General features: G+C 36.9%; 5 protein-coding genes, 1 long non-coding RNA gene and 4 pseudogenes across 10 annotated transcripts; 5 read left to right on the top strand and 5 right to left on the bottom strand.

Annotated features, from left to right (window-relative positions):
- Positions 1-5,662: 5,662 nt before the first annotated feature.
- On the top strand, positions 5,663-6,046 carry LOC107516638 (ubiquitin-60S ribosomal protein L40-like). The gene is made up of 2 exons (XM_036226446.1): positions 5,663-5,765; positions 5,853-6,046. The coding sequence occupies exons 1-2, from the start codon at positions 5,663-5,665 to the stop codon at positions 6,044-6,046; spliced, it is 297 nt and encodes a 98-aa protein (XP_036082339.1).
- A 609-nt stretch (positions 6,047-6,655) lies between these two features.
- Positions 6,656-7,845, top strand: LOC107516632 (annotated as a pseudogene).
- A 55,149-nt stretch (positions 7,846-62,994) lies between these two features.
- Positions 62,995-157,357, bottom strand: LOC107516628. The gene is made up of 4 exons (XR_001598343.2): positions 157,251-157,357; positions 153,556-153,740; positions 82,180-82,267; positions 62,995-63,305 (listed from the first exon to the last, which is right to left on the bottom strand). It is a non-coding gene; the product is annotated as an uncharacterized LOC107516628 (long non-coding RNA).
- On the top strand, positions 134,538-134,656 carry LOC118608621 (annotated as a pseudogene).
- A 173-nt stretch (positions 157,358-157,530) lies between the features above and the next one.
- Positions 157,531-222,182, top strand: MED14 (mediator complex subunit 14). 3 transcript variants are annotated; one of them, XM_016156571.2, is made up of 31 exons: positions 157,531-158,049; positions 162,652-162,678; positions 165,035-165,140; positions 171,147-171,320; positions 171,822-171,951; positions 172,383-172,511; positions 172,825-172,932; positions 173,497-173,629; positions 174,351-174,501; positions 174,961-175,072; positions 180,907-181,032; positions 182,894-182,972; positions 186,623-186,782; positions 189,986-190,180; positions 190,567-190,701; positions 193,182-193,258; positions 198,887-199,047; positions 199,137-199,283; positions 199,955-200,046; positions 200,958-201,110; positions 201,440-201,709; positions 205,720-205,860; positions 207,328-207,439; positions 210,067-210,198; positions 212,001-212,183; positions 213,145-213,380; positions 215,192-215,371; positions 215,465-215,572; positions 216,894-217,019; positions 217,381-217,573; positions 220,037-222,182. In XM_016156571.2, exons 1-31 carry the CDS (start codon positions 157,835-157,837, stop codon positions 220,108-220,110), a joined length of 4,365 nt encoding a protein of 1,454 aa, XP_016012057.1. In that variant the 5' UTR covers positions 157,531-157,834; the 3' UTR covers positions 220,111-222,182. The 3 variants fall into 3 exon arrangements, with proteins under 3 accessions (XP_016012057.1, XP_016012058.1, XP_036082338.1); XM_016156572.2 differs by lacking the exon at positions 210,067-210,198; XM_036226445.1 differs by lacking the exons at positions 215,192-215,371; positions 215,465-215,572; positions 216,894-217,019; positions 217,381-217,573; positions 220,037-222,182 and adding an exon at positions 214,972-215,176.
- LOC118608041 lies at positions 198,325-198,446 on the bottom strand (annotated as a pseudogene).
- A 2,144-nt stretch (positions 222,183-224,326) lies between the features above and the next one.
- Positions 224,327-241,009, top strand: CUNHXorf38 (chromosome unknown CXorf38 homolog). 2 transcript variants are annotated; one of them, XM_016156575.2, is made up of 7 exons: positions 224,327-224,595; positions 224,766-224,900; positions 230,621-230,740; positions 232,093-232,242; positions 232,535-232,714; positions 239,066-239,228; positions 240,729-241,009. In XM_016156575.2, exons 1-6 carry the CDS (start codon positions 224,365-224,367, stop codon positions 239,204-239,206), a joined length of 957 nt encoding a protein of 318 aa, XP_016012061.1. In that variant the 5' UTR covers positions 224,327-224,364; the 3' UTR covers positions 239,207-239,228; positions 240,729-241,009. The 2 variants fall into 2 exon arrangements, with proteins under 2 accessions (XP_016012061.1, XP_016012059.1); XM_016156573.2 differs by having other exon boundaries at positions 224,328-224,595; positions 240,683-241,009.
- A 3,502-nt stretch (positions 241,010-244,511) lies between these two features.
- MPC1L (mitochondrial pyruvate carrier 1 like) lies at positions 244,512-246,595 on the bottom strand. Its single transcript, XM_016156544.2, has one exon. It carries the CDS (start codon positions 245,533-245,535, stop codon positions 245,047-245,049), a length of 489 nt encoding a protein of 162 aa, XP_016012030.2. The 5' UTR covers positions 245,536-246,595; the 3' UTR covers positions 244,512-245,046.
- Positions 246,596-247,602: 1,007 nt separating this feature from the next.
- Positions 247,603-247,720, bottom strand: LOC118608464 (annotated as a pseudogene).
- A 16,175-nt stretch (positions 247,721-263,895) lies between these two features.
- Positions 263,896-284,294, bottom strand: ATP6AP2 (ATPase H+ transporting accessory protein 2). 2 transcript variants are annotated; one of them, XM_016156591.2, is made up of 9 exons: positions 284,105-284,294; positions 278,397-278,527; positions 276,606-276,737; positions 272,207-272,302; positions 271,913-272,050; positions 270,971-271,024; positions 269,885-270,034; positions 268,991-269,110; positions 263,896-264,966 (listed from the first exon to the last, which is right to left on the bottom strand). In XM_016156591.2, the coding sequence occupies exons 1-9, from the start codon at positions 284,139-284,141 to the stop codon at positions 264,772-264,774; spliced, it is 1,053 nt and encodes a 350-aa protein (XP_016012077.1). In that variant the 5' UTR covers positions 284,142-284,294; the 3' UTR covers positions 263,896-264,771. The 2 variants fall into 2 exon arrangements, with proteins under 2 accessions (XP_016012077.1, XP_016012076.1); XM_016156590.2 differs by having other exon boundaries at positions 263,896-264,963; positions 284,105-284,264.
- Between the last annotated feature and the right edge of the window lie 4,064 nt (positions 284,295-288,358).

The following is a 288,358-nucleotide window of genomic DNA, read 5'->3' as shown; positions in this document are numbered from 1 at the left end:
TCGGCTATTGTGACTGGTGTGGCAATGAACATAGGAGAGCATATATCTTTTTGAACATATATCTTTTTGAATAAGTGTTTTCAAATCTTTCGAGTAGATAGCCAGAAGAGAGATTGCTGGGTCATATGGTAGTTTTATTCTTAATTTTTGAGAAACCTCCATACTGTTTTTCATAGTGGCTGTACCAATTTACATTCCCACCAGCAATGCATGAAGTTTTCCTTTCTCCACATCCTCTCCAACACTTGTTATTTCTTGTCTTATTGATAATAGCCATTGTAATGGGTGTGAGGTGGCATCTCATTGTGGTTTTGATTTGCATTATTCTAATAGCTAGTGAAGTTGAGCATCTTTTCGTATGTCTGTTGGCCATTTGTATGTCCTCTACGGAGAAGTGTTTGTTCAGGTCCTCTGCCCATTTTTTAATTGGATTGTTTGTATTTTTGTTGTCATCGAGTTGTATAAGTTCTTTATATATTTTGGATACTAGCCCCTTAAAGAAGATGTGGTACATACATACGATGGAATACTACTCAGCCACAAAAAGATGAAATATTGCCATTTTCAACAGCATGGATGGATCTTCAGAATATTATGTTAAGTGAAATAAGTCAGATGGAAAAGGAAAAGAACCATATGATTTCACTCATATGTGGGATATTAAACGAAAAAGCAACAAATGAACAAACAAAACAAACAAACAAATAAACTCAGAAACAGACTGCAGACTGGTGGTTACCAGAGGGGAAGGAGAGTGAGAGAGAATGAAGAGGGTAAAGGTGGTCAAATATATGGTGATGGAAGGAGACTAGACTTCAGGTTATGAGCACACAATAGAATATACAGATGATATATTATAAAATTGTACACCGAAATTTATATACTATTATTAATTAATGTTACCCCATTAAATTTAATTAAAAATAGTTTTAAAAAGTTACATTTCATATTAAATTTAGATTTTGTTCCTCCCCCCATTGCCTGGAACAATAGTGTGATTAATCTGTCATTTGTTTGGAGTATGTTATTTCTTTATTTGGCTATCAAGAGATATTATCCTGTATGCTATTGGCTTGTGAAATGATAATTCCCACAGCGAACCTGTACTAAATAAATTGCTGGCAAAGACATATTCACTTTTTGAGCATAACCTTTGCTGTCTCCCCAAACAGAACAAAAACAAGTGTTTTAAAATTTCCTTTCTCTGATTGTTGCAAAGAGAGAAGCTAATATAGGGAGGAGAAAGGAGAGGATTTTTGACATAGTTATACATTTAACATTAAAGCATTGACTATATGCCTCAGTGATACCAGGTGGATATTATCCTTTTGGTTTTTGCACATTGTCTTTGCTCCTGTTCATATGTAGTTTGACACTTTATGTATAAAAAACTGGTTTTCCTAAGTAAGACTCACTCCTTTCTCTTTTAATTCACAGAGGACAGTTACTTAGAGGATAAGAGAATTGGCTGGTTGTTTTCTTTGACTATGTCCTAAGGAATTACAGTAAAACTTACTTGAAATTTTTCAAACTACAAAAACATCTTCACTTCCAAGTTCTTCTCTTTCATCCATTTATCTCATAAAAACAAGATAAAGTTATATCTTTTCAGTTCTTCCTTTCTCATCTCCTTTCCCACTTTGATCTATATGCAAGGCATACTTTATTTATCCTCCACTAGTTCATTTACTAATCTCTCTTCCTTCCCCCACCACACACACATGCATGGTCTATAAATCAAGCATCTGGGATATACAGATTCTAAATAGAAGGTGGAATTCTTCCCTACAATCTGGAATATTTCTTTTTTTATGTTATTTTTTATTTAAAGTAAATCAAAATTTGTAGGTATTGTATCAGTCAGGATTTAGATAGGGAAGCAGAGCACCAGGAGTATTCTAGGAATGAATCCTCTCACAGATGCGGGAAGAACTGAGGAAGTGAATGTCTAGAAGGGGGAGTCAGAGGATCAGAGAGTCATTATGCACTACCGGAAGCACTGGTACAGTTAGACAAATCAGAGCTTTCGGGAAAGTTCAAGAAGCTAAGTGAATTCAGCTGTCCAAGTGGGGCAGTGAAGGGAGAGTTTCTGGAGAGGTTTATGGGAAACTGTGGCCTCTGTGTAACTCCTGCCTGTGTGGGGCCACAGCCAAGCCCCTGGTGGTGGGTCTAAGGCAGCTGTTGGCTAATAGTAGAAAATGTGAGCTGTATGTGGAACAGGAGAGAGTTGGAGAAGCTAGAATCTCTAGGGCACCCCTGTTTCTGTCCATCACTATATCCGACAGGAAACCTGCCAAGGGTGTTGAATGCTGCTTGCCTTCTGCCCTACAATTCTCACACAAGTTCCTCTTTTGGCAAAGTCTAATCTGGAATCAGACAAGGAGGGGCTTCTAGGAAACATAGTTCCCTGCCTTAATCAAATTGCTGCAGTACAATTCAGCACAACACCCACTACCATGATAACTGAAATGGCATCATAAACAAAAGCTGTTTTTAAATTACTCTTCCATTTTAATGTCCTTCAGCTCAGAATTCAGTATGCATAAGTATGTCATCCTTTTTACAATGGCCAAGTAAACTTGCTTTTGGTGGTGTTGGACCTGGCAGGATATTGTCATATGCAGGGGGTGGCATCTATTGAAAAATTTATAGAATTTCCACTCATATATAATGTGTAACCCTGGGCAAATTCCTCTTCTCTGTGTGGATATACACACTCACTTCTCTTTGGTATATACTCAGAAGTGGGATTGCGGGGTCATAAGGTAGGCATATGTTTAACTTTAGTAGATGCTATAAAACTGTTTTTCGAAGTGACTGTATCAATTTATACTCCCATCAACAAAGTATAAGAATTCCAGTTGCTCTAAATCCTTTTGTTATCAATATATATGTGTATATATATATAATTTATTTTATTTACTTAGATATACTTGACATATAGCATTGTGTAAGTTTAAAGTGTTTAACATATGAATTTGATAAATTGATATTGCCATTGTAGTGTTAGCTAATACCTCTATTACAGCATATTATTATCATTTCTCCTAGTGTTCGGAATAATTAAGGTCTAATCTCTTAGCAAGTTTAATGTTTATAATACAATTTTGTTGTCTATAATCACTGTACTCTGTATGAGCTCTCCAGGACTTATTTATATACTAGTTGCAAGTATGTACCCTTAAACAACATGTCTTCAATTTCTCCACCTCCTCAGTCTTGATAACCACCATTCTACTCTCTGCTTTTACAAGTTTGGGTTTTTTTTAGAAGCCACATATAAAAGATACCACATATGTGAAGATCAATTTTAGGACTAACGCAGCTTACATACTTTAATGTATTTATGCTATACCTCTTAAAAGTCAGTTCAGAAAAGTGGGATTTTGAATGTGAAGCTGTCTTGGGAATACTTTCACCAATTTGTTCTGTTATATAATTTTCCCTTTTATGTATATCCAAAAGTGATATAGGATAGAAAACAAATGTCTAAATAAGACCAAAAGAAATAATTCTTTCAATAAATATGAAATAAAAATTCTAAATGCTCAAAAACACATATTTGTATCCACATATTCAAATTCAGAGGGACTGCATATGATCACTCGTTTCCCAATAAGACAGAAAAATGCCCAACCAATTCATTAGAATCCATTCAAGAGAGCTCAATGCTGAAACGTCATCTATGGGGCCTTTAAGGCACTATCTGGAGAGAGGTTGGCAGGTGGATGGTTTGGCCTGTAAAAGCTGACCAAAGTCACTGACAAGTACTTGGTGAAGGTCAATGGTCAAGTTATCTTGCCAGTTTCTAAACCAGTTAATTTCTAGGCTTCAGGCTCTTGGCTCTACCCTGGAAAAGCTCTGTCGTGGCTTCCTGGCAATGCCTAGCTTGACCCTCCTCCCTACCTGTACCCTACCAAAAGGATCTGGGGCACCCTGGTGTCCTGTCTCACCCTCTTACCTCCAAGTAGGACTAGCTCCCTGACTCTCTTTCGAGCATGTTCTGTCTTTTTTCAAGTGTCCTGGAATCAGATACCTCAGAGAATTCTTTCAAAAGCAGCTAAGGCATTGACCATATTTCACAAACCTGGGGCCCAGTGTGTAAAGTCACTACTTGGTCAAGCTCTGATAAGAGTCTTTTTTTTTTCCTCTTTAATTCTCACTCCCCACTCCACTTCTACCCTTGACCTATGGATGTTGCCATTTCCCCTTAAGGACTTGATCTCTGAATACGGGATGTCTCCTCCCACAGGCTCTCTGTGTGTACCCCAGGCCTGTGACCCATGGGGTATGGTCCGTGGCTCCACCTGGGGTGTGAACCCAGGACCTTCTGCATGTAAAGCAGACATGCTAACTAACCACTACACTATGGAGCCACCTTCTGATAAGGGAGTCTTACCTCAAAGTCTTACCAAAAGATAGGGCATTGGATATGGAGCTCAATTCTAATTGGCCCCCATGACTGGATTGTGGGGATTTAAACTTAATTTGATCATCTGTTCTTTTGAATATTTTATTTATTTTTTATTTTTTTATTGTTGTGTCTTTTGCATATTTTAAAAATCAGGAATAATGTTCATTTAATTTTATGTAAGCGCTAAGGGACTTTCCTGCATCTTAATCCAATTCTCAGAACTGTTATTAGGCTTTTAATTTGAATCACAGATACAATGTTTGGAGAATTTTTTCTCACTGAGATTTGCTATATTACTTGTTCTTGACCTATGTGATTCCCTTGTATCTAATGTATAAATTACTTATGGTCCAGATGGTGATCTAATATTATTCTGCATCTCAAAATGTTCTGTGCTTTTATATGCACAGACATTCAGTTACAAAATTCAGGTTGGCCTTTAGGTACTATTGTAATAGCCCAAGGCATTTCTGATTACAGATAAATTCATTTTCAGCAAACTTTTTTCCCTTTGGCTTTTATTGCTTAGAATTAAAAACTATTCTTCTGTGAGAGCTACTAAGCTAAGGAAAAGAAAAGGGGAAATAATTCCAATTTTTTTTTCTTTTGCCAGAGAAGGAATTTTTTTTTCTTGTTCAAATAAAAATTTTCTAAGTTTCAAAATGGGAGGCTGTGAATAGACTGCTAATTTTTCTTCAATACTCTTTTTATTCATTTTCTTGTCATAATATAAACCCTGAATTTAAGAAAGTAAAATGGTTTCCCAGAATAGAGACCATATTATCCAGCTTCCTTTACAGCTAGATATGGTCATGCGACTGTAGTCTGGTCAACCATTTGTGAGTAGAACTAATATGAGCAACTTGTAGGTTATGTCCTTAAAAAGGCAGAGTGCTACCCTTTTTCTTCTTCTTCCTGGCTGGAAGAGGGATGTGCTAATGAGCCCTCTTGGACCATGTGGACAAAGCTTTACCCAGGCATAGAAGTTTCATAAGACAGAAAGACCCAGCGATGGTAGTTCCATAAGACAGAGGAGCTTGGGAACCACCATGGTGTTGACAGAGCATCCCTGGACTATACATATGCCCAGATGTTAACATGAGGGAGAAATGAACTGCTTTCTATCCTGTAAGGCATTATTATTTTGGCTCTCTGAGATAACAGCTAAAACTATACTTTAATGAAAAACACTGATGCACTCTTTCTCTTTAACCAGGTGGCCGAGCAGTCTCTCCAGCAAAGGCAGACATGCAGATCTTTGTGAAGACCCTGACGGGCAAGACCATAACACTTGAGGTCAAGCCCAGTGACATCACTGAAAACGTCAAAGCTAAAATTCAAGACAAGGAGGGCATCTCACCTTACTGGCATCATCTGATTTTTGTGGACGAATAACTGGAGGATGGCCAAACATTCTCAGTCTATAATACTGAGAAAGAGTCCACCCTGCACTTGGTGCTTCGTCTGCAGGGCGGCATCATTGAGCCCTTCCTCTACCAGCTTGCCCAGAAGTACAATTGTGACAAGATGATCTGCCCCAAGTGTTACATTCACCTGCATCCCTGTGCTGTCAACTGCTGCAAGAAGTGTGGTCACACTAACAACCTACGCTCCAAGAAGAAGGTCAAATAAGGCCCTTTGGCCTGCAGGGCAGCTCCCTGCCCAAACCCTCTGGCCTGGGGGCTTCAATAAAGTTTCTCTTTCATTGACTGGAGCAATAAAAACAAACAAACAAACAAACACTGATCCTTAAGCAGAACTGTAGAAAATGTTGATAAAAAAATTAAGAAAAAGATCAATAAAAGTCTTCGCTTTTTCATTTGAGGAGTGGAAAAATCATGGATGGATTTTTCTTGATATGGGGTCATAGACATTTCTTAACTAGATGCCTGAATAAAGGTCCTTGCAAGTCTGAGGCTAAAGGTCTTTTTGCCTCTCCTTAAGACTGCATCAGGGACTGTAAATTAGGAAGGGTTTTAAATACATCACGAAGGGTCATAAATACACAAGAAAGCATTGCAAACATAGCAGGAAGGGTCTCAAAGAAGTCAGGAAGGGTCTCAATGTTATCATGAAGAGTCTTAAACAAAACAGAAAGGGTCTTTAAAATGTCAGGAAAAGTCTCAATGTCCTTATATATAAGGATGGGTCTCAAATAGGTCAGGAAGACACTCATATATGTCAGCAAGTGGGTCAAACAAGTCAGAAAGAATATCAAATAGGTAAAGAAGGGTGAAAAACATGTTAGGATGGAGAAGTCAGAAAGAGTCTCAAAAATAAAGGCTCTGAGCAGCATGGTGGCAGTTGGCAAGAATGAGTGCCTTACAAAAGGCAGTAAAAAGGGAGCCAAGAAGAAAGTGGCTGATCCAATTTCTAAGAAAGAGTGTTGTGATGTGAAAGTATCAACTATGTTCAATAGGAGACATCGGAAAAAACTAGTTATAAGAACTCAAGAAACCAAAATTGTATCTGATGGCTTCAAGAGTCATGTTTTTGAAGTGAGCCTTGCTGACCTGCAGAATGATGAAGTTGCATTAGAAAACTGAAGCTAATTACTGAGAACATTCAGGACAAAAATTGCTTAACATCTACGGCATGAATCTTACCTGTGACAAAATGTGCTCCATTGTCAAAAAATAGCAGCCCGTGTTAATGTTAGGACTACTGATGCTTATTTGCTTTGTCTATTCTGTGTTGATTTTACTAAACAGTGCAACAATCAGATTCAGAAGAGCTCTTACACTCATTACCAAGAGGACCACCAAATCTGGAAAAAGATCATGGAAATCATGAATCTAGAGGTACGAACAAATGACTTGATAGAAGTAGTCAATAAATTGATTCCAGATGACACTGGAAAAGACATAGAAAAGACTTGTCAATCTATTTATCCACTCCATAATGTCTGTTAGAAAAGTAAAAATACTTATAAAGTTCGGGTTTGAATTGTGAAAACTCATGAAGCTTTCTGGCGAAGGTAGTACTTCCCCCATAGTCCTTAGGCTACAAACCTGTACACAATGTTACTGAACTGAATACTGTAGGCAATTGTAACACATTGGAAAGTACTGTATTTGTGTACTGTGTTGTGTTATGACATTAAGACGGCTATGACATCACTAGGTGATAGGAATTTTTCAGCTCTATTATAATCTTATGGGACCACCATTGTATATATGGTCTGTTTTTGACTGAAAGGTCATTATGCAGTGCATGAATACTTCTGAACAGGTCTCACACATATGGGAAGTCTCTAATATGTCAGAAAAGGTCTAAAAGAGTCAGGGAGGAATGGTCTCAAACAGGTCAGAAATCGTTCATTGCAGGTGCATAGAAAAAAAATTGATTTTTGTATATTGATTTTGCATTCTGCAACTTTGTCGAACTCACCTATTAATTCTAATTGTTTTTTTTTTTTAGTGGACTCCTGAGGATTTTTTATATTTACGATCATGTCATCTGTGAAGAGAGACAGTTGTACTTCCTCTTTTCCAAACTGGATGCCTTTTATTTCTTTTTCTTGCCTAATTGCCCAAGCTAGAACCTTCAGTAAAATATTGAATAGAAGTAGCCAGAGCCAACATACTTGTCTTGTTCCTAACTTTAGGGAGAAAACACTCAGTTTCACAGTTGTGTGTGAAGTAAGCAGTGGGTTTTTTATAGATACCCTTTATCAGACTGAGGAAGCTCTCTTATATTCTTAAACTGCTGAGTGTTATTATCATGAAAAAGTATTGGATTTTGTCAAATGTTTTTTCTGTGTCTATTTAGATGATAGTGTGGTTTTTGTTTCATATTCTATTGACATAGTATAAACTTCTTTCAGATGCTAAACCAATTTTTCATTCCTGAGATAAATTCCATTTAGTCATGGTGCATAATGCTTTTTATACACTGTTGGATTCAGTTTCATAGTAATTTGTTGATTTTTAGGGGGTATATATTCATAAGGGATATTGATGTGTAATGTTCTTTTTTTTGTGATGTCTTTGTCTAATTTTTCTATGAGAATAATATTGGCCTTATAAAATGAACTGGAAAGTGTTCTCCTATTTTTTAGAAGAGTTGATTAAAAATTGTTATTAATTATTCTTTAAAAGTTTAGTAGAATTCACCAGTAAAACCATCTAGGCCTGGGCTTCTCTTATGGATAGTTTTTTTTTATTGCTAATTCATATCTTTATTTGTTATAGGTCTATTAATATTTTCTATTTCTTCTTGAGTTCATTTGGTAGTTTGTGTCCTTCTGGGAATTTGTCCGATTCATCTAAATTCTCTAATTTGTTGGCATATTATTGTTCATAGTATTCCTTAATAATCCATTTTTATTTTGTAAGGTCGAAGTAATGTTCCCTCTTTCATTTCTGATTTTAGTAAATTGAGTCTTTGGTCTTTATTTCTTGGTCAGTGAAGCTAAAGGTTTGTCCATTTTAATGATGTCTTCCAAGAAGCACCTTCTGGTTTTGTTGATTTTCTCTATTGTTTTTCTATTCTCTATTTTATTGTTATTCTCTAATCTTTATTATTTCCTTCCTTCTGTTTGCTTTAGCTTTAGTTTGAACTTTTATTTACAGTGTGTTAAGGTAAAAGGTTATGTTATAGTTCTTCTTCCATAAATAGGCATTTACAGCTATAATTTCCCTCTGTGCCTTGCTTAAGCTGCATCTCATAAGTTTTGGTATGTTGTGCTTTCATTTTCACTTCAAAGTATCTTCTAATTTCCTTTTAGATTTATTCTTTGATGCATTGGTTATTTAGGAAAATGTTGTTTAATTTTCTCTTATTTGTGAGTTTTCCAAATTTTTCACTTATGATTTCTCATATTGTTTTATTGTGGTTAGAGAACACATTTTATATTATTTCAATCATTATAAATTAAGGTTTGTTTTATGGCCTAACATATGGTTGAATTGGGAGAATGTTTTGTGTGCACTTGAGAATTTATATTTTGCTGTTATTGGGTGGAATGTTCTGTTGGTGTCTGTTTAGTCTAGTTGATTTATAGTGCTGTTAAATCCTCTATTTCTTTGTTGATCATCTGCCAATTAGACCTTCTGCCTAATTGTTCTATCCATTATTGAATGGGGGTTATTGAAGTTTCCAACTATTATTGTTGACTTGTCTATTTCTCCTTTAATATCTGTCAGTTTTTGTTTCATATGTTTTGGGTTGTTAGGTGCATATTCTAGATGTATTAACACTTTTACCATTATAAATATATCTTTTTATTTCTAGTTACACTTTTTTTTTGTTTTAAAGTCTATTTTATTTGATATTACTCAGCCAGTGGCAATGACTGATCTACTTTTTGTCTCATAGATTTGCCTATTCTCACTTTTCATATAAATGGAATCATATAACATGTAGCTGGCTTTTTGTTATGTTTCTTTTTCTTAGTACAATGTTTTCAAGATCCATCCATGCTGTAGTATGTATCAGTAATTCATTCTTTTTATGGCTGAATATTATTTCATTATATGGGTATACCACATTTTATTTACCCATTCATCAGTTGAAGAACATTTGAGTTGTTTCCACTTTTTGGTTATTATAAATAATGCCACTATGAACATTTAAACACAAGTTTTGTGTGAGCAATTTTCATTTCTTTTGGAGTATATACCTAGGAGTGGAATTGCTGGGTCACATGACAAGGAAGAGTTTTAGTTACCTCAGGAAGGGTCATAGATCAAACAAGAAGGGTCTCAATCATATAGGAAGGGTTCAAATACATCAGAAAATGTCATGCATACATCATAAATGCTCTCAAAAGGAGAGGAAGTGTCTCAAATATATCAAAAATCATCTCGAACAAGTCAGTAATGATCTCAACATAGCAAGATTTAAAAATATGTCAGTAAGGGCTCTGAACTGAAATGAACATCTTGAACACATCACAAAGGGTCTCAAACCTAAAAGTAGGGTATCAAATAATCAGGAAAGATCTCAAATTTGTTAAAAAGATTCTCAAAAGGTGAATAAGGGTCTCAAATATGAGAAGTGTCTTAAATAGTTAAGAAAGGTAGCAATAAGTTAGGGAGGGTCTCCAATATATCAGAAGTCATCTTATTCAAGCAGGAAGAGAATCAAATAGTCAAGAGGAATATCTAATACAGTAAGAGATTCAAACAAGTCAGGAAGGATCTGAAATTGGTAAAGAAGGGTCTCAAATTAATCAGGCAGAGTTTAAAAAATATGTCTCTGATCACCCTAAATAGCCAGCCAAATTAGGAAGTGTTTCAAATAAGAGTTCTCAAATCTATCAGGAAGAGTCTCAAACATGTCTGAAAGGGTCACAACTTGAGAGGAAATGTCTCAAACTCATCAGAAATCACCTCAAACAAGTTAGGAACAGTTTCAAACTAGTTAGGACAAGTTTCAAATAAGTCAGTAAGTGTCTCAAACTTAGAGCAACAGTCTCTAATAGTTGGAAAGGTCCCAATATGTCAAGAAGTCTCAAACTTGTAGGGAAGAGTTTCAAATAGATATATACAAGTCTCAAACATATCAGGAAGGGTCTCATACAAGTCATGAAGAGTCTTATGGAAGTCAAAAAGAGTTTCAGACACATCAGGAAGTGCCTGAACATCATCAGGAAGAATCTCAATAGTCAGGAGGAGCCTCAGTTTTGTAAGGGTTTCAAACATGGTAAGCAAATCTCAGATAGTTAGAAAGAATCTCGTCATGTTGGATGTGTTTCAAAAATGAGAAGACATGTCACAAAGAAAAAGGAAGGATCTGAAACACGTCATGAATCCTTTCAAACCAGACTGGAAAGTTCTCAAAGTAATAAGAAAGAACTTTAAAATTTGACAGAAAGTTACGCAAACAAGTAAAGAATTATCTCAGGGTAGTAAGAAAAGGTTGCTAATATGTTGCAAAGAATCTCAAAAGGTCATGAGGGCTCTCAAACATGTCAGGAAGAGTCTTAAATACATAGGGACTGTTCTCAAATACATTAGAAAAGTCTCAAATACATCAAGGGGAGCCTCAAACATAATAGGAAAGGACTCAAGCTTGTCAGGTATATCCGGAAAGGGATGAAGTGTTTCGTATATATGAGAAAGGATCACAAACAGATCTGAAAGTTCCTCAAAGTAGTAAGGAAGGGTTATGAACAAGTTATAAGAGCTTGGAAGGGTCCCAAGTAAGAAAAAATCTTATAAATGTCAGGAAGAATTTCATTTTATTATGAAGAATCTCAAATAGGAAAAGAAATTTCTCAAATCTGTCAGGAATGATTATAAAGGGGCAGAAAGAGTCTCAAATATGTCATACATGATCTCAAACAGTTAGGAATTGTCTTAAAGACATCAAAAAGATTATTAAAAATATCAGAAAGAATAGCAAATGTGTCTTATTTGAGAATATTCCTGTTCCAGACACAGAGAAAAAGATCTAAATTCTTCTAGAAGGGTCTCAGACTTGTCAGAAAGGTTTCAAGTAAGTTGAGAAGGGTCTCAAGCAAGTCAAAAAAGTTTCCTAATATGTCAGGAAGTCACAAAGAAGTCATGGATGCTCTAAAACATGTCAGGAAGGGATTTAAATACAGCAGGAAGATTTTCAAAAATGTGAGGAGAGTCTCCAACATGATAGATGAGGTCTTAAACTTCACAGGAATGGTCCAGAACAGAGAGGAAGAGTCTCAAATTGGACCATATGGAGTCCAAGTAATCAGGAAGAGCTTTAATTTTGTCAGTAAGGGTATCAACTAAAAAGAGGGTCTCAAATACATCCAGAAGGATCTCAAAGATTTTAGTAAGAGTCTCAAGTCAAGAAGTGTCTCAACCATGTCAGAGAAGGTCTCAATATGTCATGAAGAGTCTCAAACAAGTCATGAAGACTCACAAACTTTTCATGAGGAGTCTTAAATACATAAGGAAGGTTGTTAAGCACAGCATGAAGGGTCTCAAACATGTAAGGATGAGTCTTAAATTTGTCAGGAAGTGTTTAGAACAGAGAGGAAGAGTCTCAAAAACATGAAGAAATATCTTGAACGAGTCAGGAAGGTTCTCAAAGTAGTTAAAAAGAATAATTAATAAGTTAGTAAGGGTCTCAAAAAGAAATGTCTTATATACAGGAGTGTCACCATGTAAGAAATGGTCTCAAAAGTCAATAAGGGTCTCAAATACATTAGGAAGAATCTCATCTACATCAGGGGGAATAGGAAACATGTTAAGAAGGGACTCAAACAGGTCAGAAATTGTCACAAACAGAGAGCAAGAGTCTCAAATATGTCAAGAATCTTATCAAACAACTCCGGAAGCATCTTAAAGTCATTAGGAAGAGGTTTAAAGACATCAGTGAGGGATTCAACAGAGATAAAGGGTCTTAAATTCCTCAGGCAGAGTTTCAGATAGTTCTGGAAGGTTCTCAAATAGATAGAGTCTCAAAGACGTCAAAAGGATTCCAAACAAGTCAGGGCGAGTCTCAGATATGTCAGGAAGGGTTTCAGATAAATCAAGGAGTCTCTCAAGATGTCAGGAAATGTCTCAGATAGGTTAGGAAGCATTTTGAGCATGGCTGAAAATGTTGCAAGTATTTCAGAAAAGAACTCAAATTGTTCAAAAAGACAGGAATTATTCAAAAACATCAGCAAAAGTTTCAACTCATGAGGGGGTCTCGAACATGACTGGAACTGGCTCAAACAGTCAAGAAGAATTTAAAATACATTAGGAAGAAGCTCAAATAAGCCAGAATGTAACTCAAAAGAAGTTAGAAACAGTTTTAAAGTGATCAGGAAGGGTCTCAAACAAATCAGGAGAAGTAGGAAACATGTCAGGAATAGTCCCAAGTAAGTCCAGGAGGGTCTCAAACTGAAGGAATCTTAAATAGGAAAGTTCTCAAACTTGTTAAGAAGTGTCTCAGCAAGTCAGATAGGGTCTCAAACATGTTAGAAATGGTCGTGGATAAGTCAAGAAGGGTCTCAAACATGTCAGGAAGGATCTCATATTCAATAGGCATCAATAATGTCAGGAAATATCATAAACAGATGTGAAGAATCTAATACACATCAGAAATAATCTAAAACAACTTAGAAATGGTGTCACACAGTCATAGAGGTTGTCAAACAAGTCAGGAAATGTCTCAAAGTCATCAGACAGAATCTCAAACAGGAAAGGTCTCAAATATATCAGGAAGCATCTCAAACAAGTCAGGAAGGATCTCAAAGTAGGCAGAAAGACTTTTATATATATATGTGTGTGTGTGTGTGTGTGTGTGTGTGTGTGTGTGTGTGTGTGTGTGTTGGTAAGGTTCTCAAAGAGACAGAGTCTCAGATACTTCAGGTACAATCGCAAAAAAGTCAGAAAAAATGTCAAAGTCCTCAGCATACGTCTCAAAATATATCAGTAAAGGTCTCAAACATACAGGAAGGGATTAATTACATCAGTCAATATCTCTAACACCTCAAGAAGTGTCTCAAACATGTCAAAAGGAGGCTCAAACAGTCAGAAACAGTCTCAACCAAGCCAGGAAGGGGTCAGATATGTTAGCAAGGATCTCAAATATATCATGAATATTCTCAAACAAGCCAGAAATAGTCTCAAACATGGTAGGAAGTATCTCGAAGTTGTCAGGAAGAGTTTTCATTACCTCAGGAAGAGTCTTAACAAGTCAAGAGGGTCTCAAATACTTTTCGAAGGATCACAAACAGAAAGAGTGAGTCTCAAATAGTCAACCAAGTTCTCTAACATGTTATAAAGTCTCCAAAAAGTCATGAATGGTCTGAAACTTTAGGAAGAGGCTTAGTGCATCAGGAAGTTTCTGAAGTAGATCAAGCAGGGTCTCAAACATGTCAAGAAGTTTCAAATACAGTCAGAAAGGCTGCCAAACAAGTCATGGAAGGTCTCTGACATGTCAGGAACGGTCTGAAATATGTCAGGTAAGATCTTAAACATGGCAGGAATCATCTCAAACAAGTTAGGAAGTGTCTAAAAAAGACCAGAAGAGTTTTAAATATGTAAGTAAGAGTCTCAAATATACAGGAGTAGACTCAGTACATCAAGAATGGTCTTAAACATGCCAGGAAAGGTCTCGAACAGGTCTGGAAGAGTCTTAAACAAGTCAGAATGGGTCTCCAAGTTGTCATGCAGAGTTTTAAATATGGCAGACATAAAGAATCTCAAATATGTTGGGAATCATCTCAAACATGTTAGGAAGCATGTCAAAGTCCTTAGGACTACCCTCAAATATATCAGGGTTTCAAATATATCTGGATGGGTTTCAAGTACTTCAGGAAGTATTTCAATTAAGTCAGGAACTCTCAAATATCTCAGAAAGGGGGTCTCACAGGAAAGGATGGGTCTGAAACGAGGTAGGAATGGTCTCAAACATGCTGAAATAGTCTCAAACAAGTTAGGAAGAGTCTCATCCAAACCAGGAAGGGTATCTAATTCCTTAAACAATGTCTAAAAGAAGTCAGGAAGGACTTAAATAAGTCAGAAAGAGTCTCAAACAAATCAGAAATCTCAAATATGTCAGTAAAGGTCTTAACTTAGAAAAAGACAGTTCATTTTTAAAGAAATGCTTTTGACCACTCTTTTGTTACCATGATGACCCTGAGCCAATAGCTGTATGCTTTGATATGCTCAGAATTTCAGAAAGGGCCAGAAATATGTGGCTGTTTCATCCTCTCCACCCCCTCCCATATTTGCTTTATGGCCAACTGATAGAATGCTAGTCTTCTAACATAACTTCCAGGTCATGGTCAAAGATCCAGTGTTTATTTCCTTCTCCATGCATTTATATCACAGCTGTCAGCTTGGAACTTTTCAACGGCAAAATGAATCCAAGCTCAGAAGATCTTTTTCTAAAAGACTTTTTTGGGGTGTTCTTTTCAATAACCTACATTAAAGTTAATAGCACTTAAGAATTCTATACAAAGAAATTTAGTGAGCAAAACCGCCCTCACATTTTAAAATGGAAAACCGGGAAGGGGTGTTGTGGAGAAATTAAACTGTGTCATGCCTACGATTAGCAGTTTACATCCTCTTTCAGTGGAAAATAAACAGTGTTCAGCATAGCTGGGTTCTCCACTTCCTTGTTTATAGATGTGACTGGATGTCATTATCAGTCATTTACTTACTGTAAATGCTCCAATTAGAAACAAATCTGTCTTTATGTAAAAGTCACATTGCCCAGGCTTGCTACTAGCTTTGTGTTTTTTAGCTCTAAGAAAATGATAACAACAATAACAACAACAAAACTCTAACTCACCTGGACTGTGTTTTAGATAATATCAGAGAAAATATGAGAGTCGGCAATTGTTGGTTAAAGAGCAAAAGAAGGAAATATGTGGAAAGATGTTATGCCTTAAAAGTAAAAAATTAAGGAAATAATACCTTAATAAAGAATACTAATAGTTCCTCAAGTCTCAAGAATCATTGCATGTGAGAACAGTATTTTATTACAGTTTGTCAAGTTAATAACCACAATAATTAAATATAGATGATCTAATCTGGTCGCATAAATTATTTTTGAGAACCACTGACTCATGCCAAGGTACTTCTGCAGTGAAGAATTAGTCCTGCCCTGGTTTCTCCTCAAGGTGAGAGGCTAGGCTCTGTTTCCCCAGGCCCTGGCTTAGTCAACCAGGGTAGTTCAAGGCGATCATCTTCCAGAGACATATACTGAGTAATTTATTGGTGTGTTTCTTTGAAATCTCTATCTTTGTGACTGAAGATGGCTACAAATTCTTTGCCCCTCTCCTCATTAAGAAGTGAAGTTTATTTCTCCTCATCGTATCTAGGCAGGCCTTGAGACTTTTTAACCAATGAAATGTGCAGAAATGACACTGTGCCCATTCCAGGCCCTGAGAACTGGCTGCTTCTATTTTGCTCTTAGGGCACTTCCTATCAGAAGTTAGCCACCATGAAGTAAGGAGCCCAAGTATCATGGAGAGGCCATGTGTGAGTACTGTGGACAACAGCTTTACCTGAGTTCCTAGCCAACAGTCAACATCAATTGCTTGCCATATATGTGATCCATCTCGGTTGTTCCAGCCCTATTCAACCACCAAATGACCATAGTCCCACATGGCAGCAGATAGAGTAGAAGCTCCCAGCTGAACCAAATCAACCCATAATAGATAAGGGAGACAATTAAGAATTAGCTGCCCACAATAGTTATAGAGCACTGCTAGGCTCTGTGCCAAGTGCTTTGTATTCTTTATCTTATTTAATCTCCCAAACAACTCCAGGAGAGAGGAGCTATTAATATTATGTTTTTTGACCAATGAAGAAACTGAGCTTCATAAAATTTAAGTATCTGACAAAGTGAGTGAAAAGTGGTATCAGAACTGAAACCTGGGCCTGATTTCAAAGCATGCCTCGCTGCCCTCCAAATTATCTGCTTTAGTCAGATTAGCCAAAAGGGAATTCCCATACACTTTGCTAGGCAAAAAAATAAATAAATAAATAATAGTAATAAATTTATATGGAAACCATACTCAAGGCTCAACAATATGTTCCAAAGAACATTTTTATAAAAACTTTTTATTCTGAAACATTTTCAAACATATATACCAGTAGTACATTATATAAACCACTATGTACCTATCACCTGGTTTTAACAATTATGAACAGATGGCCAATCTTGTTTCATTTATATTTTCAGCTACTCCTCTCACCCACCATGAGATTATCTTAAAGCAAACCCCAAATATTTTTAATCTGAAAATATTTAAGAATTTTATCTAAAAGATAAAAATTCCTTTTTCAAACATAACCATTTTCGCAACTACAAAATACTGACAATTTAATATCATTTTTATCCAGTCGATGTTCAAAATCTACATTATCTCATACTTATTTTTTTACAGTTAGTTTTGTGAAAATACGAAATTCAACTGAGTAAATTAGAAGATCTAATTGTCTTTATTAAGGGATTCATTAATTGGGCAGCATCCAATCTAGCAACTAGAAGGGGACCCTGAGAGGTTGTACAAAATAGAACTTTTTATAGGAAGAAGGGTGGGGCAAGAGAGCTATTAACAAAAGGAAAGAGGATTATTTTTGGCCCCAGACATCTTTTCTTTGGGGGAAAGAGAATGGGAAGAATTTTTATTATGCAGATTGCCTTTTTTTTTTTTTTTGTAGGGGATGGACAGAGCCCAGGTGAAAGAGTAACTTTACTGGTACTCGACCAAAAATTCCAGACTGGTTGATTAAGACTGTTTCTGGGAGAGGTTGAAACTGCAATTCGATGAGGTGTAAAATCTCAGTTTAGTATCATGGGCTTTTAGCATCAGTGATACCATTTTGGGCCTGTGGTTTTCTCTTTAACAATTTTTTTTTTCAAACTAGGAACCAGACAAGGTCCCTCACTGCATGTAGTTAATATGTGTTAAGTCTTTTTGATAGGTTACCCCTCCCTCTTATATTCGTGCTACTTGTTTGCTGAAAAAAAAATGACACATTTGCCCTGGAAAATTTTCCACAGTCAGTATTTGATAACTTTCATTTCTCTGGTGTCATTTAATATATTCTTTTAAATGTTTTATGTCATATAAATTGGTAGATTTAGAGGCTTGATCAAATTCAGGTTTGATTTTATTGGCATGAATACTATGTAAGTGGTACTGTGTATATCCATAATGTCTGGCTGTTCCATTTTTAATGGGTCTAAGATTAATCATTGGATTCAGGTGTTGTTAGTTCATCTTTTAAAGTTCCCATCAAGGAGAAAGAAAAAAGTAGTTAGTTACCTACAAGAAAGCTCCCATAAAACTGTCAGCTGATTTCTCAACAGAAACTTTGCAGGCCAGAAGGGAGCGGCACAAAAATATTCAAAGTAATGGAAAATGAGGGCCTACAACCAACCAAGATCACTCTATCCAGAAAGGCTATCATCTAGAATCAAAGAAGAGATAAAAAGCTTTTAAGACAAGGAAAAGCTGAAGGGAGTTTATCACCACCAAACCAGTATTACAAGAAATGTTAAAGGAACTTCTTTAAGAAGAAGAAATGAAATAAAAAATATGAATAAGAAAATGTTGCAAAGAAAAAATTCCTATGTGACAAAGGCAAACACATAATAAAAGCAGCACAAAGGTTAGAAGGCAGAAGTAGGAAGATCATATATAATTACAATGGTGAATTAAGGGATACACAAAAACATACACACAGAGAAGTAAAAATACTGACAAGAACATAAATGTGGAGGGAATGAATAAAAATGGTAGGGACTTTAGAATGTATTCGAACTTAAGCGACCATCAAGTTAAAATAGACTGTTATAAACAAAACCTGGTATATGTGAAGCATATAGTAACCATAAATCAAAAATCTACAAAACATTTACAAGAAATAAAGAGAAAGGAATCCAAACACAATACAGAAAGTCATCAACATACAAGAGAGCAAGGGAATAAGAAAGGAACAGAGAACTACAAAAAGAATTAGAAAACAATCAATAAAATGGCAATAACTACATATTTATCAATCCTTACTTTAAATGTAAATGGATTAAATGCTCCAATCGAAAGATAGATAAAGAAGTGGTACACATATACAATGGAATATTACTTGGCCATAAAAATGAAATCTTACTATTTGTGACAACACAAATGGAGCTAGAGGGTATTATGCTAAGTGAAATAAGTCAGACAGAGAAAGTCAAATACCATATGATTTTACTTACATGTGCAATCTAATAAACAAAACAAATGAATAAACAAAACAGCAACAGTCTCATAGACACAGAGAACAATCTGGTGATTGCTAGATGGGAGGGAGTTTGGGGGCTGAGTGAAAAGATGAAAGGATTAAGAAATACAAATTGCAGTTACAAAATAGTCATGGGAATGTAAAGTACAGCTTAGGGAATATAGTCAATAATATTGTAATAACTATATATTGTGTCAGGTGGATGCAAGACTTATCAGGAGGATCACTTTATAAGTTATATAAATATCTAATCATTATGTCATACACCTGAAACTAATATAATATTGAATATCAATTGAAATTAAAAAATTAAAAAAGATTTTTTAAAAGTTCCCATCGACCTTTCACCTAATGAAAAACATTGCCTTCATATATTATTTCATTAAATCTCACAAACTTGTGAGATTCTAATTCTGTCATTTCTTCTACCTTAATTATTGGGAATTTTTCTATAATTAAAAAATTTCCTTATCAACTATTTGGATACCCTGAGGTATGGGCCATATAGGAAAGCCAGAATAAATGCTTGATTCCTTACTTTTATTCACCAACATTGTTTAAAGGTGACTGAAGAGCTTTTTTTTTTTAAAAAAAAATCATTATGAGCCTATGGATTTTAGCATATTTGATGTATTTCAATCCATCGCATTTATTATTTATTTTTTAATTCCTCACTTTTAACAGTTTCATAAAAATTCACATACCACATAATTCATTCATTTAAAGTACACACTTCAATGGTTTTATATATTCACGGAGTTGTGCAATTCTTATCATAACATCATTTTAGAATATTTTTATCATGCCAAAAAGAAACCTTATACCCATTAGCAGTCACTCCCCTTTTTCCCTTAAGACTCCCACAACCTAGGCAACTACAGATTTACTTTGTTTCTGTTGATTTTCCCATTTTGGACATTACACTATACCTGGCCTTTGTCTGGCTTCTTTCCCTTAGTACAAAGCTTTCAAAGTTCATCGATCCTTAGGTGCTTTCCAAAAGGTACTTTCATTAACATAATCCTAGTTGTGGTGGAAATGTCTTGCTATGAATAACAAGATAACCATTTTACCTTTATGGCTCCGGAGAGGTTTTTTTTCAGGAACCGAGGACCAGACCAAATATTATAACAAAAGATGCCCCCATTGCTCTTACTGCTCAGGAAATTCCAAGGGTTTGGGGAGCTGGCAGCCAGGAACTATGAATGAAGACCAAATATGTGTAAGAAATATATTTTGTTCATCTGAATAACCAAATAGATATTTCTTATAAATCACACTATCATGGAAAATAACATCGACCCAAGCTCTTCAAAATGATCTGTGTACTCCACCACAGCAAAGAACAGCTGCAGATAATCCAGCACTACAAATTTACTCACATGGAAATTTTCTTAGTTTCAAGATACAATCATTGACTGAGTTAAAGTTCCTCTTTTCAGTATCAGTATAGGTTTCCTTAGGAAACCTAACATTCCTAGTGTTTTTCTTTAGGATAGTTAATAAATAAAGTTCCTCTTTTCAGTATATTTCAGTATAGGTTTCCTTAGGAAACCTAACATTCCTAGTGTTTTTCTTTAGGATAGTTAATAAATAAAGTTTAAAATATCCTACAATATTATATTTCATTTATAATTCTTGGTCAACATATCAGTTAGGATTAGGTTCCACAGTATGTAACAGAAACCCAAATTACAGTGCATTGATAGGGCTTTATTTTTGCCTTCTGTAAAATGTTTAGGGGTAGGCACGCAGGGCTGTATGACAGCTCCACACACATCTAGGATCCAGACTTCTTTCTGCTTCCCTATATTTGATGCATGGCTCCCATCATCAAGATTGCTTCATGGTCCATGATGGCTGCTGCAACTCAGCCATTATTACACATTTTAGGCAGTAGGCAGGAGGAAAGGGCAAGAGCAAAAGGTGAAATCACTCACATTTATTTAGTCAGTTCCCTTTACAAAGCTTTGTCAGTACCCTCAGGCAATGACTTTTGCTTTTACATTATTGGCCACCAATATCCTCAGTGAAAGCTGGGAAAGTATTGTTTTAAAGCTGAGCACAATGCAACCCCCAATAATATAGTGCTTCTGTTAATAATGAGGAAGGGGAGAATGAATATCAGGTGGGCAACTAGCCATCTGCGCTGCAATCTGTAAATCTAAACTGTTATTTTGTGAATTGTTTGTAACACATCCTACACTTTAAGACAACAGAAGTCATCCTGAGGGGTAAGGATGAAGGTCTTCCATGGGGTTCCCTCACATGAGATTGCTATCCACAGCACTTTGTCCAAGGCCATCCTGGATGCTTCTTATTTTCTGCTAGCTTGCTTCTTGCCAGCACTGTGAGCCCTACTGCCTCTCACATGCCAGTTCTCTTGCTTGGATTTGGTGACTCATATACCGATGACTTAGTCTTTTTCCACCCTAGGCTCCTGCTTGTGCTACTCAACGTGGTAACCAGCCCACACCCCCTCATGTCTGATTTTGACTCTTAACCCATTTCCAACTTTACAATTCTCGGGTGGTCCCTGGCCCCCTGAAATGGTCTAGACTTCCATAAGGAATAAATTCCACTCATGATGGCTGACTGTTACCATCTTAATCTGTGTGTTTATCTATTAAATTATAGCCCCAAGTATTGTGGACTTTTTAATAACCAAAGGTAAATTGCTTAAGTGAAAAGAGCACCAAATTAGCAGGCAGGAAACATGGTTTCTACACTTTCATTCTTTATTATTCAACCAATAGTTTACTGAGCACTTACTTTGTGTGAGTCACTGGCCTAGCTACTAATTAGCTGTGGGAGCTAGGCATTGTCAGGTCACTTCTTTGCATTTCTTTCCCCCTGGACTAAATGAACTTGAAGGCCATTTTGTGTTTTAGAAGTATACCATGAAATAAGAATTTGAATAAGTAGTTTATTTGGGAGGTAAAGAAACATTGATAAAAGAATGGGGAAGTGAAGGCAGCTAATAAAGTTTGTGCTATCAAGTAAATAACCACTGTAGGCAACTGGGGTTTGATCCTGCTGGGGACCTACAGCAGGCAGTGTCGACACTCACCACAGAGTTATTCCACCTTAGGGGTAGGGAGCTTGGGTATTGAAAGACCACCTCCAGCCAGTCATTGGTTAAGTCTGGGGGTATAGGGATTCAGAATGAGTTATCTCAAAATGTGCCTCTGTGTTATGAGGGTTATTTTTGAGCAATGCAACTGAAACCCTGTGGGCTCAAGAGAAACTTCTGACCCCCTTAACTACCTAGAAGAATTTAAATTAAGGGCCTTGCTGATGATAAGAGATTACCAGAGGTAACCTTTAGACTTCTCTGTAGGGCACGGCAAACATCTAATTACTCAACATCTGCTCCTCTTATCATCCTGTGAATGACCTTCCTTCCTCTGAAGCCCCAAGGCACCTAACCTTATCCTTAGCTCAGAATACCTCATTTTCCATTTCTGTCTCTGAATCTCTCATGTATGTGTGGTCTCTTAATTCTATCATGTATGTGGGGTTCCCATATATACACATGTAATTAAGTTTGGTTATTTTCTCTTGTTAATCTGTCTCATGTAGATTTATTAGGCCAGCTGAAAGAACACTGAAGGGTAGAAGAAAGTTTCTGCCTCCCTCACATGAAGCATTAATTTTCTGGTACTTCCACCTCTTGGCTAGCAAAATAGGCTCTGGAGGCCAGAGTAAGCCCTCAGGAAAGAAATGCAGGTGGTGTAAGTTGGAAGTCAGGCTTGTGCCCATCAATGAGTTAAGCACGAGGCAATAAGAGCATGGCATCCACAATGTTTGCTGTAAGAGACTTCCTAGCTCTTATATTCTACAATATTACTTTATTTTGCAAATAAAGAAAACTGTGACATTGAATGAGTTTCTCTTTTTCAACATGAAGGGCTTCATGGGCGAGGCTGCTTATTGCACTTTCTATAGCATAAGGGGAATTATTAGAGTCACTAAAATGAAAACTTCTATCATTGCTTTAAATGAAAATCACTTAGCAAACCTATGGGATATTTAGAGTCTGCATTTTCCTATTAGACTGTAAGTTTCTTGAGGGCTGAGATAAATTTTAACTTATATAAGGGTCCCTTACAAATTCTAACAAAGTTGCTGATATAAAGTAGGTGTTCAATAAATACTTGAATTAATTAATCATTATTAATTAATGAATTAATCACTTATTCTCTAAAGTATATAATACGATCTTTATTTTACAGTCTAAATAAACATTTTATTTGAGAATAGTTTTAGGTTTATAGAAAAGTTGTGGAGATAGTACAGAGGGTTCCCATATACCCCATGCAGTTTCTCCCACTGTCAACACATTGTAACAGTACATTTTTCACAATTAATGAACCAATATTGATGCGTTATTATTAGCTAAAGTTCAAACTTTATTCATATTTTCTTAGTTTTTCTCGGTGTCCATTTTCTGTCCCAGGATAGATCCAGAATCCCACATTACATTTAGTAGTCAGGTCTCCCTAGGCTCCTTTTGGCTGTGACAGGACTTTTCTCAGACTTTCCTTGCTTTTGATGACCTTGAAAGACTTGAGGAGCACTGGTAAGGTAATTTGTAAAATGCTCTTCAATTGGGATCTATCTAATATTTTCCTAATATTACACCGGGGTTTTTGGGAGGAAGGCCATGGAGGTAAAGTGCCATTCTCATCACATTATATCAAGGGTATATATACTATCAACGTCACTTATCACTATTGATGCCGACTTTGATCACCTGGCTGAGCTAGTATTTGTCAGGTTTCTCCACTGTAAGCTACTCCATTTCCCCCCTTTCCATACTGTCCTCTTTAGAAGAACATTACTATGCATAGCTCACACTTAAAGAGTGGGGAGTTTTGTTCCACCTCCTCGAGAGCAGAGTAGCTACATAAATTATTTGGAATTCTTCTGCACAAGATCATTTCTTTCTTTTTCCTTATTTATTTATTTACTCAGTCATTTATATCGGTATGTATTCATGGAAATTTGGGTTATAATCCAATACTACTTCATTTTTTTAACTCAAATTATTCCAGTTTGGCCACTGGGAGATCATTCGGTTGACTCCTATATCCTTTTGACATAGTCCTTATTGTGTGTGTGTGTGTGTGTGTGTGTGTGTGTGCATGTGTGTGTTTAGAACTTTCTTACTTTCTGCCACTACAAGATGCTCTAGGCTCATTTTACATATTCCTTGCCCCAGCTTTAGAATCAGCCATTTCTCCAAAGAGCCTGGGTTCCTTTTTTAAATAGAAAATTAGTATTGGAAACCAAAATGTAGGCACTCAGTATGCTCTTTGCTTCTAGGTATTCTCAGCTGATGAAGCAAGGAAATATATGTGTGATTATTAAACAGTGTATATCTACATATCTATAAATATGTCTATGTGTATCCATTATACCTATAGTAAGCTAAACATGATGCCTCCATTTCCTTGGAGATGTCTCCAATTCTAATCCAATACCATATGGATCATTCGATCCTTCTCCTCTTGCTTTTTTGTAACCTCCTACTCTACCAGTGAGAAACTTGGCTTCTATGATTTGCCATCTATTTAATTAAGTGTTCACTTCTAGTATACATATGTATTATCATCATCATTATTATTATTTTAAATTGGGCTTGCTAATATTTCGTTTCTGATAGAATTAAAATTTTTTTTTATTTTATTAAAGTATACAGTACATTGGTTAGACATTTGTATAGTTTATAAAATGATCCCCCTAATTGTTCTTTCTCTCCTCTGGTTTTCCACCTAGCCAATATATTAATGCTAACTACATTCCCTGTGCCGTGCTCCTCATCCCTGTGACCATCTATCAACTACTAATTTGTACTTCTTTAACCCTTCGCCCCATTCTCCCAGCCCTCCAAGCCCCCTGCCCTTCTGTTTGTCACCAAATTGTCCTCTGTATTTGTGAGTCTGTTTTTGATTAGTTTGTTCTTTTCGTTCCTTAGATTCCGCATATAAGTGAAATCATATGGTATTTATCTTTTTCTGTCTGACTTATTTCATGCAACATAATAACCTCTTGTCATTGCAAATGGTAGGATTTCATTTTTTTAATGGTTGAGTAATATTCCATTATATATATGAACCATACCTTCTTTATCCAAACGTTTGTTGATGAGCATGTAGGTTGCTTCCATATCTTGGCTATTGTAAATTGCACTGCCATAAATATTGGGGTGCATAGATCTTTATGAATTACTGTTTTGGTTTTCTTTAGACAAATACCCAGAGGTGCAATTGCTGGGTCAAAAGGTATATCCATTTTTAATTTTTTGAGAAACCTCCAGACTGTTTTTCCATAGTGGCTACACCAATTCGCAATCCCACCAACAGTGTATGAGTGTTCCCTTGTCTCTGCATCTTTGCTAACACTTGTTGTTCTTTGATTTATTGATGATAACCATTCTGACAGGTATGAGGTGATACCTCATTGTGGTTTTAATTTGCATTCTCTAATAATTAGTGACCTTGAGCATCTTTTCATATGTCTATTGGCCATCTGTATTTGTCTTTGGAGAAGAATCTATTCAGGTTTTCTGCCCATTTTTTAATTAGATTGTTTTTTTGTTGTTAAGTTGTATGACTTCTTTATGTATTTTGGATATTAACCTTTTATCAGATGTATCATTAGTGAATATCTTCTCCTCTTCAATCAGTTGTCTTTTTGTTTTGTTGATTAGCATTAGAATTATTAATCTGTAACCCCATGTGAAACCACTTAGTCAATCAGAGTGTAGTGCTTATATACAGTTCCTTTTGTATTTAGTCTTACAGTATTTACTCATTTCCAAAATTATTTAGGTCAGTATCTTTTTCCCCACCACTTTCAGCGAAGTTATTTATTACATTTGTAATGCAGATAGATTCTTTTATCATAGTTTATGTTTTATCCTGGGATACCCTGGCCTCCTAAATGACTTTTTAAAAAATTGCAGACATTATTCTTTATTTTGTAAAGTTCTACAGATTTTGACAAATGCATATTGTCATGTATCCACCATTAAGGCAAGCATACTATAGTTTGCTTGCCTTAAAAACCCCTTGTGTTTCACTTATTCAACCCTCTCCTTTTCTTAAAGGAAACTACTGATCTGTCTGTGGTCTCTACAGTTTTGCCTTTTATAGAATATCATCTAAATGCAATCTTACAGTGTGTAGCCTTTTCAGATTGTCTATTTTCACTTTGCAATAGGTATTTAAGATGTATCCATATTTTTTGCACAGTTTGAGAGCACATTCCTTTTTATCACCGAATAGTATTACACTTTATAGATGTACCATATACTATATGGTACATTGTTTATCCATTCACCTATCAAGGGACTTCTTGGTTGCTCCAGTTTTTGATGATTATAAATAAAGTTGCTATAAACATTAATGTGCCGGTTTTTGTATGGCTATAACTTTCAAATCAGTTGGGTAAATACCTAGTAGCAAAATTGCTGTATTGTGTGGTAAGACCACATTTAGCTTTGTAAGAAATTATCAAATGGTCTTTCTAAGAGGCTTTGCAATTTTTGCATTCTCACCAGCAATGAATGAGAATGTCTATTGTTTCACATCCTCATCAGCAATTGGTATTGTCAGATTTTTAGATTTTAGGATTCTAATAGGTGTTTATTGGTTAAATACAATCCTTAGTAGAACATACTGTTCCTCCTGCTCTGATATTTTATGCTACCTTCCTGTAGGGGACTTACATCTGGGCTTTTTGGTATCATTTATGTAACAAGCTCTTCACCTTTTCTAGATTTTTTGATAGACGAAAAGCTGTCTTGGATACAGATTTAAGTGTACTGTGCATTGTCGATCAGACACGATAGCACTTCTCTGTAATGAAATGGGGTCTCTAAAGCTAGTACTTCTTCACTTATAGCCCTCAAAGAGCACAGAATTGGAGGTGCAATTCCAAGTTTTTGCTTGCAGTTGGCCGGCCTCGGCTATGATGCCCAAAGAACTAAATTGTTCCAGGAACTAAAATATGGTCTGCTCAAAACAACTTCTGAGCCCTTTCCCATCCATTTCTGCCAGGAATTCAAAACCCTGTCTTGGCCCAAACTCATAATACAATTCAGTTATTACTCACCCACAAGTAGCTGGGCAAATTCTTGGCTCTTAGGTGGCCTCTGGAGGCTCACCGGTTCTCTCATCATTTTTCTTTCTGACCAGCTGGCTATTTCCTCATGGCAGTCCTGGGTGACTCATATTACTATAGTTCATTAAATATGTTTTTTATAATAAAATAAAATATAGAAAATGACACAAATGAATACTTATTATAAGGCTGCACCTTCATAATTACCATCCAAGTGAAAAAGTAGTACTTTGCCAGCTATTCCAGGATTCTGATTTTTATAGTAGTAAATTCCTCACACTTCCTTATGGCTTCATTACACGAGTGTGCATTTTTAGACGCTCTAGCTGAGCCTTGCTCACTAAAAAATTATTGATTCATCTTTTAAATCTCTTTTAATCTTTAAATTTCTTTTAATCTTCATCCCTCACTCTTCCTTATAATTTACCTGTTGAACAACATGGACAATCTGACCAATAGCATTTCCTACAATTTGAATTTTGCTGATGACACACTTATGGTGCACTTCAACACATATTCTGTCCCTCACGTTTCTTGAAAATAGTCAGCTGGATTCAGAAGTTTGAACAGACTTAGGTTGAGTTTCTTTTGCAAGACTAGAAGCAGTGCTGAGTTCTTTCTCAGGAGATACATTTTGTCTCTTTTTGCAACATTAGCAGCTGTTGATTCTCATTGCCTAGATCAATTAATGTATTGAGCCTTACAAAATAGTGATAATATAATTTTATTATGTTTTATTTCCACTTGGGAAAATTTTATAAAGAGATGCTTCTCTGATGTGCTATTTGGTTACCTAGTGATACAGTTTATATAGGAAAAGCAAGATCTATGTTTGATTTTTTCTCTTTATTTGTTTTCAGATGATGGAATTACAGTTACCTTACATCCTACAAGGTGGCTACTTTTAAAATATCACTATGATATTTTAAAAATTTAAACATGCTTTATGGGTTTAAATCCATTGTCTTTTTTATTGTGGCAAAGTATACATAACATCAAATTTACCATTTTAATCATTTTTAAGTGTACAGTTCTGTGACATTAAGTATTCATTGCATATATATATTTATTGAAGCTCAAATTGTCTCATCTGTTCCATTTAAAAAAATCTTTAAATATTTCTTAGGCCAGAGCCTTTGGAATGAAATTAAGAGAACCCAATTCCCATATCTGCTTTTCTCTTATGTCCCTACTTTCCAATCAGCACAAGCAAACATAAGTCAAAGTGAGAAGTGAAACTCCTCACCTCGCAGATTCTGTCTGTGATGTCACAAGTTATGACTCACGTTTAGCCCAGGGATTGTTGCCAGAGTCAGAAGGAGGAGATAGGCTCTATTAATGTGCCAGGGCTGAGATTTTAAAATTAATACAGTTTAAACATTGATGATGTTTAAATCTCAGCTGAATTTCTTCTATCTATCCTGCATTTATGCTTTTTAAAAATTCATCACTGTTTTTTTAATGTAGGAAAATCTTTGAGTTTTGAATACGTGAATATTTTTTTAATTGAAAAATATGTGCTCGTAGAACTTTCCTTTTTGAACTTTAACCCAGACATCGGCAGCTGAGTAGACAGCTGCAGAAAACTTGCATAATACAGTTGAATGGACAAGTTGTCCTAAACTTTATCCATGTTTTTCCTTTTGAGTCAGTCGATTACCTATTTTTATTTTTCCCCATATTCCTTCTGGGCTTACCTACTCAATTGGACAAATAGTTGGGAATCCAGCCAACAATTGTACGGGGAAGTACTACAAGTTGCTTTTCTAAAGCCTACAGGAAAAATTTACATAAAGAAATCAAAGCTCGTATGTAAGTGCATTTCAGGAAAGTGCGAACAACATCCATAAGAGCCCATTTATAACTGTGTTGGATAGAAAGAAGTCCTGCATCAGGCATCATCCCCAAAATGCTTTAAATTATGATACACCAAAATACTCCAATACTGTGATACCACTGTCTTAACAAGTACTGGAGGGAAAAGCTTACTTGTAGTAACAATGACAAGAGACTGATGACCACATCAAGTAAAATGGTATTTTTCAGTCTCTTTATGGCAAATGAAGAATAAATAAAAATGATTAATTTATTCATTTGACAAATATTTCTGAAGTGACAATTAAATACAATCCCTGTGTCCAGCACTGAGAATATAGCTGTGAAAGGTTCTCATGGATCCAATGGTTGAGAGCGAGAAGCAACTAATGTTAGCTGTGAAGGGCAAATATGGTATATATGGAATACTATTCAGCCACTAAAAAGACAGAAATCCTGCTATTCATGACAACTTGGATGGGTTTTGAGGATATTATGCTATGTGAAATGCCAGACAGAGAAAGAAATACTGTATAATCTTGCTTATAAGTGGAACCTAAAAATAACAATAAAAACAACAACAAAAACCAAACTCACAGAAAAAAAATCAGATTTGTGATTATCATAAGCTAGGGGGTGGTTAGATGAAGGTGGTCAAAAGGTACAAAATTTTAGTTATAAAATAAGCACTGGGACATTATGTACAACATGATGACTATAGTTAACCCTGCTGTATGGTATATTTAAAAGTTGCTAAGAGAGTAGATCCTAAAAGTTCTCATCACAAGGAAAAAACTTTTTGCAGCTATATGAAGTGACAGATGTTAATTAAACTTATTGTGGTAATTATTTTGCAATATATGTTCATCAAGTTGTTATGCTGCACACCTTAAACTCACACAGTGCCGTATGTCAATATATCTCAATAAAACTGAAAAAAAATTAAAAACTGTGAACTATCTGAGATTTTTATCCCATTAGTTTCCTGGGTACTGGCAGGAGACATGTAACTTCTGGGTCAGAGGCAAAGAATTTTATTACTCATGGTCCAGCAAGCAGCACAAGCATGGGTAGTATTCGTATCAGTTCTCCTTGACCCCAGGTCTGATGAAGGTGATGTGGATGGGCCCAGATGGATGCCTGCACACACAGTAGATTACATTACAGGAGAACTTGAATCTTTTATAATAGAAGGTAAGGATGCGTACCCTTTGCTCTGAAGAGAGATACCATCCCTATCTTCCAAGCCTGTTAGCTATACAAACATCTATGAATGCAGTCCGGACAAGCTAAGGCCAGTCCAGACCAGCCAATAAGTAACCACATTGAGATGTGTGGATGAGCCTTGGCAAGACCAGCAGGCTTCCTAAGTGGCCTCCAGCTGACCCCAGATGTGAGCAATCAGCACTGTTTTATATCATTGAGGTTCTGTGGTTCTTTGCTACACAGCATTAATGCAGCAATAAACCACTGATACCATCACCAATGGCGTCTTAATTCCAAAATCTACTTTATCTCTTCCTTGTAACCAGAGCTCTCCTTTTGAAATACAGATCTTATCAAAACACTTTCATGTCTAAAAGCCTTCAACTACAGGCTGCAACCCAGCTATGGAATCCAAAGTCCTTGTTGGTCTGGTCCCCATTTTCATTTTCAACTTCACCCTTCACCTCTCTTCCCTGTAACCCGTTTCTTGGTTCTAGCATTTTACTCACATAGACCACACACATTTCTGTACATTTTAAAAAAAGGAAAACAAATTCTTTGGAACATTTTTTAAAATTATAAAGTTAGTTATTCATTTCAGTAAATCTGGGAAGTACAAAAAAGTATAAAAAAGATTACTCAGGGCAACCTTTCCCCAGATCCTTCAGCATATATAGTTTATGTTAATGTTAGACACTTTTAAAAACCAAAATCTATAAGGAACTCATACAATTCAATAGAAAACAATAAAACAAACAAACAAAAAACAAAACAAAAAAAACCCCCAAAATAAAACCTGATTAAAAATGGGTAAAGGACCTGAATAGACATGTTTCCAAAGAAGACATACAAATGGCCAACAGGGACAAGAAAAGGTGCTCAACATTACTGATCATCAGGGAAATGCAAATCAAAACCATAGTGAAATACCACCTTACACCTGTTAGAATGGCTACTATCAAAAAAACCCAAGAGATAACAAGTGTTTTAGAGGAGGTAGAGAAAAGGGAATCCTTATGAAAATGTAAAGTGGTACAGACACTATGGCAAATAGTATGGAGGTTCCTCAAAAACTTAAAAATAGGATTACCCTACAATCCAGTAATCCCACTACTGGGTATTTATCCAAAGGAAATGATCTCATAGAAAGATCTGTATTCTAATGTTCATTGCAGCATTATTCACAATAGCCAAGATATGGAAACAAGCTAAGTGTCCATTAATGAATTAATGGATAAAGAAAATAATATATATATATATGTATATGAATGTCATTCAGCCTTAAAAAAGGAAAGCTTGTCATTTGTGACAAGAATGAACCTGAAAGATATCGTGCTAAGTGAAATAAGCCAGACAGAAGGAAAAATACTCATGATATTACTTATATGTGGAATCTAAAAAAGTTGAATTCATAGAAGCAGAGAGTAGAATGGTAGTTACCGGAGAGGAAGTGAGGGAAATGGGGAGATATTGGTTAAAGAGGACAAAGTCACATTTATGTAGGATGAGTAAGTTCTAGAGATGTAAAGCATAGCATGATGACTACAGTTAATAGTACTGTATTGTATACTTGAAATTTGCTAAAAGAATAGATTTAAAGTGCTATTACCACACACACACACACACACACACACACACACACACACATGGAAATTATATGAGGAGATGGATATGTTAATTATCTTTGGCTGTAGTAATCATTTAACTGTGTATATGTATATCAAAACATCATGTCGTACATCTTAAATATATACAATATTTATTTAAAAAGAAACCAAACAGAAATGACAAAATTCTCAATAATAAGAAATTGACTAAATTAATTATGGTATATTCAGTCAATGAGTTACTATATGACCATTAAAATAGTAAAGTAGAACTATGTTTCTTGACATGGAAAAATATACAGATATATTATTAAGTGAGAAAAGTGAGATACAGAACTGAATGTTTCATATGTTCACCCTCATATATATCTAGGTGAATATCTACATGATATTTCTTTAAATACAACAAAATATTATTAGTGGTGGTATATCTCTGGGTGGTGGGATTATGTTAGTTTTTTCTTTATTTTTGCTTTTTAATTTGTCTAAAATGAAATATGGATTACCTGTATATTTAATTAGGAAACAATGAAGGTAGTCTGGTGTTTTAGTTACTTTTATTATATTTCTTGCATTTATTGTATGCACTTGTATGCACTTGTAGCCAACAGAACAGAAAATAAATTTGGAACATTGTTCATTGTGCTTCTGATAGGCTCCTGACTCTAGGTCACTTCATAATTACTCTCAAGTTGAAAATCTTTAGCCCTTCCTTCATACAGTCCTTGGTGGCAGCCTGGGTAACTGAGTCTTGGATCTCTGTGAGGGACTTTCAAGACTCCCAAGTATGCCACCTGTTCAGAGATTCCCAATTTGACTTGGATCAAGCTTAGTTCATTTGTCAAGATTTTAGAGCAATGAGTTTGCTTGCTAAAGGGGGAAGGACTTAAACATAAAGTGGTATAAATGCCAAAGGCTCAGATAGGATTTCTCATGGGAAAATTCTGATGTTCTTCTTTTCTAGAAATCATACTTTTTTACCTTCTTATAGCCTTCCTGTATAGTTTTATTACTTCATAACAAATTATTCTAAAACTTGGGGGCTTAAAATAACAATAATCATTTATTTTCCCTTACGGTTTCTATGGGTTAATGATTCATACAGGGGACAGCAGACACCTTGTCTCTGCTCCACAATGTCTGGGCTTCAGCTGAGAAGACTCAATAATTGGGAACTAGAAGCATCTGAAAGGCCCACTCACTCACATATCTAGCAGCTGATGATGGCTATCAGCCAGAACACCTACACGTCACCTCCTCATATGGCCCACATAGCACATTGCTGAATTCCAAGAGCAAGTATCCAGATAGAGAGAGAGAGCGTGCACATAATGCAAGTTGTGTCCCTTTTTATGACCTAGGCTTGGAAGTCACATTAGCATCATTTCCACCATAGTCCATTGGTCAGATCACCTCCATTCAGATTCCAGGGGAGGGAACATAGACTCTGCTCTTTGGTGGGAGTGATATCAATGTCACATTGAGAGAAGAGAATGTAGGATGGGATACATATATTGATGTAGCCATATTGGGAAAATACAGTGTCACACTTTCTAAATTTCTATAGTAACTCTCTTGGATCTTGGATCTATATTTGTAAAAAATGAAAGACTCAGAGAACTTTCTTCTTTTTCTTTTTTCCCTGTACCTTTACCTCCCTCCATCTAGTCCTTCCCTCCTTTCAGTTATAAACAGCACAGCTATCAGTGAGTTATTGTTTCATAGCGTGAAATCTTGCCAGCAGGGTCATTTTTGATGGTTTACCTAACACTCTCTAAACAATTTTTTTTGTTATGTTTACATTTTATTTTCCACATTGCTATATGAGGCTGTATTTCCAAACAGTCTTTTGTCACATCTTATTCAATTATTTTCAAGAATGTTTTTGTAACATAAGAAACATTAGAATTGGGACGTTTCTCACTATGTGCCAGGCACTGTTCCAAGCAGTCCCTTTACACATATTAACTTGCTTAATCTTTATAACATTATTCTAAATTCATAGATGAGGAAACCAAGGCACAGAGAAGTTAAGTAACTTGCCCAAGGTCACAAAACTATCATATGGCAGAACCGGCTATCAAAACCAGGGCATCTGGCTCCCAAATGTATATTCTTAACCACCATGTTATGCTGCCTCTCCATCATTGTTCTAATCTATCGGCCCCTTATTAAATTGAGCAATAAAGAATGTATAATCTGTGAAAAAAATATGAACTCTCAGGTATACAAAATAATAGAAGAGTAGAGAAATACACCTGGATGCCTGTGAGGGAGGGGTTTGTAGGAGCCGCAATCCTGCTCCTGCCCCTCTCCAAGCAGGTCAACAAGGAGAGGTATCCCTCTCCCCCAGGCTGTCCTCTGGCTAGCCTTACCACTGCTAACAGTTCTGTGCTCCAGAGTGACTGACTAAAATGAGGAACAGTAGTTTGCTAGATTCAATGTGGTGAAATATACAAGAAGTTGAAAGTATTTTGTTAATATTTTATATTTTTTCTCATATAACTTCTGTAATGGGGTATTGCAGTTGGAAAGAGACAAAGGGATTTAGAGTGACTTCCCCACATTGCACAGTCAAAGGACTTCTGAGAAGTGAACAAAATTCTGCAGATATTAGGCCTCTGACTTTTACTACTGCAAAGTAATCTCCCCTAAGCAGCCTCTCCCAACCATATCAGGTTTCCTCTGCTGAGTATTTAGGAGGCTGCTGGCAAGTCTAATCATCTGGCACATCTGAATAACTGGAAGTCATATTTGATGGAAAAACTCATAAAGGAGCTGTGGGTGATGGAGAGCATCTTGTCAGAAGTCTGACTCCAAATACGAGTGATGCCACATATTTGGAATTCTGAGATGAGAATGCAGAAATATTTCAATATAAGTATCAGAGAGGTTTATCTGCTTCTTTTGATACAGTGTTTTATATGGAAAACAAGTTTTTTCAAAAGAGAAACAAGTTTTCCATTAGCTGAAAAACACCAATTATTCAAAACAGTAAAGGAGTTCTTGCTATTGGTGTAAACCAAGATATAAAATGGATCCCTGAGGCAGACTTTCAGGAAGCCAGGGCAAAAGGGAGAAAGGACAGAATTAAGAGAGAGACAAATCTTAGAAAAATATGCAGTTTTGTCTTGAACTTTTGCCATAGAAAGCTGAGTAATGAAGGATTAAAAACAAAACAAAACACAAAGAAAACAAGGGTAAGGAAAGTGCTACAAGAAATAAATTACTGGCACTGTGGTCAATATAAATGAAAAGATCCAAATCTTGTTGTGGGTGGTGGTGGGGGCCTGGGGACAGCCTGCCGGGATCAAATTCAGGGTAAAAAGAAATAACAGCAAATAAATGAGCAGAAAAGAAAAGATGAATAAAGAGAATTGAAAGAGGAAAGTAAGCACAGTTAACAGGAAACTAACCAAAATAGACATGTACAGTGTCATCTGAAGGGAAAGGCGGGAGAAGGAGCCATTAACAGTATGCAAACAGAGGAATTTGAGAAGAGATGATTTTAAATATTAAAAAATTGAGTCCTTTTAAATTACCTGAAAATTCTGTGAATTACAGAAGACAGAAGCTCTGGATGTTGTCACAAGAACAACTGGCTCCAATGATTTTCCATCCCAGAAGTCAGCTGCCTTTCAAGACCAGTGGGTCCTGACTGCCATTTTTTGTGCTCCAAAGTCTTAGGGAGAGGAAGGGATGTGCAAGACCATGAAGAAGGCATTGGGTTGGATGGGTGGGTTGGTTTTGGTAAGAACCCCTGACCATCTACCTGACTGCAGAAGTCACAGTATAGGGCCAGGCCTTGCCTGACTCCTAATCTCAGAGAATTTCATTCCCTCCTCCTTCATGTTCATCTGTTGGTTCAGCCTTGCCTAAACTTCAGGACAAATTCTGGCCTTAGGCTGGACTATCTCAGGAGCCCTAGCTCCATATTCTGGGATCAAGAAACAGAGCATCCTTGCTGTTTATACTATTTTAACTTTGGGTTTTTTGTCTCTCTAACTTGAAGCTGCAGTTCTACTTTTGATCGTCTCCTGGTCTTGGGTTTGTTTTTTGTATTTAAGGCTCTGCCTTAGGCACCTGTCTGGTTCCTTAACCCTCTAAGGTTGGGAGCCTTGACTTAGTCTTGGTAGGCTCCCTCACAGAATCCAGAATCATGCCCAAACCCTTCCCAATGATTGACTCCGACTGCTGGAAACAGATGACTGTCACCCACTGCCTGTCTGTCCTCCTGGCTCTCTAAGCATTACCTATGCCTGGATTCCCATGATGCGCTCTGAGGACCTTTAGAGACATTTTGTTTACCCATTTTTGGCCATCCTAATGCTGCCTAGATCACACAGTCAGCCATGCTTTGCCATAGCTGTCAGATGCCATGGGCTGTCTGTTATATTGGACTACTTTCATCCTAGAAGCTGGGTCTGTGCCCCACATCCCTGCAGCTGAGTCTGTCCCAGTAGCATCTGTGCCATTCCAGGGAGTGATGGGGCAGTTTGAAGTGTCAGTACCCTCAGCCTGTTCCATTTTACTGCAGTGAATCTGGTCATTTAGGTGGCTTCTTGGATCTAATATATATAGCTTGTTTCAGTATCTTCAAAAATATTTTACTAATGGGGTTGTATATTTAACTACACTGGAGCCAAGAAGACTCTAGAGTTCAGAATTCAGGGATGTGGCAGACACTGTCAGCGCCCCACTCATAGCCCCTTGGCACTTACTTTTCCAATATAAATCTAAGTCTCCCTCTGGTAAGCACCTGTGAGTCAGCCTGTGTGCTTTCTCTCAGCTGTGGGTAGGGTAGGGCAGGCAGGAAATGCCAGAGAGTTAACACTCCTGGAAGTAGCACAGGAGTTTAGGATAAATACCTTAGCTTCTTTTCTTCATTGTGAGGGAGTGACTAGACAACCCCAAAGTGTATTCCCCAGTGGGATTGAGTTTCAGTTTCCCATAACTGTAACCCACTTAATAACTCACACTTTTGGCTTCCTTCTTTTCCAATTTCACTTTCCCACTCCCCTCCTGATGCTTCCTGAGACCATCTCCCCCTACTTCTACAATTCATATTCAAATACTTGTCATGGGGTCTGCTTTTGGAGAGTCCAAACTAAGACAAGAGGTTTCATATTCGAGGTTAAGGATTTAATTGTTTTCCTGAGAAGGCTTACTTGCTTTAAATACTAGCATAATAATATACTTTCTATAATATATTATGAGAGTAAAAAATACCAAAGTTCACTGCGAATAGCACTTTCTATCTGGGTCAGATGTGCTCTGCTGGCCTTTGAGGTACTAATAGGTGTTATGAGATTTGGGGGTCAAATATGCCTAGGCTAAACAAAATTATGCAGATTTCTTCACTTCAGTACTCCTGTAGTCTTTAGGAAATTAATGAGCTTTGTAAATTTCCAGAAGTGCAGGCTACAGGCTTCCCAAATTCAATTGACCTTAGAATCCCTTTTCTTCAAGAGGCCTTGTTAACTTGTAGCAGGCTGGCAACATGGTTTAGGAAAGGCTTTGGTGCTCAAACTATAGAATTAAGACATAAATTGAGAAGTGCATGAAGCATGTTTTCTGGTGGCAAGAATGCTGCATTTCAGGGTACCCATGTTTTCTTTCATGTCTCAGCCAACTAGAGGGATAGACATCTGTGGCCTGAGTTCAGATGTTAATATTTATTTTTCACAGAAAACAAGTTATTTAATTTGTTTGATTTGAACATTCATTGAGGAGAGGCAGAGGAACTTGTTCCTCAAAGTGTGGTCTGTGAACCAGCAGCATCAGCATCACCTAGAAGCTTGTTAGGAATGCTGAATCTCAGGTGCTATCTCAGACCTACTGAATCAGAATTCATATTTTAACAAGAGCCCAAGGTGAGTATTAGGCACATGAATATTTGGAGAGCACTGGCATAGAGGTTAGCTCATTTAAACTTCCACACGGTAGAAGAATCTCCACTAGTGTGACCTTGGAGAGTGATTTGTCACCCAACTTTTGTTTGAATATTCCCAGTGGCTAGAAACTCACTACCTCATTGAATTGTTAGAAAGGTCTAATTGTTAGAAAATAGATCCTTCTATTAACCAAAACCTGTTACTCTGTACTTTCTACTCCTGGTTCTAGCTCTATTCCTGGTAATAAATGCTGCAAAACAAATTGAACCCTTTGATAAAATAACCTCGTGGATACATGAAGGAAACTATTGGGTTTCCTCAAAGTTTTGTCTTTTCTGATTAAATATTTATTCTACTTTCAAATATTTATAGATCATAAATTATGTGCCAGGCACCATGTTAAGAGTTAAGAATATCTCAGTGAACAAGGCAGAAGTGATCCTTGCCAACATGAAGCTCATTGTCTAGAAAGTGGAACAAAATACATAAAAATGTATTTATTTTGACTTCTGCTTCTGGAAAGATAAGAGTAGAAGTACTTTTCCTTTTCATTCCCACTAAGTACAGCTAAGACCCCTGGATGTTATATATAAAACATAAAAAGATTCTGAAAGGTGGAGGGAAGGCAGACTGTCTAGGGACCTGGGACCTGGGGAATGATTGGCAATGAGTTCCCTGGATTTTCTCTTTTTTTTTGCTTTATCTATCCTTCTGGATACTAGAGAAGCTGGTCATCCAGAAATGCTAGCCTTCACCAGGTTGTAAGTAGGGGGCTCCAAGTTTCCACCAGGGGCGTGTCAGAGAAGGTCAAGTGGGGAGCCATCCTTAGTGAGTGGTAACAAGGCCCAACTCTCTGGTGTCAATGGAGATCATTTGGGGGAATCCTGGACCTACATCTCTACCTCCCAGTAATGAAAAGCCCATTCCCCTCCTTGCTGAGGTGGTATCGGAGGAGGCCTGCTGGAGAGTCAAGACTTTAAACATTGCTTAGCGGTAAGGCCACCTTGTACTGGTGTCAATAGAGGCAAAGTGGGGAGTAGTAACCAGGTCCCCCTCAATCTCCCAGCCAGAATCATATTAGCAGAGGCCTACTAATGGGGAGTCTCAATTCTCTTACCTACCCAGAAGTAACAAGGGGTTCTTCCTCACCATTATCCCAGTGTCAATATAGGCTGAGTAGAGAATGTGGGCATTTAGGCCTACCCAGCAGTAATGAGGTAAAATATCCCATCTCTGACCAGACTGGTGGCAGAGGAGGCCTGTTAGAACATACAATTTAAATAAAATCCTGAGTCTCACAACATAGGCTTGAATAGAAAAATCACTCATGCCAAGATCCATGAAGATCTTAATTTGAAAAATACAATTAATAGAAGCTACCACTGAGGCGACAAAAATATTAGAATTATCTGACAAGGATTTTAAAAGTCGTCATAAAAATGCTTCAGTAAGTAATTATGAACATGCTTGAAACAAGTGAAAAAATAGAAGTCTGAGCAAATAAATATAAGATATAAAGAATAACAATGGAATTTTTAGAACTGAAATAAAAAATTACAAAGAATGGTTTTTCACAGCAAATTGGAAAGAATCATGACCTTGAAGATATGAAATAGAAATTACAGAATTGGAACAACAGAGAGGAAACAAACTGAAAAAAAAATAGAGCCCCAGGGATACATAGGACTATGACAAAATAGCTAACTCTTGTCATCAGAATCCCCCAAAAAGAAGGAAAAAGTATTCAAAGAAAGAATGATTAAAAATTTCCCCAGTTGGGGAAAAGACCTATAGATTAAAAAGCTGACTGAATTTCAATTAGGTTAGATCTCAAGAAATCCACACCAAGACATGTCAAACTTCTGAAAACTAAAGACAAAAAAAAAATTATTGAAAACAGATAAAGAAAAATGACAAATGACTCATTATCTATAGGGGAAAACCCATTAGAATTATATTGGATTTTTCATTAGATACCATGGAGACCAGAAAGAAGTGGCACAGCATTTTCAAAGAAAAGAATTGTCAACTCTGAATTCTATATGCAACGAAGATATACTTTAGCAGTAAAGGGGAAAAACGAGATGATCTCAGATGAAGGAAAACCAAGAGAATGTGTCACCAGCAGATGAACCCTAAAGAATGGCTAAAAGTAAAGTTTCCTTTTATAATGCTCAACTGAAAATTATATAATTGTATTAACCAATGTTGCCCTAATAAACGTAATTTTTAAAAAGTTAAAAAACTAAACAAAATAAAATAAAATACAAAGTTTATTGAAAAAAATTTAAAAGTTCCCTAAACACAAAACAAATTAATCTTGGAATATCAAGAAGGAAGAAGGAACAAAGGAAAGAGAAAAAATATGAGTAAATACAATATATTTTCCTTCTCCTTTTGAGTTTTATAAATTATGTTTGATATTTGAAGCAAAATTTATGACTGCCTTATATGGTTCTAAATGTATATAAAGGAAATATTTAAGACAATTATCATATAAATTGCAGAAAGTAAAGGGACACAAAGGAAATAAGGTTTCTACACTTCACTCAAACTATAACAATGATGACACTGATAAACTGTGCATATATTTATGATCTAGAAGAATAAATTAAAAGTATACAAGAAGATATAATCAAAACACTACAGATAAATCAAAATGCAATTCTAGAAAATATTCTAGTAACCCAGATGAAGGCAAGAAAAAGAAAACAGAGAAATAAAAAGCAGAGAATAAACGGAAATCAAAAAGTAAAAAGGCAGACTTATGCTTTTACATATCAACAATTACATTAAATTTAAATGGCATAAATACACCAATTACAGGACAGAGTTGGCAGAATGGATAAAAAATAGCTCGAATATATATTGTTTATAAAATATTCACTTAAAATATGATATGGGTGGGTTGAAAAGCTATATAATTCAAGAGGAGAAAGCTATATAATTCGAACATTAATCAAAAGAAAGTATGAGTGTCTATATTAATATCAGATAAAGTAGACTGCAGAGAAAAGAAAATTACCAGGGACAGAGAGTGATATCACATCATGATTAAAGGGTCAATATACCAAGAAGACAGTATCCTTAAGTCTGTATGCAGCTAAAATGTGAATCAAAAACTGATAGTACTGAAAGGAGAAAAAGACAAATACGCAATTATAGTTGGAGACTTCAACACTCCTTTCTCAAAAATTAATGAACAAGGAACAGAAAATCATCAACGATATAGAAGAACATAACACCACCATCAGATAACATAATCTAATCAACATTTATAAACAATTCCACATGGAACATGTAACAAGCTAGAATATATCTTGGGCCATAAAACAAACCTGAACAAATTTAGAAGACTTGAAATCATATAGTGTGTTCTTTGACCACAACATAATTAAACTAGAACTCAATTTCAGAAAGATAACAGGGAAATCTTCAAATACTTGGAAACTAAACAAAATACTTCCAAATAATCTTTGTGTCAAGGAGGAAGTCTCAAGTGACATTTTAAATATTTCACTGAATTGAATGAAAATGAAAATTAAAACATACTCTATCAAAATTGTGGGACACAGCTAAAGCAGTGCTAAGAGAGAAATTTATAGTACCAAATGCTTTCATCGGAAAAGACAAAGTCTCAAATCAGTACTCTAAGCATTTACCTCAAGAACCTAGAAAAAAAAAGAACAAGATAAACCCAAAGCAAGTAGAAGAAATGGAATAATAAAGATAAGGGCAGAAATTAGTGAAATTGAAAACAAAAATAATACAGAAAATCAATGAAACAAAAAAGCTGGCTCTTTGAAAAAAACCAATAAAACCCATGATAGTGGTTACACAAATCTACACATGTAACAAAATGACACAGAACTATTCATGTACATTGTACCAATGTCAGTTTCCTGGTTTTGATATTGTGCTATCATTATGTCAGATGTAATCATTGAGGAAAACTGAATAAAGTGCTCATGGAACCTCTCTGTACTATCTTTACAACTTCTTGTGAATATGTAATTATCTTAAAATTAAAAGTTAAAGAAATTGGAACACATCTGTACAACTAAAACTTATTTATTTTACAGTGTTATATTCTTTGCAAGAGAGCTACAGAGTGCTAAGATATCTTAAAATGAATAAACACTATTCCTTCATTTGTTTTTAATATTACATGGTTCCTCTACATTCCAAAAGCTTGGTCATCTTTCTCTGAGCATTGTCTAATTTGTCAGTGTCCTTCTTAAATATTGATGTTCAGAAGAGAATACCTATTTTAGATGGGATATCACCTCCCTTGTTCTAGACACTATATTTTATTAATGTGGCTACGGTCTTGTCTTTTCTTTTTTTTTAAGTAGCCATAGCACGCATTCTTATGTCATTTTTGGTCTTGTAGTCATATAAAACTTTCAGATCCTTGCGCATGAATGAAAAAATATTTTCACCATTACTATTTATATAACTGGTTATCATTAATCTAAATCGTTGTAGGATTTCATCTTGTTGGATTCAGTCCAGTTCTGTTTATGAGATCAAGAGAGCTTTCAAACTCAATTTAGTTGCCTATCATAAGGACTATCCTCACATTATGAGTCAATTGTGTGCAGGTATGCCAGTATCTATCATTCTATGACTTTATCTCAGTCACTGCTACTAAAAATGTTGAGCAGGACAAGGAAAGTATAGTAGTCATGGAGGTATGCTGCTCTGATGTTCAAAAAGGAATTTACCATTTAACTGTATGGAATGCACTTAACTGATAACATTTACTATTAATGTCTTCTGGCTCTGCCTTTTTTTTTTTCACTGTGGTAAAAAGGCACGTAACATGAGATTTACCCTCTTAAAATTTTAAGTGTAAAGTACAGTATTGTTAACTATAAGTATGTTGTACAGCAGATCTCTAGAACTTTTTCATCTTTCATGACTGAAACTTTATACCCATCGAACAGCAACTCCCCACCTCCCTCTTCCCCAGCCCATAGCAATCACCAACCTACTTGCTGCTTCAATATGTTCAACTACTTTAGGTACTTCAGATAAGTGGAATATAAGTAGTATTTTTCCTTCTGACTGGCTTATTTCCTTGGCATAATGTCTTCAAGTTTCATCCATGTTGTACCATATGACAGTATTTCCTTCTTTTTTATGGTTGAATAATATTCCTTTGTATGTACATACCATTTTTTAAAAAATCCATTCATCTGTTGAAGGACATTAGATTGTTTTCACCTCTTGGATATTATGACTAATGTTGCATGTGGGAGTGAAACTATCTCTTTGGGATCCTGATATAAATTCTTTTGGATAAATACCCAGAGTGGAATTACTGGATCATATGTAATTATATTTTTTATTTTTTGAGGAACTGCCATACTGTTTTTCATAGCAGCTAAACCGTTTTACATTCCTACCAACAGTGCACAAGTGTTCCAATTACTGCACATACTTACCAACTCTTGTTCTCTCTTTTTTTAATAATGGCCATTCTAATGGGTGTGAGGTGATATCTCATTGTGGTTTTGATTGCATTTCCTTAATGATTAGTGGTATTGAGCATCTTTTCATATACCTGTTGGCCATTTGTATGTCTTCTTTGGAAACATGCCTATTCATGTCCTTTACCCATTTTTTAAATTATTTATTATTTATGCCTACAGCACCTGGTCTTCCTAGGTGGTCTCCCATCCAAATACTAACCCAGGTCCAACCCTGCTTAGCTTTCAAGTCAGACATCGAGTTTGTTCAGGGTGGCATGGTCAGAGACCATGGACCGTGGCTTCACTGGGGCATGAACCCAGGACCTTCTGCATGTAAAACAGATGTGCTAACGGCTACATTATGGAACCACATCCAATCTCTCCCCATTTTAAAATCAGATTTTTTTTTGCTATTGAGTTATATGAGTTAGTTATACATTTTAGATATTAAACCCTTATCAGAGACATGGTTTGCAAATATTTTCTCCCATTCCATAGGCCGACTTTTCACTCTGTTCCTTGGTTCCTTCGCTGTGCAGAAGCTTTTTAGTTTGATATGACCCTACTTTTTTTGTAGTCTATTTTTGCTTTTGTTGCCTGTAATTTTGTCATGAAGATTTCCCACTATGCTTTCTTCTAGAAGTTTTACTGTTTCAGATCTTATGTTTAAGTTTTTAATTCATTTTGAGTTGATTTTTATGTATAAGGGTCCAATTTAATTCGTTTTCATGTGGCTGTCTAGTTTTCCCAACACCATTTATTGAAGGGACTATCATTTCTCTTTTGTATTTTCTTGGCACCTTTGTTAACGATAAGCTGACCATATATGCATAAATTTATTTCTGGGCTCTTGATTCTGTTCCATTTATCTATGTGTCTGTTTTTAATGACAGTATCATACTATTTCGATTACTGTATGTTTCAAAATGTTTCAAAATTAGGAAGTGTGAGGCCTCCAGATTTATTCTTATTTCTCAAGATTGCTTTGGCTATTTGCGGTCCCTTGTGATTCTATATGAATTTTAAGACTGTTTTACTTTTGTTTCTATAAAAAAATGCTATTTTAATTTTCATAGGGATTTCATAGACTCTATAGATGGTTTTGGGTAGTATGGACATTTAAACAATATTAATTCTTTCAATCCATGAATTCAGGATATCTTTTCATTTATTTGTGTCTTCTTCAATTTCTTTCATCAATGTTTTATAGTTTTCGGCGTACAGATCTTTCACTTCCTTAAATTTATTCCTGTGTATTTTATTCCTTTTGATGCTATTGCAAATGGAATATTTTTCTTAATTTCTTTTTCAAATAGTTTGTTCTTACTGTATTGATATGCAACTAAATTTTGTATGTTGATCTTGTATCCTGCAAATTTACAGAATTCGTTTATTAGTTTTGTTTTTTTTTTGTGGAATCTTTAGGGTTCTCTACATATAAGATCATGTCATCTGTACACAGAAATGATTTTACTATGGCTAGGATTTCCAGTACTACATTAAATAGAAGTAGTGAGACTGAGTATCCTTGCCTTGTTCCCCATCTCGAAGAAAAGTTTGCAGTTTTTCACCACTGAGCTATGTGCTTGTCATATATTGCCTTTATTATGTTGAGGTACATTACTTTTATACCTAATTTGTTGAGAATTTTTATTATCAAAGGATGTTGAAATTTGTTAAATGCTTTTTCTGCATCTATTGATATGATCATATGATTTTTATCCTTCATTTCATTAATATGGTGTGTCACATTAATTGATTTGTATATGTTGAATCATCCTTGCATCCCGGGAATAAATCTTACTTGATCATGGTGTATGATCCTTTTAATATTGAATTCGGTTTGCTACTATATTGTTGAGGATTTCTACATTTATGTTTATCAGGGATAGAGGATTTCTACATTTGTGTTTATCAGGGAGATTGGCCTATAATTTTCTTTTCTTGTAGTCTTCTAATCTGGCTTTGGTATCAGGGTAATTTTGGCTTCATAAAATGAATTTAGAAGTGTTCCCTCCATTTTGATTTTTTTGAAGAGTTTAAGAAAGATTGGCGCTAATACTTTAATAGTTGGTAGAATTCACCAGTGAAGTCATCTGGTCCTGGGCTTTTCTTTTTTGGGGAGGTTTTTGATTATGATTCAATCTCCTTATTCATTATTTGTCTGTTTAAATTTTCGATTCATGACTTAGTGCCGTTGGTTCTATGTTCCAGGAATTTATCCATTTCTTCTAGTGTTATTGTTTATAGAAGTCTCTTACGATCCTTTTTTATTTCTGCGGCATTGGCTGTAATCTTTTTTCTTTAATTTTTTATTTTACTTGGGTCTTCTTTTTTCTTAGTATAGCTAAAGGTTTGCAATTACGTTTATCTTTTCAAAAAACCAACTCTTAATTTTACTGACATTTTTTCTATTATCTATTTTGTCTACTTTTACTCTAATCTTTATTAGTTCCTTCTTTCTGTTAATGTTGGGCTTAGTTTGTTCTTCTTTTTCAGGTTCTTTGAGGTATAGGGTTAGGTTGTTTATTTGAGATCTTTTTTAATGTATGTGTTTATCACTCTAACATTCCCTCTTAGTACTGCTTTTGCTATATCCTATAAGTTTTGGTATGTTGTACTTTAGTTTTCATCTTTCTCAAGATATTTCTGATTTCCCTTTTGATTTCTTCTTTGACCCATCGATTGTTCAGGAGTATATTTTTTAATTTCCACATATCTGTGAATTTTCCAGTTTTCCTTAGGTTATTGATTTATAGTTTCATTCCATTGTAGTCAGGAAAGGTATTTCGTATGATTTCAGTCTTTTTAAATTTTTTGAGACTCGTTTTGGCGACCTAACATATGATCTATACTAGAGAATGTTCCCTGTGCACTTGAGAAGAATGCGTATTCTGCTGATGTTGGGTAAAATGTTCTGTATATGTCTGTTAGGTTAATTTGATGTACACTGTTGTTCAAATCCTGTTTCCTTGTTAATTTTCTGGATGTTCTATATATTACTAAAAGTGAGGCATTGAAATCTACTATTGTCATGTTGCTGTCAATTTTTCCCTTCAGTTCTATCAATGTTTTCTTCATGTATTTAGGTGCTCTGATTTGGATGCATGCATATTTAAAAAAAAATAACCACCCCTCCCAGTCTTTACGGAATGGCTTTGTACAGGGAAAGAACTTCACTAATCAGCATGGCTGGAGATTATGGGGGCCTCTCAAACCTTTTCTGTGGATATGTTTTCTCTGGATTTATGCATTTGATTTCTAATTAGAGGGATTTATTTGTTTCTTTCATTCAGGAGCTTATAATCTCTCACTTACTCTGGTGTCTGTCCACTGTATGTGGGTCTTCTGAAGCGGCAGCATGCCAATCTGTTTTTTTTTTTCCAGTGGCTCCCAGGCATCCAGAGCATACCAGGTCCTGTCAGTACCTCAAGTTGTGCTAGACAGAAACCAGCCCCTTGGGCAGCCCCCAATAAGTCAGAATGTTGGATACATGCTTCTACTTTTCATTTCCTCTTCTGAGGGAGAAGCTGCCAACCTATATTGGTCTCTGTCTCCTGTACATGAGCCTCTGGGGCAGCAACAGGCTGCACTGATCTTTTTTTGTTCTCAGTAGTCCCGAAGTATCTAGAGTATGCTAGGTCCCATCCATGCTTTGAGATGGAAACCAGTCCCTTGCGCAGCCCCCTGAAAGGCTGGGACATTGGACATACACTCCACTCTTCCTTTTCCCCCTGAGGGAGAGGCTGCTAAGCTGTATTGACCTTTGCCTGCTGTACTCTGGTCCTAAGGAGCAGCAGCATGCCGCCCAGCTCTTTTTTTATTCTCAGTAACTCCAGGCATTTAAAGTATGTTGGGTGCTGTCAGCCCTCTGAGCCAGATGAGACAGAAGCCAGTCCCTCAGGTAGCTCCTCTGAAAAGTCAGAATGTTGGACATACAGTCTAGTCTTCTCTTTCCCTTCCCAGGGAGAAACGAGGAGCTAGGTGTTTCCTCACAATCATGTAGCACTGTGCTGGGGGGCAGAGACTATGGTGCTACAAAAATTTCTTACCAGCTTCAATGTAGCTGGTTTCAGGCTTATCTGAGGTACAGAAGCCTTTTAACTGGTTTCTAGATTTCTCATAAATGAATTCATTCATGTATTGTTGTTGAATTAGTGTCTCCTTGGTAGCTCCCAGGCAATGACTGAATATGGTGGGGGGTCCTAGGCCCTTGCCATGACTGTGTAATGTGGAACTCATGTAATGGGAAATCTTTGCTTTGGAGCTTCCCACTGTATTGGCTAAGACTGTCAGATCTTCACTGTAGTCTAAAATTGGCCCTGCCCAGCCTACATTCTCCCCCTTTTATCTTCTACAGGTACAAATTACCAATAAATTTTTTTACTCCTAATTGTCTTAGCATCTGCTTCCTGGAAAATTCAACTAATAAGCAAGTCTGTGATCAAAGTCTTATTGCTCTGCCTCATAGTCCTCATTCTTGGCTGACATTAATCACTTAATAAACACCCTCCAGAGAAAGTTGTTCAAGTGGTCTCTTCCCAATTTATCCTCCACCACCATCAGTTTGCTTATGACAAAGACTGGCTGGCTATTCACTAAACCTATTAATTCTTCTTCCTAAGAACGTTACTAGACGATATTTCCCAGTCTCCCTTCCAGTTAGGTGAATATCAAAGTAAATATATTTATTTTCTTCTCTTGATACATGCAGTGATTCAGGTATGCTGGAAAGAGCACATGGTGAACTTTGAGATGTACAATTAGTGTTTCCTTATCTTGTTTTTCTCATCTAGAAGGGATCATATTTCCACAAACTTTTAAAAAATGGACTCTGAGAGACTATGTGGAGAGATATGCCTTTGGATGGCAAAGAAAGATAATATCATGCTGGTTTGCAAGACCTGACTTGAAACTCTTGAATTGGATGAAAAGGGATTAGAGGCATTGTTGATCACTGCCACCATCTGGAGGTAGTATTAGAGTGTTCATTACCACAGGGCTCCATTAACAGAAGTACCTGAGCTTATAAGACCCATGATAGGCTCACCCCAGAAAAATCCAACTCCCTATGGTGCCTGTCCATGAATGCTGAACCAGTTATTGTTCTGCAGTGACATTTTAGGCATTAGTTATGAAAATTAAAAATATTATTTATCTTCTCTGGGAATAATGGTATCCCACTGCTCTAACCTGTGCCAAATTCTCAACGAAACTTTAAATGGCTTAATTATTAATGTTATTCCAGAGGCATTGATATTGCAGAAGAATACTATTCGTGGCATGTCTAACGATTTTCCATTAACTTCCAGATCCATGACATTTACCACCTAGTCACCGAAGCATTTCCTTGTGCTGGCATAAGCAATATTTTATAGTATAATATCTGTAGTAATGGCTAACAACATGACAAAGGTTAATAACCAATCTAAACTTTACCTGGAATGGCACTAGCATTCTTGCCTTTGTTTTGCCATTATTACTACTAGTAGCTCAATTTAAAATTTCATTTTCTTTCATGAGCCAATTTTAAATAGCTATGTTTCTTTTGGCAAATGTCTGTCCACTTTGAATTTTTAAATTACTTTCCTTTTTAAATGATCATATATTAAAATAGAATTTTTTCTTTGGTATACAATTCTATGAATTTTAAACCATATATAGATTTGTGTAACCACCACCACAATTAGGATACTGAATAGTTTCATCACCACAATAATTTCTTCATGCTGCCTCTTTATAGTCATATCCTCTCACCTCAAACACCATTGTTTTGTTTTTGTATCTATAATTTCATATTTTTGAGAATGTCATATAAGTGGAATCATAAAGTATGTAACATTTTGAGACCACTTTCACTCAGCATAATGCCTTTGAGATTTGTCCAAGTTTTTGTGTGAAAATAGTTTATTCCTTTTTATTGCTGAGTAGAATTTTATTATTAGGGCTGTATCATATTTAGTTTATTAATCCATTTACCAATGGAAGGAAATTTGGGTTGCATCCAGTTTTGGGCAAAAGGAATGGAGAGGATATAAAAGTCAATGTATAAGTTTTTGTGTGAACATCAGTTTTCATTTCTCTAGGGCAGAGGTTGGCAAACATTTTCTGTAAAGGTCCAGGTAGTAAATATCTTAGGCTTTGTGAGTCACGTAGGGTCTCTGAAATGTATTCTTGAAAAAAGAGAAAATAAAACCTCTTTAACATTGTAAAAAGCATTCTTAGCCTGAGGGACATATAAAAGCAGATCCTTGGCTGGATTTGACCTGCTTGCCTTAATTTGGTGGCCCTTGCTTTAGGGTAAATATTTAGGAGTGGGATTGTTGAGACATATAGTAAGTGTATATTTAACTTTATAAGAAACAGCTGCATTATCTTCCAGAGTGGCTGTACCATTTTGCATTTCTACCAGCAGTATGTGAGAATTCCAAGCCCTTGGTGTTGTCAGTATTTGACTGTTTTAGCTATTTTAATAGGTGTGTGGTAGTATCTCACTGAGATTTTGTTTTGCATTTCCTTAATAGTTAGTGACATTGAGCATCTTTTCATGTGCTTATTTCCCACCTATATGTCTTGTTTGGTGAAAGTCTGTTTATGTGTTTTGCCCATTTTCTAACTGATCGTTTTGTTACTGTTGAGTTTTGAGAGTTCTTTGTATATTGTAGATAAAAATCCTTCATCATATTTGTGGTTTGCTAATACTTTTTCCCAGGCTATAGCTTGTCTTTTCATGCTCTTAACAGGGTCATTCACATAGAAAAGGTTTTAATTTTGATGAGGTCCGATTTACCAATTTTTCCTTTTATGGATCATGCTTTTGATGTCAAGTCTAAAAATTCCCTGCCTAGCCCTAGGTCTCAAAGGTTTTCTCCTAATTTTTCCTAAGCGTTTTATAGTTTTATGTTTTGAATTTAAGTCTACGTTCCATTTTGAGTTAATTTTTATATAAGGTGTGAAATTTAGGTTGAGATCCCCCCTTTCCCCCCACCAAAGATGTACATACAGTTGCTCCAGCACCATGTTAAAAGGCTATTTTCCCCCTATTGGATTGCTTTTGCACCTTTGTTGAAATTCGTTTGTACACATTTCTCTGGATCTACTTCTGGGTTCTCTATTTCACTGATCTACATGTCTATTAATCAATGTGTCTATTCCCTTGTAAAATATCACACATTTTTTATTACTGTAGCCACATAGTAAGTCTTAAAATCTGATAGTGTGGTTCCTATGATTTTATTCTTTTTAAAATTGTTTTAGCTATTCGAGTTCCTTTGTTTTTCCATATAAATTTTAGAATCAGTTTATTTATATCTAAAAATTACAATGGGATTTGGATTGAATTTGTGTTACAATTACAGATCAATTTGGGGGAACTGACATTTCTTCTATATTGAGTCATCCAATTCATGAAGACAGTATGTCTCTATGTTTATTTCTGTCTTTGATATCTTCCATCAGTTTTTTATAGTTTTTAGAGTACAGATCCTATACATGACTTGTTAGATTTATACTTAGATATTTCATTTCTTGGAACTATGTAAATGATATTTTAAAATATTTTGGTTTCCAAATCACTAGTATATAAAAACATGATTGCCAAATTGTTAATATACCAAAATACTGTGTTGACTTTGTATCCTATGTCTTTGCTTAACTTTCTTATTAGTTCTAGAAAATTTTTCTTGTGGATTCTTTCAGATTTTCTCCCTATACAATCATGTTGTTTGTGAATAAGAACAGTTTTATTTTTTCCTTTTCAATATGTATACTTTTAATTTCTTTATCTTACCTTATTGTACTGGCTAAGACTTCTAGTATGAAACTGAATAGGAGTGGTGAGAGAGTTTTATCTTGCCTTGTTTCTAATCTTAAGAGTAACATATTTAACCTCTCATCATTAACAATGATGTTTGCTGTAAGTTTTTTTGTAGATGACTTTTATGAGGTTGAGAAAGTTTCTTAGTTTGCTTAGAGTTTTCTTTTTCCATGAATGGATGTTGACTTTTCTAAAATACTTTTTCTGAATTATTTGATATGATCATATGGCTTTTCTTCCATAGCCTGTCGATATAATGGATTACCTTGATTTTTGCACATTGACTGAGCTTTGCATTCCTGGGATAAACTCCACTTGGTTACAGGGTATTTTCAATAGATCCTTAGATTTGATTTACTAATATTTTCTTTACAATGTTTGTGTATATGGTCATAAGGGATATTGATATGTTGTTTTCTTGTAATGTCATTAGCTGGTGTTAGTATCACAGTATTACTGCCCTCATAAAATTGATTGGGAAGTGTTCTTGTCTCTTCTATTTTCTAAAAGAGATTGCGGCATTTATTCTTTAAATGTGGTAAAACTTGCCAGTAAAACTCTCCGAACTCGGAGCTTTCCTTTTTGACAGGTATTTAACCATGAATTTAAATTCCTTAATAGTTATGGACTATTCAGATTAGCTGTCTCACTTGAGTGATATTGGTAGTTTTTGCTTTTTGAAGAATTGGTCTATTTAATTTGTCAAATTTTGTCCATAACTATTCACAATATTCTCTCATTCCCTTTTGAATGTATACAAAATCTATAGTGATATTCTCTCTTTCATTCCTGTCTTCTCTCTTTTTCCTTGTCACTCTTGTTAGATCAATTTTATTGGTCTTTTCAAAGGACGAGCTTTTTGTTTCATTGATTTTGTTAAATTGTTTTTCTGTTCTTAATTTCATTGACTTCTGCTCTTTATTATTCACTTCCTTCTGCTTGCTTTGGGTTTCTTTTGCTTTTTTTCTAGGTTTTTTTTTAAGGGTAAAAGATTAAATTATTCATTTAAAATCTTTCAGCTTTTCTAATATCAGCATTTGATACTACAAATATGTGTCTAAGTACTTATTTAGCTGCATCCCCCTAATTTTGAAATGTAGGTTTATTTTTGTTGGGTTAAAAATATTTTCTGATTTCATTTAAGATCCATGAATTATTTAGAAATTTGTTTTTCAATTTCTGATTGCAGAGTTTTATGTTATTTTTCTGTTATTGATTTCTAGTTTGATTCTATTATAGTCAGAGAATATACTCTATGATTTCAGTTCCTTTAAATATATTAAGGTTTGTTTTAGAACCCAGGATGTGGTCTATCTGTCTGAATGTGCCATGTGCACTTGAATGTATTCTGCTCATTTAGGGGGTTGTTATGTAAGTATTAATTAGATCCAGTTTAATCATGGTGTTGTTCAGTTCTATATCTTTGTTGATTTTCTACTAGTTGTATTGAAAATTGAGAACAGAGTGTTGAACCCTCCATATATAATTGTGGATTTTCCCCTTGTAGTTCTCTCAGTTTTCGCTGAATGTATTTAGAAATTTTCTTTTTTTATTGATACATGTAGACCATTTAGATTTAATGCAGTTATTGATATGTTTGCATTTAAGTTTATTATTTTTTTACTTATTGTCTGTTCATTCAGTTTTTGTTATTGTTTCTATTTCCTGCCTTCTTTTGCATAATTTGAACATTTTTTTACTTCATTTTAATTTATCCATTATTTTTTATTATTTTTTTTACTATCTCTTTGTATAGGGTTTTGTTTTTTAAGTGGTTGCTCTTGGAATTACAATATACTTAACTTTTCAGTCTATTTTGAATCAGTATTTTAACACTTCAGGTAGAATGTAGAACCCTTATCACCATATAGGTCACTTTATCTTCCTCCCTTTATATTGCAGTTATCTTTTATACTACATCTATATACATTGAAAACCTCATCAAACAATAATATAATCTTTGCTTTCAATCATCATATTTTAAAGCATTTGAAAGAAGATTGGTCTATTTTATTTACTAAAATGTTTCTATTTCTATTGCTCTTCCTTTACTCTTGATGGTCCAAGTTTCCTTCTATTATTTTTCCTCTGTCTGAAGAACTTCCTTTAGCAATTCTTTTAGAGAAGCAATGCTGGCAATGACTTCTCTTAGTCTGCCTGATTCCTGAAGAATATTTTCACCGGATATAAAATTCGATATTGACTTTTCTTTAACACAAAAATTTTGTGACACTTCCATCTTATCTCCATGGTTTCTGATAAGAAATCTACAGTCATTCAAATAGTTGTTCTTTTATAGGTAATATGTTGTTTTACTCTCTGCTTTCAAGATTTTTCTTTGTCTTTAGTTTTCAGCAGTTTGATTATGATGTATCTGACTTTGGACTTCTTTTTGTTTATCTTGTTTAGAATCAAGTTTTTTTAAACTGCAGGTTTAGGTCTTTCACAAAATTGTGGAAATCTTAAGTCATTATTTCTTCAACTACTTTTTTTAGCACCATACTCATTCTCCTTCCTTTTTAGAGCTCAGATGATATGAATGCTAGCCTTTTAGTTATTGTCCCACAGTTCCCTGAGGTTCTGTTCATTTTTTTAAATCTTCATTTTCTTGGTAGCTCAGATTGAAAAATTTCTACTGATATACATTTAAGTTTAATAACTCTTTCCTCTGTCATCATCATTCTGCTAATGAGCTCATACTGTGAGTTTTTTACTTAGGCTATCTTATACCTTGAGGGCCTCCACATTCTGAATTAAATTTTGCTGCTCAGAGTTCAACCTTGTCCTTTCTGCCTTCCACAAAGAGTTGGTCTAGTAAAATCAATCATCATTGAAATATTAGCAATAATAAAAAGGAACCAATATAGGGAATACTCAAAAATATCCTTAAGAATAGAGGAGCATGGCCAAGAAAAGGCCAAAGAACATACACCAGAAGTAGTTTACCATAGGAAAAAAAAATCATGACCAAAGATTTATATAGAAATTCAAAAAACTTAAAAACAAAATCTGTGAATCAGCAGCTTAAACAGAACTAAAATAGCTCGAGAAAGAAATAAAACAAAGAGATAAAATATGAGCTGGCAGAGTTAAAGAAAGAAATGGAGAAAACAGAAATAAAAGAGAAATGAAGGTCATATTAGAAACAGCAAAAAAAAAAAAAAAGAGAGAGGGAGATATTGATGAAAAGAGCCATGGGGATAAAATCAATGAGAATATAACAAATACTTTTTAGAAGTTTTAAAGTATTAAAGAGAATAATGACATACATAGAGAACAAAGGAGATCTACCAGATGTATGACTGATGATTCTGAATAAGAGAATAGATTAAATGGAACAACAACATCAACAATCTCAAACATATAATTCAAGAGTTCTTCCAGAAATAAGACTTGACTTTCAGCTTGAAAGAACAAACCCATCTCAGGTAAAAATTGATATAAGACAAGTAATTTCAACACATATCCTGATGAAGTTAATGGACTTCAGAGATAAAGAACGAATCTTATGAGAATCCTTACAAATAAAACAAATTACTTGCAAATGGGAAAAGAAATGCACCTGACTTCTAGTCTCTCTATAATAGCATCCCACATTAAAAGATGGAGGAGAAATGCCTACCAAGTCTTCAGGGAAAGAGAATGTGTTCCAAGCCAGACTGCCATTCAAGTATAATAGTACACACAGATGCTTTATAGTTCCCAAGAGCCTTCCTTGAAGACACAATTTTATGACATATTTCTACCGACAGATATAATGGTTAAAATGACTAGGAGTGATCAATGGGTCCATTAAAGACTAAGGCAATGATAGAAAGAGAAGCACATAAGTGTTATCTATAACATGATTACATAGATAAAAATCATAATATAGCTAATCACGTTCTGGAAATCCTAGAGAGGAAAAAAACATGGAGGTAGTGTAATATGCCAATTTCTCATCTTTCAAGAATTATTTAAAGACAATAATAGAGACATAAGTATTTTTCTCTAAAGTTGTAAGTTCACTTTAAGAAACTTGTTATTGATGCAAAAAAAAAAAAGAAGAAACTGGACTACCTTCTTTCACTGTATACAAGAATAGACTCTAAATGGATTGAAGACTTAAATGTAAGACCTGAAACCATAAAACTTCTAGAAGAAAACATAGGCAGTAAACTCTCTGAAACTGCTAGTAGTAATTTCTTTTTGGATATTTCTCCTTGGGGAAGGGAAACAAAAGAAAAAATAAACACGTGGGACTACATCAAACTAAAAAGTTTTTGTACAGCAAAGGAAACCATCAACAAAACAAAAAGATAACTGATTGGGAGAAGATATTTACTAATGATACATCTTTATATATCCAAGATATATAAAGAACTCGTACAACTCAACAACAAAAACCCCCAAATAATCTAATTAAAAAATGGGTAGAAAACCTGAACAGATACTTCTCTAAAGACAAATACAGATGGCCAATAGACATATGAAAAGATGCTCAAGGTCACTAATTATCAGAGAAATGCAAATTAAAACCACAGTGTGATATCACCTCACATCCGTCAGAATGGCTATTATCAATAAATCAAAAAACAAGTGGCGAGGATGCGGAGAAAAGGGAACCTTCATACACTGTTGGTGGGATTGCGAATTGGTATAGCCACTATGGAAAATAGTCTGGAGGTTTCTAAAAAATTAAAAATGGATATACCTTTTGACTCAGCAACTGCACTTTTGGGTGTTTCTCGAAAGAAAATCAAAACAATAATTCATAAAGATCTATACACCCCAATATTTATGGCAGCGCAATTTATAATAGCCAAGATATGGAAGCAACCTAAATACCCACCAACAGGCAAGCGGATAAAGAAGTTATGGTTCGTATATACAATGGAATATTATTCAATCATGAAAAAAATATAATCCTACCATTTGCAATGACGTGGATGGACCTGGAAGTTATTATGCTGAGTGAAATAAGTCAGACAGAGAAAGATAAATATCATATGATTTCACTTATATGCGGAATCTAAGGAACAAAAAGAACAAACTAATCAAAAGTAGACTTACAAATATAGAGGACAATCTGGTAATGGCAAGAGGGGAGGGATGTTGGGGGGCTGGACGAATGGGGTGAAGGTTAAAGAGGTACAAATTAGTAGTTGATAGATGGTCATGGGGATGGGGAGCACGGCATAGGGAATGCAGTTAGCATTAATGTATTGGCTGGGGGAAAACTGGAGAAGTAGCAATTAAGGGTATTGTTTTATAAACTATATAAATGTCTAATCAATGCACTGTATACTTGAAACCAATAAAATAAAAAAAACTTGTTATGTGTATAAACTAAAGAACATTTATTTATTAATATTTTGTTTTTAAATGATTTTATATTTACATAAGAGTTGTAAAGATAGTACAGAGTATTCCTATATATCTGTCACCCAGTTTTCTCTAATGTTAACATGTTATATAACCATTGCTATGGTATGAATGCTTGTATTGCCTCAAAAGTCATATGTTGAAATCCTAATCCCCAAAGGAGATGGTATTTGGAGATGGCACTTAAGTCATAACAGTGGAGCTCTCGTGAATGGGATTAGTGCCATAATAAAGAGGCTCCAGAGAGATTCCTAGCTCCTTTGCCATGTGAGGACATAGAAAGAAGGCACCCACTACGAACCCGGAAGAGGGCCTTAACTAGGCCATCCTGGCACCTCGATCTTGGATTTCCAGTCTCCAATACTGAAAGAAATAAATTTCTGTTGCTTATAAGTTACCCAGTCTGTGGTATTTTGTTATAGCAACCTGAATGAACCAAGATAACCTTGGTACATTTAATAAAACTAAGAAATTAACATTGGTACAATACTTAAAACTAAACTACAGACATTATTTGGATTTCTCCTTTTCTCTTTCAAGATCTGATCCAGTAATATTTCATTAGTTATTGTCTCCTTAATCTCCTCCAATATGTGACAATTTCTTGGTCTTTTTTATCTTTAAGGAACATTTATTTTTAATAATTTTTATTATGGAAAATTTTAAACATATATAAAAGTAGAAATGATGATATAATGAACCTCTATGTACTCATTGCTCAGCTTCAACAATTATCAATATTTTATCAATTTTGTCCTATTTATCCACCACCCCAATATTTTTTGCTTTTGGAGTATTTTAAAGCAAAATCCAGACCATATAATTTTATCCACACATTTCAGTGAACATCTCTACCTAATTAAGACATTGCAAATCATATAAAAACCATGCCACTATTACACCTTAGAAAATGAAAAAATAATTCTTTAATATAATCTCATCCCAGGCTATATTCAAATTCCCTCAGTTCTCACAAAAATCATTTTCAGTTAGTTTGTTCACATCAGGGTGCAAGCAAGGTTCATATATGGTATTTGGTTATTATAGGTCTTAAGTTTCTTTACTTCTATAGCAGCTCCACATCCTTTTCCCAAATGCCATTGATTTATTGGAAAAACTGTATCATTTGTCTTGTAGGATCTATTATAGTCTAGATTTGTTAATTGATTCTGCTAGGTGTTATTTAACTCATTCTCTGTCCCTTGTGTTTCCTGGTCATTGGTAGTTAGGTATAGAGGCTTGATTAGATTAAAGAGGTGTTTTTTTTTTTTTAATAGGAAAAAATATTTAATAGTTGATACAATGTACTTTTCATCATTTCCCATCAAGAGATAGATAATGTGTGTTGTCTCTCTTGTAGTGATGCCAAAATTGATTAGTGGGATCAGGTGGTGTCAGCCTGACTCATTCATTATAAAGTTTCCTATCACTCTTTCCCCTAACGGTTTTAGCAGTCATTGATGATCAGCGCTAAGATCCATTATTTTATTAGGACTTGAAAAATGGTGACATCCTTATTTTATCATTATTCTGCATATTATCTGGAATTCTTCTAAAAAGAAAAACATTCTTCACTAACTGGTTACCTAAAAATTCAGTTCATATATACGAAAGGCAGGATGTTTAATTCTTTCTCTTTTATTAAAAGCCAACTTTCATCTTTTTTACCTATAATCCCAACACTCCAAAAAGTAAAAATTGCCAGTTATAAAAATAGTCATGGGGATGTAAAATGCAGAATAGGTTATATAGTCAATAATATTGTAATAACTACATGTGGTGTCAGATGGGTATTAGACTTATCGGGGTGATCACTTTGTAAGGTATATAAATGTCAAGTCACTATGTTGTACACCTGAAACTAATATAATGTTTCATGTAAACCGTTATTGAAAAATAAATTTAAAAAGATAATGAAAATTATGACCCTCTAAAATACATACATACAATATATACATAGATACCAATTTTCAGAACAGACAATTAGTGTTCTAACAACTTCCAGTGATGACAAATAAGCTTCCTGGGTTGTTTCATTTTTTTAGTATCATTGTGAACTCACAAATTTAAAAAAAAAATGGATGTTTATCAATCAATTGCAATACTTATTCATTTCGATGCTCGAATCAACTCATCTTAAACCAGTGGGACTGCCTTCAAGTTGGTGTCTGTGTCTTTTTGACTCAACCACAGCAGTCATTGATTGTTTCTTTGCTTAGTTTGTACATTTCCTACCTTTGTGTGCAGTCATTTCTCTAAGGAGCCCTGTTTCCTTTAGGTGAAAATGGTATTTAGAGGCCACCTTTTTGGTACTGGTGTGCTCATTGCTCCTGAGTTGCCATTGTATCTGAGTTTTTTCAGTGTACAACACTAAGAGATGCAAAATTTTTTGGACAAAAAATCTAAATCATAAGTTTATCTTGACATTTTCAATTTGAACTTATTATAAAGGGTTTATACTTAATTTGTTTGATTTTATATTAGCATCTCTCTTTTATCTTTTGTGAAAAATATTGATTCTTAATAATATTAACATAATTATTAATTAGGCTTATCCTGTGTGTGTGTATGTGTGTGTGTGTGTGTGTGTGTGTGAAAATAGCAATACTAATGTTGCTAAGACTAGTGAAAGTAGTTGAAGATTTTTTTTAGAGTGCTTTTCTTTAGGGTACACTAGGTTTGTGTAGTGAAAACACTATATTTTATAACAATTTGAAAAAAATTACTTTTCACTGTGAGGGCATGCTACCACCTCATTAATGAGTGCTTCTAATTGGCATAACCCAAATCACACTCAAAATCCTGGTTTCAAAGGCGCTTTTTATCTTTCCAGACATGACACACAAAAATGTATGTTGAACAAGTCAGTCTACCAAATCTAACTCTATAATGTTATAGGTAAGGTATTCAAGGTGGTCTGCTATAAAGTTAGTGTAGTAGAGAATCAGGAAGTGTGGTGACAATTCAGAATGCCTGCTTTGAGGAGGTGAGGGAAAATGGACTCGAAGACACATGGAGAGATTTCTAATTAGTGCCCAGGATCCATCTAAGGAAAGAGACCCTAAATGCATAATGACATTGTTTACATGATTGCATCTGGTAGCCCAGATAAGAGGGTAGGCTTTGCAATGGTGGGAGAATAAAAGAACAGGGGACTCAAGATGCTGAGGTGCTGGCAGTAGAGGAATTGATATGATATACCATGAAGCTCTAGGCTGGAAAAGACAGTAAGTTAAAATAGACAGAAAAATAATGACAAGCCCTTGCACTGAACCAGACACTGTCCTAAGCACTTTATATCTGTTAACTCACCTGATCCTTACAACATGTTAAGGTAGGTATTATTTTCATCTTCATTTTACAGATGAAGAAATTCAGATTCTGAGAGGTTAATTTGACCAAGGTACACATCTAGTAAGTGTCAGAGTCAGAATTTAAACCCAGCAATCTAGCTTCTAAGACAGAAGCAATGAGACATTATTTTATACCCATAATCTGACAAAAAATCATAAAATCTATAATGCCTATAGCTGTTGGGGATATGGATTAAAGAGCACTCTTGAACATTGCTGGTAGATATTGAAGTATTTTAGAAAGTAATCTGGTAACATCTGATAATATTAAAATATTGCATTTTTCCAGCAACCCCGCTCCTGAGAATCTATTCCATAGGAAGGAAAGTAATAGTAAGACATGTGTAAAAGGATATTTTATTGAAGCATTGTTTATAGTAGTTGCAAAAACCTGGATGCCAAGTGAAAGCTTGTCAAAAGAAAAATTGCTGAATAAATAGTACATCTATACCACAAAAGTTATACAGACATTAAAAAGGATGCATTAAGGCTATATCAGGTGTTATGAGAGAGAGTTACATGAGGAATTATGAATTGAAAAAACAAAAACCCAGATGCAAAATTGCTAACACAAGAAAAGGAATAAATTTTAGTACCGTCGCTTTGTAATCTCTAATAAATTAATGGACCCAGGCATCAATCATCATGGCTACTACCAGCACAAAAATTGTCAAACAGACTCTGTGCTTCCTGAAGGAAGACTACACCATCATCTTTCAAGCAGCAATAAAAATTGGACTTGAATCTGATTAAGCCTCTAGAGCCAACTATAAACTTCCAGGAAATACAGAGGGGAGGGCATGTTAAAATAGACCATGGGAATACAATCACCAAAATTTAGACTGTAGGAAATGTCTTTTCTTCAACAAATAAATCGTAAGGGAAAAAAAAGCAATGAAGGGGAGGGGGAAATTATAGATTTAAAAGAGACTCAAAAGACATATCAACCTATGCAAAGATTAGCCCTTACTTAGATTTTGATTCAGGCAAACATTGTTTTCTTAAAAGTCACGTATGATATTTATTGGACAATTGGAAATTTGACATTGATTGGATATTTGGTGATATTAAAGAATTATTTTATTTATTTAGCTAATGTTTTTATTATTTAAAAAGAATCCTTATCTTTTAGAAATGCATATGTATTATTGACAGATGAATTCATATGGTGTCTGGCATTTGCTGCAAAATAATAAGGAAGCAGAGTGAGTGGAGATATAGACAAAATGAGATTGGCCCTAACTCAATAATTGTTGAAGCTGGATGATGGGTATGTGGGGTTCATTATACTATTCTCTCAACTTTTAAAAATGTTTGAAATTTTTCCATGATAGAGTTTTTCTAAAATGTTATGGGAGGGGTGCTAGATATATTCTATTTGCCTCTCCATATCCACTCTCTACCCTTCCCATCATGCTCTGTGCCTAGGAGGTTAACCTCTATGAATAGAATCAATGGGCTCCTGTACTCTCTATTGGGTTTGGAAAATGGGATACCCGTAGGAGATGGAAGAAAGAAGAAGAGCTGGGGTTTTTAATTTCCCAGGCTCACTCTCTGTTGAGTTACAGTGAGCTGGCTGCTTCCTCTAATCCACCACAAGTCTTAGCTCCTGCCAGGGCCCGCTCTGCCTATCCCTTTCTACTGTTGGTCCCTCCTCTTCCCCCAGGGTACTGCCCTGTCCCTGGTGGTTTCCCTATACCCTGCCTACACTTTTATAAATAATCCCTTATTACACTCTTCTCAAATGACCAATTTGAATGTACCATCTGTTTCTGGCTGGGCCTTGTCTGATACTGGAAGGTAATCAGCAGCAAGAGGCAGAATCAGGGGAGAAAGCCCAGGGTAGTGGGGAGGAGGCAGTAAGGAGATTAAAGTAAGAGAGAAGCAGCAGAGGACAAAAGTGATAGCCAAAATATTTTACAACTGATAGAGTCCAGACACTAAACTGTCAGAATGGACTCCAGGCGTGAACAATTAGTACTGATACTAGCACTGACACATCCGAGGTGAGTTTCAGCCCTGCTTGAGTTGGATTCAGATCTGTAGGATTGGTTGAGTAATTTGCACTCAAGTTTTCCCAGATGGTTGGGGCCTGGTGGTTTTTGGGATCCTCAGATTCTCATGTCCCAGGGGAATCTCAGCTGCCAGCAGGGGCCCTGGTACAGCTGGAAAACTTTGGCAGCCTCTGGGAAAACAGCCTTTAAATTCTCCCCAGGGAGCTGGGATGGGAAAGGTATGTGGTGGTACCATTAAAGGACAGTGCTCAGGCTGTGAAATCCGAAACTAGTGGCAGGGGGAAGGGTGTTCTTTCCATACTGATATCCTGGTCCCTCAAAGCAAAGGAAAGTGAGCAGGTGGAGAGGGAGATGGCAAGGGGCAATGCTACAAAGATCACGTGGTTTCCTAATTCTACTGAACCAGAGCTTCCTTTAAAATGTTTTAACTTTAAAATACATGCATTTAACATTTTATATAGCTGATAGTTCAAAATGGTTCAGAAATAAAAAGCATAACCAGAAAGGTCTCCCTTTAATACCTGCTCCTACCTCCCCAGTTTCCATCCTTCCCAAACTAGGCAACCACAATAACCTTCCAGGGCTTGTTTTAGATGCAGGCCTGAACAAATGTGACTATACGTCTTCATTCTCTTCCTTTCAACATGATGTATGCTCTATTCTGCTTTTTCCCTTAAAAACTTATTAGAGATCTTTCCATACTGATACTTAAACAGCTTCCTGGTTCTTTTGCTCTAGCTATGTGACATTCTATCATATGGTGATGTATTTAATTATTCCTACTGATAGAAATTTAGGTTGTTTCCAGTCTTTTGCTATTACTAACAATACACATGTGTTGAGTGAATGAATGAGTGAGCAGGTGAATGTTCAAATGGGTAACTTGAGCCTGGATCATTTCCCACGTCTGCTAATGTGTGGGGTAAATTCCTAGAAGTGAAATTACTGTGTCAAAGACCATATGCTCTTATAATTTTCACAGATATTGCTAAATTGACTTTTGTAAAGGTTGTGGCAGTTTACACTTCTTCCCAGCAATGTCTGAGAGTGGCCAAGGCCCCTTAAAGACAGCTGTGGCAGAGGTGGGATGTCCTCTATAGTTGACAGTTGACTCAATTGAAGTTAGTGCCCTGTGAGATTTATCTACTCAGCTGAGCACTGTCACCAACCCTCTTTGATCCCAACATTCCTGAATCCAGGCTAGACCTTCTATATTAGTTTTCTATGGTTGCATAATAAATTACCATAAACTTGAATTTATTACTCACAGTTTCATGGGTAAGGATTCCTGGGACAGGTTAGCTGGGTCTTTTGCTTGGGATATCATCAGGCTGAAATCAAGGTGTCAGCCAGATGGAGCTATGATCTCATCTCAGGCTCAGGATCCTTTTCCAAACTCATTTAGGTTGCTGGTAGAATTTGTCTTCTTAAAGTTGTAGGACTGAGATCCACATTTTCTTGCTGGCTGTTGGTGGGCGATCTCTCTCAGCATCTACAGATGCCCTCAGGTCCTAGCCATGTAGCCCTCTCATAACACAGCAGCTACATCTGCAAAGACAGCAGAAGAATCTCCCTTGAGTCTGCTATGACAGAATCTCGTAAGGCATAACCTAATCGATGGAATAATTATTCTGCCATATTTGCAGATCTTTGTGTGGTCCTTGACAAAAAACTCTGCCTTGGTTTATTGGTTGATGGCTGCATATCTATACTCTTCCAAAGACCAAATCATTTTACCAGGTGGCTCTCCACTGCCTGCTTCCAGCATTAGGTGTCCCTGCCTTAGCCAACCAATGAAGGCTGATCAAAACCTGCAGATGACATGGGCAAAACGCTAAGCCCATGACTACCAACATGTAAGTCACTTCTTTGCCTCTCCCTCCTCTCTTCTTTCTCTGAATAGTCAATCTTCAAGAGGGAGCACAGTAACTCATTAATACTTCCATCTTCATGGTCGTGTCTTTAAAATGTATATCTCCCAGATGTTTTGGTCCTCGCACAGTCCTCTTTAGAATCTGCATGGCTAAATTATTAGTATAATTCCTTCTTGTCTTAACATGTATTTCCTAAACTTCTTAGACTTACCAAAAAGAAATACTGATTTAAAAGTCTCTCTTTAAGAGCCTCTCCTGTCCATCACCACCTCTCTAGTCCCCGCTTTTCTACCAGAGTTACAGAGCATGCCCAGAAAAAACCTTTTTACTTGAGAAAACTTGTCTTTTTAGTTTTGGCAACCCTGTTTGTCATGCTAGAGGTATTTTTCCCCCCAAAGAAATATTTTATGAGTCACCAGGAAACTACTATCCTGTAACCACATTTGAGACCATGGGTGTTTTCTGTCTAAGAAAATTTAAAATTTTTAAATTTTACTTAAATAGGACTGAGATATTTTCAGCTGCAAATTCCTCTTTGGTGCAGATTAAAACTGTGTTAATCTTTTTTATGTAAATCACTATAGTTAAATTACACAAACACGTAGAGCACCAAGAGATATTTTTAAGTCCTTTATGTTTGGGGCTAAGAATACCAGATAGACATTAAGCACAAACTCCTGTCTTGCCTTTACTAATGACTCCAAATTTTACAAAGAGTAATGTATGAAGAATCCTCCTTAAATCATCCATTTGTAAATATTAATATCTCTCTATATTATGTTGAATTTAAAGAAAGTGGCAAAAGGTGTACCTAGTTCCCTCTTTTACTAACTTGCCACCATGCCTGAAATCATACCATTAAGATGCTTTTCCTCTGAATCTTACAGGCTTTCTGTTCTTTAGGAATCCCTCTACCTTATTTCTTTTTAAATTAAATGTTTTATTTGGAAATAATTGCAAATTTAAATGCAGTTGTAAGAAATAATACAGAGATTCTGTGTATCCTTTACCTAGTTTCCCTTAATGGTAACATCTTGCAAAACTATAGCACAATATCACCACCAGGATATTGTCAATGTACAGAAAAGTTCTATTACCACAAGGATTCCTCATATTGCCCTTTTATGGCCACATCCACTTCCTCCCATCCCACCCATCCTTGACCCCTGGCAACCACTAATCTGTTCTTCATTTCTATGATTTTGTCAAAGAAGTTATGCAATTGGGATCACACAGTGTGTGGCCTTTTGAGATTAGCTTTACTCACTCAATTATCTGAAGATCGATACAGGTTGTTATATATATCAATAGTTTATTCCTTTTAATTTATTCATGGTATGTATGTACCCCAGTTTGTTTAACTGTCACCTGTTGGAAGAACATCTGTTTGGGGCTATTATAAATAGAGCTGCTGTAAACATTTATGTACAGGTTTTTGTGTGAACATGCATTTTCACTGTTCTCACATAAATGCCCAGGAGTATAAGTGCTGGGTCATATGGTGAGTGTATATTTAGTTTGTAGGAAACTGCCAAACTGTTTTCCAGGGTGGCTATATCATTTTACGTTCCTCTCAGCAAGGTATGAGTGATCTAGTTTCTTTGCATCATCACCAACATTTGATGTCGTCACTATTTTTTTATTTTAGCCATAATATAAAATAAAATGATACCTATTTGCCATTGTATATCCTCTTTGGTGAATGTCTCTTCATGCTTTTTTTAAAAATCCATTTTCTAAATGAATCATTTGTCGTCATTTTTGTTATACTATTGAGTTTTGAGAATTCTTTATATATTTTTGATGTCAGTCCTTTGCCAAAATATTTGGTTTCCAAATATTTTATCTCAGTTTATAGCTTGTCTTTCCATCCTCTTAGCAGGATCTTTCCCAGAGCAAAAGTTTATTTTGTTGAGGCCTAGTCTATCAATTTTCCCTTTATTGCTTGTACATTTGGTGTCAAGTCTAAGATATCTTTGCCTAGTCCTGACATTTCACTGAAGAGGATATACACTAGCCTCACCTGCAAAGTTAACCACTATTCTAACTTCTGACAGTATAGATTACTGTAGACCGTTTTTGTATTTTATATAATGGGTCCCTTTAAAAAATGAAAATACTTCTCAGAAATTTAATGTCTTAAGATGTCATTGACCAACACTTTATAATGGATTAGGTTATCATATAATTTTATTTATATTTAATAGTATTCAATTTACTGACAATAATTAATGTTACAAAATACTTTAAAATTTATAACAGCCTTTCTCATGCTTTATGTTATTTGACCCTTACATGTTCTTATGATATTCTCATTTAAAGTGAGAAAATTGAGGCTCAGAGAAGTTAGGTGGTTTGTCTAAGTTCACCTATATAATATGCAGAAAGATTTAACAGCTCTAGGAGAAAGAAAGCTTCTTTGTCTCTTTTGTCCATGTATCAATTTTAGAGAAGGTTCTGACTGGCTCTGTTTTAGTCATGTGACCACTAAATACCTATTAAGGAGGGCACAGGGCACTATGACTGACCTGCCCACCAAGGTCATGTGGAGTCACGGAAGGAATCTTTAAGTGACTGAGAGGAAGAAATAGGAGATCATGCCAGACAGAATGAACTTCAATTCCCAAGTTTCCAGTGGGGACAAAACCAATTCTACCTATTTCTTGATTTATATGGAAATGTTAAAATAATCAAAATCTCTCTTTCTTTATCTACATTTTTATGACTCACTATAACAGTTCGGAATCACATTTTGTAAAATCTGGAATGGAGTGTGGAGAACATTTTTATCATTATATAAATGAGGAAAAGAAGGTTTAAAAGAAAATATCTTGCCCAATTTCATATAAATTCTTGCTTTATGTGTTTTCTTCTGTTTTTATTTATTATAAGAATAATATGAAATTAACAATTTTTAGTGAAAAAACTATGCAAAATGCAAGATAAGTTCTAGAGATCTGCTGTACAACATAGTACCTATAGTTAAATATGTTAAGAGGATAGATCTCTTGTTAAGTGTTCTTACCGAAACAAAAACAAAACCCCCAAACAAAAAATACCACAAAAGAACACAAGGACATTTTTGAAGGTGATGGATATGTGTAGTATTTTCTGTTGATGGTATCACAGGTGTATGCATATGTCTAAACCTATCAAGATGTGTGCATTAAATGTATGCAAGTTTTACATATTCATTAAATCCCAATAAAGTTAAAAAATATTCTATAACCTCAATACTCAATACAATAAATATTTTCATATGTATTCTTCTCTTTATCAAGACACATATATATTTAGACATAGTTGTAATCATGGGGTACATTGACTCTCAAAAAATGTTAAAAGGCCATATATATATAATTGTTTAACAACTATTAGCATATTTCTATACTGCAAAATTTGCAGGTAACTGGCCTATATCTGCCACCTTTGAGAGGTGGAAACCCACCTGCACAGTGGTGGGAGCACTTGTTTTTCTTCTGCTTCTCTTAAGCTGGATCAGCACCTCTTCCTGGCCCAGAACTTTGGTCTTGAGCAAAATTGTGGCATGGGTGGAGGCCTTTTGAGCCCTCCATTTCTACCTATTAGGGCGCATTCTTCCAGTGCTGTTCCAGATGCTCATCTCCTCCGCCGCTGCCTCTTCCTGGGGTCTGTTCTTCCCTTCAGAGTGTTGGAATCTAATTCCTGCTCAAGGATTCACTGACTGTTTTGATTTTAGTAGAAAATCACACAAAGTGCAACCTCTCAGGGACATCATCATTTGAGAAAGGGATGCTTCTAAGACAGAAAAGTGTTCCTGAACTGAAGAAAGAAAGGAAACATGTTTTTAGAGGGCCCTCTACTAAAAGACAGGCCCTACTGCCATAGTGCTGGGGCTGCAAAGACTGTAAGACCCAGTCCCCACCTTCAAAGAGTTCGAGTTTCCAGTTTCATTCCAGGTGTCTGTAGTAACCTCCAGCTATCTGCATGCTGCCCTACCTCTGTCTAGAACAATAAGGAGTCCTTGGGCTCTCCATCAATATGCCCTGTCAGACAAGCCATCTGTATCATTCCAGGTCCTGCCAGGAAACAGATGGCACCCTCAGACTGGGTAAATTGAGATGAGTTTAATAGACTATAAAGGCATATCAGGGTGTAGGGAAACCACAGACCAGAAGGAGCAGAAGGTGTGAGCAGTTACTGGAAACTTAAGAGAGAATTCTGTGACAGGAGAGATGGCTTTTGGTTCAGGGATACAACCAGTCAGCCTGCAGAGACCTAGTAAAGAAGCGTTTGAGGGAAATAAATATCCTGATCTCTCTCCTCCCAGTGTCCCATCTCCTAGTGGTAGCCAAAGGCAACTGGAAGGTGGAAGGCATAGAAGCCCATTGACAGAGCTTATCAAAATTGGCTTTCAGGGCCACAGAGTGAATGGGGAAGAGTGGAGTGGATTTGGAGTGGCAAAAGGAAGCCATCTGACACACTGTCTGTGTTTGGAAACACTCTGCTTCAGTTTTGCTGATGGTGGTTTCTACCAGCACTCCCAAGGGTAGGAGTGGAGGGGAGTGGGTCGGGGTGGTTCCCCCTCCCCAGTAGTTCTAAGAGGAGGTGGGCCAGCCTAAATGGTTGTCTTCTGCCTGAGGCTCTTGCATTTTCTCTGTTCATCTTCTAGTGTCCACAAAAGGCAGTGTTGCCCAGTAAGGAGGGTACCTACTGTGGGCCCCAGGCAGGGGGCTAACTTCCTGCACCCATCCTGCCACTCCCGTTTCATGTCCTTTCTCATGCATCGAACAACTAGCCACATTTGCAAGTGGGCTACCTGAAATCCCCTCCATTGCCAATGCATAGGATCACACCCACACCTGATTCCCTCAGGCTCTTCATGGCTTCTGGAAGTCACGATGAACTTCTCCTATGTCTGTGAAGACTTCATATAGACTGTCTGCCTCCCTGGAGTGCCCACTTGTGCTTTTTCCACCCCCATGCCCCAGCTTTCCTCAGTTCCCTCTCTTTTAGCCAGCTCAGTTCTTCTTTATTACTAGCCTGAAATGTGGGATCTGCTCTTTCTCTATATGAAATTTAACCAGTTTGCAATTTAGTAAACCAAGGTGTTAATTTATAATGAGAAATCTAAGAAGACTGGATTCTTGGTTCATTTACAGGAACTTCCTCTCCAAGTAAGTAAGACATAAGGGAAGTTAAGGAGAGATGGGGTGGGGGGTAAGATACATGAGAGACTTTATCCATTTTTTTCTTTCTATATATCTATTTTATCCTCTATGTCCACTTTTACTATTTCAAGGTTATTTTAAAAACCAAGTTCATGTATTATTTTTAAAATTTTATAACACTACTTAAAAAAAGAATGAGGTTAATCATAACCAGTGAGTCTGCATGATCTCTATAAGAGAAGCACAATGCAAAACATAGACACAAAAATGACAAAACCTAGGGCAAGACCACTAGAGATTTCGGATTTCTGCTCAAGGTAGCCTTTGCTTCAAGGAGAGTTGGACCACGAATATTTCCCTAGTTATGCCAGGAGTTTGTGGGGAGACCTGAGTTAACTGGTATGGGTGTTTGATTAATTTCCATGATGGCCTGGCATCCTGCAGAAGTAGGTGCTTTGGGAAGCTGTCTGGTCATCATGCCCCTAATTAGCTCTCAATGTGTCCTCATTACTTGCTGAGAGATCCCGCTGCTGCATCGGAACTTCCAAGTTTCATTTAATAAGTGATATTGTAGACTGACAGGCAAAGGAATTGTTATTTATAATTCAGAGTCATTTAAATATTTGTTAAGAACAAGGCCATTCCTAACCAAAAGTCTGAAGCATATAGTTTGTTTTCACTGCTCTTCCATCTTCCTTTACTACTTTGTCTACCAGAAGGTCTATTCTGAGGACAGTGGGGGACATTGTGAACAACCATAAGCCTATGCTGAGGACTTCTGGAGAAACTTGCTTCTTTCTTTCCCTCTTCTCCATGCTCTTAGTCAATCAGTTTGCTGAAGTTCTGGTTACTAGCCTCTCAAAGGAAACAAAGCTAAGAGGCTGGCAGTAAGTGTTGGTTAAGTTTGAACTCGACTAGCCTAGCTTCATGAGGTGAGGGAGATATTCAGATGTGTATGTGATTTGACTCTTAACTAGGGATAACTGTAGACTTGTGCGAAGAACAATAGCTCAACTATTCTGTGATAATTGCTAATAAAACTTTGAAAAACAAGGCCACTAGTATCTTGCCCTAATGGATATTAAAACTTACTATAAAGCTAGTGTAATAAAAAGAATAGGGCATTGGCATCATAATAGACAAATAGATCAGTGTGATAGAATAGAAAATAAGAAATAGATTTTATGGGGACTTAATATAGTGAATAATAAATGTTGCATTTCAATTCAGTGATTGCTTATTTAATAAATGGCACTAGAATAATTTCCTATTACATGGAAAATAAAAGTTAGACTCCTATTTCTTTAATTACAGATGGATTAGATGCAAAGATAAAACAAACAAACATTCTAGAATTAAATTTAGGAGAATATTTATGTAATATTCAGGTAGGGTGACCTTATAAAATAATACAAGAAACTCGGAAAGCATAAAGGAAATGAAATAGATTTGATAATATAGACAATTAAAAATTTCCAGTGGTAGAAGATACTGGTAAAAGTCAAAGGATAACTAACAGGCTGTGAAAAATAGTTGGAACAAGTTGCAGATAAAGGATTAATATACATAAATTCAGTTGAACTATATGAAATTGTTGATAAGCAACTGGTAATGACCAAAAAGAATGGCAATTTCAGTATTTCAACTCAATACATAGGGGTTGCTTTTATTTATATATTTTTTCAGGGGCTTCCATATACTGATAAACAAAAGACAAACTAATAGAAAAAAAGGTGAAGACTATAAATTATATATAAGAAATTCATAGACAAGAAAATGTATATAGCCAATATATAAATACATGATTATAAATAAATAAATAAATACATACATATTCATATATAAAAGTGAAAGTTAAAATAATAGGAGGAGGATGGCTACTATCCAAGAAACAAAAAATAATAAGTGTTGGTGAGGATGTTGAGAAATTAGAATCCTTGTAGACTGTTGGTAAGAATGTAAAATGATGCAGCTGCTATGGAAAACAGAATGGTGGTTCTTCAAAAAATTAAAAATAGAATTATATATGACCCAGCAATTCCCCTTCTGGGTATATACCCAAAAGAATTGAAAGCAGAGTCTCAAAGCAATATTTGTACATCCAAGTTCATAGCAACATTATTCATAATAGCTAAAAATTAGAAGCAACCAAGTGTCCATTGACAGATGAAAAGATAAACAAAATGTGTTATATTCATAATAAATTGTTCCCTCACCCAATTTCACCATGGGCAGGGGTGGGGGGCGGTGCTTTCCTCCATACCAACAAGCAATTATCAGACATCAGCAGGGTTTCTGAGAATTCATTCAATTCTGACACTGTCTACCTGGAGACAGCATCAGATTCCATAGGTTAAAGGTTCAGGCCTACAAGACTGCACCCCTCCCCTCTTCAGACACCAGACACAATCCCAGGTTACTCATGCTTCTTTCTGTTTGACTGCCCACAGATTGGAGATTGCGATGACTTCCTCCCTGGGTTCAGTTAATTTGCTAGAACTCAACTCACAGAACTCGCGAAAATATGCATTTACTCACTAGATTACCAATTTATTACATAGAATATTAAAGGATACAAATCAATAGCCAGATGAAGAGATACATAGGACGAGGTTCTGAACAAAGGAGCTGTGAAGATATTTTTTAGATGTAATTAATATTTAAATCCGTAGCCTTTGAGTAAAGCAGACTACCTTCCATAATATAGAGGCCTCATTCAGTCAGTTAATGGCCTTACGAGAAAAGACTGAGGTCCCCTGAAAAAGGAATTCTCAAAACTGCAACATAGAAATCCTGAATTTCTAGCCAACCTGGCTTACTCTGTGGAATTTGGACTCAAGACTACAATATCAACTCTTACCTGGATTTCCAGCCTTCCATCAGTTATCAAACTTTCCGGCCCCCATAGTCACATGATTCAGTTCCTTAAAATAAGCCACCTCTTTCTCTGTGTATGTGTGTACAAGCACAGATATATCTATATCTCTGTACATATAGATATATCTATCCAGATATATATAGCCTATTGGTTCTGTTTCTCAGGAGAACCCTGACTAACAGGTGCATTTGTATGTTTTTGAATGAACATAAAAAATGGTATAGAAGAATACAAACCAAGTTTAGTACTGGTGACTTCAGGGGGTGGGATTAGAGTGGGGAGGTAAAGATTTTTTCCTAAGTGTCTGTGCTTTAACTGGTTACAAGGTACATAAAATATCTTTGCAAGTAAACTAAAGCAAAAGTGAGAGAGAAAAAACCTTACAAGCCATTTGATTATGTTGCTACATCATTGAAGGCCACATTAAATTGGGGTAAAGGTCCTAAATGCTCATTTATTAACAAGCATTTATTAAGTGCCTACTGTGTGTCAAGGACTGAATAAGACTGAAAAAACAAATGTAAACAAACCATGATTTCTATCCTTGGAGAACTCAGGAATTTGCAAGAACTGGTACAATCAAAATGTCTGCATTTGTGGACTATTTTACTGTGTATTTGCTCTAACAGATCTCTCAAACTGTCATGCAGCATCATGGGTGGTCCTGAGAGGCCAGCTGGAACTGTGCCAATGTACATACAGAAACTGAATGATAATAGTACAAACTATGCTTTGAAGGAAGTTAGTTGAGTTTCTTCTAGTTAATTAAGCACGGTTTTATAACATCCAGATGAAAAGACCAAGGTTGGGGGTCAGATGAATTTTCTATTTGAAGATCTCTTTTGAATTTGTTTCCTAATGTGGACACTAGAGAGATTAGGAAACTGTACAGAGCTAGCCATCAGGTAAATCACAAGGGTGAAACTAGAATTCAGCCCTGTGATGACCAGCTATAATGGTTTGTTGGTGCATTTTAGGTTCAGGTTAGTAAGATCAGCCCTCAAGAGTCTGTGATTATTTCCTGTTGCATGGTTATACTTTAGAATCTTCTGAGGCCTTTTGAAAAATAAAATTCCCAAGCACTTTCTCTAGAGATTCTGATACAGTATGTCCTCCCTGCTTCCTTCATGAGAATTCACCTCTCAGCTCTCTGAATGCCAGAAGTGTAATTGAATTGTGCGCCCCAGCTGCAGCCTCTGAAATCCATCACCACACAAGCTAAGGCTATGCTTCCTACAGATTGCTCCCCACCAATGATTGAATGCAGCAGGCATACTAAGTCAGGCCCACTCCTGAGAGACAGGCAACTTTGGCTCAAGGACTCCCCTTTGGCTTTGTCAAATCTTCCTTAGACTGAACTGCAGTCTAAGATGCTTCCTTTGTTTCTTTCCTCTGTCCTGCACAGGTCAGACCTGTATGGAGGTCTGCAAGGTTTACCAGTCTTTTCCATTTTATCTTGTTTTCTTTAATAAACTTGCATATTTTATCCCATCCTCGTGTCTTCTTCTCTGAAGACCCAAACCAGCACAGTCCCTCTCTTTCTTCCTCCTTCCCTCCCTTGCTTCCTTTTTTTGTACTATGGGCCAACCATACTGGAGGTGCATAGAATAATACTAACTGGTCCCTAGTCTCAAGGTTCACACAGACTATTAAAGGAGACAGAGCCAAATAAATAATTATATCATGGTGAAATAACAGCAATGATATGAGTATGAATAAGGCATTAGCAAATCCCAGAGAAGTGGCATCTAACTCAACTTGGAGCTAATATGGAGAAAGCCATTGAATAAGAGTGAATAAGAGTCAGTGGGTGAAAGGGGCTGAGCAGAGGGAGGGGTAAAAAGACATTACAGCCTCTTGTGCTGTTGGGGCTGATGTTTTCAGGTCAAGAGGGTCAGGAGAGGAGGCCAAAGAGGTGAGTAGGGGCTGGATGTTGGAGAGCTTTGGATGCTACCCTCAGGGTCCTACCTTTAGCCTGGGGCCAGTGTTTCCAGAATGTTTGCCTGGGCCAAGCTACATGAGAATCACTGGGTACCTGATAAAAATACCACCCAGATGGAATGCCCAGCCATAGATGATTAAATATATATTTTTCCCTCTCCTTTTGCATCACAATGTATCCCTTCAAGCCCTAGAGAGAGATATAAAATCCCCTAAAGGAGTTTTGCTTATTTTCTGAAGAATTACTTGACTAGTCTCCCATCACTATGTAGTATAGTGCTACTAGGACCCCTTGTTCTGGGAAAAGTTTTTGTTGTTTGTTTGTTATGCTTTTGATGGTTAAAGAGAGGTTTTTGTTTGTTTTCTTCAGGCCAGGCAAAAGAAGAAATTCCCTCCAATATGCCTGGCCTTCCTGATCCTCTTTACTCTAGGAACCAGATCTCTGCCATCCTGATCTTGTGAGGCCTGACCCTAGAACAGGTCTCACCCTATCACACTGGGGATGAGAATAGGGTTAAGTACTTGGTGGGTTTGGCTATCTGAGGGCCATGAAAGAGCTTAGGCCCAAGTGCCCTGGCCTAAGTTAAAGAATGGGTAGTCTCTGGTGGTGGAGCCACCGACAGAAATGGAGGGGAGCTGTATTAGCAAGGGATTGGGGAGGAGCTGTATGATCACAAAAGAGTTCTCAGATTGGCAGTTGTGTGTGGGGAGGCTAGGACACTGAGGTGGCCTGGTGTGAATATGTGCATTAGTTGAGAAAAGTGACCGCTGTATGACACAGTAAGAGATGGCTCAGAAAGAGTACGTAGAATAAGAACAGAAGGGAACACCAGCATTTAAGGTGCAGGCAGAGAAAGAGAAGATCTTGGACAAGAAAAAAAAGTTCATGATATATTTTTTTAAAAAAAGCAAGCAAATGTTATCAAAACAATTGAACTAACACTGTATCCTTACTCTGTGCCAGGCATTATTCTAATTTCTTTATCTGCAATAATTCATTTCCCACAGAAATCCTCTGCGGTAACCTGCAGCAGACACTTTCGGTACCTTACCACTTCAGTATGCTCCAACTGCCTGGATCCGCCTGAGGACTTGGTATAATGTATGGCAGGCTGAAAGTGCCCAGGATTTTGACAACTCCATGAGCAGTCCTCAACCAAAGACTATAGCTTGTTAGTGTATAAATATCCCAACTTTCTCACTCGTAATGTGGGATGACTCTGAGGCTCATATTCAACACCATTTCCCAGAGTTCCCCAGTGGGATTAGGCCCTAGTGGTCCGTACTTGTATCTTGCTGGATAATCTACCCTTTAATGCCTTCCCTTCATGGACTCACTCCCCTACTCCCCTACCCATGTTTTTCTTCATCTTCCAAATAAACTACTTGTTATTGAACCCTTGTCTCACTATCAGCTTCTGTAGGAATTCAAACTGAGATATAAATGAAGATCACAGAAAATCTGAGAACAAAAAATTAGAGGACTATAAACATCTAAGTGTATATAAAAAGCAATCACTAAGATGTAATGGTAGTTAATCAGCAACTCTCCAGGCTTGACAAGAAGTTGTGCTTAAACTCACACTAAATCCTTTAAGAGGCAAAACTCTTCCAGGATCATAAATACCACTCAGGGATTTCTCACCTTTTCCAGGCATCAAGGACTAACCCCCCTTTTATTCTAGAGGGGAAAAAACCTTCCTAATGTTTCCCTAATAAATTATTAGCTTAAAAAGAGCCAAGCCTTGCTTTACTAAATGCTCTGTATTCAAACTTAGACACAGAGGTTACCTGATTTTAGAGGGATCCTAACTCTTTCCATTTGCAAATCTGAGCTTACTACAAAATAAGATTCATTAAATCACATTTTAAGAGACCATAATAAAAACAAAAATATATTAAAATAATCTCTTTTTAAATTAAGTTTATTGGTAACATTGGTTAATACAATTGTATAATTTCAGGCGTACATCATCATTTGACATTTGTATATTCTATTGTGTGTTTACCACCCAAAGTCCAGTTTCCTTCAGCTATCATATATTTGATCCCCTTTACCCACTTCACCCTCTCCCTAGCCCCCTATATTTGACTCCCTTTACTCCATCTACCTCCCCCTTCTTCCCCCACCCTAGTAGTAACCACTAGTCTATAATCCATGTCCATGAGTCTCTGTTTGTCCTGCTCATTTGTTGCTTTTAGGTTTATATCCCACATACAAGTGATATCATGTGATTTTCAACTTTTTCTGTCTGGCTTATTTCTCTTAGCACGGTTACCTTGAGGTCCATCCATGTTGTTGCAAATGACAGTATTTCGTCTCTTCTTATGGCTGAGTAATATTCCATTGTATATATGTACCACAGCTTCTTTAGCCAATCATCTATCACAGGACACTTCGGTTGCTTCCATGTCCTGGCAACTGTGTATAATGCTGCTATGAACATTGGCACGCAAATATCTTTTTGGATATGGATTTTCAAGAGGGATTGCTGGATCATATGGTAGATCAATTCTTAGTTTTTTGAGAACCTCCATACTGTTTTCCATAGTGGCTGTACTAATTTGCAGTCCCACCAACAGTGTATGAGAATTCTTTTTCTCCACATCTTTTCCAACATTTGTTATTACTTGTTCTGTTGATTATAGCTATTCTAAAGGTGTGAGATGGTATCTCATTGTGGTTTTGATTTGCATTTCCCTAATAGCTAGTGATGTTGAGCATCTTTTCATATATTTATTGGCCATTTGTATGTCCTCTAGGGGAGAAGTGTCTGCTCAGGTCTTCTATCCATTTTTTGACTGGATTGTTTGTTTTTGTTTTTGTTATTGAGTCATATGAGTTCTTTGTATAATTTGGATATTAGGCCCTTATTGGAGGTGTTGCTTGCAAATATATTTTCCCATTTGAATGGCTGTCTCTTTACCTTGTTGATGATTTCTTTTGCTTAACTTAATCTCTTTTTATATGCTCTTTCAGCTTGCCAAGCTCACTTTCTGAACGCTGGAGAATAGAAATCCTACTAGTATATTTTTTGTTTTGTGTTGATTTTGCTAATAAAGTTTAATGAAACTTTTCCTATGTTACAGTGTTTAAAATGTGTCAAAATATTCAGCCAATAAACAAAACTAATGTCAAATAAAAGACCCTGTTTTGAATTTTTAAAACTATGTCAATATAGCAGGATAAAGGACCAAGTGCTAAGAAAAGGGGAAAAAAAACTAGTGAATATGACTAATTGAAACTTTGTTGGTACTCTTTGATTATTTCCATTAATGGCCATTAATTTGTTTCAAAAGGGCTTTTGTGACTCACAGTTATGATAACATTTCATAAGTCTTGCGTTTCATACAAGGAAACCTGGTTCAGTCAACATTTCCAATTACCAGCCACACTGTGGGCTTTATTAAACATATAAATACTCTTGAGAATATATAAAGAGAGATATAACTTATATATTTGCTTGTTGATTACACCTGATTAGGGTAAAATGTTCAGTCCAATGTGTTTGGGACAACTTACTATTTAACTGAAACATTGCTAATAAAGGTGCCCCTGCTGTCCTCCATGAAAATGCATATATTTAAAAAATTATGAAAGAAACTATTTTAAGCCTGGAAGATAGACTCTACATCTCAAGGTCTGTAAAAGCCTTTTATGTGGAGAAAAATTCTTGCCACTGTATTTGAATCATTGTTAAGGCACACAAAGAACAATATCACTTAATTTATTTGAGGCTTATTCAATATAGCAACTTTGGGCTTCTATTTTCCTTCCATTCAATTCAACAAACTTTAATGTTTATATTTCCATTTTGTAGAGAGTGATTGGTAAACTCACTTCGTATTGTTCTGAAGGCCACTTTAATATGGTTTGGTTCATATATACCATATTTGCATAAAAAAGATTGGACAAAATAGCATGGAAACAGCAATAATAAGGCAACAACAAGGGCTATCATTCAGTGCTTATTGTGTGCCAGGCATTTTTTTCACACATTATCTCATTTTAGCCTTATAGCAAATCCATGGGGTTAAGTATTGTTACCCCTATTTTTGAGATAAGAAAAGAGGCACAAAGAGCTAAAGAATTTGCCCAAAGTCAAACCATTAGGAGTGCCAGAGCAGGATGCAAATCCAGCACCCTAGACCAGCCCTTGGTGCCACCTGTAGTTAGCCATAGCTGAGTCAGCAAAAATCAGTTGTTTAAAGTAACTACTGAACGACTATGAGAGCCCAAACCTAGATTTGTGTCTATACTTGTCAAGAGATATTCTTAACTAACAACTTTTATTTTACTTTCCAAATGGCTTAACTTGTATCAGCTTTGAAGCCAATTTCATGTCAAAAAAATTAATCACTCTAAGAACTAAGTACAGGGACATGGATCATTTAGTTTTGCCAAATTCCAAGGATGCTAGAGGTTGGTTGAGGAGATTTAGGAAAGGACCCAGCTCCATAATTTATTGGCACCAATCTTGCATCATTCTTCTACTTCTATCTTCTTCTACAGCGTTCATCTACCACTGTACTAGCCTGAATAATGTCCCCCAAAGATATCAGGTCTTAATCTCTAAATCCTGTGCAAGTGACCTTACTTTGAAAAAGGGTCTTTGCAGATGTAATTAAGTTAAGGGTGTTGAGATGAAGAGATTATCTTAGATTGTTATGGTGAACCCTAAATATTATCATCACATTTATCATTATTAGGAGAGAGGGACAGAAGGAGATTTCACACACTCAAACACACACACACACACACACACACACACTAACACACACACAGAAGGTGATGTGAAGATGGATGCAGAAATTGTAGTGCTGTGGCAACAGCCAAAGAATGCCTGCGGCTACTGAAGAAGGAAGAGACAAGGGATGGATTCATCCCCAGAACCTCTGGAAGAAATATGGCTCTACTCACATCTTGATTTTGGCCCAGTAATATTGATTCCAGAAATATGAGAGAATGAATATGTGTTATTTTAAGCCATCCAGTTTATGGTCATTTATTACAGCAGCCACAGGACACTAATACACTGGCTAACCCCTGCTGAGAACTTATGTTCCAGCTTTTAAGAAGAAACTGAAGTCCTATTTCAGTGTGTGGTTTTACCAGGCAAATGGGCGTCTGGACTACAGTTTAGGATTTCCCTCAGTGACTACCATTAGCACAGATCATCAATGGTGTTACGTGTGTCAGGAGGTACTTCCTAAGCCACATGTCCCTCTTCAGCTGTTGCCTGCTGCTGTTGCTGCTACCTTGGCTCACCCCACCTGTGCAAACATCCCATGACCTTAAAAGGTCAAGAAGAGAGTCACTATGTCCTTCTAGTGGATGGGACATGACGTATTTCAAATGTCCCTGAGGTGGTGTAGAGAAGTCAACAACATCTTGATTTTGGAACTCTTTGTACCTTCTGCCTTAGGCTCACATAAGAAATGAACATTTTCCCCATGCCTTTTAGCTGCCTGATACCTCTGTACACCCTCCTTATGTTAAGAGAACTTTGTACATTTACCTCCCAAGGCAGAAGGCAGAAACTTGCTTTCTCAGACTTATTTGCAGCCAGGGTGTGGGTATGTAACAATACTCCCATGAAATAATTTAGTTTGGAAGAGAGTGAGGACAGAGGCATGGCACAGAATCTATTCTAGCAAGGATGGCAGAGCCTGAAGGAGAGACTTCCAGCCTTCAGGAGAGCAGTGGCAGAAGCCCTAGTGGGACTGTCCTGTGCCCAGCACTGGCCATGTGAGCTGCGGTGCTCATGCCTAGCAGTGGGAGCAGTCTGATGGCACAGTTCAGGCTGACAAGCCTGATTCTCTCACTGTCCTGGAGTTTCTGTCAGCTCCCCTCCTATCCCTCAATACATTCCTTTTTGTTTAACCAATCAGAATGGATGTTATTTTCAACAAAGAACCTGCCTGAGGCACCTACCATGTGGTTGCTTCAGGAAGAAGACAAGCTTGGTGGGCAGTCTGTGACACTTGGTTATCCTGATATCTACTTCTTGTAACCAAGCTTTCTATAGCCTATCAGGGGTAAATAATGACCTAAGGCAGACAAGTATCTAGGATTTTGAGAGCTTACACAGGTCAGCTTTTAAGGTTAGCAGGTTTCAGCAGTGAACTCAAAACTGCATGTTGGCCCTTACATTCACTTGATGGTCCAGCCAAGCACACTGTAGAAAATGAGAGCCTCATTCTATTCAGCAGGACTTTGAATGAGCCATAGATGGCATCAGGAACGTGGATCTCTTCAGCTGAACTTATTGTTCGGCTGAACAATCCACACAACTTATATCTTTATTAGATGCCATTGATATCATGTTCTAGTTGTTCTCTGAGTACCCAATGAGACTGAAAAACTCTTCAAGGGCAGAACTCCATCTCTTCCTATTTTTCTCTCTTTGTAACACCTGGCTCAGAGGAGTCATGCGAGAGTCATGCAAGAGTCATGCAATATGTGCTGCTGGACGTAAGAGCATAAGGGGTGAGAAGTGCCTTCATTTCACTCTTTTCAGTTCATTATCTCAATCTAAAGAATGAGGAAGTGATGGCATTAATGAGTACAAGCTTCTTTCTTGCTGCTTCTGTATTCTTAGTGGAGTGGTGGCATTTTCCTGAAACCAGGGCTTCAGGGATGACCTCTCACACTGTCAATAGATTAAAAAACTGTTGTGTAAGGGTCAACTTTTAATTGATGATCCATTCACAATTAATGGTTACAGTAAAAAATATACTTGAAAGCATTTATCAGCGTTTATTCTCATGATCAAAAATTTTGCACTTGTCATTTGTGTTTAGAATGCAAATGGATGGACATTCTGGTGCATGGAAATTATTGGTTTTTCAGTGCCACTTGCTTTACACAAGTTGGTGGAAAAAATATGGTTTGCTTAGTTCCTCATTTTCCTCTTAATGTATATATTCATATAATTATGTAAATTACAAAATATCTGGAATTCCATAATTATATAGTTTCAACTATTTATGATAAATACGGTACCTTCAGGAAGATTTAATTCCAATTCACTTTTTTCCTAGAATGAAAAATTTACTGACACTCACTACATCAGTTTTTAAATTTATTTCACCATTCTGGACCTCATTTTCCATCTTTCTAACAAAAGGAGAGTTAACTGCATATTCCTGTGAGTTGGTATTTTTGTTTTTACATCCCAGGGATTCTGTTTGCTTTAGCCCTGAATCACCTGGCTTGTAGTTTAAATAGCAGTTAATTGCAAATAGGTCTGAATTTATATCCCATTTCCTACTGTATTGGATATAATTTTTATTCTTGCTTGCTAGCCTTATTGTATTGTTCCCCTAGCCTCGTCCTGAGCAATTATTTCCTTGTATTAATATATCATTCCAACAGAGAGGCTCTGAATTTATTTCTTTATTAGCTGGTGAGCCAAGAACATTATAATACACAGGGTGAATGTAATAAGAGCTGCATGTGGGACTATTAACCTGACAGGGCCTCACAAAGTGCAGTGAATTATTACTCCTGTCAGTCATTTGAAATGTTACGGCATCCACAGAAAAGAACATAACTCTTTAACCCCAATTAGGTTGAGAATTTACTTCTGTGTCCTATCTTTAGCCACCATTCTATCTTTTAGAATAGCGACTTTCAAGCTTTTCTGAATTCAACTCAAAGATATTTTACATCACACACACACACACACACACACACACACACACACACACACACACAGTGTGTGTGTGAGAGAGAGAATGAGAGAGAGAGAGAGAGAAATATAAAACTTAACAGCTTAACAAAATCATATTTATTTTCACTACCTGTGACAGACATTGATGATTCCTACTCTGTTCTAATTTTTTAAAAATTCACTGACACTCATTAAATCAATCTAAAATCCTACTAATGGGTCCAAAAAAACACAATTTTAGAAGCTGTTCCTTAGCTATTTAAATAATAAATTTGAAACATCTTTATTTCAACTCTTTTTTTTCTGTTTCTTCTGAGATTTGCTTCTATATTTCTAAATAATATGAATATACTCCTATTTCTTTTTTTGGTACTATTTCTTTCTCTCTTTTTTTGGCTTATGAAATGGATAGAATACATATTCTTATGAAAAATGAGGACTTAGCTCCCTTCCACGTACCTTCTTCAAATATACACATATTTCCCCTCCTTACTTCCCAATATATTATGAGCTTTCTATTAAGTCAACATTCATTGTTTATATTATTATGGTTATGTGTATCAGTTAGGGTCCAAGCAAGAAACAGATGGCACACTCAAATTGGGCCATATAAGAAGAGTTTACTAAGGAACCATTTGTAAAAGTGTGGGCAGGGTATAGAGAAACCACTAGAGATAGGGCTGGTAAAACGGTGGGGCTCTATTACCACTCATAGGCTCCGAAGAACTTGGATACTCGAGAGCTGTATAGGTGGAGTTGCCTGATAGCAGCTGTAACCGTTGTGAAGGCATGCAGCCAGCCTAAAATGACCATGCAAGGAAGGCAGCCAGAAATTACGTACTCCAATTAGTCCTCCTATCTCCCTCTGTTCTACTGCTGGGGCTCTCCACAGGCAGAACCCACCTGGAAGCCAGAGGACGCGGAACCTTTTGGTAGAGTCCATAGAGGCCTGCCTCCTGGGCACAGAGCCAGTGGAGAAGGGTAGATGGATCTGGAAGGCAAAGAGAACATAGTTGGCACATTATGTAACTCGTATTCTTAGCTGAGTACATTTCCTGTTCTTTCCTTTCTTGAATAAGTCTTGTTTGCCTTGGAGTTAGTAACTGGTTCTTTTTCTTTAAAAAATTTTTTTTTGGTTTCTATGCTTCTTATGGTTTATTATTACTAAAGTTATTCAAACTTCTAAATAGTCAATCAGTTTTACAAGGCTAATAACAAAAGAAAGAACAATCCTCTGTACCCCACTGCTTCCATTTTCCACTCCCCAAATGCAACCATTTGTTCCTCTCTTAAATGGTTTCTTTTGGTATTTCTCTTCATATCACTAAAAAACATGCTTATAGTGACAGCCCTTGCTTTTTGTAGTGTAGACATTATCTATTGATGTCTCAATTTGAAAAATGAAGATTTTGGCCCTTTCACTAATCACCCCACTCCTTGCTTACCACATACAGCCACATTTTCCATTCCCAAGCCTCCCAATATAGATATATCATAATTTGGCTAAACTAATATTCATTCTTTATATCATTATAATTATGTAAATGTAATTCATAACTAAACTGTGTAGTATCCCATGACTACTTTTCCTTGCTCACTCAACGTTTTGTTTTTCCTGGAATTACATTAAATTTTCCTGTTTTTCTCATTTGTGTCATTTCCTATATATTTATAATGAATTCCTCCTCCAAACAAATTCATCAAGTATTCCATCAATTTCATCTTCTTGAAGAATTCTTTCTAGAGATATTTGACCTGCTCTAATCTATATTGATCACTCTTTACTCCTTGGGCTCAGGTTCTGTCTTGAAGTTTCTTTTTACTGTTACCCTGCGAGCTCTTGTCACCTCTCTCTTGAGTTATATCCCGTTTCCTGGTTCCTGTGTCTTTCTCTTTCTTGGTTCTATCCTTCGTTTTGATGGAATAGTTCCAATAGCTTTTGAGAATTGGGTACATGGGAGGTAAATTTTTTAAGGCTTTGCATATCTGAAAATGTCTTTAATCTATCCTCACATTAATTGTTTGTTTTGCAGGTATAGAATTCTAGGGTAGAATTCATTTTCCTTGGCATTTTGAAGGCTCGATTGTCTTTATTGTTCTGAGTGTTGCTATTGAGAAGTTCAGATCCATTCTGATACATGACCCTATGTAACTAATTTTTTTCCCCTGAAATAACGAGAAAACTTTATTATCTCACATAACAAAAAGTCTAAAAGTAGGGAAGTTTCAGGATTGGTTAGTTCATTCAAGGCCTAGGTTCCTTCAAGTTTTATGCTCTTTCAACATCAGCTTATTGGCTTTCCTAGGCTGTCTCCCCTGATGATCATAAAATGGCTGCCATAGTTCCAGGCATCATGTCCAGAAACTACAGTATGTAGCAGCAGAAGACAGTCATCTCTTTCTTTTGTTTCTTTTTAAAAGTGAGAAAACCTTTCCAAGAAATTCCGCACTGACTTCCCTTCCTATATCTTTGGACAGAGCTGAGTCACAGTCTGTTTTTAATTCAAGCATTGATGAAAGGGAACAGCGTCATTCGGATTGGCTTGGACAATCACGATGGACATAAGGTCCCTTTTTCCAAGGAATAGTTATCTGAACAAAATTAGGAATCTGTTAGCAGGTAAGAGGTGGGATGGCTGCTGGCTAGGCAACCAATAGTGTCTGTTACAGCATAGTGTCTGGCACATAGTGAGCATTAAATATATGTTAGTTATTGTTGTTATTAACTCTTAATTAGCTATGTGAACTTATTCAAGTCATATACCTCCTAGAGTTCCAATCTCCTCATCTTCAAAACAGGGATAGGATTATTTAATTTGTTGGATGGTTATAAAATTAAAAGAGATGACAAATGTGAAGTCTTTGGTGCTTAAAAAATGATAGCTATTTATTATAGTTGCATATAATTATTGCCAGAGTACTTGGGCAGCAGGTTGAGGTCTCTAATAAAGTTTTTGGAGGTTGGCCCCATACTGCTGTAACTATTTTTTTTTCCCTGCAGCTCACAGAATCTTTCCCTTGTCCCTTTTGTTCTAAAATTTCATGATTATATGCCTTGTTATTGTTGTTGTTGTTTTTTTCTCAGCTCATACACCGTGAGTCCTTTTAATCTGGAAAAGTATCTTTTAAGTCAGAGAAATTTTCTTGAATTATTGCTTTGATTTATTTCACCCTTCCATTTTCCATGTGTTCTTACTCTGAAATTCATATTATTCACATACATGTTGGACTTCCTGACTGACCCAATGATTTTGTTATCTTTTATCTCCCTTTTACATCTCTTTATATTTTTGTTCCACATTATGGGAGATTTCTGCAACTTTAGCTTCCTATCCTCTTATTGAGTTTTTCATTTCTGATATCTTATTTTTAATTTCTAAGAATTCTTTCTTATTCTTTGTTTTCTTTTTATTTGGTTGCAATGTCTTCTCTTATTCTCAGAAAATATTAACTACTAAAGATGGTATCTCTCAGTATAGTCTATGTTTCCACCAAGTTCTTTTTTCTCAATATTTTAACCTCTGTCTTGCACCTTAGAGTTTCCTGAGATGTCTGGTAGTTCTAGGCTATCTGCTCACCTTTACTATTATAACTTAAAAGCCTGATTGGAAGAGAGCTTGGTAGGGTTACTGATTATAGATTTCACTACAATCTAGCTAGCCTATTATATTGATATCAGGATATATATGTCTTTTTTCTTGGGCTGTCAGTTTCTCAGAGAAGAAGCTTCCAATACCCTGCCCGGAGAATATATATTTGATTTTTCAGTGGAGGTAATTTGAGAGAAGAAGGCTGAGGTCCTGATGTTCAGTAAGCTTTCATTTAATCCCTATTTTCAGTATAGGATCCCACCGTCAACGGTGTGCAATGTCCCCCAGTCTAGAGACCCTCTACTCTCCAGAGAATACACCTCATTTTTCAGGTGGTGTGGAAGGGGCAGCAGTTGCCTTGCTGAGGCTGGAGATCAGGGTTCAAACTTGCTTATAATACCAGTATTGACAGTTATGTTATGGTCTCCCAGTTCTAAGCCAAACTCTTCTATACTCAGGTTTGCAACACTGAAGCTGGGACTCTGAACACCCGTAGTAATTTTGCCAGTTATTCTGTTAGCCTCTGCCCATAGAGGGCAACAGAGGGAAACTGGAAGGCTGGGGAAACAAGAAGGAACAAGAAACTTCCTGTTTTCTTTCTATTGCTGTGAGCAGCACCCAACAATGTTTCACTGAAGCAAAAGGTCTTTCCCGCAGCAACAGTTGAAGTCGGTTTGCAGTTTTTCCAATGCTCACAACCAGCCTCATCATGCTCTCACACCGAAGACACCAGTACGAGTTTAGCAACACCCTCTTCTCAGAGTTCTAGATCCGGGGCCTGTGGGCCCCTCCTCCAAGTTTCTCGGTTCTAATTCCCATCCTTTTCCCGTCTCCTCTAGCCCTGGGAGTGATACTTTAAGAGTTCTCTTTTTACCCTTTCATTTGCCTAGTTAACAACTTTATGCCTAGTTAACAATTCTTTATATTAAATTCCTTCTGATGAAATAATTTGTGTGGTTTCTGTATCCTGACTAGATTCTGACTGATACACTCACTTTCAATGAAACCTCTTCTTTTCTTTCCAGTCCTACTTATATCCCACTGTCAAAGGTATGGGTTGCCTCTAAATGCTGAGTCTTTCTGGAGTTTTAAACCATAAATTAGCTTGCTCCTTGATCTCCCTACCTTGATAAACTTAGAAGTTCAGCTCTTCTGGTCTACTGTGCCAGTAACAGTGTGTCTATCTGCTTTCTTGCTTCTAAAATTTTGTTGTTGTTTTCTTTCCCAATCTCTTTGTCCCTGTAGAGTTTTGCTTTTTAAAAAAATCTTATTTATTGTCATAATGAAATTTAGGGGAGGAACTCAATACTTTTTAAACATAGGAACAAGAGACTAATTTTTAAGGGGGCATGACAACAGCCTTGGAGAAAATATTGCTGCATGAAGCCAGGGTGGTTGTATCCTCTAGGGGAGGAGAGTGGAGTAGGATCCAGAAGGAGGAGGATAGGGAACTTCTTTTACTCTATTTCTAAATCCTTTATATGAGTTTTAATCTTTTTGTGCATGATAAATTTCACAATTTTTGTAAAGGTAAACTTCAGCGTACAACTGTTATCGGTTAGTGTGTATTCAGCTGCATAGAGCAGAAACTTGATCACAGAGGTTTAATCAAACAGGAGTAGATTTTTCTCCCATAATAAATTTTAGGAGAAGGTGGTCCAGGATAAATACAATATCTCCGTGTTGCCATGGGCACCTAGACTCCTCTTCGCTTTGGTTGTGATCATGCTTGGCTTTTGTCTATATCCTTTTTAAATGGCTGCCTCATCTCTGAGTATCTCATCCGTATTCCAGGAACATGGCAAAGGAAGAAGGGCAAAATGCCTAAGAGACAAGCTAACTGAGTTGGCCTTCCTTTAAAAAGCATTCCTTGTATACCTGAAACTAATATTATATGTCAATTATATTTCAATTAAAAGAAAGTTAAAAACAAAAGTGAAACCAGGCCTCTATGTGTTTAAATCATGATTAAAATCTATTTATGATAAAATAAAAAGTAAAAACTAAATTCTGGGGGAAAGTATATGAAAAAATGAGACCATGTTGAGCTTAATTAAAGAAGTTTAGGAGAAAAAAATGGCATAGATGATAGAAGCTCTGTTCATCCCTCTGGCGACCAAATCAAAGTTGTGATGGAAACAAGGAGCAGCAGTAAGAAAAAATCGCCTGGGATCCAGATAAACAAGCCATACAACTAGGGAGAAGTCCAAGAAAACACTTTGCAACAGCAGAAGGTAGGACAGAGTGAGGATGTGGGGTTGCCCGGTCCCAAGTGCCTGAGTGAGACAGAGGCTGTGGCAGCGGCAGAAACCTCTTAAAGGGGCCACATCTGTGAATGGATTTTCGTGGTGACAGACCTGCTCGCTCTGAGCACCAGTGCTGATTTGGCTGTGTGCAGGGGGCACCAGGGACTTACAGGAAGACATTGTCGGAGTGAGGGCCGAGGGGAGGCTCGCTCTGCACAGAAGTGCCGGTGGTATCCATTGTTCCCTATTGAGACCTCTCCTCTCCCAGTGCATGTACACAGCACTGCCATAGCTGTAACTTCATCAAACTGCCTAACAGAGGTCACTCCGCCCAGAGGATTCCCTGAAATCCCGCCTCCCTCAACTCGCAGCTCCACCCAAGCCATATCCAGGTGTATCCTCAGCGAGTCAGGTGCTCATTGCTGAGCAGCGTCTAGACTCACACTGGAAGCAGCTGGCCTCTATTTCTAGTGTGCCCTTTTGAGGCAACTATAAGCACATCATCTGTGGATTCCGTGCTGAATCTTAACAGGTGGCCCCAGAGGGGTAGAGGCTTGGGCTTAGTTTGGCCTACAGCCGAACCCCTCTCAGGACTGTGCCACAGGACACCTACTTCACAAGACCGGGAGACTTAGGAGCTTTGCTTAGTACATAGAAACAGACATGGAAAGTCAGCCAAAATGGGAAGACAAAGAAGCAGAAACCATGTGAGAGAAGAGACAAAGATCCAGGAATGATGGAGTCAAGTAATCTAACCGATGCGGAGTTCGAAACACTGGTTATAAAGATGCTCAATGAACTTTTGGGAAGTGTAGATAAATTCAGTGAGAAATTCAACAAAGAGATTAAAAAATATAAAAATGGAAATGGAAATTATAAAAGGGAACCAGTCTGAAATGAAGAACACATTATCTGAGATGAGAAGTATGTTAAATGGAATAAACAAAGTGAATAAAGAAGAGGATCCACCAGACCCTGGCGGCGCCAGGCCCTGGGTGCATGCTGTGAGCATGTGGGAGGAGATGCCCTGCCTTCAGAGATCCAGTTCTTAAGGGGAAAATGGTAACATCCATAGGTCAGGGGTGGACGTGGTGAAGAGAGAAATAAAGGCGAGGGGGAGTAGAGAATCAAATGCCCTATCCAGAGGACAGGAAAGCCAATCAGGACACTCAATCGGGATGGCAAGAAAAAAAATGCCAAGACTATAAAAATAATTTAAGGAGGTTATGGGACACTATTATGGCTCCAAATATCCTTCTGATTGGTGTAACTGATGAAAATCAAGATGTTGAACAGCCGTTTGAAGAAATAATGATAGAAAACTTCCCTAACCTGGAGAAGGAAATGGACATAAAACCCTAGGAAGCTCAGAGAATTCCAAAAATCAGGGATCCAAAGAGGTCCACACCAAGACATAATCAAAATGCCAAAGGTTAAATACGATGAAAGAATATTAAAACAGCAAATGAAAAACAAATAATTATTTATAAGGGAACACCCATAAGACTGACAGCTGATTTCTCAAAAGAAACTATGTAGGACAGAGGGCTTGGCAAAGAATATTCGACAGGATAAAGACCCAAGATATACAACCAAGGATAATTTACCCAGAGTTGAAGGACAGATAAAGAGCTTCCCAGACAAAAATAAGCTAAAGGAATTTATCACCACCAAGCCAGTGTTACAGGAAATGCTGGAGGGACTTCTTTAAGAACAAAAAAATACGTATCAAAAACAGGAATAAAGAATGGTAACAACTACATTCCTATCAATAAGTACCTTAAATGGAAAAGAATTAAGTGCTCCAACCAAAAGATAGAGTGGCTGAAAGGATAAGAAAAGAAGACTCCTACATATGAAAAGGAAGGGGATGGGAAAAGATATTGCTTTGATGGACCTAGAAGGTATTTAAGTCAGATAGAGAAAGATAAACACTATATGATTTCACTTATATGCAGAATCTAAGGAATAAAAAGAACAAAATAATCAAAAATAGACTCACAAAAATAGTGGATAATTTAATGTTGGACAGAGGGAGGATGGGGTAAAGGGCTAAAGAAGTACAAATTAGTAGCTGATGGATGGTCACAGGGATGGGGAGCACGGAGCATGGCATGGGAATGTAGTTAGCATTAATACGTTGACCAGGTGGAGGGTCAGGGGAGGGAAAGTGCAATTGGGGGATCATTTTATGAACTATATCGATGTCTAACCAATGTACTGTATACTTGAAACTAAGTTAAAAAAAATTCAAGGAAAAAAACTTGCTAGGAGAAATTAAAAAGATATAAATGCATGGGGAGATAACCTATGTTCATGCATAAGAAGACTCTATATTGTTAAGATTTTAATTCTTCCCAAATTGGTCTATAGATTTCAATTAAAATTCTAGCATAATTTTTTTTGTAGAAATTGGAAAAGGAACTCTAAAATTCATACTTAAATGCATAGACCAGTAACATCCAAAGTGACTTTGGAAAAGAACAAAAGCTGAGTAACCAACACTACCTGACTCAAGAGTTATTATAATGCTTTAGATATGAAAAGCATGTGGTACTGGCATAAAAATAAGTATTAGACTGTCAGGCTGCCAGATGCCAAGGTGGTCACTTAAGACAATGAGCCAAACTTAAAGTAACAACCAAGTTTTTATTCATTTACTGTGACAGTGCAGTAAAGAGGCAAAAGGGAAAAGACTGGCTACCCACCGTCTATTTTTCCCCCAGGGCAAGGGTCAGATAATATGAAACACAATTGAGAGAAATTATCTCACTGCTAAGAGCTCTAAACAAGAGGCTCCTGCCTTTTTATGGGTCTGGAGTTGCTAGTGGTTGGGAGGTGGGAAAGGCTGAGTGGAAAAGTATTGAGTCAGAGTGAGGAAAATTCCCTCAGCCACACTGAGATTAATAGAGATATTTATTATTATTGATAATGGCAAAGTTTATGTCAAAACTTAACAAACTGTACACCTTCAACATGTGTAGTTTATTGTATGGCAATCATACCGCAATAAAGCTTTTTAAAAATTAAAAAAAATTTACATTCATGAATAACAAAAATGGCATGCCAGGCCCCTGGCACTATTTTCAAAATGTCCTTGCTCTCAGGTTACTCACTGTAAAGTGTCCACATTATAGAATGAAATGTGTGTAACTGTCTCACAAACTGTGTTTGGCCCTGTGTGTCTGGGCTCTGCGTTATAAATACAGAACAGCAAAGGCACTGTTTTGACCAATATTAAGTCACAATATTTGAGCTTATCTAGTTATTGTCAGATTTTAAAAATTACATCATAAACACATGCAAAATTTGCATATATGTCTATCTACATGTATGCCCATGAAAACTGGGTAATGGAATTCTAAATGGTCTAATTTTTTCTTATAAACTCAGGTGTATGTAATGCATCCTCTCTCTCTGACCATTACTAGAGGCAAATACAAACTTTACAAACATATTTTGGTATTCCTTTGAAATTTTTTTTTAAAAAGCTTTCATGAATGGACAAGCAACAACTTTACTCAGTTCTCATTGTTTTAGACTCTGTTACAGACTTCCCCAAACAATGAAATCTGGAAAGGTGATATTTTTATTTGGGCATATTGTTGCCCTGAACAAAATCAGAGGCATGTAAGAAAGGAAGATTTGTGAAGAGAATTCTTTGGAGAGGGCTATTGCTATGCTGTGAGTGTCCCCTCCCCTGCTCAGGGGGAGGGAGGGGAGCTGCTTCTAACTAAAGCATCGTGAGAGGAGCAAGGAAAAAGGGTGAAATGGATAGTATACAGCCAACTAATAGCATCTGCCACAGTTGTCATAAAGATTAAAACAGACAATATTTATAGGGCCCCTAGCAAAGTGTCTGGCAAAGAGTGATCACCCAATAAATTTAAACCTCTTTAAAAACTGTTTATCTCCATGGTATCTGGCCCAGTAAAGGGGAAAAACATGAACAAGAGGACCAAACAGATAATTTTAGTAATACTAAATATAAGAAACATTGTTGATTGTTTTTAATGCTTAGGGTTGTGGGGTTTTGCCCCCCAGTCTGAAGTTGCACTTTCAGAGTATAACTTCTTCTGTAGAGAAAGTCTAATCCATACAATGTATATCGAATTTGTTATGCTAGGGGAAACGTATCACATGTAGCTTACTTTGCTGTAGCATACTTACAGCTTTCTTTCAGTTACATCTCCAATTTGGCAAAGGGAATTTCCTCCACCTTTCTGTCCTTTTTTGGTCACCTTTTCACTCTATTTCTAGTACCTCATCTGTCTTTTCCTACACTAGAACCCTCTGTTCTCTCTGCTCTGATGGTATCTGTTTGGTTACATCACCTAATACATGAATATTAATAATGTTATAAAGAACAATATGGCACTAAAATATTTGCTGTGTGGTTTAGAATGCTTTTGGTTGCAAGGCTAAAATTGGCTTGAAAATAATGGCATTTATTAACTCACATAATATATCTAGAGGTAGGTAGTTTCAGAGTTATCTCAGTGGTAGAATATTATCGAAGACTCAGATTTTTTTCTTATTGTTTCCCTCTTTTTTAGTATGTTGGGTTTTATTTTCACATTTGTGCCTCCTGATCACAAGATGGCTGCAGCAGCTTCAGGCATCATATCCTCAGAAAACAGCATTGAGAGGTGGGAGCAAAAAAAGGGAGATGCTTCCTGTCTTGTGTTCCTTTATAAGAGTGAGCAAAACTTTTCCGCAATTCCCCCAGCAGACTTCCCTCAGATTTTATTTGCAAAGTTTGGATCATATACCCATGCCTAAACCCAGTAGACAAAAGGAATGAAGTTACCCTAATTGTCTGGGAGTGAGGGGGAATACTTTCCCTGAGCATATGGCCATAGAAGTTGATTCTAGAAACAGATTTTGGTAGGTAACTAACAATGTCTGCTATATTTGATAATTCTGAACTGCTGCAAAAGCAAAACAATGCTGGAAATACTTAAAAAAAGGTAAAGGTAGGGAGAATCCCTTGCCTGGTTTTCCTGATTCTTTCATGGAATAAGTTCCAGCTTCTGACATGGAAAGCCTCATCTGTGGTTTTAAATTCTTTCAAATTCTTTCAACTTACGTACCTCTCTTACTCCAGACCCCTGACTACAGGATACAAGAACTTGGACTGTAGCATACCTTTACTGTTGGGTTAAATTGTTCATTCCAAGTACTAAACAGACTAAACAGTGTTATGGAGAAATAAATTCCACCCTGATTTGATGAGGGGCCATGTTTTATAGTCTTACTTTGTCTAATGTGCCACCACTACCCATATCAGCTATGCAAAAACTTGTTCTCTTTTGTTAATGTCTGTTGTCTGTCCCTTCCCATCTACTTTTCCTTAGAGCTGGGGACTTGACACAGAGCGGAAGGAAACCAAAATCCTCTAAAATCTATGTGCTAGGTATTTCACATGGCTATTTTATTTGATTTTCACAAGGGCTGTCAGAAGCAGATACTATCATCCAAGGTTGGATGAAACAACCTAACTCTAAATCAAGTAGCAGATTTGTAACTCAAACTCAAGCCTGTCTTTTCCAAAGCTCACATCCCAGACCAGCGGGTAGAAGTTTCCCAGACTCCTCTCTCTGCTTTGGTACATTCCCACCTTTGCCTTCCCTTAATGAGAGGAAGGAGAATAAATTTGGAGTCAGAACACCTGGCTTGGGGTCCCAGTTTCCTCATGTAGTTGTACATGTGTGACTTCAGGCAGGGCAGGTCACCTCACCAAATCTACTACTTGACTTAGAGTCTGGTTATTTTACCTCTCTGGACCTTGGATGATAATATCTATTTCTGATGGTTCTTGTGAAAATCAAGCAAAATAGCCATGTGAAATAACTAGCACAGGCTTTAAAAGGATATACCCTCTCACTTGTGACAAGTGAATGATGAAAACATCTACTTTGTAGGGTTGCTGTGATAAGTCATTATTCCAGATAGATTTTTTTATTCACCTATATTACAAGATATTAAAACAGGAACTTCCTGATGTTGTCTTGTACCAATACAAGAGATATCATATTCCAAAATGAGTGTGGATAGGTACATAGAGGCAGACTTTACAAAAGACATGCTCGAAGATTCTCACATGCCCTAGACGATTTTGATTATAAAGGCCTTGAGAACAGGGACAAGGAAGGAGGATTTGTGAAGAAGATTATTTAGAGAAGACTATCGCCATGCTATGAGTATCAATCACACCCCTACCCCTAAGCCCGAAATAGAAGGAAAGGGAAAGCGGCTCTGTAACCTTTAGCCTCATGAGAAGGGGCATTAAGGGAATCCCTTAAAGGGGTCACTATGTGTTTCTTGTGATTGGGGAGGCAGGACTGGTGCCTGAGTTAAGACAGCCTGTGGCAGTGGGAGAGCGGGGCTGCACTGGAATCAGCAAGTAGTCCTGTCTATGTGTGGGGGCAATGGGAGGCAAAAAGTCAGGCTGGAGACTTCTTTTCTTAAAACCTGTTTTTGGAAATATACATATTAAAATGTGCACAAATAGCAGATATACAGCTTGATGAGTTTTTATCAACTCAACATTGCTGTGAAACCAGAGCGTTAATTACCAACATCCCAAAAAGCCCCTGTGTCCCCTTTCAGTCACTACTACCCTGCAAGGAGGGTAACCACTATCCTGACCTCTGATAGCAAAGATTAGTTTTGGCTCTTTCTGTTCTTTGTATAAATGGAATCATGCAAATGTACTGTTTAGTACCTGGCTTCATTTGCTCAACGTTATATTGATTCATCATGTTGTGTATGTAGTTGTAGACAGTTTATTATTACTGCTGTGGGAATAGTCCACAATTTATTTACCCATTATACAGTTGATAAGTATTTGACTAGTTTCCAATTTGGGGCTATTATGAATAGCTATGGACATTCTAGCGTGTCTTGTGGTAAACATATGCACATATTTCTCTTGCACATATACCTAAAAATGGGGTTTCAGAGTAATTAGGGGTGATATTTGTCAAATCTGGAGCAGTTTAAAGTCTTGCCCAAGAAGACTTCTTGAAAAGAGTATGTACTGAGGAATGAGAATATGAGTAGAGTGCCCTGCTGCTGCCCATGCCCTCTCACCTCAGTCCCAGAGTTAGGGGCCAAAATGGGAGTGGCAGCTGGAGAAACAGTGTATGATCCAAATCATACTGAGTTGATGATTTGATGAGCTGTAGTTAGAGGGACCCAGAAAGGAGGCCTCCCATGAACCCCAAGGAGGAAGCCTTATACTCAGGAACACAGCCTGGCCTTACAGAAATATTTGAATCTAGTACAGCATTGGTCCTGTCTCAACATGGGTATTGTGAAGAGCTGGTGTTGAAGAGGCTAGCATTTGGGCTCCAGTTATAGACACCTGGTTTTCATCTGAACAATTCTATTCCATGGCTGTGTAACCTTGGGAAAGTCATTTTCCCTCTCTAGGCCTCACTTTCCTTCTGATGTGTGGCTCCTTTCCACTCTGAACTTCTAAGAATTGCCTGTATTCTAAATTCCTTAAGAACAGGGACCACATCTTCTCTTTCTTCTGTATTCTTAGAGAACATCTAAAGCATCATCTACCTATGGTAACATGTGTCACTGGTTGACAAAAGTTTTGCAGTTTCATTTTCTAAAGAAAATACTGCTTTTATGAGTCTGGTGATGCACATAATGAGGATTAAATTGGTGCATTAAAATTAATAACATGGTGTCTGTGCCTTTCTAAATACAGATGTTATATTGCACACCAACTTTATGGAATAATCCATTTCCATTCTTGTCACACAACTGATCTTCTCTAAAGGAACAGAGCAAAGACTGTCTGTGCATTGTAAATTTATTGACTCACTATTTTATCCAAGGACATTGGGTAATTACAAGATTCTCACATAGACCCAAAGAATTCTTCTCTTCATCTGGGAACATGTTTTATCACTTGCTACTGCCTTGTTCCTAATGCTTAGCATTTAAAGGTTATATTTTAAAAAAAAGACTCTAGACATTATGTAGTCACTGTCTGGAATGGCATTATATTTCAATAGGATAGTATCACTCAGGCACAGAAATTATTTTTACTGGGTAGGAAATTATTCCATTGTGCAATATTATTCTAGCAATTAGAAATCACACTTTGTGGCAAATGATCAGATCTCCTCACTGGAGTTCATTATTATACTGTCCATATTTAAAATGTGAGGCTGCAGAGAGAAAGAGGCTTCTTAAATAGAGGTATGGGCACTCTAAGAATTCAGGCAACTGGGCAGGTAAGCCATAATGTAATTTTCTTTCTCAGGAAAGAAAATTGGAGTCCCTCTGAAGTTCCCTGTCTTACTTCACCCATCAGCAACCTTGGATCCTTGTATTCATACCTTTAGCCAAGGAAAACTTAATTGGCCCCTTAAGAATTTATAGGGAACTGATAACTTAAAAATTGGTGTCATCCAAAAGTTTGTTGGAAAATCTGTCTTAGAATTTAGACCATTCATTATGAATGACTTTGGTTCCCAGGTAGGCTGCCGAAGCCCATGTCACCCATAATGAAGTGAGACTCTAGTATTAATGATGATCAGGAAATGAGTTATTGGGCAGAATATTATTTCCTCATGAAAATCCACTCTAAGTTCCAACTTGAGAGAACAGAAACACAGCTTGCCTTCTCTTTTCCTTACTCTGCTCTCCAGTCAGAAGTGGAAGTTCTTACAGCTTGGGGGATTGGAGTGCACAAGGCAGTAGTAAGAATTGGAATATGTCCAGAAGGCTGTGAGCAGAGGCAGGGGCTTCTCAGCAGTGACAGAGAGAAGGGAAAAGGAGTGGCGGCAGGCCAAGCAGTGATGCAGTGGTGGAGACCGGGGTATTTATAGCTTCAGCTGCAATCAAGAAGAAAGTCCCTTGATGCAGGGGTGATTTTACTCATGGGATATTGGTAACTTGGGAGGTCATAATTGAGGAACTAGCTCAATACACAAGTCAGTGTTTTAACTTTATATTCAAGCTCCCTGAAAGCTAACCTTTCTTTCTGCCTTTAAAAAATCATCATGGACTATTTCAGATTTTCAAAAGGTATACAGAATAATTTAACACATACCCAACTTAAGGTATAAAACATTTCAGATATAGCTGGAGCTCTCTGTGTACCGCTTCTCACTCTCATTCTCTCTATCCCGAAGACAATCATGTATCTGATGTTATGGTTTTAATATGTATTTTTATAGTTTTAGTACATATATGTCAAATATATATACATATTATAAATCCTTTAAGTTATATCCTATTATAAATCATTAGGGAATATATATTTAAACTAAATGATTTATAAATTTTTGCATATTTTAAAATTTTATAAATGGTAGCACACTCTTTTTTCCTCTAACATTATGTTTTAAAAATTAGTCTATGTTGATAGTGTGGCTCTGGGCCATCCATTTTAACTGCTATAGAGAATTCCATCTTATGAATAGACACATCTTTTCTGCTAGCCAAACTCAGGACCCAGCCATGCCCTCACTCCCCTTTCTTGCCTCACACGGGATTTTGGATTCATAATTCACAGCCAGGGCAAGATCCTTTCTAAGGGCCAAACTTTCCAGGTCCCTCATCTATGCCCTTCCTCCCAGGCCTCAGGAGAAGCTTCGTTGGAAATGGCAGCCTGCCTGGTAAGTATGGGTTCAGAACATTATCCAACCTTGAGAGAGAGAGTTTGTCCTTAACATGGGATAAGACCTGAAGAACTGCTTCCACCCCTGGTGGCAGGATGACTCATACACCTGGAATTCCCTGTATCTTTCTTCCAGATGAAGTCTAAGTCATTCCATCAACACATAATTAATTCATTCTTTAAAAGGGAAAAGTATTTAAAATAACAGAATCATATAATACAAGAGTTAGAAGAGTAACTTGTCCCTTCCTCCTTTCCCAATACTTCAGTACAGGACAAGAGATACTGGGCATCAGCCAAACCAACCATCTGTGGAGATTTCAAGGTTGCTTGAGGTCTTTCTAGAATAGTCAGGGAGGTTAAGACTTGACAAGAAGAACAAGAAGAATGCCAGAATGGCTGAGCATCGCCCTTGTTGGTTAATCAGTAGCATTTAGAGCCATTTATCTCTTTTTCGGCTCAGTTCAATAAGGCAGGGAATATACCGACAAACAGCTCTGTCACAGGATTTCTGGCATTCATTTTCTGGCCTGTGTCAAGCATTCCTTGAAAATCATCTGGCCAGTTGAGTGTTGGAGCCTATCACATTGATCTTAGCAGGAACTTTGAAGTAGGAAAAGGGCTTCTTTCAGTTCTAACCAATGGCTTTGACTGCATGGAGGCTGCTATTTCACCCCAGTCAGCTGCTTTCCCCATTATCCCACTATCCTATAGGCAGGACCAGAAAAGGAAGCCTAAAAGGTTAGAGCTGACATGAACGCTAGCGACATTTCAGCTCAACATCTGACTTACCAAGTTAATTTAATAAATAGGTACCAAGCGCTTAGAATGTGCCAGACTGTTCTGGGAATACAGTGATGACTAAAATAAGACATAGCCTCTGCCCTCTTGATGATCGCATTATAGTGGGTAGATGGGGTGACCAATATTAATCAAGCAATCACACAAATGGAAAATACACCATGTTATAAGCCAGATTTAGGGAGATCAGAGAGGGCTTCTTTAAAGGGGTGATGCTTGGGCTGAGATGTGAAGCATGAGTATGTGTTACAAGGCAAAAGGAGGAGAAAGCTTTGTAGGAAGAAGGAACAGCAGGGAGTAAGATGGTTCATAACAAATAAAAAAGGCCATGTGGCCTATTACGGCAAATAAAAAGAGCAGAGGGGATTATGAAGAAGGGGAGCAGGGCCCATACCACCTGAAGCCCTGAGGCCTATGTTAAACATTCTGGCCTTTATTCTAAAAGCAATAATGGGAAGCCATTAACTGGGGCATAGACATGATCGAAATTGAATTTTCAAAAGGATGTTTTTGACTACTGTATGGAGAACCAACTAGAAAGGGGCTAATTGGGAGGTTATTTTAGGTGAGAGGTAGCGATGGCTTGAGCTAGAGTGGTGTTGGTGGTGGTGGTAAAGAGAAGGGGACAGATTTAAGAGATATTTATGAGGTTAAATCAACATGACGATGATAATTTGAATACAGGGGTGATGGAGGTGGGTGTCAAGGAGAGTTCACAGGTTTCTTCAATGAGCGGTGCTGTTGAATAAGATGAAGACCCCTGAAAGAGGACCAGGTTTGTGACAGAGGATTGAGTGTTGAATTTCATGTATCTTTGTGATATCTAAGAGGAGATATTGAGCAGATAATTGACCATCAACAGGTCTGAGGGTAAGAGGAGACATCTGAGCTGGAGATCTATGTATATTTGCATCATCTGCAAGAAGGCCGTGATTCAGTCAGGGTTCCAAAAGAAAACAGATGGCACAATTGAATTAGGATGATTCAATGAGGATTAATAAAAGGACTATATGAGGTTTCTGCTGCATAAAAAACAGCACCATAAACCTCAGTGGCTTAATAGAGCAAACTTTTTATTTCTCGCTCACAGGTCTGTGGATTGGTTGTGGTTTAGCTGATTCAGGCTGTGCTTAGCTAGGCTGGGCTGACTCTGGACTTCAAGTCCCATTCATATCTGCTCCACAAGCCTGGCCCCCTCAGGGAATGGTGCCATAGCAAACATTGAGAATTGACCTCTGTTGTTGGCTGGTCATTCATAGTGGGCTTGGCAAGGGAAGCCTGTGTTGTGGATGCTATGACACCAAGTTTACAAGATCATTGAGGAAGCACTAGGGTAGCTGGAGGAAGAGGGTGAATGACATCCAGGTATGGATTGCCCAGTCCACCTAATTATTGAGAGCCTCCTCTGTAGCATATGCTCTATAGTGGGCATTTACATAGATATGAATACTTTCATAATTTGGACTTAATCTCAGAGGTCCATCTACATACCTTTTCTAATCTTATTCTTTCCAAGTCCCTGACCAATTGGATAACCCATTAGTTATTGCCTATGAGGCACTGTGGATCTAGTCATCTGGCCATCTCAGTTCCGACAACGTAAAGAAAAATTTTCTGCCTCCTGGGAAGATTTTCCTTCATCAGCATTTTCAGGGCCACTCTTGAATGGGGCTGTAGTGTAGTAGTCATCCATTTCTGGCTGGTGCCAGCATACCATGCAAATGCATTAGGGAAGTGAGCCCACACTTTTTCCTTCTTTGATAACAGGTCATAGGGAATGGAGGCCAGGAGGCCATAGGTGTAACTGAACAAGAGGCAGAGTAGCAGTAAAAAGTAGGTACCACGGGAGTGTGAGCCACCTGCTTGAACAGTTTTCTCTTGCTTTCTTGACATGTTTGGGTCTAGTTTCACATATTCTACTTCTGTTTTACAGTGGAAAACTGCTATGCATGTCCAGGTTTGTGGTTTGGGAGATCAGATAATACCCAGCTCATAGTGGGCATTTAAAAAATTGCATTAAGAGTAGATGTTGAATTTTATTAAATGCTATTACCTGATCTACAAAGATAAGCATGTGATTTTTTCTTTTTCCTTTTTCTTTTGCTCTATTAATATCGTGTATCATAGTAATACATTCCTGCACACTGAACTGTCCTTGCATTTTTAGTATTAACCCCATTTGGTGGCAGTGATTTATTCTTTTAATATGACGCTGGGTTTTCTTTTATGACAATATTTTATTTTGGATTTTTACACTGATATTTATTGGTGAGAGTAGTCTGAAATTTTATTGCGTGTGTTATTTTTAGTAGGTTTGATTTCAATGTTATCTTGGCTTAATAGAATTGTATTTCCTTCTTTGTCTATGGTCTGGAACTCAAAAAGCATTAGAATGATCTGTTACTTAGAGATTTGCTAGAATTCACTCCTGAAGCCATCTGGACCTGCTGTTTTGTGAAACTTTACCATCATCTACCAGTTCTGCTGAGCCTCTTTGGGTCAGCCCATACTTCGGTCAGGAAAGCTTTCTTTAACAGAACAAACTACTGTTGACAGTCAGGCTCTTTAGTTCAGTGTTTCTCAGTGTGGCTTGGAATCACCTGGGATACTAATTAAAAGGCCTTTGACCTTTTGAATTAGACTTTCTTAGGGGAGGGGCTAAGTTTGCATCTTAAATAAGCTCCCTGGATAATGAGCATTCTCCTGTACACTCTAGTTTGAAATCTCCATATTATTAAGAAGCTTCCAGTTTTTCCATGTTACACAACAGACTATTTTATCTCCAGGCACTCTCCTTCTGAATAAGTGCCTGTGAGCCAGATAAAGACAGAGCACTTGTTTTCCTTCCTTTGCCCCAGCAATTCCATTCTCCTTTCCCAGGAGTATCCTCTGAGGTTCTGTTCACCCCTACTCTACCAATGGTGCTTATTTGCTTGGAAAAGCTTCATAACAGTGGCCAGAACTTCACTTACCAGAGGGTTAGAAATGGGTAGAGTGACTAACCATTCCAGTTTGCCCACAACTTTATTGTTTCAGCACTGAAAGTCCTGTGTCCCGGGAAACCCCTGAGACCCAGGCAAACTAGGACAGTTGGTCACCTTATATCCTGCATCAGAACTGGTATTATCACACATTCCATCAACTTTTCAACACGCTTAATTGTCCACAAATTATTTCTGGGAAATCTGGCTGCATGAGTTGGAAAGAACATCCTTCCCACCACCATCGTCACCACTTTAAACTACACTTGACTCCCTAAATTCTGGTTCCTGTTCCAGATGTAAACAAGATTCAAATGCATATTAAAGTTTGAGAAGCACTGTCCCAGAGCACTTGTTCTCAAACCTGGCTGCAGAGTAAAATTACCTGGGGAGTTTTCAAAAATACTGATACCTAGGTCCCACCTCCAGTGATTCTGATTTACTTGGTCTGGGGTATGGCTTGGGTATCTGGATTTTTTTTTGGCTTTGTTGAGATATAATTGACAATAACATTGTGTAAGTTCAAGTTGTACAGTGTGATAATTTGATATACATACATATTGTAAAATGTTTACCATATTAAGGTTAGTTAACACATCTATCACCTCATATAGTTGCTTTTTTTGAAATTTTGAGGTAAGAACATTTAAGATCTACTCTCTTAGCAAATTTCAAGTATCCAATGCAGTACTGTTACCTATAGTCACCAAGCTGTACATTAGATCCCCAGAACTTATTGTTCTTATAACTAAAAGTTTGTACCCTTTGACCAATATCTCCCTATTTCCCCCAAACCCCAGCCTCTTGTAACCATCAATTTACTCTCTGTTTCTATGAGTTCAACTTTTTTAGCTCCCACATATAAGTGAGATCATGTGGTATTTGTTTTTCTCTGAATTATTTCACTTAGCATAATGCCCTCAAGTTTCACGCGCGTTGTCACAAGTGGCAGAATTCACTTTTTTTTTTATGGCTAATAATACTCCACCGTATATATGGTATCTGGATGTTTTAAAGCCTCCCAAGTGATTCCAATGTGCAGCCAACGTTGAGAACCACTGCTTTAGAGAGTAGACTATGTTCAGCCCAAATGCTACAGTAGGCTTGGATACTCTCCAAATTTAACAATCTTGCATCTCGTTGATTTTCTCCTCTTCCATCAGGCCTCTTAATAATCTTAAAAGAGGATAAAGGCTAGCACTGCACTTGGCCCACCCTTCTTCTTTTCTTAGATAATATTCTCTGATTGCATATGATGTTATGTTATGCTCTACTCTACTCTACTAAATATATTACTATAGCCTACCAGCCACAGACAGTCCTTCTTGATTTTTTTAATAATTATTACAGTGATTATGACCTGCCCCAATCCCATTACCTCTGTTAACTTCTCCTCAGCTCTTAATGCCTCTGGACTTCTACTGCATTTGTAATCAGTGCTATGTAGCACAATACTTTATATGTGTTGGCCTCTGTTGTTCTCTAATTGTTTGGTCTTCATTCTATTAATCAATGCTATTTTGGTGGCAAGTGACTGAATCCTAATTCAGCCTGGCTTAAATGAAAAGCCAATATATTGGCTCATATAAGAGATAAGTACAGATGTACTGATTTCATTCAGGTATGGTTGGATGCAGATAACTCAGACGATGTCATCAGTAAGATGCCTTTCTCTATTTCCCTTAACTCTGATTTCCTCTGTTTAGGCTTCATTCTTAGGTAAACACACTCCACTCAGTAGTGAAATAGCCATTCTAAGTGCAATAGGTTGAAGATTTTAAATTCTCATAACATCTTGAAATCCCCATCAGATAATTATGTTTCACATTATGCTTTGGATCCCAGTCAGTCTACTCTGCCACATTTTACAGAAATTCAGGCCCAAGAAAAGCAAATACATACCAGAGAACACAGACACAGCTATGGAAATAAAAATGATGAAAACTAAAGACCTAGCTCTGATCTTTTATCAATACCAGAGACTAAGCCAAGATGGACTGTTACAAGCCCAAAAGCATTTTACTAATTTATCAAACATTTACTCACTACCTACTATGTATCAAGTATAGCGTTGAGGACTTGGATAAATAAGACTTGAGTGCTGTTTTGATGGTTGCAGACAAGACAGTCACACTAATAATCATAATGCAACATGAAAAGGGCTACTGTGCAGGTGTGGGCTGGGCAGGTGTTTGGGAACACACTGGAAGCATGTGCTGCCAATGTCTCTGGGCCCCAGGTTCTCTAGGCTCTAGGTACAGTATTTATGAAAGATTGTGTTGAATGTTTTCTAAATTATCTCCCATCTTGAACTTTCTGCTGTTTCTTTCTCTCTCTCTCTCTCTCTCTCTCTCTCTCTCTCTCTCTCTCTCTCTCTCTCTGTCTTCCTTCCATCATAACAGGGGCATTTAACTCAGTGGGGATGTGGGTGGACTCCAGCTAAATACACTTACAGATCACCTTAGGGGTTCTTTTTCTAACAGTAAATGTTATTTTCCAGGGCTTGTTTAAACTTATTTATGTATGCTCTAGAGGAAAATCACTTAGAATGACAGAAGCAAAGGGTTATAACTTTCAGGGAGAATGAGGATGCTAAAAGATCAGCAAACTTTGGTCAATCTATGGAAAAAGGAAGGAGAAAGGAGATTGCACAAGAAGAATTTCATTTGAGTACCACGTATCCAAAACTTAGAGTGCAAATAGATGCTAAGACAAAAAAAGGGCTTTAATTTTATTTTGTTCTTCAAATAGAAGCCCAAATGTGGACTGGATGTTTTGTGCTGAGCCTTAAATATTGTTAGACATCAAAGATTTGAAGTGTCTCTGTTTCTTAATTCTTTGTATGTTACCTTTTCTGTTCTTCCTATTGGCTAATAGAAAGCTATCAGTACTTTAGCAAGGAGGTCTGTGATTAATAATGGCCACCAATTACAGAGCACTTAACGCATGCTACTGTGCTTTTCACCCTTCTCACATCTTTCATACTTCACTCATTTAGTCCTCATCCTATGAGTGGTAGGTAGGTGCCATCATTATTCCCATATAGGTGTGAAAAGAGGATCTCACAGAAGTTGAGCTAATTTGCCCAAGGTCACAAAAACTAATAAGAGGTATATAGGCTAGACTCACATACAGACTCCAGAACTCAACTGATGATAGATGATAGAGACAGATATACAGATAGATGGATGGATGGATAGATAGATAGTGTTGATGAGGAAGAAAGTCCCTACTCTTAGCTTTTAGGGTGTTAACTAGAATCACAGATTTATTTAGAAGGGGCCTTAGGTAGGTGGTCAAGTTGGTTGCAAATTGAAACCTGGAATTCTCATATGGTTGCCCTGGCTCCCAGGGCACAGAGCCACCGCGGAGAAGCCTAGGAGTTAGCTTGGCCATAGACCCTCTTAGAGGAATCTCTAAGCCTCTTGAGGTAACCAACAATACATGTTTCCGAAGCCTTCTGAATGAGAATCAGTCAGGAAATTTTTTAAAATTCAGAGTTGCACATTAACTGATTATATGTTGAAATGATAATATTTTGGATGTACAGTACTGAACTAAATAAAATATATTTTAAAATTTTACTTCACTTTTTATTTTTTTTAAATTTAGCTGCTAGAAAATTAAAAATTGCATATGTGGCTTGCATTATATTTTATGGACAGAGCTGTTCTAAAGAGTATGCCAACCTAGGTCAGCTCTGAAGGGACTGAAAATACGGAGAGGAGCTTGGGTAGAATGTTTGTGAGGCTGCTCTCTCTTTCCTATCATTCCCTCTCCTTTCAAATTCCTCATGGCAAAAAGGGTAATTTATTTTGGGGTGTTTTATAGAACCTAAGAACAAGATACAGTGGGAGAGAGGTTGGCGCTGGAATGCTCTCTGTCCCTAGTTTCTGCCTCTTTCTCATTTTCTTTTTCATGGAAAACTTACCATCCCTGTTTCCTAGTCCACATGGCAGAAAATGCCATCTACCAAGAGTCTCCAAGCTTAGATTTTCTTAGTTAGATAAAGCAGCCAAAGCAAGTTTTAGTCTTAAAAGTCAAAATTCTCAGAGAAAGACTGCGATTGGCACAGTTTGCATCTATCTAGTCCCTTTCCTGGACTAATCAACTGTGCCCAGGACACCATGGGCACATAGTACTAATTCAGCAGTTCTGAATGTAAGAACCTCATTATCAGTGTGAGAGAGGCAGAAGAGATTCCCAGAAAACCAGAGAGGTGAGGAGAATAGGAACACACTAAGTAGACAGGCACTTGAACTAATGGGACTTCTGAAACCAGGTTATGCTAATACCTATGCTCACACATAATACTGGCTGTGACAGCCAGCACAGGTGGTCCAACACCCTGGGGTGTGTTCATTATAGAATGAATTGTGTCATCCCCTCTTCCCCCTTCACAAATTCATATGTTGAAGCTCTAACCTGCAGGTGACTGTATTTGAAATAGGGCATTTAGGAAGGTAATTAAGGTTAAATAAGGTCATAAGGGTGGGACCCTACTCCAATAAGAGAAATGTCCTCAAAAGAAGAGGAAGAGACATCTGAGAGCACAGTGCTCACTCTCTCTCTCTCTCTCTCTTTCTCTCTCTCTCATTCTCTCTCTCCCCCTCTCTCTCCCTCTCCCTCTGTCTCTCTCTGTCTTTGTCTTTCTTTGTCTTTCTCGCTTCACTTGCAAAGGCGAAAGGGCATGTGAAAACATGGCGAGGAGGCTGTCTACAAGCAAGGAAGAGACTAGAAATCAACCCTGACAACACCTTGATCTTGGACTTCCAGCCTCTAGAACTGTAAAAAAATAAACTTCTGTTGTCTAAACCACCTAATCTGTGGTATTTTGTTTTGGCAGTCTGAACACACTAATACAGTGTTCTTATTAAATTCTAACTTATTGCCTACCATTAAGGTCCATTAAGCTCCAGTGTGATTTCTCTGAAATTAAAATGATTTTGTGAAATGCACTTTTAGGAAAAAACATAGGGTAAGATCTTTGGGATCTAGAGCTAGGCAGAGTTCATAGATTTGACACCAAAAGCATGATCCATAAAAGGAAATATTGATTAATTTGACCTCATCAAAATTAAAAACTTTTGTTCTGTGGAAGTCTATGTGAAGAAGATGAAAAGACAAGCTACAGCCTGGGAAGAAATATTTGCAAACCACATATCTGACAGGACTACCACCTAGGATATTTTTTAAGAAGTCTCACAACCCAACAGTAAGAAAACAAACAATCTGATTAGAAAATGGGCAAAAGACAAGAAGACATACTTCACTGAAGAGGATATACAGATGGCAAATAGGCACATCAAAAGATGTTGAACATTATTAGCCATTAGTGAAATACAAAGTAAGACCACAATGAGATATCACCACACACATATCTGAATGGCTACAAATTAAAACTAGTGACAACACAAAATGCTGAAGAGGATAGAGAGAAACTGGATGGCTCATATATTGCTGGTGGAACTATAAATGGTACAGGTACTCTGGAAAATAGTTTATTAGTTTCTTAAAAATTAAACATGCAACTACCATAAAACTAAGCAATTACAGCTTTACTTGTAATAGCCTAAGATGAGAATTAGCCCATCTGTTCTTCAACAGATGAATGGTTAAACAGATTGTGGTATTCCATACTATAGAATTCCATACCATGTAGTATTCCATATCATGAAATACTACCTAGCAATAAAAATAAATTATTGATACTCATAACAACCTGGATGAATCTCTACAGAATTAAGCCATCCCAAAAGGATTCCATTTATATATCATTTTTGAAATGACAAGGTTTTAGAAATGTAGAACAAATCAGTGGTTGCAAGGGGTCAGGGAGGAGGTGGCAGGAGGATAAATTTGATTATAAAAGGGCAACAAGAGGGATCCTTGCTGTGATGGGACTATTTAGTATCTTGACTGTGGTTGTAGATAGATGAGCCTACGCAGGTGATAATAGAATTTAACACACACAAGTACATGTAAAACTAGGGAATTCTGAATAATACCAGTGGATTGTAATAATATCAATATCCTAGTTGTGATATTATAATACAGTTTTCCAAAATATTACCATTGGTGGAAACTAGGAAGAGCACACGAGATCTCTCCATATTATTCCTCACAACTGCACGTGAATCTACGATTATCTCAATAAAAACTTCAAGTAAAAATCTGTATTACTTATATACAATGGAATATTACTCAGCCACAGAAGAGATAAAATGCTGCCATTTGCAACAACATGGATGGACCTGGAGATAATCATACTAAGCAAAATAAGCCAGACAGAAAAGGTTGAAAATTGCATGATATCACTTATATGTGGGATATAAACCTAAAAGCAACAAATGAACAGGACAAACAAACAGAGACTCATGGATATAGACAATGGACTAGTAGTTATCAGAGAGGAGGGAGGAGTGGGGAGGGGGGAAAATGTTAAAAAAGAAAAAGAAATGTATTACTTACTGTGGAGAAAAAACAAATGGTTTGAAAACTACCATAGTGCTCTGTAAGGAACTCAAAGATTCATTTGTTTCTTCCTCTGAGTTTCCACTACAGCGCTTATCATTATTGCTTTATATTTGTTTGTAGACTGTCCACCTGACACAATGAGCTACCTAAAGTCAGGACCATGATTTGTTCTTTGTAACCTTACTGCTGGCTCCATTTAACCCTCAATATACTTTGGTTGAATTAAATTATTCAGCTCTATATACACAATGGAGTTTTGCATATAAGAAATCTTCAATAAATTCTGTTGGTTTGAACTAAGTTATAGTGTAGTACATGAAATGTATTTTTGCTTTGTTTCTCAGCAGAGATGGGGAGGGCACTTGATCCAAGCAGCATTCTTCTTACCAGGACAAAGGTAATGACAGTATTGACCATCGACATAAGAACAGTATTTTTGGGCCAGAGGAAGGAATTAGGTAGAAACTTTGATTTCAGAAATGTTAAAACCTGAGGCCATTATGTCCCTTTGACTCAAATAATAATAGTAATGAAAGAAAAGTGACGTTATAGTCTAAAAACATGCCTTTTTTGTCCTGGGAGGTGCTGATTGGTTTCCCAAACTGGATACTGTATTGGAGAAAAGAGAGACAAAGAAAAGAAATTTTCTCAAGTGTAGGAGGTAACTATTGGAGAAAGGATCATGTCTGAAATGAGTGAGTTATACCATATGAACGCAAAAATCTGGAGTGTTTTCTTAGCTAATATTACCCACTAGAACCAAAGGGTGGAAGATTATATGTTCCTGCTGGCTGATGCTGCTGACAGCATGCTGTTTGGACAGAATCCCAGAAACTGCTGGCAGAAGCAATTTCTCTTTAACCCTTTAATTGCTAGTGCATTCACATTCCTGGTCTTTCCAAATTCAGGCCTCCTTAGGGACTTTTTTATTAAAGTCTTTAGGATAGTTCTTCTTACTAGGTATGACTAAAATTAAATTACTTCCTTCTATGGAATGATTCGGTACATGCTCCCCCAAACCATTTCTGACCTCTTTCTAAAAAATATATCTCATTGGCCAGGAACAGATGCTTGGAATTCCTCTTTGGTGAAAGGAATTCTCCTTTTCAGCCTTCATTTTTAAATGCAAATAATCTCAGAGTGAAGATACAATTTGCTGTAATGTATATTAGTTTGCCAGAGATTAGCTATGAATTCTTGCTCACACAAATACTATACAAAATGAAAAATATATGAATAAAAGACTGTATTAGGGATCATGGCCTTTAAATCCTGACAGATAATCAGGATGAAGTGCAGGGAATAAAATATGTAAAGAGCAATTATAATATAAATGCTAAATACCAAAAAATGGCAGAATATGCTACCTGAAAACATGCCACTGTGGCATAAGGATAATTTTAAGTTAAAGGCAATTGAGAAGAAACAAATACAAGAGCTCTCTGCCCTCCCCCATTTGCCTAAAAGCAGGACATACATTTGTAATGGTGTTTCCCCTCCCCTCTCTACCAAGGACAAAAGTTAACCACTGGAGACAACTCTAGACCCTTTTCAGCCCAGAGACATGAGAAAAGAGGCTTGAGAACTACACAAATTGGCTAAATATTAAACCAGGATGCATTCACAGCCTGCTACCTGCTGCTGGACACGGGAACCTGGCTGATCAGCATGCTTCCCAACGACAGGAAGATTCCTGCTGAGATGACTAACAACTACTTCCCCATGTCTTTAATGATGCATATTGGCACCCTGAAAGGAAAACTGATATGAATCCAATTCCTCAAACACTTGGGGTCTCATTCTTTGGTTTTGAGAGGAGACCATATCTCTGTGGAGCGTTATTCATTCTCTAATAAACTTTGTTTTTGTCTCTAACTCTGACTCACACTTGAATTCTTTCCTGTGCAGAGTCAAGGACCCTCTCTCTCAGAGGGTGCAAATAGGACTTGAGTCCCCATTTGGAAAGATTCGCCCCATTCTGCATCAAAAGGAATCTACGTAGCAAACTTTACTAATTAGATCTTATCTATCATTAGTTCCCTCTATATATTTGCCTTCCCACAATTTACAACCCTAGAGACTCAAGTCCTTTGCCTTTGTTTTGTTACTTCTCTAAAAATTTATTGTTCTTTTGTTAAGATGCTATACAAACCCAAGTTCTAACCACCTCTCTGAGTTACTCATCTCTGAGTGCTCCCATGTGTATGCTTGATGCACATGCTAATAAACTTCTGCTTGTTTTTCTCTTGTTAATATGTCTTTGGTTAGTCTAATTTACAGGGCCCAGTCTATGAATCTAAGATGGGTAGATGGTAACAAGAGAGGTGGAAAAAGGTAAACTAACTTTTAGCTGATATCATACACAAAAATGAACTTTAAATGGCTCAAAGACTTTAAAATTAGAGCTAAAACTATAAAACTTCTGGAAAAAGAATTAGAGAAAATCTCACTTTTAAGATAAACAAAGATTTCTTAGATGGGAAACAAAAAAGACCAGCCACAATAGAAATGCATTTGAGAAAATGGACTTATTCAAAATGAAAACCTCTGTTCTTCATAAGACAGTATTAAGAAAATAAAAAAACAAGCCACAGACTAAGAAATAGTCACAATATAGCTATCTAACAAAACTCGTATAATCAACATATATATACAGTTGACCCTTGAACAACATGAGGATTAGAGTTGCCTACTCCCTGCACAGTCAAAAATACAAGTATAACTTTTGACTCTCCCCCAAATTTAACTACTAATAGCCTACTGTTGACCAGAACTCTTACTGATTACCATTAACAGTCAATTAACACATATTTTATATGCTATATGTATTGTATACTAAATTCTTACAATATAGTAAGCTAGAGAAAAGAAAACGTTATTAAGAAAATCAAAAGAGAAAATACATTTATAGTACTGTATGTATTTATTGAAAAAATCCATACATAAGTGGACGTGTACTGTTTAAAACCATGTTGTTCAAGGGTCAACTGTATAAAAATTCAACCCAATAATAAGGTAAACAATCAAATTAATGAATCAACAAAAAATCTGAAAACAAGTCTTCACAAAAAAAGATATACAAAATGGACCACATGAAAAGATGCTCAACATTATTAGTCATTAGGGAAATGTATATCGAAACCACAATGAGAGACCACTTCACATCTAACAGGATGTCTATAATCAAAAAAGTGGAAAATAATAAGTGTCAGTGAGGATGTGGTAAAATTGGAACCTTCATATATTGCTGGTAGGAATATAAAATGGTGCGGCCACTGTCAAAAACAGTTTGACAGTTTCCTAGAAAGCTAAACATAGAATTACCATATGAACCAGCAATTCTATTCCTAGGTATATAACCAGAAGAATTGAAAATGAACTTCGATACCTATATGCCAATATTCATTGCAGCATTATTCACAATCAACAAAAGATGGTAACAATCTGAGTGTCCATCAACAGATGAATGGATAAACAAAATGTGGTATATGCACACAGTGGAATATTATATAGTCATAAAAAGTTATGCTGTTCTGACACATACTATAGCATGAATGAACCTTGAACACATTATGCTGAGTGATATAACTCAGACACAAAAGGACAAATATTGTATGATTCCACTTATATGGAATCATATAATTCATAGAGACATAAAGTAGACTAGAGGTTATCAGGGAACAGGGAAAAGGGAGAATAATTATTGCTTAATGGTTACAGAATTTCTGTTCAAAATGATGAAAAGTTTTGGAAAAAGCAGTGACGGTTGCATAACATTGTGAATGTAATTAATGCCACTAAATTGTACACTTAAAATGGTGAACATGTAAATTTTATGTTGTATATATTTATCACAATTTTTAAAAATGTATTTTTTTTCAAAATAGTCATGAGGATATAAAGTATAGCATAGGGAATATAGCCAATAATATTATAATGACTATGTATGGTATCAGGTGGGTACTAGACCTATTGGGGTGATCACTTTGTATAGTATATAAATGTCTAATCACTTTGTTGTACACCTGAAACCAATATAATACTGTATGTCAACTGTAACTGAAAAATATATTTAACAAAATGTTTTTTTCCCAAAGTCCATGAGTTTAAACTGATACCTATGATTCAAGTCTGACACCACAGGTTTCATTTCAGCCTTCCCCCTTTCCTTATTTGTAATGTCTTTCTCCAACGGTGAGAATCCTGGTTTATTATCCACTCTATTCTTTATTATAGTTATTATATGAGTAAATGTATGTTCTTATTTGTTCAACACTAGTATATACACTAAGTAGTTTAGGATTTCTAACCTATTCTCTGTCAAGAAACATATTTATGAACCAGATCACAGCATTTGTATGTAGTTATTTTTGTCTTTAGTCTTACAATATTCAATCAAAATATTGTTTTAAAAATTACTTAGGTTTGTTCTTTTCTAGCAATAGGATTCTTGATTTTAAGTGCTTCTCCAAGCAACCCATGTCCCTCCTCACAGTCTTGGGACCCACTTTATCCACATGCAAATGACGATAGAATATTGGGTTTTAACATTGTGATCCCCTTTCTTCTACAAGGCAAGTATATTTAAACACTTTTAAAGTCCTACTTTCATTTATTTACTTTTATAAAATTTATTTCACTATATGGATGATGCCTTGTTGGCAAGTCAAAAACCTTAGTCTCAATGACTTTGATGGTGGTGCTATCACACCATGGGGGTAGTTAAGAGTAGCTGATAAACCCAACAAAATTTAGGGGCCTGCTAACCAAGCAGGTTCTTTGAGACTAAGTGGATGGATTTATAACACTCAATCCCTCCAACAGTCATAGAAAAGCTGCTGTCCCTTTGGCGCTCCCAACCAAACAGGAAGCCCAGCACCTTATTGGACTCTGCATATTGGAGACAGTATGGCTCATTCAGGCATGCTACTTGATCTTTTACATGAGCTAATCTGCTAATCATCTGTTGAGTGGGGCTTATCCCAACAGACTGTGTTTGAAGCTATCCAACAATCTATGGTGTGCTCTCTACCTTTAGGGTCCCACAATCTTAATGATCATGACAAATGATTTTGCTGATTAAACTCTGGTAAAAGATGGCATCCTCCACCCAAAAATGCCCTTTGAGGTTTTGGACTAATCATCTCTCTGATGTGGCTGCTAGAAACGACTCTTTTGAAAAGCAGCTAGTAACACCTGACCCATGGAAGCCTTGCGACTGTCTAGCCTGATATCCCCATTTGGGGGTGGGTTAACTTGAACTCCATGATTCTATGACTCTAGGTATGGGTTCAATAAGCTTCACTTGTCAAAAGGAAATGGTATATTCAAGAAAGCAGCTGACCTGGTCCAAGCAGTATCTCAACTTTATATGGAAAAGTGAGATATCCTTTTGGAAGAGTAATTTATCCCTGACTCTGTTGTTGTCTGAAGCAAAGCCACTGGCTCAATGGGACCGTTAATTCACAGAAGTTCCCTTAATGCCTGGCCCTGGTTCCCTGATGGTTCAAACTGAGACCCCATTGTATCCACTGGAATGCTGCAGATATTCAAGTTCACCACCAACTATGCAGAACCAAAAATGAACATGGCTCCACTTAGAGGGCAGAACTCAAGGCCATTCTCATAGCTCTGACCAATATTCCCTATGATGAAACTTGTTATATTTTTACTGACTTCTTGGCTATTACCAATGGCCTAGTTGCTAGTTGCTTGGTCTGCCACTTGGAAAACTGTAGATTAAAGATACTCCTCTTGGAGGCCATGTTCTGTGGAAACAAATCAGGACATCTGATCGAACCATCTGGGTCACTCATGTAAATGCCCATGGAAAGTTGAATTCTCTGATGAGAACATCTGAAAATAAAGCTGCAAATCAAGCCTGAACTGTCCAGATTATCAACATTGCTGCCTAGATCAGACATGGCAACACATCCATCCTTACATACTGGGCACAAAATAAAGATCTTTATGTTTCTGATACAGACACTACCACTGCATGCCAGACTTGGCCCATTTGTTTCACAATAAGGGAGTCCACATTACATGGGGCATTGACTCCACATGCTCTTGGAAGATTGACCATATTGAACATTTCACCCCCTCTTAGGCTTATCAGTGGGGCCTCATTGCTAAGCAACACTTTTTCAGGTTACTGTCCTGCTGTTCCAGTCTGATCAGCTGAGTCCAAAAAATCACTGTTGCCCTTGAAGCTAATCTGTGTCATGTGATCAGCTTCCTAGACCATTTGCAGGCTGACAATAATGTCCCTTTTGTGACAAAAGCCACACACAATGGGCTGATTGTCAAAGTATTCAATAGTCTTTCCATTCTCCTACCATCCACAGGCATCTGGTATTGTAGGGATTGACCAGCCTCCTCAAAAATTGCCTTTAAAAAATTTCTAACTCAATTTCCAGTTCCCTTGCCTGCCCTTGGTCTACACACCTTAGTTAAATAGTTTGGTCACCAAATGCAGTTATTCCCCAAAAGAGATCATCCCTTCTCGGCTACTTCCTGGGTAATGATCAGGACAATAATCAAATTATTAGAGACCAATTTTGAAAACTCGGGACTCTATTCTGACCATTTCTAAGCATGATGCTTCTTTCTTCCTCTAATGGCAACCCCAAGCCAGCCTGGTTGATATATTCTCGGGGTGGTAGTTTAGTTCAAAAAGGGCCTAGAGGATTGAAACTTAATTCTGGCTCAGCCATCTGGATTCTCTTGTTCAATTGCCATGGTCTAGATCATAAGGATAATGACCACTTGGTTGAGTGTACTAGTCACTGGATCTCCCTATGATGACCCATATGGGCCAATGTGGGGACATAATTGATCTCCATAAGTTTTATAAAAATGCCCTTTCCCTCCTGAACCTGGACCTTCTGGACAAAAGGTCTGGGTATGAGTAATAGATTATTGGAAAAAGGTGAAGTTATAGCTGCTGGAATGTGCCACATCAATTTTGTAGAGGTGGAGGGAGAGCAACACCAGCATCTGGGTAGAGAGCATCTCAGATGCCAAGATGAGCAAAGGAGGGAGCTTTCTTCATGAAGGAAAATGCTCTCATGTGGCTCTCCAGAACTGTTTTGCTTGCATGCCTTACAATTTAACTGACTTCTGGGTCTACCATCATCTGTCAGACAGCTCTGATTGCAATTTGATCACCATTATCCTCAATCTTACTGAGAAATCTATCAGAAACTGCAAAGGAGGACCCCAGCTGCTAAACTTACACAAAAAACCCATCAGCACTTCCAGATGTCTTCCCCAACCTCATTCCCATAGCCATGACTCATTTTACGGAGTGGACAAATGCCATTTGGCTGGTAGAATGGAGAAATAAAACAGACTGGATAACTGCCCTCAAACTGGCTTTCCAAAAAATGAGGGCTAGATTCAATTATTCAACATAGAATTGGGAATGTAAGGTGTACCAGCTTTCTGGGAGGCCACGTTAGAGACACTTAATCTGTGTGGGCCAAGTGACGTAGGTCCTACTTGGGGGCCCCAACAATTGTCAAGCTTAGATTGATAAGTATCCTTGTGATGTCCCTTTTTTGGATAGAATAAGAGTCCATCTTTTCACTGAGGGAGCTTTTTGTGTCTCACCCCCACCATGCTCCTTGTTTGCTGAGGACAATTAAAACCTCCATCAGAGCAAAACATCAGCACAAGCTTACCACTTTGGTTTTGACTTTCTCTGCGTTCATCCCTCCCCTCCCAGATTTAATTATTTCACTTCAGCTATGACTTTTAAAGGATATTTGTTCTAGGATTCTCATGTGTTTGCAGTTAAAAAATTTTAAGATAACTAGGATAGCCGGCATGTCTTGCATGAAACTAAGAAACGTCCTCTGTGGTTTACTTCTTTCCTTTATTCTATATAGCTCTTCTTTACCTCTTAGTTTCTGTCAATTCAGTTTCTGCTTCTTTGTAACCTGAGTTTGTTCTGCTCTGAATGGTCCCAGCACTAATTCATGGCCTCTCTGCAGGTATGTGCTCATCTTCAGCTTCCTTTGCCATCTGTTTCATATTCTTACAAAGAGGTAATATGACAGGGGCAGGCTGCATCAGGGATTATTGGCCTGTCTACAGATTGGCTGCTCATTGGTCAGGTACCCACCCTGGCCCAGTCAACTATGACCATGAGCAGTGGTGAGGAAGAGGGGTGTACTGGGTCACATGAAACAAAATATGAGGCAGTTCTCTCAACAGGAACTTAGTTAGGGTAAGTTGCCTTAGAAGGAACTATGGGTAGGGAAGCCATTTGATATATCTAGAGGCTGTAGAGTGTAGAACAAGTGATTGATATATCGGCCTCTTTGAAACCTGCATCCCTCCTCTTAGAAGGGGAGGAAACAATGGTATAATAGGTTGGTGGGTAACTAGAAGGTGAAGCAGCAGAAATCATTGAGTATGAACTATTCCAGGAGTCTTTAAACCTTTTTTGCTAGTGAATTCCTTAAAAGAAACTAAAACAAACAAATAAAAACAATTTACCTTTCCACACATCTGGAAGTTATCTAATACTTTTCAGTATAAATTTAAACAGTTGTAAATCATGTGCATTAGTAATGGTTAAAAACTATGTGTTGTAACAAAGAGATTCCCAATATTTAGTAGCTTAAAAAATAAGAAGTTTATTTCTTTCTTATATAATGGTTCCAAGTTTCAGACTGGACAGACATTCTGCCAAATTCAATACATGGCTTCTAAGGTCACTCTAGTTACTACTCCAGCTAGCAGAGAGAAAGCAGAATCTCAGGGTCGGGAGAATTCCCAGGAATACTATCCTCTAGGGGGCCTGGCTTTGCTCTCTGGGAGTTCCTTCTTGGCCATTATTCTTTATAACCACATATGAAGAGGAAATATTCTTCTTAGAAGCTGTATAATTTTCACAACCTGGTTCTTGCTGTTGCAAATTTTCCCAAACATTATTATCCTCTGTATCATCTAGAGCATTGGTAATGCTCCATGAGTTCAGCCTCCACTATTGTCTCTGAGATTTTCTGAGCTATCAGCACCCATTTTGTGAGTTTCGCTGCTGGTACTTCTTGATCCTACCAGGATTTGAATCTTAATATCAAATTTATGCCTTGCTGTTTTGTGCCTTTTACAAATACAGTAATTTTTCATTTCAATGGCAAATAATGGTATAATATTTTAAAAAACATTTTAAATGGCAACTAAACTTAACACATATATAGTATTCACAGTGCCTATAGGCCAACCAAAGTGTTGACAATATGAATTGCTATGGATAAATTTATGTATGTTTCAACAATTACAAATACATCAGGACAGACGTTTGACAAACAAAGATTATAATTCATTGTTAATTACAAGACCCTTAGTTGATGCCCAGCTAGCTCAGTTAGTAGAGCATGATACTCTTAATTACAAGACCCTCCTGATTTCTAGAATGCTAAAATGTAAATAAAATATATCTTAGAATTGTTGAATCGAAGAAATAACTGTACCCCATGTTCACTGAAGCATTATTTACAATAACCAAGCCATTGAAACAACCTAAGTGTCCATCGACAGATGGATGGATAAAAATGATGTGGTATACAATACAATACAATTCAGCCATTAAAAAAAAGGAAATTCTTCCATTTCTGACAACATGGATGGACCCTGAAGGCATTATGCTAACTGTAATAAGACAGAGAAAGACAAATACTGCATGGTTTCACTTATATGTAGAAGTTAAATAAAACAAAGATATAAGACAAAAAAAATCCAAATTCATAGAAAAAGAGATTAGATTTGTGGTTATCCGAGGCAGGTGGTCAAAAGGTACAAACTTCCAGTTATAAGATAAGTAAGCACTGGGGACGTAATGTACAGAGTGGTGACTATAGTTAACACTGCCGTATGGTATATTTGAAAGTTGTTAAAGGGAGTAAAATCCTAAAAATTTTTATCATGTGGAAAATGAAATTTTTTGTGTTATTTTTTAAGATCTATATGAGATGACGGATGTTAAGTAAACTTACTGTAGTAATTACTTCACAATATATATAAATCAAGTCATTATACTGTATACCTGAAACTTATAGAGTGCTGTATATCAATTGCATCTCAATAAAACTGAAAAAAGAGTTAATGAAATATGAAAGTAGATGTAAATTTAGCTTGTGTCTAGTCACTTTCATATGCCAGTTTTTACAACCAAAGTGATTTTCTGGACACAATTCTTCAGCTTGCTTTACTCTTACTTCCTTATTGTTTCCATGCCTCCAATCTCTTAATGTCAGCTAACTTGTTAACATTTGAAACAATAGATTTGATGGATGAAGGGGTGATGACCATAATCTTATCCTTGACTCCATGCTGGGTCCATTGTTCATCTTAATGTTTGATATAGAGGTCTTAATGAGTCTTTAAATAATGTTTGAGTAAGAGACTTTTCTCTTGGGTCCAGAAGCAGTTGGATTTTCCAAACCTGTAAGGCTTTTGTGGCTTTTGATATAAGAATTCTTTCTATTCCTTTCTACCTCTGCTTGTAAATTAGCTGTTCCTTGCCTAAGCTCATCTTTTTCTCCTTGCTAAAGCAGCAAAGAGAAGCCACTACACATTACCATTCAGTTTTTTGCTGTAGAGCTAGTGGCTTGGTAGGCAGATTGTCTGACTTTCAAGTTAACATAGGTAACATTTGTACCAGTTGTCTTAGACTCCCAAGCTTCCTAGCTTGCACTATTTATTTCTTAATCATATGTTGCCTAAGCATTAAGCAAATGCTGAAAACTTTAGTGTTTTGTTAAAGCAGTGCTCCACTCTCATGGTGCCAGTTCCTGTATTAACTAAGGAAAGGCCTAACTGCTGGCCCCCTAAAATTTAGAGAATTAAAACGCAAAGTTTATTTCTCTCATGCCACATTCTGAGCTGAGGGTTCTAGGTATCCACACAAATCGCCATCTTTAATATGAGACTTTTGAGGTCACTGTAGTCTTTTCCATTCCAACTAGAGGGACAGGAGAAGGAAGGATCATCCAGAGTCAGGAAATTTTTCTTAAGTAATAGACTTGTACTCATTACTTTGCTCAAATTACACCGATAAGAGTTCAGTCTTATAATCACATTTAGTTTTGAGGGAAATTAGTTAGATATCCATATTCTGTGTACTGGTTTAATATGACTTTGAATCCACTTGTTTATGACTTAAGTGAAGTTGTTTTAATCCACTTGTTTATGTATGACAAAGAAGAAAAGTTGCTTTGATATAAGAATGAAGTAAGTCACACCAGGATGTCATCATTCCACATCTGTTGTCATTGATAAGCAGTCAGCAGACCAGCTGCTGAGGGGCCCTGCTGGGGGCTTATTGATAAGAACACATGGAAAAGCAACTATGGCAAGGGGACATTTATACTATAAATACTGACAGTTTGTGAAGACTATTTGAGAGTTTCAGTTTGGGCAAGATGAATCTTTGCGAACCTAAAAACCCTCCGAAGGCCCTTGAGACATTTGCTCCTACCAAGGTTAAGGCAACTCTTTGGTCGGTAGTGGTATTAAACTGTGCATCAGTCTCTGGAGTGATAACCCTCAGAGCTGCTCAGCCTGTCCACTAACACTGGTGTCTTTGTTCCCTAGCAACACCTCCAGCAAGAGGGGACTTTTACTTTTGTGCTGGCAGCTAGAAATCAGCTCCGGGTTGGTCACCATCTCTCCTGAGGGCCTCCTCATGTAAAAAGGTACACCTCATATTAAATTTGAACTTAATTCCTCTCATGTCCCCTTGCCTGGAACAATAACATGATTAATCTGTCAATTGTTTAAAGTATGTTATTTTTTATTTGGCTTATTAAGAGATATTATCCTGTATGCTATTGGTTTCTGAAATTATTATAATTCTCACAGCGAACCCATGCCAAATAAATTGCTAGCAAAGACAGACTCAGTCTCTGAGTATAACTTTTGCTGCCTCCTCAAAACAAAACAAAAACAAAACAATATATCTCAGTTACCATAATGGAGAGAATAGATTTTGGTAGAAAGCCAGCAATTACTATCACAGGATATAATTTCCAATAAATTAATTAAATTGACATTTTAAAATAAAACATGTCATTTTTTCAAATGTATCCAATGGATTCTAAATTCTTTAGTGTTTTAGTGATAACCATTGTTCATTAAAAAAAAAAACGAACAAGTTCTTTAAGAGCTGGATATATTGTACTGTTTCTTTCTCTCTTAGATGTTATAATTCTATTTCAGTACCCCCCCCCCAAATGTTACACTAATGTAATACATTTCTAAATTTGAAAAATCTTTTATGAATTATCTTATCACACTTCCCCGAAATAAAAATATATGCATATACATATATATATGTATACATACCTCGATAAAGCTGGAAAAATATGTGTATATATGTATACACATATACACATATATTTAAAATTCAGTGTTTAGTTGTTTATGACTAAAAGGCTCTAGGAGTTAAATTAGTGTTCTTCTAGATTAAATTATCATTATAATAGATAGTACTCAACTGATCAGAACAACATAAATTTATTACAGTCTTTAAAAACTATTAAACCTTTATTTAAAACACATCACTTATTAAGTTGTATGGACTTTTTTTGAATAGTCCATGTATCCATGGATGACTAGTACTTATTGCTAAATTGAGACAGTTCAACAGCAATTATATTCCTATTTTTCATTTTTATAGATGCAAACATTGAAAAAATGTATTGATATAAATAAGTAATAATGGAAGAGTTTTGTTATTGTAACATTACTCAATTCTTTAAACTTGACTCAAGGAGTGCAGGGAACAGGAGACTATGCTCAGGGTATATATACCCAAGGTAGAATGTTTAATAGGAAACCCTTTTCTTATTATGCTGGGACCTTACAGGCAGGAGGACAATGATGTTGCCCAACTATAGAGGGCACCTCCATTTGTGCTGTAATCTACAGTACGTTCACTGAAAATGTGCATGGTGCCTTCTGGAGTTAAACAATATGGAGGGCCCACCCAAAGTATTTATATCTTTAATGTAAAGGTGAACCAAAAGTTACCTTTACCTCAAGGAATATTGAAGAAAATAGAATGTTTTGATATTTCTATGGAAAGATATAAAACTTTATTAGAATTATTAAAGATCTAAATGAATTGAAAAATATACACCATGCTCCTGGATTAGAAGACTAATATTATAAAGATGTCATTTATCACCCAAATGATCTATGGATTTGATGCAATCCCAATCAAAACTCCAAGAGACATTTTTTTTGTAGAATCTGAGTTTATCTAAAAATTTACATGAAAATGCAAATGGACAAAAGAATATCTAAATTACTTCTGAATAAACAAGGCAAGAATAACTGTCTTACCAGATAAACAATCAATATAAAGGAATAGTGGTTAAAGCAGTATGGTATTATACTGCAAAAAGATCAATGGAAATTAATAGAAAGCCCAGAAATAGCTCTACATAATCATGGACATGATATAGAGAAGAGGTGGTATTCCAGATCAGTGAGAAAGGATGCACTTTTCAATAAATGGTCTGAGACAATTGGTTATCTTTGTGGAAAAAGAAAAAAAAAGAAATTGGACTCCTATCTTACACCACACACAAAGACTAATTCCACGTAGAAAAAAGACACTGCCAAACAAATTTATGCATCTTTTTTTTTCTCTCATGACAAGCCAGAGTAGGAAACTTTTAGTTAGGGGGAACATTCAGATTGCTTCTCTTCATTTATTTCAAAGATGGTGTGTGCCAAAGACAAAGAGGGTTGTGTTGGTCACATACTCCTTTAATCCCTTCTATGATCTCTTTGGGCTCTATAGCCTGCGGTTAAGGCTGGGACATCAGGCAGGACAGGAAGGGGAAAACACCTTGCTTGCAGTGCCAGGGCAACCATACCCAGTTTTATTTCCCCTGTTCCAGCCTTAGCAAGAGAGAGTTGGTTCCACAAAGCCATGTTCATACAAGCAGTGTCAAGGAAGGTACTAACGGTTACCTGGAGACAACTGGACTGGATAAATCTGGTCAATAAATCTATATGGAATCAGATCTGGTTTTCTCTGCAGCCCAGATTCACTCAATAAATGACAATCTTCTCAATCTCAGAGATGGGAGAAAGGAGGCAAAGGAAAAGACCCCTGTGGTCCAAATTCCTAAACATTTTGAACTTATACTCAGTATATTGGAGTTTTTGTACCTGCTATGTTCTCACCTGTCATTTTTCTTTCTGTCTGTTCATTGAAGTGATGAACTTTTGAGGAAAGATATGACGACTCACCTAGAGTCCCGGGCTGTCATGTGAGGGGTGCATTAATGACCATTGTTTCGACTAGGGAATTCTGCCTTTGAACCTGGATCTGCTATCCCAAGGGAGTCAGGGCTGACAGCAGCTAGTAACTTCCTTCCTCAGACTCAGAGGTGGGACTGCTATAAAGTTCTGATATGGAGATTAACTCTTCTCCTGCAGACTTTTTCCCCTGCAGTGTTGCAGTGAAATCAGCACTAGCCCAGTCATCTATCCTAGATGTTGTCTATGGACATTCAGCTCCACATTCACTTTCTCTGTTACCACCAAGGCTGGAAACCTACAAACCACATTTTCCAGACTCTCTTGCCAGGTGGGTTCTGGTTGGGTTCTGACAACAGGAGGCAGTCATGTCATATTAGAGGGCAGTAAGAAGGTAGAAGGCATTCTGTTTGTGAAGTAGCCATGGCTGCAGTGGTCCAGGTAATAGCAATAGTAAATATGAATTTGTGTGTTTCAGTCCCTGGGTGGTAGCAGCTTCTTGAAATCTGGCCAATACCGTCTCCACTAGGAATTGCAGCAGTTTCCCTGTCTCTGAGTCACACCAGCCCCTTTTACTCCTTTAAACATTCCAACATCTTTGTAACCAATTCCCTTCATTAAAGCCTTCTTTGCTTGAAATATCTAGAGTAATGTATATGTTCTTGACAAGAAACTGACCGATACACTAGACTTGGGATGCTCTTTTATCCTCTCTAAAACTTCATTTGAAAAATGTGAATTGATCTAAATGAATGTTAATTGAGCACTTATTTAATTCAGAGCAGAGTACTGCCTAGGATATAAAGATGCATAAGACTTGACCTCTGACAGTCTAGAAGAGGTGATTAGAAATGTCCACAGATAACTAATGCAAGTCAGAGAAAGATAAATGCCATAAGGGCATATTTCTGAAACTACCACCAGATCTTTTCTAAAGAGTCGAAGGATACATTAACAAAAATAATAAGGGAAAAGTGCTAAGTGCCAAATATATATAAATTTCATTTGCTGAGAAAGAGCCTGGAGAAAAAAAAGAGAAATGAAATTCAGATAGATCTCAGCAAGAGTGGAAAGATACTGAATTCAGCAGTATGTACCACAGGGTTAACTTTGGACATGTGGATTAATGCCCAAGGAAGCTCTGTTTCTTAGAGACGTGGGGTCCCTTCCACCCCATGCTGCTCCCTGACCTGGAGGGTAGTATTAGCTGTTCACAAATCTATAAGCTACACTGAGCTATCCTCTGGTGTGGCTGGTGGGGAACTGTGGAAGAAGGGGGGCAGGGCCTCTCATTAGAGTGTTCTGGGACGAAGAAAGAATGGAGCCTCTGTACTCTGGTCATGTTGTGACCCAGCTCTCTGAAACAAGTGATTTTTGTTCTCAGTCCAGTGATCTGTTATTTAAGGATAGGAGGAAGAAGAAAATGGACAAAGTGTAAATGTAGGAAGATTTTTTTGGCCTCTGTGGATGTTACCAATAAATTGAAGTGGTTTAGTACAGAGCTGAGTCAAAGGGAATGGTAGGAGGCTGCAAGAATGCCAATGGGCTCTTCTTCCTAAAGCCTAGAAGGCTGCACTTGAAGTGGGGCATTGACCTTCCCCAGGCCACCTGAGGATCATCTAGGAAATCCCAGCCCTAGTGAAGTGGGCATTTCTTCTCCATCCCATAACCTTTTCTATTCACCATATGATATCTGAAGTGTCCTCAAGGAGGGTGTTTTTATCTTGAATTTTAGGATGTTCATCCCAGTTCCAGTATTAATATGATTGTTTCTAGCCCTTTCTTCCCTAGTGAAAATGAAGAGTTTACAAAGGCAGACTTCATTGGGATAAAAAAAAAAAAAGAGACCAAGGCACGTAAAAATGTGGACCCATCCTCTCCTGGGGAGAAATTCACATTTTCCTTGGGAAAGTTTGGAGAAGGGGAGGTTAGCAGTCAAAGCCAACTCTACGTTTTGGTCAGGACTGGCTCTGGCAACTGGGTGTGGTGGAATGATCCATGGACCAGAAGTGCCAGAGAGATAATGTCCCTAGGAGTAGCCCCAGTCAATGCAGGATGAGAATTTGATTACAAATACTGCACATGCAGCATCCACCTGTGCCATTCTCTATTGCCCTGTAAGACATGGGGGCTGCCTGCTGTGCCATGAGTGACATATTCCTTTGCCTCAAACCCAAGAGTCTCCTGTCTTCTGCCAGCATCTATGAGTCTGTGGCAGGCTAATTTCTGAAATTTCTTCAATAAGCATTTATTATTTTTAATATTTTAAATGAATAAATGACACTGTATAGTTCTTGACAACAACATACCCTTTGCTGGTTTCCTTCTCTTCCTGTCTCATCTCCCCATTCACCCACTGGTGTTTTCTAGATTTACCACCGAAATAAACAACTGGCACTCAAATTCTTGACTCAGGGTCATCTTCTTAGACAACATAACATAAGACATTATATTCCATAGATGTTTGTTCAACCACACTCCAATCTGAAAGAGAGATTAATGCAAGTTTCTACTAGATTTGGTGGATTGGGGGAGAGATTGGGGAGGTAGAGAAAGGGAAAGCCAAAGGCTTTTTATGTGTTTTCTGCTTGCAGGGAAAGGGGTACTCTGCATAAGCCTCACCACTGCTTTTCTTACCTCCTACCACCATTAGATGCCCTTTCCTTTTCTTTCCATTGATTTAATTCCCAAATAACATATTCAGTTAATGACTGTGAAATGGTTTACACTCCATGGATAATGGAGTGCAATGATGATGTAAGAGGGAGCACATTTTTCTGAACAATGAATTATAGTAATAAACATTCATCAAATACTGAATAGGAAACACCGAAAACTATTTAGTTTAAAAAAGCATTCTGGTAATAAGTGCAAATAAATAAAAGGCAGGGTCAAATTAAAATGCAAAATAGCAACTATACAAATAACTATAAAGGATGGATAAGCTGGTGGGGGCCTTAAAGACAGAGAACATGGAATTTGATTCAAAATGTTTTTCTCTCATATGCATAATAAAACATTATTTATATTCAAGTATTCTGCAAAATATGATGAAAGCAAATGAAATTTTAAATAATGATGCTTGTAAAAGATAGCTGGACAAAAAAGACAGTTGGAACTTTTAAAAAATACAAATTAAAATTAAAATCAACTACTGTTGGAATGATCTTTAAATTTTAAAGATCTTTTCCCTCCTACCTAGAAAGCCCTCTTTTTCTTCCTCAACCCTCTGCCTGTTCAAAGCTTCTACAGCTTTCAAAGAACCAGCTTAAGTGCCCCCCTCCTCCAGAGACACCTCATAGCATTTATTATCTTTACTACTCATTTTGTCACTTAATGATAATAGCTGCCATTTAGTGAGCATTTATTATGTGTCAAGTCCTGAACTAAATCTTTAGGGACAATTATCTCATTAAACACAATTTTTAAGGTAGTTATTATCATTATCCCTATTTACATAGAAGAACATGGAGGCTTTGAGTAACTTGTTCAAGATTACAAAGTGATTTGCAGAGTTAAGATTCAAACCTTGGTCTTTTTCATTCAAGGACCCACTACAGTCATGCATTACTTAATGATGGGGATACGTTCTGAGAGATGCATCATTAGGTGATTTCATCATTCTGCAAACATCATAGAGTGCACTTACAGAAACTTGGATTGTATAGCCGACTACACACCTAGGCTGTATGGTATAGTTTATTGCTCCTAGGCTACAAACCTGTACAGCACATTACTGTAGTGAATTCTGTAGGGAATCGTAACACTATGGTAAGTATTTGTGTATCTAAACATATCTAGACAACACGAAATTAAATCAAGTACAAGAAAAAATGATGAAATCAAGAAATGTGGTAAACACGAGATGTATGAGGCTGCTGCTGGCATAACACAGGTTTTACAGCAAACCTTCTTTTTATAAGTAGAAAGTACATTCTAAAATAATAATAAAAAGTATAGGATAGTAAGTACACAAACCGGTAACATAGTCACTTATTATTATAATATTATGTACTGTACATAATTGTATGTGCTATACTTTTATATAACTGGTAGCCCAGTAGATTTGTTTATACCATCGTCACCACAAACATATGAGTAATGTGTTACAATATTATGACAGCTGTGATGTCACTACATGATAGGACTTTTTCGGCTCCATTATAATCTTAGAGACCACCATTATATATTTGATCCATCACTGACCAAAACATCATTATGCGCACATGACTGAATAATGTTTTTAAATACGCATGCACATGCACACACACACACACACACACACACACACACACACATGCACACACACACACTCACACTCCTGGCAGCTGGGTCAACAGATCCTTCACTGAAGAGGGATCTAGACAGCACATCACAGTGTCCGCCACACATTACAAAATCCATCTGGTTACTATTGCTCTCTCAATAAGCATGAGCATTATATGATTTTTAGAAACATTTACTGTTACTTGTTTTATTGCTTTTCTTAAGCCGATAATCCTATCCCCAAAGGCTACTGACTACCTTCATTTTTAATGTAATAAAATGATGAAATTTAAAATATTTATTTTGCTAAATGAAAACCCATGCATAATAGCTCTTACAGAGCATGTTCTAAGATAGCCTAATCAGAGACTGGGTGTTAAGAGGCCCCCACTCCAGGATTGATTTCTATCAGCTGATTTATTGAGAGTCAAAGCAGCCATGGGAAAAGACTTTGAACAATGTCAGTGATTAGCATCAGATGTATACCAAGATACTTGTGGGAGAAGTGCCAGAGACAAACATTAAGAAGTAACTGTGGGTTCCCTTTGAAGGTATCCACCCCAAAGGAAGAAAATGGTTGGTATATTTGGAGAGGGTAGTTGTTTCAGGTACATGATAATGGCTGTTACTTGGGGTCCTCCATGCCTAGGTATACTGGCTGCTCTACTGTGAAGAGAAAGGCTGTTCGGATATAAAGCCAAAAGGGCTGGCCACCTTGGGGACCGAGGGACCACTGGTATGAGTTTTCTATTAAAGTCCCTGACACAGAGATCACCCTATATTCCTTTCAGTGATGCCATCCATATCTTTGGAAAGCTGGGGTTTTGGTAGTTGCGAGAAAAGTAAGTACCACATGAGAATGAATGTGGAAGAGGAAATGAGTGTGGCGGTGTCCAGTTAGATTCCAAGGTTTGCGAAACTGCGATGTGCAACAAGTACTCCCATCCCGTTAGTAGGTAACTGTGGTTTTATAAATAGAAAATTATAATATTGTTTTTTCTAATTAAATGTATCATTTTTTTAAATGGCTAGTAAGCTGTTAGGATATAAGTACCTACCAATTTGTTTGGATTTGAATACTTAATAAATGGAAATGTTAGGTATTTATTTTGGCCCAAGAGCATCATAAAAAAATTACTGAGATGTTAAGGGTTCTGTGAAATCTGTGAACCAAGAAAATTTGGGAACTTCAAGCGGTTCTTGGTCCCCAGCTGGTAGTGTTAACTGATGCAAGGAAGTGGACAAATGGGAGAGAGGAGATCCAATGAGAGTACGTGTGGTTTACAACTGACTCTTTTCAGGGAATTTCTGGGCCATCTTTTCTAGGATCCAGTGAGACAGAGGCAGGTAATTATGTGAGGTGATGGATATGTTAATTAGCTTAATTATGGAAATTATTTCACAGTGTATACATATATCAAAACATCAAGTCATATGCCCTAAATATATGCAATTTTAACTTGTTGATTATACCTCAATAAATATGAAGAAAAGTTTTCTTGTATAATATGAATAGAAACCCTCTTTGAAATTTTAAAAACTATTTTATTAAAAATTAAATTGCTTTTGAAATTTTTTTCTTGAATGTTGCTTTTACATTAATTTGAAAACAGCACTATGTTAAGACTGGGTCATACTACAGCTAAGTTTCATGTGGGTTATATATACGACCATTATTTACTTTAAAATAATTTATGAGAGCACCTACTTTGCTCAGTTCTAGAGATAGTTGGCAGTATTGCATAGTTGTTAATAGCTTCTGTCACACAGATACCCTGAGAATTAATGAAATCATTTTATAAATCTATGCTTTATGCCAACACTCATTCAGATGATAGATTCAACTACCAGGAATCTAGTTATTTTATCTGTTTACAGTACTTTATAGTTCCTTCCTCTTTCTTCATTCATCTTTTCTCTCCCCTTCTCAAATAAAATCTGAAAATAGGTATAAGTGCAAATAAGGTTGAGAACCTAGGCACAAATTCTTACTATAAATATAAATTTTGGGTTTAAAATATATGTTAAGTGATACAAATTACATTCTAGATTATATGTGGAAAATATGTATTACTCTGCTAATGAAAGCAAGTTCACTATAGCTTTTTGGCATTTCTGTGATTACTGATTTTGACATTACCAGATGTCATGTACTTCGATCATCTTATACAAATGTAAACCATTATTGGAATTATTACCTACCTACTAAAATTCTTATATTTTTATATTCTTGTCTAAGTCACCCTTATACAGTCCATCTGAAATAACCATTTTCAATGATAATTCCTTTCTGTTTAAAATATCTGTGGATAACACTTCAATAGCAATGAGTACACCTAGTTCCCAGACTTCATAAAAATCACATTCCACTAAAAAGAACCAGTGCTCCTTGGAGAAGTGGATGATTCTAGGCTGAAGTAGGGAGAGTAAAAGCATGGCTTGGAATATCTTCTGCCAGAAAATATAGAAGTACTCAAAAACTGATGGGGTCATGTAAAAGGGAGACAGAAGTCAGCTTGAACAGGCTCCCACTTGCTAAATATGGGACAGATTGAGTATTGAAATGAATAATGACTAGAACAGATTATAAGACTGAATGAAAAAGAATTCAAACCAACACTTCTTTTTAAAAATTAAAGAGGGGGGCGGGAGGAGCAGGGAAAGGTGTTTGCAGAAGAATTAAAGTTCATAAAAATAAGATTGTTAGAATTAGAAAACCAACATTTTGCAATCACAATTATAATAATTGATTCAGGCAATAATCATCAATAGAAGTAAAATCACTCAGTGAAAGATGGTTACAGAAGAATATATTCACACAGTCTCAAAGTACCACTAGTTACAACTACTAATTACCACGTAAAAAAGGGTACATTTGTAAATGGAGAGGTCTGGTGGATACCATTTGAACCAAATGATCAAACTTAACATCACTAAATGCACTGAGGACACAAATCACCCACGAAGTATTCCTGTCAAACAAACAAACGAAAAAGATTCTAATCAAAAGGAAATAGTAAGACAAAAATTTCAGGAGCATTATGCAAAATAGCTAACCTGGACTCTTCAAAAATGTCAATATCATGAAAGATAAAGTTCAGGGATTTTCTTTAAAAGAAAGTAAAGAGATATGACAACTAAACGTAATATGTGATCTTTAATTGAAACTTTGCTTTTTAAAAAACAGTATAAAAGATACTACTGTTATTGGCACTCTTGAAGAAATATGAATATGGAATGTACATGAGTCAATAGCATCATACCATTGTTAAATTTCCTGAGTGTGATAATTTTCCTGTGTTAAATATAGTTATATAGAAAAAAATTTTTTTCTTAAGAAAAATATGGTTGAAGTTTATATAAGTAAAATATCAAGGTGTCTGAAACCTACATTTAAATCTCTTGGATCTTTCACAGAAAGGTGTATGCATGCACAAACACACATTTACACAAAAACATTTAAATAGAGAGAACACTAATTTGGAAAAATGTTCACAACTGGTGAATGTAGGTAAAGGACATGTGGGTGTTCGATGTACAATTTTTACAACTTTTCTGTAAGATTAAAAATTATCAAAATAAAAAAGTTGAAAAAAGAAAATAATATGTAAAAAATAAAATAAGTTATACGTTGAGCCAAAGATAAAATGCTGGAGGTAAAGTTGTGATGGGCAAAGTTAGGAGTACAGTAAGTACAAAAAGTTTAAATTTATGACTTCTCATAGCTCTATTTCTATGAGTACACCCTGCTATCTCTGAATATTCTACCCAATGCCCCAAATTCTTCAAATTAGGGACCAAATACACTTACGTAATGTTAGGATGATAAGCTCTTGATCTTGCATCATAAGAAAAAGATGAATGAAATATTCAACACCCATAAGCTTAAACTGCTTCATGTCTTCTTTCCTACAGACATCATTTCTAGGCCCTTCTTGTTTGAATGGCTTACTGAATTTTGTTTTCCTTGGCTGCAGATTTGTCATAAGGACAACATAAAGTTCCCACATTTTGTAAGGGGAGCTAGATGCCAGCAATTCCAGTCATTTTGAAATGCATTTTTGAAAGTTAGAAAAAATGTCTTATCTGGTTTGCAAGCCTTCTTTCCTCCAATATGTATGTAAACCTTTTCTAGGCATATTCTACATCTGACTCCTCTCTCTTCTCTCAAGGTTTTCTCTGTCCTGGTGACCTAGCAGAATATTGATTCTTTATGTGTGTCATCCATGCGCATGAGTGTGTCTTCCTTCCTCCCTACTTTGCTGATTATTTATTTATCCATGATAGTTATTTATTTATGTAGGTCACTTTATTTTAAATGATAATTTTACAAATGTTTAAGCGGATGAACATTTGTACTCTAAAGGGCAGGAGAGATGAACAACAGATAGAAAATGTGCCATAGAGAGCTAGGTTAGAAAAAAAAGTTGAACACAAGCCTGGAATTTCTTCTTGTACCTCCACCATCATCTACCTTTTTTCATTTTAGGAACTGGCCTGATCTCCTGTTTTAAACAGCCCTTTACTACTTTAAATACCCTTGTGGTTGTTTTAGACTCTACTACCTTGAAAGTGAAGCAAGGTTTGCTTGCTGTTTTTAAGCAGGAACCACAATGACTACAGAACATGGCTGGCCTGGCCAAATTGGAAACTGAAATCTGAGAGATATGAATCCAGACTAATCGAAGCCCCTGATTGGTCCAAGTCAATTTTTACTGAGGACCTACTATATGTCAGGCACAATGTTTGAAAGTGTAGGAAAAGACTGACTGAGACACAGTCTTAACTTAATGATCTAAAACAGTGGTTCCCAACCTTTCTGGCACCAGTGCTCCTATGAGAATTTAATGCCTGATGATCTGAGGTAGAGCTGAGGCAGTGATCCTAGCACCAGGCAGTGGATGCAAATATGGATGAAGCTTTACTTGCTCACCTGCCGCTCACCTGCCAGTCCTGTCGTGTGACCCAGTTCCTAACAGGCCACCGACTGGTACCAGTCCACGGCCCAGGGGTTGAGGACCTCTGATCTAAAATATTCTGTCATACTCACACTGGTCTCATCTGAAGAAGGGTACTGAGGAGAAGATAGTGCCTACCACATGGATGTGAGTGCATTATTTATGAATTGTGTTCATCTACTAGTAACTGACACTCAATAAAGGATGACTTACATAAACTGTGAGGTTGTTTTTCTCTTTTGCAGGCAGAGGTAGGCAATCCAGTGGTGGCCTGACAAGCCCATGGAGTCATCCAAGTCCTAGGCTTCTTCTATCTTGCTGCTTTGCCCTTCTTAGCATACAACTTCCACCCTAAAGTTTGCAAGATGGCCACTGTAACTAGCCATTGTGTCTGCATTCTAGGCTGGAGGAAAGAGGGAGAAAAGGGAAAGGGCAAAAGGGCACTTTCCAGGTTAGACAACCCCCTTTTAAAAGAGCTTCCCTCAAATCCCTACCTAAAACTTGTTTACATCTCATTATACAGAACTTAGTCATTTGGTCACCCATATCTGTAAGGGAAGATCTCAACAGCAGCAACGAAAATCAGAGTTCTGTGAATACTTACTCAATTGTTAAGGACAAGTCCAGACAGTTATTATATTGGCTTGTCTTTTCAGCTGGGTCTTGGTACTTTTTAAGTTAACTTTACTGGTTTCTTTCTATTACCCAATTATTTAAAACAATCATCATCTTTCACTTAAAATACATAGTTGTTAAAATTTTGACCAAGGAAGAGGGATAGTCCAGAAGATATATTGAGCAATAAAATGAGGTGAATTAATGCTAAGGCAAGGAAAAGGAAATTTCATCTAACAGGACTTTAATTTTGTGTCTGGTCACTTCTGCTGCCACTACTCAAGGATATAACAGGACATCTCCTCTTTATGCTATTAGGGACACAACCTTTTGTTAGCTTAATCTTTAGCATTTGCTTGAAGTAATGAACCATGGTAACAGGAGTTAGAAAACCTTAAAAACAAGGCTGAAGCTTCCCTGAAATAGAAGAAATTCTGCCTGTGGACAACAACTTTGGCCTGTGCCCATGAAGTTTCATGCTGTTTGTGATCTTACCTTCCTTAATTAATGTCTTCTGTCAGCATATTTATCATCGGAAACAATATAAGCAAAAACAATGGAACAATATCTTTAAAGTACTGAAAGAAAAAAAAAAGACAACCTAAAATTCTATATCCAGAAAAAACATTCAAGAAACAAAGGTAAAACAATACTTTTTCAGACTTATACAAGGTAAAAGAACTCATCACCAACAGACTATCACTCTAATAAATATTAAAGGAAATCTTTTAGGCAGAGGGAAAATGTTACTAAAAGGAAATATGGATCTACACAAAAGAAGGAAGAGCACTAGAAATAGTAATTACATGGGTAACTATCCAATATTTTTTATTATTTAAATGTCTTTAAAAGCCATCTGACTGTGTAAACAGAAATAATGTAGCATCTATCATAGGACACTTCGGTTGCTTCCACATCCTGGTCACTGCGTATAATGCTGCTCTGAACATTGGTGTGCAAATATCTTTCTGGATATGGGTTTTCAAGTCTTTGGGGTAAAGACCCAGTAGAGAGATTGTTGAATCATATGGTAGACCAATTCTTAGTTTTTTGAGGAACTTCCATACTGTTTTTCCATAGTGGCTATACCAATTTTCAGTCCCACCAGAAGTGTATGAGGGTTCCTTTTACATTTTTCAACTTTTAATACTGAAATAATTACAGATTCACAGGAAGTTTCAGTGATAGTACAGAGAGATCCCAAATACCTTTTATTCATTTCCCCCCAATATTTACACCTTCCCTAACTATAGAATGATATAGAAACCAGTAAACTCACATTGGTACAATGTGTGTGTGTAGTTCTATATTACTTTATCACATGTGGAGATTATTGTAACCACCACCACAATTAAGATACAGTACATTTCTATCCCCATAAGAAACTTTATAGACACACCCACCACTCCCTACCAATTCTAATCCCTGGCAACCACTAATTTTTTCTCCAATTCTATAATTTTGTCACTAGAGTACATTATATGACTAGAATCATAGTGTATGTGAACTTTTGAAATTGGCTTTTCTTCACTCAGTGTAATGCCTTTAGAATTCACCTAAGCTATTGTACATATCAATCGTCACTTCGTTTTATTGCTGAGTAATAGTATTCCATAGCATGGATGTACCACACTGGTTTAACCATTCACCTATGAAAATCATCTGGGCTGTTTCCAATTTTAATAAAACTTAAGAACAATCACATACAGGTTTTGGTGTGGACATAAGTTTTATTTCTCTGGGATAAATGCCCAGGAGTGTAATTGCTGGGCCATATGGTATATGTATGTTTCATTTTTAAAGGAACTGCAAGATTATCTTCCAGAGTAGCTGTGCCATTTTACATTCCACCAGAAATGCATGAGGGATCCAGTTTCTTCACATCCTTGTCCATACTTGGGTGAAGTTGGTAAAAGGTACAAACTTCCATTTATAAGATAAATAAGTTCTGAGGATATAATGTACAACATAATGACTACAGCTCACAATACTTTATTGTATATTTGAAGGTGTTATGAGGGATCTTAAAAGTTCTCATCACAAGGGGAAAAAAACTATAACTATAAGACGTGACCTCACTTCCTATTTCTCTTCCTTTCACTCACTCTGCTCCAGCCACATTGACCTTGTAATTTATCCAACACATCAAGACAACCTCCTGCCTCAAGGTCTTGGCATTTGCTCTTTCCTTTGTCTGGAATGCTCTTTCCCAAGATGCCCTCACTTCCTTCAGATATTACTTAATGTCACCTTCTTATTCATCTCCATACCACCACCATCACCTCTGACCAAGACATCTTATCCCTCTTCCAGGTTTAATTTTTTTCTCTTTAGCACTTAGTATTGATATAGCTCTTTTTATATCAACATCTATATCTTTATATCTACAACTTACATATTTATTCTGATTTCATCTGTTTCCCACCATAATATAATCTTATAAAGGTATGAAGTTTTGTTTCATTTTCTCTTTAGTCTCAGTGTTTAGAATCACCCCTGGCACATAGTAGGTACTCAATAAGTATTTTAAATGACTCATGTCACCTACTCTAATTGTGTTTCAACAGAGAAGTATTGGTTGAATATTATGCTTTATGAACTATAATGTTGGTCACTGGGCAAATATTTTCTATATGCTATCTTTCACACATCCTTCAATTGCAACATTTTGACTATATCAAGTTATAACTCTAAACAATAAAAATAATATTGTCTGTCAGGTCCCCATTCAATGTATTTTATAAGAGTTGCAAATGTGGGCTCCTCCTTCTTCTTCAGACTGTAGAGCTAAAGAAGCCAGGGTTTTGTTTGTTTTGCTCTTAGGCATGTATCCTTTCTTCTCTTAGTGATTCCTTTGTGACTTCTTTCCTTTCTTGTGCCATTCATCTTCTTTCCCCACTCCCTGCCCTTAAATATGTAGGAGACTGGTTGATACCCAGGAACACCTTTCACCTTAATCTCTTTTTCAATGTTATCTCAATTTTGAACTGGCTTAAGTGAAATTAATTATTTCTTAGATATAGATATTAGACAGTTTTATTCATCAAGTTCTGCTTATTATAAATGTCTCTTTGTTGACAACACATACAAATTACATTGGTAAAATGAAGAAGGAAGCAGGGGAGGCTTTTGGAACTAGCATCTGTGTTCCTCAAATATCAGAACTGCTTGGTAGAGATTAATGAGGCACTTGCCCATTAATTTTAAGTTTGATTTTAAAATTATTTGGACATCAACATTCTGCAATGTATTTTTAATTTTCCTGAGTAAAAGCTTTAATTATTCTTCCCATAATTTTAAAGTATAACTAGTCATTATGGCATTTAATTGGAATATACTAAGCAGTCAGAAAAATACTTGAAACTAGAATTATTTAAAAATAAAGATATGCTGTCTGCAGCCATACCACCTTGAATGCACCCTATCTTTTCTGATCTCAGAAGCTAAGCAGGATTGGGCCTGGTTACTACTTGAATATGCGACTGCCTGAGAATACCTGGTGCTGTAGGCTTTAAAAAAATTAAGATATGCTGTAGAGCACAGAGAAAATAGTCAATAATATCATATAACTTTGTATGGTGACAGATGTTTACTAGACTTATTGTGGTGATCATTTCATAAAGTATAGAAATATAGAATCACTAGGTTGTATACCTGAAACTAATATAATATTGTATGTCAACTATACTTTAATGAAAAATAAAATAAAAATTAAGATTTGCTTTCAAATGTATGTATATTAAAAATATTTTGCAAGTATGTGTATTTCCTTCTATGACTCCTAAATAAAATATAAGGACTAGAGAAGTATATTCTCTACTTTTTTTTTTGTGAAGGCTCACTATTTAAGACAAATTCTTTTTGTTGATCTTTTTTTTGGATTATTTGCAATTTTTAAAAAATTTACTCTCAACTAATGAATGGAGCCACACTTCCACACTTGGGCGCCATTAAATTACTGAGCGTACTGGGGATTTTTTTAAAGTTTAAAATGTACAATATTAAGCATGTGGGGAATTTAAGACAAAAATATAAAGTTATTTGTGGAAAAATTTTGAATGTTACTTGATGGCTGAAATAAAATTCTTAGATTAAGAATAGTGTGTGCGTGGGGGGGGAGTTGGAGGGGGTGGGTTTGAAATACCCCAAAAAACCAACATTTTACTTTTTCAAAATAGAAATTCCCCATTTTAATCAATGAGAATTCAATCACATAGCATACCAGATTTCAAAATATTTATTTTTAAAATTGAATCTATATGCTTACCTTCTTATAAATCATCTTAGTATACAATCAAAGTTATTTGGTTTAAAAGTATCCACCTAGAGCCTCTAGATTACTTTTATTGGTTTAAAATTTGTTGGACTTTAACTTGAGTAATCACCTGTACTTAGGTCCTGTGTATTTGCTTGTTTTATTTGTCTACTGATGGCACTTGGGAGCAAAATTCACTCTCAAGGTCTCCCTCCTTGAACAGAGCATATACTATAGTAACAGGTCTCATTATCTCACCATGATAAAAACTTTAAACATCTTTATTTGAAAGATTCAAATTACATCTGTTGCAATACCAAAATATCAGTTCACTAATCTCCTTTCTTCTCCACTCATAACTACCTGTGTAAAATATAATTCCAGACTCCCTAATAAAACTTAATTTTTTATTAAAAATTTAAAAAGAAATTAGTAAGTTGAAATAGTAGAGTTTAAGAGTGTAGCTAATTTTGTTGTTTACTCTCTGTCCATTCCCAATTATTTTTGCCACCTGGTGTACAGAAGATTTGGTCCAACAAAAGGGATTATTTCTCTCTCTCTCTCTCTCTCTCTCTCTCTCTCTCTCACACACACACACACACACACACAAACACATACACACACATGCGCGCGCACACGCACACATGCACATCTGTCACAGTCTTAGTCCCAGGAGTTGACATATGCCACTTTTGTTATTTGGTTTCCCATGTTCCTGTTTAAGTTGTTCAGCTGCTAGCTCTTTTTTTAACTAGGAGTAATTTGTGCACTAAAACTAGATATATAACTTGTGCAATAAAACTAGATGATAAACTATCCCTTCCCCAAAAAACCCACAAAATATGAGCAAGGGGGAACTAAACTAGTGACAGCTACAATACCTGCAGGATTACCTTGTGAGCAGAGAAACAAAGGGATGTAATAGGGCCTCTCACTGATCTGAAAACAAAATAACCAACAGCTACTCACTGAAGGCTCATACAGCTAAAACTGTAAGGGTTTTAACATTCCAATAGCAAGCAAGTATCATGGATCTGCAATAAGGTCTAAGAGCTAAAACAGTCTGGCTAAAACATACCAGCTCTTGGAAATAACCCACCAATGCACCCTTTCAGGATAAATATCCACACTGAGGAGATCTACTGATGAATATAAATTGAACAGAATAGTAACGACTGACACAAAGGAAAGACAGGTCCAGAAAAAGTAGGGGAGGGGAATAGAGGCTGGAGATCTCAGCAATTAAGCCACCATAGTTTTGGACACTTCTAAAAACAACAAGTGAGAACATAAAGTTATAAAATCCATATCTCCCTTCTAAAAGTTCAGTAAAATTAAATTCACTTGAAAATGAACTACATAATAAAATAAAGGACAGATACCACCTGATCATCTCGATAGATAAAGAAAAAAAGCCTTTGACATTCATAGTAAAAACTCTCAACAAACCTAGTATAGAAGGGAAATTTCTCAATCTGAAAAACATACAAAACCCTGCAGTTAACAGTATACTTAATTATAAAAGATTGGATGTTTCCTCTTAAGATTGGGAACGAAACAAGGATACCCACTCTTGCCACTTCGCTTTTGGTTCTGGCCAGTGCAATCAGGCAAGAAAAATAAAAGGCATTCAGACTCTAAAGGAAGAAGTAAAGCCATATTCATTTGCAGATGTCATGATCCATATGTAGAAAACCCTAAGAAATTCATGCACAAAAATCTATTAACTAATAAATACAATCAGCAAAATCACAGGATACAAAATCAGTGTATAAAAACCAATTGTATTACTATTTACAAGCAATGAACAATCAAAAAATGAAATTAAGAAAACAATTCTCTTCACAAAAGCATTAAAAAGAATAAAAATACCTAGGAATAATAAATTTAACAAGATAAGTACAAGTACACTGAAAATGTAAAAATGCTGATGAGGGGAAGTAAAGAAGTGCAAAATAAATGGAGAGACATCCCATGTCCATGAATTAGAAGATTCAATATTATTAATATGGATATTCTCCCCAAATTGATCTATAGGTTAACACAATCCCCACCAAAATTACAACAGATTTTTTTGTTGTTGTTAGTGCAGGAATTGATAAGCTAGAACTTAGGAAACAATTCTTCATGGATATTTCACAGTTTTGCACAACCTAAGTCTTCTGAGCAAAGAACATGTTTGAACAGCAAAGACCGTGGAAGTTAGAGATTTAGATATGTGTCTCCCTTAGAGATATTTGCTTACATCCCAAGGTAATAAATCTAGAGACCTTCCCTCTTTTCCCCAGAGAAAATTTGTTTATATTCCAAACTAAAGTCATTGTCTCTTTCCCAAAAGCAAGGATTGGGCAGATGTGCCAGAAAAACCTAGGCTTTGAGTCTCATAATTTTGGGGGTCATTTCCTGCAGTGAAACCCACTGCATGTGCAGGTAAACATCTGACCCTCACTTGTGCTGCCCTGTAGAGAACTGCTGCATCCAAGAAACTGATATGATACAAGATGCTATTCTGGATGTTGCTTTTACTGTGAACACTTGTGTCTTCTGTAAGTATATGATTGTGAAACGGTGACAAACTAACTTAGTTTGAAAGTAGGGTAAAATCTCAGACCCTTCAAAGTTTCTGACTTAATATTGATCCTAAAGTTAAATGGAATAGACCTAGAATGCCCAAAGTGATTCTGAAAATAAAAAACCAAATTGGAGGAATTCTACTTCCCAATTTTAAAACTTATTATAAACTGTAGCTTTTAATACAGTATGGTGTTGGTATAAAGAGAGACATATAGATGAATGGAAAAGAATTGAGAAGCTAGAAGTAAACTTTATCTTTATGGTCAAATGATTTTCGACAAAGGTGCCAAGGCATTTCAATGGGGGAAACAATAGTTCTTTTCAACAAATGGTGCTGTGGAAATTGGATACCCACAAGCACACTCTACTCAAAAATTGACTAAAAATGAATCAGAGACCTAAATGTAAAAGCTAACACTATAAAATCTGTAATTAAAAAAAACAGGAGGAAATTTTAAGAACCTTGATTAGTGAAAGATTTCTTAGATATGACCCCAAAAGCATGATTCATAATAAATTAATAAATCCAACATCATCAATATTCAAAACTTTTGCATTTCAAAAAAACATCACTAAGTAATGAAAAGCTATAGACTGGCAGAAAATATTTGTGAGTCATATGTCCATATAAAGGACTTGTATATTCAGAATATACAAAGAACTTTTATAATTCAATAAGAAAACAACCAAACCAATTTTATAAGTAGATAAAACACAGGAGTTGTTGCCTATACCTGAACAGGATTGCCTGCTAAGAATGATTAAGTAGGATCTAGAATCTCACAATATAATACCTAAAATATCTAGGATACAATCGAAGATGATTCATCAAACCAAAAATTAGGACAATTGCAAAAGATGTTAACACTAAGATGACTCAGATGTTGGAATTACCTGACAAGAATTTTAAAGCATCAGTCATAAAAATACTTCAATGAGCAATTACAAACACTCCTGAAACAAATGAAAAAAAAAGTTCTTAGCAAAAAAACATGGATGATACTTAAAAATAACCAAAAAAATTACAGAACTGGAAAATACAATTACTGTAATAAACTCACTGGATGGGTTCAATAGTAGATTGGAGAGGATAGAGGAATCAGTGAACTCAAAGACAAATCAATGGAAATTACACAATCTGAACAGCAGAGAGCTCTTGCATTTAGGTCTTTGATACATTTTGAGTTAATTTTTGTATGTGGTGTGAAGTATTGGTCCAAATTCATTTTTTGCATGTGGATATCCAACTTTCCCAGAATCATTTGTTGAAATGCCCAATTGATTTTGGACAAAGGTACAAAAGTAATTCAGTGAAAGAAAGACAGCCTTTTCAACAAACTATGCTGGAACAACTGGACAGAAAGAAAGAAAAATGTGAGCCTTGACCTAAACATCACACCATGTACAAAAATTAATTCTAAATGGATCATGGATTTAAATGTAAAATGCAAAACTATGAAACTTTTAGAAGAAAATATAGGAGAACATCAGGACCCAGGACCAGGTGAAGAGTTCTTAGAAATGACACTTTTAGTTCAATTCGTGAAAGAAAAAAATTAATAATTTGGACTTCATCAGAATTTAAAACTTTTGTGCTGCAAAATACTCTATTAAGAGGATGAAAAGACAATATAGTTGAAAATATTTGAAAACATATATCTGTCAAAAGCTTTCTTTGTAGAATAAGTACAGACCTTAGAAATAAATACAAAACTTAGAAAAAAATACAATTATAAAGTGGGCTAAAGACATGAACAGATATTTCACCAAGGAAGAGATATGGACAGCAAATAAGTACATGAAAAGATGTTCAATAAACATTAGTCATTAGGGAAATATACATTTAAATCACAATGAGCTATCACTACAAACTTATCAGAATAGCTAAAATAAAATACAATGATGATACCAAATGTTGGAGAGGATGCAGAGAAATTGGATCTCTCATACACTGGTGGTGGGAATGTAAACTGGTACAGCCACCCTGGAAAATTGTTTGGCAGCGTATTAGTTTTCTACTGCTGCCACAGCAAATTACTACACACTTGTTGGCTTAAACAACATAAATTTATTTTCTCACAGTTTCGAAGGCTAGAACTCCAAAATCGAGGTATCAGTAGGGCCATGCTCTCTCTGAAGACTGTAGAAAAGAATCCTTCCTTGCCTCTTCCTAGCTTATGGAGGCTGCTGGCAATTCTTGATATTCCTTGGCTTATAGCTGCATCACTCCAATCTCTGCCTCCATCATCACATGGCCTTTTCCCTCTGTATATCTCTCTATTTAAATCTCCCCCTCTCTTCTTTTGTTCATCAATTTCAGTCATTGGATTTAGGGTCCACACTAATCCAGTATGATCTCATCTTAACTTGATTACATCCTGACTAATGCATGGACCTTAAAATACTCTACCTCCAATTTCCCCTTCCAATCTTACGTGTCATTGTCAATATTTTAATTCCACCTTGTTTTTAATACTCAAATTAATCATTGTTGTATCTTTGTTATTTTTTAATAGTCAATGCCTATTTAGATTCATCTGCATATTTACCAATTTCTTTCCCACATATTTACAAATTTATTTGTTTACCATCACTTCTTGCATTGTACACTGTCCTTCAGGGTTAAAAATATTTCTTCCCAAAATGAATCCTTCAGAGGTTCTTAGGGTGACAGTCTGTGAATGATAAGCTCCTTATGCCTTTGGCTAAAATGTCTTTATTTTATCTTTCTTTGAATTCAAAATTTAATCATATGGTATGGTGGCTATGAAAATAAGCCATTCAGATCTCTTGCTATGGCAGTATAATTGACAGATGGCCTCAGCTGCTGCACTATACCACCACATTATCATGGAGACCACCAAGGCCACATTTCACACAAGCTGCTTTCAGTCAGTGACTAAGCATGGCAAGAACACTCAAACAGACCTGCTCCTGAAAGATACATGACTCTTGAATGGCTGCTTTAGTTAGAGGACTTATCAGCTTGGCTGAACCCTTCTTAGAGCTGCACTGCAAACTTTAAATCTGCCTATGTAACCCCTCCCCACCTTTGCTACAGGTCGTATCTGCACTGTGGTTTGAATAGTCAGTTCCTACCTTCTAGGGCTTTCTTTCTTTTTACACTCCTAGGCATTTCCCTTAATCAGTCTCCTGCATACCCAGTCCCATCTTGGCTTCTGCTTCTCAGAGGACCTAGACTAACATGCATGGTTTTTAAATTAAACCAATATAAAATATATACAGTAATAAATGTCCAACTCCCACCTTTGCCCACATCTGCTGTTTCACTCACCACAACTACATTCACATAGATGTACATTTTTTCATTTTTTTCATGAAGCATGTATCCCTTGGTTTTTTTATGGAAATATAATAAAATATGAATATAGTCTTATTTTCCTTTTTTTTTTTACACAAGTAGTATTCTATAAACATTGCCCTGGGTCTTCTACATTTTATCTTCTAGATCTATTAAACTTCTTTCAATAATTTCAATCTTTGATCACTGTTACAGAATTCTGGAACATTTCTTTAAATCTATCCTATAGTTAATTTACTCTTTTGTGTCTAAATTGCTTTTTAACTCATCCATTAAAATGCTTTTCATTGTCAGTATTTTTTAATCTTTATATTTCTACAGTAGTTATCTATTCTTTTTTTCATAATGTCTTGTTCTTAGTGTTTTGATCCTTCTAGGTTTCTAATTATTAAAAATATACTGATATTCTATTCTTTCTCAAATTTTATTCCATTATCTCTGGTTTTGTGGGGCTCTAATCTTTCTGCTTACTATGTCTGGATTTCTGCTGGTGATGGGTTGTTTCCTTGTGAGAGCTTATAATTTTTCGTTATAAGTTCAACAGTGGTGGGACATTTATTTTTCTATGTGTATCCAATGCAACCTGTGCTCTTTGTGTTTATTTTTGCAATATTTGTGTATTTATTAGGGTCCAGTCAGGAGATGGAAACTACACCAGTAATTTGAACATAATTAATACAAAGAATTATTAATGAGTTAAAAGTGATTACTAAAAGGATAAAAGAGGACTCTGAAAAACAGGAATAGCATTACAGGGAACAGCTACTACCTCTTGTGTTGAGAGAGAAGGTTCAAGGATGGAAAAAAACTTGAAAGAGCATTGCATCTTCCACCATCCCCAGGCTGAGACTTAGCCCCTGTCAGAGAGGGTGGATTGCAACCCACTGGATGGTGAAAAAGTCCTCTGAGGTGCGACAGGTCAGAGCTGGTCCACAACTTGCAGGCCAAGGCTAGTGATCAGAGAGAGTGGTGTTTGCAAGGGTACTGGTGAGTTGGGGCTAGCGAGCTGGGGCTGGAGAACAGGGAGCTGCCTGTTTAATTGCTAGGGAAGCTCGCTGTGTGTGTGGGGGGCGGGGGTCATTGCCACTGAGTCTCCCACAGACTGCTGGCAAGGATGCTGCCTGCTGGGAATCTGGTGAAAATTGCTGAATGGTGGGCACCACTTGGTCTCCTGTATACCACTGACAGCTGCACCATATTCAGGAAAAACAATATCCCCACCTGACCAGAAAGCGGAGCTCCTGCCTCTGCTATGCTTTTCACTGTTCCTTCAGCACCCTCACTTGACAAAGCCTGACATTACATCATCCCACAGAGGAGAAATGTTTACTAGTTCTGGTGTCACAAAGCAGGGCAAAGAAAGGTAGATTTAGAGCTGAGAGGTAGCAAACTGATCACTGGCGCATCAGGAACTGGAAAGTGCATCGTTAAGATTTGAGGGGTTTTGCCTATCGTTTGCTTGTTTGGGTTTCTAGCTTTGAAGCTGTATCGAACATGCAAAGCCAATCTGAAGGCTAGAAATAGACAAATTTGTGATTTCTGGTTTGAGTGAGCCTAAAGTCCCCTCCAGTCTTAAAATCCGATGATTCTCTTAAACTGTCCAATCTATGGTGTGCACTCTAACTAGGCATGTTTTGATCCAAAGGGAGCAGATACACCCTTGTGCTAGATATTCACCCTTTGCCCCTCCAGGTCCCCTTTCCATCTCTCTGATAACTCTTGAGGAGGAATCACCGAATCAGGACCAACGTTTTACATTGGTTTCATAGTTCAGGACTTACCGAACCATGTGTGTAATATAAAATTGGACTTCAAATCCAGAAGAGGCATATCCCTTGGATTTTGATTTTTTAGGGAGGCTCTCTCCCCTCAAAGTCTTCTATACAGCATTGTCTGCTCATAAAGGTGGCACCACTCCTATGTGGCAAGTAATTATACAGCCATAACGATGTCCTTGCAAAAATAGTTATATATTTTAATACTGAAAGAATTATGTTGCAGATTAATTCGGATAACTGAAACCTGTCTAAAACCTCTCATTCACAATGCCAAATTCATTATATGGAGCACAAATCCATAAACAGAATAATAAAGTACCTCAAAGAAATATAAGCACAAAACCAAGAACACCCAGGAAAGAAAGTTAGCAAACTCCCTAAATGGAAGAGACAGTTAACATAGCAAGCCAGAGAAGACTTTAAAATTAAGTATAATATTCCCAGAGCTATTTTAGAGGACAGTGCATGAGGGGAAATATATAACTAGAGATTTTAGAAATGAAATATATGATCGTGGTGATAAAAAAATTCAAGAGATGTGCTAAAAAGAATAACAAGCACATCTAAGAATGATATTAAAGATAATTACTGACTAGTATAGCACAAATATCAAAGAATCAGACCATATATCTAACCAGTAAGACTTGGAACAGTATGCCCTAACACTGTATGTTGGCTTAACTTCAGCTTTAAACACAGATGAAGACTGAGCCAGGAGATTTTTCTAGAATACAGTGCATAGGAGCAAAGAAATGAAAAGTATGAGACATATCAAGAAACATGGAAGATGGATTCCGAAGTTCAAATATCCACATGATAGTGATTCTTCCTGGATAAAACAAGAGAGTGAAAGAGAAAGAATAAAAAAATAATAAATGAAATATTATCAGACCTCAAAAAAGACACTAGTTTTCAGGCCACTAGGTCCCACCAAGTGCACAGATGGATTTTCTTTTTAACAAAGTCTACTACCTATATACATTATGGTGAAAGTTTGATCTTATAATTTAAAGAAAATCCTTAAAGCATTCAGAGAAAAAAAATCAAACTGGTTACCTGTAAATAAATGAGAATAAAATTGGCAACAACAATGAATGTTATAAGACAATATCTTAAAAAGTTCTGAGGGAAAATTGTTTTGATCCTAGAATTTAGGCCAAGCCTCATTAGCATTCACCCTTGAGGGTTAAATGAAATACCTTTGTTTAACACCTCTAAACTATTTTTCTCAGATACTGACAACTGCAAGATTTCTCAGTCTAGATATGTAAACTATTTTTGAAAGAATTAAGTTATACTATGGCAAAATAAAAATTAGTCAAGACTGAAGAAAGAAGAAAAAAAATCTAAGTAAACACTACTGCAAAGAAAACCAAAAACAGTCTAACTCAATTCCCAGGTGATCTCAACATGTGAGGGACACAGGTAGAAGAGAAAACTGAATGCATTAAGGTTCTTATTTTGGGGGGGTAGGGTGTGGAGGTAGAGAAAAAGATATAGGTATTTATTAATGTTACATGTTTATGAAAAATAAATTTAAATAATGTAATAGGAACAACTAACTGTATGAAACAGAATTAATAAGTAAATTATTTGTAGCACATTTACATTATGTCTTGTTAAGTAGGCCCATCTGAAAATGGTCCCTCTATTCTGAGGATCTTTCATTTCAATTTGAAAAAAGGGCTAGTGGAAAAGTAAATAGTAACATTTATTGAATAGTTACTTTGTGCCAAGTTCTGTTTTAAGTATATTTGCCTTCCTTTTCATCTCATCAGAAGCAGGAGACACAGGCATGTGTCTTTTGTAGACATGATAGGATGTGAAAACACAAAACACAATATTCAAAAAATGCTGGCAACATAGGACACTATAGAGCAGGGGTCTCCAACCCCAGGGCTGTGGACCGGTACCAGTCCATGGCCTGTTAGGAACTGGGCCGCATAGCAGGCAGTGAACAGTGGGCAAGTGAGTGAAGCTTCATCTGTATTTGCAGCCACTCCCCAGCACTATCATCACCACCTCAGCTCCATCTCAGATCATCAGGCATTAGGTTCTCATAGGAGCACTGGTCCCTGGTGCCAAAAAGGTTGGGGACTGCTGCTGTAAGGTGTTGGTTGTTTGCCCTCATGTTTATGTACCTGACTGGGAGCTGCAGCTTACTGCCAAGTGTTACTAGAGAGTATCCTATCCCATATCACTTGGGAAAAGATAAAAATTCACATGTTGATGTATAGTTCCTACTGAATGTGAATCACTTTTGTACCACTGTAAAATCGAAAAATATTAAGTGGAATCATCATAAGTTGGGGACAGTTTGTACTTTATATTATTTTATTTACACCTAATAACTCTATAGGACAGAGAAAGAGCCATTATTCTTTCACTGGTGAGAAAATTGTGGTATAGGGTAAGTAAATAACTTGTTCAAATAAGTCATTATTTGAACCCAGTCTGATCTCTAATCTCTTTAAGTACTATTCTGCTGCCATATTGATCAAGCCTTCAGCATTACTGATTTATTTAATAACTTTTGAGCACCTCTGAATTCCAAGGCAGTGGGTGAGTAAAGGAGGGGAGGCTAGTTAGAGGTGAATAAGAGACTGTTACTACCTCAATTTACTCTCTTGCAGCCAGTGGGTATATGGAGAAAGCAATATGATATAGTGTAATGAGAATAGATTTTGGCATCAAATAGAGCTGGGGTTGACTTCACTCTAGCACTTACAAGCTGTGTGCTCTCAACCAATTAATTTTTCTAAGCTTCAGTTTCAATAACCATAGAATGGGAATAACAATAGTACCTATTTGAGTGGTTGTGAAGATTGAAATATCCTATATGTAAAGCACTCAAGTTATTGTTATTTTAGACAATAATAATTTGTCTTAGGAGCTTACAGGTCATTTCCAGTTAGGGAGATTAGGGAACACATCACGAGAGAGATAATATTCAGACTAGATTGTAAAGAACAAATAAAATGTTTAATATGTAGAAATGGGGAAAGGTCTATTCAGGCTGAGCTAACAGCGTGAGTAAGTACATGGAGGCAGGAAATTAAATTGGGTCAGATCATACAGTACACTAAAGGAAATATTAGTAAATAAAGCTTGAACAGTGATTTTGATTTGTATTTTGGCAAAATAAATGAAAACGAGATTATGAATTCCTGGTAGATAGAACTTCTTTGATTTCCTCCTTAATTTTGCTATACTGTGTCCCATTGAATAGAACTGAACAACACAGAAGTTACACATGTTTCACATGTGCTGGTAGACTAACCCAATGTTCCCATTTGTTTTTGCCCTTGCCTTGCTTCCGTTCTAGAGTCTACAAAAAGCATTGGTTTCCCAGTCTCCTTCACAGCCTTTAGTGGCCATGCTTCCCAGAACTATAAGCAGAAATCTGTTGAAGGGCTCCTGGGAGAGTTTTGCTTTATAAGGAAAAGGACAAGTATTCTGGGAGCATTTCTTTTTCTCTGTTTCATGCCATGTCTGGAGTTGTGATAGCCATCTCGTGACCATGAAGTTATGGAGCAGAGGATCTTAAACTACAGACACTTTATAATGTGAGAAAAATGAAGTCCTATCCACTGTTAGCCACACTGTCTGTTCTTGAAGCCAAAGTCATTCCTAGCTGATATTCTGGCTTTGCAAGTTTTATTTAAAAATAAATTTAAAATTTTATTTACAAGGAAAGTAGAACTAGCTTTTACTCAGGTAGAGTTTCATTGGTTTTATTGTTCTCAAAACAGTGTCCACGATCCTAATGAATCTGAAACCTAATCTAGTATTTGGCTGAGGTCAGTCCAGAGCTGGGAAAGTCTGTAAATAGGCTGTGACAACTACATACCAAAGGCGGATGAGTTTAGTATTCAGTGCCACTATGCATCAATACAGATTGCTGTCTAGTCTCTTAAATCTATTATTTATTTTATCTTGAAGTGTTCTGTTGTCAAAGAGAAAAAGATTTGACAGTAAATAATGACGTATAATATCAGAATAATTGAATATAACATCCATAAAGAGGATATGGATATTCGGCATGACAGAACTGTTACTTTCCTGCCAAATATAAGGCAATATAGTTTAAATTTTCTGCTGTGAAAAAATGGTTATACAATGATTCTGGGAAATGATAAATGCTTAGCCTAATATCAGACTTGAAGGTATAAATTCATCCACATGTATTTTTATATCTTGGGGGCCCTCAAAGTCAAATAGTTTGGATTCAACATAGGCTATGTTCCAGTAGAACAAAAGATTTCTGGGAGAGTTTTAGATTTTTTCCAGTTGTTTGGATTGGCAAAAAGATAAAACTGAAAAATTAAGAAAACATATATAAATGAAATCACTGAAGAATTAACAACTCATAATTTTTGGCAGTCTTAATTTGGACTCTTGGTTTAGTGAATATGTTGTATACCACTACCTATCTCTCAATAGTACCTAATTCAAGAATCTTTTGATAACATTCAGAGAAAGAAATTTTGGCGTCCTTCATAAATATCAAATAAAAACCAAAGTTATAGTTCACATATTCTTGGAGAGCACTGTTTTTCCTCTAAATTTTGCTTTTAGCTTAGAACTGAGAGTTTCCTTCACTTTTGGCTCACTGTATCTCATTTAAAAATCTCTAGAAAGAATGGGGTAAATTTTTTGAAGTAAAAATGAACTAGATACAAATCTTTCTATTGGTTTATGGGAGAGGTAGTCCGCCGCAGTCTCAAGCATCCTGGCGTGGCTTTGCTAAGTGTACCACTGTAGGGCTTAACCATCCCTTGATACTAAATAGTTTTTATAGTCATGTACATAAATTAGTTGGTCAAGGTGGCCAAAAGATGACTACAATGTGACTGTTTGCTCCCCGGGATAGGGGGACTGCTTGCTATACAACATGTTGAGCTCCTGGCTCTAGGTTCCTCAGCTGTGGCTCAATCCACTGTGTGTGCAGCCTATCACATCACCTCACGTGATGAGATTTGGGGGCATAGGAACTAGCACCACCATGCTGATGCTCCTACTGGTTTGTATGCTGTAATAAAATTTTTTATTCTGATTTATTGAATGTCATTTTCTACTTCTTTGGCATCTGTGGAAATAGGAGTTTTACACTGTGTTAGCCCAATCAACTACCAAGGGCAAATCTGTAGTATAACAAAATCAGGTTCACTGACGCATTGAGATGAGGAAGATTACACCAGAGGAACCATGGGGCATCATGTCAAATGAAAGTAAAGATAAAATCATCTTAGAATTTGGGACATGGGTGGAGTTTAGATGAAATTTAAATGAAGCCATGTTTTTGCAAGGCTGTGTGTAAAGGGATCAACATCAGCTCTAAGCTGCAATGGAAAGTTAGTATATATGTAGAATATTGAATCCAGAACCCCTATCTGAATCTCTGCACTCTGGGTGGAAATTGCATCTGTTATTCTAGGTCATAAGGACTTAGATCCTTCAGGCAAGAGTGGGATATTTTATTCTTAAACATATATTTTCAAATAGTAAAATTTCTGATAGTCCATGGCTTTAGAGGACAAAGTTTCTCAGTGAGTATAGCTGCAGTAGCCACCCAAAGAAGGTGGTTATTGTGACATTTTATACCTACAGTATGTCCTTGGAAGAAATATTTCTTGTTAACTCTGCGGCCATACTTTTTAAACCCAAAATTCAGCCATATATTTTTTAAAAACCATATTAATAATTAACAGTGACTTTTTGGAACTTAAAAAATAAGGAACTTTTGTCGATTATTCAAGAGTTTGCTAGAAGCACAAAAAGTAAAAACAATATTTTTGGTCTTAACAAAACATGTCCTATGATTTTTAAATAGGTCTATCAGAAACTTCTGTTATCTAGGCAGAGAATTAGTTGGTTGTTCTATAAAAAAGAAAACCTAAATTTAATTTTACTTTTGTGTATATCATCTATGTAACAATTTACAGCAAGTTATTTATATGCTTTTTTAAAAAAATAAATCTATGAACATTTAATATACCCTTAATATTTTTACCATTTTTAAACCTTTTAAAATTAATCTTAATATACTTTCATAACGAGGTAAAATTCACATAAAATTAACTGTTTTAAATCATACAATTCAGTGTCATTTAGCATGTTCGCAATATTCTGCAACCATCACCTCTATCTAGTTCCAAACATTTTCATCACCCCAAAAAGAAACCCATACCTATTAAGAAGTCACTCCCCATTCTCCCTTTCCTCCAGCCCCTGGAAACTACCGATCTGCTTTCTGTCTCTGTGGATTTACCTATTCTGGGTATTTCATATAAATGAAATCATACAATATGTTACCTTTTGCGTCTGGCTTCTTTCACTTGGCATGTTTTTGAGGTTCATCCATTATAACACATATCAGTATTTCATTCCTTTTTGTGGCGTAATAACATCTCATTGTATAGATATACCACCTTTTGTTTATCTATTCATCGGCTGATGGACATTTGGGTTGTTTTCCCCCTTCAGCTATTGAGAATAGCGCTGCTGTGAACATTCACACACAAGTATTTTTTTTTTGTATACCTGCTTTTAATACTTTTTGAGTATTTACATAGAAGTAAAATTGCTGGGTAATGTGGTAATTATATACTTAACTTCTGAAGACCAATCAAACTATTTTCCACAACATCTAGCTGCACCATTTTACATTTCCACCATCAATGCATGTGGGCTCCAATTCTCCACATCCCCACCAACACCTGTTATTTTTTTTTAAATAACAGCTATCCTGCTACCTGTGAGGTAGTATCTCATTGTAGTTTTGATTTGTATTTCTCTAATTAGTGATACTGAACATCTTTTCATGTGTTTATTGGCCTTCTATATTCTTTTTTAGATGTCTATTTAAGTCCTTTGCACATTTTTAAATTGTATTGCTTATCTTTTGTTAAGCTATAAATATTATGGATACTAGACCCTTTTAAGATTTGATTCACAAATATTTTCTTCTATTTTGTAGGTTATATTTTCATTTTCTTGATAGTATCCTTTATGATCCTTTGTATTTCTGTGGTGTCAGTTGTAACTTCTCCTCTTTCATTTCTGATTTTATTTGTCTGTCTCTTTTTTCATTCTTGATGAGTTTGGACTAAGGTTTATCACTTTTATCTGTCTTTTCAAGGAACTGGTTCTTAGTTTCATTGATCCTTTCTACTTTTTTTTTTTTGGTCTCTATTTAGTTTATTTCCACTCTGATCTTATGTTATTTCCTTCCTTCTACTCACTTTGGGTTTTATTTCTTCTTCTTTATCTAGTTCCTTTAGGTATGAAGATAGATTGTTTATTTGAGATTTTTCTTATTTCTTGAGGTAGGCCTGTATGCTATGAACTTCCCTCTTTGAACTGCTGTTGTAGCATCCCATAAATTTTGGAAAGTTGAGTTTCCATTTTCATTTGTCTCAAGGTATTTTTAATTTTCTGTTTGATTTCTTCATTGGCCCATTGGTTGTTTAGTAGCACATTGTTTTGTCTCCACGTTTGTGTTTTTTTCTAGTTTTCTTCTCGTAATTGATTTCTAGTTTCATACTACTGTAGTCAGAAAAGATTCTTGACATTTTAAAAATCTTTTTGAATTAACTGAGGCTTGTCTTGTGGCCTAAAATATGATCTATCCTGGAGAATATTCCATGTGTACTTGAAAAGAATATGTATTCTGCAGTTTTAGGATGAAATGTCCTGCGTATATCTATTAAGTTCACCTGCTCTAATGTGGTGTTTAAGGCCAATGTTTCCTTTTGATTTTTCATTTAGATGACCTATCTATTGACATAAGTAGGACATTAAACTTCTCTACTATTATCGTATTACTGTCAACTTCTCTCTTTAGATTTGTTAATATTTGCTTTATATATTTAGGTGCTCTTATGGCAGGTATGCAAATATTTATAAATGTTATATCCTCTTCTTGGATTGACCCCATTTTAATTATGTAATGTCCTTCTTTGTCTCTTTTTACAGTCTTTGTTTTAAAATCTATTTTGTCTGATATGAATATTATGACCCTAGCTTTCTTTTGTTTCAATTTGCATGAAATATATTTCCATACTTTCACTCTCAGTCTGTATCTGTCTTTCTATATGAAGAAGCCAGTTTTAGAATTAAATTATCACTGTAAAAGCTAAATACTCATTTGATACACAGTTATATACACACCCACAACAGAGTCATTAAAGGTGGTTTAAACAATAACTTAGGACCTTGATAATTTTATCAAGTCATACCATTAAAAAGCCAGCACTTATTAATATTTGATGTATGGGAAAAAATCATGTGACCTCCTCTGCTTAGACAAGTCAGTCTTATGATTTTTTTTGTATTCTAAAGCACCCCTCTGATGAACAATTTTATTCATGTCAAAGTTGCCCAAAGTGGCCACTATGATTCCAAATTGTCCTCAGTGAAGTTATGCCAGAAGTTAGTATAAGTTTATTAGCAAACGAACTCCCTCCAAAGGGACCCACAGGCAATGTGGATATGGCTGTTAAAGCAGGAGTTTCCCACAGAAGAGACTGATATGGGTGAGTACCAAAGAAATTTGGTCTGATATTGAGCTGGGGGGTGGGGTGGGGCTCAAGCCGACAATTAGTGGCCACCCAGTTGGAACTAAAAGTGCCTCTATAAAACCCAATCCATCCACAGAAATCATTCTCTCTCTACTGGAAGAACTAAGAAACCAAGTGGCTGCCTTAAAACAAATTCCTCCTTCAACACTTTCCTGCTTGACTGTGAACTATGTATTCTGATTTAACTGCCTTTAAGGAGAAAGGGGGCTACAGATGGAATTGAGGTTTATCCACCTCAGGGCAAACTGGAGGCCTTAATGCCTAATGAGGGTACAATGAGGTGGGATGAGGGGTGAAGAAGTATATACAAATTTTTATGACTCATTTAAATACCAGTATTCTTCACAGCCACACATTCAATTAGCCAGACTTGGAGATGGAATAAAAGGGGGAAGGGAATTAACTGCAATCATCTGGGTCAGGCTATTCAGATCCTTGTCACACACCTCTGGCTAAGAGAAGCTGCTTCTGCTTGCAGCTGCCCATGGTGCTCTGGACTCATTGGGTCCCAGATACCTATCCACTACATTCCATTTGAGAACTAGCTACTGGTCTGCTACTGGGCACTAGGGGAGACTGAGTATCATACACAGTACCTGCAGGTAACCCTGCACCTAGTTATCCCCATCTTAGGTTGTGTACACTCAATGCTAAGAGAGTTGGAAAGACACAACAGTCTTTTCTTATTTAATGAAAATGGTAAATTCAAGAAAGAAGCTAGCCTAGTTCCATAGGTGTGTCCTACTCACATGAGGAGATTTTCGCCACATTTTTAGGGGCCATTGTAGCTCTCTCTCCTATAAAGAAACCCTGCCATTTGAGACAACATGGATAAAACTTTGAGGACAATGTGCTAAGTAAAATAAGGCATAGAAAGCAAATACTGTATGATCTCACTTATATGTGGAATCTAAAAAAGCCAAACTCATGGAAACAAAAAGTAAATTAGTGGTTGCCAGATGCTGGGGGTGGGGGAAATGGAGAGATGTTGGTTAAATGGTACAAACTTCCACTTATAAGATGAAAAAGTTTCTAGGGATCTAGTACATGTTAGCTATTGGTGACAATAGCTAACATGTACTATATACTTGAAATTGCTAAGAGGGTAGATTTTAAATGTTCTCACCATAAAAGTTTTAAAAAGGTAATTATGTGAGATGAAAAAAAGATACTGAATTTTAGCATAGCTAGAAAGTTTTAAGATTATAAATTTCTATAAGTTTTTTAAAAACATTATTTATATGCCTGAAACTAAAATCGATAACTTCTCTTTTTTGAGTAGTTACAATTGAAGTTTCTTTATAGTTTTCTTTTTTATTGCTAGTTTTAATTAAACACTCAATAAAATATAAAAATGTTTTAAAAATTTGAAAAATTGAGTAGATATAGATTAAAAGCTGTTCATTAGGAAAGAAGAAATATCTGGGCCGTTAGTTGATTACCCATTCTCAATCTTAAAACTTTTTATTATGCATATTCTCACGCACACAGAAGAGAAAGAACTGTATAATGAACTTCGTGTATCCATCATGTTTTAACAATTGTCAACATACTCCCAATCTTATTTAATCTAACTCCCACAGCTTTTTTCTAAAGTATTTAAAAATAAATCCTGAACATCTCATTTCACATGTAAATATATGTAAGTCGATCTTAATCCAAAACAAGTTACTGCAATATAAAAAAGAACTACAGTGCATAGATTGAGGAATATACCTGTTCCATTCATTCATTAAAGCCGGATAGCTAAGCACTATACTAGGCGCTGGGGATATCAGAGAGAGCCACATGAGGGCAGCAGAAGACAGCAAGTTCATACATTCTCAGGTGGAAAAACAAATACAAGTATCATTGCTCTTAAGTGATGATGAAGACAGTTAATATTTATAGATCACTTACTGTTTTAAGCCCTTGGTAAATGCTAACTCGTTTATTCTTCACAATCACCTTCCGAGGTAAGTACTATTATTACAGATGAAGAAACTGAGACCCGAAGAAGTGAAGTAACTTGCTGGAGAGCATTCAGATTGTAAGTGGTTGAGCTAGGACTTTAATCCAAGTAGTCTGATTTTAGAGGTGGTGCTCTTAAGAAAACAAAAAGAGAGATTGCTTTAATATCGTGATAAAAACAATGTTATTTGTTCACCAAACTATTTCATTGTCTTCCTAGGCACACAGGAAGACTGTATTTCTTGGCTTCCTAGCCTTTAAATGGGCCATGTGACTAATCTCAGCTAATGGTTTGTGGGGTGGGCATAAAAAACAAATTCCCTGGTTAGAGTGATGGTTTCCCAAAATGGAAGGAGCCTGGATCTTTGGGAGGATCCTGAATCTCTGGATTACTACTTAGTGGGGAACCTCTCCATTAGGAACATCTTTACTGAACTTTGTGAACACGAGAAATAAACTCTTCCTGTGTTAGGTCACTAGGATTTTGGGGTTTGTTATGGTAGCTAGTGTAAACCATACCAGAGAAACATTTTAATTTAAACTTTTAAAAATTATGAAATATTTAAAAAATATTGAAAAGTACAGAATACATTAACAATCAAATATCTCCAGATTTAGCAGATATTAATATTGCCACCTTTCCTTCTCATTTTTCTTCAAGAAACCCATTAGATATAACTCATAGCTAATAACCAATAAAGCATCATCTCATCCCTTACCCCTTCCTAGAAATAACTACTATCCTAAAGGTGGTGCCTATCATCCCCATTTACATTTTTCACTTTGACAACAACATATTAAATTATAGAATGCTATTTTGTGTGCTTTCAAAATGAAAAGAAATGATATCAAAAATTGCTCTTTTCATTCAATATGTACCCATGTTGGTACATGTAAGTCTAATTCATTCATTTGAAGAGTTACATAGAAATATAGTAATTTATTTATCCATTCTCTTACTAAGGGACAGTTAAGATTTTCTTACTTTCTTATTTCTTTCTTTCTTTTTTTCTCTTTCTTTTTTTTTTTTTTGCTTCCACAAACAATGCTGCAATGAACTTCCTTGCACACGTCTAATATCATATACTCCAGGGAGGCCTGAGGGTTTTCTCAAACTGATACTAAGAAAATGAAAATCCAGCTGTATGAAGGGCCAGAAAACAAGTGTGTCAGGTATCTGGAGCAGTGGACAAGCCCTAACGTCTTAGGTAATGGCATGTTTTAGACCCAGTGAGGTTACAGTGCAGTGAGTGACAGAAAGAGTGGCAAGAGATTGAGGTAGAGGAGCAGGCAAGGGCCACTCTGTTAATGGCTTTAGAGGCCACAGTAAGAAGTTTGGGTTGTCTTTTATATACAAAGCCATTAAAGTGTACTCATTTTTTTCTAGGTTGGTCAGACCACACTCACAGTATTGTATGTTCCTTCTCTCAACGTCACTATGAATGGAGCACCTGTTGAATAAATGCAGTTACTACTTTTGCTCTCTTTGTTTTGAAGGAAATGACTGCAATCTTATAAGAAGAAAGAAAATATTACCTTCCAATCCCTTTCCTGCTCTTTTGTTTCTGAGAGGCAACTGTATGTTCCAAAAGAAACTGTATCTATCACAATTTCATTTTCCCATTAAAAGGACTTAAAAGGAAAATTCCTTGTTTTCCTCCAAATTTTGTAATCAATTTGTTCCTTTTATTAAAACCAGATCGACTTCAGGAAAGATCTAAATTGTTTAGGTTAATTTAAGAACTGAGGAAATATGTTGCTAGTTCTGAAACTATCTGAGGTGTGATGCAATTTGGTGATGACTAAATAGATGAACAATTGAAAAATATGAATGCAAGAACTGTGTACCTATACTACAATGCCAAACATTGTACTATAGGCTTTAAAATGATAAATTACCTTATTTCTCAAAGTGGTTTGGATGTGAGTCATTCCTTTAGTAACTTAGCCAAACATGCTAACATTTTCTCTCCTTCACCCATTTCTTCTACTAATACTTCCTATGTTTGCCTAGTGGCTATACTATCAGCTTGGAAGGTGGGCTATCATCTCTTTCAGGAACTTTCATTTATGTCACCTGCCTGATCGCCAAAATGAAGCATATCAAATCTCACAGTCCTATTCCTGTATTTCACCCTATTTTCCTTTAGAATATCCTTTTTAATAACTAGTAGTTTTCAATTTTTAAAGATATCAATTCAAATTCACAGAAATTTCAATAAAATCTAATCGGATGGACGTGGGTGACATTTTCTCTTTTCTAAAACAACCTCTTTTCACTCATTAACTTTTTTCTTTTATTTGCCAAGTGGCTGTACTCCCTTTAGGTAGAACCTTACTGCCAAATAGAATGACTATCCAAAGGCTTGACATATAGCTGTGTTTAATATGTTCAGTAAGGCATAGTTAAAATCTTGTTACTATCACACAGAATCAGAATCTGAGTGTTAGAAAAGGCCTTAAAGACCATCGATCACCTATCTTTTGTGTGTTTGTGACCGCCAATTTTTTTTTTAACTGAAGCCAATAGTTTTCAAAGGAGGGGGGAAAAATCAATAAAACAAACAAAAAAACCCCTCCAAAATAAATGGTAATTCTAATTAATTTGTAAAAAATATGTTCCATGAGGTAGCTTGCATAGGGATGAATGGTAGTCTCTGCCCTCCAGCAACCGCACCTGTAGAGGGTATAAGTAATACTGATACCTTTTGTTAAGTACCATGGTGACATCATGTGTAAATGTACATTAGGACCACAAAGGAGAGAGCAAGCGAATTCACTCCAGCGGTTACACCTTCAGAAAACAGGTGAATGGCTTCAAGAATGACTAAGAATTACACAAATGGACAAGAACGAGAGTATTTTAACCTCAGGGGACAGCAAGAGCGTCTTACACCTGAGTTACAGATAGGAATCTGCAAAAAGATGTTTGAAAAGGGTCGTACCAATGGACGGTTTGTAACAGTGGATTTCCACCTTAGCTGCACATTAGAATCACCTAGGAAGCTTTTAAAAATCCCGAAGCCCAGACCTCACCTTAGATCAACTGAAGTCGAATCTGTAGGGCTGGCATAATATTCACAGGCTAGTATTTTTTTTAAAGACTCCCACCCCACTCCGTGATTCCAACGTGCAGGTGAAGGCGAGATCACCGTTTTAAAGCAGGAAGCAAGATATTAAACATGGATTTTGAGGGGGGGAGTGGCGGTAGGGCATAGAAGATGCACTGAAAGTCCTTGTACGGCAGGGCGGCTACTGCAAGAGCAGAGACTAGGACCGAGCGAGAGCCCGCGGGAGAGGACTTAAAGGCGATTTCTGTGGTAAAACTGCCGGGATTTGGGGATCGATAATGAGATCAGCATCCATCCAACTCCATTAGAGTGAAGTTATTCTGTCAGCGGCCCTGCTCCTACCTCCAATCATATTTTTTCACATCTTTTCCCACAGTTAAAAAAAAAATGACAGAAACGTCTTCTATCCCACGAAAGGCGCATGAGCAGACTATGGGCGGTGCAAAGACCTGAGAAGCCACGAGCGCGCAGCCGCTACAATTTCTTCGCGATTCCACAACCACAACTCATAAACATTTAGGCGGGGGGCTCTCGGGCCGGGTTCATACCCCACCATGAAGGGGACATAGTTACCTAAAGTCAAATGAGAGCCTTTTAAACCCTGAAGGCGGCGAGGGCAAGGGCGGGGCAACCGCTGACGTTCGCGGTGACACCAGCTCCGCCCACACACTCACTTCCGGCGGCGCGCGGCCCCCGCTTCCGCCTTTCCAGCCCGCGCGTCGGCCCCGCCCCACTCCCACGCGCCCCCAAATGGCCCGGCGCCCGACAGCCGGGAAAAACGGTACAGGTTGCTGTCGGAAGTCCCCCTGCAGGTTCCCCTTCCGTTCTGCCTAACGACTTCCGCTTTGGGCCGTCAACATGGACGCTGCGGCTGCCTGGCAAAGCAGCCTCTGATCAGCGGCGGCGGCTCAGTTTCTCTGCAGCTGCAGCCCCGCTTCCCCGCCCTTCCGCCCCCCGCTCCTCGCTCTCGTCCCTGGGGCCGGCAGGCTCGTCGCTACATGGGGGCGGGCCTCTGCTCCCAGCGCACGGCTTCCTGTTCAGAGGCGGTCGGGCGGTAGGCGGCTCTGCCGGCGCCCACTTCAGCGCGGTGACCGAGCCCCCCAGAGGCTCGAGGGCCACATCTCGTGCCTCTGCGCCAACCTCCGTTCTGTGCCGCCATGGCCCCAGTGCAGCTGGAGAACCACCAGCTAGTCCCGCCCGGAGGTGGTGGCGGAGGTAGCGGCGGCTCTGCCTCTGCCCCAGCGCCACCTCCACCTGGAGCCGCCGTAGCGGCCGCCGCTGCGGCTGCTGCTAGCCCTGGCTACCGGCTGAGCACCCTCATCGAATTTCTGCTGCACCGGGCCTACTCGGAGCTCATGGTGTTGACGGATCTGTAAGTACCGCGAAACCCATGCCTGCTCCCCAGCCCCCCCTTCCCGCCTAACCCGCTGAGAGGTTTGCGCCTCCCTTTCCCGAAGAGGCTGCTATTTTCTCTGCGGGGCTGCTTAGTTTAGAATTTCTGAATTCTTGGGGCTCAGCGGAGGTGGAGGAGCTTTGCATTTGGGGTCTTTCTGAAGAAGCAACCGAGACTTTTTAATATGTATGTTGTTAGACTTGCGCTAAAAATCCCATCTTTGGGGTTCTTGTTCAAGTTGCCAGCTGAACCCTATTGATTTCTTGGCTGGAAGACTTTAGCCCAAAGCCCAAAAATAGGGTTTAGGAATATATAATATTCGAGCTTTAAAAAAAAATCGTAAAGGTGGGAAATCTGTTTTACAACCTCTTGACGGTACATTTTAAATGAGGGTGGTAATCGCTTCTAAGTTTGAACTCAGGAGATGTGCATAAAAATTCAAAATTTTGGATTCCAAGTTTTTTCTTTTCTGGAACATTTGAGAGTCTTGAAATCTTAACACATTTAGTGTAAGTAAACGATTTTTTTGTAACCGGCCTACTGTTATTTCTTGAAGTATGAAGGGAATTTGTAAATCACCAAGTTACCCATGAAATGCCTTGGGACGTGATTAGGGTGTTAATCCCTTCAGAATAGGATCGGAATACACGAATGGTTTTCAGTGTGTGAAGAAAAAGGCACTGGAAAATTTGGGGGTATATATACTTTAATTCTTGTTTTATGTGTTTTACTCCAGCTTCAGAAAAAGTAAGAATTACCAGTTTTTATCTAGATAGTTTATCTATTGCTAGACTCTAGATCAGTGTTTTCAATTGAAATAATTAGCACATGGATATTAGACTGTAAAGTGTCAGTAATTTGCTACTAGACACTAAATATATTTGTTTGCAAATGACTAAAATAATTCAAAGTGGTTCTATTTATTCCTGTAAAACATCATTCTCACTCAATTTTGATATACTGTACTTTATTCAATGGGACAAAAAAGTCTACCCCTGTTTAATGAGAAACTTAACTAGATGCCATGATTAGGGATTATTGTAGTAATATACTTCTTTGCACCATTTATTGTTGGAGTACATAAAAATCTAAGAGTATCCATGAGAAAATTTTATGTTTGTAAAGGTCACCTGTCCTATGTATAGCTATGAAGAAGTCGAAAAATGCTTCTCAGTGGTTGTGTAATTTGTATAATTTGATTTTCTATAGGGGATTTGTAGCAGTTCTTTGAATTATATGGTGGGCTTTTTACTATTTTAGGACTTCGTTATGGAGAAACATCAATTTCATTGCTGTAGAATATGTATATAATTTTAGTCCCATGCCCTTTATATAATGATTGTTCCCATACTTATATTTCCAGCATAGACCTCTCCACTGACTCCAGACTCTGTATCCAGATCCCTACATTTAAATACCTAACAGGCATTTCAGCGTTCCAAGTCCAGAACCAAACTCCTGCTTCCACTCGATCTCTCCCCCACCAACCTTTCCTAGCCCATAAATAGTGTCTCCATTCTTCCTATTGTTGCTTAGGCCAGAAATACTGGAATACTTTCGGGCTCCTCTTTTTTCTAGTTCCACACCCAGTACATCAGCAAGTCTTGTTATCTCTGACTTCAGAATCTGACCACTTTTCCAACATTTCCATCAAGTTTTATTCCTTTGCATGTGTTACTGCAGTAGTCTGCTAACTGGTTTTTCCTCTGTAAAATAGACAGGATGATTACTTTAAAACTTCTCTGCTCACAACCCTCCAATGGTTCCTCATTTCACTTAAAGTTTTTATAGTCATCTATTTATAGAATGACCATAAAATTTATGGAACAAATCAGGACACTTTTGAGCATGAAAGGTGGTGCTGTTAGTAATGTTAGAGCAACAGGCATAAACCAAGACTGTCTTGGCAAACCAGAACATGTGGTCACCATGCCTTTAAGACCCTACATGAACTGTGCCTTCTCTCCTTTCCTCTTTAACTTCATTTCCTAATACTCTCCTTGCTTATTCTGTCTACTCTTGATGTTTCTTAAGGCATACTCCCTACCCCCATTACAGCCTTTGCTCTTCTCCCGGAAATCTTTGTGGTTTGCTTTCTCATTTCTTTTGGGCTTTTGTTCAGATATAATTTATCACAAGACTTTATCTATGAAAAGCCCTCTGCCTCTTCACTCTATCCTTCTTTACTCACTGCTTTGTTTTTCTGCACAGCACTTACTGTCACTGGACATTATTTATTGTCTGTCTCCTCCCTGCTGGAAGTTCTGTGAGGACAGGGATTTTTATTTGTTTGCTACTTTCCCCAGAACCTAGAGCAGTGCCTGGCACATAGTTGGGGTTTAAGTATTTATTGATTTAATACTTCAATGAATGAATTTTGAGAGTCGTCATTGTAATAGACCACGTAGAATTTTATGGGAAAAGTCACCGTTGCTCTTGATGCATAGGTGTATATAAAATAACTTTTTTCTCCTTTTGACTTGTGGTAATCAATATTAATTTAAGAACTTTGCTTGGAAGTTTCAAAATCATGTTTTCCCCCCCTTGTTCTAGGTAGAAACTGTCAGGACTAATGTCTTAATAATATAAAACCAGTGTTCTAGATACACTTTATAAAGTATTATTTCTGCCACATTCGATGCTTGTCTGTGAACTATCAAAAGTAAAAAGGACAGCCTTGACATTTTAGATGGTTTGTTTTTGGCCCCAGATTTCTGATTTTTTTCCTTCTCCACCACTTCCTCCTTCTGCCTGCCCCCATCTCATCATAGAATTTACATTTCGCCTTGATGTTTTAGGGATGTAGCTTCTGCTCTTTTTTTTTAAACCCCCTTAACTAAAATCAGAAAATGCTAAAATCTCAGGTAAATATATCATACTTTGGTGTAAATAAGTTCTTGTGACTTATCACTTCCGAAAATTTGCATTTTAAGGCTTTTGCCCCAAATGGTGGATTTGTTATCTATAAATGAATTTTAAATAGATTAGGAGGAACTGGGGGGAAAAGGGATCCAGACAGCAAAGCCTACCTTTTGTCCCTGAAATGATACCACCTACAGGAGGTGACCCTTCTAGGGTCCCTTGGGCAAGTGGGAAGAGCTGGAACAATGATTCCTGTTTTTCCTACCCCTAAAGGCTAGATCTACTATTCTGTTTCTCTCTCTCTCTCTCTCTCTCTCTCTCTCCCCCCCCCCTCTCCCCGCCTCTCTCCCCACACACATACACTCTTCTCTCCCTGCCCCTCCCCCCTGCCCCTCCTCCCTTCCCTTCCTCACTACCCCCCTCCTTTCCCACCTACCTTCCTTACAGGAGGAAGGTTGTGACTTCTCTAGGAGTGTTCTCAAAGAGCTTTAGCATATGGAGGAAGTTGCCAGTAGCTGCTTTTATTTGCAGTCTTACAATAAGGGCTTAATTTCTGCTTCATCCTCTGATCTGCTAGTTCTTCCAGCCCTAGTTTCCTTTATTATTTGGATGACATCTTTAGCTTCCATCCCACTGTCTACCCTAAGAATTGTAGGTAACTACAAGCCAGAGCTCATTTTAATAGTATTCCCTCCGTGTACTTTGAATCTCTGGAGGTGGTTTTAGTTTTTCTGCACCTGTGGCATGTGGGTGCGAGAAGAGGATCTAAGGGTCTTGGTGTGTATTCTTCAAAAACTGATTAAATGTAGGGGAGGCTTTTGAGTTGTTTAGACCATTGAATCTTGGACCATGGGATAGAGGTTTACAGAATGTGGTGATTCAGGAGGCAGATCAGGACCTTTCTAAAAGCATCTGTGGATGCAAAAGTGTTAAATGGTGAAAATATTTGGCGACGGAAAATGGTGACATTGGTTGCTGGCTATCAATACGGGAGACCTAGCAAAGAAAGAAATTAAAACCTTACTGGAGCTGTTTAAAAGTAATATAAATCATTTATATCTAATCATATGCAACATCATAATTACCGTAAAAACCCTTGGCTGACACTGGTTCTTTTGTGTGCTCAGCTGCCAGTTTTGTCCACCATAACAAAAAAGGTTCCACTGGGTATGGGGAAGCTGACAACTGAGTAGTACTCTGCATCCATGACCATTTTGGTCTTAAAAGAATATTTCTGTGACTCTGATAATAGTGTGCTAATTTAAGATGGGCTTTTTAAATGTTTGAGGTTCGTGCAACACCTTTTGAAGTTTTTTTAATTAAAAATTATTGGGGTGACATTGATCAACAAAACCCAATAAGTTTCAAGTGTACAATTCAACAGTATGTCGTATATCTACTGAATTGTGTGTTCACCACCTATAATTAGATTTCCTTCCGTCACCAAATATTTGACCCCTTTTACCCCACCTACCTCCCCCTCCCTCTCCTCAGAAGCATTTTGAAGGGAGAGAAATGGTCCTTTGTTGGTTTTTCTTTTATAGCCATATTGCTGGAAACTCATAAAAGTAAAAAAGAGCTGGTAGCCACACAAGCCTGTAGTGGCTGTTTATCCAATTTTTGGAAACACGAAAGTATTTAATAGAGTCAAAGTAAAGACCGTTATCATTTTGATGAGGGTATGCATATATTTAGTCATTTTCTCTTTTTTCTTCTTAGACTGCCAAGGAAATCTGATGTGGAAAGGTGAGTATGAAAAAACCTTAAATCTGTCTGCATTGATATATCTGTGAGTGTATGTATATGTATGTGTATGAGGGAGAGTGAAAGTGGGTGGTGTATGTGTGTGTGAGAGTGAGAGTGAGCGGTAGGGCTTAGATCCCGCTGTAGATCGGAAACCTAGGCCTAGAGAGCCTAGGGTTATTTTTTTACAACATTTGTTTAGGGAGCCCTGGGAAATGTAATTTCCTCATCCTTGACATTTCTTGTTGTGAAACCAGCTCTGGACCTTACATTCTAGAAACCTGTTTTGAGTCACTGACCAGGTCAAGTCCCTGAGGGGGTAAGAAGATGTAGAAGATACAGAACTTAAGGAAAAAGCTAAGGAGTAAGCTGACTTTGGAAAGTTGCCTGCCAATTTACTGTTTGCTACAATGATGCTATTAGATAACGTTAGAGAATTGACATTTGCCTACTATTATTGCTGTTTTACAGTTGAGAGAATTTTTTGATTCAGTTGGTGTTTGAGGCTTAAGGTATAACTAAACACTAGTATGTTTTTGTAAGCTAGAGGAGCAAGAGAATTAAGGTTTCAAAGAAGTCATGTGGCGGAGGTTTAAATTGTGCCTACAGCATAGGCCACTTATAGCCTTGGCACTACCTATGCTCCTTGGTTGATTTTTTTGTTTGTTTGCTTAATACCAAGTCACTAGGGAGGATTTTGGCATTTATTAGTGACTGTGTTTTATCCCTATCTGCAACTAACCTTTCTGATTGAATTAGACATACATAGGAAAGGTAGAGGTGGAAGAGGTGATTGAAGCATACCTGTGTTATGCTTTGGCTGATCAGTTTTAAAGGAAAGAAATGAAAATGAAAGGATTTATTTTGTCTGCTCTGGTAGGAAGGGAAACTGTGCCATGGAAAACCAACTGGTGCTGCCTTATCACTTGAGACAGCATGGTGTCAAAAAAAAAACATGTTACAATAGTTTGCAAAGGGGGATATCTTTTTTCCAATAGCGGACCTCATTTGGGAAACCTAATTAATAACATACAAATAAGTTTGTTCTGGGAGAGAAGAGACCTCATGTTCTCTGTAATCTGTTCCTGAGTTGGAGTGACAGTACTGAGGCTCCTATAGGCAGGCACTGGGATGGCTGCCAGATCTTAACGTACATTTAACATTTCTGCTATGTCACACTCTTGCCTGTGAGGCTCTGCTTTTTTTTATCTCTTAGGTTCCTTCACAGACACTGGCCAAAGAGTCAAAACTGTATCTGTGTCCTTGATTCTTCTCTTTATACTACCAGTAATCATATTGCTGGCTGATCCTTAAGTCTATCTGGTTGTCTGTGGGCTACATATTTTCTTGATAGGAGCTTGACTCTGTAGTCTTCAGTCAGGATTATACTTAAGCAAATATTTTATTTTGGTGCATTGCATCATTGTGTTGCTGTTGGTGAGATGCAGAGACGTGGATTGGATCTGTAGCTCACTTAATAGATGTACTAAGATTAATAGGTCAGAGCCCACTCAGAGGGGGGTTGGTGACCTGTTTGGGTTCTGTCATCATTAATCCTGGCCTGTTGAATATTTTATTCAGTGTCTTAAGGTAAACCATTAAAGGTATTATTATCAGTTTTGTAGTAGACATGAAGTTGAGAGGTCTTACTAACACATATTGACAGCATAAAGCTTTTAGTAAAGCTTTAAAGGCTTTATAAGGAGAAGATAAAAATACTGATGAATATTGGGGAAAAAGCATTGTAGTGGGTATAGCATAAAAATAGGGACAGACCTTCTAGCTTACTTTCATAGATTTGTGTGGATACTTTAGTATCTAAGTTTGTCATTGACATTAGTTTGGTAAATAGTTATGTAGTTCTTTCATTATTCAATTTTTAAAAATTATGCCCTTGCAAGATGGGAATTGGGCCCTTGCTTTTATAGAAAGAACAGTTTCAAGCTTTGGTAAAGACCTACTTCAATTCCTTTATCTTACCAAAAAGGTTACGAATTCATAAACTCATGATTTTAATTATGAAATTCATAACTCCTAATTTGGTCCTCTATGTGACCACATTTTATATGTTAATTAAGTATATATTAGTAAACACCTTTTATTACAATATAAATTTGCTTTTTTAAACGTGATTTGTTGCTAAACCATTCCTTCGGATTTATTACTCTGAGGTAAAAAAAAACATGCAGATGATTTATAAAGTGTGACAATTCATATGTATTTAGATAAATATTTAAGTGGTTCATTTTGCTGTAATGGTTATAAACAACGATTGAGTCATACTTTAGCTCAGATGAAATAAATCATGAAATACTTTTTCAAATATGTTAGTTCATTAAGAATCTTTTTTATTTTATAGGAAAATAGAAATAGTGCAGTTTGCTAGCCGGACACGCCAACTCTTTGTTCGATTACTAGCTTTAGTGAAGTGGGCTAATAATGCTGGCAAAGTGGAAAAATGTGCGGTGAGTTAAACTTTTGATTTTATTTTATATAAAATAACTTTTTGGAATGTTAACTTATAATAGACGTTTATAATTTTAGCTTTAACTTATATCTGCTGATTTGTTTTGAGAGACATTATTTATGTGAGTAATCATATTTCTGTATGATAATGTATGACATATTTCTATAGAAACTTAGTTTATGGACACCTGATCAGAAAGAATACTAGATGATATCTGGAGACATCATTACACTGGAAGACATTGAATAGGAGACTTGAACTTGTCGGTTCCTTAGAGTTTGCAAAGTACTCCCTTAAATGGTGCCTGTTGAGTCTTGACAGTCCTGTGAGAATGGCAGAGTCAGTATTTTACAGAGGAGGAAACAATAAGGTTCCTAGAATTTAAATAGCTTCTTTAAGATCACAGATCTGATAACAGTATTTATCTGTTTGTTTATTCATTTACTCATTCTCCAAATTTATTGAGCACAGGGTGTAGGGCATGGTGGTTGGAGACTTGACTGTTGAATCATTCTTTTGAATTCAAAGGAGTGACATGTAGTGAAACATACCAGAGATGCTAAAATCTGCCAAAAAAAGTTTTAAGCTATCTTCAAGAACTGTTAAGGAGGAAAAATGTCAGTAGAGATCCTGTGTTAGCCTACTAAGCTTATAATTTGGGGGAGGATGGTGTGGTGTTAACACATGAGACACCCGATTACTCCCTCCTGTTTTACTTCAATCACTTGTAATGAGGGGAATGGATTTCATATTGGAAGGGATAGAGTAACTCATAACATGAATAAAGTCCTAAAATAATATGAGCATTTACCTACTTTGAAGTCAGCCCTCCAGGCCCAGCTTTACAAAGCCAAGTAGCCTTCTAGTTACTGTCAGTTATATTTGGAAAGTAGGGGAAAGTGGATGGATTCTTTAAGTAAGCTTGACATTGATACTCAAAATTCTTTTTTTCATTCAATTATGTAATGACATTAAAATTTGTATCAGTTTTTTCTAGGTGAAAGCAGAAAAACAACTTTATATTGGTTAAATTATATTTAAGTCATTTAAAAATTCTCTTATCAGGCTTCCTAGATAAATTACAGTTAGCAGCTACCAGTATAGAGGTACCAGACTAAATTTATTTTTAGCACCCTGAGAAGCTAAATTGCAAATATTTTATAGTAATTTTATATTGGCAAATCTATTGGGGTTTGCATATTCCATAAAATTACACTTCAGAAAGAAATCTGCAACACAATTGTTTCTTTGCATGCTTTCCTGACCTCACCTAAGTTTTAGCCTATTGCATTTGCTATCCTCAGTCTCACTAAGTTCTCTTATCTCAGAAAGCTGATGTGAAAATTGCTAAAGTGAAAGGAAAAAAAGAGGTTATGAGGAAATTGAGAATTTAAAACTATAGAATAATTTTTTTTTTAAGTTAAAAATGAAACCTAATTTTCACTAAAGTTTATGCTTAATTCCAGCTCTGGCAGCTAAACCAATGATAAAAATTCTATAACATGTATTCTAGCCACATATCTTTAGTTTCTTAAGAGCAAGCCGGTATCATTCTTCTATATAACCTTGATAAAAGGTTTATTTAGAGGGAGAAGATTTTGTACCACATATTAAGTTTTGTTATGGGGGAAAAACTCCTTTTATTCATCTGTTGTGTGTTTATGTGATTGGGAAGTAAAAGTTTGTTGACAGAAAGTCTTTCATATACTGTAAAGCATCATTCGAAGAATAGTTTTCGTTTCAAATATTAATAAACAGGCTTATTTATTAGAAAGTTTACAATTCATTTAATTGTATTGGAAATTTGGACACCAAGTCTAAATGAATCTATTTTGGCTGAAATGAAGTAGTATGGTATGTAGTATTTCTGAAAAGCTTAAGGTTTCTTTTCAATAATTATTTAATTTGGGGTAATCTTTTCTTAAAGATGTTAAAACTTCTAGTGGAAGGTTAGGTATTGCTGAAGTATATCAAATCCAAGTGTTCAGTTTTTCAAATCTGGTGATAAATCTTAAATTATACCATGGGTATTTAAATTACCTGTTTGATATTACTGAGTTGTGCTTCAGTAACATCAAACAAAACCCAGAACTCTTGGTTTTTATAGTGAGCTGTATTGCATTCATCTCTCATTAATTCATAGTATAGTGTTTTATTAGTTTTTTAAATTGACTGTTCAATAAGTCACATTCTGAATAAAGTTATGTTGAATTTGTATAAAGTTTTGGTATTTTTGTTTTGTGAATTGAGATACAGATGTGTTTATGTCAAGGATAAAGTCCATCAGTGGAGAATTAGAGGATTATTCATGTTTTGATACTTCTGTTCTCAACCTAATTATTATTTAACTAGTCTCGTTAGAGATTCTTAATAGATAATGATTGTTAGCCATGCCAGACATATTACATGTGCAACTGAGTGTATAAATATACAGTTTATAGAACTCTAATGATAATGTTTTATCTAAGTAAAAGAAAATATCTCTTCTTCTAGAGCTTTTTTTTAAAACAGCTTTATTTGAGATGTAGTTCACATACCATACCATTTAAAGTGTATAATTTAGCGGGTTTTGGTATATTCACAGATATGTGAAACCATCACGACAGTCAATTTTAGAACATTTTCGTCAACTCAAAAATTAAACCTGTCACCTCCAAGTACCTGCCCCTAGCCCTAAGCAACCAGTAATCTGCTGTCTCTATAGAGTTGCCTATTCTGAACATTTCATATAAATGGAATCATAATATGTGGTCTTTTGTGACTGGCTTCTATAACTTAGCATAATGTTTTCAAGGCTTATTCATGTCATGGCATGTAGCAGTATTTTGTTTTTGTAGCTGAATTATATGGATCTACTGTATTTTGTTTATCCATTCATCTGTTAATAGACATTTAGGTAATTTCCAGTTTTTGGCTATTATGAGTAATGTTGCTATAAACATTCATGCACAAGTTTCTGTGTGGACATGTTTTCATATCTCTTGGGTATATATCTAGGATTAGAATCACTAGGTCACATAGTAATTCTATGTTTAATCATTTGAGGAACTCCCAGACTGATTTCCAGAATGGCTATACCATTTTACATTCCCACCAGCAATGTACGAGGAATCTAATTCCTCCATGTCAACATTTATTATTGTCTGACATTTTGATTCTAACTCTCCTTAGTAGTGGCATCTCATTGTGATTTTTATTTGTATTTCTCTGATGACAAATGACGTTGAACATCTTTTCATATGCTTTTGGCTAATTTGTATATTTTCCTTAGAGGAATATCTATTGATGTTCAGTTAAAGTTTAAAAGAGATTATTATTAACCATATTAACAGTTGGTATGTACGTCATTAGGGACCTACATGGATTCACTAATAAAAACTAAAGTTTTAATCTATTAATTTGATTTCTTAAAGGAGTATAGTTGAAGCTAATATATTTTGAGTTGGGCTAAGTGGTTTAAAATGTTTCATTAATTACCCACATTTAAGGTGGAGTGAACTTGGGCCGAATTAAATGCCCACTAAGGTTGGTGACTGTCTTCCTAAAGGGAAGCCCTGGCTTTTGTCTAATAAGCATTTTTACCGTGTCCTGAGTAAAGGGAGAATTGGGATTACCTAAATCTGAGTAAAAACCAGTTCAGGAGTTGAGAGAAGCAGGATTCAAAATGATTTTAAATATGTTAAAATCAGACAGATTACAGTCCTGCTTTAGGTTTAGGATGAGAAAGTGGGCCTTGCTTGTTACAGAGTCATGTACAAAAGATCAAGGCCTTTTAGTTGACTCCAAGCTTGCTGTGTCCTAGTATTGTGGCTGCTGCTTAGAAGTTAGTGTGGTGGCATTGTTAGAAATCTATTTTACTCGTGTGAGGGTGCAAAAAATAATTTTCCTTCCGTCTTTTTAAGTTCTTCTGGCTGGGTTAATAACCAGATTAACAGATAGATTGAAAAGAGAAAATGTCCAAATTTATTCCATATGTATATATGAAGGTTCCATAAGAATGAGACCCGAGGACACATTGGGCAGTTGAGGTTTATATGCCATTGTGGACTAAAGAGAAAGGGGGCAGAGGCCTGAGATTTCAAAGGGGAAGTAGGCAATTCACAGGTATATGGGAAGGAGTAAACATATGGTAAACAAATTCTTACTGGGCCACCCAGAAATAGTAGGACACAGAGAGGGTCCAACAAAGAGGCTTTGCTAGATTTCTCCCTGTCCTGCCATGTTTATGTTCTGATGTTCTTTCTGAGTCTCATTTCTTAAAAATAGCCATCTTAAAATCAATATTCCATCCCAGATATTGGGGTGGCAAAACTTCGGTTCTCCTTATTAGTCATAGAAAGTAGCACTTGTAGTGGTCTTTGCTGGTCTGAGAGCTAGAGGAAGCACTTTTTGGTTCCAGCTTCTCTGATTATTGACTTTCTTTGAGTCAGTGTCTAAACTTAAGCCTCAGTTTTCTTATCTTTAAGGTGATAGTAATTATCTGGTTTTGTCTATTTCCTAGACTTGTGAAAAACAGATACTGAGAAAATGCAGGGAGGGCATTTTGTGTGCATATGGTATTAATTATGGATACCATATTTTAATTTGGCCACTGATAAACTGGAGCATTTCCAGGCAGTAGGACAAGTCAGGAATTTGGAGATGTGAAGACTAATTGAAGTGACTTGGAATGTTAAGCTTGAAGGTAGGTTAGGCTTCCTGTGTTTGCAAAACGTGAGAGATTAAGTATTGTTCCAGAATAGAAATAGAAGATAAAAGTTCCGGGGAAAGAGATTCCAGGTTTGTGTGGAGCTCTACAAACCAGTTCAGCTGCCCTTATGAAATGCACTGAGTAGAGTACTAATGGGAAAGGATTTCTGTATTGAGCATGAAGTTAGCCTAGATCACGTAAAGGGCAATATTTATTGAGTGTTTTGTATATTCTGGGTAATGTTCTAAAGGTTTCATATGCATTAACTCTTAATCCTCAGAACAACCTCATGAGGTTGGAAGTCATCTCCATTTTACAGTTGAAAAAACACGCACAGAGAGATTAAGTAATTTGCCCAAGATTATGGGACTAGTAAATTGCAAAATTAAAATTGAGATAAGGCAGTCTGGGTCCAGGATTCCACACTCCATTACAAACTGTTAAACAAAAATTTTAACTTCCACAGCTGGAAGTCTTTTTAAAAGAAAGGGTTTATTAGGCTCTTGATAGTCCCCCCCCCCAAAAAAAAAATTGGTCTTGGGACGTGGAGTCTAAACCACCAGCAGCATAGCCAGGTATAAAAGACAAACATGTTCAAGTCCTTTGTCTCAGAGTTTTGCAAATGTTCTTATACATCAAGGAGGGGGAGAAAGATTTAAGAATTTACATTAGCTGTGGACGATGGGGATGGGAGAAGTTGAAGCGGGGCTAGTTCTGGGATAAGCCAGCAGAGTCCTCAGCAGAGATGTAAAGCTCTTAAGCTCATATGTAAACAAAAAGCGGAGCCTTCTGGGGTTCGATGGTGCCTGGCTATTCTCTTTTTAGATAATCTCGGAAATGGCCACCTGAAAGTTAATTTAATAATTTCAACATACACTAAGGAGCAGGAGCAGTCCTTTGTTAGTTTTGTACTGCAGTTGTTAACCAATTAAACCCTTTTGTCTCTTCCTTCCACCCTCTGGCCTACCGTAATTTAATTTAGAACATCTCAGAATTTTCTCCTTGTTACCAACTAATTACAGAAGTCTGTAAGAGTAAAAAGCATTTTGTTTAATTTATTCTAACATGATATTATGTACTTGTAAGTTAAGGATAGAAAAATGAATTGGAAAACCTTTTACTTAAGTTGATATAAAATTATTGTTTTTAAAAATTTTTATTAATTGCTGGGGAATTTTTTGAAGTAATATTTTGCACCATGAAACACTTATATTAATTCCCCTCAAAGTTTACTTTGGAATGAATCAGTGATATTTGAAGCGAAAAGCGGCTAGTTTTCAAGGAAGCTTAATACATTTACCCTTTGCTTTAAAGATGATCTCTAGCTTTTTAGATCAGCAAGCCATCCTATTTGTGGACACTGCTGATCGGCTGGCTTCGTTAGCTAGAGATGCTCTGGTCCATGCACGCCTGCCTAGTTTTGCCATCCCATATGCCATTGATGTACTGACTACTGGGTCTTACCCACGGCTGCCTACCTGCATTAGGGTAAGTGCATCTCCCCCACTCTAAATCGTGTTTTTTAAAAAATAAATTGCAGTCGGAAAGTGAGTAACCATCAAAATGGGTGAACCTACTTTTAATGAGGTATTTTGCATATCAACAGATATGCAAACGTAACTTACATCTATTCAGATGTGGAAATATTGCATGCTTTTTGGAAATGTTTTTTAAAATTTATTGTAGTTTTCTACTGCCTTGGTGTTATTTTATTTTATATTTTTAAGAAGTGGAAGTAATCTAGTGACTTTAAGATGGTTTCATAAATAGAGCATAAAGATCATGTTGCATTACCGTCTTAACTGAGTGGCTGGTGGAATCATTGGCCCTCTAATGCATGATAGTAATGGTCACTATTATTGGATATAGACTGCAGAAATGAGTGTCGAGATTCTCTTGGGTAAAATAAGAAAATACTGTGTTAAGACAGGCACAGGTAAAAATTATGCCTCTGTACATTATTTTAAAATCACTTAAATTTTTTTGAAGGATAAAATTATCCCTCCAGACCCAATTACCAAAGTTGAGAAACAAGCCACACTTCACCAGTTGAACCAGATTCTTAGACATCGGCTTGTAACCACAGATCTTCCTCCTCAGTTAGCAAATCTTACAGTTGGTATGTACCTGAAGTTTACTTTTTTAAGATTTGATTTGTTAGAATATTTTTAAAATAGCTTTTGTGATTTTATTCAAAGAAGTATGAAGTTTTGACCTACAATTCTGGTGGTATTCAAATCCGTGACTTGTTAGGCCTGCCATTTCTCTTTGTTACATGGAAATCCAGTTCTTGTATTTGAAGCTCGGGAGTGGGTGAGATGATCTGGGGCTGGAAGAGAGACAAAGTCCCAAGGTTGAGCCTCAAGAATATACTGTTCATTGACATTAGAAGTTGCCTTTGGTTTCTTGATGACCTGGAATCACTGAATTGTTTGAATACTTGCGAAAGAACAATATATTTAAGATTTCTTATAAGCAAGACAAAGTTCTAGGTTAGCAAGAAGCTGCTTATTTTCTAGAAAAGTAGACCTCTTCTTCTTTTTCTAAAAGCAAATGGCCGGGTGAAGTTTCGAGTTGAAGGAGAATTTGAAGCCACCTTGACTGTGATGGGAGATGATCCTGATGTTCCATGGCGTCTTCTCAAGTTAGAAATTCTAGTTGAGGATAAGGAAACAGGAGGTAAATCATCAGTAGTGATTTAAATCCTAAGTATTGATTTAAATGTTTGGTGTTTTTATAGTATTAAAACATTTTTACAGAATAATAATTGTTTAGCAATTTATCCTGTAATATGAAGCAGATTTTATGGTAATCATAACTACCTACTGGTCTTTGAGGTTTCAGTGTTTCTCAAGTATAATGTTATCTAGTTTCCATAGTTTCAGTTCTTTTGTTTTTTTAAGTCATTGTTAGTATGCTCTTCCTTAACCAGTACTGTGACACAATCTATACTTTTCTGATTAACCACCTTCTTTTCTCCTGCCAATGGAAGATGGACGAGCCTTGGTTCATAGCATGCAAATCAACTTTATCCATCAGTTGGTGCAGTCTAGGCTCTTTGCTGATGAGAGACCTCTTCAGGACATGTACAATTGCTTACGTATCCTTCTGAAATTCCAAGACATGTATTTGTAGAGAATTGGTGTCTCCTTCTCTCCCCACATTTCCATTTGCCTCTAGTCCTGAACTGTAGCAGCCTAAACTCTCCTTCTCTGCCCACCCTACCCCCCACTTTTTTTTTTTTGTAGAAATGGGGCTGAGGGAACTGGTCAGTGCGAAGGATAATGATACATCTATAATAAATCAACTTTTAAATTTTCCTGTTGACTTTGAAAGTAAAAACAAAAAGTGATTATTGGCACTATTTGGGGGAAAAAAAATAATAATATTTGGTCTACCCATATTCTCCAAACTGGTGAATTTAAGGGCAACTTGGACCTTATGGTTTGTTTATATTGGATCTAAATGAAATATAATACCTTTTTCTAAAATTATGCCACAAATTAATAACACTTTTTAGGATAAGTCATTGGAGAAATATAATTCCAGACATTTCTTCCATAGTTGGCTCTTTGGGAATAAAGCTTTTGTTAAATGAAGTTTGTTTGTACATCATTGGCTGTTGTAGTAAAACATGTTATATTTGCTTAACAAGATCTATCAGATTCTTTCTGCTTATCACTTCAATTAGAAGTGCTACATTCACAAACTCTAATGTTAATCCGAGAGCGATGGGGAGACCTTGTGCAGGTGGAGAGGTATCATGCTGGAAAGTGCCTCTGCTTGTCAGTTTGGAAGTAAGTAAAGTTGGTTCTGGTAGGTTCATGCTATGACTGTAAATACTCTGTTTCTCTTTCTGTCATGCTTCTGATTTACTATATACTGATAGCCGTGCACCTCTAACAGCATGATTTTGTATATCAAGGTCTTGTGATATCATAAACCACATAGGGCATCCAGAATTGAACCCTTTCTTAGAATATGGCATGTTTTAAATATGTAGACATCTATCTGCTTGTACTAAGACTTACTGTTCTTAAAAAGTTAGGTTACTATGGGCCTCATACTGGATTGCTAAAGGACCAGTAATTTAGATCATTGGGTATCATTTTTAAAAAATGCTTGCTTATCAGTTTTACATTTTGATTTGTGCCTTTTAAAATCTTGGGAGGGTTTTGGGAAAAATCAGTATCAGGCTGTTTACAGTCCTCAAACTTTGTAAAGGAATCAGATAAATAGACACCACTTAGAAGACAAGTTGTTTATTGGGGTTGTTTTTATTTGTGTGCATGTTTATTTTTAAATCTGTGTCTATGTTTTTTTTGATGCAGTAAATCAAATATTGTGTTGGATTACAGAATAGCTGTCTTCCCAATATTAATGTATTCCCTCCACAAACAATGAGGGCCTGCCATATTCTAGGCTCTATCTAAGGTACACAATTAGATTGCCTCTGTTTTATTCCAAAAGTTAACAGGCTTTGTTGAGAAAATTCTTAATATTTTTTTTTCTCTTTAGTCAGCAGGTTCTTGGGAGAAAAACAGGGACGGCATCTGTTCACAAAGTTACAATTAAAATCGATGAGAATGATGTCTCTAAGCCTTTACAGATTTTTCATGATCCTCCTTTGCCAGCTTCTGATTCCAAATTAGTAGAAAGAGCAATGAAGGTAGAAGATCTCAATATTAATATTGGTTTGATTAAATGAACATAATATAATTACCATTTATACTTAAACTTTTAGCACAAATTCTTTAAAATACTTAATTGTTCCTAAAACCTTTTATGAAACTTGTTTTAAATGATTGTTTTGCTTCTACATTTGTAAATCTGATATAACATAATTTTAAAGATGTTCTTTCAAATTTTGTGATTTTGTTCATATCATTTTATTTTTAAGACCTGTCATTTAATCACTGTGATAACTGATACGTATACTATCTTGATCTATACTTGCCAAGAAGTTAACTATAGTCTTTAAACCACCAATACCATATGTTTATTTTTTTTAATTTATACTTAATTAGTGTCATTCTAAAAGGAAATATGTTGAAGCACAATAATCTGCTCTTAGGCTTTTAAAGTAGAAATGTTTAAATTGTACATACTGTTGTTTTTGTCTATGCAGATCGATCACCTATCAATAGAAAAACTCCTGATTGACAGCGTTCATGCACGAGCTCATCAGAAGCTCCAGGAACTGAAAGCCATTCTTAGAGGCTTCAATGCCAATGAAAACTGTAGGTTCTTTCAATTGACATTTGTCTTTCTTTTATTTAAATTAATATTCATTTTTATTTTCTGAGGGGTCTTGCTGAATATGACTTCTTTCCTGATATATTGATTTTGTGTGGAGGCTGGACATATCTTCATTTTAACTTGTAATCTACCAAGCTTGTCCTAATTTTCCCCTTTCTTACTTATTTAGCTTGGCCTTATTTTTGATGTATGGATATTGTTCCTCCTTAAAACTTTTCCTATTGAAATGGAAGCTTTTTTTTTTTTTTTAGTTTTTCTTCTAAGGTTAAGACAGCTTTGCAAATGTTTATAATGCAGTTATAAAATATTCCTCTTTGAAGCAGAATTTATCCTTTAATTTTTTGAATTATTAATACGTTAATAGGGTTCAAAATAAGAAGTACAGATACACACACATAGTGAAAAATCTTCTAATTACCTAGTAGATTCAGAGCTTTGGGGGATAGTCATTTAGAAAGTAAGTGCTTTCATTCTAGGAATATAGTTTCACAGTGTCATAATGAGCACATTTACTATTCCTGTACTAGCGGTTTTTAACCATGATTACCTTATGCCCACGGTGAACAGCCTTTAATTAAGTGAGATGATGTAAGTGAAGTACCATATTATATGAAGTCTCAATAGTACTAGGAGTTAAGGTACTGCCTTTCATCATCACAGATCCAGCCTCAATCTATTATACTTAATAAAGCAGCTTCTTAGGTATAGAGTAGTCACATTGGATTAAAACTTGTTTGATGAAGTAGATGAAAACACTGCCTGACACAAAGACTAAGTCGGGAAAATAAATTTGTATTTATAGTACAGTGTTTATTCAAGGAAAACGAAGGAATAGAGGTGAAAAAGAGGGTCTAAGAAAAGCTAAAGGCTAAGAGGAAGAGCAGCTTAACTTAAAAATGCAAATATGAGTCTTAAATAAAGGTATGCCAGACATCTGGTGAATGTAGTGGCTCACTCCATTTTGAGGGGACATGTCTACTAGTCCCATCAAGGTATAACTTAGATCCCTCAGGTCTTAATAATTTTAATTATAAGATGTAGTGGAAGTTGTTATCCCCCCCCCCCCATTTTAATTCTTCAAGCAAAGATGTTAAATACAGACGTAAAATTTTTGATTGAAAAGTATAATTAAAATTCTTATTGGAGTTAGAAAGCCCAAATAAGGCCCCTTTTTGTTTTTTTAAATTACTTTATTGAAGTATAATTCACATACAATTCCCTCATTCAGTGTTTTTTAATATACTCAAAGAGTTGTCATCACCACAGCCATCACCACAATCTAATTTTAGAACATTTTAATCATCCAAAAAGAAACCCTGTACCCATTAGCAATCAATCCCCTATTCACTCCTCCTATGAGCCTCTAGCAACCACTAATTTATTTCTGTCTATAGAATTGCCTGTTCTGGACATTTCAGAGAAATGAAATCATATACAGCAGGTCCTCGAATAATGTAATATCGTTCAATGTCGTTTTGTTATAATGTTGATGAGATGCCATAGGAACTTGACTCTTGTTTCTATCAACTAGCCTGTGGTAAAATTGGTTTCATTATACGTCATTTAGCTTTAAGTCCCAGAACCTATTGATGGTGTTAAGTGAAGACTTACTGTAATGTGTGGTCTTCTGCATTTTTTGTTGACAGAATGTTTTTGAGTTTTGTCCATGTTATAGCACATTTCAGTATCACATTTTTATTGTCAAATAGTTTATTGTGTGGATATACCATACATTTTGTTTATCCATTCACCATTAACGAGGTTGGTTTCCACTTTTTTTTTTTTGGCTGTGATAAATAATACTGCTATGAGCATTTGTCTACAGGATTTTGTGTGAACCTGTTTTCATTTCTTTCGGATATGTATATACCTAGGAGTGGAATGGCTGGGTCATATGGTAACTTGGTGTTTTATCTTTTGATATGGTTAACACCTCTTTTTAATCTCACTAGTAGTGTGTGAGGGTTCCAATCTCTCCATATCCTCACCAACACTTGTTATTGTCTATCTCTTTATTTCTAGCTGTCCTGGTGGGTGTGAAGTGGTATCTTATAGTTTTGATTTGCATTTCTCTAATGATTATTGAGCATCTTTTCTTGTATCTTTTTAAGAGAAACATCATCCAGATCCTTTGCCCATGTTGTAATTAGATTATTTATCTTTTTATTATGATATAACAGTTCTTTATGTAAGTCCCTTTTCACGTATTATGATTTGCAAGAATTTCCTCTCATTCTGTTGGGTTTTCTTTTCACTTTATTTATGGTATTGTTTGTAACACAAGTTTTTAATTTTGATGATGTCCAATTTGTCTATTTTTTCTTCTGTTGCTTGTGCTTTCGGTGTCATACCTAAAGAATCCATTACTTAATCCAAGGTCATGAAGGTGTACTCCTGTGTTTTCTTCTAAGCGTTTTATATTTAGATTGCCTTTAGTTAATGTTTATGTATGGTGTGAGGGGTCCAGCTGCGTTTTGTATGTGTAGGGGGTGAGGTGGTATGTAGTTGTTCCAGTAACATTGGTTGAAAAGAATTTTCCCCGTAGTTAATTGTCTTGGCACCCTTGTTGAAATTCCCCTTTTGTTCTTAAAGAAAATTTTAAAGTATTTTTGCAATCTTAATTTTTCTTATTTCTGACTTTTCAAAATAGTGAAATTCTAAAATCTTATTTGTTGGGATTGCAGAAAACCGGAGTCTGTGATCTTTTGATAGGCTCTGGTTTACTTTAGCATTGTCTGTAAATAAGACAATAAGGAAAAAAAAAACCAACTCAGTATGATTGCCCAGGGGATATTTAAATTACTTTGAAACAGACTCTAAGCATGTGCTTTTTTTTTTTCCAAATTAGAGTTGACTGACATTCAGTATTTCATATTAGTCTCTGGTATACAGTATAGTGGTTACACATTTACATAATTTAAGAAGTGATCCCCCCCCATTAGTCTAGTACTCAACCTGGCACTATACGTAGTTACTACAATATTATCTAAATAGGAACTTTTATGTGCTGTTTGTGTAAGTTGCAAAGATTTTTCTTTAGTAGCATTTTGTGGAGATGTCACTGCTTGAGTAGCCAGACCATCTCAGTTCAGTTCTGTGCCCACAAACAAGTCCTACTCTTTGGGCCCCATTCTTCTCTTCTATAGTTAGAGGATGTTAGCTCAGGCTCTTCCTAGATCTTTAATTCTAGTGGGAATGTGCCACAGCAGTGGTTTTCAAGCATTGGGTGTCTGTAGAGTCCTCAGTGTTGGAGAAAAGTGCTTGGGAAACTGTGGTTTTGGAGGAGAGGGAAGTGCTGGCATGTGCAGTTGGCTCTCTCATTCCTGCTTTAATCAGAACAGTTCTGGAAATGAGGACTGCTATAGGAAAGTGTCTGCTGACCTACCATTTTATGAAATATACTTTAACTTGTTTTTCAAATTCATGTTTATGCATTTATACTTTTCATGTAGTCTTATTGATCCCTTTTGTGATGGGAAAGCATGCTTTAGTTGAATCCTTTGCCTGGGCCAGGGGCTGTTCTTGGAATCTTTCAGTGCAGTCAGTCTTAATCATCTGGCTTTTATTCTAGCTTCTTACCGGAATCAGTCAAATTGAGTAGCCTGGAAATAGAGCATTTCAAGGGAGGGCTAGGGGAATGCATGGACAGCAGGTTTTGTATAGCCCAGATGGCAGTGTGTGGTTTCTTGAGGGTGGGAATGTTTTTGGAGGAGAGTGGAGAGTAGGCAGGACTTTGGAGGGGAGGTCAGAAAAAGAGTCCAAGGAACTAAAGGTGACTTGCCATGTGACCCCATCGTAGCATTGCCTGACTCTTGAAAGCTGGATGCTCTCTCCTGGGGTATGTTCTGTCAGCATAGGAATCGGGGTATCAAGGTCAGTTCAGAAGCTGTGGACCACACAGAACCATTCCTAATTGTGCCTATTTGTTTCTCTTCAGTCTTCACACTTTATATTACTATTGGTCTATTCCTCCTGTTGTCCTCAGTGAACAGGGAAATAAAAGAGGAGCTATGTATATATTCCTGCTGCAAGAAAAAGTAGTGTACAGTCCTGTCATCTCACATAGCCTTTAATTCTCCCTTCTATATTTTATTCACAATTTCTCCAATTTTGGATACCTAACTCCTCTTGCCTTTAAATGCTTTTAGGGCCTTATATATTTTATTTTTCATGAAGGAAAATAGCCATAAAATAAGTTCAGAGATATATATCAAAGTATTTTCTGTCTTTCGGATTGTGTCATATATTCTACTTCGATGCCGTATCTTTTTGAAAATACTCAAGTTTTATAATTAGATTGAAATTATAATTGTTATTTCAATTTTCAGAACGAGTTTTGCTCCATTGTTATACTTTAAAAAGTTTTGCTTTAAAGAATACTTTTCTACCCTGTTAGTAGTTATAACAGTACAGATATGTTTTAAAAATCAGCAACTCTGCTTCTAATCTGTAAGCACTTTTTATTATATTAATATAGTTAAGCAAAACATTTGAAGTAATTTGTCACACTGGTTGGAATTATAAGACATTGTAAAAGAAATTTCTATTTGCCTTTTGGTTTTTTTTTTTTGTTCTATTTTTTTTTTTTAGGTGAGAGTTCTACTGGACCTATATGTTAAACATTTGTATACAAATATGTGTCATATATACCTGAAAACAGTTTGTTTTCATCTAATTAAATGTGTCCTGCAATCTTTTTGCTTTATTAATTTGTTTGATGATTTATATAGACAGTACCAATGGTAACTTTACTCATTTTAGTTATTGCAAATTCATAATAAGAGGTGGTTTTGTGTGTGTGTGTGTGTGTGTGTGTGTGTGTGTGTGTAATTCATAAAGGAGTACAGGTAATTAAATTTGTTGAGCCCTTAGCTTTTTCAAGCACCTTTACAAACTTGTCATTTCTTCCTCCTATGGACCCATGGCATAGAAAGCAAGATGTTATTGTCTTTATTTAACAAAGTAGAACAGAGAATTCATACCTGGTGAAGGCTGGGCCTACTTTAACACTCTCCTTGCTGCCTACCTTTCTTCTGTACTGTAGCTTTAGAGGAATATGGTAACCAAAAGAGCATATTCCTTTTACAGCTCCTCTATCTGGTCAGCATGTGGTATGCTTTCAGTCCTTTGCTCCTTTACTGGAATTTGTCATGTCAACTTGTGGGATTAAGAGAAAAGTTAATTGGGCCTGGTGAAAATACTGTGAAACTCTAGAACAAGTATATTGGCAGCTTTGGGAATTTGTGAATAGCAGTTGCCTATGTTCTTATTTTATCTGTGACTTGATAATGAGGTACATAAATAACTTGAAAAAAATTTTCCTACATGATCAATAATATTTAATAGTTCTCAAGTGTTTTTTTAAACACATGGGCCCTAGTTGCCAGAAAACCTCTTTATGAAGAATGGCATTGAAAATATTTAGGCCATAGATGAATTTTATTCTATTTACCAAACAAATAATTTTCTTCCCACTACTTCAAAAAGAAAATCCTTAAAAACTAACTTAAAAGTAATTACTGATTGAAAGTAAAATTAGAACTCAGCTCCCCAATGAGGTTAAATTTGCACTAGCTATTTTAACCTATTAAAGGAATCTTGGAATTTTTTCACTGTATTATTTGAGACAGGTATGTTTGTTTCAAGTCACCTTGAAGATTACGTTCTTCCTTTTGAGCTACTAATGGACTTAATAGTAATATTCAAATTTTGCAAAAATTATGTTTTTCCTCTAATGTTCAGGATTGTTTCTACTCACTGAGATATTTTTTAAAAGAAAGAACTCAAATATAATTTTTAATTCTTAACTGTTCAGCTTCCATAGAGACTGCACTTCCAGCTCTTGTTGTTCCCATCTTGGAGCCCTGTGGTAATTCGGAGTGTCTACACATTTTTGTAGATTTGCATTCTGGAATGTTCCAGTTGATGCTTTACGGACTTGGTAAGTTACTAAATGATATGGTCATTCATTGTAAGGAAAAATATTTTTAACAAAAGCAAAATTATAATTTTCTTCCATTACATATTGGGAGAGGTGGCATAAACAGTGTCTAGAATAGATATGGAAGGAATAACTCACTGATGTCTGTTTCTTGGGGTCCATTTTTACTCTGCTTTGGATTTTTTTTTGTACCAGAAGTTAAACATCCCAATATGAACTGCATTTATGTTGTTTTACTTATATAAAAGTAATAATATTGATGGCTGATTTTTTTTTAGATTAACTCTTTTACCTCTAATAGCTGGCCATGAGGGATTCTCCTGTCATTCATGGCTGAAGAACATATATATGACCATACAAACATCTAAGATGACTTGCAGTACAGGATCCTCAAGGAAAGAATTTTTTTTCTGGCTTAAACACAGTAGAAATTAAAGTTTGATTTCTAACATGTTCTGTTACTTAGTTAGTGTTCTGAAATGATGAAATACTTACTAGGAATTTAGTGTTATTTTTATTGCTAGAGGAACATTGTCCTTGAATATATTAGCACATTTGCAATTCGAACTTAATATCAATCTAGATAGACTGATGAAAATAAAAGGTTTTTTGGTTGTATCGTATGGCTATAAAGATAGAATTTTCTGTGGCCTACTCATGGAAAACTGGCCTCATTACTTTGAATCACATCATAAGATAGCTAAATGATAAGTGACACATTTATGAATTACCTTTTAATTCTAATTTCAAAGCAACTAGGCAGTTATTTGTTCTTCAAAACTTATCCTTTTTTTGATTTTTAACACAGTACATACTTATAAATGAAAAACCTAAATATGTAAAAAAAAAATAGTCGCCTCTTGGCAATCATTGTTATTTTACGGGATATATGTTTGTCAGAACCAGAGTGGGTGGCTTAAACAACAGAAATTTATTTTCTCACAGTTCTGGAGGTTGGAAGTCTGAGAGCAAGTTGCCAGCATGGTCAGGTTATGGTGAGAGCTCCCTTCCTGGCTTTTAGATGTTGGCCTTCTCACTGTGTCCACACATGGCAGGAAGAGAGAGAGAGCAGACTCATTAGTGTCTCCTCTATCTATATGGGTACTAATCCCATCATGAGGGCCCCCATGTCATGATCTCATCTAAACCTAATTATCTCCCAAAGGCCCTACTTCTAAATACTATCTCATTAAGGGTTAGAGCCTCAACATATGAATTGTGTGTGGGGGGGGGAGGTTGTACATTTCAATCCATAACAATGCTTTTCTAGTTTTTTCTCTATTTTTTCTTTGGTTGAAATCGTTTTATATTTTGCTTTTTACTCAGCAGTCTAGTGTTGACACTAGCATTTTCTAGTGTCATTAAAAATTCTAAGTGACATTTAGCATGCTGATCTTCAGCCAACAGCTCTTGCTCATGCCAGAGACCATTTGTTTTTAATATCATGCCAGAGACCATTGGTGTTTAATAAATAAACATTTTAATGGAGTTTTATAGTTTTTATAATTTTAAAGGTTCTAAGTCTAGTAATGATATGAGTTTTAAATACATAAAAGTTAAAAATATTAGTTAACTAGACTAAGAGTTTTGATGATTAAAATATAGGCAAAGAACTAATTCGTGTAGTTCTTCCTGCTAGTGTACATTTGCTATTAATTAGTTATGTTAACTATAACTCTCTTTGAATGTTAAACAAGGTTAACAAGTTAGGTTAATTTATGTCTAATGATGCATTTAGTTTAGTTTTCTCTGACTCAAAAATAACATTTCTTTCTGCCTAAAATAATTTTATTTACATATTGGGTTACCTAGGTATTTTGTGTCTCATATAAGGAATTAATTAATGTGCTTTATTCTGTAGACCAGGCCACTTTGGATGACATGGAGAAGTCAGTGAATGATGATATGAAACGGATCATTCCTTGGATTCAGCAACTTAAGTAAGCTTATTTATTTAGTTCAAGAGTAAAAATGGGAACTTATTTGACAAGTTATATTTTCTCCGTCATTACTCTTGATGAGTCACTGACCTTAATGTTTATGACATGAAACTTGAGCACCTTTTGATACTTAGAATCTGAATTCTCTTGGAACAGGTCCAAGATGGCAGTGCTTTGTATCAAATTCCCCTCTAGAGCAAATACAGGTATGAAGAGCATGACACTCACCTTTCCTTCCTTGCAGCATTTTCTCTACAAATCACTTACACAATGAATCTTATTGTATCCAGTGTTCTCTGAAATAGAGTCTTGTTTGTTCTTATCCAGGATAATCTTGATGGTATGAATCTACCAGCTGACACTTCTAGAATAATTATTTCTGCTTCTCTAATACTATCATTCAATTTGTCTTAAAGTTTTTTGACTACTTGATACTGTTAAACTAAATTAAATTGAAAATGGAGCTAGAGATAATTCTATGAGGTTTCATTACCACCCTGGTATACAAAGGTGCCATTATGGCAACGCTAACAAACTCTTTTAAAATTAATAAAACAAAATTCCAGGGGATAAAAATATACCTCAGAGATCAAAACTAAAGCTGGCAAATGGAGAAGAGGTGGGGCTGGATAGTTCAGTGGGATCTGTTGATTTCATGATCTTCTAAGCCTATAGTCTTCTCCTTTTGCAAGTTTTGGTTTTATAAATATTTTAAGAATTTGATATCAAGTCATTTTTTCATTAACAGGACATAATTTTTAATGCCAGTAGATAATTTTACATAAGCCTTCTTTTGAACAGCTGTTTAGTTTATCTGTATGAAATATAATAGTCATTACTCTGGGTTACAATTCCTAAAATTTTTGTGGTTAGCATCATTTTTTATTCATTTCGGCTAAACAAGCAATGTTTAAATACTTAAATGCTTAATAATTCACATCTTGCATAACTTGAGGTTGTTTATCTGGCCATTCTAGCTAGCAGAATTATAACCTAAACCAGAAAACTAAGTCCCAAAAGCCTTAAACTTATCAAATGTGTGTCTGTACTAAAACTCACATAATTTTTTTGTAAGAAGTTGTCACTTACAATGGTGCTTCCCAAATGATCTTTGGTGAATAACCAGTTTATAACTAATCTATCATGGGACATTAATTTTTCGAGTTAAATTTATCAAAGTACAATTTACCTAGCATAAAATCCATTCATGGGGTGGCTTCATAGTGTAGGGGTTATTAGCACGTCTGCTTTACATGCAGAAGGTCCTGGGTTCACGCCCTAGGTGGAGCCACGGACTATACCCCAGGTACGCCAGGCCCCCCTGGGTACATGCCACGAGCGTGTGGGAGGAGACGTGTGGGGAAAAGAAAATAAAATCCACTCATTTTAAGTGTACAGTTCAATGACATATAATAAATTTACTGAGTTTTGCAACCATAACCACAATTCAGTTTTAGAACATTTGGAACATTTCCATTACCCCCAAAAGATGCTCCTTTACAGTTAATTCCCATTCCCAACCTCAGTTCCGGGCAACTATGAATCTACTTTACATTTTTGTACATTTTTATTTTCTGGACATTTTATATAAATGGAATCAAGGTATGTAGTCTTTTGTGATTGGCTTCTTTCACTTAGCATAATGTTTCAGAGTTCGTGTTGTAACACATATCAGTACTTCATTCCTTTTTATGAATGAATAATATTCTGTGTGAATATATCACATTTTGTTTATCCATTTATCAATTGATTGACATTTGGGTTTATTCTCATTTGGGGGTTATTATGAATAATGCTGCTGTGAATATTATGTGCAAGTCTGTGTAGACTTACATTTTCATTCCACTAGGTATGGTCATAGGTAAATTTATGTTTAACTTTTTAAAGAAACTGCTGTAGTAGTTTCCAGAGTAGCCGTGTGCCACTTTATAGTTGTATCAGCAATGTCTGAAGGTTTCTATTTCTGTACATCCATGCCAGCTTTTGTTATTGTTTTTGACTATAGCCATCCTAGTGAGTATGATGAAGTATCTCACTGTGGTTTTAATTTATATTTTCCTAATGACTAGTGATGTTGAGCATCTATTCCTGTGATTACGTTTTTTAATAATATGCAATGAAAACAAATTCTAGAAAAAAGAAATGAAAAAGCATGTATACAATATAAGCCCCAATTTTTTTATTATTAGAGTCCAGACATAAAATTACATTTCAGTAAATATAATCAGAACAAACATAAGAAAAAAGAAAATTCAAAATATATATACATTTCTTATTGAAACTGTATATAACAGACAAGATAGAAAATTTACTCTTATGCTTAAATTTTTTATTCCACAAAGTTATAACAAAACAAAGTCAAGAGTAAAATATCAATTTCATATATGCTTTGAAAAGACTGTCTTGTGTTTACATTTATATTGTATTTGTAATATCTTTTATTTAGAATTTTTAATGTGACAGATGAGTTTGTTTCTTGTCCATAACTTAACCAATCTAGGTTGGATTGATGATAATGCTAATTATAGGAGATAATGTATGTCTTAATGGTTTCTACGTTTTTCTTTTAATAACATACATAGTAGAGATACTAGTCTCAATTCCGATGAGACTAGAAGTAGACTTGAAAGCAGTTTTGGCAAGTTCAGGATATTAATTTTTAACTTTTATCTAAAATGAAGCAACTATAGTATATTTTCAGAATTTATCTTCATTCCCTTCATTAGTAACCAGTTCTAGCAAATGATCTTGTGAAGTTAAATTTGTTTTCCAGATTTTATACATTTTTGGATAGTAGTTGACAAACTACCCTTAAAATGTCATATATTATAACATGGTTTTACTGTACAACTAGTAGAGTTTGTACTATGTTCAGCTCACCACAGAAATCCAATAGTAATGGAACTGGTCTGTACCCTGTTCAGCAAAGCAAGCCTACTGATCATGAACTTTGATATTGTGGCATTATCATGTTACTGTGAAGTTTCTAAGTTCATATTGTTAATTTCTGTAGTTATATCATTGTGGATCAGTGAGAGTTTGTGAAATCTCTTTTTCACATACTCTCTTTTCACCTATTATATGGTGTCCTAGCCTCAAGGATAGAAACACAAATAAAAGGAGTACTATGAAAAGGATTACAGTGAAATCTGGTGATTTAACAGACAGGAGAGAAAGAAGGTTATTGATACTTACAGTACAAAAACTGGGACTATATATCTCCAGTGATACCAGAAAAAATGAGGTTTTTTATACTTATTTTCTTTTGTTCTATTTGTTTCATAAACATTTCAGACATTTTATAAAGGATGTTGAGATTAGTTTGTGTTGTTTTATAAACCATAGGAAATCTGTCATTCTTTGTAATAAATCGATATAGTATCTCAGCCTTAATACTAGTTAATTTTACCTTATAACTAATCAAAATCATTCACATTGCAGTTTAAACTCTGTAAACTAGAACTAAAACTAACAGTTCAATATAAAACTGGAGAAATGATTCATTATTATGGTCTTGTATCCTTTTACTAGTTCTGTGAAATTACAAATTAATTGGTTTTTTAGTGATCTTTAATAATCTACTTATAAATTAATAGGACACAATCAGAAAAATCTATGATTTTATTATGTGGATTTTTTTTTAAATTAAGGTTTTGGCTTGGACAACAGCGTTGCAAACAATCTATAAAACATCTGCCTACAATAAGCACAGACACGTTGCAGCTGTCCAATTACTCAACCCATCCTATTGGAAACCTTTCTAAGAATAAGTTGTTCATTAAACTTACCCGTCTGCCACAATACTACATTGTAAGTATGCAAAAGGATGATTTGGGTGATCGGGTTCAGTAATTCTGTTAGTATCTTGAATGATTTCTTGCTTGCAAATATATTTTATTGAATCGTTGGCTTTCATATAGTTGGTGATTCTCAACCCTGGGGGTAGGGATGGAGGAGAGAGGAAAATCGTGTTTTTAAGAAATTATATAATGATAGGCAGGGTTGGGGAATATAAGATATGCCCCCATTCCTCACCCTGGGGGCTTTTTCTTATTGTGAAGGTTTGGAGATGTTTTAGTGTCAGGTACATTTGTTTGCTTTTAATCAAATGTTAATGTGCATAATGCAGTGTTTTAAATAAGGGGCGGCTGAGAGAGCTTTATTTCCTCATCCTTTAGTGATTAAAGGCATATATATCTACCTTATTGATTACATGTACCTTTCAGTGCATAGTAAGATCCTTTCTTATTTCTTTTTCACTCTTTCCAGGTGCTTTCCAGTTAGTTTTTTTGAGATCTTTGAATTGGTTAAAATTTGCAAAAATTGAAATATGAACTCACCCTAATACATTTCCCTGCTTGTAAAAATTTTGGTGTACACCAAGTAGTTGCTTCTGGCAAAGAATCTAAGGTATTCGAGAACTTAATTCAGGCTTATTGATTGAAGGTAGTGGGAGTGAATTTTTTTTTTAAGATTTTGAACTCTGCTTTTAAAAGATATCTTCAAAAAGTGCCCTATGTAGTCTGACATATCTTAAGTTAGAGTTACTTATGTAAACTAATAAATCTCATTGATATGAATTTCACTTTTTTCCTGAAATTTAAACACCAGCTGTGGAACTAGATTTGGAACGCGACAAATGATTGTTGTTTCATTTCTTGGTGAGCTGTCTGGTCATCATTTGAAATGATATGCAGAATATACACACAATAATCAAACCCGTGAATACAAAGATCTTATGCTCATCCACACGCAAAATAAAATGGTTGTAATTTGTTTTTTGACTTTATTCAGTATCATCAAAAACTTAGTCTTTAGTTTCAATGACTAGTGATTTGTTATAAAACAATAGTTTGTATCACATGATTTAGACCAAAACTGAATATATGTTACCCTTTATTCTCCATATTTCACTTAGGAATGATACATTTATAGAAGTGGAAAAACTACTACCATGGACATTAAGAACAGAGGAAAATTTTGCTATCTTTAAATGCCTTTCCGCCATTTTACTTTTCTCAGATTTATTAAGATATAATTTACTTTTTTGTATCTTGATTTTTAATAAATGTTTTTGTATCTTGATTTTTAATAAATGGTACCGTTTTATAACCTCCATCTTAACAGAACACAGAACAGAGCCATCACCCTCCCCCCAGATTCCTTCATGCTGTTCCTCTGTAATCCAACCCTTCCCCACTTTCGATTAGTGACCACTGGCCTGTTTTCTGTCTCTAGTTTTGCCTTTCAGTCTATTTTCTTTCAGCATAACGCCTTTGACTTCCATCCATATTGTATATATAATAATAGTTCACCCTTTTTATTGTCGAGTAGTATTCCATGGTATAGATGTGCCACAGTTTGTTTAACCATTTCAGTTGAAAGACATCTGGATTGTTTCCAGTTTGGGGCAGTTATGAATAAGAATGCTATAAGCATTTGCTTATAGGTTTTTTGTGAACTTGTTTTCATTTCTTTTGGATAAATAGGAGTGGGATTATTGGGTCATATGGTAAGTGTATGTTTAGCTTTATAAAAAACTGCTAAACTGTTTTCCAACGTGGCTGAACCATATTGCATTTCCGCCAACAATATGTGACAATTCCATTCTTACCACGACTTGGTATAATTTTTTTTTAATTAGCCATTCTGGTAGATATATGGTGGTATCTTAATGTAGTCATAATTTTTGCTGCCCTCATGGCTGATGATGAATATCTTTTCATGTGCTTATTTGCCATTCATATATTTTATTCGATGGAATGTCCATTTTACTTTTAATTCTTTAATTTCCTCAGGTGTATCAGTGTGATGCCTAGGTATTGGCCAAACAATTTCCTAAAGAGAATGTGTGGGGAGGGGTGTCAGAAGGGAGAAGTGGGAAGAAAGACAGGAAAGTGTGTTGGTCAGGAGCCTTGCCTAATGGCATTTATTTCTCTCACTAATGTATTTAGAGGACTTTTCTTAAATTTCAGGTAGACCTTGAAAATAGTAAGCCGGTATAGTGGGTAACAGCAAGGTCTCTGGAGCCAAACTTCTGGGATCAGAGCATGAATCCACCACTTCTTGGCTCTGAGACCTTGGGCAAGTAACCTGACTTTTTTGTGTCTCAATTTCCTCGTCAGAAAAATGAAGATAAGAATCCTTACTTCACGGAATCATTAGGAGTAGTACAATGTATTACCATCTGTCAAGTAATTAGAACAGTACTTGGGACATAGTAACCATTTTTTTTAGTGTTGAATCTTCTTGAGATTATTGTTGTCCTCACAGTGACTACATTTTTCAGTTGAAAAGTCAGGGTTTATTTTGACAGGCTTCCAAGTATGAGAGATAGTCGTCATTTTCCTCTACCATAATAGTGGAATTCTTAGGATGTTTTAATGATTAATAGAGACAGCAGAGCAATTTAAAATAGATACCATTTTAGAAAATCTAGCAGAACCTTTACACTTAAGAATAACATTTTTTTCAGTTTATAAGCTGTGGTATAAACATCAAGAACACCTAATGTGAATAATCTAAATTAGGTGTCCCCAGCCCCCGGCCAGGACCAGTACTGGTTCATTACGGTCCAGGGCCTGTTAGGAACCTGGCTGCACAGCAGGAGGTGAGCTGCAGGCAAGCTAGCGAAGCTTCATCTGTATTTGCAGCCGCTCCTAAGTGCTGGCATCACTGCCTCAGCTCCATCTCAGATTATCAGGAATTAGATTTTCATAGGCTTACTTGTCCCTGGTGCCAAAAAGGTTGGGGACTGCTGGTCTAAATGTCCCATTTGCTATAGTTTATGGTCGCTTTTACTGTTATTGATCTTTAGTGTGATCTGTTTTTTAGAAAACATAATATATTTACTAGGAATGCTTTTTTTGATATCACGATTGATTTGTCTTTGTTTAAAGAAAAAACATCGATATTAGATTTATAATTCTGAGCCCTACTTGCTATAAGGAGGAAAACATCTTACACCTAATAATTATTTTTCTGAGTCTCATTTCTGATTTGGGCCTTTTTAGGTTGTAGAGATGTTGGAGGTTCCCAATAAACCCACACAGCTGTCATACAAGTACTACTTCATGTCTGTGAGTGCTGCAGATCGTGAAGACAGCCCTGTCATGGCACTCCTGCTGCAGCAGTTCAAGGAAAACATCCAGGAATTGATTTTTCGTACAAAAACTGGAAAACATCCTAGAACCAGTACTAAGCGCAAGGTGTGATCACGTATGGAAATGAGCACAGAATTTGCGTGTGTTAACTTCTTTGTGTTCTTTCATGGGTTTTAACATGGGAAAGAATTAGATACGGGTTTTTAGAGCCTGGGCAGCAATAAGGTTAAAGTAACAATTGTCTTTATTTTCTTGAAAATGCTTCCCTTTTAATTAATAATTATTCACCATTTTCCACAAGAGAGCTTATTAAATATACAATATTTACTACTAAATTTTCCCAATTTAGGCCAGTGTTTGCTTAATAAATATTTGTTGAATGAATAAGATTTTTGGTTAACCTTGAGCTTTGTCATAATAGTTGAACTGTTTTAACTAATTACATCACATGTACTTTTTTTACCCACTTGTGTTCTTTATTTAAATTCTAGTTATCTGATGATTCATGTCCAGTAGAACCCAAGAAAACCAAACGATCAGGAGAAATGTGTGCCTTCAATAAAATTCTAGCTCACTATGTTGCTATGTGTGATACAAATATGCCATTCGTAGGACTTCGGTTGGAGGTAATTCAGAACGATTTTGGATACTCTAAATGAAAGAGCAATTTTTAAGATGCTTTGCTAAACCTACGTGGATTCCATTAGGATAATCAAAATAATTGTGATCTTGTTCATTTTGGGTGGAATGGGGTTGAAATCATAGTATCTCATGGTACACGTGTAGAACAGGACTTAAATTATTTTATCTCTCTGATTCCAAATTGTGGGTCTTCTGCTCTTTATGGAAATGGAAAGTAAATACTTCTCAGTTTAAAAAAAAAGTACAGCTTTTGTGAATTAACATTCCATATACCTCTTAGTAGGAGCATTTTTTAACTGTGTTAGAGGTGGTTAGTTGATTAAGGGGTGGCTTATTTTTGAATTGGTGAAGACATACATACTACTTACACACTAATAAAATTGGGTTCCTTTCTGGGAAGTAGGTCAGAAAGGATATTAAACTAAATTTTGTCATGGAGGAAGCAGTAGACTTATACAGAATTGGTGTTTTTTCAAGAATATGTAGTCGTGATACCTAGCATGATCTCCAAACATGGAAGTAAAGGGAAGTAGCAGAACCTGTACTTTTGTATTTCCAAAAAGGGCTTTAAAAGTGTTACACTAAAACCTTATTTTTTTCTAGTTTAAAGTTTTACTTTTTCTAAGACTTTTCTCCTCTGTAAATTATTATGAATCAAGAGACCTGGAAATGTGGAATTGGATTATTTCAGTTGAGGCGATAATGATAGTCTTGGAAAAACTTCTTGGAAATACTTTCATGCTTTAGAGCAGGGATCAGTAAACTTTTTCTGTAAAGGACCAGATCATAAATATTTTAGGCATATGGGTCATATGGTCTTATACCACAGCTACTCAGATCTGTTGTGTAGTATGAACTGGCCATAGTTAATATTTAAGTAAATGAGCCTGGCTGTGTTCCAGTAACACAAAAACAGATAGTGGCCTTCATTTGGCCCATGAGCTGTTGTATGTTGACCCCTGCTTTGTATGGTTTTGGGATCTGAAGGCAGGACATATGGTATGACATTGTGAAGAGGACTTGTACCACAGAGGAATCCAAGCCCAGAAACAGGCACCTAAAATAGATATTCCTGCCCTCAGTGTCCCAGCTCTTAGAGCTATGAGCTTGATGAATGTCTCCTCGTCGGGTTACTGGCCATATATCCTAAACTGTACAGTGTTCATGCTTCCTATCTGCTTGACTGTGTTCTTGGGCTTTTTCTTTGTGCCATGTGGATTGATTTTATGAATGTCATTCAGTTACTACCTTTGCAGTGGGAAGGAAGGCTATATGGTACCTAGGGGTGATGTAATACAATTCTTTCCTCTCCTCCGCTTGCAGAAACTTGTGTCTTTGTAGTTCCCACATAGACTAACACCTATAGACAGTCATCCGTGTTCCTATACCTGTTGCACATATGAGACATGTAAGAACATTCTGTAGTACTCTTGAACTCAATCAAGTGCTTAAATCTTACCTCCTTTTTCTTCTCAGTGAAAAAGACATGTTAAAGACAAAAGCAAGCACATTTTCTGCATAAAGCAATTTATACTGAAATGTGATTAACTAAATCTAATCTTGCCTAACACGTTCATATCTCAGAAGATACACAGTATAAAGGCAACATTTCTGAGCCCTCCCACACTTTGCTTCCTTTCGAATCTGAACCCTTACTGCCTATTTGGTCAGTAGTTTTTTTTCTAAACCTCTACTCTTCCCAGTCCAAAAGAGCAGGATTCACTAAAATACTAAGGGCTGCCTTAAATGCTTTCTGGAACAAGGCGGGTATAAATAGTGCCGTAGAAGACCTGGGAATATCTGCCATAGGCAAGCATTTCTTTGGTAGGTCATATGACTTTCTGGCATACCTAAATAACCTGTAGTCCCACTGATAGGGTCTCAACCATTATCCCTGCATTCTTTTTTTAACTCATTTTCTGAATCCTTCAATTGGGAAAGCTACCTCATTTAGGTAAATACATAAATTGGATATTTTGTTTTCTTGGGTTTCACACAGGAAATAATTTGTTAAAAATATTCCAGAAAAGTTATAAACTAAAAAATACTGTTTGTGATTAGCAGTGAGATATGACTATCATTCTGTGTTTCAAGCAAACATTATTGAATTACACAAGAAAGCCAGTGTTATTTTACATTTGTACAATTTAGAGCCACCAGAATTGATTCTGTATACTTTTAGCTCACTACAAAAATTAGATCAGTTTCCTGAATTTTGAAGATTTGCCACCTATGGAGGCATTTTTTTAACCATAGAAGCTCTGGGTCATCTTTGAGTTTCACTGGATGTAGTATAGTTTCCCAGGAAATCAAATGATATGGCCAATGCTCATGCCTAATATGTTGTAATTTTAAGAAAGAGTGGCCTAGAACAGGTGCCATGAGACTAAGCCGTAGTACTTAGAAAAGGTAGTTTCCTTTGTAAAATTGGTGGTATATTATAACTATGCTTTTTTCTTTCCAGTTGTCCAATTTGGAGATTCCGCATCAAGGAGTGCAAATGGAAGGTGATGGCTTCAGCCATGCAATTCGCTTATTGAAGTAAGTCCCTGTCATATATGTCTCACTTGGTGCCACACATTGCAGCTACACTGCCAGAGCTGCTCCTCTCCTTCCCTGAGATAACATAAAGCAGAGTCCAAAACCTGTGGCTGTCAGTGGATTTCTGCATAGGATTACTAAGGTCTGGGGGAGGATTCTCTTTCACCTACCAAGTGGAGATATAGCACTACTTGATATTTTAGGATATTTTCCCCCTGCATTTCATTCATTCAACAGATGTTTCCTGAGTGTGACTATGTGTCAGGCTTGAATTCTGTTAAAGCCCTTCAGAATACTGTGGGTTCACATAGCAGGGGGATCTGGGCTAGTTCGGATGTCTGGAAAGGAAGTACCAATTGTATTCTGACTGCAGGAATGGTGAGAATTAAGAGGAAATGAACCTACATGAGACCAGGTAGTCCTAACTAGAAGAGATAACTGTTCTTGGGAAGGGTTGGAGGCAAGAGAACTCGGCTTCCTGGAACTGAAAGAAGTTCAGCGTGGCAGGAATTGGGAAAGATGAAGCTGGAGATGTAAGCAGGAAGGAGTCAGGCTCCATAGGGCTTTGTAAGTGTCCTTGAGGAATTTAGACTTTATCCTAATGGCAATAAGAAGCCACCAGATGACTTTAAGAGGAAACTGACATCGTTAGATCGGTGTTTTTGAAAGCTCACACTGATTGCAATATGGAGAATCAATTGGAGAGAAACAAGACTGAAGTAGTGAAACCAGTTGTTAAAATGGTTCACACTAGAGTTGTTGATAGCTTGGACTAAGGAAGATTCTGCAGAGACTTAGGGGATGAAATGTTCAAGGATTGGTGATTAGATGTTGAAGGTGAGAAAGGAAAAGTTGCAAAGATGACTCTTAGTTTTATCTTGGGTAAATGATGGATAATTGTGGTGTTTTCTGAGACAAGAGCCACTGAAGATGTGAGTTTCAACGGACTTTGCTAATTTCGAGGCACCTAGACATCCCTTTGGGCAGGTAGGGATGTTTCTCAAGCTCCGTTGACAGGTCTGGGCAGGAGAGGTAGATGAGTCATTACCAAGGTGATAGTAATTGAGCTGGGATAATAAATTAGATCACCAGGGAAGAGCATACAGAGCAAGATGAGCAGAGGGCTGGTTTCTAAACAGATAAGAGAACAAGGGGCCAAAGGATGCTTAAAAGGAAAGTTAGTGCAGTGTGTGTGCTTTATAAGGTGACGACGATGAGACTCGCAAAGCTAGCATACCATTTATGAGAGAGAACCTTTTTGGCGAAGAAAACATTTTCTTTTTTTTGGCATTTGTATTGTTTCTTAGATGTTGCTCAATAATAGATATTATATAAGCAATTTTTATTGATTGAGTTCCTCTGTCTGCCAGGACATAGCAGGTATACAATTTGAGCCAGCAGGGCTTTAATTTTTGTTACTTGGGAATCAGTTTTTTCTACGGAAGATGGGAAGGGCTAGCAAATGGTATGTCTCCACCCTTGTGTCATGGTGCTCACTCTAGATAAAGAGTCGAATAACTGGAATAGCTCCCTTATTGACTATCTTAATACCATCTCTGAAATGTTTTCAGGAGAGGAAGAGCTAACCTTACAATGGAAATCAATAGGAAAATATAGTACTTTTAATTGCCTTTGGTTTTGAATTCTGCTTAAAATGCAAGGTATTTTATTCTTTTCACTCTTGGCTACTACAGAAAAGTAGATGTTAACATTTGTATTCTATTATCTTATGTTTTTTGTGTTTTGGAAGAAGATTTTTTTTTTTGCATTTTATTTTTAAATTAAAATTATCGGGGTGCCAGTAGTTAATCAAATGGGTTTCAAGTGTACAATTCAATAATATGTCATATGTATATTGCATTTTCTGTTCACCACCCAAAGTTAAATTTCCTTCTGTCACCAAATATTTGATCCCCTTTACCCCTATCTGCCTTCCTCTTGTCCCCCTTACCTCTGGTAACCACTATCCACTGTCTGTGTCCATGAGTTTTAAAATATCTTATACTCAGCATTTTAGAAAGAAATTTCAGTCTCCTTCTTGAACTCAAGAGAACTTATAATAGTCCTACCTAATAAGGAAGCATTTGATGTGTTTTAGCTTCATTTTACAATAATTTTTGAGAAAGTCTACTATATCCTGGCTCTTGTTTTCTTTATTTAGAACTTAAAAGGAAAATATATGGAAATGAATAAATTAAAGGTAGTTGTTTGTCCAGTACATGCTGTCCATTATGGGGGTAGTGTATAGAAGTGAAGAAAGAAAAAGTAAACAATGTCTAAACATGATTTTATTAAATTAAAATCCTGCATAGATCTAATTAGTATGTAATTGTTCTGATGCATTTAATCTTCAGAAACTCTTCTTTTATGCTTTTAATCCTAGATATATTAATATTAAATGGGAATATGAGTTAATACTTCAAAGCTTTAAAATTAGCACATTTTTCTTCTCTTTGCTAAAAATATGTTCTGTTCTTGTTCAACTTGTCTTCTTGAAAATCTGTCGAGCAAGCCTCCTTGATATATCTCTGAAAGTATTATGGCAAACACCTTTAATTGCTATGGCTCATGGACCTGTTGCCTTGTGCAGATTCAAAAGAGCCTTGATCTATAGCGCAAATGATGCATGGGTCTAGAGCAGCATGCTCACGGTGCCTAATTTTGAGCTCTTCAACCAATCTCCCACTTTCTCCTGAACTAACATTATAGTAATGGTCAGTGGCGCTGGTCTTCTAGCCACATCACAAGGTTTTTTCATCTCCATCATTGTGTCGATTGCCCCCATTTGTACCACAGGGACATAATATGGTTACTGAAGTTTGTAAAACCCTTCAGAACAAAACTGACACACAGCAAATGATGGCACAAAAGGAGCAGTGGTGACACACATTTGCCCTAGAAGAGCTGAACCTAATTACTAAATTTTTTTAGTACTTGGAATTATAGAAGAAAAATCAGTCAGGGGTAGTAGCTCTTTAGATTAAAAAATTTTTTTGAGTTGGTAGAAATTTTCATATAAAGTTAATCCATTGTCCAGAAAATATCTTCCTCATTTATTAATTTTTAGCAAAATGGCAGTATTTGAGTTTGCAACAATTTTGCCAGGTTTCCTTTTGGAGAACTTGTTTTGTTTTTTTCTTTCCCTCACATGATCATATGGGGAAAATTCAAGTTATCATTGTAGTTTACTTTTATTCTCTCTGCTACATTTGTACCCTTAAAAGCAAGTAAATATTTTACAGGTTCCTTGAAGTAGAGCCAATCATATCTGTATCACAGATTTAAAAAGTGATATGGAATGCATTTGGGGGTGGGGTGTTGTCCCTGAGAGCATAAATTGGAAGGAGTCTTACTTGCCTTAGTTTTTACTGGAAAATGTGCTGGCTTCTGTGTGTTCATTTTCTAACCAGATGAATTTCATGAAACGTAGTTTCTATGAAAGGAAGATATATATTGCATTTATATTTTCAAAATCAAGATTTAAAAATCTATCTGGATTGGCTGCTTTAGAACCATTATGGTTTAGGGTTAAGTTTTGAGGGGTAAGGGCAGACAAATGTCCTCACTGTACCTATGAAGTTGAAAAGCATATATGTAATTGCTACCCCAGATAATGTTGGATAAAATCTTTCTTGTATGTAGTATGAAGGATTAACTTTTGAAAAACTTTAAAAAATCTGTGCATTTAAGAGTAGCTGTGATAGAATTTTTAATTACTGAGAAAATCTCAGTACTATGTTAATTCTATTTTTAAGCAACCTATAGAGCTTTCTTCCCCCCTACAAATTTTATTTTTTACCATATGCAATCTCTGTCTCATTTTTACTCTCAAGTTGTTTATTCTAGGTCAGTGATTCTCAACCCCAGGGTGGTTTTATCCTCTAGAGCAGGGATCCCCAACCCTTGGGCCACAGACCAGTACTTGTATGTGGCCTGTTAGGAACTGGGCTACACAGCAGGAGGTGAGTGGCGGGTGGACGAGAGGGTGAAGTTTCATCCGTATTTGCAGCTGCTCCCCAGCACTAGCATCACCATCTCAGCTCTACCTCAGATCATCAGGTATTAGATTTTCATAGGAGCACTGGTCTCTGGTACAAAAATGTTGGGGACCACTGCTCTAGGGGATATTTGGCAATGTTTGGAGATATTTTTGGTTATCATTAACTAAGAAGAGGGAGTAGAGGTGCTCCTGGCATCTGGTCGGTAGAGGCCAGGGCTGCACAGGACAGCCCCCCACAACAGAGTTATCTAGCCCAACACTTCAGTATTGCTGAGATTGAGAAACCTATTCTAGGTGTTGCATTCTGAATAAGAGGCCTGAACCAAGAGTCTATGTTTCCAATTATATTTGTTGTTTTTTTGCTGTAGATATTGATCATCATTACACCAAGTCTGAGAATTAATCCACTTTCCCTATGAGTTAAAGGATAATGTATAATTAAATGTTATCTCATTATTTCATCCATTACTGAAAAAACAGGTAGAATATATTATCTCAATGTTTTATGACAAATAAGATAGTCCATAAACCTGCAAAAGGAAATTGGGTAGGTAGGTATTTTTAAGACACCAGAGCTAATACATTCCTCTTATATATGTGATATGTGTACTGATAAAATGTATGTTAAATGAGTTAATACATGTAAAGCTTATCACAATGAGTGTTACCTCTATGGAAGAAGAGTAGAAGGGGATAATGAACCTGGAATTTTGTAATGGCAGTCAGTGATCAAGACTTAGTTTACTTTAAGGGTAATTAACATATATGAATATCTGCTGTATTAGCCACCATAAACCCTTTATATATGTTCTATCATGTTTGAAAATCACTGACTCATAAGGTAATTATTACTTATTTCCATTTCGCAGTTGGGAAACGGAAATCAGAGGGTTTAAGTGTGGCCGAGTCAATTAAAATGCAGGGGTGGGGGTTCAAAAAAATAAAAAAGAATTAAAATGCAGGTCCCTGACTCCAGTGCCCTTGTTCTTTCCACTGTATCATCCTGTCTTTAAAGAATGATTTTTATAAGTATTTTGTTTCTCTTAGTTTTTTTTTTTTTAATTTATGCCTATAGCACCTGGTTTTCCTAGGTGGTCTCCCATCCAAGTACTAACCAGGCCTGACCCTGCTTAGCTTCCGAGATGTCTGATGTCTGTCAGGCTTGTTCAGGGTGGCATGGTCATAGATCATGTACTGTGGCTCCACTGGGGCACGAACCCAGGACCTTCTGTGTGTAAAGTAGACGTGCTAACCGCTGCACTGTGGAACCACGTCCTCTTAGTTTTTTCTTGAGGATGTTCTAGATAGATTTCATAGAAATTCAATATTCTTGATTTTCATTCTGAAGAATTGTGGTCTTTTCTAATAGCAAGATTAAGGATGAAAACAAACATCACTTAGTGAGAGTCCTATGTTGAGTCCTACTCTATGTTGATGTGAATAAAAATGGATTAAATGCTATTAATTGCTTTCAATTGCATGAATTACACAAACTGCTTCTTTCTTTTGCAGAAGGTACCTAATAGGGGAGTTTGAACTGAAGTTATAATGTAGATACCCTTCCTGTCATTGTGCTTTTGTCTTTCTGTGATGTGCAGTACACTTCATATGCTATCTTTCATCACCAGAATTCCTCCCTGTAAGGGTATAAATGAGGAAACCCAGAAAGCTTTGGACCGCTCTCTCCTCGATTGCACTTTTCGATTGCAAGGTAGAAATAACCGCACATGGGTGGCAGAGTTAGTGTTTGCAAATTGTCCACTTAATGGCACTTCTACCAGGGAGCAAGGTGAGATGCTTTACACATTTTGTCTTTGCATATTTTTGGATTTTTTTTTTCACATTGATTGCTATTAATCTTTTCTTTTAATCCTGTAGGACCATCCAGGCATGTTTATCTGACATATGAAAACCTGTTGTCTGAACCTGTTGGTGGTAGAAAAGTGGTTGAAATGTTCCTTAATGACTGGAATAGCATTGCACGATTATATGAGTGTGTGTTGGAATTTGCACGTTCTCTACCAGGTACATGTGGTAATCATCCTTTTGGGGAAAAAAAGCACCCCCCCCCCTTTTTTAACTGAAGAGGTAAAACGTGCACATTGTAAAAAAAATTCAGAAGTATCTCCAATGAAAAATATGTTTCCCTTTTAACTTAGGCTTCAGTTTCCTTCCCACAGGCACAACCACTGTTAAGTTTTTTATGTATCCAGAAATTTTTACACACAGGTCTACCATATTATAAGAATAGTTAATACATACCAAGAGTTTATTGTGTGCCATACAAGGTAATAAACAGTTTGCTTGTGTTAACGCATTTACTCCTCAGTCACCCTATTAGGTAGGTAAATTGTTATACCTAATTTTACAAATGAAGAAAACAAGTCACGGAGATTAAGAATTTGCTGAAAGTCACATGGCTAATAAGTAAATGGCAGAACTGGAATTGGAATGGCTATCCACCGTGCTACACTGTTTCAATATATCTCCACCCCTGCCCTGGACCCCTTTTGTAGAAATGGAAATGGAAACTTACTATCTATGCTCTTACTTCTTTTTTTTTCTTCACTAAATTATATATTTGGAGACCTTTTGACCTAGGCACAAATTATTGCCACCAAAATGCTCTCCTTTTCAAATATATATTTATAAATTTTGCATATGTAATCTTTTTTTTTTGTTTCTTTTCTGCTTAGACATACCTGCTCATCTAAATATTTTCTCAGAAGTTCGTGTTTATAATTACCGAAAACTTATCTTGTGTTATGGAACCACAAAGGGAAGCTCAGTAAGTTTATGAATTAATTAAAACTGAAGTTCCTCGGGTAAATCTTTTAAAATTCAAGGATTCAAAAATTAGGAAAAACTGCCTTGAAAGAATTGAGGGCTCAAGTAAAAATTAAGGATAAAATGGTAAATTTTAAATACTTTGTTGATATAAATATAGTGTATTATAATGCTTAACTCTTTAAAATTGAAAACAAATTATAACCTTTTTGAATGGATATATAATCTTGAATTTTCGACAAGGCAATATACTTTTGGTATTTGTGTTTTTTTCTACACGGATTTTAAATCTGCTTAGCAATGTGATTACTATTAGTGAAGATTATGTCTGAATAGTTTTGAACAACATGGTATGTCTATGCTTTTGGTCACATGATAATTTTTTGGTCCTATCTTAATGTGGAAAGTATTCTCCATAACCTATAGTTCCTTATTTTTCCCCACCCCATAAGTAAAGCCCTAGAAGTTTAGTATAAAAATTCAGCCAGCTGGCTAATTTCTAGACTCTTTCACAGCAGGTAATATCAGAAATTACTTGAGTGTTTTAATATCTATTTAACTGAAGGCCACTTGTGTTTGGATAGCTTCCTTTTCCTTTATGACAGTGCTTATTAAAAGGGTGACTTTTCTCCAGTTTAAGAGAAAAACGAATAATTGACATCAATGATAATCAAAATGTTTTCTTTAACGCCTTCTCTGTTTTATTTGGTAGAAGTGGGCTATCTAACACACGTGCTCAGTGAACATTTCAGTCCATAGCAACAGCACATCTGGAATTTAAAGAGTCCAGTCTTATGAGTTGCTTTTAAATAAAGACCTTTAGATCTTTGGAATTTTTCTTTACTGTTTAAACATTATTTTTTCTTCTACTATTGCTTTCTCAGTTTCTGAAATGTATTCTCTTTGATTTAGATTAGTATCCAATGGAATTCCATACATCAGAAATTTCACATTTCTTTGGGAACTGTTGGCCCAAACTCAGGTTGCAGTAACTGTCACAATACCATTCTCCATCAGCTTCAAGAAATGTTCAACAAAACACCAAATGTGGTTCAGTTATTACAGGTAATTAAGTTCAATTTCTGTTTAAAAATAAGATTCAGTCAGTATTAGTGTCTCATGTAAAACTCATCAAAAAAAAATCATGTGGAGTTAACTTGTCTTTAAGGCTGACAGTGAGAGTGCCTTTGTCTTTTATATTTTATACTCTTCGTGGAGAATTTTCTTTCAGAGGTGGACACTGTAATCTAGTTTCATTCTCTTCAAAGAAAAGTTTTATGGATTGTGTCAGAAGGACATTCTCTCATTTGTGATGGTTATATATCAAAAATTCTGAGGTTTTATAAAGCATTTGTACAGACACTGGCTATTCTCACTGTGTTTGTTTCTTGTAGGTACTGTTTGATACTCAGGCTCCGTTAAATGCTATCAACAAACTCCCCACTGTGCCAATGTTGGGCTTGACCCAGAGAACCAATACTGCCTACCAGTGCTTCTCCATTCTGCCACAGTCATCCACCCACATCAGACTGGCCTTCAGGAACATGTATTGCATTGATATATACTGCCGGAGTCGAGGTGTTGTGGCAATACGGGATGGTGCTTATAGTCTTTTTGATAATAGCAAGTTAGTTGAAGGATTTTATCCTGCACCAGGACTAAAGGTAACAGACTTTAGTGTTATGAGTAAACATAATACAGTCTCTCAAACAATTCCTTTGAGGGAGAGATAATGGGGGAAGCAACAAATTCCTGTTTAAATTTAATAAGCGGTTATGTTAATGCATCATCTCTGCAACTTTACTCTGAAGAAGCTAAAAGTTCTAATAAAGTGCAGTGCCTATATATTTGAGATGATAAAATGTCCTTTCCTTTACTTCCCTACCCTGTGATGAATAAGGCGGAAGATACTGAAGAGAGTCCTATTTGCCATTTGGAACTTTAAGGAACTTTAAAAGTAGTCTTTATCATTGATTATTGGGAAGGTTTGATTCATCAGTTCAACTTTGATGCTCTTTTTAAAATGCAGGGTCCTGGTCCACAACCCCTGGGGAATCTGGTATAATAGCTCAATTACTTATAGTTTAAAGTCAAATGGCTTGTTCTGAAAATTACTCTCCTGCAATCTTCTCTCGCCATTTTCCTGCTGTTTTCAACTCTTATATAGATGATTCTCTTCATATTTACATTTTTATCTCTAGCATGCTTATATTTTACTATTTGTTGACTTCCTAGTTGAGAGCATTATCTGATTCTCATAATGGAAGATGAGGATTTAATTCTTTTTTAATGCTTTCTTATATGTCCCTTCCTCTCCAGGCTGCTCCTTATACACATGCTCCTTCTTCTTTGTTCCTATCCTTACAGTATGGTAAGGTAGCAATTTTGATTAGGTGATATTTTTCCAGTGTTCACATTATTGTGGACATGTAAACACTATTCTACTATGCTTCCTAATTACTCTTCCCTTAGTACATTCACCTTTCAGGTACCTTACCAGTTTCATCTTGAAATCTCTTCCCCAGTCCTCTGACCACCAATTCGGAATCATAGCACTTCAGACCTTATGCACAATTTTTACTTAGGAATCTGCCAAAGGATGGTGAAAGGGGAGATTCCTTCACTTCTCTCTTCGTGTTGCATACCCTGTGGCTTGGACCCCATGTCTATTTCTTCATTTACTCCATTGTTTTGGTGGAATACTTCCTACATAGACTCCTGGGAGAAGGTACACGGAAGGTTAATTTGAGACCTTGTGTGTCTGAAAACGTCTTTAGTTTACCCTCATCTATCTAATTGAGAGAGTGGCTAGGTATAGAATTCTAGGTTGCAATTATTTTGAAGGCATTGTTCTATTGTCTTTTAGGTTCCATTGTAACCATTGGGAAGTTTAATCCTCTTCAAATTCTTGAACCTTATGTGGCTGTGCAATCTCATTCAGTTTGGAAAGTTACATCCTTTTGCTCTGGGGAACTTCCTTGCACTGTTTCTTGATTCTCTGTTTTCTCTGTTAGCTCTTTTTGGTACCCTTACTATTCTGATGTTGAACATCCTGGATTCATCCTCTATTTTTTTTACACCTGTGTTTCCAGATTTCCTCATGTTTTCCTTCTATTTTTCATTTCTCCCAAGTGTTTTTTTTTTTTGCCATCTTTTTAAAAATTTCCGAGCTCTTTTTAGTTTCTAAATATTCATTTTATGACATCCTATTCCATATGGCTAAACTACCTTTTATCTCTTTTCTTCCTACATAATCTCTATTTCATCCACTTTGCCTTTTTTTGTTTGTTTTGATCTTTCATATTAGTGTCTTTCCTCAAATATTAAGTAATTCTTAATTCTGCTCTTATTTAAAGTGAGACTTGTTAACTGTAATCTTCACTGCAGGATGATTTGCTTGGGCCATTTCTTTGGGTAACTCCCAGTGACAGTAGCTTTAGGTCTTTTTGTTGGACTCATGTGAGTACCAGGAGAAGAGTTTCTGAGTTTCTGCATAGATGGTCTGCATCTGGCTTCCAGTTTTTGACAAGTCAAATAAGAGAAGGAAACTAGTGTTCTCAGCATTCAGTATGTAAACTTTAATCTCCATTTTTAATATGGTACCTCTTCTCTCAGTTATTCTAGAGATAGAGAATATTAAAGTGAGAGACCCTCTGCCAAGGTGGTAGAGGTCAGCCTAACTCAGTAGAAGTGACAGAGGCTCTGGGAGGGTTTCATTGTCTCTTTCTTTTTAATTGAGGTATAATTGGCATATAACATTTATTAATTTCAGTTATACAACATGATGATTTAATATTTGTATATGCTGCTAAATGATCACCACAAGTCCAGTTACCATCTGTCACCATACAAAGTTTCAGAATTTTTTTCTCGTCATGAGAACTCGCAAGATTTACTCTCGGTATCTTTCAAATATACAACACAATATTATTGACTATAGTCACCATGCTGTATATTATATCTTCACAACTTGTTTATTTTATAACTGGATGTTATAAAATAACGTCTTGGCTCCCTTCACCCCCTAACCCTCTTCCCCAAACCCTCATCAGTCTGTTCTCTGTATCTGTATGGAGTTTTGTTTTTTAGATTCCACATATAAGTGAGATCATAAAGTATTTGTCTTTGACTTATTTCATTTAGTATATTACCCTCTAGGTCCATCCATGTTGTCACAGGTGACAAGATTTTATTACTTTTTTATGTCTGAGTAGTATTCTGTTGTATATACATACCACATCTTCTTTATCCAATCATCCATCAATGGACACTTAGGTTGTTTCCATATCTTGGCTATTATAAATAATGCTGCAGTGAACATAGGGGTACATACATCTTTCTGAATTAGTATTTTAATTTTCTTCAGATAAATACCCAGACATAGTATTGCTGGGTCATACAGCAATTCTATTTTTAATTATTTGAGGACCTCCATACTGTTTTCCATAGTGGGTACACCAATTTACATTCCCATCAACAGTGCATGAGGGTTTCTTTTTCATCACATCCTTGCCAAAATTTGTTATTTCCTGGCTGTTTATAATAGCCATTCTAACAGGTAGGAGGCGCTATCTCATTATGGTTTTGATTTGCATTGCCCTGGTGATTAGTGATGTTGAGTATCTTTTCATGTGCCTTGTCTTTCTGTCTATCTTCTTGGTTTCAGTGTTTCCTTAAAGAGACTCTCACCTAGTCTTTTGGTTCCACCTTTATCCCCATTTCTAGAGGTAACTGGTGTTGCCAGTTCCTATGTGTCTTGGGGATCTGTACGGAAATAGCTTTGCTTCTTAGCTTTTCTCACTGCTTGCTTAGGATACAACTTCCTCACATTAGTAGTTCGGTTACCACTCAACCATATGCTCTGCAGCCTCCAGAATTTATTGCTGTTGTGCTCTTCCATTCTTTTTGTCTTTGTTACTTATTGCTTAAGAAAAATATATAGATGTTTCAGTAGGGTATGAGGAGAAGATAAAATGTGTGTTGTGAATCCATCATTTTTAATTAAAAATCAGACTATTTTCAAAAGCTTTTGAGTGATTCTGATGAGCTTATCTATATTTTTGAAGATTGGGAAGATGGAGAATATTAAAGAAATCTGTGCTTGAGACACAAACTCTGGTCTTGCTTCATTTTTGATTACTTATAAAACAAGACTGTCCCACTCTTGATTCAAAATTAAGTTATATTAGATAAAAAAGGAAAAGATGGCTTAGTTTTTTTATTCAGTTTTCCTATGTCATTTTCTAGCTGAAAAAGTGAGAATTCTCACTAAATAGGAAATTTTTTCAAGGTGTCGAACTTACTTATTTGGCCAACATACAACTTTTCATTTTTTCCCCATTTCTTGTTCAGAAGTTAATAAAAAAAACATATGTTGACCTAGTGTTCGAGGTGCCATGTTGTACGTCTTTATTCAACTTTTCGCTTGCACAGTTCTTCTTGGTTGATATGATTTTTCAACTTAGATGTGGTTGTGATTAACCATTTCCTTTGATTTCCTCCTTTCAAAATTATCAGTATCTCTTTCAGGTTGTCTTAGACATAGTGACCGCGTGTTAAACTTAAATTTTAGAGATAGACATATGTTTATTTCTGTTAAAATACTATAAACAATTAAAAATATCATACTAAAGTTATGTAAAATAATATAAATTTTACTTGTTTATATCCATAGACATTCCTGAATATGTATGTTGACAGCAATCAGGATGCTCGAAGAAGGTCTGTAAATGAGGACGATAATCCCCCTTCTCCCATAGGAGGAGATATGATGGATTCTCTTATTTCACAACTCCAGCCACCACCCCAGCAACAGGTGATTTGTAGCTGAAATTCCAAACAGCACCACACTTGTTTAACTTAACAGGTTCTACATGGTCTGGGCTTCTTTGTTAAAAGACGTGGAGGTCCTTGGTGGGCCCAGGGTTCCCGGGAAAGCCATATGAAAAAATAGTAACAGAGGGAAACGAGGCTTCCAATGATGAGAAGTAAATAGTATCTGAAATAGCATTAACCATACTGGAAATATCATTAACCTCAGACTCATGCACTTAAAATAATGTCAGGTGATCACTGATGTTATCACAGAAGAGGCTGTCCAAATGGCCAGCAAGCACAAAGTGTTCAGTGTCATTCAGCATTACAGAAATCTAAATTAAAAAGCACAGTGAGATAATACTCCATACTTACAAGAATGGCTTTAAGAAAAAAATTGATAATCCTTGCCAACATTTGGTATTAAGAGCAACTGAAACTCACTTTTAGTACTTGGAGGGTGTATAAAATGGTACAACTACCTCACAATGGTGTTTAGCAGTGTTCCAGAGGGCCAGAGCTGAACATTATGCATACCTGTGATTTAACAGTTCTTCTACTCTTAGGTATATACGCAGCAGAAATGCATCAAAAAACACAAGAATGTTCATATCAACATTATTTACCCCCCAAACTGTAAACAACCTAAATATCTAGCAATAGTAGAATGAGTGAATAAAATGGGGTATATTTTATACAATGGAATACTTTACAGAAATTAGAAGGCAAACTATAGCTACATGCAACAACATGATGAATTCTTCTGACTTATTGTTGAACAAAAGAAGCCAGATACCATGTATGTAATAAGTACATTCAGTGTTTATGTGAAATGCAAAACCAAACTTGAGTGATGGAAGTCAGAATTGTGCTTACCTTTGGAGAGGCAATAAAGACTTGGAAGGAGTGTAAGGGAGGCCTCTGGGGTTCTGCTAATGTTCTTCAGTGTCTTGATCTAAGTGGCAGTGACTTGTAAAAATTCATCCAACCATACATTGAAGGTCTGTGCAATTTACTATATGTGATTTGTACCTCAATTAAAAAAAAATAGACTAGAAAGGATTACATTGTCCTAGGGTTTTCATTACCGGGGTTGGAAGATAAAAGTAAGTAGAGGTCAGGTTGAACTACCATATTTCATTGGCTCTAAAACTCCACCAAATGTAAGGGACACTACTTTTTATGTACTGCCAGAAATGACACTGCCAGTTAAACTATGACAGATAAAATGAGCAAAAAACATATTGAGAGATATAAGCAATGTTATTGCAAAGTCAAGAATGAGGATGTTGCTATTTTTAAAACATTATGAAAGTCAAGAGTTTTTAAAAACTTGTGTTATTGATCTGTAACTTGCACATTTTCACAAAGTTTGTAAATGTTAACACTCATTTTTTATTGGGGAAAGCTACTTACTCATACTATATGTGGTTGGCGTTTTACGAACGTTTAATTTTCTTCTTTTCAGCCATTTCCAAAACAGCCAGGATCATCAGGTGCTTATCCTCTTACTTCACCCCCTACATCCTATCATAGCACAGTTAGCCCATCTCCCTCTATGATGCACACACAGTCTCCAGGTAAGATATTATTCTCTTGTGTTCACCTTCAGATCTAAAATACACACACACACTGCACATGTAGCCTTAGACTTGAGAGAGAATTCTTCTCTAGTCTGTGGCCAAATATTTGCAATTCATTCATTATAGCAGGATTGCGAAATCTGTATTCATGATTCCAGAGCACTTTAAAAGGTTTGAATTAAATGGAGGTATTGTCATCCAGAGCCATACTCATGGCACAAACTCCAAGAAGTGCTCATCACATGATCTATGTCAAGTTGACAAACTTAAGGCTTATGGGCCAAGTCCTGCCCTCCACCTGTTTTTGTAAATAGTTTCATTAGAACACAGCCACACCCCTTTGTGTAGTGTCTGTGGCTACTTTCCTACCAGGACGACTCCTTTTAGAAAGTTTGCTGAGTGCTGGTGTAAGTGAACAGTGCTTGCCACTCAGACTTGGGCAGTGTACAGCCTATTTGTCCAAACAAAATGGCTCTGTTGGCAGCCCCTTGATATGTGCTGTAAAATCACTTGAGAATGTCAAAATTTTACTTTTAACTAAACAATTCATTGGTGTTGCTAAAGCACTTGCTCTGTGCCAAATGCTGCATGGTGCTTAGGATTCAGCAGTAAGCCAAATGTTACCAGCCTTGCTCTTGAGCTTATCATCTAACAAGGAAGACAGGTGTCAGATTTCTTGGGTAGATGATCCCCTATGTGCTCATCAGAAATAATTGGACCGCAGATGAAGACTTGGAAGTTATTGTCATGTCACCAAAGGTCATTGAAGCCCGAGTGGTCGGGTGAGCTGAGCTCCTGAGGAGTACTGGGTGTCAACCAAGAAGGAGCAGCCAAGGAGTGAGGAGGGAAACGGGCGACATGGGCATAGAACCTAAGGGGAGTGTGTTTCTAGGATATGAGCTGAAACTGGTTTTGTATAGAAGTTAGAAGAAGTAATTATTTTGAAATAATGATAGTAGTGGAGAGGTATATAGTGCTTACATATGTGCCAAGCCCCATTCTAAGAACTTTACACATTTAATCCCCACAGCAAACCTGTGGCATAGGTCCTGTTGTTGTTCACATTTTATAGAGGAAAATGGAGGCGTGGAAAAGCTGAGGCTCGTGTCCAGGTCACACAGCTAAATGATAAATATAACACTTAAAGATTAATCAAGTTGATCAACATATTTACTGAATGTAAGGCATTCCATTAGGTATTATAGAACATAAAAATAAAATTTTCTTACATAGTAGCAGAGAATTTGAGGCTTAATGATATGAAGATAGTTATGGTAATGTAGCAAGTATTTTAATGTTGCATTTATTCATAGTTTTAGTAGCCATAGTTCCCATTTCATAATTCTAAATTAAAATTAGCCTTGTGGTTAAATACCATGTTTAAGCTCATGTCTCCCAGTTTTTATACCTCTTAGGCCTCTCCCCTGAGCTCAAGTCCTGGATTTTCCAGCTATCTATTCAGCATTTCCACATAGCTGTCTAATTGACATCTGAAACTCAGTGTGGCCAAAACAACTCCTGACCATCTCAGTTCCCCTCCTTACCCTTCCCTATGCTGCTCCTCCTGCAGACCCCCAACTCAGTAAATGGCAGCCCCTTCCTTCCTGCTACTTGGGCTAAAGCTGTTAGTCATGTTGGACTCCTTTCTCTTACACCCACATTTAGTCAGTTACCAAATATTGTTAGCTCTATCTTGAGAATTTATCCCGAATCTAACCACTTTTCACCGTCCCAGCTTTTGTCCCTGCCCTGTAATCTGTTTTTCACATAGTAGCTAGAGTGATCCTTCTGGAGCATAAGTTAATTCATGACTCCTGTGCTCCAAACTCTGCAATGGCTTCCCATTTCATTCAGGGTAAACCCTAAGTCCTTAGAGCGGCCTGCAAGTCCCCATGTGATCTAGGATCCCGTTATCCCCCCCCCCCGCCCCGCCTTCTCACCTCATCTCTTCCCACTCCACCCCTTGCTCACGCTGTTCCAGTCACACTGGCCTCCTCCCTGTTATTTAAACTGCTGCTGCCTTTGGGGCCTTTGCACTAGCTCCTCTGTTTGCCTGGAACATCTTAGCTACTGGATATCTTTCTACTTTATCCTTCACTTTCTTCGTGTCTCATGTGTCCCCTTCTTAGAGAGGTCTTCTCCGATTGCTTTATATAAAGAGTAGCACCCACCTCTACCACTGCACGATATCGCCTCCTTACCTTGCCTTGTTTTTCTCCATAGCACTCACCACTACCTCACATATTTGTTATTCTTTCTCATTCTACTAGAATATATGTTTCATGAGAGCAGGAATTTTTGTCTCTTGTTAATTGTTGCATTCCCAGTGCCTACAACAATGCTTGGCATGAAGTTGATGTTCATGTCTACTTGTTGAATGAGTGAGCAAAAAGTACCCTGGATATTAAAAAAAAAAGATTAGTCAACATAAGAGCTATTATTTGGGCCCCATGGAATTGATCTCTCTCTTTTTTAATAATGAAATTGTTCCAGTTTTCCTCTGTGCTACTCAAGGGAGCTTTTTACTACTTGTTTCTTTAGTCTGTAGAACCTTAACTTGGGGTCCTTGGACAGGACATAATATATGTCCTGCAAGATTATCTATAATTATTTTCCTTTATTAGGAAATCTGCATGCTGCCAGCTCCCCCAGTGGGGCTTTGAGAGCCCCATCACCAGCATCATTTGTTCCAACTCCTCCCCCATCCTCGCATGGAATCTCAATAGGACCAGGGGCCAGTTTTGCTAGTCCACATGGTGAGTCTGTACATGGAAATTGCTGTAGAGTAAGAGTTTGACATGAAAGTAGTTTTCGTTAAATAAGTATTTTCTTATTGCAAAAGTAGCACTTGTTTATTGGGGAAAGAGCAAAAGAAAACTATTTTTTCCTAATTATACCACACAGAGATCTACCAGTTAATCTATCTGCTTTGAACTCCCTCACTCTCGCTCTCGCTCTCCCTATCACGCACCCCATGCTTGCCTGCCTGCTCCAATCTTTGTTGTTCTTCACCCATCTTGCCTCCCCCTCAAATACCCACCCCCACTCCCAGAAAGTTGGGACCCTACCATATATATTGACTTGAATTTATATCTTTTTAACTTAAAAATTCTATTTCAAATTGGTTCAAATAAATAAAGAATAGAAGAGGTAGCCAGTGAGGTGTTTCCTTTCTGTTCTACCAGCCACCTAGTTCCTCTTCCCAGAGGCATTTAGTATTATTAATTTCTTAATGCTCTTACAGAGATATTTTATGCAAATACATGTAAGAGTTCTTTCCCCCTCTCTTTTACACACATGGCAGGCAACATACTGTACCAGGTGTTCAGTGCCTTACTTTTTTTACTTAAATATGTCATGATTACCATACTAAATCAGAATATAATGAGCTTCCTCATATTTTACAGCTGTGTGGCATCTGTAATACTACTCTTCACTATTAATATTTGTGGGAACATTTCCGATAGTAAAAGTTCTACATTGCCATAATAAATGGCTACATAGTATTCCCTTATCTGGGCATACTGTAATTCAACTGCTCTCCTATGATGATATGTTTAGAATGTTTCCATTTTTTCACAACCAAAAATGGTGTCATCTCTGCTCACATGGTTATTTCCTTAGTTAAGTTCCTAGAAATGGAATTGCTGTCTCAAAGGGTTTGAAAAATTCTAAAGCTTTTGAAACATAGTACAAATTGCCCACATGAAAGGCTATACCAATTTTCTCTACTATCATACAAGAATGTCTTTTCCTACATCATTGCCAACACAGGGTATTATGATTTTTAAAAATATTGGTCATTTTGATAGGGAAAAAATGGTATTTATCATTTAATATGTTTCTTTATTAGTGAAATTCATTGGTCTTTGGTGTTTCTTACTTCATGCCTGCCAGTTTATGTCCTTTGCCTATGTTCTTGTGTTTTTTTTCTTAGCAATTTGTTAAGACTTCTAAGTAAGGACCGTTTACTCTCTGATGTATGGTAGAAAGAAGTATTTCCTTGGTTTGTCATTTGGTTACAAAGGTGGGGTGTAAATAACATATTAAAGGTTTCTCCAAGATGAAATTTAAATGTCAAATTGTTCAAGAAGTGGCTGCTTTCAATACTTGCTTGGTTCATTTCTTAGTTATTGTACCCTTTACTGAATAAAGAAAATGGAAAGTTTCCCTCTTCTTAGCCTTCTCTAAGTAGCAAGAAAACAATTTGTCAGGGTTAGTTTGAAAATATAAGAATACTTAAAGGGGCTTTGCGATTTTTTTTTGCTTAATATTTTCAAACATAATGTAAATTGTTATATATTATGCATCTCAGAGTTTGTGCGAAGGTAAATTTTATTCTTTCTCAGTCTTTTTATCTAATTTTTATATCATGTTAAAAAGTACATAAACTACAGAGATTCAGATGTGCATGTGAAAAAGCATCATGCTTCAGTGAGATATCTTACTGAAAGAAAAATAAAATTATCATCCTGTAGGGTGTCAAATTAAATGCCGTAAAATACTTTACATTTATTAAAATACAGATTTCAAAAACCATTTATTTACTTGTTTACAGGAACCCTGGACCCCAGTTCTCCATACACTATGGTATCACCAAGTGGACGAGCAGGGAACTGGCCAGGGTCTCCTCAAGTGTCTGGCCCCTCACCAGCAACACGGTTGCCTGGAATGTCACCTGCCAACCCATCACTACATTCTCCAGTTCCAGATGCTTCTCATTCCCCTCGAGCTGGAACAAGTGAGTATAATTGACATTTTTATGTTCGCTTTTGGTATAGCCAACAAATGACCTATTTTATTCCATCCTCACATTTAAAGATCATGACACATTGAACGGGAATACTTAATAACTTCAACTTTTATCCATTTAGTAAATCGGTTTTAACAATAGTTAATTGGAAAAATCAGGCAAAATGTAAGAAAAATGCCTCCAGAAATCTTCTGAGGAGAGACTCAGTACCTCTCTTATGACTACTACCTTAGCTGTAATACTAGGCCTTAAAAAATACCCGAAGTTAACTCATAAGATTGTGCAAATTAACACAGAAGACAAGAATTGTACAAATACGTTAATTAGCTTTTGCTGTGTGACCTTTAGTGATTTTAAAAAACAGTCATGTTTGCTCACCATTCTGCAGTTTGGAAGTTTGGGCTGAGCCCAGCTGGGTGATTCTTCCAGGCTCTGCTGGGCTCGCTCATCCATCTGTGGTCAGCTCTTGGCTTGGCTGGGGCCTGGCTGATATAAGATGCCCCCAGTGGGCAAGGCTTCTTTCTGCTGTATCTCTCATATTTGATCATGGGCTTGCTTGTTCACCTAGTGACTGGACAGGGGGCTCCATGAGAGTAAGTGAAAGCCTAGGATTGCAACTGGCACTGTATCACTTCCACTGCATTCTATAGGCCACTACAAATCACAAAGCCAACTCAAATTCCAGGTAGAGAAATAGACTCTACCCTTTCTTGAAGGAGTTGTTGCAAAGTCTTGTTGTGAAGTCTTATTGCAAAGGGACTGGCCACAGGGAGGAGAATAACTGGCCATTTTTGCTAACAGGAAGCTAATGTATGAATGTTATAAGGAGTAACTAAAATAGTATAGGTTGATGTAGAATATCAAAGATTTGTAATAAAATCAAAGCAGGGAACAATGAAATAGTATGTATTTATAAATGAAACAAATAACATGTTTTCCTTCCCAAAAGGTTCCCAAACGATGCCAACAAACATGCCCCCACCTCGTAAACTACCTCAGCGCTCCTGGGCAGCCTCCATACCCACCATCCTCACTCACAGTGCCTTGAACATTTTACTGCTGCCCTCTCCAACACCAGGCCTTGTGCCTGGCCTGGCAGGTAGTTACCTTTGTTCTCCACTTGAGAGATTCCTTGGATCGGTCATCATGAGACGACATCTTCAAAGAATTATTCAACAAGAAACGGTATGAGTACCTTAGGAAACTAACTCATAAATGGTAATTGTCAAAGGCAAGTGCTAAGTTGTCCCTCAGAATAGGATCTGAACTAAAATGATATTCCCTTACCTCCTTTATCCAGCTTATTAGAATTATGCTTTTCACCCAGTCCGTTATTTTCTCTTCCATTCTTAAGTTAACATAGTCCTTCATTTTATAATTTGCTTGCTGTGGCTAACATGGACCTGGAGATAGGTCTGCACAGTACTATAGGACAAGTGTGCCCAGGATCTGGCTTTGCAGAGAAGAGCATATGAATGACCCGTTGTCCTCTAAAATGCTTTAATGCTTTTGCAGGCAGACTGACTTTGAATCTGAGTCACCATTGAAATCAAATTATTTGTAAAGATCACAGGATTAAAGTTGCTTTTTAAGTATATGGTCAATTGAATTGATTTAAAACCTTTATAGAAAATGACTTCTAACCTAGCCTGTGGTGATATATGTAGGAGGTAGTACAGAGTTGAGAGCATCCATTGTAGAGCCTGGCTGCCTGGGTTTGTAGCTAGGTCATGCTGCCTGATCTTATGAATTGGGCAAATTTCTTCACCTTTTCAATAATAGTTGATATTTCTACTATTGGAATTTGAAATATTTCATATAAAGCCCATAGCATAACGTCTTGTTTTCAGTACATATTAGTTCTTTATAATAATTATTGTTGTTGATGTATGTATGTGTTCATGAGGTGGTCAGAATGGTGAATGTTGAAAATATCCACTCCATGGATGGTACCAAGCTATTTTGCAACCTTTATATTCACATTTGAAAAAAATAAAAGTCTTAATATAAGTAGAATAAATTAGCATTTAAAATGGTAATTATCAGACCTGTGATCTAATCTCACCTCTGCCACTTAAAAGCCATGTAAGTTTTCAGCTCTTTGAAAGTCATTTTCCTCATGTGCATAATCAACATATTAGGTTAGAGCAGGTCAGTAAATTGGGGCTGGGGGCAAGTCCTGCCCACAAGCTGTTTTTATAAATAAAGTTTAATGGAACAGCCACGCCCACCCAATTATGAATTGTCTGGCTGCTTTCAGCTACAGAGGCATTATTGACTGGTTGCGACAGGGACCATATAGCCTGAAATATTTACCAACCGCTGGGCTAGCATAAAATCCCAATCCAGACTGAACATTTTATAATTGTACTCTATTCTTTTTTCCCTGATGTGCCATTTCAAAAAAAAAAAACAAACTTGTTATTGTGGGAAATTTTAAGCCTATACACATGTAGAGAGAATTGGGCAATGTACCTCTCCATTCTCTTCACCCACCTTCAACAATGAATTCATACCATTATTGTTTTATCTACAGCTCCAAGTCTCTTTCAAATTATAGGTTACACCTCCATTTCTCCTTACATAATTTATTGAAGAAACCATATCATTTGTCCCGTAGAGTTTCTCATAGTCTGGATTTTGCTAATCGCATCCCTTTGGAATCATATAACATATTCTTTTGACCTCCATATTTCTATAATATGGATCAATCCTATGGATCTAACTACTGGATTCAGGCTCAAGTTGGTTGTTGTTTCACAAGAATATTTCATAGGTGCTGTTATGTTCTTCCACCAAGAGACAAGTGATGTCCGATTGCCTCTCTGTGATGTTGTTAGCAGTTGTTGGTGTTCAGTTCCTAGATACCTTTGTTTTGGAACAGGTATCCACTGAATTGTTTTCTTTTTGAAACAGTTCTCTAGGTAACATTTTCATTCTCTCTGTCTTACATGTTGTCTCGCAGGTTAATTTGATGCATCTTTCTTATTTTGCAGCTACAGCTGATAAATTCCAACGAACCTGGGGTGATCATGTTTAAGACGGATGCCCTAAAATGCAGAGTAGCCCTTAGTCCCAAAACTAACCAAACACTTCAGCTAAAAGTGACACCTGAGAATGCAGGACAGTGGAAACCCGATGAACTTCAAGTTTTGGAGAAATTCTTTGAAACAAGAGTATGTGTTTATTAATGCATAATTTTAACATAATCAGTGAAACAGTAGAGTCAAGGTAGAATGAAGAATAACTTGCTTTATTTATTTCTATAGGTTGCAGGACCACCATTTAAAGCCAATACATTAATAGCCTTCACCAAGCTATTAGGAGCTCCTACACACATCCTCAGGGACTGTGTGCACATTATGAAACTAGAGCTGGTAAGTTATAGAGAAGTACAAACTTTTATAGCCAGGTCTGTTTGAGGAGTTTGGAGTTTGTGGGAACAGTGTTTATTAGTTTTCACTCATTTAAGTACTTCCATTTTTGTTTTAAATTCTTCTTAATTTCTAACTTAAATTTTATTTGTATTTGAATAGGTAACATAATCATCTTGTGTCTTTTGAATTTAGAACAATACGATACAGTGGGAAGTTTCTCATCCATTCCTGTCCAGCCATCTAGTCCCCCTCCCCACAGGCAATCAGAGTTACCAGTGGCATACCTCTTATAAAAGAAAATACATTTAATACGCTCTTCTTACTCTCAGATAAGGATATAACCCTTCCAGGGTTTCCTCTAATACTGTTATAGATTCAGTTTTTAAATTACTTATTTAAATTTTTGATCCATTTTAAATATGCCTTGGTGTCTTTCAGATACCACTAATTGCCCTAATACCATTTATCAAAAAATCTATCTTTGGGAGATTTTGAATTCCTCTTCTTCTTTATGAAAATATGTAATTATATAGATGGAATCCAGGTGGCAGCTATTTTTTCAGTATTACAGTACTTTCATTTTAATGTTACTAGCATTGCTTTGGGTAATTACAAATACCTCACTCATTTTTTCAGTTGGTGCTTTAATATTGGGACAGCAGTGTTCCTTTGTTAATAGTCTCAGTATTTGCTCTAATAGGTTATAGGAAACATTATGTCAAAAAGATATCCATTTGCGTTTTTAAAGGAGTAAATATTTATGTGGCTAAAAAAGCACCAGTGGATATAATTTTAAATTATTAACACAGTTTGACTAGTTTGTTTTAGGGAAGGAATGGATTTGCACCAGTTAAGAGCCTTGAATGCCAGGTGTTGATCCTGGAAGTGGGTGGGGGAAAATAACACGTGTCACTCCATGTCACTGAACATTTGTCAGCTAGATGAGAATCACGTTCTGAGACATGTGGCAGTGGAATAAGGATGGACTGGGAGAGGCAGCCACTGGAAGGGACCATAAGGGGACCCGGGAGAAGTAACAAAGTCCTGAAATAGGAGGGAACAGATGTCAGAGGCACTTGAGGAAGCAGAATCCACAGGCCTTGAGAATTAATGAAGTGGGAGGGAAAGAAGGGGAACATGTTACATAAATCCAGAGTTGACTTTTCAGTTAGTAATTTCACATCTATATTTCTTTTGAAAAAAAATGCAGGTTATCAACTTTATTTCTGTTGATAACTGAGTATAAAATAAAATTCTCTCCAACTTTTCAAACTCCTAATGTTTATATGACTTTATCTTGATTTTTCCCCCCCCAAAACAGTTTCCTGACCAGGCAACACAGCTAAAATGGAATGTTCAGTTTTGCCTGACGATCCCTCCGAGCGCACCGCCGATTGCACCTCCTGGGACTCCTGCTGTGGTGCTGAAATCCAAAATGCTATTTTTTGTAAGTACCACCCAGCATGTGTTTGTGTTCAGAGGCTCTGAGGAAAAAGCCATGTGAGGATGAGTACCTTTTGGATACTTGCAGAAATTATCTGTTGCTGCCAAATAGAGGCCCAGATTCCTTAATTGTCAATTTAGAATTCATGTTATCATGGTTCCTTTAGTAATAACAAAGTTATTGAACTAATTATGTGACAGTTGCCATCTTAATCATAATATTCAGTTGTTTGTCACATTTAATTTTCTTTGGCTTGATCTATCTTAATCTGACAGAGTAAATGATAGTACCTTTGATAAATTTAGTCAAATGTTTATTCTCTTACTATGTTTTTATTCTCTTTGTGTGTGTTGCGTGTCTGCAGCTTCAACTAACCCAGAAAACATCGGTCCCTCCCCAAGAACCTGTTAGTATTATAGTTCCAATCATTTATGACATGGCTTCAGGTACAACCCAGCAGGCAGACATTCCCAGACAGCAGAACTCTTCTGTTGCTGCTCCCATGATGGTCAGCAACATTCTGAAGAGGTTTGCAGAGATGAACCCACCACGACAAGGTACATGACCAGTAGATATTTTATTGCATATATGTTATAAAAATTCTTTTGAGAGATTACCCCTTCTCCCCTTTGCTCCCTCCTTACCCACTTCACCCCCAGTTCTAGTAATAGAGTTCTGGTTGCTGTGGCCCTCTTAATGTCTGCCTGTCGCTTTCTTCCTTTCTCACTGGTTCTTCGTTTTTGTCCATGTCTCTGCTGCCTGAACTTTATTTTTGTTAGTGATTTACTATTGGGACTGACCCAGTTGCTAATGCCAGAAGCTTGTATTTATAGCACACATTGCCACAAAGCCCTAGGTTAGGATGATAGAATATTCCATGGCTGTGAATTCCTGCCCTACCATCGATACCCGCCACTCTGTACATCACCAAGTTGAAATGCATGTCGGTTTCTCATATTTCATGGTTCAATCATGACTAGATTGTATCTTCTAAATGTTTTGTGAAGAATAAAAGCTGATACAAATGGCATCACTGCTTTTTGGGCTTCTTATATAAGTTCAGGCGGGTGCAAGTGGACCTTCACACCGAGTGTATGATGAAGCTCTCAAACTGAGCATTTTCAAGGAAACAAGAAAGTTTCTGGCAAGATAAACAAGGTCCCTTCAATACTGTAGTAGCCTATGCTTAACACATAACTCCTGGCAGTGCTAAATTTTTGGTTATAAAACAGCTCAACAAAGAGAACTTTTCTTCCAATTTTGCTTATTTCTAATATTAAGGAAACTTAAATTTGCTTATTTCTAATATTAATGAAGTTCTCTATATCTTATTGTTTAGAATATAACAGAATTATGTTTTTAAATGAGGGAAAGTTGTTCTCTGAAACATTTTTAGGTACCACAGTGTCAAAATTTTACTAGAAATAGGAATCATGGGAGAACTTATAATTTTAGCTGTTTGTTTCCCCATATTGCATACATAGGCTTTATGTAAGTTCTCACTCAAGTGTAGTTTATAAGGAATGCACTGGGCAGTAGAGAAGGGTATGCTTCTTTTGTTGTAATATTTCTTCCACTTCTTACAATTTTCTGCTTTCATCCTTTGACTTATCTCTTCTTTCAGCTAAAAATAGGTCCTTAAGAATCAAAGTATAAAGTTGTCAGAATTTTCAGAGTAGCAGTCCAGTAGTACTTTAATAAAATACCATTCTGTCACAAGCAGATGACTATCATCATTATGTCTTGTGAAATTTAAAATTAAAAGGAAACAATGTTTTCTTGTCATCAAGCCAGTTTTTCTACCTATCAATAATGAAAATGTTTTTTAAAAAGAAAAAGATATAACTTCTTTTATTTAAGAAGTTGTTGGGGTATTGTGGACATGTTTTTTCTTGTTTTCTTTTATTTCTACCATAGACTGGGTTAAACCTTTGGATTTCATTTTCTTTCTGTACCTTAATTTTCCAGTGATTAAAAAGAAGGTTGTAGTAACTTGCACAGGGTCACTGCACATCCTGCCCTTTGCCAGAAGGCCATTATTCAGTTGAGGTCTTCAGTTCTTTCACTTTCAGCCACTGTAGTGTTAGGCTATGCTCTAGGGAAGGGATCCAGCTTTTGGTTTATAATATTTACAACTGGTTTTGGTTTATTATATTGAAATATTTTAATATTCACAAGAAGAAAGGGGCAGGGAATTTAGCTTCTTTGAGCAAAGGGGAAATTGAGAGGATGAATCATTACTCACCCCCTAAACCCATCACACACCCCTCCCCCTGTGAAGTGCTTTTAAGAAAAACCACTTTATTTTTGTATTAATCAATTTTAATGTTGACCTCCAGAAGTTGATCATTTCCTTCAAATTTGGTAGAAAGCTCCAATAGAGTCAGAACTGCACCATCCAATATAACTGTCACTAGCCACATATGGCTATTAAAATTTAAGTTAATAAGAATTAAATAAAATTTAAAATTCAGTTCCTCAGTCATACTACCTACATTACAAGTGCTTGGTAAACACAGTGCACATATAGACTATTTCTATCGTCACAGAAAGTTCTATTGGATGGTGCTGTCATAATTTTATCTGAACTTTAATGCAACATTAGAAGGACACCACTAATGTTGTGACTAATGCATAAATATAAAATGGGTAGATCTTTTCATTAGAATCAAAATGCATAAGCAAATTGTCAGTAGCCTTGAAGCTCAACTTCAAAGGCTTGCTCAGTGCTCCAGTGTCAGTAGAGAAAGTCGAGGCATATCTTCTTAAATTGAAACCTAACGGGGGCTTGCCTAAAATTTCCTCATGAGCAAAAAACAAAAACCAAACCAAATTATCATCTACCTGATACTTAACACCAAAGTTTAATCCCCTGTAACCTGTGCCATTAAAATTTACTCTTTTATTTGATCTTTAAAGTTCTTACTAATTTTAGATTTAATTACCCCTACCCCCACCGGCGTGTTAACATCATCTTTCCTGTATTGCGAATAGCTAATGACCATTTTTCTCTGTTGCAGGTGAATGCACAATATTTGCAGCTGTTCGTGATTTAATGGCTAATCTTACACTGCCCCCTGGTGGGCGTCCATAGACACTATTGTTTTTAAACCAGGAAGGCTGACAAATGAGACAAAACAACAAAAAAAAATCTGAATTTAGCCTTCAGTTTAAAAAAGAAAAAGGACTTTTTTGACTTTAAGAGCTAAATATTCTAAACTGGCAAAAACTTTCAGGGTGCACTTCTTTCATCAAAAAGACCGTCAATCTTTTGTATAGTGAACTTGTATAGTGTGTTTAAATGGGACACATTTCAAACTAGGTAATACATCAGTGTCCACTTGCCAGTAATAGATTTAATATTCTGTTTTATACTATAAAGTTACGGAAATGCCAAACTTGTTTATTTAATTGTTTTCTTATGTTTTGGGTGTAATAGTCCTTTTTTGGTTTTTGTTTTGTTTTTTTAAGGCAGGTCTGTCATTTTTGAATACTGTAAAACTGTGATAAACTTTATATTGAAGCTGTATTTTAATATGACCGCTTTGAATCCTTACATGAAAATGTTCTGGGAGTTGTTATAAACACATCCCAAAGAAGCAATATTTAATAAAACTAGGTTAAAAAACAAAAAACAAAAACAAAAAAAAACCAGTGACACTCACTTGTGTGTATATCAGCTCGATAGACTTCTCAGGGCCTCCCTTTATCTTTAACCTGGTGGGGCCAGTAATTAATTTCTAATAATACATGTCTGAAATTTGACCAAAAATATCTGCTTCTTTGTTTCAAGCTTATTTAAACATTCCTAAATTGACTGGTGAACATTTAGCACCTTGGTTGTCTTTCAGTTTAGGATATGGGTAAAAGAGAAAACCCAGTCTTTTAGAAGAGACAGTGAGTACTTCATATTAATCAAGGATCTCAAATACTGCAGTCATTCTGATCTGTTGAGGATGTGGTAACTTTTCTGTTAGGCAAATTTAGTTTACAGGATACTTCTCATACAGCATTAATTAGGAAACAGAACTTGAGTGCTCTGCCCTTGCATGAAGTTTCTGTGATGTTTCCTTATCTTGCTTAACTTCTCTCCATACCTTCCCCACCAAAATTGGGGTTATTGTAAACAAAATGATAAAATGTTTTGCTTGGAAGACACCTGGCCTAGTCCCCTCACTTTGAAGAATCCAAGATTCAGGGCCTGTCCAGGGTCAAATGGAGTTTCTGATACTAACACATCTCAGCAGAGTTTCTTTTTGGAGCACTGTGCTGTTTCTCCCAGTCATTCAGGAGCTTTGATAAGCTTCCAAGAATATGATCAGAAGCAAAGGTCTTCTGGTGACTTGCTGTTATTTGAGAAAGTTTTTAAAATGATAATACCATACTGAGTTATCTGGTCACTGTAATATTGGTTCTCCACTTAATTTTAGACATTTTGTCTAATTCTACTTTAAAATAATTTAACTGAGCTTCTGTAACTATCAGCTACCAAATTCTGGTTTCAAGCATCTCGCTGCAGTTATATCAGCTCTCAACTTTGCTTGATTCTCTATTCATTTCTGATCAGAGTTGAGGATTCTTTGCCTTTCTTCTATGTCTGATTTCTGCCGTCATCTCCTGCTTCTTGCCCAACTCTGCCACCATTCAGGAGCAGGTGACTAAACTTTAATCCTTCCTTTAACTTTTATCCTTCTGCTTCTAGTTCTCTTTACAATGGTAATCACATCAGTTTGGCAATCTAAGATGTCTTTATCAAGGGTCAGTCCTTTTCTATTTGGAGCTGAATCCTTTCTTTCATGTAGAAATCTACATGTATATACAACAAATGTATTTTTTATCTTCAGGGTAATATTGTCTCAAATAATTTTATTAATAGAGTTAACTTTTCAGGTATTTTCCCTTTTAAGTATGGTTGGTTTTGAAATGTTAATTGCATTTTTAAACATGATGCATTCAGTAAACACTTTTTTCCTAATTATAAGTCATCTCTGAATGCATTGTGCAAATCAAAAGTGACATAGGATTCAGTGAACAAAATTTGCTTTTGATGCTTATTAAGAGTATACCCATGAATTTGAATTTTGATATCATGCTTGGTACTTGGAACTGGTATACTTTATTAAAGCTTGAAAATACTAGCATTCGAATCTTAGGTTTCATCACAAACCATGTCTTTGCCTCTTTTGTTACCCAGTTTCAATCAAAGGGACTGGATGCCCACAGAGATTTTTCCTAATAGGTGGTTTAAGTCTTAACTTTAAGGTGTTTTCAATGTGATTTTAGTATTTTAGTAATAAATAAAACTTGTACAAGTTTCAGAGAACTACCAACTCTCTAGTTAATTTTCATGAAGATGTTTTGGATAGTAGTATGATTTAGTATTAATTTAACCCCGAAAGAAGAAATTGGTCCTGATTTGCCACCTTTCTTCTATCTGCTGAAATGCCATTTCAGAATGTATAGAACTACTTTCAGAATTAGGAAAAAAGCAAAAACTTCAATAGAACATATCGAGTTATTAATAATGGGCTGAACCTTATATTTGGAAATTAACTCTGAGCTGAGTGCAAGCATAAACTAAAATATACATTATTTTGAATTTAAATACCACTGATAGCATTACTGTGTTGTAGTTAACACAGTAACCTGTTAAGCCACAGGATACTAAAGGTTAGTCATTCTTTGGACCACCCGTTAATTTGATACTGCAAGAAGTATAATTTTGTTACTCTAAATTCAGATCCGATTTCAACATAAAAAGTTGTTTCTTTCATGATTTTTCCCCAAAGAAATACCTATTCTGTTTTGGCTTAATATTATTTATCACCCAAGTGTTCTTGATATAAAATCAGTAGATTGAAATTTTTAAGAGAACTTTTGTTCAGGGACCTTAAAGAGACAGAATGGGAAAATGTTAATGTATATTTCATTGTTTTTCATTTGGTTTGATGGGAATGGACGGTGTGTCTAAGGGAATGCTTTGAAATTTATTTAGGATAGATTTAGCATTGAGGTTATTCAGAATAAATTAGCAGAGGCCAACCAGCATTGGGCTGCACAACTCCAGGAGACCATGGTCTGCTCACAATTTTCTATAAATTGCTTCCACTTTGAAGTGGCTATGATTTGTTAAACTACCTTGTCCAGGAATATACTGATTGATGAAAAGGCACATTTAGGTCAATATAAAATAATAGTTGATATTTACAGAGAGCTTACTATTGCCAGGCACTGTTCTAAGTATTCAATGTGTATTTAATCCTCACAAAAAACCCAACGGGATAGGTATAAATATCCTTTTACAAATGAGTAAACAGGCCCAGAGAAATGAAACAATTTGCTAGATCAAATTAAGATTGCTTAAGATCAAACAGCTAAGAAGGAGGCAGGCTGAGTGCAGACCTAGTTCTAAACACTGCCACTTTGCTGTGAACCACAAAGTCTGGGGAAACTTCAATGTTTAGACTCTTCCCTCTCAGCATTTGACTACACATAATTTTAACATGTTTTCCAAGCTCAAGAAGCTCACTAAGCAACTAAAACTGAGATGACCTCTTGTCGTTTGGAGTTGAAAGTCCATTGCCTTCTGACCTTCATAGCACAATTATTTGGAACTTAAACTGCCTTATGAGAGAAGCACTGTGTAATCAAAAGTACTAAGTAATCATCTAAGCTCCATGCTACAGGACGATAGTAGAAGAAGCCCTTAACCGCCTCAGGGTGGTGCAGCCTCCCAGGATCCAGGTGATGTGTTGTCCAGTTCGTCTCTGCTAGGTGGCCAATGACATGTTTTTGAGCCTTCTGTCATGTTGGCACACCGAAAACGCATAATGCGCGGTACGAGCTACCAGCGGTCACGTTTCACTAATGCCCCAATTTGCTACAGCAATCAAGCTTAGGAGCCAGTTAAGTAAACTTTCTAGAACTGTATAATGCAAGGAACATGTGTAATTCAAGAAGTGTGTCTTGAGCACTTTATACATCCCTACAATAAACGAAAAACATGAGCACGGACATCAGGAGAGGAAGTCGAATCGGGCTGGCGGGGTATCAGTTCGGGGATTATAGAAGAGAGCATTAACAGTTTTCAGGTAGAAGCTTTCTGGGCAAGTATCAGACGAAGCACTTACGTGTCTGCTGTCACCTAAGACTAGGGTGGGGCAGACATGTCTGGGGAGCCAGAATACCCTGCCCAGGGGATCGAGGGCGCCACCCGTGCGCTCTGCTCCGGGCACCCAACCCAGCACTTGGGGGTGACCTATAGGCGGGGCCACGCTGTTTCCGGCACCGCCTAGGCTTCTGCGCCTGCGTGCTGCTCTGCGCCCCGCCTCTCGCCCTGTGGCTTCTCATGCAGGCGCGGGACATGGTGCTGTCGGAGTTGGCCGTGCGCCTCAACTGCGCGGAATATAAGAATTGGGTGAAGGCGGGCCACTGCCTGCTGCTGCTCCGCGGCTGCCTACATGGCTTCATCCGCCGCGAAGTGCTGGCCTTCCACCGCGGCCTACTCGCTGCCGACCCCGGCCTGGGCCCCCGCGCCACTTGCCGCAGCGGCTCGCGGTGCAGCCCGCGCGCCCGCCAGGTGAGCACCTAGCCCGGGGCCTTGACCACAGCCTCCCAACCCCATTCGCGACCCCGTCCCGAGGGCAGTGTTCCACACCCTCCCGTGCGGGACCGATCGCAGTGCCTGGGGCTCAGATGCCCAGACCCCTCCCCTCCCTTACGGCCCCTCCTCACCGCCGCCCTGTGTAGTTTCATCCTCAGTGTGAGGTGTGCGCGGAATGGAAACGGGAGATTTTGAAACATCACACCAACAGAAATGGAGATGTCCACTGGGGAAACTGCCGGCCGGGCCTCTGGCCCGTGGACGCTTGGGAGGTGGCCAAGGTAAGCACCTGCGCTTGGTAGGCTTGAAGGACGTCACCCACCAGGTAGGAGTCACCTGGAGCCCAGGGCCTCATAAATAGATCCAGAGGGCTTGGGTATTTGATCTAGGGTCTAGTGTCTAGGTGGTTCATGGCTGTTCTGTTGGACCCAGCTCAATTTAGTGAAGTAGAAGCTTGCTTCTACCTTTCTGCTTCCTAAAGGCATTTGAGTTTGCTACCCTTGCTTGCAAAGCTGTAGTAAAGATTTCAACAAGAGATGCTGGAACAAGATGTAGAGCAAACATCACGAGCACAGGCACAGAGAGAGAAACATAAAAAGTGTTTTTAAGGGTAAGCGCCCTCAAAATGAGAGTAGCTCATTTTGGCTCTAGTGTACTATGAGGATTGCTAAGTAAGCTAAGGGAAGTTATGACTAAAATATAAAGGACTTTTAAGTGCCTGTCTAAGGAATAAAACTTTGGTGAGTTGAGGATGGGCGGATACTGTTAGGTTTGTTTTCAGATTTTGGCAATGTAGGACTTACTAGCTGGGCCAATTGGGAATATTTTTGCCGTTTTGATGTTTGCCCGAAGCCTAGTAGGGGGTGGGGAGGGGCAGTCAAAATGGCCTCCTAACACAAATTAGCTTTTGGAGTCAGTCTTCATGCCCAGTTAGCAGCAGGCACAGGCTTGGTGCCTGGGAAGCAGAAATCAGAGTCCCAGCTCAGCTGTTGTGGTGTGACAATGGGCTAGCCTATGTTCTCTAACTTCAAAAATGAGGAAGTTGGACTACATCAGTGGTCCTGATTTTTTTTGGCTATCATGGACCAGTAAACCCAACACACACACCTGCACCTTCCTCCCTGTTTTTTTCCCCAAGCCATCATAGAATTGTCAACTTCTACTTTTACCTAGAAAAGAAAAAGACTTGAAACTCTACTCTTTACCGTGACTGTCCTCCACCTGTTTTGGTATCTGTTGTTGCTTTCATACCCTTGGAATCCTCTTGAAGCTCAGGCCACCTGTTTATGCCACTTTTTGTTGCTGTCACCTGCAGACTTAGTCCAACCCTGTTTTCTTAGATTTTCTCCAACCCCATACTCCTTTTTTCTCCTTCCTTTGAACTTTTTCTGGCCCAACTCCAGCCCTCATGACACCATCTGTTTCTTCTCAGGGGAAGATTGTACAGGGGAGCTGCTGACTGGTTTCACTTTCAGGTTGTTTTTTTTTTTTTTTTAATGAGTAACATATTTATTTCTCCCATCTCTCCACCCTTTCCCCTTTGGCAACCATCAGCTTGTTCTCTATATCTATGGGTTGGTTTCTATTTTGTGTGTTTATTCATTTATTTTGCTTTTCTAGATTTCACATATAAGTGAAATCATACAGTATTTGTCTTTCTCTGACTTCTTTCACTTAGCATAATACCTTCTAGGTCCATCCATGTTGTCGCAGATGGCAAGAAGAAAACAGAAGCACTAATTTGAAAAGATATGTGCACCCTTATATTCATTGCAGCATTATTAGTGATAGCCAAGGTATGGAAGCAACCTAGGTGTCCATCAATAGATGACTGGATAAAGAAGATGTGGGATACACACGCACATACACACACATACATACAATGAAATACTACATAGCAATAAAAAAGAATGAGTCTTGTCACTTTCAGTTATAGATCACGAGCCCCAGCAGTCTGGCCAGTGTCTCTTTATAGGCTTCTGTTCCTGGAGATGACTGTTGCTGCCTATCCCTTGCCAAGCTCCCACTCATGTTCCTCCACCCTTAATTCTAGTTGCTAACCTTGCTCATGCTTCCTGGAGTTGATGAATGCTCACAGACACATGCTATTTCATCTTTATTAGACCCACCAACGTATCTCCATGTGCACCATCTTCTTCCTTCTGCTACAAAGGAAGGGCATCTTTCCTCTAATGGCCCTACCCCTCCACTTGTGTGTTGGAACTTTTCCCCCACTGGCTTATTCCCATTACTGTACAAATAGCTTTAATATTGCTTTGGTTTATTTAATTATTTTAAAAGGAAAGATAAGATTAAACATAGAGTTATTATATGACTTAGCAATTCTACTATTAAGTATATACCCAATGAAGTGAAAACTTTTATCTACACAAAAACCTGTGCCCAAATGTTCATAGCACTATTCACAATAGCCAAAAGGTGGAATCAACACAAATGTCCATCAGTTAATGAATGGATAAGCAAAATGTGGCACATTCACACTATGGTATATTATTTAGCCATAAAAAGGCATGAAGTCCTGATACATGCTACAACATCGGATGAACCTTGGAAAAATGCTAAGTGAAAGAAGCCAGTCAAGTGTTGTATGATTCCATTTATATGAAATATCCAGATTAGGCAAATCGGTAGAGACAAAAAGTAGATTAGTGGTTGCCAGGGTCTGGGACAGAGAGGGGCGTAATAGCTAATGGTTAGAGGATTTCTTTTTGGAGTGATGAAAATGTTCTAAAATCGACTGTGGTGATGGTTGCCCAACTCTGTGAATAAAAAGCACCGAACTGTACACTTAAAACATTTTATTGAAGTATAATTAATATAACATTAGTTTCAGGGGTACAACATAATGATTCAATGTATATATTGCAAAGTGATCACAATAATTCTAGTTAACATCCATCACCACAGTTACAATTTTTTTTCTTATGACAAGGACTTTTAAGATTTATTTTCTTAGCAACTTTCAAATACGCAATACAGTATTACTAACTACAGTCACCATGCTGTACATTACATTCCCATGACTTAATTATTTTATAACTGAATGTTTGTACTTTTCACCCCCTTCATCTATTTTTCCCACCCCTACCTCTGGCAACCATCAATCTGTTTTTTGTATTTGTAAGCTCTGGGTTTTGTTTTGTTTTTTAGATTCCACATATAAGTGAGATCATAAGGTATTTGTCCTTTTCTGTCTTATTTCACTGAGTATAATGCCCTCAAGCTCCATCTATGTTGTCACAAAGAACCGTACACTTTAAATGGGTGAATTGTGTGGTATGTTAATTATATCTCAATAAAGCTGTTTAGGAAAAAACACTTGCATGAATACTTGGAATATAAAATTTAAAAGGAAAAACTTCCCTGATCCATTCCCCAGCTAGCTCCAATTTCTCTGTCTGCCTCCCATGTGCATACCCAGTAGAACTTCTCAAAAAAAGGGTTTTATACCTATTCTCTTTTCCACAATTCCTGGTGAGTCTTCAACCCCTTCCCCTTGGCTTCCTCCCTCCACCATTCCACTGCAGGTGCCTTGCCAGGGGACACATGTGACATTTAGCTGTCCAGCCTTATCTTTCTTACCTCTCAGGCACTTGGCACTACTGGCCACTTTTCTTGAAACACTCCTGGCTTTGTGACATTCTCTCTGACTTTCCTCTTACCTTCCTGGCTTTTCCCCAGCCTCTTTCTGAGTGTTGGCCTTTCCCGGGTCTCTTCTGTCCCCTTTTCTCCTCTGGTTATATTATCCAGGTCCATGGAGTTAAATATTAAATACTACCCTTATGCTGATGGCTCACAAATTTGTAACCCTAGCCTTGTCCTCTTTTCTGTGCTCCAGATGCCCATCTCACTGCTTACTTGACCCTTCTACTTCATTACCTCCTGGGCACTTTGTATTGACTTCTCAGGCAGGATCCTTCATCTGCCCAGCAAACCTATGCCCGTGCCCCACCACCATCTACCTAACAGACATTCTTGCTTCATCTCTTTCTGAACTCTCACTACCCTCTTTGTACCTGCAGAATATCTCTGGAATCCTTTCCATCTCTGTGTCACAACACTTGCCCTTTCCTACCTGGCTTCTCACTGTAGCCTCCCACGTGGCCGCCTCTGCTGCTCTGGTCAGTTTTCCAGACAGCAGTGTGTGCAGTCTTCAAGTGAGAATTAGATCTTTTCCTTCCCTTGCCTAAAATACCTGGATGGCTTTCCGATGTTCTTAGAATAAACTCCAAACTCTCTTCCAGAGCCAGTAAGGCCTAGCATGATCTGGCGCCCTGTTTATTTCTGCAACATCAGCTCCTACTACTAAATGCAGAGACAGCAGAGGGTAGTGAGGGGGAAATAAGGTGTGTTTCCCACCACTGTGCATTTAACACATGGAACGTGGTGTGCGACACAATTTTAAGAAACAGCTTTCAGTGGCAGGGAGACAGCGGAGCCTTCCTGTCAGCTTCTAGTTCTGAAGAAAGGGAATAATTACTAGAATAAAATTTTAATGACAGGAGACAAGTTTATATTGGTGAGAAGATGCCAGACAGGACATGCCTTGTAATGGAAAAGAAAAACCTTGCTTGGCTTTGAGGCAACGAAGGCCCCTCTAACTTTGGATTTTCCAGTCAGCAACAGCTGGAGTAAGCAGTTTTTTCTTTTTCTCTTTTCATGGAATTAGTCTGTCTATCACATGTTAGTTAACTTCTTTGTAGCATCCATAATAGGTTTCTTTCAGAGGGCTGGCATGTCAGTGGCTGTTAAGACATAGAAAGACTGATGGTACTGGCCTCTATACCTTTTGATAGGGGCCGTTCAGTGTATACAAAGTTCGCCTTGATTATGTGAAGCTCAGGTGTAGGATTCCACCACAATCAGGAACGTGGCACTGACTCTCCCTGGGGTCTGTCAGCACCTACCACGAGCCTTTTTTGAAACGCCATACTGAGCAGCATTGTAGGAGGCATCGTGGTTGCTTGCCTACTGAAATGTGTTTGTTTTCAAGGGAACAGGTCTCTTTATTTCGAGTTCTTCATATAAGTAATTTTTCATATGTTATTTTTTCTAGTCCCTTTGGCAGGAATGTACTCTTGAGCTTAGCTTGGTAAAGTTGTAGCCTTCAGATGTAAATGCGGAAATGTTTCAAGAAAAAAATATGTCCAAGCCTTGCTATAACACCATTTTTGACGCCTGTGCCAGAAAATCCTACAAAAGGCAAGATCATGCTAGAACGAGGCCCTTCTGGTATGTCTAGTGCCTCAAATCCTGGGATTCCATCTGTAATTCCTGTAGATGTTCTACTCACCTTGCACCATTAACATGATAATTGCCAACATCTGTGGCCTGTTTATTAGCATGTGCCAGGCACCTGTCAAGTGCTTTCCTTGCATTAACTTATTGAATTCTTGCCCATCCTTTGAGGTAGACGAGGACAGTTACCCCTATTTACTGATGAGAGATCTAAGGATAAGTAATTTGCCCAAGGTCACACAGTTGGCAGGTGGCAGAGCTGGGATTTGAATCCAGCCCTGTCACACTCCAAAGCCTGGGTTCTTAACTTTATACTATCATACTGAACGTTCTCAGCTTTCATAAGCCATTTTAGTATCTACGTTGGAGTAACTTATTTTTAAATTTTAAATCTTTAATAACTCAGCCACTGACACTTCAGTAAGGAAAAGATAAAAGGTGCTTTCTACCCATGCTTTCTGCTTATATGCCAGTAAGAAAGGATAGAAAATCAGTTATGTCAAGTGTTTAAGTATCTCTGAGAGCAGAGGGACAGATAGAGCAACACTTTAGTTATTGCCCTTGGTCAAGGCTTAGCTGTCACACCGTTCCCTGACTTGTGTTTTGGACTCGTGAGGCTCTAACTTGAAACCTCAGTAAGAGAATTTCAGTCATCTTTTGGGGAGCAGGTAAGTAACATTGGCCCCAGTGGCTCCTAGGGTTGGAGGAGACTCAGGTGCTCTTTATGCCTCCCCTCCTTCAGGCCTTCATGCCCCGAGGACTGGCAGACAAAACAGGACCTGAGGAATGTGATGCAGTTGCTCTTTTAAGCCTTATCAACTCTTGCGATCACTTCCTGGTTGATCGAAAGAAAGTCACAGAGGTAAGAGCTGTCAGAATTCAATCTATATAATGGGAGTCAGTCATGTCAGTACTGTGAAGACCAGCCAAGAAACACACCCTGTGATGCTAAAGCAGCATGCAGATATAGCATGTGGTCTCTCCCCAAAACAGTGGTGTGCAAATGGTATTAGAGTTTGCTTCAAAGTTTACATCGCTCAAGCAGGCTAGTGGGGCTCACATCCCATGCACCTTCTGGGATGTCCAAGAACCCCCATGTGAGAGCAGTCAGGAGACTGACCCTGTAGTTCTCCTTAATTGATGCTTCCTAACAGCTTGTTATGATACCATTTGCCGCTAAACTAGGTAGACCTCAAATTTCTTTTCCCTGTTCTGCCATAAACAAAAGCAAAGTAATTTTCTGTATTAAATACACACACACACACACACACACTCTCTCTCTCTCTCTCTCTCTCTCTCTCTCTCTCTCACACACACACAGAGTGATGCATCATTCTGTCTGTTGCATGCCAGCATTTGAGTCCTGCTCTTCTGAATCTCATTGGCTAAACAGTTGCAAGACCAAGTTATACAGAGCTGAAGAAAATATAAACACTAGTGGATAAACAAGGTCATGATAGATCACTATGCTTGTCATATTTCCTCTGGGACATTTAGACTTTCTCGGTTTCTCTAGAGAACAGCTCTAGCACATTATTTTGAGGGTCATTGAAGAGAGTATATTTGAATGGATTATTTATAATATGCAGAGAAAATGCATGTATATTTTACTAGCATCCCAGCAGCTAAAGGGATTTAGAATCCTCTGTGACATCAGCAGAGACAAAAACTATCACAGTACAAGGTTGGTCCCTTTGATATCTCTTAACAAAAATGTGGAAGACTTTACCTGAGTTAATACATGATAGTACCATTTGTCTTAAAATATAGGCAAAAGTTGTTTTTTTAAATCATGGTTTCCACATCAAAAACTACCTTGACCCAGCTTCTTGGGGCTCAGATGATATTTAAAAGATTTTTGCATTGTCTGCTTCAGACTTTGGGTGTACCCAGAGCTGGTAGCCAATACTCTTGCTCTTTGACAGGTTATTTTTAGTTAAGGGATTTGAGAGATTGTAAGAGATATTCAACCAGTCACAAGATTTCAAAGGCTAAGGGTAGTTGTAGGTTTGTTTGTATTTCTTAACCCGATGAATTTATTATTCAGGTGGCAGGGAGTTGAACATCCCCTGGAGCCTTGATAGGACTGGCAGGTCACACATGTGGTTTTTGTATTTAACACAGCCTTTTTGCAACTTTTCTTTGGAACTACAAAATCTCAGTTTACCCCCGTTTGACTTTGAAGTTTTTTATCTTTTTTTTGTCCTTCTTTAGTTGATTAAGTGCCGTAATGAGATCATGCACTCTTCAGAGATGAAAGTATCTTCTATGTGGCTTCGAGATTTCCAGAGGAAGATCCAAAATTTTCTGAATGAATTCAAGAATATCCCAGAGATTGCGACAGTGTACTTCAGAGTAGAAGAGGTAAAAATTAAATTGAACACTTCTGGCATGAAGAACTAAGAGAAAAAGCAATCACAGTCACTCATTTAGAATTTGAAGTTTATTAGGTTTAAATGAAATTTTAGAATGTAAATGGGGAAAAACATGTCAATATGAAATCTAGAATTATGCTGGGCTGAGAAGCTTTTCTGTGGTCACAGAATGTTATTAAAATGGATCTAGTCAGTGATGTCTAATTACAAATTTATTGAGTAATTCAGTGGACTCTCTTTTCCATTCAACCAGTTCATATATTTGTTTGGTAATCCAACAGCTGTTGACATCTGACTGGGCTGTTCACATCCCTGAGGAAGATCAGCGAGATGGGTGTGAATATGAAGCAGGTGTTTACCTGAGTGAGAGCCAAGTAAATGAAATAGAAATGGAATTACTAAAGGAAAAACTTCAAGAGATATATCTTCAAGCACAAGAACAAGAGGTGTTGCCTGAAGAGGTAAAAAAAAAAAAAAGTATTTCATAGTCTATGTAACTAAACAAAACAAAGGCACCAGGGCACCAGGGAGGAAGAGAGCTCATTTTAACATATTGCCAGTCATATTTCTGATTTACAAGTCAAATAATTTCCAGAAATGAAAATTCTTTTGGCACAGATTACTATTGCCTTTAAACAAATATTTTCACTAATATGTGCCACGGAATTCTGAATAAAGGCTTTGGAGATTCTCCAGGTCAGGGGGGATTGCAAAAAAAAGTTTTTCTGGGAAGTTGCTGTCGAGCTGGGACTAACAGAATCAAATCTGAGTTTAGCAAATCGGCAAGAGAAGAAGAGTATTCTTGGCAGAAGGAACAGCACCTGCCAGGGCATGAAAAAGTAGCTTAGACCTGGGCACTGTCAAGGCGAGCATAAGAGGCATGGTCAGATATGAGGTGGTCAGGTAAATTGAAGCCAGATTTCGAAAGGTTTTCTGTGCTATACCAAGGGATTTGGACCTTATTTCCAGAAAGCAGTAGGGAGCCAACAGATGTTTTTAAGTAAGAAAGAGTAAATGAAATAGAGCAGATTTGGCTTTTTAGAAAGTTAAATCTTATGGCAGTTGGAGGTTGGAGACTAGCCAGGAGGCTCTTGCAGTCATGTGAGGGTGAGAGAAAGAGGACAGAACCTAGAGTGTGGAGGAGGAGCCGGATTCTGGAGACACCGTTTGGGCAGAACTGATGGCTCTTAATGACTGATTAGATTACTTGGATCATGGCATGGGATTGGAAGGAGGTAGAGAAGGAGGTGGGTAAAGGATCAGCAAGGTGTCTAGGTTGGGACACTGCAAGTTAATGGTTTTAAGCTCTGATAAGGAGTACAGGAGATATGAATCTCCTTTGTTACATGCAAGGTATTTAAAAAAAAATAATGATGAACAGTAAAATTATATTCTAGTAAGGTTCCGAAATATTCCATCACTTGCTGGATTAGAATTCTTGATCCCCAGGAGATCTTAGACAAATCATTTTACCTCTCCATTCCTACTTGTCTGAGGAAAGTAATATTGCTGGTTACCTCATTAAACACAGAGAGGGTGTAATACAAGTGTGTATTTCATTCATTAGGCTGTGCTCCTTACTGGTCCATATGCCTACGTTAGCTGTTCTGACCTCGACCCAGATGCTTCATTAAGCTTAGTGAGCTACTTTAGGGCAGGGACTGGGTACTGCCAGTTTTTGGGTGTGCCTGCCCTGGCACATCATAGGTGTTTAAAATGATGAATAAGACTGTTAAGTCTTCTGTTTACTAAATCCATGTGTTTCATCTCGCTTTGTTTTAAAATGCCATTAGAGCCAACCCCAGTTCTCTTTTTGCTGCTGCTTTTAGAAGCAGAGTCGAACAAGAGAAGATAACCAGGAGATCAGGGTCACGGCCCCTAAGTTGTCAGTAGTTTTCCCTTCTCTCAAGAGAGCTGCAGTTCTTTCCTGTGTAACTAAAGAGCAAAATGCATCAGCAGCAACACACTCAAGCCAGGAATCTGTGTGTGTTGTGAGCTAGAAGGGAACCTGGTAATCATCTTATCGTATCCCCTGCTTTACATGTGAGGCAGTGACCCCAAGGAGCAGGCATAGTCAGATGCAAGACTACAAATCTGGCGTATGAGAGCTGCCTGGGGGTGTCCCCACTCTTGCCTTGTGCCTTTCCACATGCCATGCTGCATCTGGTGTCATCAAGGAGCTAGCAACTGTAAATTTCAAACCCTCATTATCTCTGTTTTACAGATAGGAAATTGGGGTTAATTGGCTTGTCCTATGGGTCCCCAAGTCTCTAGATAGAGTTGTTCCAATTTTGCGTGCTTTCTGTTCAGTAGACTGTGGCATTTCTCTTGATATTTCAGTTGATCAAAACGTAAGTTGAGATTGATTGACATATTTGAAAGTTCAGTACCAGATGTGGTTATATGTGTTCTATAGGGTTAGTCTCGAAAGTCAGAATTCAATATACAAAATTACAGTGACTCTAAAATGCCATCAATTGTAAGATGCCATTAATTCAGTTACTTCTAAGAAAGAAAAAAAAATGCTGCCAGTTTATTCTAAGACACTGTCAATAGTAAGATGCATTCTCATTTGAGATATTGAAATATGAAAAAAAGTACATTTCGGAATTAAGAAATACAGTGATGATATTATAACCATAGGACTTGCTTGGTGAATGTTTAACAAGAGTGGTTTCTGGTGTTCATTAAAATAGTAGGGATAGGGTTGGAAAGCCAAGTTGAGGAAAAAAATGGTTAATGGCGGTAATTTAACGTGACGGTTCTTGAAAACGCATCATGGAGCGTGGGAGTCCCAAGGAGCGCATAGCAGAGAGAGCTCATCATCTTTATTCTTTGTTTGATTGGCAAGCCTTATAATATATGACATTATAAAATGGGGCTCCCATGAAAATATACTATGCATGTATAACTGTGATTGTAAAGTATGTTCTGCTTGAGAGCCACATGGGAACAGCAGCTACTCAGGCCCCTCAGGACATATGTCGAGTATATCCACCAAGGGTCCAGCAGCAGCAGAATTCAGCTGCCACCCAAGAGTCCTCTACATATTCCTGTAGGCCCTCCATGCTGTGTTAGGACCTGGGAGTTTAAAAATTCAGCTAAAGAACATTCAGTGCAGTAAGTGACTAAAAAATGCTTGAAGAAATTTCACATTCTTGAAAATCATTACTGATTTTGTAAACCTTGGTGAGGGAACCACCTTCATATAGATCCATGGGGAAGCTTGGAGAGAGGGGGCAGTGACAGATTGTACTTGAGGATGTCAGGGAAAGGATCAAAATGAAACTTTGTTATATTGCAGAAATATTTACTGAGCAAGTGGCTACTATGTGCTAGGCACAGTTCTAGAAGCGTAGTGTGCATCAGTGAACAAAACAAAGATCTCTGTAGGGGAAGACAGACAGTAAACAGTGAACGTAATAAGTAAATGATGTGTAGAGCAGAGTATGGAGGATCAGGAGTGGCAGAGTGGTGACAAGTATCAGGTTGCAATTGGGTGATCAGGGTGGCCTCATAGAAAAGGGGAGACTTAGCAACACCTTGGAGGAGGTAAGGATTAGCCATGTGTATATCTGAAGCAAGAGCATTCAGATAAAGAGAATAGCAAAAAGTAGAGATAGGGTGACTGGAGCAGAATGAAGGAAAGAAGAGTGGGTGAGATGGTGAGAGAGTGAAGGTAGGTAAAGGAGGCAGGTTATTCTTGGGCCTTGTGAGCCATTGGAAGGACCTAGGCTTTTGTTCCTGAGATGGGAGCAGAGGCAGAGTTCTCAGCAGCAGAATGCCGAAAGGAATGCACTGGCTGCTATGCAAGGATGCTGGTGGTGGGGGGAGGGGCAGTTAAAGATAAAAGAAGGGAGACCTATTAGGAGGGTGCTGCAGTTACCAGGTAAGGGAGATGGTGATATGGACCAGGGTGGAAGTGTAGAGGTGGTGAGAAAGTGGGCAGATCCGGCATGTGAAAGAGGCATCACAGATAAGTCTAAGAGTTTTGACTTAAGTGACTAGAAGAATGAAGTGCTAAGTATATTTTACCTATAAAGTGCCTGGCACATGGTAGATGCTTCTCACTAAACATTTGTTAAATATATGTAGGAAGAAAGGAATGCACCAGACAGACTGCTATGTGTTTTTAGTAGGTTCTTTCTAATCCTCACAAGAATCCTAGGTGGGGTTGGTATTGTCATCCTTTATTTGCATACATGGAAGTAAGCTCTGAGAGGTCAAGTGCCTTGCCAAAGTCACACAGCTGGTTAATTGACTAAGCAGGGCTTCAATTTTTCTAGTACTTTCTGTTTTTTTATCTCTACTTTCTCTTCCCTCTATACATATAAATGTGCATAAACCTTCCCCATTCTTAATAATTTTTAAAAAACCTGCTTTTGACATTTTCTCCCCTCTCTCCCACCCCACAACCAAGCTAAAATAATTGTCCCTCTTAAGCATATTTCAAGGGCAGAGAGGGTCAGGAGGTAACAGCACAAAGGATCGCAGCTCCCAAGTCATCAAATGAGAAGGCCTCCAAACAGGGAGAGGGAGAACCTCACTCTTTCCTGGATCTTGTGTGTGGTGCAAAGACCCAGCCAGTATGGTCATGGGCATCTGATGGAATTGTGGGAAGGACCCTGGGGTGCATCTAGAGTACCAGGCACAGGCAATAAGCTCTAATAGTACAGTACCCACATTTCCTAATGTACATTGTGAATAATGTCATTGGCGTAATCTTCATTTCACATGTAATGGTTTCCCTATTTATTATTTAAAGCCCAAGTGTCTTTCTGGAGCTGTAGGCTTGTTTCCAGTCATGTAATAAACAGCTCTAGCTGAGGGGCACGTCCCCATCTAATTACTAACCTATCTGAACACCTACTCCCTGACCCTCCCTGCTCCCTATTCATTGTGGCCACAAGCTGCAGCTAGTCTTCCCACTCCCTTCTGTCCCTTGCAGCCATCATCCAGCTTCTGGCTTTTTCATTTGCTGACATCACAATCACCTGAGTGCCTGTTTCCACCCTAAACCTACTGCATCCGAATCGATCATACATACTCTCTAAAGTTTAAGAACCACCTCTCTGCTAGGGGTAGGGTACTCCATAACTTTTCTTCATTAGATTCAGATCATCTTGACTTAGCTTGGAGTTGGGGGTCCCCCATTAAAAGAAAAATCACCATACCCAAAAATATGAGTAACTCTCATCTTTTTAATAAGCACAGTGACAGTATCCTGGGTTAAGCCCAGTGAAAACACTACCATGGTACTATTCTGAGAATACTTTTATTAGTTTAAATGTCAGGAATTACGTTACTGGTGGGAGTTTAAATTGGTACAGCCTCTATAGATGGCAATTTTGGCAAACTCTATTTATAAATTAAAACAAAATTCTATCAGAATTAAAACTGCATTTACCTTCTAGAAACACATTCTACAAATAGACTTGTCACTTATACAAAATGACACATGTACCAGGTTAGTTACTTTAGCATTATTGGTCTTAACAAAAAATTTGAAATGTGTTAAAATGTGAAACAGCTATAACTGAAATATTATTCAGCCATTAAAAAATATGATGCCACTCTTTAAAATCTGATATAAAAAATATCAGTTGAAGAACAATGTCTAGTGTATACATATGCTCATGTGGAAATATGTAGAATATCTCTGGAAGAAACACAAGAAATTTCATTGCGGTCATCTGTGTGGGGAGGAGCTAGGTGACTAAGGACGGGGTTTGGAAGAAGACTGACATTTTACCTTGTACCCTTGTGCTCATTTTGAAGTTTTTACCTGTGCATGTATTACTATTAAATATATATGAACAGATATGTACATATACATTCATGTGGCTAACCATACACATATATATGTATCCATTTCCATGTGAATATAAATATATGTGTATATAGTTAATACATGTATGGGTACAAAATCCAAAATGAAAGGGCTTCATTTTATTTTTGTATATACATATGTATATGTGTGTGTATGTATATGTATGTGTGCATATACAGATGGTCCCTGACTTATGATGGTTTTACTTAAGATTTTTTGACTTTGTGATGGTGCGAAACAGATAACGCATTCAGTAAAAACTGTACTTTGAATTTTGATCTTTTCCCCAGCTAGCAATATGCAGTACCATACTTTCTCTTGTGATGTTGGGCATTAACAGTGAGATGATTTTGCCTTACTGTAGGCTAATATAGGTGTTCTGAGTGTGTTTGAGGTAGGCTAGGCTAAGCTATGATGTTTGGTAGGTTAGGTGTATTAAATACACTTTTGTCTTATATTTTCAGCTTAAGATGGGTTTATTGGGATGTAACCCCATTGAAAGTCAAGGATCGGGTGTGTGTGTGTGTGTGTGTGTGTGTGTGTGTGTGTGTGTGTGTCCTTTTCATAATAATGCAGGAGGCTTTAAAGCAAAAAAACTTGAGGAGGCAAGCAAACACCCTCTTGTGTGGCCCAGAACCACCTATCCTGAGTCTTGTTTTGTTTGAGTGAGGATGCTTTTTTAAAAAAAATAAACTTATTTATTTAAATTATTTTCAAGTATACAGTACATCTATAATGTTCATAAAATGATCCCCCCCAATTGCTCCCTCCCTCCCCTGGCCCTCTGCTTTGTTTTCAAGGATTTGTTTGGTTTTGTTTTTTAAACCTTAACCTGTATGTGGGCAGGTGCCCGTAGCTAAGGTTCCTATCTCTTGGTGGACGCATGAGCAGGAACCAGTCTTGGAACTAGTAAGTTTTTATCTGAATTATAAGTCTGCTATAAAATGATCTGAGCTGTACATTGTATGGTTTATGCCTGCAGATCTCAAATCGATTGGAAGTGGTAAAAGAATTTCTAAGAAACAACGAGGATCTTAGAAATGGTCTTACAAAAGATATGCAGAAGCTAGACAGCCTCCATCTGCAACATCAAAAACAGGATTCAAAGGAACCTAGGGCATAGACACTTCAAGGGAAGGCCTGAGGTAAGTTTAGGCATTTGATGTTAAATAAGGACAGAATAACCTCAGCTCTTTGATGTCTGTTCTCTTATGTAAAGTCATCATGAACACACAACTTAGTATCATCTGAAGTTTCCCTGTGTCCTTATTATTTGAGAGTAAAGACACTGGGCTCTGTGCTCTTTCTAATTGATGGTTCTCATATCTGTGAAGTAATTCAACATAACCCCCTTGTCAGCTTTGTTTAGGCAAATATACCTGAAGTCATTGGGCTTAAGTGAATCAACTTTATAACATAATTAAAAAGCACGTCAGCTTAAAAGTGATACCATTGATGCCTAGCTCTTAGCTGTGGCATTAATAGCAACTTGTTAATTTCCATAAGAAAAACTTGTTAAAATAAATGTTTTCTGTATTTTACTTTTTTCCCCTCAAAAAAAAAATTAAATATTCTGTTTTAGGTTGCCCTTTGACAAAAATCAGGGATATTCTATGAAAGGTTATCACAGCTTCCATCTCAGCTATTCTTTTCTATGTAAAAGGAAAAACTTACTAGCATACTCTACCCAACCAAAAAGGAATTTTTGTTGTCTTTTCCTGGACTTTCCTTTGACATTTTGGGATTTTTTTTTAATTCATGAGCTTGATATTATGTGATCTATACTGACCAAAAATGTATTGGATACTCTTGTGCCAAAACTTGCTATCACCCAGAGGTTTTTCTTTCTTCCTTTTTTTTTTTTGTTATTTTGTTTTATTTGTTTTGTTTTGATGCTAATTAAAAGGTGAGATTCTTTCCTGGTCCTAAACTCCAGCTGCTTAACACAGTAAAGGCTGTGTTTTGCCAAGCCTCTGCGAAGGGTCCTTTAGAGTTCTCTGCCCACTGGCAGACAGCCCTGCTGCCCACCCACTTTCTGAAAGTCTCATTCATGAGGATGCCCATGGGGCTAGCTGTGATGTAAAAGTCGAAATATAATAAATCTTTCCTTTTTGGAAGAAGGCAAGAAGAAAAAATGCCTGAAAGGCCAATTTCTAGCCATTTCCAATTAGTACAGAACTGTTACTACCATTTTTGGTAGCCTGAGGCAGTGAATAGGACAAGGAATTGGGTCCAGGCTGATCACTGGGGGCTGATCGACCAAAGAGGGAGGAGGGCACAGGCCAGCATCACAAACAGGGATGTTGAGGGAAGCTCCGCAGGTGGTGGCTTATTCATGGCACTTAGGAAAAAGTAAGCTCCTGTGGCAGTCACAGCTTTTTCTGTTCTGTTAGATCCCAAGTGCCAAGCCCAGAGCCTGGTTCTCCTGTCCTCAATGCATATTCGTTGACTAAAGGGTCAACTGATAGCTCAGGAGTGTTTATATATAATTGTAAATGTTAGTTATACTGTTAACTAAGCCTGGTCCTTCCTTAGGAGATTTAAAAATGAAATTTCAACATTCTTATGGAAATTCAAAGACATCATTTTCTTTCAACAGATTCACAAATTCATTCATACTTCCTCTATTCCTTTTACCCAAAAAGTCATCCACTTTGACCTGTTTGTTTCCTGAACTGTGAAACCACTGTTGCATTGTATGCAGTGGTACTTAACTGCGCCGTGTTGCCTCTGGACCTTCAGGAACAGAATTGCCTATTCCCTGCTACCTGGAGGAATTGGAGGAATCACCTAAGTGAAGCCAAGGTCCTTTGCTTCCTAAGTTTCCCATCAAGGATATGATCTGCAGAGAATGAGCCAAGGGTGGGGGTGTGTTTGGTGTAATTTTACATTAAAAGACATTTAATGTTATTTTTTAAAACTTGGATGAATGCATATGTGCCTGTAACTTCCTGCTTTAATCTTTCCCATTAATGTTGGGTCTTTAGTCTTACATTTTCTTTCTCCCTTCATTACACGGAGTTCCTTGAGACAACTTCAGTAATAAGAATTTTCATTCACCTTGCAACTCCCCCCAAACTAAGAAACTTAATTAAATATTCCTAGCTTCTAGATATAAGGTACAAAACTTGCCATCAAATTAAATATGGATTCACTAACCAATTTAACACCTGATTTCCAACTTTAGGCACTTGGAGTTATGAACACTTTCATTTCATATCTCTTATATCTAGTTTTCTTTATCCAACAAACATTTATCAAGTGTCAACCACGTGCCAGTCACTGACATAGATGCAAATGTGAAGACTTTTAAGGTATAGAGGATGCCGTATGAGGTTTCATCTTACTGGATTTAATGTCTGTTCTGATTAATTAAATATATTGTTTATAAAAACATTATACTGGCAGCACTTAATTACATTGAAGTTGAAACAAAGGAAGACATTTCCAGAGAGGGCTTAAAAACAAATGTGGCATGTATAGGAACATCAACCTGTGGGCCTCTCTTCTACAGATCTGTGCATGTGGGCACAAGTTGTGCACAAAAACAGGTATTCACAAGCATTGGCAGCCAGCCATCAAGAGAGGACTGGTTAAATAAATCAGCACAGCCATGCTACAGAGTATTACACAATTGGTAAAAAGAATAAGGAAATGCTACAATGTAGTAATGTGGAATAATCTCTAAGATATATTAAAAGACAAGCAGGATGTTTAACAATACATATCATGCTGTAAAACTGTATTTTCACAACTTTCTGGAAAAGTTGTCTGTTTTTCCCAAGCTCTTTTTGCTGTTACCTCTGTGAAAGAAATTGGAGTTGAGGGGGAATTGTTAGAAGAAATTTGGCTTTTCTGTTTTGTATACTGCATATGAAATTTTTTCAAATTTTTACAACAAATACACTTGTGTATTTTGAAATTTTTTATTTAAAATTTTTAATTTCAAAATAAAAAGACATGAACAATATAAATTCAAACTGCAAGAGTTATGAGTCACATTTCCTGGAATACATCATAGGCAACTCAACCTCTGGGGGCATTTGTGATTCGTCAGGGTCAGAAACTGCCCAGGAAGTGGTTTCCCTTCCACACAAGGCTTTGTTTAATCTTGGAATGCCTTGTTTTCATCCAGCAATATGATTTGCCCTTGGCCTCTCCCTGGGATACAATATGTGTTTGGTTCATAGTTTCGAAAGAATGTGAGGAGAAAAATGGTTTTAGCATTATAGTTGCAAAGGTAACATAGTTCTTTGGATTTTAGCCTGTGCTTTGCCAGGGAGCTCAGAGGACCTAAGGAGGAAGTCATTACTTATTAAACTCAGTATAAAACACAAATTCTGGAAAATGACAAAAGTGTGTCAGTAACAAAAGCTTCTAGAAAAATAACTGCCAATTCAGAAAATGGTATTGGCGTCATAAAATAGTGGTATAGTGGTAGAGATCTGTAGATAGTTTAAGTTAAATTGCAAAGGCCAGAGGATTATGTTTGAGAGTCTGGGGAGATCATGAAATAATTGTTACCCTAATGATTTGAAAGGTTCATTTTTATTAAAGTATTAATCATTTATATGGCTTTAAGCATGAATATCCTAGGCAACAAAGGGTTAGATGTCTTAGTTGGGAGGGCATGCTACCAATTAGATCCTGTAAGGGGAGCGCTGCATTAGAGTAGAGGTGTTGTAATCTTTTGGATATTTTCCATAATCATTTTGTCTGCTAAATTATAAATGCAGAATGATAGGAAATTATCAGCAGAGAGTACCTCCTCCCTTACTAGGGTAATTAGAAACCTACCTGCTCTGAAATGTCTTCAACAGACAGTAGCCTCTTATTGAAATATAATACTTGAATAACAAAATAAATTTAGACAAATCTAAAATTATATTAATTTCTACTAATGTAATGATGAAGGGGAAAATCCTTCCATGTTTTAATAAAAAATCTTGATATAAGTTTGATGCATTTCAGAACTTTAAGAATAGCTTTTTATTACTGCATTATAGTCTCAATTATCTAAAATATTAGGAACTACCACTGTCTTTCAGAGACTACTTTCCTACTTCTCAAACCCATGCTCTATGATATATGCATGTTAGTAATGACCATAAAACTGTAATTTGAGCATTTTTGTGACAACTTTGGGAAGGTGGGCAATAACTTTACATGCTTTTATTACTTTCTGTTGAGTTTCAGAAATGCAGAAGAATTTTTATTTTATAGCCATGTGGTAGTCAGCCTACAAATTGGCCCCCAATGATCCCTGCCTCCTGGTATTTCCACCCTTGTGTTGTCCTCCCATAGTGTACCTGGATTGGTCCATGTGACCAATAGAACACAGCCAAGGTGATAGTATGTCACTTTCCAGATTAAGCAATAAAAAACTATGGCTTTCATCTTGGGCTTTTGCCCTTAGAACACCTGCTGTGGGGGAATCTTATTGTGAACAGCCCTGTGGCCCATATGACAAGGAACTGAAGCCGCCTGCAAACTGCAAGTTTGGAACTGGATTCTCTAGCTCCAGGTAAGTCTTCAGAGACTGCAACCTGAGTGGATAGCTGACAGACCCTGAGCTAGCAGCGCCCAGCAAAGCCACTTCAATTCCTGACCTTCAGAAATTGTGTGAGATAATAAATATTTGTTGTTTTAAGTTAAGTTTCAGGGTGATTTGGTTCAGAACAATAGATAACTAATACACAAGTTTTCCAGAATTTTTTCCCCTCTACATAGAATGTGAATTGCAGAAGCTGCCTACAAAGAGGACTTCTGCTTTGATGCCACAGAAGATAAAGGGGAATCTTCCAGCGTTCCCCTAACATGTCTGTCTTTTCTAAGGCCTAATAATTTCAGAAGCTTTCAGATAGTTGTTTTCAATTTCTTTGTATTTGAAAACTTTAACAAAAGCAGGGTTTAAGCAGTCTTAAACACACACATTGGGGGTCCCAGTAGACCACTCTGTAAATTCCTGTATCTTCCAGAGGCAGAGGGAGATTTTGGATCAAGTCCCAGGGTGTAGCCTCACCTGCAGAATGGCCTCATGTTCACATCCCCACCCTTCTGTCTGTCCCCTCCACCCCCCAGGGTTTAAGAAAACTCCATAGCTCCTGTGAGATTCCTAGGAGGATACTCTGGGCTAATACAGTTGACCACTGACCCTACCAACCGTAGCTAGTGTTCAACATAGGATGACAGGTTAACCAGTTTTGCAAACTACCATTTTCCTCATTTTTAGGCATGAGGAAAGGATTATGATTTTGTCATTTTTATTTTCTATTTATCTATTTACCTAGAGTCCAGGGTTGACACAACTGACCTCAGAGTTGCTTATCCTATTTCCATATAGTCTATAATTGCTCTCCGTCACCAAGAGATTATAGATTCTCTTAATAAACATTCTTTAAAAGTAAACCAGATTTCATTGAGTTCATTTAAACTCACTTCCAAGTAGCCCCGGGATTTTTTTTGGTGTAAAGAGATTGGTGATTCTACCAAGTTTTAAAAATGTGTGCTAAGCATCCTTTTTTGGCCATGACACCCAAAATAAATAATGAAAACACGTCCCCAAGAGAGCTTTAGGAAAGTAAAAACAGCAATTAGTTTAAAGTGTCTTTTCAGTCTTCCTCTCCTATGTAAAACTAACCCTTGAGTTGCAGGTCCTATGAACATGAAGGAAGACCAACCAATCTGTCCTCACCTTCAAAACATTTCCAGGTCAAGAAAGAGGCAACGACATCTGGCTTTAGTTCTGTGCTACTTTCTATTTTTTATTAACCAAACTGCAGGTTTAAATGAGATTCGCACTGTTTTAGAGTCAAAAACCAAACTTCACCAGTCTTTTCTTTAGGAAGAATACTTGTACAGTGCTCGCAAACTGCAGAGATTCAAAAGGGCTTACTCGAAAGTCATTAAGAAAACTGGGGACTGTGGATTAGGGCTGGCGGCCACCTAGTCCTAGCTGGCAGCCTAGGCATCGCAGGCTGTAATGTCGGTGTAAATGTCAGTGTCAGCGGTGTTGGTGGTGACGGCAGCGGCAGCATCGTCATCGTCGGTGTTAGCGGTGGCGGCAGCAGTGGCCTGTGCAGCACTGTTACCATGGTGGTACATTAGGTAGCGGCTAGCCTGTATACTCTGCGCCATCACGTTGGTGCCGTGGCACGCCATCAGCAGCAAGTTTCGAGGCTGTACGCGGTAAGCGAAGCGCATGAAGGCCATCGAGTAGAAGATGAGCGCTGTCGTCATGCGGCCACTGATGATGTCCGGCGACGCCTTCATATCCCTAAAGGCGGCTATCGGTAGGCCCCAGTTGGCCACGGGCCCCCAAAAATGTGTGCTCATTATATAATCTCGGAACTCCTTGGTCTTCATGTAGTTCCTCGCCTTCTGCCACAGTGCCGCCAAGGCCGCCATGATCACTAAGCCGTGGGAACGCCAACGGATGAAGAGCCAGCTCATAATGGGAGGGGGCGCAGAGCCCGGAAGTCACAGCGTACCCGGATATGGCATCTGCCCAAGCGTAACTGCCGTAAAGTGTGCCAGACGGCATGGGCCGCTGTTGTGTGTGCCTTTTGAGGGCTGGAGCGCGGCCATTCTAGTGCCTTTTTTCACATACCTGAAGTGTATAGAGTGTATGCGTGTGTGCATGCAAGTCTCCCTCTAACAAAGATAGAATCACAACCTCATCCTTTGCTCCCATTGTGCTGCAGACATTTTAAAGTTCTCAGTGCTACACGTGCCACCCAGGAAAATGAGCATGGCTACCTGCTTCTCCTCAGCTCTACAGAAGGAAAGTTTGCTTGTTCAGTCCAGTCTGTCAACCGTGTCGTCTAGATGTTGATACAAAATTCTTCAACCAGATAAAGAATTTTAGTCCTTACACAGTTTGCTGGAGTGTTACTTGGAGGCACAGTGACATTTCGCCCCTAAATATTCCAGCATCTGGCTCTTAACAAGGACATTCTACTAACTTAACCACAATACAATAATCCACTCAGATACTTAACATTTAGTACAGTACTGTTATCTAATATGCAGTCCATATTTAAGTTTTACAATTTTATGGCTTTTTTTCTTGTGCGTGCGTGTGTGTGTGTGTGGGGGGAAGATCCAGGATCCAGGATCCAATGAAGATTCACATTTAGTTATCTCTTTTAGATTAATCTCCCTTAATCCAGAAGAGTTTTCAGTGTTGTCTTTAGTGACAGACATTTTTGAAGAATACAAGTCGATGGGTTTTCAGAATGTCCTTAATTTGGGTTTATTTTCTCATAATTAGATTTAGGTTGAACATTTTTTGGCAGGAATAGTATGTAGGTGATATCGTTTCCTTAATGCATCACGGTGGCAGACATAGGATGTTACTTTGTTCCATCATTGGTGATATTAAGTTTGATCATTTGGTTAAGGAGTTGTCTGCCAGGTTTCTCCATTGTAAAGGCACCCTTTCCTTCTGTAATCAAGAAATAATCCAGGGTAGCCTGTTTGACAATGTCGGATATTGTATTCTCCAACAGTCTTTCACCTAATAGTTAATATCCGTTGATGAAAATTCTTAATGACGAAACTGATGATTACTTTCTGAATGTTTTTTACTTTTTCCAATAAAAATAATTGTTGAAAAGTAATTAAAGTGTACATTGAAATATTAATATTTTAAGTAGTGATTTATAGACAAGCCTATTGTATCTTTAAAAGTTAACAAATTCATTACGTTCAGTTATATCCCAAATATGTCACAAATATAGCTTAAAAATACATAGTATAGCCATTGCTGAAAAGGAAAGCAGCATAATTTTTAGATAACCCTTTTAAAATGCTGGGCTTCCAAATATGGATGACTAGTATACTGGTGTAAATTAGTTCAGTATAAGTCTGAGTTAATAAATCAGCAAACATGAATTGAATGACATTTTAGGCTTATACTGCCAGATGTTCCAATGTCCTAAAATAATTGTGAGTTACTATTCCTTGTCCACAGAAGCTTTCAGTACTTGTAGATCATCTCACTTGTGTTATTACTGGGTTTCATTTACCTATTGCTGCGTAACGAATCGCCCCAAAACTTAGTGGCGTAGAACAACAATCCTTTATTTTACTCAACATTTGCGATTTGAGTGGGATTCAGTGGGGACAGCTCAGTCTGCTCCATGGATTGCCTGGGGCAGGTCAGCTTGAGGCTGGAAGATCCACTTTCAAAATGTCTCACTTAACATGGCTGGAAAGTTGGTACTAGTTGTTGGCTGGGAAGCTATGTGGCAGGCAGAATTCTAAGATGATCCCCAATGATCCTTTGAAAACTCAGTCTAGCCAGCACCTTCATTTTGGCCTCATTAGACCCTGATCACAGATTCCAGCTATGCTGTGCCCAGAATTCTGACCTATATACTGTGAGCTAATAAATAGGCACTGTTCAATTTATATTTTATTTTATTGTTTAAGCAAAGCAACCTTTGGTTGACCTCACAGATTGCAAGGACCTTGTCAGCTTACAATCCCTTATTTTTTATTTTATTTTATTTTTTATGCCTACAACACTTGGTCTTCCTAGGTGATCTCCCATCCAAGTACTAACCAAGCCCGACCCTGCTTAGCTTCCAGATGAGATGGGATTGGGCTTGTTCAGGGTGGCATGGCTGTAGACAAATGGGTACTGTTTTAAACCACTCAGTTTATGGTAATCTGTTGTGCAGCAATAGAAATATGATATTAATTATGCTGGTTTTTATAATCTAGCCTCAGAAGTCACATAAGATCACTTCCTCCAGTTACAAGTCTCCCTAAATTCAATGAGAGGGGACATAGACCCACTTTTCAAAGGAGTGTCAAAGTGACACTTTTAAGAAGAGCATGATGTGGGATGGGAAATATTGTGGCCACCTTTGGAAAATACGGTTTACCATAGAACTTAATTTGAAATCACATAATTATAGAACACTGGAGTTGAAAGGGTCTCACAGATTATCTGTCAAATAGGGATGATAGTGGTACATACCTCCCAGCAGTATTGTGAGGTTTCAATGTGTTAATCTTTGTCAGTATTGAGTAAAGGGCTTGGTATGCAATAAGCGCTCAGTGAATTTCAGCTATTATCATTATCATCATCCAATCCAACCCCCTCATTTTACAAAGAAGGCGTGAAGCCTTGAGAGATCATGTTATTTGCCGTGGTGACACAGTGAATTCATGGTAGACCAGGATTAAGTTTTCCTATTTCTCACATCAGTTCTCTGCACAAATCACTTTGATATGTTTCTGTCCTTCCAATTATGTTGTAAGTTCCCTTAGGCCAGGGAAAGTATTACTAAATGAAATATTCCTTCTCCCCACAAGCCTTTCTAACGTGCTGACTAGATGTGGCCCATATTGAACAAGACAAGGTCTGTCTGTTCAGAGGGGTATTTTACAGGTAGAGAAATATAAGTACAGAAAATGTATAAGTGACTTTCCTGGTAGGTTCCAGACTGGTGGGTGCCAGCTAAATATAGCTTTTCTATAAGTTTTGTGCCTGGCTGATATTTGTTGGTTGTTACAGTAGCAGTGAATGGCCCAAACAAAGGCTAAGACATTATAATGGAACTTGACCAGCACTTGAAGGGAGACTTGAGAAAGATACAGGGCAAGAAATGAGCAACTCTGTGGAGAAGTCTACCTGGCTGAAGCAAAGATAGTGACGAAACAATTTTGAGATTAGAGAACATCTGTAATGCTATACTGTGACTACCCTTACCCACGGGTAAATTAGTCCTGCTGTATATTTTACTGTTTTAATAGACTAAACAGCTCAAGGTTTATCATTATTTTAATTAACATTTCTTTACCATTTTTGGAAGTGGCATTTCTACTGTCTTTGGTGCCTCTCCAACATAAAGGTGTGTGACTCAACCCAGAGACAGTAGGATGAACATGGTCAGCAAGTTCACCATCATCTTTCAAAGGGAAAGGATGGGAGGAGACAAGCAAATTAAAAGGTAGATCCCAGTCTACTGAAAATGTGCCACACACACATACTTTCTTTTAATCAAGATTCCAAGTCACAGGTCCCATGAAATCCAGCTTGACTTTAACGACCCTACACCCACATGATCTTCGGTGAGTTCCAATGCAATGGACCATAGACAGCACATCTTTTTATTTTAATTATTTTTTAAGCTTTTTATCTTGAAATAATTTCAAAGTCACAGGAAAGTGAAAATAGTTTAAAACAAGAAGAAGTGTCAAAAGAACTCCCATATATCTTTCATCCAGCTTTACCAGCTGTTGACATTTTGCCACATTCGTTTTATTGTTTTCTCTACCCTAAGGGTATTTCTCAAGAACTTCAGTATGTATTTTGTGTATTTCCTAAGCATATGGACATTCATGGACTTTCTTTTACATTACCGCAATACACCCATTCAAAATCAAGACATTTAACATTGATATAATACCATAATCTACAATCCTTATTCAAATTTTGCCAATTGGCCCAATAATGTCCTGTATAACAATTTTGTTTTTCTAGTCCAGGATCCAGACCAGGATCGCATATTGCATTTTAACTGTGATGTCTCTTTAGTCTTCTTTAATTTACGATAGCCATCCACTTTTTTTTTTTTTTTTGGCATTCGTGACCTTGACATTTTAGAAAAGTAAAGGTCAGCTATTTAATAGAATGTCCCTCAGTTTGGGTTCATTTGATGTTTCTACTTGCCTACCTTCAGGCTGTTCATTTTGTGCAGGAGCCCCACAGGAGTAATGTTCTGTCTGCAGTGCATCACATTAGGAGGTTTGTGAGGCCTAGTGTCTGGTTTACCAGGGATATTAAAGTAGTGTTCACCAGGTTTCTCCACTGTAAAGTCAGCATTTCCCCCTTTTCATTTAATAAGTAATTTGTTGGAGGTATGCTGAGGCTATGTAAATATTCATTTCCTCATCCAATATTTAACCTACTAGATTTAGCATCCATTGATGATTCTGACTTGGATCAAGTGTTACTCTAATGATGGCAACATTTTATTTTTTTAAATGATTTTCTGTCTTGTGGTTTAAAACAAAAATCAGAAATGTATTTCATTAAAGTTGCCCTGGAATGCTGGACAACATTTACAAAGTATAAGACTGATTCTGAATTATGGCTGTGAAAATTGAACATTTAAGACTTTGGTATTTTATGAAAATTTCCCCTCCATCCTATGCTCATTTCCTTGGAATATTTGCTCTTAAATTCTACCAAAGGGAATAAATAGCATAGTGCCTCAAGAGAAGCTGGACGAATAAAATAGGCAGGTATATTGGCTCTGCTATTTTCAGTTACTGCTGAAAGTAATTTTAAAGCCATCTGTGATTCTGATTCTAATCTCCTGCCTTCTTACACGCTGTTTTTTTTTCCCCTCATGTGGATACAATGGCTGAAGGCTGGTGGTTTCCAGCATCTTCCAGTAGCTACCAAAACGTCACTTAAGTGTGTTGTACCTCAATTTCTCTAGCTATAAAATGCCCCCTTGTCTCTAGTCTGGTCTGGGTTCCTTAGTGCAATTAAGGGACAGGATCCAGCTTCCAGTGAACTGCTACTTCCTCCCTTTTGTCTCTGCCTTATTCCTCTGTCTTCCTAATAGGCCAATGGTGAAACAAGCAAAAGGCTGCAAAGCCTTCCTTCACCAGCTCTCTTGTCGGGGCTTCATTTGGAGGGGGTCCTGTCATAGGAAATAGGTTAGTGTCTACTCCTTATACTTAGACTGACCAAGTCAGTATGAGAAGCCAGGCCCATTCAGCCACCAGAGTGGAGCCTGGGGCCCAAGAGAAACTGGTGGAGATGTTGAGGGGAGGGTTTTGCCTTTGAGATACCCAAAGCCAAGTGTCTGGTGATGAGCCTGGAGAGGGGGCAGTGTTGTTATGTAAAACCAGCAGTCAATCGGAAAGAAGAGTTGGCCACAGAGCAGAGAACAGAACAAGCTGGAATCTGCTAACAGCTCTGAGTTTGTCTTCCACTGTATTTAATGCCCACTGCCTTCTGAGAGTCATGTTTACTTCCTTGTGCCAAATCTCTTACAATGATCTCTGAGCCAACTCTTACCTGGAACCATGGGTGGAAGGTAATTCTGGGAAACATGGTCCTGGCTCAGCCAGGCTTTTTAAACTTTGCCATGTTTATAATTCTCTCTCTCTCTCTCTCTCTCTCCCTCTCTCTCTATATAGATATAGATATAGATATAGATATAGATATAGATATAGATATGTGTGTGTGTGTGTGTGTGTATGTGGGTGCCTATACATGTGATATATGTGTGTATCTATATTTACTCCGTCATATACAGACACACCTCATTTTATGGTGCTTTGCTTTATTACACTTCATAGATAGTGTGTTGTTTTACAAATTGAAGGTAAGACCCTCCAACAGCAAGAAGATTCCATCTCGCTGAAGGCTCAGATGGTGGTTAGCATTTTCTAGCAATTAAGTATTTTTTAATTAAGGTACACACATGTTTTTTTTTTTTTGTAGACAATGCTGTTGCACACTTAATACACTACAGTATGAACATAACTTTTCTATGTACTGGGAAACCAAAAATTCATGTGACTCACTTTTATTATATTTGCTTCCTTATGGTGGTCTGGAACTGAACTTGCAACAACTCCAAGGTGTGTGTATATATGTATGTGTATATATATATTCTGTATTCAAACACACATTACTATTTATCTGAACCATTTGAGAGTAGGTCACAGACATTATTCTGCTTTACTTGTTAATATTTCAGTATTTCCTAAAAAGAGATATTCTCTGTTGTAACTATAGTACAAGTAACATTGTATACTTTATGTAATTATAGTCCATATTTCAATTCTGTCAATTGTCCCAATAATGTCTTTTTTTTCTTCAATAAGATTCCAACCCAGAATCATGCAGGATATTTTGTTGTCCCCTTTCACCTGGATCAATTTCTCAACTAGTCAAGGCAGTGTCCAGTTTTTCCACTGTAGAGTTATAACTCTGCCCCTTGCAGCTAGTAAATGATCCATAGATAGATACTTTAAGACTATGTAAATATCCTGTTCTTTATCACACTTTCTCTCTTGTAGATTTTGCATCAATGATTCATGTACAAATCATCATTTACTGTGATGGATGCAAAGTGACAATTTTTCAATCCTACCAGTCCTTCCACATATGTCAGTCAGCACTGCTGTATAGAACCTCCCTTTCCCCCCATTGATATACTTACCTATTTATTATTGTGTGGTCTCATAGATTCCTATTTTATTCAGTGGGTTATAATCCTTTATTGTCTTAATTTTGCTGTCCTAATTGGCCCGTATTTGGACAGTAGGAGCCCCTTAAAGCTGTCTCCTCTGACCTTTCAGTATTAAACTACATAAAAAGGTATACCCTGCATGGATGTTTCCTCAATTTATTCCATGTTGTAACCCCACTCCCCCAACACACACACATCTTATAGGCAACTAACTTCATAGTTTTCTGGTTCATTCTTCCTGTGTTTCCTTTTGCAAAAATATATGCAAATTTACTTATATATGCATATTTACTTATTTCCCCTTTTAAAAAATATTTCATTTTATTAGTTTCAAGAATACAGGACATTGGTTAGACATTTATGTTGTTTATAAAATGATCCTCCTAATTGCTTTTTCCTCTGGCTCTCCACCTAGCCATCACATTAATGCTAACTGCATTCCATATGCTGTGCTCCCCATCCCCGTGACCATCTATCAACTACTACTTTGTACTTTTTTAACCATTCACCCCTTTCTCCCAGCCCCCCAACTCTCCTCCCCTCTGGCCATCACCAGATTGTCCTCTATATTTGTCAGTCTGTTTTTGATTAGTTTGTTCTTATTGTTCCTTAGATTCCACATGTAAATGAAATCATTTGGTATTTATCTTTCTCTGTCTGACTTACTTCACTCAGCATAACCTCTAGGTCCATCCATGTGATTGCAAATATTAGAATTTCATTTTATTTTAATGGCTGAGTAATATTCCATTGTATATATGAACCATAACTTCTTTCTCCAATCATCTGTTAATGGGCCATTTAGGTTGCTTCCATAACTTGGCTATTGTACATTGTGCTGCCATGAACATAGGGGTGCATAGATCTTTACGAATTATTATTTGCCCTTTCTTACACAAATGGGGACAGACTATACTCTTTTTCATTTTACAATATATCCAGGAAACTACCCCATTTCATCTCATAGAGATCTTCTACATTCCCCCTTTTTATAGCTAGTTTAATGTTAATCTGATAGATGAGAAATGGTATCTCACTCTACTGTTTATGTAACAGCTGTATGAAGGTATGATTCACATACCTTACAACTTAAAACTCAACCCATTTAAAGCATACAATTCCGTGGTTCTTAGTATATCCACAGAGTTGTGCAACCATCACTACAATCACTTCTAGAATATTTCCATCACCCCCAAAAGAAATTCTGTACCCATTAGTGGTCATTCCTCATTCCCCACTCTCCGAAGCCCCTGGCAACCTGTAAACTACTTTCTGACCCTAGGATTTGCCTCTTCTGGACACTATATATAAATGAAATCATACAATATGACATTTTGTGTCTGGCTTCTTTTGCTTAGCATGTTTCCAAGGTTCATCCATGATGTAGCATGTAGTAGTACTTCATTCCTTTTTATGGTGGAATACTATTCCACTCTGTGGGATATACTACATTTTGTTAATCCATTCATCATTTGATGGACATTTGGGTTGTTTCCATTTTGGCTTTTATGAATAATGCTGCCAGGGACACCCACGTACAAGTTTTTGTATGGATGTATGTTTTCATTTCTGTTGGTTAGATAACCTAGGAGCAGAATGGCTGGGTCATATAACTCTGCTTAATCTTTTGAGAAACTGCCAGACTGTCTTCCAAAGTGGCTGCAAAATTTTACATTCCCACCAGCAATATATGAGACTTCCAATTTCTCCACATCCTCACTAACACTTGTTATTATGTCTCGTTTATTATAGTCTTCCTAGTTGGTTTTCTCAGGATAGTTTTATTTGAATTCTTATGATGAGTGAATTTGAACATCTTTTCACATGTTTAAGGACAATTTTAATATCTTTTTAGGTGAACTGCCTATTCATGTCTTCGGCTCATTTCTAAATAGGAATTTTGGACTTCTTCCTTTCAAATTTTGAAAGCTCTTTATAGAGATATTAGTACTTGATCTGTGAAGATGTTGCAAATGTTTTCTCCTAGTTGTCATTTGTTGACATTTTTATGGTGTTTCTAACATCATTACTCATACTTTTTGCAAATAGTGAATGAATAGACAAAATGTGGTAATATCCATACAAGAAATACCATTCAACAATAAAAAGGAATGAACTATGGATACATGCTACGACATAAAGGAACCTCAACATTATGCCCAGCAAAAGGAGCCAGACAGAAGGGACCACAATAGTGTATGGTGTCACTTATATAAAATGTCCAGAAAAGGCAAATCTGTAGAGACAGTAGATTAGTGGTTGCCAGGGGCAGGGGATCAGGTGGGAAATAGGATTAACAGCAAATGTGCGTGAAGAATCTTATTGGGGTGATCAAATGATTTATGGTAATCTTCTACAACATGGTCAATTTATTAAAACATCATTGAAATAGGTACTTATATGATATCTAAAATATGCTTCAACAAAATTACTAAAAATGTAAAAAATTTAGATTTATCAACATTTTATTTTATTGCATCTGAATTTTGAGTCATTAGAAAAGTTGTTCCCTACACTTAGGCTATAAAGTAATTCACCCTATTTTCTCCTAGTACTTGTATGGTTTCCTTCTCTCTTTATTTTCTCATATGGGTATCCTGTTGCCCCAACATTATGCATTAAAAAGTCCACTTTTGCCCAATGATGTGAGATGCCACCTTTATCATATACTAAATTTTCATATGAATTTCAGTCTATTTCTGGATTTTCGATTCTATTCCATTGGTTTGTCTCTTAATGCACCAGTACCATACTGTTTCAATCAGAGAGGCTTTGTTTTAATATCTGATAGGGCTAGTTCATCCATGTAACTTTCCCTTTTCAGTGTTTTCTTAGTTTTCCACACATAAACTTTAGGATCAACTTCTCTAGCTCCATAAAAATATTTTTGTTTTCATTGAGCTCACATTAAATTGGATAATTAACTTAGAACTGACATTCTTATGTTATTGTAGTTGAATTTCATCCACCAAAAAGATATGTTGAAGTTCTAACCCCGGTACCATAGAATGTGACCTTATTTGAGAATAGGGTCATTGCAGATGTAATTATGTAGTCAAGATGAGGTATTACTGGTGTAGGGTAGGCCTTTAATCCAATATGACTGTTGTTCTTATAAGGAATTCAAGACTGTTAACAAATACACCCTGAGTTTTCAGCCTGCTGGCCTGCCTCCACAACCACATGGACTAATTCCTTAAAATAAATCTGTGTGTGTGTGTGTGTGTGTGTGTGTGTTATATTCTCTAGAACACACTGACTAATATACGTGTTGTCTTCCTATTCAAAAAGATGTCTTCTCATTTGTCAAGCCTATTTTTGTGTCTTTTAGGAGTTTTTCAAAGTCGAAACGTGTTTTCTATATACACGATTCTTAAAGGGCAGCCAGGCTAGATATAAAATTCTTGGCTTGCATCTTCTTTCCTTAGATTTCTTAAAAATGCTGTTCCACTCTTGCAATACTTTGTGTATTACTCTTGAGGTCTGATGCCAGGTGAATTTTCCTCTTCATATAAGAAATCTGACCTTGGAGCTCTGAAGATCTTCTCTTTGTCTCTAATGTCTAAAATTTTATTAAGATATGTCTCAGAGTTGATAGATTACAAGTCCAATTTTATGATATTTAACAGATAAAATTGCATGTTTAATCAATATAATCAGAGGAAATGTTTGAATTTATAAAATTTATAAAGTCAGTTTTCTCAAGTATGTGGTGGATCCTTTCAATATGTAGATTTTTCTCATTTCTGGAAAGTTTCTTTGGATTCAAGATTTTAAAAATTAGGTCTCTTCCATTGCTGCTTTTCTTCAGGACTCAAATTATATCTACATTAGAGTTTTCTTGTATATTTTCCATTTCAACCACTTTTTTCTCTGACGCTTTTTACTCTGTTACCTGCTTTTCATTTTCTTGGTTTTCCCCTCCATCTTTATGCAGTTATCTTTTATTAAATTTTCATTTGAATCTATTCTCCCTTGTAATTTATTCATTTGAGATGGTTGTCTTTGACTTCAGTTTTTTTCTTGAGTTCAGTCAGCTCTCTTGCATTTCTACCTGTTTGCCTATTTCCATTCTTAGTTTTTACATTTCTGATTTTAGGATGTTTTATATTAAAAGACATATTTAAGTGTCTTTAATTCAGTTTGGATTTTTTATGGTTGGCTTTTATGGGGAGAATTTTTATTAGCTGATTTTTATTTTCTGTTTTCTTCTTAAAGTAGTTTTGCCTTGAGTTTAATCTTTTTCTACTTCCAAGGCATTTTCTAGATAGAGTTCCTAGTTAATAGCACCTTCTTCTCAAAGAACAAACAGGGTCATTGCCACAGCAGGTGGGAGTGGGGACAAGCAGAGGCTGTGGTAAAGGACTAGCTTTTAATTTTTAATTTCAAATCCATTGCGGACCAGTATTTTTGTAAAATACAATGAAAATAACTTTTAATGACAAAAAATTACAAGTCCAATGTTATGATATTTAACAGATAAAATTACATTTTTAATCAATATAATCAGAGAAAATGTATGAATTTATAAAAACTATGCATTCATTGAAAGTGAATATATAGGCAAGTAATAATCGCTATTATTTTCATAACTTTATCATTCCACAGTTGTAACTAAGTTATGAGTCAAAGAATTCCCCACATTAAATGCCTATATACACACTTTGAACAAAAACTATGTATATTAATAATAATTTAAAGTTTTAAATTGACAAATACACTTGGTTGCTTGTTAACCTATCTAATTGAGGTTGAATTGTTGATAGTGCTACATATAGGGGATGATGTATAGCTAAACTGTTTCTATGTCTTATCTTAACATTTATACTAGAGAAACTAATTTCACAGAACTATGTTGACAGGAAAGAAAAGATATTTTAAAGTAATTCAGCAAATTCGGGATATTCTTTTTTAATTTTAATCCAAAATAAAAGCAAGTGATGATTTATTCCTAAAATGTCTTCAAATCTTCATCCAGTTCCAACAATTTGTGATGTAAAAGTTAGAGTTAAATATAAATTCTAAATTTTATATACTTTTGGGTAACGGTTGGCAAACTAACCTTAAACTAGCTCCCATTATGACACAGTTTTGTTGTGCATGACTAGGACACAGCTTGTTCTGTATATGACTCACCTTGCAAGCTTTACAACACCCAAACTGGTCTGTACCTTTTTTTAATGAGATGAGTTTACTGATCATGGTTTTGGATATCATATAATGTCAAATGGCTATAAAAATTTCTCAACACTGATCTCAATTTTTGTACTTATCACATCGAAGACTGATAACAACCTACAGATTGGTTCCAGTCTGCAAGCTGCTTTAATCAGTCCACTTAGTCCATTCAAAAGTTACTGGAATACTTCTTCGATTTTCAGGGATAGCTGAAGGTAAAAGGAACAGTAAAGGAGTAGTAGACACAAAACTTATAAGAACCAACTATGACCTTGTTATCTTTTGAAGCAAGAACATCTACCCCCAAATTCCTTCCTCATTTTGTCATGTATTATGTTTATATATCCCGAATACCACTTTTTCTTTCCTTATCTGCCTCCCACCCATCTTTCTTTCCATCACATAAAGCTATCATAATAAAGGTATCACATAAAGGTGATTAACTTGAAAATTTAGTCCACGAATATCATATGGTGCCAAAAAGTAAATAAGTACAAGAAAAATGATAGGGACATGTCAGAAGGACACAGAAACTAATGAAAGGTGTTCCAATTGGCCAAATCTAGGACAACTGAGTGACAAAATAAATGACAGTAATGGATTATAACACAGAGATAAAAACAAATATCCATGTTCATGTGATATAAATAATAGAATAGATAAATTAATGGGAGGGAAGGGAAAGCTCTTCTTTACAGAATTCCAATTAATATAGAAGGAATAATGGAATGAGAAAGTCATCATTCAGCATATTACTATTATTATAGTAATAATTATTTCAGGCCTGAGTCATCGGTAGATGATAAAATCAATGGGTGAAAAAAGGATGAAAGTAGGATATAAATATAGTCTTAAAGTACCTAATTACAAACAAAAAATAACTTTATAGAGGAGCAATCTGGCAGGTACTACCTTAACCAGTTACCATCACCAAAATGAGACATACTGATATTACATACCTCCTAACAAAGATGCGCTGAGGTGGACACAACACTTCTGTGGTATTCTTTCCAAAAAATGCATAACCTGAATTTCATTATGAGCAAACATCAAACAAACTCAAACTGAGGGACAATCTATAAAATAACTGGCCATAACTCTTTAAAGTGAACTGTCTCAAATTAAAGGAGACTAAGTAGACATGACAACTAAATGCAATGTGTGCTCACGAATTAGATCTTGAGCCATAAAAAGGTCATTAATAGGACAATTAAGATGACTTAACCAAAGTTTGTTATTCGTGTTCACAACACAAGAAACTGGCTAGTATACAACAATAATGGTACAATGATGGGTCCAAGCAGAGTTCCTTGAATTTAATTGTTATTATGGTTTATATTAAGCATTCACAAACCTTAGAACATGTTATCCCACTGAATGCTAAAAAATTTTTTCCAAACCTGGAGTGATACCATCCCCATTATATATTAAACACTTTGATTCAAAGAGATTAAGGGATTTGCCCAGGATTATTCAGCAACTAAGTGGCAAAGCGGTGAATTGAATTCATCTGTATGACTCAGATCATTTTAATTACAGTATTTCTTACTAATGACCTTCTCCAACAACTCTTTTTTTTCCCAAGAAACCATTGCATAGTCATTTTGTCATGAGAAGTCTAGAAATTTTGCCTAGTCTAAGGTTAGAAGGCTTGATGCCACTGCATGACTCATACAGTGGTCATTGACCCCAGTTCCTACCTATTTTTGAAATTGTTGGTTTGATTATCCATTATAAAGTAAGTTTATGTCTTCCATATTATTTGGTACCAAGGAAAATGGATTGAGAATGTCATTCTTACAAATAAAAACATAACAAAAGAAAATAAAAATCAATTCTATATTATTCCTAATAAAATTAGGCCACAAGTAGTATCTACCACATGTAAAATCTTAGATATTTTATAAACCTGGAATATTCTACAAATTAGACATAAAGTGATTAGGTTTTCTCTTTCAGTGTCAGTGGAATAGATAGCCATGAGTCTGGCTTTCCTGCCTCTCACACATTGTGATTTATGTTCCCGAACAAATTAGACTTAATTTAAGAGCAAATCATCAGCAACAGGTATAATAATCTTGGCAGAACATTTATTTTAATTAATTGCTTTCTGTCTAATGTAGATAGAAGGGTGCTGATGCCATTTACCCTATAAGGATTAGTGCTGTTGTGTAATTAATTTTTTTCTTCCCCTAGAACTTAAAGTCTCATCAGTTTTAAATTACAAAGGCATTGGTTTACTTCATATTTAATCATAACAATCTAACTTCTACGGCACTGTTTATAGAAAAAACTTGTGAAAATAAAAAGAATTTTAACTACTTTGCAGTATTATAGATTCCTGCTCCCCAAACATAAGCCCTGTTGGGTTCTTTGGGAGTCAGAGTGTTCTGGGGCTAGGCAGCTGAAAAACCGTCATCCCAGAAACTTGGCAGCCGGTAGCTGTGGAGAATACTTGAGTGATTTTTGAATGGTGTTGTTTTTCTTCCCTGTGGAGTTATCGGCTTCACTATTATTTATAGTCCAATGAGAAGCAAAAAGAAAACAAAAATTTCTTCCACTCCATGGATGCTTAACACTATGTTTGTTAAAGATATCTTGCAGTAAGTGATAAAAAACACAACAAAATAAATTCCATCTTCTCAAACCTGCCAACCTCAATGTTATTTAGAAATGATTTGATCTTTCCAAAGAGGCAGAAACAGCCAATACTAAACCCAAGTAGGATTCCCAGGGGCAGGGCAGCATAACTCTCTGCTAAAATATTATAACTACGTCGACATGAAATTTTACATCTTAATATGTCTTTGAAAATTATAACCTTTAAGCCTTTACTTTAGATAGTCCTTCATATCCTAACCAATCAGTTGCTTATTCATTTTAAAAATGTTATAGGGAAATTTAAACTTTTCCTACCTAAAGTCTGGTATGAATTTATCATCCATTCTCTATGAATTCAACAGGAGCGGTAATTAAAATGTCTACCTTTTATTTGGTACAATCTCATGAGGCAGTGAGAATAAACAAATGTAAAAAAAAATATATGAGGCTTCTGGTCAAGACGGCAGAGTAAATAAATGCTGTGCTTACCTCCTCCCATAACCCCATCAAAATTACAACTACAGAACAATCATCATTGAGAATTACCTGAAGTCTAGCTGATCAGAAGTCCTATAACTAAACATATATACAAGAAGCTACATCAAGACTGGTAATGGTAGGACAGGTGGAGATGCGGAACAGGCTGGTTGCACATCCATGTATAGCAGTTAAAAATTAAGAGGACTGTCTTGGTTGTGGAGGCACTCCCTGAGGAGCGACGAGTCCCAGCCACGCACCAGGCTCCCCAGCTCAAGGTTCTAGTGCCAGGGAGAGAGGTCCCCATAACTTCTGGCTGTGAAAACCAGTAGAGATTGTGGCTGAGTGAGTCCCAGGCATTCCTCTTAGAGGGCCTGTGCACATACATGCTGACAAAATCACTCACTCTGAGCTCCAGTGCTGGGGCAGCAGCTTGAAAACTACCAGGGACATACAAGGAGGAACTGAATTGTCTGGCTTCAGGGCGAGGGCTGGAGGGTCAGCTTTCTCCCAGATAAAAGTGCTAGCAGAAGCCATTGTTCCTTTGTTGAGCCCTCCCCCTACTGAGCCTACATGCGTATGTGGGCACCATATTTGAGTCTCCATCAACATAGCTAACACTGTTCACGGTGCCCTGGTGATTCCCTGAGACCTTGCTCCACCCAACTTGCAGGCCCAGCCAAGACACTTCCAGTGGCTTTTCCATACAAATGGCCTGTCCTTGGCTCATGCTGCAGACTTTCCTAAAATCTCTCAAAGGTTCGCAAACCCCAAACAAGCAGCATCTGGCCTTGGCATGCGTTCTACCTCTTGCTAAGCAACCCCAAGCCTAGTACTAGTGGCAGCCAGCCTCAGTTCACAGTTTAGTCTCTCCCAGGTATCTCCAAGTCCAGTAATAGTGGCAACCATCTGCAGATCACTTTGTAGCTTATACCAAGTGGCCCTGGGAAGGGCACAGGCAGTGGCTAACCTCGGACTGTACCAGATGACCTCCTAAGAGGCCCCAGAACCAACATACTTGGTGGCCAGCTTCAGACTACACCAGAGCACCACCCAACCACTTCCATAAATGACATACCCAAAGGGCAGACTTGGCAGGCACCAGAGCCCCAATATAGCAAATCCTACTCTGTAGGGTCAACTCCTGCACCATAGCTCTATGGTAGTCACAGCTGGTCCTCACAGCCAATCAGCCTGAGGGTCAGTCCCTCCCGTTGATGTGCAAACAACAATCAAGGCTCAACTACAACAGGTTGGCACAGATAATCCATACGAGGGACACACCTGGTGACTAGGGAGACAGCCACCAGGCCCCATAGGACACCTACTACATAGAGCACTCTACCAAGCCTGGGAAACAGCAGCTCTATCTAATACATGGAAACACAGGAAGGCAGCCAAAATGAGACAAAGAAACATGTCCCAAGTGAAAGATCTGAACAAAGCTCCAGAAAACTAAACAAAATGGAGATAAGCAATCTACCAGATGTAGAGTTCAAAAAACTGGTTATAAGGACACTCAATGATCTCAGTGAGAAGTTCAACAAAGAGAGAGGCAACATAAAAATGAAGATAGAAAACATTTAAAAAAACAGAAATGAAGAATGCAGTAACTGAAATAAAGAATATATTATAGGAAATCGACTGTAGATTTGATGAAGCAGAGGATTGAATCAGCAATTTGGAAGATAAGATATAAGAAAACACCCACTCAGAATAGCAACAAGAAAAAAAAATCCAAAAATGAGGATAGTTTAAGGGGCCCTGGGACAGCATCCAGCCTACCAACATTGGCATCATAGGGGCACCAGAAGGAGAAGAGAGAGCAAGGAACTGAGAATCTATTTGAAGAAATGATGAAAAACTTCCTTAACCTGGTGAAGGAACTATACTAGGAAGCACTGAGAGTCCCAAACAAGATGAACTCAAAGAGGCCCACACCAAGACACATTATACTTAAAATGCCAGAGGTTAAAGACAGAGAGAATCTTAAAAGCAGAAAGAGAAAAGTAGTTAGTTACCTACAAGGGAACTCCCATGAGACTGTAAGCTGATTTCTCAACAGAAACTTTGCAGGTCATAAGGGATTGGCATAAAATATTCAAAGTGATGAAAAGCAAGGACTTACAACCAAGATTATTCTACCCAGCAAAGCTATCATTGAGAATCAAAGGACACATAAAGAGCTTCCCAGACAAGAAAAAACTTGAGTTCATCACCACCAAACCAGTATTATAAGAAATGTTAAAGGGAATTCTTTAAAAAGAAGAAAATGGTAAAAAATGTGAATAAAATGGCAATAACAACATATCTATCAACAATTATTTTAAATGTAAATGGATTAAAAAGACATAGGGTCGCTGTATGAAAACAAGGCCTTTACATATGCTGCCTACAAAAGACTCACTTCAGATCAAAAGACACACACAGACTGAAAGTAAATAATAATAATAATAATAATAATAATAATAATAATAAAAAGCTGGGTAGCAATACTTATACTAGACAAAACAGACTTTAAAATAGAGGCTATACCAAGAGACAAAGGACCTAGTAATTCCACTTCTGGGTATTTAGCCAAAGAAACCCAAAACACTAATTTGAAAAGACATATGCATCTATATAGTCATTACAGCATTATTTACAACAGCCAAGTATGGAAGCAACCTAAGTGTCCATCTATAGATGAATGGATAAAAAGTGGTACATATATACAATGGAATATATTCGGCCATAAAAAGGAATGGAATCTTGAGATCTGCAACACAGATGGACCTAGAGGATACTATGCTAAGTGAAGTAAGTCAGACAGAGAAAGACAAATACCATATGATTTCACTTATACCTGGAATCTAAAAAACAAACGGAAAAAAAAACAAAGCAAACTCATCGACAGAGTAATATTTTGATGGTTGCCAGATAGGAGGATTGGGGAGATGGGTGAAAAGGGGGAAGGGATTAAGAAGTACAAATTGGTAGTTACAAAATAGTCATGGGAAATGTAAAGTATAGCATAGGAAATATAGTCAATAATGTAATAACTATGTATGGTGTCAGATGGGTCTTAGATTTATCAGGTGATCATTTCGTGCGTTTCATAAATGTCTAATCACTATGTTGTACACTTGAAACTAATATAATATTGTATGTTGACTGTAACTGAAAAATAAAAAAAATCATTTAAAAAATAATGTAACCAGAAAATAAAACAATAAAAAAGGCACAAAACCATTTGTATAATGAAAACAGCCAATTCTGACTAAATAAAACACTGTTAGTTAGGGTTTTACAATATAAAATAGATTTAATATTGAAATGACACAAATTTGGAATCATTAACTTTATTTGTGACTCTTTATAGATATTGGTCCACTTCCACACGAAAAGTAAGGAGCATCTACTTTCACTTAATATTCTATAGAATGATGTTGTACCACAAACCATGGTAACTTACACAGTGGGAAAAGTTTACTGAAATAAAAAGATTTTTATATTCATGCCCTAAGATGTCCCCCAAATGTTTGTTTTTATGTGTATAATTACAAACATCTGTAACTTCACAAAGCTAGTTTCTTCTGAGATCAATGTACTATTTTTAATACCCACACTAGATCATCCAGATCACCAAACTTTCAGAAGAGGTTAAAAAAAGTTATCCTCTGTCAATCAGATGCAGTTCCAAATCTCAGTGACTATATAACACATATTCATAGTTTACGGCTGTCCTAAGTGAAAAACCTTTTCTTGTTTCAGAGATATTTACATCAAATTAGAACATTTACAAATAGTTCATAGTACATAATAGCCCAAATATCATTTAAATCTGTCCTGTGTAAGGAAATTAAGCATTCATAAGTGTCTCTAAAAAATTCAGTGCATTTTCCTAACAAAAATAACACAAGCTATTCTAAATGTTTTACATTTATTTCAGTGCATTATTTCCAAATATTAAATGGAATGAAATTATATAAATGGTTATATCATAATATTTGAGGATATTATGGAATTTATATCACACAAATCAATTCACATCAATACCAAAATTCACTCTAAAACAACTTCACAAGCACACACAAAATTGAGAACAAAATTTACTTTTTAAAAAAAATTTAAAGTATACTATCTACTTTAAACTACACTAAAGATTTATTTTAAGAAAACAATTTCCAAATCCATTTTCTAAGTTAGGCATAAGGAAAGTTCAATCCATTCGAATCTTCTGGTTTGTCATCCTATAAATGATGCTATCATATCCAGGATCCATGTTCCAAATATTGTAAGAGGTGATAATCACAGCCAAGGCCAAGGCGATCATTATCCAAAGTACCATATTGAAAACCACTGGATACTCAAAATTATACTTATATGCAAGGTTAAAGGGACTTGGTGGGTTCTGCTACAATGAAGAAAAGAAAGAAAATCAAGAGGGAAGAAGAGATAAAAAATTATCTCAATGTAGTAGATATGATTCATTCACTAACAAATTTATTCATAAGTGGCATGTTTTTACTAGGAGCAACCAAAAAAGGGAGCCTTCATGGAGAAGATAACATGAAATGTTGGTGAAACATAAACCAGATCAATTGCTTGAGAAAATTTGGCAATACCAATAAAGTTGAAGGTATGCAGTATGCATGTCCTATGATCCAGCAAGTTCATACCCTAGGGAAAACTTCTATATGTGCACCAAGAGACATGGACAAGAATGTCCATCAAGGAATGGATAATTATGGCACATCCATACGATGGAACACATAGCTGTAAAATGACTGAACTACGAGCTATGTTTATCAGCTTGCGTGACTCTTAATACTGAGCATAAAACACTGACAAATGCATATGGTATGATTCCATTTATATAAAATTCAAATAACAGGCAAAACTAAACAACACTGTTTAAGGATAAATATGTTATGTAATCAAAGTGTAAAGAAAAGCAAGGGAATGATTAACATAACATTCAGGACAGCAATTACCTCTAGACAGGGAGGGTAGAGGGTTAAGACAGAGGGAGCTCCAGAGAAACAAGTATTCTCTTCAGGTGTATAGTGTTAAAATTCTTTTTACTCTTTAAATTAACTAGTGTTACACGTTATATACAGTCATGTGCTGCTTAACGCCATTTTAGTCAATGACGGACTGCATTTACAACTGTGATCGCATGAGATTGCGATGGTGCTAAAAAAATTCCTGTGGCTTGGTGATCTTGTAAGCCCTCTTAACATTGTAGCACAACACATTACAACCGTTTATAGTATTCAGTGCAGTAACATGCTCCTAGGCTTGCAGCCTAGGAGCACTAGGCTATACCGTATAACTTAGGTGTGTAGTAGGCTATACCATCTAGGTTTATGTAAGTGCACTCTATGATGTTTATACAACGATGAAATCACCTAACAATGCATTTTGCAGAACGTAACCTCATTGTTAAGTGGCACATGATTGTATTTATATTTATCCACTAAAATTGTTTTCTTTTTTTTTTTAATTTCAGAAAGGAAAATAAATGATGGTTCAGTCAAGCACATCTTTGTCCTGAAGAGAGATCTCTGGGCCTTGGTGGAGGTGGAGTTGATTCCAGGCCTGTGCAAAGGCATTGAGAAATGTAATCCCTTCTGGCAAAGGCAGTGTTTAGGAAACTTAGTTCGTTTTAGCTAGAGAATAAAAAAAAGGTAGGGAACTAGCAGGAGTTGAAGCTAGAGGCAGGGAAGCTATAGAGAATCTGGCCTTCAGCCTATGGGCAACAAGAAGCCACTGACCAAATTTTGATCAGGAAGTAACATGATCAGGTTTGTCTTAAGAAAACTTTGATGACCATGTGTAGGATGGATCTGGGAAGGACAGGCTGGGAAGCAGGGTGCTGAATTAATGAGCTGGAAGAAAGGAGGGCAGGGGGACTGGCAGTGAGTACAAAGGAGAGACTATAACCCACAGCCCCAGCATCTGGTGTGCTGCAAGCACTCAATGTTTCCTTAAACCTTTGCCTCTCTTTAAGCTGAAGGAAAATAAGTGATTTCAACTGAAGAGGATGGCTATACAGACATGTACATTTACATGCAGGGAGCTCAGAATTGAGAAAACATTAAAGGATTTTGCCCTTGAGAGACCTTTCTCTCTCTCTCTCTCTCTCTCTCTCTCTCTCTCTCTCTCTTTTTTTTGTAAATGGGTTCTTTTCACACTCATTCTCAGTCTACATTCAGTAAATTTTAGTATATTTATAGAGTTGCAGTCATCACCACAATCTAATCTTTAGAAGGTTTCATCACCCTAAAAAGAAAGCTCAAGCCAAAAGCCTTTTTTCTCTGCGAAGCAGACGAGACTATCAATGCAGAATTGAGGGGCAGACATAGAGAGATGAAAGTTGACAACAGGTAGTGAATCAGAAACTGGAGGTATGGACAGAATAGAATCCCAGGAATGTCTGGCAACCTGCCATTTCAAAGTGTTCATTTCGGTCTATTAGGTTTTTAAAAAAAGAAATCTTAAATTTTAGATTATATATGTAAAATGTTACTTAGCTATCTTATAGGTAAAGAAAATCCAGTAACATCACCTGAGTCTTGCCCCTTACCACATGTACAATAATTTCAGAAACTACTTTCTAATAAATGCAACTTATTCCTTACAGCAGCTGATTCAAAATTCGACCTGATGCCTCTGAGAATATAAACTGATTCAGCTCTGTAAAACTGGTTTGTCAAACTCCCAAAACAAGAGTAACTTGTTGAAACTGCTGCACTTCTCTCTGGAGTCACCTGACATAAACTACCAGGCCTAACATGGTCAATGTTGAAAGAATCTAGTATTTAAAAGTCTCTCATTTTTTGTGTTGAAAAATAAAAATAAAAAAATAAAAGTCTCCCATTAATTCAAATCTGTATCTTTTTCCTTTTCTTTGACTCCTCTGTAATCTTTTTAATCAGTTATAATGGTTATTTTATGGCCTATACCCATATTCTATTACTTGAAGTTCCTAGAAGTCTAATTCTGCCATTTGATACTTTAGCTACCATGTACTCATTGTAGATTGGTTCCACCTGTGTCTTACAATGTTCTGAGCTCACATTTGGGGAGATTAACTGTAGGGTGTCCCCTCTCCACCAAGGCTTGTGTGGAGGGTGTATCCTGCCAGAGAAGTTTTACATTTACTTCTGCTGGGCATCACAGAGTATGCGGGTATGTGCTTATTTCTTGGCTTGGGGCTTCCTGGGACTTGCAGGTAACAAAACTGAGCCCCAAACTCACACAAAGGTGGTCCTGCAGTTAAGAATTCCCTAGGAGACATTCCCACTTGCAGTTCCTACTATCACTACACAAAGCTCAAGCTGCCTTTTAGTCTCCCTTTGCTGGTGGGCAGACTTGTTTTCTAGTCTACCCTCTTAGGACACAGTCCTTTCAGGGTCCCAGCTTTATATGGAGGTGTCAGTTCCACCCTCCTGCCACATTCAGATACCAAAGACCTTGTTTCCAGTCTCTTGGTAACCCAACTAGAAATGTCCCTAGGGCTGCCTGCTTACCACACAATTTTCAAGTTCCTCTTCTTTATTTTCTTAAGAATTCCCCTTACTTACTTGAGCAATCAACTATGCACTCACGAAGGTGTTTATTTTTATCCAGCATTTCTGAATGCTCTATAGTAGGAAAATTTTTCGGGTTGTCTAGCTTGACATGGTCCTTTCACTCCAATTTAGAGTGAAACAATCTCAAAGCCGTTATGTCTAGATTATCTTGAACAGGCATTACCTTTGATGGCCTTATGCTAAGTCCCACCCTGCGATCAGTAAAACTGAGAAAGGTATGGATTGCTGGGTGCAAAGGGGAGTGTCTATGAATGATTGGGAATCTGCTCCAAGAGATAAGGCCAACTGTAAATAATGTTCTTGGCCTCACAATGTTCTGAGGTAGCCACAGTGTTACTCTTGTCTATGTGAATGTATACACACATGCACACACATACACATTCGACTATGGCTATCTATCACCTTTGCTATAACACTTTAAATGATTAAAATCAAAGCAAGAACCAAGCCAAAAAGTTGTAGAAATAAATCAAATTATAAAAAGTGCACACAGTGGATTTTGCGCTGTACCACAAAGACAATGTACCTACCTCTTGGAAAAGCAGGGTCTCCAGACTAAGAGAGCCACACCACTCCCTCACATTAACTTCTGATGTTTCTTTGTAATACCAATATTTGAATTATCTTATCAGCTTTGACAGATTTACTTTTATCCCTAAAAGAACTAAGCATCACTGGCAAAATACATATATCTATGTGAATAAGAAATCTGTTTTAACTGAAACTGTTTTTTAGACTTACTGACTGCTCATTCATGTTGCCCATAGGTTACAGAGCTTTTAGTGGGTTTTTTACAAGTTAATTTCACAATTTTAAAGGAAGATATAAAAATTTACTCACCTCTTGTTTTGCCTCAAGGATAGTCCTTGTCTTCCTCACAAGGGATGTGTCGAACGATCTGACAGTCACTAGCTCTACCACTGCATTCCCGCCATAAAGACTATACATGTCATCTGCAAACTGAAGTTACTGACATCACTATGAATCTTAAATATATATTTATTAAAATTATTTGTAAAGCTTCTGTGCACCGACCAGAACATACACTTACCTATTGGCTCATGAAATACACTTTCTTAAAACAGCCAAGTCTTAAAGGTTTTGATTATGTTAAAATATTCAAAAACCGTTAAGCTTCAACATACAAATGTTCAAAATAAAATTAAGAAGAGCCCGGATTTGTTGGCATATAAATTGGGAGAAGGGAATTAGGAAAGGGGAATAAAGGAAGAGCTGCAAGTGAGTAACTTCAAGAGCAGGAGAAAATGATCATTTATTATGTATCTACTAAATGTCTGGTACTGTGCTAGATATTCTTTAATTATTTCATAGTGTTTAATGGGGACAGAGTTTCAGTTATGATGAAAGTTCTGGCGATGGACGGTGGTAATAGCGGCACAAAAATGTCAATGTACTTAATGTCACAGAACTGTATACTTAAAAAATAGTTAAAATGTTAAGTTTTATTTACATTTAACCATGATTAAAAATAAAACAAACTCCTGTACTCTATTGTGCTGGAGTTATCTATCATTTCCTATGCTGCCTCTGCCAGCATTAGAGACATCCCAATATACTCCTTTGACCTGCTTTATCCTTGGTCACTAAAATCATAGGTCCTCCAAAGAAGGTGAGTAAGACTTCAATCAACAGTATTTCACTAGGCAAATGTTTTCCATTAAGAGGCTAAAAGTGAAATGGTCATACTCCAACCCCTCACACCCCATAATTTACCTTTTGCAGAGCGTCAACAAGGATCTTAGAAGCATCTCTGAATTGTTCAGAGTCTTCCCCATAATGTTTCCCAATTTCATCCAAACCTGCCAGCTCCAGTGAATATAAATCAGGAGAATGATCCTTGGCTAGATGCTTATGTCGAGACAACTTAGGAGAATAACAAACAAAAGGAAGCGAATGAAGTAATTTCAAATATGACCAGTTGAAGTTTTATGCCTAATTAAACTAGGCTGAATAGAACCACACCAGTGTGTCACCATATACAAATAATTTAAATGGTGGCAAACGGAGCTGGTTTAAATGGGAGTTTCCAATAAAACAAATCCAGCCTAAATCTCTTTTTAAAGTGCAATTATAGGGCTCCCTAAGTATGTAATAAAAGCTTTTGTAAAAAAAAAATTCCTTCGTTTAAAAACTTCAGATATGGCCCAGGGTATAAAAGAACAGATGGTTGGACCAGTCTGATCCCAGAACATGAGCCGTTGATGCTCAGAGAGCAGATGCCTCCCACATGCCCTCCTGGACCACCTCACCGGCCCCCGCACTATGCTTCTAGATTCCCAAACCAACCCCACTGAAAAAGAAGAAGTTTGGGCAACAACTTCAGTAGCTAGCAAATAGGTAAGTTTTTCTATTTCAGTCACATGAGGATTTTTTTAAAAAATCATTCACCAAAACAGAAAAAAATACCCTTCAGGCAGATTTATTCCCTTCCTCACTTGGTCTGAACAGCATTATTAGTCCAAACTGTTATTTCTATTTTAAATATAGGAGTCAACTCTTAATGTCTGACAAGTAATCAACAGTCAAGTCAGGGCTGCAGCTAGGGTGGCCCACCATAGGCCTGTATTCTTGGAAGATATATTTACTGTCTCCTAAGAGTAGAAATGTAAAATAATTTGACTGTAACATGAGATGAGTTCAAAATTCCAACACCACCACTAATTCCTCAACTTTCATGGGATTGTAAATTCAGGACATACTTGATGAAACTTTTCAATTGGTTTCACTATCAAAGATTCTCTAGAAATGTCTTTTGCAACCAAAATAAATGGAACTGAAAAGTTAGAGCACCCTACTTACCAAACTTGAAATATCATGTAGAACTTGCAGTTCAGAAAGAAAGAGCAGATCAACCTGCGGAGAACAGAAAGAAATGACCATTACTTTAAATATGCATCGGAGACTTGTATTTGCCATTTATCAAGTAAGGCAGAGGATATTACATATTTTAAGCATGTAGGTGAATTTATGCAACAATTGTCCTTCATTTGGTAGGTTCGTTTCAATTGAAAATGCATATAAAACATTATTTTCCAATAGAAAGGTGATGGGTGATGGTCAATTCCCAGCACAGTGACTACCGCTCAATAGCCATACTTCCAATAAACCTATGATAAAGCATCCAAACTCTACAGTGGTTTTCCCTCAGTGCATCAGAATATTCTGGTGCACCGTAGCGAGTTCCTGCCAATGGCCCAGTCTACTCACATCCCTTGAACATGTTCCACATTGGATAATAAGACTGTGGTACTGGTCAATCATAGTAGGTAGAGGGGAGGGAGCCAGAAAGGTGGCATACAAAGGTGGCATGCCATGAGGTTAAGAGGGCACATGTGTAGGTGGTGAAGCTGAAAAACAGGAGTCAAAAGTAAAAATGTACTATCAAGAATGAACTAGACAAATGAGACAACACTTCAGAAGGGGGAGTGAATGATGGAGGCTCCAACATTATCAGATCCACACAGCTCTACCAGCCACCAAGTAAACAGTGTGATTTCTGGTTTGTCCAGATTAACTGGTGGCAATCCTCACACTAGAATGTAATACTATTTACTACTACAGGTCAACTCACAAAAATATGAGATTTCATAAAAAAAATTACACTAAAGGAAAGAAGAATCTACTCCAGCAATAAATTTGCAAAACTTTTCATTTTCTAAAATGTCATTTGCTCTAAAGTCGGGAACACAAGAAATGTGGAAAACCAGAAATGATATTAATCCACTCAATAACTGTACTTACTTCATTGTTCCTACTCAGAGAATTGAGGGGAAGTGCATTGAGAATAGAGTTTTCTTGAAACAAGCGATTGCGGAGCTGTCGTAATGTTACTGAAAGATCTTCAAAAACTGAGTTTGCCTTTCCCACCATGTACACTCTCTGCAAAAAGAATTCAAAATTTTTAAGTTATGTTCTACTGATTAATTCCGATATACAGAAGTCTGACAGCATTTTTCATAAAAATGGTTTTAAATTTCCATTAAATAATGAAAGCTTATTTTTTAAAGTATCTTAAATAAAAACTGTATTACTTACTTCCTCACTGGGAGCCAACTGCAAAACTACAGGAGTTTCTTCAGAAAATAAGGAGTGAATGGAATTTGCAACACTGTCAAGACTAAAAGGAACTGCCTGAAATTTAAGAGTAAGACTTTAATTATTATCTGAACCAAAGTGGGAAGAAAAATCTTTCAGATAGTATTAAAAAAGGAACCTTAAAAAAAGCAACAGCATTTTCTATGGATAATTCAGAAGACCCAAATCACATCCAAATTCAAAGAACCCTTTTGAGGGTACAGAAGATCAAACAGTCTCCTAGTGGGCCAAAAGGGGTGTGTGTCTCCCAATGTGGCTAAGTAGGAAATAACTTGCAAACACAAAGGACGTAACACTATCTTGCACAAACCATCATTTTCTGGTGGCCATTCGTGTATTTTATGCAGCAATACATTTGGTTTCAATATTAAATAATTAATTAATTACAACATAATACAACAAATGCATATTCTACAATTAAGTATTAACTTGCATTTAAGAGGCCAGAAGAATCTGAAGACTTAAATTTAGTTGCAAAAGAAATAGACCTCATTTTTCATTTTAAAATTTAAAAAATGTTTAATTAGAGGTATGATTTGTCTTCAGACAGACTGAAGACCCTTAGATAAGGCATAAAGTATGTCACAGAATTGTGAAGTCTTTTTCTTAGGACCACATGATGGTGATATTAAACTGAAATAACCAACTGTGGTAAAACCTACTTTTTTTCTTGAATTTTTATTAAAGTCTAACATACATATAATATAGTACACAAATCTTGGGGTAATAGCTCAAGAAAGTTTACAAACGGATATCCTCATGTAAGCCAACCAGATCAAGAAAGAATATTAACAGCGCCCTAAAAGCCACCCACCCACTCCCTCTACCCCCTAGGGTAACCAAAATTCTGACTTCCATCCCCATAGATCTGTTTTTGCTCCACATTATTTTTAACACTAAATTACAATAATTTTCCCCTCAAAAATTATTTTATTCTCAGTATTATTGTATTAAAATAAGCAGTATAGTAGTAGTGGTTTTGTTTTCATGGAGATTTCTTACAGTGTTTTTTTTCTAGTTAATTCCCTTTACTAGTAAAAGGTTCATGTTTATAAGTAGCAAATTAATATCAACATGGTACAGGCAGAATTAATGTGATTATATAAATTTTACTGATGAAATCCTGCCATCAAAATTAAGTTTCTCAATTTCATACTATGAAAGAAAATCAATGTTTACTCTTACTCAAAATGCATATTAACTCTTTCCAAAATTCTCTTAAAATGAGTTAATGAGTGAAGAAGGAGAAAGAGTCCAAACTTGTAAAAGCATACAGTCAGTCACCAGCTCCCTGAGTCAGCCATAAGATCTCTCCTTTTGAAATCACACAGTTCACCTCCTCAGGCTTTGGAGGGAACATGACAACATGTAACATAAACTCTCCAGCTTCACTGAAGTACTGAAATGGCACTCGTGGCAGGGAAGTTGAAGATTAAAGGTAACACCTCCCTAGCAATCAAATTGGAGAAACTATTGAGTCAGATGAGCACCAAACTGTGAGGGAAAAGAAAAAAATTATACAGATCGCTAAGCTCAAAAAGGAAAAAGCTCAGCTACTTAAAATCCAGTGATTGTTTTCTTCCACTGTATTATAAGGATACGCATTGTTTGTCCTGGAGAAAATCGAATTTCTGTATCTGTATGACTTGAAATTCTAATGAAAGCAGCTAGCTAATCAAATAGAAGCTTCATTAAGTGGAATTCCAAGACGTTCTATGTAAAAAAAATATTTTGTGGGTTTTTTCCTCTGAGCCTTCTATCTCACTCACCACCTACTGCGAGGAAAAGTATTAGGAGCAATCAGTCAGGGTCAAGCAATAACAGGCCCTCTTTTCACAGAGTCTACTCATATAAAATGAAGCTACTCTGATTTAAAATGTTTAGTTTTGGATTGTATGCTAATGAAAATCTTAATAGCATTTTGGATTTTTATATACTTATTTTAAAGGGATCTGCCACAGTGATTTACACAGAAATCACGTAATCACATAATCTTGTGAAAATTTTTAAAAATAATTTTTAAACATCTGCCTTTTGATTTTTATTTTTCCCTTTCTTCCATTTACTCTGAATTCTTCTGGTTTATTTAGTACATTAATTTCCATCTTTTAAATTGTCTAACATGTGCATTGGAAGGCTGTAAATTTCCCTTTTCTTAACACTTTAGCTGCAACCCAGAATTTTTTAAATATATGGTACATTCATTGATATTCAGTTCCAAATAATTTTGAAAATTCCACTGTAATTTTCTCCTCAACCCATTAATTATTTAGCAGTGCATCAATTCCGACTATCTTTTCCTGTTGACTTAAATTTTTTTTCAAGAATTATATAGAAAAAAAGTTATGTATACAAATGGTTTAAGGAGATAGTTTTCTATGAGACTTTTTATGAAAAATAAGTTTGCCCCTCCCCTCATTTCCCATTTCTCTTAAGTCCTCACTTTCGAATCCTTTGTTTCCTTTTTTTTGTTACCACTATCTCTAAATAATATGGTTATATTACTACATCTCAGTTTTTTCAATTTTAGACACTATCTATTTATTCCCAAATACAGAAAATGAGGATTTAGCTCTACGACAGTCACCAACCACAGCCCCATCCCCTGCCCCATACATGCATTCTTTTTCTTTCTCTCCACCCTCCCAACAGTTCTATCATAATTTTCATTGGATCAATATTATTTCATTATTATGACTATGTAAACAACATTGTCAGCCTAGCCTTATACTATACAAATTACTGCTTTTCTGTTCTTGCTCTTTCGTCTCTAAGGGCAACAGATAAGAAATCTGCTATCATTCTACTCTCATTCCTTTGTAATGACAATGTCTTTCCTCTGAAAGCTTTTAAGATTTTCAGTGTCCTTATCAGTTCTTCAATTTTACTATGTCTAGGTGGTGATTTGGCTTTAGGCTACTGGGTGTTTAATGTGCTTTAAACCTGAAAAGTCATATCTTTTTTTTTTTTTACCATTTCCAAATATGTTTTTAAGGTATCATTTTGTTATTGTGTTCAGATTTAACTGCATTGTTGTTAGAGAGGGTGGTTTATATGATACAGATTCTGTATTATTTGTTGAGATCTGCCTCATGGCCTAGTACATAGTTGTTTTTTTCTAAGCATGTCATGTGTGCTTGGAATAATCTATACTAGACCACAGGAAAGTCTGAAAAAATTTCCAAAAAATCAGCATCATACAGACCTATCTTACGATGCAATAAAATTAGAAATTGAAAAATCAAAAATGATTTTAAAAGAACCCACACATTAAACACCTCTAAATAACTCATGGGTTAAAGAAATCACAATATAAATGATGAAATATTTAGGAGTGAATATCAATGAAAGTACCACATATCAAAATGTCTTATAGCTGCCTCACAGTTTCTATCCCTTCCTTTAACTCTCACAATTTTAATGTATGTATTTCTAAATCTCTTTGAGACTAGTCTATCACCTGTAGTTCTAGAGGGATGAATTCTGTTTGTTATACCTGCTTGGCATTTTTCTTCCAAGTGCTTTGTAAATCTGACTTGTCAATTTTTTTTTAACCAAAGGAACCCTGCGCTGTGGAGGTATGTCCATATGGGGTGTGTCCTGTAAATTTGGAGCACAGCACAAGCTCGTAGTTCTGATTTTTTAAGGAGAATCTAAGGATCCCACAGCCAAGGATGAGAGTCAGCTCCTCTGTGGTGGCCCTAGTCCTCCTTTCAAGAATAAGACAGTATTTTACAGACCCTGGCTTTCTGCAGCGAACACAATTCCAGCTTCAGCTCCTGATCACAACTCTGGCTTTTGAGTTTTCTATCTAAATCTGGCACATGGTATGTATCCTTTCCTTGCTTTCACATTTAGTTATACATGTAAAACTGTTTTGGTGACTTCTATATGCTTGCAGAAGAAGGAGGGCCTCTCATAATAGCTCAGTTACCCTTACTCCTTGAAGACCTGATGAAGGAGTAAGTGAGCCAGCCAAATAGCCTCCAGGCTCCTTTTTACACAAAAATGCAGTAAAAATCCAAAGGGAAAGTAACAAGATAATGCCCAAGAAAATGTCAGCCACATACACTCTCAACTGGTTTCTCTTTTTCGAACCTCTATTCTGAGAGTGGGGCAATTTATATACCTCTTACCTGAGAAAGTACTCCCATCCATCGGAAATGGACAAGTCTCAATAAACTTATAATCACCATGTAATTTTTTAAAAAATAAATTGTTTTACTTATTAATCAGTGAATAAAAAAAGACAAGAGAAGTATGCTTAGAACACAATTCACAATGCCAGCTGACAAGACAAAATTAAAAATGTAAACCTTTAACTTTTTACAATACTCACATTCTCCAAAGGGTAGGAAATGGCACTGCCTGGGGGTAGAGTGAGTTTGTCCACTCCCTTCACCATCACCATAATGGTAGCCCGAGGACGATGGAATAGGTTACCAACTGCAAGTCCTGGCCAAGAAAGGTCCTAAAACACGGAAAAGCATGAAAGGGTGCTTAATTATCAACTGAGGAAACCATGCCCCAGAACATCTAATAAGCAGAATCAGGGGGTTCTGGGATGATACTGGCAATGAAAATTCCCAGGTAAAGCAAATGTTTTATTTAAGGCAGTAATTGTAATCTCCTAATCAAGGATGCAGATTTCTACTTTTCTCATTTTCTTAAGCTTCTACTGATTTGAACAATAAAGTCAAACTTTTGATGGAAAAAAGCAGGCAAGTAAACAAAACATAGGCACTTTACAAATTCCAGATCACAAAATATTTTTGTCTCCATATAACCATGGACATTTTCTTCCTTCATCACTGTTTGCCCTGATTTACAACATCACTTTTCTCTTTCACAATGACATGGCAAGACTCATTAACAATTCTCTTTAGACTAAGTTCTTTATAAATAAAACAAAATTCCTGCTGAAAGTAACTCATATTATACTAATTGTTTCTAAAGGTTATTTAACAGCCATTTGTAGTCAATTTAAGTCTTTAAAGAACAAAATACAAATTTCATCTTTAAATGTAAACAACCAGTCATGTTCACACCTGGGGCTCAGGGACTGCTCCCATCAGCCCATCAGAGAGACAGTTCCCATGCATTACTTCTTGTTTCAAGGGCACTCAGGAACTAGGAGGAAAGTTCCTTTGAGTGATTGATGATATCTAGAGACCACATCAAAAGCACCGAACTTAGAAAAGAGGAGGATATAATGACAGGAAGACAGAGCAAACTACTTCCCCTTTCTTTTAGCCCTTAGTCTTAGATCTTTCACATACTGATAGGATCTAGGCTCCCTCTGCTACATCCTGTAAGCAGCTAGTTACTATAATAGGTTACGGCTAAATTATAGGAAACCAAGGTGCTAGGCTATCCCACAGCTACTGACCACACTATTTTCCTAAACTCAGGTAAGATGCATACGTATTTTATCATTCATAATTAATTGTAATGGACTAAACATTTGTGTCCCCCTCCCTCAATTCACATGTTGCAATTCTAAACCCCAATGTGATGGTATTAGGAGGTGGGACCTTAAGGAGGTGACTAGGTCATAAGGATGGAGCCCTCATAGATCAGGTTAGTTCCCTTACAAAAGAGACTCCAGAGAGCTCTCTCACCTTCTCTCCACCATGTAAGGTTACAAAAAGAAATTGATAGTCTGCAACCTGGAAGAGGGCCCTCGCTAGAACTTGGTCATGCTGGCACCCTAATCTCGGACTTCCAGCCTCCAGAACAGTAAGAAATAAATGTCTGTTGTTTATAAGCCACGCAGTCTATGGTACTTTGGAATAGCAGTCTGAACTAAGACAAAAATCTATCATGTGTAACTGAAAAAAAAAATTTATACACTCTATTAATAGGACAAATGCATTTTCATACACAAAGAACTTCTTCACTATTATGAATAAACTATTACATGGTTAATGATTTATAAGGATTTGGTTTCATAGGCCAAGCTTGAAGTACTTATCCAAAATCTCCCCAACTATAAATGAGCTTTTTTACTTTTGTAATCTGTTCCACAAATATACTTATATTTGCTTGTTGCTTTCTTGGGCTATTAGCAGAAATCAACAAAAAATGCTTTCAAGAGTAGCTCCAAATATTTTTTTTTAAATACACATACTTCTTTCACAGAGAAGCCCATGGATAATGCAGCGACATCTGGGATTCGCTCTCCTGGTATAGGCCAATTTCCATCCCGGAAAACAACAGACCCTGGTGATCTTAAAATACTAAACTCGTTTCCCAAAACACCTGAGAAGAAAACAGATTAATAAGTGAATAATCAGCATTATAAATCTCTTGCATCAATGTTGAAAATTATTAAATATGTTTCTCATTCTCCATTGACTTAGCATACTAAATTATGATTGGACAAAATGCCGAATCCTAAATACACATCTATATATTCTTTTCCAAGGTATCACTCTAAGAATTTAAGTTCATACATTCTGTTGTAACAAAGGTACAACTATGAAACAGAATTCTCCTAATGATCTAGATGCCTTTCTACAAAAGGCCCTTAAACATAGGCATGTAACAATTTATCAAGAATTAGAAATCAGTTGTATTTCTCCAGAATTTAAAAAAACAAAAAACCATGGCACAGACTAAAAAAGAAAAAACTTAAAAACTCTAAATTATTTCTAACATCAACCCACTCTTCAAAATGAAAATTTATAAAATTCCTAGTATTTCACTCTAAACTTTAGCAGGTTAGTGTGCCTTAGGATATATCATATCTTTCCTTAAATCCCACAGGCAAACCTAGTGAAATGAGGACTGTCAAATGGTGGCACATGTTACCAGTCAGAATATAAAACATTTCAGACTTTAGAAACAAAATCCAGGAAATAGTATTTCCAATGGATGTATCAAGAGGGTGAGAAAAGGTATTCTGTAATAATAAAGACAGCTAGTCTAGGTGTGTGGGGCCCGGGATTAAAAGATGAAGGATGAGAATAAATGAGACTATTTTTTAAGCCCTCCAAGGCTTAGGATGAAGTATCTGGCCTCTTCACCCATCATGTGTTAACCTGATGATGTCTAGCTTACACATAGTGGCTAATGGAAACTTTTGGGTTCCTATGAAAAGAAGCTCCAAGTCTAAAACAAATCTTGTTCATGCCTAGTATGGGAAATTAGACCTTAATAAAACACCACTGTTATTCTCTTTGACCTAAGGAAAGTACCACTTACAGAGTGTGGGAATAAAGTTAGAAGCAACAGTAAATGTTTTGCTGTTACAGTATTGACAGTAAATAAAAGGCCTCAGGATGGTGCTGATACAACAAGAAGAATTATGAGTTTCAATTCAGTGCAGCTGCCAGAACCTGAATTTCCAACTTGTTCTAGCTGAAGGCAGACTAAAAAAAATTAGAATAGAATGGACATTTCTAACTGATAGACATCTTGGTTTACTAACGTAGTAGTTATTGCAAACTCTAAGGAAAATAGGGTGGTAAGAGACACATACTTTCCAAGCACTGTACACATTTAAAGAACCAAATTTGGATCTGGAGATAGCCCTGTTTTGAGATGTGGTCCTACTTACTCAACCCCAGAAAAGTTATACTAAATTACTTTGTCCCAAATTTATAGTTACAGTCCACTTCTGTGCCTGTACGACAGTTCTTCAGGAGCCTGGAGTTTCAGAAAATTCTTACAGTTGTGGACTCCTATACAAGAAACTGCTGCTTCATACAGGTATATCCAGAATACCTGACAGAAAGTCACCCATCCTCTACCTGAATGGGGACACCAACGAAGGGGGACGCCACTTCAACTTACAAACACTACGTTTGCCAGCAGTCATCTCCATTGCCCCAACACTGCAGTCCTTTGAATAAAGTTTTCCCTTGTACTGAATTGACTGAAATGGGCTTCCTTCTCTCAACTTCCTATTTTATCACTCCCAACTCAGTCTCACCAGATAACCTGCTTTAAGAGAAAACAGGAATTCCTCCGCTTCTCTCCCCACAATTATCTGCATGACCCCCTACCCTTCTCCTCTCCCTTCAGATGTAGTCTAAAATAATCCCCTGGTTCAGCCTTCTTAGGGACCTTCATTAATTCACCTATTAAATCATTCATTTAATGTTCATTAAGCCACTATTCTGGGATAGACAACATTATCAGGAGTTAGGTGCCTATATGGTTGTAGGCATACAAAGTTGGCCCTGTAGAACATAAACTCCACGAGGGCAGAGATTTCACTTTATCTTGTTGACACAACATCCCCAGGGCTGAAAATAATGCCTGACACACTGGTGTTCAATAAATGTTTGTTGAGTTTTTGAATAAATGAAGCCACACCTTGCACTACCAAATCTCCCCTCTTGACTGGCTCTTTCAAGCATAAAAATACGCTACCATGCTCCCATTATATAAGTAAAACCACAAAAAACTTCCTTTGGTCATCCTTGGCTCTACCAGCCTCCATTTCCCTTTAGAGGAAGAATCCTGGCAGAGTAGCCCATTTTCCCTTCTGTATTTTCATTTCACATTTACTACCTACTCTACAGTTTCTGACCCCACCATGACACTGAAACGACTCACCAAATCCAAAAGACAATCTTCAGTCCTTAATCTATTTACCCTCCCAAAGTATCTGATACCAACAACTCCCTCCTTGAAAATCTGCTGCCTTGGCCCTCATCAGCTCAGGCCCCTGGTTTTTCTTCCAATCCCTCTGGCTGCTTCTCCTTAGTTTCTTTCCCTTCCTGTCCCTGAGAGACGTGATTCCAGACTTTTTAGATTTCAACCCTTTCAGTACAAAATTTGAAAGTAGCCTCACTACACTATACATATATTTATTTATACAGCATACACTTGTAGCACAATAGACTATATGCTCATAATATATTATAAAGCACACAAAAATAAAAAGTTTAAAAAAGGATGAGATACCTGTATGGTATTCTTCACAATTTAATCATGAGAAAATATCAGACAAATCCAAACTAAGGGACAAAATATCTGACCATTACTATATATAGGGAGGGGGGAGAAGAGAAGAGAGGACGGGACATGGAGAGGAGAGAGATCGAGATTAAAAAACAGATGTACATTCCTCTGGCATCCCAGTAGATCCACCTAGCAAACTCCACACTACGGTGATCTAAGGGTTACATTCCTTACTCTCACTGCTTTCCTAGTCTACAACTTTCTCCCTGGGTGGGCCCAACTACTCCTAAGGCTGCAAACACCAAAAACACATTGATGGCTCCCAGATTTTAATTTTCAGACTAGATTTCCACTGAGCCTTAAATCTACATACCCAACAGCCTGCTGAGCATTTAAGTCCCATGGGTCCTTCAAACTGAATTCACCATCTTTCCACAGGTTCCTCCTATATTCTCTATCTCGAAGGATGACACTTCTACCCAGCTGCTTGAATTGGTCGTCTTTAAATCTCTCTTCAGCACCACAGCTCATCGAATACTGAATTCTGTCGACATTTTTTTTGTGTGTGTGGTTATCCCACAAATCCTTTTCCCTCCATGTCCAGTATACTCTTCTGGTCCTGACCAGTTTTGCTGAAACTGGCCACCTTATGACTTGCCAGACCACTCTCTGATTTAGCCTTCCTATCATAACCTTTTAAAATTACAGGTCTGTTCATTCATTTTTAGCTTAAGCACCTTCAGTTGTTGCCCAGAGCCTTTGAGACAAAATCCAAAAGATAACATCCAAGGCACCTTGCCAACCTTACTTCTGGGATCTCCGAACTTAATCCCTATACATTCTGGCCCCAACAAACTATTTGCTCTTTGTTCTCATATATCTGTGCTTTTACACACACTGTACTGTGGAAGTTGCATTTTCTTCCCACCCCAAACTTTCATGTTTGTCCTGTGAGGCATCCCCCTACCACCACCTAGGAAATTTCCTTCAGTCTCCCCATTCTGGGCTAGAGGCTAAGTCCCCTGTCCTTAGGGAATTTCCATCACACTATGCAGTGACCTATGAATGGTGGATGGGATCAATAAGTGAAAAAATAAATAGGTCCTACTTTTGACCTATGGGGCTTCAGTGACCAAATCAAATCCTTCTTCAACATGACATCCCTTCAAATTCCATGTGTTTGCCCATGGCCTTTCCTCTCCAGGCTAAACATCTGAATTTTTTCAAATATTCCTCATGACATGGTATTTATAACCCTAGTTCCCTTTCTCTAGTCTCTCTCTGGTTTGGTAACACCATTTTAAAAGACATATTTTTTTCTCAAACAAAGAAGTCTGATCTCTTAAAGATGTTTTCCATTAAATCATATTTAGTCATTGTGGAAAACAGAAATTTAACCTCAGCTGACAAGACCAAGGAATGCAGAAGCTGACAGGATCAGACTATTCCAGTTAGGGAAAGCATGTCCAAAACAGGTACCAAACCCAAAACAAAAACCACTAAACCTCACTGAATCAAAATAACATTAAACATGGAATTCCAGCAGATGTTCAGTTAATTCACAATATCAAATGGAAGATTTTTAAATTTCAAAAGCAGAATAAAAAAAATTAAAAATTTCCCCAAAGTCACTCACTAGATAGACTAGAATGACTTTCCAGAGACAGAAACAAAAGAAACAGAAGAATCCTGACATTCGGGGGACATGAAAATAAGTGTAACTATCATCAGCACAAAACACTGGGCACTCCAAGGATGGAGACCTACAGATTTCAAGAACATCCAGTGGTCTACACGTCCATGCAGAACTGAAGCACCAATCCAAAAGTGGGACTCCCAGCACTTCACACAACAGAGGCATAGGCCTCCTATTGATTTTTAAGCTATAGGTTTTAAATCAATACACTGGGGAAGAGCCCAATTCCTCCAAACTGTTCTCAACTTGGCCTCTTGTTGGCTAGTCTGCGCCCCGGTCATTCCCACATTCTCACACAGTAGTAGCATTCTACTACCATGCCACAACACATATAATAGAAAAGGCACATGGTTTGAAGCCAGCTGCAGCTTTTCTGCTTACCACTTGTGTGGTGTTAGGTTATTTAGGTTATTTAGGTCTGCTCACTCTGTACAACGAAGATAATATCCTCTTCTAAGGATTGCTGTAAAATTAAATGAATTACATGATACACAGGAAGAGGCCAAATATAAGCTGACTTGCACTCCCCCTGCTGAATGCTAGGGAACCTAGGTTCCACTCAGAAAGCTATCATTATTTGACATGTGACCATAAGAACGTGACTCACATCTTAGTTTCCAAATCCTTAAAATTGGGAACTATGACAAACTATTGAGAGGTACTTTAATTCGCCTTTAGAAATAATCTTATGAAACCAATTATTCCGCCTCCAACTTTGTATCCTGAAACGCTGAAGGAGGGGAGAGGATTTCACCAATCACTGATGACAACTGCTAGAAATGGAGACAACAGAAAAATGCAAAGAAATGCAGCAGCTGATGGCAGCTAAGAAGTCGGCCTTCCCTTTTTCGCAGAGAGCTACAGTTCAACAGTTAATTGGGAAATGCATTCCGGTCCTCTGAAGAGCCCCCCGAGACGGAAGACGCCGGCCAGCTGACCCGAGGCTGGAGACAAGACCGGCGGACGCGCCTTCCTTGAAGAGACAGAGGGTGAAGCCGGTTCATGTGCCCCCCACGCAGCCCAGCTTGGCTTGGCCCCGGCCCCGCCAGGCCGGATCGCCACGGGCCAGTCCCGACAGAAGGCTGAAGGAAGCAGCTGGGGCGAGGCTGCCGCCTCTTGCCTGCACTGCGGCACCCGCCCCACTGCCGCACTCCCGCGGCCGCCCCCGACCCGAAGCCCCAAGGCTCAAGGCCTCCTGAAGCGCGCCCCACCCACACCCGGTTCCTCACCCGCCACCAAGGACAACAGCACGACGAGCACAGCCATGGTTCCGCGGCGGCCGCAGCAATGCAGGACAACACGGAACGGGCGGGCAAGACGCGAGCGACCACCGCAGCACCAGGGGGTGACGCGCTTTGGCTCGTCGCCACTCCCTGAGACCGCCCCGTCGTCGCCTCCGCTGGGACAGCTGTCGCCTTCTCCACCAATCGCCAGCTACGCCGTGGCGGGCGGGAGAGGCGTAGCCGGGGCAACGTCAGCCTGATGGTCGGAGCCTACCGTGATGAATGTTAGGCCCTGCCAATGGCAGGAAGCAATTGCAGAGCCAGGCAGTCCCGCCCCCGGCCCCTGACAACCGGTCACGAGATGAAGGGTAGGGCGGGTGTTGGGGCGGGGGAAGACGTAGGCTGTTGAGGAGGCAGGAGAACCCATGGTGTAGGGCTGCCTCCCTAGTGCAGATCCTTTGGCCAGTCTCGGTTGATGGTCTCCACCCGGGTGTCTGTCTTTCCTAGTCGTGGGGCACCACCTTGCCATCGGTATAGCTGTGGAAGTTGCAAGGCTGGCTTGGGTTTCATTCTAACTACCACATAGATCACATAGGTGCTGAGCACTTGCTAGGAAGACACCAGGCGCCTAGGGGAATCCCTGCCCTCCAAGTACGGCACGACGAATAATTTTTAGTATAAATATGTCGTGAATATTTAATGGGACCGACTTATACTAAAAAAAAAAAAGTATTCGTTGTTTGTCTGAAATTCAAATATACCTGGATGTCCTGTATTTTGATTTGCTAAATCTAGCAACCCTACCTCCTAAGACTTTCCCGGTCTACCAAGAGTGATGTGATGAGAACATTACTTATTGTTTCATCCGTTCACTCTGTGTTACTTGAGAGCTAGACATGTTAATTAGACTAGGATCCTCCCTTCCCATTGCTCATAATTTTTTGCCCATGATGTGAAGAAACCAGGGACAAAGTGTAGCATCAGTGGTCAGAAAATGATGCCCCAGTTGATGATGTTAAGAGATGGATGTGGTTTCAATATGCAAGGAAAAGAGATGGGGAGCTTTCTCCAGGTAGCAAAAACTAAGTTGAGGATGTTGAATTTTACATAAAAGAACTACACTTGATTTGGTAGGAAATGGGAGCCATTAAAGGTGTTTGAGCATTGTTCAGTGCACAAATGTACAGCTTTTGGGGGAATGAATGCCCTGTTTCCTCAATTTCCTGTCTCCATTTTCTTCTTGGGATTAACCGAGGGAGAAAAAAGGAGAGTATGTTGAAAGCAGTGACCCCAGGAGTTTCTCAGGTAGCAGACCTATCCTAGGAAAAATTTGCCCAACTGAAAATGAATCAGAACACTCACTGGATATTCAGGTTTGGACTTATAGAACCCACTATGTTCACTAAAGCTACTCTCAGTTTAGGAAATGGGACCTAGATTTCCTCACTCAAATTCAGGAAATTTTTCAACTCTCAAATTTGTATTTTTTCAGAGGAGAATTTTCAAAAATGTGACTTTAAAGAAATCTGAAAGAGAAAAGGATATTTTTCCATTAGGAATGTGAAATTATTGGATTACCAAATATGCCTAAAGCAAATAATTTCTCAAACAGCAACTCCAAAATGACTGGCTTGAAAAAAATAAGTATCAATATGAATTTAGTCATTTTTCGAAATTCATTTTTTAGCATGATGTAGTAATTTCTCTTCACCTCAACTAAAATTTAATTCTTTGTCTATCTTTCTGCATATCCTAGAACAAGTTCTAGACCAAAGGCCCTGAATGAGCTTGTTTAATAAACCTTATTTAGTGGCATAATCAGCTAAAAGTGGAGCAGAGCTCCTGCAATTTCAACCAGGCTAAAGAAACAGGGAAAGGAGTAAATTTTTCTGTTCTTAAAAGAGTTCTAAGACATTCTTATTTCTTTTAATTTGAAGAAGACCAAAAATACTGTAAATAGACTGGAATAAAACAAATCCCTCTTTCTCCTCCCTCCAAGAAAACCTCAAAATCTCACAATCTTTCATACTCTATGCCTTGAGAAATAACATCCTTTTCTGGGCTCAAGGTGAATTGCTTATCCTTTAAATCTAAAGCCCTTTTTCATCTGAGGTCTTAAAAGGGCAATGCTGCTTCTTATAGCTTTGGAATACAGCAAGATATAACACTGTAGGAAGCCTTCTCCTTGTTTCATAGATTGAGAAATTGAAACCTAGGGGAGGGCATATGTACTCAAAGTCACATCTAGAATCATCAGTAGTTCTGCTTTAGAAAGCAGCCCTTCAGAATCAATCTTTAGCATTCAGTAAACAACTGGTGATATGTGGTTAACTTTTCCTTTGAAGCATTTAGATGTGTGTCACAGGATAATATTTGATGGAATGATCCATATGTTAGCCTAAAAGAAGCTTCTTCCCCTACCTTCACCACACCTCTCATCCCGGGCCACATAGCCAAGATGCCAGCCATCTACTGCCCTGAGGAGAGGACTCTCAAAAGAACCCAAAAACAAAAATGTCAACATGTTAGCTCTTGAGTTTCAAAAGGAGAAGTCCTGATATAAGATTTGAAAGAATATGTACATAATTCAGTTTGCTTCCCTAACTCCCACTCTACCCCCCATTAATTCCAGCAGGAAATTCTCAGTGATCCTAGAAATCAGTCATCAGGAAGCACTGTGGAGGCCAAGATTATGTTATGCTCCCAAACCATGCAGCTCCCATTGAATTAAAATTAAAAACTTCTTTTCAAAAGATACCATATACAGAATGGAAAAGTAAGGGGGGTGGTGGGAGAGAGAGAATGAGAGAGAGAGAGAGAGAGAGAGAGAGAGAGAGAGAGAGAGAGAGAGAGAGAGAAAGAGAGAGAGAGAGAAATTTACAGTGGAGATATCTAACAAATACTACCTCAGCTAGGTAATTAAAGTCAACATCAAAAGTGACAAACCATGTTGATAGTACATACCCTGGATGCAATGTGATGAAAATGGCACTTTACCTCTGTGGCCTTCCTCTACTAATCCATAATCCCAGTCTAATCATGAGAAAAACATCAGATAGATCCCACTTGTGGTACATCCTTCAAAATAACTGACCAGTATTCTTCAAGACTGTCAAGTTCATCAAAATCAAGGAGAGTCTGAGAAACTGTCACAACCAAGAGGGGCCTAAGAAGATATGACAACTAGATGTAACATGGGATCTTACAACAGAAAAAGGAAATCTGAATAAAATATGGATTCTAGTTCATTATAATGTGTCAATATTGGTTCATTAATAGTGTTGAATGCATCATATGAGTGTAAGATTTTAATAATAGGGAAAACTAAGTGAGGTATGTGGGAACTCTGTACTATCATCTCAATTTTTCTGTCAATCTAAAATTATTCTAAAAAAAATAGTCAATTATAAAATACCACCAAGTGAAAATACAAGCCACAAATTGGAAAAAAGAAAAGATGAGTTTATCCAAAATATATAAATCATTCCTACAAATCAATAAGAAAAAGACAACCTGATAGAAAAATGGGCGGCAGACTTGAACAGGTGCTATACAGAAGAAGAAAGCCTAAAAGGCCAGTATAAAAAGATGCTTAACCTCATTAGTAGTTAGGGGAATGCAAATTTGAAACCATGAGATACCACAACAAAAATTTGTGCAAAAAGTTTAAAAAGTCTGACCATGCCAAGTGTAGGCAAGGATGTAAATTAGCTGAAATTCTTGTAACATGCCGGTAGGAGTATAAATTGGTGCAATTATTTCTGAAAACATTGTCTTGTCTATTAAAGTTTAAGATATACATCCCCTATATCCCAGCAGTTCCATTCCTTGGAATAAATACTAAAGGAATATACATTTAAATGTGCCAGAACACAAGTACAAGAAAGTTCTTAACAATGCTGTTCATAATAACCAAAAACTGGAAGCAATTTAAATGTCATTTGACAATAGAATGGATAATAAATTATGGTCTCTTTCATACAATGAGATACTATAACACAATGAAAAGGAATAAATATAAATAATTATATCGCATATATATCTATAAATTATATTATATTATATTATATTATATTATATTATATTATATTATATTATATTATATGTTATATATAAATATAAATAAGAAATTAACAGTATGATTTCATTTATATAAAGTTCAAAAACAGGCAAAAAGAAACTATATTGTTTAGGGACATAGCATAGGTGGTCAAGGTATAAAGAAAAACAAGGAAAGAGTTACCATAAAAATCTGGAGAG

This window comes from Rousettus aegyptiacus, unplaced genomic scaffold (assembly GCF_014176215.1).
Source record: "Rousettus aegyptiacus isolate mRouAeg1 unplaced genomic scaffold, mRouAeg1.p scaffold_m13_p_9, whole genome shotgun sequence".
NCBI lineage: Eukaryota > Metazoa > Chordata > Mammalia > Chiroptera > Pteropodidae > Rousettus > Rousettus aegyptiacus.
The sequence above is the reverse complement of the archived record's forward strand: the minus strand, read 5'-3'. Positions and strand labels throughout refer to the sequence as shown.

Bases quoted from the DNA above. Each gene is read 5' to 3' on its own strand.
- LOC107516638 (XM_036226446.1), top strand. From the start codon at position 5,663: ATGCAGATCTTTGTGAAGACCCTGACGGGCAAGACCATAACACTTGAG. The intron at 5,766-5,852 runs GCATCTCACCTT...ATACTGAGAAAG, and splicing joins TAAAATTCAAGACAAGGAGG to AGTCCACCCTGCACTTGGTG.
- MED14 (XM_016156571.2), top strand. From the start codon at position 157,835: ATGGCCCCAGTGCAGCTGGAGAACCACCAGCTAGTCCCGCCCGGAGGT. The intron at 175,073-180,906 runs GTAGGTTCTTTC...TTAACTGTTCAG, and splicing joins CTTCAATGCCAATGAAAACT to CTTCCATAGAGACTGCACTT. The intron at 212,184-213,144 runs GTGAGTATAATT...CCTTCCCAAAAG, and splicing joins TTCCCCTCGAGCTGGAACAA to GTTCCCAAACGATGCCAACA.
- CUNHXorf38 (XM_016156575.2), top strand. From the start codon at position 224,365: ATGCAGGCGCGGGACATGGTGCTGTCGGAGTTGGCCGTGCGCCTCAAC. The intron at 224,596-224,765 runs GTGAGCACCTAG...CGCCCTGTGTAG, and splicing joins GCAGCCCGCGCGCCCGCCAG to TTTCATCCTCAGTGTGAGGT. The intron at 230,741-232,092 runs GTAAGAGCTGTC...GTCCTTCTTTAG, and splicing joins ATCGAAAGAAAGTCACAGAG to TTGATTAAGTGCCGTAATGA.
- MPC1L (XM_016156544.2), bottom strand. From the start codon at position 245,535: ATGAGCTGGCTCTTCATCCGTTGGCGTTCCCACGGCTTAGTGATCATG.
- ATP6AP2 (XM_016156591.2), bottom strand. From the start codon at position 284,141: ATGGCTGTGCTCGTCGTGCTGTTGTCCTTGGTGGCGG. The intron at 272,051-272,206 runs GTAAGTAATACA...TTCTTTTTGCAG, and splicing joins AGTTGGCTCCCAGTGAGGAA to AGAGTGTACATGGTGGGAAA. The intron at 264,967-268,990 runs GTGAGTAAATTT...TCTTCATTGTAG, and splicing joins TCCTTGAGGCAAAACAAGAG to CAGAACCCACCAAGTCCCTT.